At 39.9% G+C, this 288,358-nt stretch overlaps 6 protein-coding genes across 19 annotated transcripts; 3 read left to right on the top strand and 3 right to left on the bottom strand.

The window, feature by feature from the left end:
- The first annotated feature begins 83,645 nt into the window (after window positions 1–83,645).
- Window positions 83,646–87,180, top strand: LOC116960314. The gene is given in 4 exon segments (XM_042786305.1): window positions 83,646–83,951; window positions 84,441–85,816; window positions 85,818–86,597; window positions 86,994–87,180. Coding segments are annotated over 4 exon segments (2,649 nt in total).
- A 6,455-nt stretch (window positions 87,181–93,635) lies between these two features.
- Window positions 93,636–154,162, bottom strand: ATP6V1H (ATPase H+ transporting V1 subunit H). Of its 4 annotated transcripts, none has more exons than XM_032987457.2 (14): window positions 154,142–154,162; window positions 144,869–144,995; window positions 137,226–137,328; window positions 135,650–135,739; window positions 126,299–126,412; window positions 123,120–123,224; window positions 122,027–122,080; window positions 119,092–119,189; window positions 116,880–117,072; window positions 115,016–115,194; window positions 114,094–114,219; window positions 111,603–111,704; window positions 107,040–107,153; window positions 93,636–95,060 (listed from the first exon to the last, which is right to left on the bottom strand). In XM_032987457.2, exons 2-14 carry the CDS (start codon window positions 144,970–144,972, stop codon window positions 95,000–95,002), a joined length of 1,443 nt encoding a protein of 480 aa, XP_032843348.1. In that variant the 5' UTR covers window positions 144,973–144,995; window positions 154,142–154,162; the 3' UTR covers window positions 93,636–94,999. The 4 variants fall into 4 exon arrangements, with proteins under 4 accessions (XP_032843348.1, XP_032843345.1, XP_032843346.1 ...); XM_032987454.2 differs by lacking the exon at window positions 154,142–154,162 and adding an exon at window positions 146,420–146,542; XM_032987455.2 differs by lacking the exon at window positions 154,142–154,162 and adding an exon at window positions 145,664–146,280.
- A 215-nt stretch (window positions 154,163–154,377) lies between these two features.
- Window positions 154,378–196,547, top strand: RGS20 (regulator of G protein signaling 20). 4 transcript variants are annotated; one of them, XM_032987458.2, is made up of 5 exons: window positions 154,378–154,896; window positions 189,070–189,218; window positions 193,201–193,287; window positions 194,126–194,360; window positions 195,626–196,547. In XM_032987458.2, the coding sequence occupies exons 1-5, from the start codon at window positions 154,774–154,776 to the stop codon at window positions 195,812–195,814; spliced, it is 783 nt and encodes a 260-aa protein (XP_032843349.1). In that variant the 5' UTR covers window positions 154,378–154,773; the 3' UTR covers window positions 195,815–196,547. The 4 variants fall into 4 exon arrangements, with proteins under 4 accessions (XP_032843349.1, XP_042642125.1, XP_032843350.1 ...); XM_042786191.1 differs by lacking the exon at window positions 154,378–154,896 and adding an exon at window positions 174,890–174,910; XM_032987459.2 differs by lacking the exon at window positions 154,378–154,896 and adding an exon at window positions 175,437–175,634.
- A 6,266-nt stretch (window positions 196,548–202,813) lies between these two features.
- On the bottom strand, window positions 202,814–230,751 carry TCEA1 (transcription elongation factor A1). Of its 5 annotated transcripts, none has more exons than XM_042785883.1 (11): window positions 230,450–230,746; window positions 228,207–228,302; window positions 224,529–224,591; window positions 219,412–219,517; window positions 211,334–211,421; window positions 210,152–210,300; window positions 208,347–208,403; window positions 207,203–207,357; window positions 205,176–205,322; window positions 204,148–204,219; window positions 202,814–203,111 (listed from the first exon to the last, which is right to left on the bottom strand). In XM_042785883.1, the coding sequence occupies exons 2-11, from the start codon at window positions 228,216–228,218 to the stop codon at window positions 203,103–203,105; spliced, it is 858 nt and encodes a 285-aa protein (XP_042641817.1). In that variant the 5' UTR covers window positions 228,219–228,302; window positions 230,450–230,746; the 3' UTR covers window positions 202,814–203,102. The 5 variants fall into 5 exon arrangements, with proteins under 5 accessions (XP_042641817.1, XP_042641818.1, XP_042641816.1 ...); XM_042785884.1 differs by lacking the exon at window positions 230,450–230,746 and adding an exon at window positions 230,011–230,026; XM_042785882.1 differs by lacking the exon at window positions 228,207–228,302 and having other exon boundaries at window positions 210,152–210,297; window positions 230,450–230,748.
- Window positions 230,752–238,892: 8,141 nt separating this feature from the next.
- On the bottom strand, window positions 238,893–254,148 carry LYPLA1 (lysophospholipase 1). Of its 4 annotated transcripts, none has more exons than XM_042786115.1 (10): window positions 253,772–254,145; window positions 253,225–253,256; window positions 250,103–250,168; window positions 248,594–248,641; window positions 247,693–247,763; window positions 247,013–247,086; window positions 246,160–246,261; window positions 243,836–244,012; window positions 242,295–242,356; window positions 238,893–241,143 (listed from the first exon to the last, which is right to left on the bottom strand). In XM_042786115.1, the coding sequence occupies exons 1-9, from the start codon at window positions 253,838–253,840 to the stop codon at window positions 242,303–242,305; spliced, it is 693 nt and encodes a 230-aa protein (XP_042642049.1). In that variant the 5' UTR covers window positions 253,841–254,145; the 3' UTR covers window positions 238,893–241,143; window positions 242,295–242,302. The 4 variants fall into 4 exon arrangements, with proteins under 4 accessions (XP_042642049.1, XP_042642048.1, XP_032843342.2 ...); XM_042786114.1 differs by having other exon boundaries at window positions 242,255–242,356; window positions 253,772–254,144; XM_032987451.2 differs by having other exon boundaries at window positions 238,893–242,356; window positions 253,772–254,143.
- A 10,956-nt stretch (window positions 254,149–265,104) lies between these two features.
- MRPL15 (mitochondrial ribosomal protein L15) lies at window positions 265,105–277,136 on the top strand. Its single transcript, XM_009971686.3, has 6 exons — window positions 265,105–265,277; window positions 268,693–268,850; window positions 271,510–271,675; window positions 272,173–272,296; window positions 273,498–273,878; window positions 275,281–277,136. The coding sequence occupies exons 1-5, from the start codon at window positions 265,179–265,181 to the stop codon at window positions 273,833–273,835; spliced, it is 885 nt and encodes a 294-aa protein (XP_009969988.2). The 5' UTR covers window positions 265,105–265,178; the 3' UTR covers window positions 273,836–273,878; window positions 275,281–277,136.
- The last annotated feature ends 11,222 nt before the right edge of the window (window positions 277,137–288,358 follow it).

The raw sequence follows: 288,358 nt of genomic DNA, 5'->3' as shown, positions 1-288,358 counted from the left end.
AGCTGCTATAACTCCATTTTAAATCAAGGTCATATTTTAAACTAAAATCAAAATAATATTCTAGGATTCAAACTATTTTATTAAGGTAATTGCAACGCTGAGACTGGGTTGTTTTCACCTTGTTCCTGATTTCACCTCTTTTACTGTTAGTATAACTGCCTATTATTACAAATTATCAGCATATTCATAAAGTAAATGGTACCAAGGCAGTTCCTTTTTATTTGAATAAATTAGAATCCAATACCAGCTAATTTTCCAAAGTACTTTTCAATTGTACTAAAAGATTACTAATTGCTTTAGGTTGCTAATTGCTCTATGTACTAAAGGATTTTTTTTTTTAGTATATGCAAAGATCCTTTGAAACCTCAAGAATAGAAAATATTTTAGTGCCCAATGGTTTTATTTTCCTTGTTTCAATATCATGCTGTAAGTGAAGTCACCAGTGTGTATTTACTGCCTGTGGCTTCTTACTTGCTCTGCCATGCCAAGTGGCAAAAACTGCCACTTTCTACCAGTAAGGAGAGGTGGCCAGCCAGGCGTTTTACACAGCTGGCTGTTAAAGATGGAACTATCTGGGGTTTATCTACACAGGCTATTAAGGACAAGGCTTTAAACATGCATAGAAGTGTTTATTTCATACAACACAAGAAAATCACTGATTAGCTTTAGAAAACACAAGACATGCATACAGCCTGTAATGTTCCTGACAACATGTACCCCTTTGACTCATTTGCATTCTACAGAAACTCTCCTAAAAAATATTCACTTCCGGGGGACTGAGGTCTGCAACCAGTTTCTTATGCAGATACGTGATTTCTAAGAAGTTCTGCATCGTAACTAAAACCAGTGTTACACCTAAAATTTACTTACAGGTAACTGGAGTGTAAACATTTTTGTAGGTGTGCCATCCAATGGGTCTAAGTAATTTTGCACAACAAACAGACAAATTCCCGGAGACTGTCCTATGATCAACTGGCAAAGACACTGTCTTGTATAGCAGGTTTTCCTCATGCCAGAAAAGCTCAAGCTCTGCAAATAACCCATTCTTCGAGACAATTTTTGTAGAAACTATCAATCTCAATGGCTCTTTATTACTGCCAAAGATGGAATATGAGTGCACACATACACATACAGGGAGAGTGAGAGAGAGGGAGCTCCATCAGCTGAGGCTAGCAGGTGGGTTGGTGGTTACGGTTACAGAAACAACCCATCTTTAGGCTTTAGCCTTTCCTCTTGGAGCCCATCCACAGTAGATAAACAGAGATTTGGAGAAAGACAGATTGTGCTCTAGTGTAGTAGCCAAAACTCTTGCTAGACATGTAGAAAACCAGGGCTCACTCTCTCCAAATCAGATATAATGACTGCCTTGACCTCCCACATGCTGGCCAAGTGAACCTGTCCTTACTGGGTTCCACCCGTAATGTGTTTGGTTTCATCCAGAACATTCACATTTAAATTGCCAACAGCAATTTAGCCTGTAAATTCTAATAATAAAACTTCAATATTTCAACATAATAAAATCATCTCACTGTATTTTTAGGTGTCTTTTGTCATTTAAATCTGAAGTTTTGACTGTCGATTTTGAATTATATTTACCTTGAATTTTACCAAGTGTTTATGGGATGTTGTATAGTTTAAAGCCACACAATGCTTGTAGAATGCTTAATCCACCTCTTACATTGATGAAGAGTTAGGAAAGTCTCAAAAACTATTCAGCTTAAATTTATTATGTTAGCAGCCATCAATAAATTCAGACACAGTTATGGGTCCTCTGGCAAGATAGGTTTATTATTTATGATGTTAAAAATTTATATGGAAGAGTCTAAAATTTATAAAGAAAAACTTCTTCAAGATAAATTATTTCCTACTGTTCTGGAATAGTCAGGCAAGCATAACAGGATTAAAATATTTATTGCAGCATTGCAAAATCTGTATCCTTCTCATGCTGTATGTCAGTCACCCACACAGTACAGTTTCAGAAATCACAACATGCACATGTCATCTCAGAAGAGAGTTTCAGAGACTGTCTTAGATGATTGCAGGGATGAATCCTGGTTCCAAGGAAACACGGGTCTGGGTTTTATAGGCAGGTCTACTGAGTGCAAAAGATCATAATGAAGGGGTTTTCTTTATACTTTTCAGAATAATGAAGGATACCTCTTGACATTAACTTTCCCTACATTATTAGAAATACAGTAGATACAGGACCAGCTTCTAGGAACCAAACAGGATAAAAGAATAGAGAAGAACTGTTCTTCTACAGGAGAGGTAACACTCTAAATTTTGTATATAGTCTGGACAATACAAGAATGAACCATTTGAAAGTAGACAGAATCAAACAGAAGCCTCTGCTTCTGTACCTTTGTTGTGTCTGGAAAAAAAAAATAATTAAATGAGCCCAAGTCTGCTGCAGAGTTACATTCCTGAGTTTCTGTAAGTGTCTTCAGGGAAAAAAGCAGATAAGCCATTCCGTTCTTATAAGCAGATTTCTCTTCTTTTGCATGTCTATGATAACAAAATAACCAGGGATCTTCAGAGTTCATGGTCATCCCTGCTGTTCAGCCCAGCCCCATGGGCAATATCAGTCCCACCACCCCTGGAAGTCCTTCATGCAGGCATGCCAGCTTTTAGGTGAAGGTCCTCTTTCTCAGATGTTGCCATGGAAGCTTCTTAGTAACTCACCTCTGATAAGCCTTTACTGTGCAATCACCAGCTGGCAGTTTGGCTCAAAAAGCCTGCAGTCCCTTGGCACTGTCATTAATCTGGAAACCCATGGAATGTTTCAGCTGACACTAATATTATGCACCCGTGGTTTGCCTTGACTTGTTAGCCCTCCATTCAAACTGCTGGTTTTCCTGGTCACCCGTTCTCCATGTAATTTCTGCTCCATACCTGCTAGGTTACCCCTATGGGTTAGTACATTATACCAAACAACTGTATATTAAGGAAAAAATCATAAAGAAATACAATAAATATTTAATGATAAATGGTTGTAACTCAACCATTTCTGCACACCTAAGGTAAGAAGATAATCAGGTGAAATAGTAATCTTATCTATATAATGTGAGCTTTCTACATACACCATTTCTGCATCAACTTATTTCAACAAATTGAAGGCCAGTTTTATTTAGTATTTTGCAAACTATGTTCATGAATATTGTTCTTTTGCAGATTTTGTCAATTGAAAGGATAAGTAGGACTTTACCATTTTCAGATTAATAATTCCAGATTAATAGAGAGGGTGTTTCTGGGAAAGGATCCAGGTTCAACATTTTTGAACCTTTGTACCGTATGTACACACAGCTACTGCTTTCCCTCTGTGATTGCCCCACATTTATTTATAGCAAGGCACTAAATGGATTTTGGGGGTGCACTCCTCTAAAATCATTTTCATAATAATCATGTGCCCAGGTAGGTAGAGGTTTTTTAAATACCCTAGCTCTTATTTCCCTGTGGGCCTTGTTTTGTGCATAACTGGACACAATTAAATAAATACTGCCAGCAAAATTGTCTGAACCAGCCCTGTGTGGAGGAAGAGGGAAATGCCATTGTTGATGGGACTTTTCTGAATTTTGTGCATTATGATTAATTCTAACACAGTGTTTTACAAACTGCTTAAGCACCTCAATACCGCTGTAAGGCAAATACAGTAAAAGGGCTCACCATCTGTAAGACAGAGAAAACACATAGAGGTTGTACTGTACTTCCAGACACAGAAGGAATCAATAAGAGGGCCAGAAGCAGACTCAAAAGTCCCTTATTTTTTTTCCTCTACTTATTCTCTCCTTTATCAGATCATGTGTCTGGCCTTTATGCAAGCTTTCCTGTCCTTCTTCCTCAAGCTTTTTCCCTGTGTTAATATCACTGCCTTGTTATGCTTCAGACCTGTGAACCCTCTGTGAGTCAGTGTGTTTGTATCAAGAGCTATCCTCTAAAGGCTGGCAAGGCTTGGTCCAATTAGCTCTCTTTCTACAATAGAAGATGCACAAATTTTTGCTCCTAAATACTAGAGGTTGACATGTCTTTCTTCCTATGTTCATCTCCCCAGCCTGCACTGGTATTAAACCTTTCCCACTCTTAATTTTAAGGAAGTTTTTTCTTTTGTCTTTCTTCATTTTACACTCAGCAGAAAATAAGTATTTCCTTTTCAATCAATTATGCTGCAACTAAATTCTGAATATATAACTATTAATCTCTTCACCATGAGATCCAAACTAAATTTCTACTACATATCTATTTGCCTTTTGAGATACAGATGTAGACATTTGCAGAAGATGCAGTATGAGATAAGGTAGGATAATAGCTTCCCTGGTTGAAATTTGGATTTTTTTACCTTCTCGAGTACCAAATTTGTCCTAACCTGAAGAGTTTAGCAACACTTCCTCAATTAAAAAAAAAAAAAAATCTACATCCATCAAGTATTTAATTTATGCAGCATTAATACAGTAGTATATATTTTTAAAACATCAGTGATAGAAGGCATTAAACATCTTCTGACAATTCTATACAGTTTTACCAACACTATCTTTATGTTCTGCATGTAAAGTCAAATTGCCAGTAGTTAAAAATCATTGAACACACAAGACAGGTAATGCCTGGGTAACAAAGAGAACTATTTCAGAATTAATAATATTTTAAAAACATATTTAACCTACCCTGGCCTAAATATGCTTCCAGTGAAAACTGGAAAAAAACAATAAACATTGAAAAAATATGCTTCTATTGAAAAATGTTCCCAATGATTTTGATGGCTACAAGTTATTGGCAGGATTAATCCACTTTGCTGAATCACCAAGTTCAGCAAACCAAATTTGCGGCCCCACCCACCTTGCCCCACAGCAGCCAACAAAAAGGCATCAGCAGCAACCCCTTAAGAAAAATGAGTGACCTCCCTCTACAACAAGCAAAGAAAGTCTCTGCCTGTCCCTTCCCATAGCTCCCAGTGGAGGGCTATTCTCAGAGGGTTTAAAATCAGCCTTTAGGAAGTTACTGCTGCAGCAGGTAGAGATGCTCAACCATTGATTGTCCTCTGTGAGACACTATTTTTCAGTTTTTAGATGAACTTTTAATATTGGATCTGTTTGGGTTTTTTCTCTTCATGATAACTTTCGGCTGTTAGCTTGATGATTTTGAGAGAAATTTGCAAAGAAGAAAAGCATTCAGCCACTTTGGGGAACAGGGTTTGGCAGTTTGGCTTTACCTTGTCTTTTTGCTGAGGCTCTCTGGTACTAACACATCTTAGAGTTCATGTTTTTCAGAATGGAATCACCTTGAACTACGAGAACACTGATCGTATGGACATTTCCCCAAATGGTGCTATATTGAAAGCTTTTCAGAAATCTCATGTAGTAAGTGCCTCAAGGAGGCTTGTGAGACCATAGGAAGGGGACATGTCCACAGAGTCTGCTTGCTCTGAGCAGATTGACTCCAACTCAGCACAGCAATCTTGGCTTATCAGGTCCTGCCCCTGTGCCAAGGCAGCAAAGAGGAAAAGAGATGCACAGAGGGAAAGGAGGATTATAAGGATGGGGAAACTGGACAAAGAAAGAGGCAAAGGTGGATAAAAGCATCTAGCTGTTTGTCTGCTGCCTTTACTTAGAATAAAACACAATAACTGTAGAAACTACATGGAAAAATTGATTTTTCACTATAATCTCTGTAGAGAAATTGCAGTCTGGGAAAATACCCTGTGATTATTTTTTAGCTTACTCACAGGTACAGTAAACATTATAGTTTTGACCAGTCGAATACTTTTTTCTGCCTGTTCCACTTCAGCATTTCTTTCATAGCATATCCAGACAGCATACAAATAATTGAATAACATAGACTAAATCCAGCTGAAAATGCACAGGTTGGAATGATAGCTTCCCAAGATTTTCCAAAATCTAGTCACAGGGCAGTACTTTCAGAAACTTTGGTTTGTCTAGCCTGGAGCAAACCCAAGTCTTAAGGCTCTCCAAGTCAGACTACAGAAATTGCTACTACAGGGAATTACTACTACTACCATTTTGCAGTCTATTTTACTGCTCATCCTTTTCTTCCACAAACAATATCTAGCAGGACAATTCCCAAGCAAAAACATTCAATAATTATGTTCACACTTTCCTCCATGTTTCCTTTTTACTTCAGAAGTGTATAGGAAATACCATAAAATTACTTATTTTCCACCTCATTACAACGTGGATGGGAAGATTAACCTCTTTACAGTCATATTTAATAAGTTTATAAAAAAAAAAAAAAAAAAGATGCTTTGAAGTAAATTGCCCAAATAAATTGAAATTAGACTTGAAAAGAAAGGATCCTCTGAAGTTCTATGCCTCTCAGTGATTTCACTGCCCTGATGTCTGCAGGTACTCAGCAGTGCAACTGGTACTATACTTGTTATCTGGTGGGGTCATTTTGTTACCCTATTTGTTACCCCCCCATTTGTTACCTGATTTTCTGTAGACTAATATGGAGAACTTTCTACAGCCATGAGAGTAAACTGTCTCAGGCAGGACCATCAGTTTGATAAACATTTGTTACTCCTGAATGCCTTCAGTGCGACCACTGTGAAATTAACTTATTTTTTGTCATTAACAAAACAAAGGTTTGCTCAAAACAGCAGAAAATCCACCCTGGATTGAAGGCTTATTTCCCCTTCCTCTGTCTTTCCCTTTCAGTTTTTTTCCCCTCAAAACCCTGTAGTCTTTGGTCCAAGAATGTATTCGGAGAAAAAAAACAGACACTACTTCATTTTCAGTGAACCAGCTAGGTACTTCCAGTAGCCAATGCAACTAATAAAACTGAGGTAACAAAAGCTGGAGTAAAAATAGAGGGAAAATCCTGACCATTTTCCAGTCAGCAGAAAACCACACATTGACTGCTTCACCATCATGACTGTACCTGTAATTTCCAGTATTTATGAATTTTAGAAAACACAGAAAATGAAATTTTTAGTACAAGGAAGATGGAAATTTTCTACACTGAATTCTTCCTAACTGCATATCTTGCCTTTTAAAAAAATCTTTAAACAGTTTTTCACCTTGCTCTTACATGTGTGTAAGTTTTTACAAGAAGAATTTGGTAAGTTGCTTCTTTGCTGTTAATAAAAAATTCTGAATTTGGAAGGACAATTACGTTGGCAGTTGAGTGCTTATAATTAAATCTACATACATTTACCACCATGCATAAGTACCTAAGGAAAATAACATTCATTTAGTATGAAAGCTTTTTTTAAAAAACATTTCAAGTCTGTTTTGATTATGAACATTATTAAATAAAATATTTAATATCTGAAAGGGGGGACAAGTGGTATTTTTTAATACTAGAAAAAAATGTACGTATAACAAACATTTATTTTGCAGTGAGGCTAATATAATCTTCATGGCTAATCTAGAATGCAAAGTTATATACCAGCATAATAGTCTATCTAGTTTATATATGTTCTATAGACATGACATGCTTCCATTCTAGAGAAAAATGCAGAACAACATGTTGTTACTGAAGTTATTCAGAGTGTTATTCCCAGAGAACCACTCAATCACAGACTTAGAGGCAGTAATGGATTGACAAAAATGCGTTGTTCCAAGTGGATAAATAATGCTCAAACTGATATTTGAAAAACACAAATTTATTAAACATTTCATCATATAGTGCATTTTTAAGTGTACTTGCTTTGGAATGAATTAGGTGTATATCACTTCTGTTTGTTTCTGCTTTCCTGATATAAATAATGAAAGAGGGCACTGTGCCACAGACAACCAATATAAGCCAAGCCGGGTAAGTGATCATCATGGAGACCTTTAAGAAGTCATAAAAACTTTAAAAATAAGATAGGTTGTCCTAGCACTACTGGAACAATTCCTATCCTGTTTGAAACCACCTTCTTCATCCTGTCCCTCATATGAGGCTCATAATGTGTGCTCTGGTCTCCACCCAACAATTCAGTTTCACAAAACTCACCTCACATGTATTGAATCCTTTTGATTATTGTGTTGACAAGCTGGGTTAAAATTGGCCAATAGCTTTAATGGAATTAAGAGAGACAGACAGAAGGATGCATGTAACATTTAGTTTTGTTCATTTTGTCTAAAATCAAGTAATGCAATTTGATATCTTCTGAATTGCAGGCATTCTGTGTGTAGCACAATAAGACTGTGGTGCTGCTAGTCATGGCATACTTCCAAAATCAACCAATTTCTTATGGTTGGAGATAAAAAGAAGACAGCATTCCAAAAACAGTGTTGTCCTACCTTCCAGTTCCGATGGATTTGAGATTTTATAAGCAGGAACTGGCCTTAGAGAAGTTAAAGATTTGTAGAAATTTCTCATGTTTCAAGGTAAATGTGATGCAGAAAAATGGATCCCTAGAGTGGAATGCACTGAAGATCTGGACTGTAGCAACAGCAGAAGGAAAGAACTATCTTCCAGCAATGACTGTCTAATCTGTTTTCTTGATATTAGCAAAGCAATGACAGAGACTGCAATATGAATTCTGATCCAGTGCTTCCACCTGCCAGAAGAGGAAGATGACATTAGCTGCCACGGAAGATCAAGAATGTCTGAACAAGGAAAATGGAAAAGGAGAGTCACCTAGAAAAACAAAAAAAAACATGGAATGAATAAAAGCTTTGAAGATGAGCCCAGTTACAAGAAAAAAAGTTAACAAAAAAATAATTATACAAAGTTGGTTGTTTGCATACAAGTTGCATATGGAAACCAAGGAGGTGGTTTGCAACTTTTTATTTTGGCTGCAGATTAAAATAAGCCACAGGGACAAAGCCTGGAGAAATTAGTTGTGGGTGGCCTCTTTGCCACTGGACAGACCTCAGGGTATCTTCACCATTTGAGACACGTAACAGCTGACTGAGAGCCCAAAGGTGTGAAATACCCACTGCTCCATTTATTGTTGGAGCAGAGAACACTGTTTTCCATTAATGAGCCAACAAGGTCCAGTTTTGGGGCAGAGAGTCAGGAGGTGTCAGGAGGTATCTCCTGCTCTTCAACTGGACCTACTGCCTTTGGGAGTGCAAATTTTCTGCAATTCTGTCAACAATGTGCTTGACCCAATAAAAGGAGCAAAAGGCTCCTGCACTTTTATTACCTTATTGCTCCCTTTCTGAATCAGCTGGTATGATACTGCCTTGGGGAAGAAAAGCCATGAGTGAGAGATGTGTTGATTCATTTTTTCATCAGCTTTTTACCACCAGTTATGGAGGGCTGTGCTGATGCACTGAAACGCCACAGAGAAGAAAGCTGCCTCATCCTGAGTAAAGGCTGACAAGAGAGTGCCAAAGCTGGTGGCCGTTCTGCTGCCATGGAACAAGCTAAACACCATAAGAAAGTATGCCATGTCCTTGGCACCCACTTTGAATACAGTGACCATTTGCATTTGCACCCATTTTGTTAGTATGTCAGCCACCGGCCATTTAAAATGCAATTATGACAATGTGAAAAACTACACTATTGTCAGACCATTGGCTTTACCTCAATTTGAAACTAAAACTGAAAAAAGGGACTAAGCAACTTGGAAATGTTACCTGTTCTAAGGAAAGGTCATATCTTGGTCATATCTTCACAAAATAGCATGATGTTGATTACTTTCAGTTCAATAATTATTTTATACTTGCCTCCTTGTTTAAACTCTAAGTAATCAATATGTTTGTTTGTTTGTTTTTTTTTAATATAAGTTAACATTGATGGTTTTTTCTTTCCTGCTTAATTAGTTTTTCATCTTTTATATTTCTACAGTTAACAGGATTGGTAGTACTTGGACCAAGCATACAATCTACTTTTTATTTTAGTTTCATTTATCATATATTTGTACTGAATCTCTGAGAAGCTTGCAAAAGGTTCAAAAAATAATACTTATGTTGTCTGCAAAATTAAGTTTCAAGATCAGTAGGGAACCAGAATTAAGGATTTGAAACAGAGAAATAATTTTGGCAGAAGTAGACTACTGGTCCTGAACTGATAAAACTATAATCAGTAACAGAATAGATTAGTCTGGGAATTTTTCTAGTTATGGAAATAAATATAGACTGAAGTTTTTTTACAGAAACACATTTCAAAAGCAGACAGAGATCTTGGGACATACTTAAATCACAGGGGAAAGGGAGTAATCCTCAAGAATGATTGCAGACTTGCACTGAAATTTTTCTTTGTAAAGGGTAATGTATGCAAAAGAAAACAGAGAAAATATATCCTATAAAATATTCTAGAAAGTAAATTATAATGAGATATCCTGGTCCTTAACTTAAGCTGTGAAGTAAAGCAAATTCCTTCAAAAAGGAAACTGCTAAAATTAACTCAGGACACTTCTGATCCTTGAATCAGGCACATCTGATGCTGATCCAACTTTGCTTCTTGAGTAGCTGTATTTAAGAGCCTGGAAAGTTCTCACAAGTCTACCAGATGTGGTCACCTGGGGTCCCAGAGAACCAGAGACCCCAGAGACATCCCTTTGCCATGACCAGCGCTGGTTCGATCCTGCCCACTTGCCACGTGTGGGGCAGGAGCCCAGCTCAGAAGGCCCTGAAGAGGGATTCCCATGGGATGCCCATGAGCTTGGCAGGAGGAAGATTTAGCCAGGCCCAACAGCCTGCAGATAGTTCTGGCACTGGAAATAAAGCTGCCCTAAATTGAGTAGAACAAACCTTATAGTGACCTTATGTTTAGATGTCTTCATGCTACAACATGGCCCTAATTACTGGATCAGAAGCTAACAGGAGAATGAAGAATACCTGTCTCTACCCAGAAACTACTTTTGCCTCTCTTAGTGGTAAGAGACACATTAGATCCAACTGGATAAATAACAGGAGCATTCCTTCTGCCTAACCCACCCATGTGCTATAGTATTTCCACCTCGTATGAATTTATCACACTGGGTTTTTTTGCCTTCTTTTTCACTTTTTTTTTAATCAAGATCTCTCTAATATTTTAGATCTCTCCTCTGACGTTTATGTTCCAGGAACTTCCAAAATTACTTTGTGCTAACCTGTCTTCCATATTGTAAATTTTCAATTAAAAATGCAGTGAGAAGCATTTAATATCCTTAACAATCCACACTACTGCCATTACACGGAGAGCAAGAAAACTCGTTATCTCTTCTTAGGATATTCTACTTCTGTACAGCACAGAGTCACAAAGTCACTGAGTCACCTTCTCCCCAACATAGAGGAATTAAAATCGAAATTCTAGTTCCAAATGAGATATGAACACTGAGGCCTGTCTCCTATAAGACAAGAGTGCCATAGGAGACTCAGATCAGGTAGCGACTTATGGTCATACCTGATTTCAGTACCCGCAGCCAAGACAACCACTGAAATTGGTTGACCAGTCACATTCACAGGAGTATTTTGAACAACACCAGGTTCCTATTCCACATTCATCGTAGTATCAATGCTTGTTAGCAGCATGCTTAGCATAACCCCAAATTAAGATACTTTATAATGTGCTTCCTACATGTAGAGAGTAGTATGCTATGTCTGCTGCAAATTGCTTGTACACCAAAAAGACCAGGCAGCCCACCTGCAGGGCTGAGGCTCCCCTTGAGCACACTGAGCATTTGCTGTCTGCTCAAAGTTAGTCCTCCAAGTTTCCTCTATTGTTGGTGAGAGAGACTCACTATGCCTTGTGTAGGCACCAATAAGGCTGGGCTGATCTCGTGATGATCAGGAGGTCACAGGTTACTTCTCTTAAACCTAAAACAACAGACTGAGTACATCAAATCGTGCAGTTCACTTTGAAGGTGCACTTCGGCAGGGAATTCAATCCAAGTGTTATATCAGTTTGAAGAAAAGCCCAAATCATATTCATGGCTATAAACATAATAACTGACACTAATTCTTCTAAAAGAAAATATTGTTGATAAACCTAAATGTCCAGTAAAGTGTTCTCCAAAGAATGCTTGACTTAACCACACTTATGTAGCTAGGAGGTCAATAAAATGCTTCATAAATTTTGGGACTGCTATTAGGTCTTGAAGAATAAATTAGTCTATAGCCACTGCAAGCAGGCTTTATTCCTTGCTTCCTTTAAAACCTTAATAGTCAGTTTTAACAACCACATAGTTCAAATGATTTGTGCCATCTGATTAGACAAATACTTCATGCCTACAAACTCTTCTAGTGTTATTCTATAACATGATATTAAAGTTATTCTTAAATAAAAAGGGAAAATTCTTGAGAACTCAAATCTTCCTCCCCTGAGAAATCCGCATCAATTCAGTACATGTTAGACTCCGGTGTTACATACAAAAAGTTTGGAACATCTTTGCTGCTCTAAGGAGATGATCATCCTAAAGGGATATGAAAAATTCATTGGAGTTTCACAGACAGCTATTTTTTCCCTTCTCTGGCTGGATTATATTCTGTCTGGAGAGAATGAAGGAAGGTCTCCTGACCTTCTAAAGTTGACTGTAATTACTGTGTTAAATTCCACTCATACTTATTTAACTGCATAGACTTTTTTTTCTTCTTTCTGTTTATTTTCTCTGAAAATTCACCTTTAGATACACAATTTACATTGAAATTGCTGTAGCATTTTACTTCTTCATTGTGTCAGTACGTATCTACACTTGAATGTAACAAATAGTTTTTAATTATTTTTTTTTTTGTCCCTAGGAGATAAAAATTATAAAATATTTCCACAGTTACTTCCTTTCATTGTATCTGGAGTACTCTTCCAATTCACAGAGTACTGGAAGAGTGGCATCATTGATTTTCATGGTTACTGTGTCTCAATATGGTATATATCAATTCAGAAATAAAAATGCACCTTTCTAACCACCTGCGCCTCAGAGACTCAACACAAACTAGAAGACTGGGAGGATTCTATGTTCTCTTTTTCTTTTCATTATCACCAGGAATAAACATTCTGTAGACCAAATCTTACCCTTGCTTATATTTCAGTAATTCCAGTGTCTTTATCACCTGCTTTTGGAGACAGCTGTAACACTATCACACCTTGTACAGAGAGATTTATCAGCTCATCACCTCTTTCAGCAGAGGGTGCATATCATACCAGCTAATATTGATTCAGTGTGACACTAACTGTGGCTTTGCTTGAATAAGAACAGTCATGCTTTCAGACATGATCAAAAGCTTATTTCATCTGATCAAGGTTTACCCTAGGAGTCCCTGGGTTTTCTAACATGGTGAATTTCTGAGGACGATAAAACAGGTAATTATAAACAGCTAATTTGTTTCCATAGAACTGCCATTATCTAGAGCAAGGGCAAGGCAGTTTTTAATATGCTTTAATAAAATCTTTTAATTAACAGTCATTTTCTTCTAAGAAAGTCTGAGATTGAAATCCTGGCATCCCTAAATCCAGTCAGATTGTATCCGAAATTGTCAGCCTGTCACTTCTGCCACTGTCTCATCCTATTGAGAACAAAAGGGTGTGAGGAAGCCAGGCTGCAGTTTTTCAAGCAGCTACAAGAGCTTCAGGAGAATGTTCTTTAGTGAGACTATATAAATGTTTTCCCTTTGATATAGCCCAGCTATACTTTTTAACCTTGTAGACAAGATGTCTGTAGCACCAACAAACCTCACACAGCTCTTTAGCATACAGCTGGTTGTACACTAGGCCTTGAAAATATTTTGCGCCTACATTGAAAAAAAAAAAAAAATGATGCATGGGTTTAGACACACAAGGGCTGGAAAATCTTGACCACTTCACTGTGTCTGTAATGCCAGCAGGAGCATTCATTTCCCTGATGTTAGTGTGCTGAAGCCTTCATGGTCTGAAGCATGTTTTCCCTTACCATGGTGAGCTCACTCCCCATCCTCAGCAGCACAGGGGGAGAAAATGAGATGGAAAAGCTCATGGGTTGAGGTAAGGACAGGGAGATTGCTTACTAAGGACTGCAGTTCCTGTCAGAAAACCTGCTCCTGTGGGGGCTCCTCCCCACAGGCTGGAGCTCCTGCCAGGAGCCTGCTCCTGCACGGGCTCTCCACAGGCTTCAGGGGACACATCCACTGCCTGCAGCGTGGGGTCCTCCATGGGCTGCAGGTGGGTATCTGCTCTGGTATGGTCCTCCACAGGCTGAAGGGGGACAATCTGCCTCACCATGGTCTACACCACGGGCTGCTGGAGAATCTCTGCTACACCTGCCTGGAGTACCTCCTCCCCTCCTTCTTCACTGACCTTGGTGTCTGCAAAGCTGTTTCTTGCACATTTTCTCACTCCTCTCTCACAGGTGCTGCACAACATTTTTTACCCTTTCTTCAATATCTTTTGCAGAGACACCACCTGATGGACACAGCTTCGGGCAGTGGTGGTTCCATGTTGGAGTCACCTGGAACTGGCTCTGTGTGACATGGGGGCAGCTCCTGATCTCATCTCACTGAAGCCATCCCTGTAGCCTCACCCCATACCAAAACCTTGCCACATAAATACAGTCTCTTACATCAGGATTTCTTGCATCTTTTGAACTCCTTGAATACTGGTTCACACTAGGCCATTGGTATGAATGCATCAAAACTTTGGGTACCTCAGACTCCAGTGTGTACATAAGAAACTATGAGAAAAGAAACTCAGGATTCATAAAAGGCTTGGAAAAAGGTGCTGAAGAATTCTCTTTATAGGAAATAGAGAAATATTTAATGAATCTTCTTGCAAAGTATTTGCTCCAATATCTCCAACATTTGCTAAAAGCAGTATTTACCATTTTCCTCTGTACTGCTGCATCATTCACTTTTAGTACCATTTGAATGATGTGACACTTTTCAAACCCTACTGTGAAGGCAGTAAATAAGTCTAGTGCTTAGAACAGATGAAATTCATTATTCAAGCACCAGTTTTATTGACAGTATATCAAAAAGGTCAAATGAGCAGATTAAAAACTTGTGGTATGAATTAAACATATCAGTTGATCTTTATGACAGTGAATACATTTCACACAGGCAAAAGAGATTTGTACATTTTCTGTTAACAGATTTGGGCACATCTTTTGCACTTTCTGCTTGAGGAAGTGCAAAATATGTTTGAAGAGAGGCAGATGACAGGCAATGAGATAGTAAGAATGTAAAAGTTTGCACATTACTATTTTAAAGGGAAATGTTGACTGAGAGAGTTGTAATAGAAAGAAGAGGTGTAATTTTTAATCCTCCTAAATGGACAAAACATTTCTGACTGAAGAGATGGGTTGAAATTTTCTGTACATGAATACAACATACACAAATAAATAATTTTCCATTTTTGATCTTTAAAGCATTCTGTAAAGGGCTTACAGCAGTCAGATTCACTTTGTAGGCTGTATGCAGTCATTGCTAATCTAGGAAGCATAATTTTAAACAGAACACTTAAATCATAGTCCATAGGACTGGAAAACCCAGACATAGGAGTACAAAATCCAGACACAGAGAGTAATGCAGATTTCTAATCATTATGCTAAACAGCCCAGTTTGATCTGCATTAAAAAAAAAAAAAAAATCAGGAAAAAGGTGAACTGGAAAATATACATATTCCATATCAGGTTTTTCTCCTGGTCTCTGTCTGAAAGCAGCAAGCTCCCAAGAAAGCAGCTGTGACTCATTTTTCTTGCTGACATCTTCCAGATAGAAAGTCATCCCTGTACTGGAATACATTGGTGACACCAGTGTTTATAGTCAACATGCCTTCAGACAGGACTGGTTTGGCAGAGTTTTGTCAAGAAAGGCCATGCACAGTCTTTATGGATCACAGTCACCACAATTTTCAACATTTTCACACTTCACATTTAGTCTAAGTTTTCAAAACAGTAAAACCACTTGATGCCAAATACTTTATAGGTTTTTTTGCATCTCTTGTGTTCCCCTGTGGTCATCTTTAGTCTCAATTTAGATTGCAAATTGCTGTATGTCAGACACCATCTCTTCAGAGGACCACAGAAAAATTCAGGTTCGAAGGATCTGCAGGGGTCCAACAACCTGCTTGAACTAGGCTGAGCCATAAGGTCAACTCAGATTACCCAGGGCTTCATCCAGTCAGATCTTGAAAAACCCCAAGGATGGGAACTATACAACTGTGCCTGCACCACTCTTTGTTCTCGTGGAGAAAAATTTTATCTTGTATGCAGTCTGAACCAGTCTTGTTTCGGTTTGTGCTCTCATTCCTGACCGCCTCAAATGCCTCCTGCTGAACTTGCTCTAGTTGATCGGTGTCTTTTTTGTCATTGGGTGACCCAAAACTGAATGCAGAATGACAATGTGGCCTAAAGAGTGTTGAGTGAAAGGGGATTGTCATTTCCCTCAACCTACGGTCTGCGCTGCTGTTGATACCACCCAGGATACCATCAGCCTTCTTTCCAACAGGGCACACTGGGCTTGTGCCACTCACTGTCTGGCACGGTCCCCAGGATCTCTTCAGCAGAGCAGCTGCCCCACCAGTTCATCTCCATGTTGCACTGCTGCCAGTCATTCTTCCTTCCCAGGGGCTGGACTTTGCAGTTGTCCTTATGAATTTCAGAAGTTTACTATTGGCCTGTTCCTCCAGCCTATCCAGATCCATATGGATGGCCACCCTGCCTTTGAGCATATTGCCTGGTCCCCTCAGTTTGTTGTCATCTGCTCATCTGATGAGTATGCAATGTCACTTCCTCCAGGTTATTGATAAAGGTGTAGAACAAGAAGGTCCCAGGGTAGATCCCTGTGGTGCTCTGCTTTTACCAGCCTCCAGGAAGAGTCTGACCCATTAACCACCACCCTCCAAGCCCAACCATCCAACCAGTTTGTAGGGCTTGGCAGTGCCAGGGAAACACCTGTCTCACAAACAACAAATTAGCACACCTCTATTAGCCATGCTGGGCCTCTGTATCTCCCAATCTGATGGAAAGATTTTTCCTAACTGAGGTTTCTTACCTGATTAACTGCACCTTGCAGATGTCACAGAAAGAGAAAAATCAAATTAAACAGATTTGGTTTTTTCACATGAGACTGTTTATATTGTGCTAGGCCAATATTAGTGTTCTTGGCTCTAAAGCAATAAAATACACATTCAGACAAAAAAGAGAAAAGAGTGACCAGTAATCCATGGGAGACCAGTGTAGGGAATCAACAACCATAAAAAAACACTGAGAAACAATGAAAGAAATATTAGTCTGAACCCTATGGAATAGTTGGGCTATTTCTACTGATGCTCTTTTAAATTACCAGTTTTCCACAGCAAATTAAAGGAAAAATAAAATAGTTACGGTTGCATCTGCAGCTGCCTATGAAATGTGAGATCTGAACAAGAGAGCTACAAAAATAACAGTTATGTTTGGCCAAAAGGAATTCATCACTGGGAGCACCACATCACTAGTTAAAGAAGTCAGGGACTGTTTCAGTCAATTACTGTTGACACACATGAATGCCTCCTGATTTCACAGCAAAGCAGTACCTAGCTTTCTGCTCATAATGTTTTGAAAGTACTATATAGTACAGGCTGGGCAATGAGTGGATTGAGAGCAGCCATGTGGAGAAGGACTTGGGGGTATTAGTGGATTCTCCCCCTCTACTCTGCTCTGAGACCCCTTCTGGAGTACTGTGTCCAGCTCTCAGGCCCCCTACATCAGAAGGACATGGACCTGCTCAAGCAGGTCCAGGGAAGGCCACAAAGATGATCAGGGAGCTAGAGCACCTCCTGTATGAGGACAGGCTGAGAGATTTGGGATTATTCAGCCTGAAGAGGAGAAGGCTCTGGGGAGACTTTACAGCAGCCTTCCAGCACTTAAAGGGGGCTACAGGAAAGCTGGTGTTATTTTGGAGGACTGGAATACTTGATGATACCTAATAACCACTGGCATAGAGAAACTTAGATTAAGGAAGTGATGATTATAAAGTTTATACAAATTTGTAGAATGTGTAAAAATGTGTATGCACTATCACAGGAGCATGCATATCATCACTATAGAGTCATAGAACCATAGAACAGTTTGGGTTGGAAGAGACCTTAAAGCCCATCCAGTCCCACCCCCCTGCCCCGGGCAGGGCCCCCTTCCCCCAGCCCAGGGGGCTCCCAGCCCCGTCCAACCTGGCCTTGAACCCTTCCAGGGAGGGGGCACCCACAGCTGCTCTGGGCACCCTGGGCCAGCGCCTCACCGCCTGCACAGGAAAGACTGTCTTCCTTACAGCTAATCTAAATCTGCCCTCTTTCTGTTTAAAACCGTTACCTCTCATTCTATCACTACATTCCCTATCTTTCCTGTAGGCCCCCTTTAAGTACCAGAAGGCCACTATAAGGCTGGATCTTTCTGCCTTCATCTCAGGAACTAGATAAGAGTCAATGCTGCACTTCTCATTTTGCAACTGATTGATACTGTTAGTTGACCACAGAAAACATGTAGTCCCCATGTCCTGCACGAGGGTTTGCAGCAGGGTCCCACATCCTGCACTGGGGGTTGTAGCAGGCACACTGCAGGCAGCCATATTGCCAAGCCCGGCCTCCGAACCCATAGCAAACCCCATCCTCTGGGCTGAGCAGAGCTTCGCACAGGGTCAGCCTGTAGCACCTTCAGGAGCTCCAGCTCTCAACCAATACCACCCGGAACAGCCTGACCACAGGCCATCAGGGTACATTTTTGGGTTGTGACTCTTCAAATAGGCTTCAGGAACATGAGGAAAGATTAAGTTAATTCCCTAATGGACAAGCATCTCCATTACTGTTTGTTATTAGCTCTGTCAATGTAAATTAAATGTTCTCATTCTGTTAGGCATAGTGTGTTACTTAGAATTCATTATGAATATTTTATAAGGTGTTGCTTATTTGTGCCAAGCTGATTGTTTATTCCTCACCCACACATACAGCTTCAAGAAGTTACAAAATCAAAATATACATACATACATATATATATATATAGTTGTGTGTGGGTGTGCATCTAGCTGTTCAGTCCAGGTTTCTCAGACCACAGGGAGAGCCAAATTTACTTAACAACATATATTGGGTTTGCACAGCAAGGTTTTGGTAGTAGGGGTGTTACAGGGGTGGCTTCTGTGAGAAGCTGCTAGAAGCTTCCCCCGTGTCTGACAGAGCCAATGCCAGCCAGCTACAAGGCAGACCCACCACTGGCTGAGGCCAAACCCAGCAGCGATGGTGGTAGCACCTCTGGGATAACATGTTTAAGAAAGAGAAAAAAAAAAACCTGTGCAACAGCAACTGTAACCAGTGAGGAGTAAGAAGATGTGAGAGCAACAACAAGCAGACACCAAGGTCAGTGAAGAAGGAGGGGCAGGAGGTGCTCCAGGTTCTGAAGCAGAGATTCTGCCGCAGCCTGTGGTGAAGACCATGGTGAGGCAGGCTGTGCCTTTGCAGACCAGGGAGGTCCGTGGTGGAGCAGATACCCACTTGCAGCATATGGGGGGACACCACATCAGAGCAAGTGAATGCCTGAAGGAGACTGTGACGCCATCGGAAGCCCACACTGGAGCAGGCTCCTGACAGGACCTGTGGAGAGAGGAGCCCACTCTGGAGCAGGTTTGCTGGCAGGACCTGTGACCCTGTGGGGGACACACACTGGAGCAGTTCTTTCCTGAAGGACCACACCCTGTGGAAATGACCCCCTGATGAGGCAGTCTGTGAAGAGCTGAAGCCTGTGGGAAGGACTCATGCTGGACAAATTAATGGAGAACTGTCTCACATGGGAGGGACCCCACGCTGGAGCAGGAGAAGAGTGTGAGGAGTCCTCCTCCTGAGGAAGGAGCAGCAGGGATAATGGGTGATGAATTGACAACAATTGACTTCCCCTGCCCCTCTGCACTGCTGCAAGGGAGGAGGTAGAGAAATCAGGAGTAAAGTTAAGCCTGGGAAGAAGAGTGGGGTGGGGGAAGGTGTTTTAAGATTTGTTTTATTTCTCGTTACCCTATTCTGATTTGATTGACAATAAATTAAGTAACTTTTCCCAAGTTGAGTCTGTTTTGCCTGTGATGGTAACTGGTGAATGATCTCCCTGTCCTTATCTCCACCCACAAGTCTTTCGTTATATTGTGTCTCCTCTGTCCAGCTGAGGAGGGGAGTGATAGAGAAGCTTTGGTGGGCACCTGACATTCAGCCAAGGTCAACCCACCACACAGCAAAGTCCTTTATGTGATAAGGTCACATAAAAGTGGTTCTTGCCAATGAAATATTTCAAAATCATTCACCCACATGATGTATAAAGCCAGAATTTCAGGGGAAGCTGAAAGATGGATGTGCCTAAAAGGTGATGAGCTTCCTGACCAGAGGTGCAGGAGAAGTTTTAGCAAAAAATGCTTTTGTCTGAAGAGCTAAAAACTATGGGCTGACTTAAATAGCCCTTGAGAGGTCCTGATATCCCAAATCTAGAATAGAACTGCAGAGATAAATCATGAGTTTAAGTTTCCTTTATCTCATAGCAGTTTCACCTGATGCACTTTTATTTTTTAGCCCAACACTTTGGTGAATAAAGCAGAAGTGATACTGTTAGATGAACTACCTTCCAAATGTTAAATATATGGGTCTGTAAATTCCCAAGAAGCAGGTGCCCGCAAAAAATGTTTTTTATCTGTTTCTCAGGGTTTCCTTCTAAAGCTCCACAAACACCCACACAGAGAATTAGTTCACTATTCAATCCATTGCGTTCAACTTTATTACTACTGAATGCAACATTAAATTTTAGCACAAGGTCTATCACTTCTGCAGAGCTATTTTTGCTTGCTTCTGGCCAGAAAAGTGCTGAAAGGGAGGAGATAAGGTAATTAAGGTCATTCTTCTCATTTAGAAGAACATGCACAACGACCAAGTAAATTTACTTTAAAATCACTGAGAATTGCTAGCTTCGTAGGCCAGTATTAGAGCTGCTGTAAATTGAAGTTGTTCATTGGAAGGCAGGTGAAGCTATAGTGTAGGTAGCTCCTTTGAAGTGACAGTGATTTATTCCTCTGAGAATCTAATCTGGAATCTGGAAAAATCAATGTTAGTCTAAAAATGCTATCTTATATAGAACCTGCTCAATAAATAAACTGTATTCACCTTAGGACAAACAAATTTCCAGGTGCTTATTTATAGAAATATCTAGTCTGCATGGAGCAAAGCATCAATTTCTGACCATCAGGTGATCCACAGAAGTTCCTGCAGCCTTCTCTCCATACGATGAACATCCTGCTCAGTATCCACTTAGCACAGGAGTGAGTGTCCTCCCATCCTTTGCCCAGCTCCAAGTCAGCTCTGCGGTGCTTTTCTCCAAGGTGCAGTGGGGCAACACTGAAGAAGCAACACTTCTTCAGCATGGGGATCATGCTCACCAGTTAGCACCCTGTAGGATCCAGCTTTTATACGTGCTGGGACTTAATTGCCTCCATCAACTGCAAAAGCCTGGTGTGCAACTAGCAGGTGTCAGTGAGCTTGTCCCCTTTAACTGTCCATGAAGAGTACCCCATTTTAAACCATAGGAAAGCACAAAATGCCACCCAAATTTCCCTTCCTAAATGCACTGTTCTTCCCATATGTACATTTTTTAGACTCCTGTTTATGCAGAGATAGGCTGAGTGGAGGAGGTTGGAGTAGAACAGGAGGTCATCAAGTAAATTTACACTAATATCACTGATTTACAATCAAGTAAATGTACATTAGTATCACTGAGAATTGTTAACTTCCTAGGCCAGTACTAGATCTGGTGTAAAATGAAATTGCTTTCAGTTGTTTTAAGGTTAATAATAAAAACCAGTAAGACATTTCATTATTAGAAACGACAGGGAAAAAAAAATAGTTAAAAGAGTCTCCCAACAGATCAGTTATTATACCCAACAAAAGGAGAGCATCCTATTATCATATCTCAGTGAGAACTGGAAACTGCTGGGAAAGAAATTAAAAACAATAAAGAAATGAATTGTGTAATAGGACTTCGTGATCAGGGACAGTCATTTTCCCTGATCACACTTTTCTTTCTTTTGATGGGATCAAATATTGTGAATCAATACTTTAGCCCAGAAGTGGTTCATGTTTTTCAGAGGAACCTTTCTGGAGGAAGGGATGCATTTCCCATGAATAAACCCAGTAATTTAGCGGTCAAATATAGCTATAGCTCTGTTTAACGTTATTTTAATACAGTTACCATGTTTTGTGAGAGGGGGAAAAAAAAAAAAGTAAAGTAAAGGAAAAAGCTTTCTGTCCTGACACACTATGACACTGACAGGGTTGAACTGGAAAATTCTGCTGTTTCCCTAAAAATATTGTGTCTCTGAGTGCAATAAACCCAGGAAGTTAGTGAGCAATAAACAAAAGTATTTTTACTATTAGCTTGTGTCCTTGCTTTTATTGAGTCTCAAGTTTCTTTGCCAGAAAGAATATAATTCGTTTTCCACCTTTACTTCCCAAATGTCTTCAGTCTGTACAAATTGAGGGGTTTAGTCCTCAAATACACTTTCATATATTTCTATATAAATACATATGTATACACACACACAACACAGTGGGAGATAATTTTGCTATAATATATATTATAGATATTTACCTAAGATATTAATAATGTTTATTATATATATTTAAAGGGTTTATATATGTATGTATACAGATACATCTAAAAACTCTTTTGGAGAAAAATGCATAAGATCAGCGTTCACAGTTGCTGTATATTTCAAAGAGTTTCACTGTAATCAAGTGTCCTGTGACAGAATTGCCTGTTGTCCTAGTTCAACCCATTCCTTTGCTTTGCTTCAGTATCAATGCTATGAATAAGGAAAACTACAGTGACCTCCCATCTAAAGCTTTTTCTAGAGGTCTCCATTTAGAAACACTACACAGGCTACATCCTTGGTCTTATGAATGGACAAACTCCCTCCAAGTTTTGTAACCTGGAACTGGTGAGGGTTTCTTGGCCAGGGAAAGACTGAGTTTTAGAGACACGTTCCTGAGTCTTGTATTGGGTCCATACTTCGTAGTAACTAGAGAAATGATTTGGCAATGTCAGTCAACCTTGACATTGGAAGAGATGCATAAAAACACCTTTCTACATACAGTCCTTTGGAAAGTGAGAAAAAAATAAGTATTGATACCCGAATGAGTATAAATACTGAAGGAAGGGCAACACCAATATTTTATGGACTCCTCACAACAAACAGTTTAGTGAGATTAGTTCATCAAGCATTTTTCTTTTAAACAGTTATTATCTGTTCTCCTTATCTACCTGCTTTTCTGCTGATACCCTTCATTCATTTTTACAAGTAAGGTTTTATACAGAAACTTTTGAATTTGAGCTTCCAGATAAATATGTACTCAGAATACATTCTCAGCATGTCAATTTTAATTTTATAAAATACATATATTTTTAAAAATAGCATTGAGCTTTTTCATTTGATTTAGCTAATTTTATTAGCTGTGGGAGGCAGCAGAGTAGCCACCTCTGGCAAAAAAAAAAAAAAAAAAAAAAAAGGATGTTGCCCAGAGGAAGGGAGATTTTTTTCTTTTTTGTATTCAGCATATGCTTTAATCTTCTTTGACCTGTTGAATGATTAAGCTCCAACGAGTCTGTTTGCACTTAGATCTTCCTGAAGCCTCCTCTCACTGGGAAGGATTCTGCGTCTATTAGGAAGGATTTGATGATCTACCTATTCAATAATAACATCCTGCAGATAATTCTGCCTCTTCTTTGTTTCAAAAATAGCATGTTCTGTTTCTGTCTGTCACCTGGTCACTGCTGTACATGGGACAAGCAGCCCACTGCACTGAGCATTAGGACATCCTCCCTTTGTAGAAACTTTACTTGTAAACTTAGGCCAGTAATAGAAGCAATCATAAATATACAGCAAAAAGATTAGAGTATGTGCCTGTTACCATTACGCAGTAAAAGTTTTTCATCTTGGAAATGCTAGCTTCTGAATACTAATGGCAAACAAGTGACCTTCAGTGACCCTTTTTAGTTGCATGCATTAGTTTTATCTAGACTATGATTCAAATGCAAATGCTGGAGGTATAATTATTGGTGGATGCAGATTTTCACTGACTGAAATAGAGATGGACAGATCTAGCTAAAGCTTTGGCCCAGAAAGCATATTAACGACATATTGAGTATAATTAAGCAAATAATTTGTTCAGTGCATCTTACTTCTTTCTCCTGTGTATGGAATAGTTATTTCCAATAAATATATATAAAAAAGAATATGAAACAACTATTCCTCAGAGCTACTTATCTGACACTACAAACAGATGTCTTCAACAGTTTCACAGAAGCATTCTCCATGTCATACAATTGATCAGTTAAAAAGCATGGACTCTGGTGTCATTTGAATGACTTTAGGTTATTGGTCTAAGAGGAATTGCTGAAGGGAGACTGTCCTCTCTAATGTTGAGTATCATCTGTTTCCATGGACCTGTGCCACTTTTACTGTAAGGGTGCAAATACACAGAAGTAACAGTATCTGCATAAGCATGAATGTTCATGGAAGACTACTACAAAATCCATATTACAAAGGAAATTTTACATTTTAATTTGAAGTTGAAAGTCTACTCTTCTTTGTGTCCCCAAGAGAATTATCTAAACATAACGCAATTTGTAAAAACAACATAAACAAAGAAAATGAAAACTGAAGAAAGAGACTCCATACTGAAGAACCTTGAATCTTGCTAGAAAACCATATTTCTTTTATGATGGAAAAAAATTATATTATCATGCTCTCACAAACATCATCATTTATTTTTGTGTTAACTCCTGAACTAATAGGGCAGGCAGCAAGGCTGAGCAAAGATGGCCTGGCAGCAGGAAAAGCCAAAACAGCCACCATGGCCGAGCAGCTGCTCCGACCCCGCTGCATGCTGCAGCTCCTGCTGAGACACCTGCCTCGCACACCCGCTGCCCGCGCACGTTGGTCCCGGGGGCTGACTGCGCACGAGGAAAACATCGCTCTGCAGGATCGGGTCGGCACTGCTGCCTTATTTTAGATATCTTTTGCAGATCTTCTCTCTAATCTACTGATGAACATCAGAAAATGTGTGTTTTCAAATACATTTCTGTAATTCCATACCTGCAAGGTTGACGAGCTCCTAGACAGAGGACACAATACGGTGCATTACTGGTGCGGTAATACAGTGCTACCCAGAGGTTGGCTGGCAGCTCGTATTCACAGCTATTCAACACTACCCTGAATAGCTCTGTGCATCAGAACAGGACTCAAGGCAATCACACTTACCTGATGTAGTAATTGTTTGTATGAACCCTCATTTCAATTGCCAGCTTAGTGGCCTTGTGCGATTCGCTTCCCCCACAGTTCACTTCAGATTCCCAGGTTTATAGATGGGGCTGTGATATAGGCCTTTCTGTGAAGTGTTTAGGAACTGAACTGATGAAAAGTGTTGGTTGAAACTGGAACCCTCACACAATTGCTGTAATGATGGTGATGATAATAATTTCATCTGGTCACATTGCAAGGACTGATTTTTCTTCTACTGCTGGAATAGAGAGGCTTTCCCAACAGACAGTGCTCTATTTAAGAGAGTAGCACATGCCACCATAAGGTTTAAATACAGAAAAGACATAATTAGCAGCAAGATGTTAGTGTTATAGGCATCTGAAATTAAATTAAATCTTGCATTCAATTTCAGTCACATGTTTATGCACACACTTGGTTTCTTTTCATATTTACAATTTTTCAGAAGGACAGCTATAACCTTTCCCTTAAAACATCCTAATATTTCCTTAAGCTTTAATAGTTCAGTGATTATGTCCCACTAAAATAACAGATAGAAGTATCTTGAGTATCTTACAACATAAAAATAGTATCTAAGTTTTAAGGATTTGGTAATTATGTCCCCCTAAAATAACAGATAGAAATATCTTGAGTATCTTACAACATAAAATAGTATCTAAGTTTTAAGGATTCAATAATTATGTTCTCCTAAAATAACAAATAGAGAAATCTTTCCATTAGCTACCAAGAAACACTGGGCATCTAATTTTCATTAGACACCCGAGTTTCAAATGACAAAAAGGTGTGTTAAAACAGATTATCTTGAGCACACACCTGAACCCCAGGAGCATCATCATGTGAGGGATTTTGCTTTCCTTTGAAAACAAGGAAAACTGCCTTGTAGCTTGTGCATGGTCAGAGTGATCATCAGGGAAATTAGATCAGAGCATCTATCTTACTATAAATTATTACACCATTGCTAACTGCAAAATAACTTCCTCCAGTAAACATGAGCTGTGAGAAAACATACCTGGTTTTGGAGAGTTTCTCCCTATAATCAGCCTCTGTCATTACACTGTTGGAGGGGTATGATCACAGATTTAAAAAATATATTTCAGTAATCTTTTTAGAGGACTGCAGAGTGGGGATAGGGGGTGGGGAAGGAAGAAGATTACTCTGACACAGTTTTATCCTGATATTTAAGGTCTCACAGAAAGGTTTTTAAATGTATGACAACAAAGACATATTGATGGTAAAAGAATCTTTGGAATAATTCTTGATAGATTTCTGACATGAGCCATGAGCAAGCTGAAGAATCTGAAGATGAATATTTCAGCAGTCAAAATGAATTATTTCTGCTTAAGCATCAACTACAGTTAACCTGGAGAACAGGGACTATCTTCAAAAGTGAGTTTAGTATCTGGTGTTCTCCTGCCAGCAGAGTTGTATGCTCCTGAGAAAAATGTGGTTTTGTAAGTAGGGAAGGAAAACTTTGAAATACATTGTTCTCTCCCCAGATTGATTATTTATACTGTGCTGCCTCACCTGTAAATTTAACAAATGCATATATTACTGTTAAATACTTCTGTTATTCATGGAGTTCAAATAATTTTGAAGTACTTGATATTCCTGCAGTGACACAGACTTTATAAGGACTGTGCTAGTATGTCATACTGAAAACAAGAACGATTACTGCTAGTCTCAGAAACAAATGTCAGAACTATGATTATAACACCCCCCTTGAAATACCACTCAATAAAAATTGTCTGGAGAATTTTGGATTTTAACATTTCTAAAAGGAGTTTTAGAGCCTCTACCAAGTAGTTTGTTCCCACTGTGTGCTACAACCCTTACAAATAACTTGCTTGGGATTTCAGGTCTCACTGAGATCTTCCAAATGTCAGTCTTCTTTAGCACGTACAAGAGAAAAATTTATTTGAACAATATTAATGACAAAATCCTCCAGGCCATGACCACTGTCCATAAAGATAGCAAGCAAGGATGCACAGCCAAAGCCTGCACAACCCATGGTGGTCAGTGGGAATCACCCAACTGCAGTGCAGATTCAGAAACTCAGGTGTTTGGTCATACTCTTTAAAAGGCATGTTCATAGGCAAAACATTCAGGCCCTACCAATGTCTAGGACGAAAGTACCAACCATGTTTTGGTGCTTTCCAGTAATATTCTTAGACACTCCGTCTTTGAAAATTTAGTAATTTCCAGAATAACTTTTGGTGAAAGTCTCTGTTTTCCAGCCTGATGTTCAATTAACATTGAGCAAATAAGAGAGATTTTATACATACACATATGTGTGTGCATACATACATATACATGTATAACAGAGGCAATATGGAAAGTAACATCTGAATAAAAAACTGTAACTCCAAGACAGCTCTCTCAGCCCTCCCTTTGCTCAAGGAGGGAGGGATTAAGAGTAGAGACACCTCCAAATAAAATCAGCACTAGCAATTTGGGAGTTTAGCTCTTTAAATAGCTTCTCATCAGTCCTGCACAGCTGCAGCACAGGTAGCAGAACAGCTGCTGCAGCCAGTGCACAGCTGCAGGTTGTTTCCCTGCCTAGCAAATTCAAGCCTCATCAGCTGAAGCTGGTGTTAATAAGCCAGATGTGAAATGTGGCAGCTGCCTGATTGATACAAGACCTATCTGTCTCCCTTAGTTACACCCACTTGTGAATCTGGTAGGCAGAACCTCCTGCCCAGCAGACAAACCGGGGCAGCAACCTCTCTGTCATATTAACAGTTTGAAATAAATACACAAAATAGGCATTAATTCTAAAAGCCTTAGTGAGATTTCTTTTTCATTTGCTTGCTTCTAGGAGGACAAGGAGGCCATTCCCCAAGGTAGAGTTTGGCTTTACGAAGGAAGCATATAAGCACAAGCAATTTGTTGCCATGAAGGATCATAAACTGAAGGTGAAGTAAATTGTACCGTATACCACAAGCTGGTGAAGTACTCACTTCGGCACAGAAGCCTGCAGCCCTCAACCCCTCTGACCCAGAAGCCATCTGCCAGCCTTTCTTTTTAACAACTTCACAGGATAAAGCCTTATTGATTCACAACGAATGCAAGTTCAAAACTGAATTCAAACATAAGAAAAATGAAAAGCTAGAGTTTTAGCTGCATTATCCTGTGAAGAAATCATGTTTCCAGTGGGTTACAGCTAAGGAGAGAAAGAACTGAGAGGAAGCAAACCTAAGGGACTAGAGAAGTAGGGAGGCAGCAGAGTGTACTGAGAGCAGTGTGAGTTGGCTACCAGCAGGTCCCTCACTGCTGGGCCACTTACTTCCAATGTCACCCTTACTGCACACACTCTGCTATGCTTAGTCAGGTAGGTTTGTTGTAGATGGCTTGCTGGGTCAAGAAAGCTTCCCACAGAAAGCAGGCTTGCCAATAGGGACAGAAAGCAGGGTATGGAGCAAGATCCTGGGTACGGTCAGTGAAACACAGCTGTTCAATCCGTTCAGTGAAAATTAAAACAAGATATTGATGGTTTCAACACAGTCTTGTAGTGCAGAGGCCCTGAGAAGTGGGGACACAGGAAATGGCATAGGTGGAGACTGGCATGGGATGGTAAGAGACAGGGCTGGTGCCTGGCAGTGGAGGCCCTAAGGTGGAGTACAGCTCTATAATGGTCAGTTAAAAAAACAGTGCAGACCTGGATCTGGACAACACTGGTGTTGAGGGTAACAAAGAACAAAGAAACAGTGTCTAACGTGTATAAAAGTTACCGTTTATAATAAATTCAGAAGTAACATGAAGCTGGAGACCAGTGCAATATGGTGTAAGAGTGTTAACAAATATACACAAATGACTCCAAGTGGATCATGGTAAAGGAAACTGTTGGAGAATGGCTCAGAGACAAGGGTCCTGAGCCCACCGAGCAATTGTATGATCAGAGCCTGCTCTTGCTGCTGATGCTGAGCCTCACTAGGGTTTGCCTGCAGCTGCTCGCAGCTGCTGATACAGGAGGAACGTCAAGGACGCTTCAGCCTTGTGTACCGTGGTGTGTCGAAAACAGGCTAAGGGGAATTAGGAATAGTGGTCTGAGAAACCTAGTGTTATGGTAACGGTGGTCTGAGAAACATTGTGTTACGGTACTGTTGTGTATCGAAAACAAGTCAAGAGGAATTAGAAATAGTAGCATGAGAAACTTAGTGTTATGAGAAGCTTGTGCTGTAAGCTAACTGCAAGTAGGTGGACCGTGCGAATACAACCCTTAGAGCTTAAGCCAATCAGCTAGTGACTAGTAGGCATAATTAGTAGAAGGATTATAAAAAGCTGTAACAAAAATCAATAAACTGAAGCACACTTTATCACTCATACTGAGTCGGCTACGTTCTTCCTCCTTGGCCTGGGTCCTCGGCTCGCCCAGCCCTGCAGGAAACCAGCAACATCAACACCATATTGCTCCCGGTGAAGTACTCCAGATGCTGGTAGTGTGCCATAACACACCTCCACACATCAAACCCCAGAGTAAAGCCACTGACCTTTGGACCCAGCAGAGCAGGGGAAGGGTAAGAATAACCCCAGGAAAAGTGGTAGAAACTGAGTGTGTATGTTACAGTTTTAACTGCACTATAATTATGTCTTTGCAACAACTAGATCTGGACTAACAAACTCTCAAGTATAATCTTAAAAATAAATAATTCTTGGCTTGTTTTTATGTAGATGCGTTTCCTTTTTGCCCATGATCAGGATTTTGAACATGGAAGGACCAAAATGTAAAGCATGCCACTCATATACAGCCTTCACAGTCCTATGCCACAGAGCCAAGCCCCCAACATTTCCCAGGCTGTTCCCCCGCTTGCTCCAAGACAAGCTAGTGAGTGCTAGGCAGCAAGCCGGGGCGGGTGGACAGGCTAGCAGTGGTAGCCTTTCCAATTGGAAATATAAGGCAGGATCTCTTCCAGATTTAGGTTATAGACAGAAGCAGGATTTGAAACACCCAGCTCTCACTCATGTTTCTTTTTTTGGCAGGTATAAATGCCCCCCTTTCCGAACACAAAATCTTATTTCAAATTTTTATGTTCTTGGCTATCTTCATGGTCTTCTCCTGGAGTGACTATTGTCAGAAGTCAATATTAATGTTTCAATTTACAGTTTCATTCCAAAATATCCTGTGTAGGAAGGTCACTATTCAATGCCTGATTATAACAGCTCTATAGTTCCCAGCCAGGTACAAATCCCTCTCACAACTGCACCCTGTTAAAATAACATGCAGTTCCAGGAATGTAAGAACTTCCTTTAGTAATGTGGTACTATGTAATTTCCCTTCATCCACTTAACCCTTATGTAATCTTAGCATTAAGGACAGGTTATTTTTTCACCAAGTTAATGGTAAGGTAACTCCTTTATTCATATGCTCATTACTGAATGTTACAAGGGCATGATTTTTACAGGAAAAAAAGGTTTCAATTAAGGAAAACCTAGGTGTACTAACAGAACCCAGGAACTTGGAGAGAAAGATAAGAGAAAACTTGAGCAAGTCTAACTTTTCATTAAGATGCAATATTCCTATAAAGAATTATCTTCATATCTTTGAAATAAAAATTTTTATGACACCATAATCAGACATTACATTCTTGGTAAATCACATCCCTCTAGCCTGAGCCTTTAGAGCCCTACCCTGCCTACTAGCCAAAATTACTGCACATATCATATCCATCTTCTGACGAATGTCAGTCTCACCAATACAAATCATTCCAAATCCCAGTAATTTATAAGCTGGTAAACTTTTCAAAACATGAATGGAAACGAATGCAATGCATGAAATCTCTTGCTATGTAGGGTTATGTGTAACAGAGGATAAATCTTCCTGTTAACATCCTAAGCCATGCTTGAATTTATCATCCAAAAACCAATTCTAGATAAAATTCTATCAGGTAACATCAGGATTTTCAAAGGGAGTTTGGTACTTACATCTCTTTGAAACTTGGATGTCTTCAGCGCAACGAAAAATCTCTGTTTAACAAATATTTAGGGCTAATACTGTGAATTATGTTGGTGCTACAGATATCAAGAGTACTACTAACCCTTTTAAGATTTAAAAATCAATCAATCAACTGTTGGTACTTCACATAGCTATACTTTTTTTTCAGTAATCTGTGCCATGTCACTTTTCTCTGGGGCCAGGGCCTTTTAGGGCAGTGGCCCACAGCCACCGCAACCATCTGCACAGCATCGCAGTCGGGAATGGACCAGAGAGCAGGACTGCAGCTTTCCAGGGCCAGGCAGGGCACATTTCACATGTGGCAATAAATACATCAAAGATACACACTTGTCAGGTGTATGTGCTTGTACTTTGGAGAAGTAGTTATACCAGTGAGATGAATAAAATTAGTAACTGACTTGTTTAACTTCAAATAAAACGCACCAAACTATTTTTCAGAAAACCCACTGTTGCAGAAACTCCCAAACCACTTAACAATAAAAAAAAAGCAACATTTATTTTTATACACAATTAATCAACATTCTGCAAACACAAACAACAGGTCCAAACGTCCATGAGAGGAGAACAAGCTATCACCACACAATCTTCTGGGCTTTAACAACAACCCAAAACACCAACCAGGGGTTTAACGACAATCCAAAACGCTCAATCACTCACCTAATAAAGGCTGAGGGCTCTCAACCTCAAGGAACATCTCAGGGCAGCGTCCCAACCCATAGGAACCCTGAGGAGTTTCCTTGGGCGGCGTACCAACCCCAGGGCAGAGTCCTTACCTGCAGCACGCTGCTCCGGGCAGGACAAGCTCCAAATGGCTCCTGCTGGGACTCCATTTATACCCAAGCCAAATCTGACCTGTGGTCAATACCAGCCCCTATTGGCCAAAGACCCCAACTACCGTAAAGCCCTGAGAACAAGGACACAGGAAAGGTTCAACAGCCAGGGATCCACAATTTCATTGGGCAAGTGTACTTGCCGCACCCACCACCACTTTTGTAATGTTGGTTATTTGGGTGAGTTTCCAGACTGTGCAGAGGAATGTGCACCTCAGAAACCTGGGGAGGACCCGAGAAATGTGGCTGGTTTACTTGGCAGTTCATTACACATTTTTATATTTCATCATTCTCAAAGAATACAGAAGGCTATTATTCATATTGACCCCTATAAAGATGTGTATTTCTGGTCAGGATTTAAAGTGTTTTTTATTTTTTCCACTCAAACTTGCCAGTTCATATGAAAGCTGGACATGTCAACCTTACTGACTCCAGAGTGCTGAGATTTTCCGACTTCGAGATTTTTATAACAGAAGCTATCTGTCTTTTTACATTCAGAATTGTCACAAGAACAGCACTTGTGCAGCTGGAAGGACTGGATTCAGCAAACAGCAACTTTTTCTGACGCACCTGTCCCAAACCACTAGATAGTGACTGCCATAATGCACAGAGAATCAGACATACAAGTTGGGGTAGGCAGACCAAAGAGGGGAGATGAAATTCAGAAGTCTCCTGCTGTGATTTTTCATTGCCTGTTACATGGAGCAGCTGTTCAAACCAGGGTTTGTCAGATCCGATTCCACGCTACGCTCATTTATATTGGTTTATCTCATTAAGATGAGCTATCATTCTGGAAGACTAAGTCCCAGGAAAATTCCCTGAATGGGGCAAAGCTAATTTTATACACCACAGCCAGCATCTTGGGGTGTACTGAGACATTGCCAGGTTTCCCTTATCCCTGCCTACTGCATAGACAACACAATGTTATCCTGCAGTTTTAGGTACTCTGACCCAAATTAAAATCAGCCCTGGGGGAGAATTCTGGTGCATATCAGAAATAATCTGATTGAGAAAACAACAGGGAGTCAATAAACCCTCTTTAATTTCATATTTCTTGCTCTTAAAAATCAATCCAAGTTGTGTTGATAGATCAGATTCACTGAATGCAAGATGCTCTAATGCAGTCTGATGGTTTTACACACATTTTGTTTGAACAGATCACCAACTACCAGTGAATATGGCCCTGCATCACATTATAGCAGTATAAGAGGGAAGGCACATTCAGGAGGCAGCAGGTAAATCTTTTGCTGTTTAAGTTCAAGGAGATTTTCTTGGAATAGGCTCCATATCACACAAAGGGCAGAGACTTCTTCCATTATAAAGCCATATGCCAATGAAGTTTATCTTACCCTTGTACCATATTGATCTGATAGTTCCCCTGATCAGATCTTCCCTGGGGCAAACAGCTCAGCTCTCAAGTGAGCTTTAGCTCAGAGCCTTTAGAGCTACTGAAGTCAACAACATTATCTCACCACAGGTGTCAAGGACATAGTCTGCACTGCTTCACAACCCGCAGGAGCTCTTTCTTTTGGACCCAAAAAACACCCAGCTATGGCTGGATACTTGTCTACAATTGCAGGTAGCTCATTTAAAGTAGCTCTTTAGGTTAAGATAATAAAATAGATCAGCTTGGCAGTGTGCTACCAATAGATTTATTTTCTCCACTACTCAAAATACAGATCCCAAAACACAAAGCATCAGTAAATCAATTAATAAATTAATTGCCATACAAGAACACTCAGAAGTAATACGAGTACTAGACATGCAGACTGATCATTCACATTACTAATAATTCACACAGTTGGTATTTATAGGAAGAGAAAATCTGTCCCTTCTTCCCTGCTTTCAGTATGTTCCTGGAAGAAGGTCAAAGATTGTTCTACCTCTCAAAGTAGAGAAGTTTTGTCAATTATGTTACATTTGTTACACAAAGAAATCAAGTCTGATGACTTATTTCAAAACTTTTTTAAAAACTTTGAATTAAAACAGCCTGGAAGCACCTTAAACACTGATTTTAACCTCAATTAACTCATATTCCTTGTCTTATTCAACTAGGAAGAAAAAGGCCAATTCAATGCAAAAGCATAACTTAGCAACTGAGTTCCTGTCATAGGTTTGAGTGAGTGGTGGGGTTTTTTGGTATCAGTGGAGTGAGCTATAGGGGTAGCCCCCTGTGAGAAGCTTCTCGAAGCTCCCCCAGCTCCAAGTCAGTTCCACCTCTGCTTGAAAACTGAGTCAATCAGCTGCGCCTCTGCAATAACATATTTAAGAAGGGACGTGGTGACGAGCAGTGGGACTTGTGAGGAGGAGTTGCTGCAGCTGCGTGAACACCAAGATCAGTGGAGGAACAGAGGAAGAAAAGAGGGGGGAGGTGTGCCAGAGAAGAGACCCCCCTGTATCCTGTGGGGAGACGGCAGGGTGGCCCCCCCCTGCCACCCATGGAGATCTACGGTGGAGCAGACACTGATTTATGGCCTGTGGCTTCTGCTTGGTTGGTTAAGGTTCTGTGCCCGAAGAAGGCCGGGGTCTCATGGGAAAAGGTATCCCCGCTGCTGTAATTCAGCGCTGGGAGGGTTGCAGCATGTGGGGGTGTGCCACACCGGAGCAGCTCGGGAAGGGCTGCAGCCGTGGGAGGGAATCCAGTAGGAGGAAGTTAGTGACCCATGACAGAGCAGTGTGGGGAATGCTGCGGCCCATGGGAGGAATTAAAGTCGGAGAAAGTTTGTGGAGGACTGTCTGCTGTGAGAGGGGGACCACGATGGAGCAGGGGGAACAAGTTCCAGAAGCTCCCCCCACCAAACATAAAGGAAGTGGCAGCACTGACTGCACCCCCCATTCCCTGCCCCTGCGCCACTGGGGGAGGAGGTAGAGATATCGGGAGCAGAGCTGAGCCTGGGAAGAAGGGAGGGGTGGGGGGAAGGTGTTCTCAAGGTGTGGCAATGTTTCTCACTGTCCTACTCTGTTAAGTGTTGTTAGTGTCTGTAATAAATGTATGTTCTTTTTTTCTTTCCCTACTGAGTCTGCCTCTTGCTCGTGACCATAAAGGGGGATTTTTTTTCCCTATCCCAGTCCTATCTCGACCCCCAAGCCTGGCTGTCTGTCCCTTCTCATTGCCAGAATAGAAGACGGCGAGAGTGGCTGTGTGGTGGTCGGCTGCTGACCAGGCTCAAACCACGACAGTTCTTCAACAGGGAAGCCTGTTATCCATCAGCTGTAGAGAAATCACATTTAAAAATTAAACTAAGATTTGCTTTTGCTTTGGGTTGGTTTGTTTTTAATTAAAGTACCCAAGGCTTCCCAAGAATTTTGAAAGAAAGCTTTTCCCCACAAAATTAATACTGGAAAATGATTGGATTTTTCTCAGAAATAACTTCCATTATCATCTAAGGAACAGTAGGATCAAATGCGTGGTGTTCTTGGGGAACCTGAAAGTCATCAATTTCAGGCATCTTGAACCATGAAGAAGATATTCCAGTATGCCAAGCATCGGCTGTGGCAGGTACACTTGCCCAATGAAATTGTGGATCCCTGGCTGTTGAACCTTTCCTGTGTCCTTGTTCTCAGGGCTTTACGGTAGTTGGGGTCTTTGGCCAATAGGGGCTGGTATTGACCACAGGTCAGATTTGGCTTGGGTATAAATGGAGTCCCAGCAGGAGCCATTTGGAGCTTGTCCTGCCCGGAGCAGCGTGCTGCAGGTAAGGACTCTGCCCTGGGGTTGGTACGCCGCCCAAGGAAACTCCTCAGGGTTCCTATGGGTTGGGACGCTGCCCTGAGATGTTCCTTGAGGTTGAGAGCCCTCAGCCTTTATTAGGTGAGTGATTGAGCATTTTGGATTGTCGTTAAACCCCTGGTTGGTGTTTTGGGTTGTTGTTAAAGCCCAGAAGATTGTGTGGTGATAGATTGTTCTCCTCTCATGGACGTTTGGACCTGTTGTTTGCGTTTGCAGAATGTTGATTAATTGTGGATAAAAATAAATGTTGCTTTTTTTTATTGTTAAGTGGTTTGGGAGTTTCTGCAACACCGGCACAGCTATAGCTATGATATACCTAAAACAGGAGTCCTTTTCTGTGTATATCATGCTCATCCTGATGGAGAAGAGGCATGGAAACCAAATCCTGCACCTGCACCCAGTGTCTTCACCTGGGGATTTGACACAGGGAAGAAACTTTGACAAACTAGTCCTGCTAGAAAGCCCTTAAAAATATAAAGTATGAGTAGTGTGTTTATCATCCTTACCAAGTTGTGGCACTTACCTGAGCGTCAGAGTTGTTTGGTGGAACAGAGGAAGAAGCAAACCTTGGGGAGTTTTTTCCTTAGTGACAAATTAAAGATATTATAAACAATAATAATTTCATACAGAGTAATTCAGACAAAATTCTTTTATTTTCCAGGTCAAATCATTCAACATCAAAAATGCAAAAACTAGGATGATCTACATAGTCTCCAGGCAGGCCTCCTGGAATCATGTGTCTAAGTAATATAATTGAATTCTCCTCAGGATGCCTGCTTTATTTGGTGAACAGGGTGAAGAAATTGTTTTAGGGCAGCAAGTGTGCCACAGAAGTTTGGGTGGAACTACACTGTTGATACATTTTTGCATAGACGGTATTTCTACCACAAGGTCTGCTGTGCAAGGTCTGTGTGGGAAAGGTTTTATCTTTAAAATAAGCAAAAAGTCAGACACAAGTGTTCTATAGACAGTTTAGTTTAACTTTCAGACAGAGAGCTGAATTTCTTCTGAAACAACATATTCAAGACCAGACAAATTAAACACCCAACTCCGCAATTGGTTGTAAGTTCCTGCAAGTGTTTTTAGAAAAAAAAAAAAAAAAAATAGTAGAAAACAACCTGGCAGACAGATCAATATAATTTTTCTTCCCAGAATTTTAGCTCACTTGCTTTAAGCTAAAAATAAATGATTTGGTCCTGTCAATATTTCTATATGCCTATGTACAGTAATAACAATCACAGATCACAACCGTCTCTACATCAGTATTGTTTTTATGAGTAACTGAGAAACTTTTATTAAAATCTGAAGGAGAATAAGATCTAATTAAAAGATCAAAAACAAATTCAGTTTAATAAATACTTCAACACAAATTTGTAATTTACAATCTGTAGCGTTAATATTTTTGTTTCTAAAAGTAGGATATTCAAACATAGTGGTGCACTTAGCACATAGACAGCCAATGCTTTATCTGCAGAAAACAGGAAAGCACATTAGTAAAAACAATATTTCAACCAACTAAAAGCACTATTTGCATAAACTGTCCCTTTCACGTTCTAAAGGCAATGAACAAAAATTAGACATCATTTCTGCAAGCTGCCCCCTACTGCACAGAAATTTAAATAGAATTTACGATTATGCTGTTGAAGCAATTTAACCCCAGATCCTTTTGACTACAAGGAGACAAGTCAAACAGTGAATACATGAAAAGGAAAGGGAAAAGCAAGATGAACAGAAAAAATAGACCCACAAAAATGAAACTAGGGTCATGCATTCATATTGTCTCATCATATATTAATTCTTTACAGGATGTTATTGTTTCATTTCTGGTATTTCAGTATTTTCTATTTCTTAATAAACAAGATATTTCCCTTGCTATTAATTCAAACTCCTGATTATGTAGGGGTTTTTAAATTTTGTATTCCCTTTAATTACAACAGCATAAAAATCAGATTTCTTTTGCACCTTGAACATTCAGTAATGAAGAACTACCCTCTATAATTAAGATAGAATTATCCTGTGCTCTGAGATGCACTGTAAACTTTCATTGCTGTTTGCAGCATGTCTTTAAAAACATGCTTATGTAAACAGCAAAGTTATACAAGGATACAGTTTCAGAGATATTTAGTCTACGAGGTTTTGCCTATGTATCAGAAGAGAGGGAGTAGAGATTCAACAATAAACCTTAGACGTGCTTTCAGCATTTCAGTATAGCAACTCTGTATTTAAAGCTTCCAAAAGTATAACAGCATTCAATTTTGGCTTTATGAAAACCTCATTCTTTACATGTTTTTTCTGTCACCTTTCTTCAAAGAAAAAAACCCAATAAACCAATATAAAAAAATTACACATGGCAGTCTTAACCAACAAGGTCTTTACACCCATGGCATTCAAGACAAACTGAAAAGAAAAATAAAGAAGAAAAAGAAAGCAGAAACAAGAGACGTCTTTTACTCCAATCCAGGAAGATGCATCAACACTTTGAGCCATAAGTTAACATACATTGTTGCTCTCAATTCAGCAGAGAATAATATAATGATAGAATCATAGAAGGGTTTGAGTTGGAAGGAACCTTAAAGACCATCTAGTTCCAACCCCCCTGCCCCGGGCAGGGCCCCCTTCCCCCAGCCCAGGGTGCTCCCAGCCCCATCCAACCTGGCCTTGAACCCTTCCAGGGAGGGGGCAGCCACAGCTTCTCTGGGCAACCTGTGCCAGCGTCTCACCACCCTCACAGTCAAGAATTTCTTCTTTATATCTAATCTAAATCTACCTTCTTTCAGTTTAAAACTGTCACCCCTCATCCTATGCCTACACTCCCTGATAGAGTCCCTCCCCATCTTTCCTGTAGCCCCCTTTAAGTACTGGAAGGCCACTGTAAAGTCTCCCCGGAGCCTTTTCTCCTCTAGGCTGAACAATCCCAACTCTCTTAGCCTATCCTCATATGGGAGTGCCCCAGCCCCTGATCATCTTCGTGGCCTTCTGGACCTGATTGAGCATGTCCATGTCCTTCTTATGTTGGGAGCCCCAGAGCTGAACACAGTACTCTAGGTGGGATCTCACAAGAGCAGAGTAGAGGGGGAGAATCACCTCCCTCGACCTGCTGGCCACACTCTCTTGGTGCAGCCGAGGATACAGTTGGATTTCTGAGCAGTGAGCACACATTGCTGGCTCATATTCAGTTTTCCATCCACTAATACCCCCAAGTCCTTCTCCACAGGACTGCTATCAATCAACTCATCTCCCAGCCTGTATTTGTGCTTGGGATTGCCCCGACCCATGTGCAGGACCTTGCACATGGCCTTGTTGAAATTCACGAGGTTTGCACAGGCCCTTCTCTTAAGCCTGTCAGGGTCCCTCTGGATGGGATCCCTTCCCTCCAGTGCATCACTGCACCACACAGCTTGGTGGTATTGGCAAACTTGCTGAAGGTGCACTCAGTCCCACTCTCCGTGTCACCAACAAAGATGTTAAACAGCACTGGTCCCTGAAGACCAACCCCTGAAGAGCACCTATTGTCACAGCTTTCCACTTAGACATTTAGCCATTGACCACAACTCTTTGTTTGTGACCATCCAGCCAAAGGATAACAGAAAGCAGTGCCACAGCATAGAGAGCACCTGCTCAGCATCAAGGGGACTTTAGTGCCTCATTTCTGAGGATGCAGCAGAAGCAGGGCCACATTCCTGCTGCACTCCCCTCTAGCCCTTCTTCCACAAGAATGCACACCCAGTCAGTGTCCATCCCCGATGAGAAGAGATTCTCCCCTGCAATTGTCCATCAGTGCGAGGAAGTAACCAGCACCATTGCAGCATCAGCCTGTTAATTTTCTACCACTGGGGAGAAAATAAAATATATTAGACAGTGAGACATCTAAGCAGACACTTGAATGTGCAACTGTTTGCTGAGGGTATGAAGAAAATGACCAGATAGAAGTTTGCTAAAACAGAGATGGTTTCATTCACACTGAGGAGCTGCATGCTGAAAGACTTAGGGCAGCTCTGTAGACCCCGGAGACCTTGTTTGCAGGCTTGCAGCTGGCAGACAAACAGCAGGAACGCACCTGCGGGAAGATCTGGCTTCTGCAGCGTGCACAGGCTGCTGGCACGTCTCACTTCGCAGCTGTGGGGATGGACGAGACTGCGTGCTGGGGTGTTTTATTCTGCTGCAATGTCACAGTTGTCTTCTCAGGTTGATGCATTATCAAGATCAGTTCCTCTGAGACTGTAAATGCTTGGTGTTGTCATGGAGCCAGCATTATCCCTCTGAATGTAATAAATCTAAAGCCTAGAGAAACCCTTGACTCTACACTGTAGGGAGAGATGAAAGTTCAGTATACCTTAGGAAAATATTGTTAAAAGGAGATTTTGTTTAGAGCATGACTAAAGGAACAGGTGAGCAAGGGAACCACCACACCGCTGTATGAGAGCAGGCCCACAGCAGACATTCAGGTAGGAAACGAAAAGTGACTAAGGGTCACTTATCTATATTATGAAGTCCTGAAAACATTGCCCCAAATCAATGTAGGATGGGCCCATGTACTCCCTTCCAGATCAAACAGACATCATCAGCCCAAGGGGACACCCCAGTCTAAAAAAAGATCTAAACAGCATTGCCTCCATTGGCATAACAAGTTGAAAACAAAATATCCACACCCAGCCCTCTCTCTTGAGCCCCAGAACTCACGGTGCTGGCTGCAGGTACAGCAGATGCACCAACCCAATGGCCTATTTGCTATTCTGGCATAAGTGAAGCTTCCAAGTTGAACTTTATAAATCTTTAGAGGCAAATTTATTCAAAACTATTCTGTTCTACAGAGACACAAACACAAACCATTTGGAAGACCAAACTGAGAAAAAAAAAATGTTCAAAAGATTTTGGCCAGTTCAGCTTCCTCTAAAAATTAAAATCTTAGTAGCCTTTTGTTAACATTAAACATCCAGTCATATCAGGATCAACAGTGTACTGATGAATTTTTGGATTGACTTCCTCAGTGAATTTGAACACTTATTTGGATGGGGAGAGGAAGGTTTTATGATTTTTTTTTTCAAGACTTTGATATAGGAGAGCTGCCTTTACAGCTTGGTAAGCCAGAGACACAACAGGGACTTTAATTCAAACTTTCAAATCCCCTTTGCAATTTTGAGATAAAAGATCGTTTCCATCTTTTGTTCCAGATTCATTTTAGAGGAACAAGTGGGTTTTTTTGTTGTGAGGACAGAGGGTCTCAGAGGGACAAACCAGAACTTTATGCATCAGTTCCCCCATTCATGTCTCAAAGAATTTCAAAACAAGTTACCTTCTGCTTTCTGGCCCTTGTAAAAGGAGCATGTGACTGTACCAAGAATATGGACTACGCTACTCTGTTGAGATGATCACAGTGCAATTCATGGAAGCTCAGTTTGCTACAAGATTGCAATGACTCTTTTTAAGTCACAAAATTGAAGACAGATACTCATCAGGAGACCTGAATGCATCTTGCTTTTCAGCCACTGTCCTTCATTTTTCAGTAACAATAAAATACTTTAAAAATAAATGGACTATAGTGATGCTGATGACCAAGATAGAGCTTCAGGCAATACACAACATCATGATATCTGTTAAGGTAAGATACAGCAGCCACAAGGTAAGGTAGAAGTACTTCTGACACTGTACAGATAAATGTACATAATCTCACCTACTTGAAGTTAAACACAAGCATTCTTCACCCCCCCAAAAAAATTTAAAAATCCAATAAGTTGAAAGGATGTGAGAGCTCCTGCAGCAGGCTGAGGACAGAGGGTTTGTTGGTTTTTTTGATATTATGCCAGAATCTTGGAGGTGTGAAGGGCAGGGAAGGGATAAAGTTTCCAGGCACAGACTGAGGTGCACAGTACTGAAAAGGCTTTTTAAAGGCAGCTATTTAACTACCACACTGAAGCAGCTCCTTTCTATTTCCATTCCCAGTTCTCAACAGTGAGATGAGACCAGACCTCCTAGAGGTGCTTGGTTCAGCCATATCTGAGGCAGTGAATGGGGGCTTGCCTAGGAATGCCATTGTTCAGGGGAAAAAAAAACCCTCAGGTGTGAAATTAAAGCACATTAAGCAATCAATACCAAGCCCCCTGCCCATGCCATCAATCTGGTTTGACACACTAATGACCCCTTTGTTCAGTTTCATTGAAGAAATTCAATTTACCAAAGGATTATTGAATAATAACTATTGCAGACCATTTCCATGCGGTCACATACTTCCATAGCAAGCAGACAATGTCTTACAGGAGGATAGCCTAGCATATCTGGAAACGTTTCTGCCTTCCAATCCTCATCAAGGAGGACATGTGAAAAGAGTATCCAACAACAATATTCCTCATTTTTCTTCAAACTGAAGAACTATCTGACTGATTTAAAAGATAATCCAGCTGCCATCTAATGCTATGATGCCATAGTGATTACTTTACAAGTGAAAACTACAATAAATTTTGAATGTTCATTGAGATGAACCTTATATTATAAACCTATATTCCCTTCCTGTTTACCCAACTACATGAGAATATCAGGCTGTTTTCCTTTTTAGCAGGGCAGGGGTGGTTGTTAAACAGTTTTGTAGTCTTTTTAGAGGACTTGAAGTCATCTATACCAGAAGTAACCCTCGGGCTATAAGAATATCACTGTTTTAAAATTCTCTCAGGCTAAAAAGGCCTGAGCAGAAAGCCATGATTAAACTACCAACTCCTGATTCAATCTAGAGTGAAAAAGATTGCATGTATTTTGGCAGAAGGTTGTAGACCTTTGATCTTAAGCCTGAAAACCTTAGCAAAGTACATGCCACAGAAGAACACCCTGAACCTCTACAAAAAAGAAGGATTCTCCCAGCATGTCTTCAATGCTCACTTGTAGGCCCATGAAGCTGTTTAATGGTGTTTCTCAGATAAAAGAATGCTTTTAGCAACAAACAGCATGGCAGAAGTAGATAAAAATGGAACTGAACAAATCAAGGATGCAGGGAACAGTTACCCACTGGAATGAAGAAATCTGATTTCCTTGCCTGTCAAAAGATCCTTATAATTTGCTACTTCTATGGAAAGTTACCAGTGCTTTAGGTTTGCAAAGGGTAATCTTGTTCCATGCTCATTTGTTTTCCAGTTTCACATATAAAAGGAACTGAAATGTTTCTTTTGAATACCACAGTGCTTGCTTTAATTATGTAGTCAAATTAATGCTTGAACAACTTTCTGAAGAAAGAATAAACTCAGAAATGCAAGAGGATGGCAATTCATGCTGCTCTAAGAAAACGTTTTTGTCTTCATAGTAATGAAAACTTAGAGGTTTCAAGCAACTGAACTATAAGTGCTAGAAGTGGGGTCAAGCCATTTTAGTACCATTTAGAGTATATGTTCATTTTTCAGAAACAAGACTATCCTGAGAGCTTCTCAGTTAAACAGTCATCCTCTAGTGTTTGACTCCCACTACCTGGATCCTGAACACGTGAGCTTTCCTTGGCCATGAAGTGCTTGTTAGGCACAACCAGTTGAGAAAAGGGGTTAGCAGTGGAGAAAAACAGTTCAGGCACAGTATTAAATGTTTCACCGATTTCTGGACATCCCAGAATGTAATTGTATACTCTGAGAAAAATATTTTGACTTTGTGGAGAATTCAGTACCACAGAAGTGGACCTAAAAAACCAACACCTAGAGCAAGGCCCGCAAAATAAAGCACTTCATATGAAGTTGAATTAAATGTGTTATTCCACCTAAAATGGAAAAATTCTGAGGAAAAGGATGAAGGAGGAAGATAGAGAGCAATCAGGTTTTCCACACTGCCCTTTTCAGTACCATCAAAGTCTGATTGTCAGGCTGGCTACTTCTCAGGCTGGAAAAGCTAGAGGAAGTTTAAAGAACACCCTAATAGCAATATGGTATGGAGTGGAAACTACAAGGGAGTTGCTCTGGGGCAGCATGCTAGTGGTAAACAGGCTTGGAAGTGTGAACAAGGCAAATGTCTGCCTTTTTCACCATTAGGATTTCAGGCAAATGTGCATGTTCTTTGTGAAGAAGCCATGAAAAATACCTCTGCAATTTTTCCTCCCCCCATGGGAATAATCCACCTTGCCACCAGAATTAGGTTACTTCCTAAAAGTTGTGATAATATTAACTTTGTGCCTTCGCTTTTAAGTGTGAGATTAGAGCAGAGAGCATTATAGTATGTGGATATTAGATGATACATTAGAGAGGAGGCTTTAAATCAATGAGGCTGCACCACTCTGACGATTTTGCAAAAGGCTCCAGTTTATTGCAAATTTAATGGAAAAATAACCTGAAAAGTTGCACGTGGATATTCTATTTGAGATGGCTGCTCAGAAGGAAGCACTGGCCAAAGAAAAACACAGCCAAAAGCATTAAGCATTTATAAAACAATCCTAGCAATATTTACTGTGCCTTTAAAAGCACTATAAATTCATGAATCATATAGTACAATATTTTAACACAAATACTTTTGTATTAAATTCATCAAGTATTCAGCTGTGACAAAAATTTATTTTGAATAGCTAAATTCTAGGCATAGCTTTTGTAAAGTTTTATGAATCTATAAAATACTCAAGAAGTTTGCAATTATATTTCTCTATAGCCTCAATGCTTTGGAACAGCAATCATTTTAAAAGTTGCAGACTTTTCCCACATCAAATCTTAAAGTCTGTAAGAGATTTTTGCATTCTTCCACTGGTGCATGCATGATTCAGAGACCAACCAGCTGGCAGCACCTTTAGAAAACTATTTAGGACACAGAAGTCATGACTGAGAGAAATAAAAATGTGGGAAGTATTGCAAGCAGTTTCCGGATTCCTAAACACCCTCTTCTGATTTAATCTTTTCACAGAGGGAGCTAAAAAAGGTTCATCAGCTACAAGAGGAAATCACTGATCACAGCAAGATGCAGTTTTGCTGTGCTGTTTCTCTTGAGCCTGCTAGCATTTGCTCCCTCATGGCACTGAATTCAAGAGCTGTTTACTCATGGATAATAAATGAGTAGAGTTTTTTTTGTCCTTTCCAGCTCTTATGAATTATTGTAGAAACTGTAAATTCAGCAGTAATATAAAACTACAAGAGCTAGAGATTTACCAAAGTATTTTATGGAATATCTTCAAGGCACGAAATACTATCAACAGTTACAGAATTTGCATGAAAAGAATTCAGCAAAAGTACCAGAGAAAATTCCCACTCCTCATGCAGGATAAACACAGGGCATCTGCAATAAACACCCGTAATATATCAACAAAAAGAATTCTGTATAGCAGCTTCCAATGTAATTCGGTTCATACAAGGAAATGAAGACACCAAGGAGAAATCATAAATCTTCTTTTCAGCTAAATTTCAAATAAAACTAGTGTTTCAGGCAAAAAGGAGATTCAGTGTAATGAAACCTGCATATGGCATCACCTTCTTTATGGGATCTGCTGTATGAAACAAGTACAGACTTGGAATACCAAGTATTCCTCATTCTATCTCTTGCATTAAAAGTCCCATTTAAGCCCCAACTAAGATGTCATTCACACTTAAATCCATCACTGTACCAGTTCGTGTGTGGTCAAAGGGAGAATTTGGCTGTCTCAGACCACTCACTGATTCCAACCCCAGTATTTTATTTCCTTATTGTTCAGCATTTGCTAGGGACTCAATTCTTCCCTCCAATTCTTCTGTTGTATTTTAAAAGGGGATAGAAAACATGGTTTTCCTCTTTTTCTCTTGGTTTTGTTTCCAAATAATCTCCATTAAAAAGACTTTCATTCTACATCTTATCAGCACAGCCTTGTCTCACTCAGCCTTAGTCAGATCAAGTGGGCAACTTGGAGATGATCTCCAAGAACACTGGAGATAGAAATTAAACAGCACACAGAGCTATACCAGGATATTTTTAAACAAATGCCAGTATTCATATTGCAATAAGCTTACCAGAAGCTCATAACGCACTTACTGGAAGCAGCAAAGATAGTGAGGCAGTGGAGCCCCTGCATTACTGCTTCATGCATAGAAAACTTTCTCCACCTTTTATTGGTGATACAGTTAATTAATATGATGAGATCCGGACCAGCACCTCTCTGCATGCCTTTATGAAACTGATTCATCCTTAAAATATTCAAGTAGCCTCTTCCACCCTTGAAAGTGAAACCTTGTTCTCCAAAGAAATGGTGTGTCTGTGGAAGGTTTTCCCCATGGACAAAGACCACTTGCCTTTGTGCATGCCTGGCTGCTCTCTGCCACATTTGAAATATCTCAACACCTTTGATATGAATGAATTTACTTTAAGACAAACCATTTGGTGGGCAGGACTGCAGACACATTAGGTCAGGTAAGGGTAAGGTCTCATGATCCCAAATGAGTAGCAAGATTTATTTCAAAGTGTAAAAATGAGATGAATCCCACTAGGCTAATCGAGACTCCATCACTGGGGCTAGAGCTCTGACGCTCAGGGGAAAACGGGTTAAGTGCAGTCAGATACCAGCTGGCAGGAGATGTCAATTTGCAGCTGGAGGAGCAGGGTACCAGGGGTCAAATGCCCTTTCTCCAGCTGTTAGTCACCTCACCCGAACCCAAAGCTCTGTGACCAGCCACATCACCCAGAGAAAGAGGGAAAGACCATTCAGAAGATCGAGCTTTCATATGACAACACCCAAACAAAGGGGATCCAAGAGCTCAGCAATGGGGTTTAACAGTGACAGGGTGGGAAGCATGCTCACACCAAATATGTAGAACAGACATCACCTACAGCAAAGATTTACAGCTACAAGACAAAGGAAATTTTGCCAACTCTTCAGATTTTTTTCAACTCTTTTGTGTTATATGTGGGTGACTTTGCAACAGCCAGGGTGAAACTCTATAACTTCCTTATACATTTCATCCCACTAATACTAATGAAATTGCTGGCATGAGTAAACAACAGACTTGTGAGAGAAGTTTGTGAGCTTTCTAGATGCTGTGGAGACACAGAAAATGTACATAAGGGAGTTTTTCAAGCTTAAGAAACATCAGAAAGTGAATACACAACTTCTGGACTAAAATGCCAGCAGGTGACACCAAGCAAAGTTTTCCTGAAATACAAAATTGGGATTCATATCCAGTCCAATGCAAAAATTCAAAACAGTTTCACCTTATAGTATAAGCTAAAACTGGAACTCCCCTGGGGAAAAGTCACTGCCAGTATAGAAAATCCAACATCCAGTCTTGATGGGGAAAAAAAAAATAATTGTGTGTATATATATATATATATATATATACACACATACATATGTACATTTACACCATCAACTCTATTCTGAACCAGCAGTAAATCTCAGAAGGAAATATATTTACCAGAAAAATCCTTCAAGACCACTGAAGCAATCCCATGGAGTTACCTTGGGGCAATATCTTCACTCCTTCAGAAAATACTCCTTTTTGTTGTGATTTATCACTGCCATAGTTTTCCCATTGTCTTTGATGGAGCAAAGTTTCACGTGCTGTTCCATGTGTATGCTTGATTTAAAACTCGAAACTCCTTTATAGGTGCATGAAGGGAAACTGACATGGGATTTGTCAGAGAGCTATTCTGGGTGTGCTTCAGACTTGATATTAGGAAACATTTCTTTACAGAGAGGGTGGTCAAGCACTGGAACAGGCTTCCTAGAGAGGTGGTCAATGCCCCAACCCCATCAGTGTTTAAGAGGCATTTGGACAATGCATATTATTAATATGCTTTAATTTTTGGTCAGCCCTGACCTGGTTGGACTAGATGATCACTTTGGGTCCCTTCCAACTGAAGTTGTTCTGTTCTATTTTTTGCAGAATTACTAAGGGGTACCTTCCTTCAAATCTCACATAACCACATGTTCAAAGCCTTTTAGTTCTAGTCCATGCCATGCCCTACCCCTGGTCAGTCTAACAAGCGGTGGGTTCCCAGGGGACAGGCGGTTGCCCTGCAGCAGGACCTGCTCAAGACCACTGTGGCATCAACCAGACCTGGCCGGGCAACTCCAGGAGATCCACTCAGGACGTGGCAGATCTGTAATTTGTTCCTGTGTCCTTTGTGGCAGAGCCACATTAAGCTGTCAGAACAATTCCACTTCTATGGTTTTTGGATACTACTGGTGATAACTTAGACAAGCTACACACTTAACAATTTCAGTGTTATTTACCTCATAAATTGCACGATATCAGCTAGTGTGTAACTGATGCGTTTACATTTGCATTTGAGAGGAAGACTTAGAGCATGGTGAGATAAAGGGCATTTTAAAGTTTCCTTTTCTGAAGATATATCTGTGTTTCAATTTGTAGTTAGGATGTTTCTCAATGAAAACACACATAATATGTTTCTTTGGGGAGCAGTTTCTGAAATTATCTCAAAAAAATAAACTAACTTACTTGACTAAAGAGAAGTGCCATCTACATACAAGAATCCCATTTCATTTATGAGTTGATACAACTATTCAGTGTAACTGACAATAGCTATCAAAAATTAACTTTCCAGACCTATATCCAGTCAAGAGTCTGTTAAAAAGCATTTGTTAAAAATTATCCATTTTAATTACAGGGTTTAAAAACTAAAAAATAATAATAATAAAAAAAAGGAGTGGGATTTTTCCATTAATTCTAAATTTCCCTGGAGAGAGGACAAGTCCATTTTTCATGAAATTTTTATTAGTTAAAATAAATAAGTAAAGGCTAATTCTGGCTGCCTTTAAATGGGAAAGATAGCACCATTTTTCAACAGCAACTTGAAATTATTATTTTCTTATGTATTTCCCCTGACTAACACCTAGAAATATCAGAATCCAAGCAGAGATTTTTTTCCTGTGGAGATCCTCACCAAATCCTTGTGCAGGCTATGGCTCCTGGTGAGTATCATTGGCCAGCCTTAGGACCAGGCTATCGTCCAGCTGGAGCCCACAGAGTCCTACCATGAAGAGTCAGAGCCAGGGAGACCCACAAAGACACAATCAAGATCTTGACCTCCCCTAAGCCCTTCCCAGCAGGGCACATTGCTGTTGGGCACGATGGATCCTGTGTCCTGTGGATCAGAACAAGACACAGAGCCTTTGGGTAACAAGATGTTCAGTTAGCCTGCTATAGAAGCCAAAAGCCCATTGACTTCATTATGGAGCCTGACCTTACAATCTTGGAGCAATCACTCACAAGCAAACTTCTGCGAGTTTTTAAGTTAAATGAACCTCATGTTTGGAACAGCAAGGGTAGGATAATTCAGATACTGGTTGTGCTGGATTTGTATGATTTGGATTTTTGGTAGCAAGGGAAAGGGCTACAGCGGTGGCCCTTGTGAGAAGGTTCTCGAAGCATCCCTGGCTCCAAGTTGGACCTGCATCTGGACAGGGTTGATCCAGTCAGCGATGGTGATTGTACCTCTGTGATACTATATTTAAGGAGGGCAACCTGAGAGGGGTTTGGGACTTGTGAAGAGGAGTTGCGAAAAGGATGAACACTGATGTCAGGTGAAGGACATGGCGGGGAGTGTGCTGAAGCAGAGACCCCTGTATCCTGTGGTGAGATGGCAGAGCTGCCCACCTTGCTGTTGCAATTACATTAATAAAATAGTTTGAATCCTATAATATTATTTCGATTTTAGTTTAAAATATGACCTTGATTCAAAATGGAGTTATAGCAGCTATGACAATATAAAGTATGTTGAGGCCCTTAGGAACAGGTAACTAGTATGGTGTTTGCCTTAATCAGTATAGGAGTCATTATGGACTCTGAACAGTGGGTACTGGTTATGAATCTTGAGTCAAAACGAGAGGTACCAGAAGAGACCGGTTTTGGTTTGGAAAATCAGCCAAAGATGAATTGAGCATGCGCAAGGATGGAGTTCAATCAGCAGACACAGTGATGAAGACTATCGACGACCACCAGAGGACCCCCGTCCTACATAACCATGCATGCGTTAGAGACATTTGCATATGATAATGATTTCCAGGAAATAACATGAATATGTTAATCATTACCTTCCCCCCATTCTATTTAAATCAATCAGTAAAGACGACCAATGATTTCTGTAGAATAGGTAAGGTGAGGAAATTGAAAGCAAATCATTATCAAACTAAACTATGAATTTTGTTGATCTTCTGTAACCATGACTATGTAACCATGACTCTGTAACCATGACTCTGCTGAAAAAGTGTATAAATATGTTGTGCTTTGTATCTGTCAGCGAACACATCTTTGACAGAGTTATCCCCCGTGTTCCCCAGCGCTGGAATAAAGAAGTGCCTGATTATCTGCTTTGGGTAGTTAAGTTCTATTTGCGATTGCAACTGCTTACACTGCTACCCATGGAAGTCTGCAGTGGAGTAGAGGCTAACCTCATGCCTGAGGAGGAAGCCACTCCAGGACAGGCATCTGCACTTAAAATAGAGCAGGACCCTGAGGGGAGAAGCGACTGCTGCTGTTGTGGTTCAGCGCTGGGAGGACTGCAACACGAGGGTGTGACCCATGCCAGAGCTGCATGGGAACGGCTGTGGTCTGTGGGGAAGACTCACTGTGGAGAAGGTTTGTGGAGGACTGTCTGCAGTGAGAGACAAGCCACTTTGAAGTGGGTGAGGAATGTACGGCGTTCACCCCACCTCCCAAGAAGGAAGGAGCTATGAGCTGACTGTAACCCCCATCCCCTGCCCCCTGCGCTGCTGGGGGAGGTGGTAGAGAGATCAGAAGTAGCCTTGAACCTGGGTAGAAGGAAGGGGTGTCGACAGGTGGTTTTTGGATGTGGTGGCACTTCCCACTGTCCCACCTTGTCAGTTAAGTGTTGTCTTTGTTAGCATTTGAATTAAACTGATATTCTCTTTTCTTCCCCTAAGGAGTCTGTCTTTTGCCTGGGACCATAATGGGTGAGCTGCCCTTCCCTGTCCTTAGATGGCCACATTCTCCTTCCCTTCTTCAGCTAGAAAAACATCACTAGGGTCTTCCCATAAATGCTGAGGCTGTACAAGATGAAAGTCATGCATTGACTAGGAGATATGAACTGAGCCATCAGCTACCACCCACACTGAATCATTTGCCAGCATGAAGAGTTGCAAAACCTTGCAACAGCACATGGAGTTTCATTCTACAAAATCCCAGCTGAGAAAGGACAATGGAAGAAAAAAAAAATTACCTTTTGTAGGTTTGTCTAGGGGACTCAGCTCCAGCCTTATAACAGTTTGGCAAGAACCTGCTTGGATGTCTCTATTGTAGAAAATTCCTTGAAGTCAAACCAGCATGAAAATTGTTGTCTTTCATCGTTTCATTGCTCTGCAGCTGTCTGTGAATGAAGGAGCAGATTTCTTAAACTTTACACTGTTTTCTTACCCTAAAGTTCGTCTGGAGTTGAGAATAGCTAGGGGTTGGCTAGTAGCTCTCAGGCATCCCACCCTTGGACAAGTCCCCAGAGCACTAAAAGCAGGGTCAGGAGTTGCTGAATATCACCCAGAGCCCTTCACCACGACCCACCAATGTGCCTACAATGGAGGAGACACTCACTAGTAAGTACCAGTCAAAGCTTCTTTGCCAAGCAGCAGGATGCAAGGAAGAGAATCTGGTAATTATGCAATTCCCCTTGGAAATATGATAAAGACATTTTAAACATACATTTTGGAAATGGCATTTGATTTACTTTCCACTCTATTTTTAGGAAAGGTTATGCAATTTGTGTAATGGAGGTTATAGATGATCATAAAGACATCTTCTGTAAAATACATCACGGTGTTTGTCTAACAGCCTAGAACAGAGTGAACTGATATCAAGAAGGGAAGGAATTTATCTTGTGCTCATCAACCAGTAGAGAAAGATTATTATAATTAATTATGATAACACAGCTATTTAACAAGGTACACTGTCATTTATTGATGTCCCAGAGTGCAGCTGAAAATTTCCCATCAGAAATCTTTTTGACTGAAGAAACTGAAAGGCGAAACAGCAACCACTTGACTTAATGTCAAAAATTTACTAGGGCAGGAATGCATATTTGAATGAACCACATTTATTTTAAGAATCCACAATAATTCTTCATTCACTTCAGAATAAACATTACCAAAAGTGATCCAACTCATGCCAAAGATTGTCCTGCTGATAGCAGCTGAAACACAGGTTTATTCATGTGAGAAACAAGCCCACTTATATATATAAAAAAGGTTTTATTGCGGACAGTCAGTGGAGCAAAGAATACAGCGCTGGGCGCAATGGTGTGCCCCCAGGAGCCAAAGGGGCTCCCTTTTATTGTATAAAACGTTACATATTCATTTCATCTACTCTAATACATATGCATCACTACTCCGAGGATAGGGAGGGAATATTACAATTAGTTCTAAGAAATCATTAACATAACCCCTCACCCCAAATTCCTCCTGTTGCGCAGTGCTCCCTGGTGGTCGTGGGCAGGGGTCTTCAGATGAAGGCTCGTAGTCTTCTTCACTGTGTTCACTAGTTGACCCTTACTTCTGCGCCAACTCAGTCCTGTAGTCACAGACACCTTGTCCTTCAGGTCTGGGCTAATTTGCAGCTCCTGTGTCTTTATGGCTTAGTGGTTTTAGTTCCTCTCTTATCTCAAGGACAAGAGACACCAGAGATGGCCCATTCTGTTCTTTCTCATTCCATTGCAAAGGAGTTACCGCCCTTTGATATGGACCATCTGGTGAGCATCCCAAGAAGGGGGGGCTGTCAGTTTAGTGTTTCCTCAGATCAATTCCCCTCTTTTCTTTTCCCAGTAGTAATTTCTTTTACTTTTCTTAAAGTTTGGATCGTTGTACTAATAATAACTTTAGCCTAACTCAATCAAAGTAATTGTTTAATTACTTCTAGTGAAAGCAAAATTCTTCTGTTATTTTTCACAATTCAGCAGCATAGGGCTTAGTTGCCTGCGCTGGGACCTTTGCACTACAGTAGTTGCTACAGAGCGTTGGTTCTACCACTGTATGTAGCCAAACAGTAGTGTTAGCAGTTGCAATTGTGAATAGAACTTATCTACACAAGGCAGATAAGCAGGAACTTCTTTATGCCAGCGCTGGGGAACACAGGGGATAACTCCGCCAAAGACATGTTTGCTGACAGATACAAAGCACAACATATTTATACACTTTTTCAGCAGAGTCATGGTTACATAAGATCAACAAAATTCATAAAGTTTAAGTTGACCTTAATAATGATTGGCTTTCAGTTACCTCACCTTACCTATATTCCTATTCTACAGAAATCATTGGTCATCTTTACTGATTGATTTAAATAGAATGGGGGGAATGTAATTATTAACATATTCATGTTATTTCCTGGAAATCATTATCATATGCAAATGTCTCTTACGCATGCGTGGTTCGTCGACAGTCTTCATCACTGTGTCCACTGATTGAACTCCATCCTTGAGCACGTTCAATTCATCTTTGGCTGATGTTCATTTCTTCTTTGGCCGATCTTCCAAACCAAAACCAGTCTCTTCTGGTACCTATTGTTTTGACTCAAGATCCATAACCAGTACCCATTGTTTTAATTCAGAGTCCATAACGATTCGTACAGTGTTCAAGGCACTCACCATACTAGCTACCTATTCCTAAGGGCCTTAGTGTGCTTTATATTCTCATAGCTGCTATAGCTCCATTTTAAATCAAAGCCATATTTTAAACTAAAATCAAAATAATATTCTAGGATTCAAGCTGTTTTGTTAAGGTAACTGCAACAGTAATGTGGGTTTTAGGGTGCAAGTTTTAGGTTGCAAGTCCAAGACTGATAGTAAAATTTAGTTAGGGACTACACTTTAAAACTGAATCACATCCTCAGAAAACAAAACAAAACAAAACAAACCTGTATATACCAGAAAAAAAAAAAAAAAAAAAAAAAAAAAAGGAAAGGCCTGAACAGACTTACTGCTAATAGATAAAACAATGATTTGTGGAACCCGTCATGGAGCTGCTCACATGTCTGCCCAGCACTACAGTAGATACACTGCAGAAGTATCTTGCTATACGCTCACAGCAATCTCCCCCTCTTTTTTGGGACCACAGTAAATGTAGCAGATCCCTGGAAAAATCCTCCTGATTCCTGTAATCATTGATATATATATACACACATATAATATATGTACATATTATATGATAATTCATATAATGGAAAATGTAAGAGATTTAAACTACTACAGACATTCAGTATATAACTGCTTTATTCTTCAGTGTGTTGGTGATGCTTTTTTTTCTCCAGCAGTTGCAAATGCTTATGGCAACTTATTCTATATGTACAGCTAAATTGCTCCTGTCTCTTGGCTTTCCAAGCTTAAAATGGATCCTGCTGAACTGCATTACCATATAAAAGAAACAGAGCTGCATATTTCTCTGTTAAAAAGTACTTGGATTAGGTTCATGATGTCACAGCCCAGTTCTTTCCTCATCATTACTGATAATTAGGTCTGAATAGGTGTCATCAATCTCTATGGTAAAAAAACTGATGCGAAGAAATCATCTCACATGACTGATGTCACTTACTCCATGGTGGCACCATTTTCCAGCAGGCTTTTTGCAGGCCAGTAACTACAAAATGTACATCTGATTATTTCTGCTCATCTCTGGCCTCATGCTCTTCAACTTTTTTCCCCTTTACTCTCCTTTCTGAATTCCAAGAAGGCACTATTACGATGCCCTGATTTCAGTAGGTTAGTCTCATCATTTTTGGAAAGATACTTGCTGAGATCACATAATCTCTTTCTACTTGAGCAAGATATTTAATCAGAGTTTCAAACATATTTGTTTGCCCTTCCTTTTTCCTCATTTTGTTCAGACTGAAATACTGTGATATAGCAATCTCAAACTCAGGCTTACATTTTCCTCAGGGACTTCTCTAATCACATAGTTCAGAATCTGTATGTTTTATTATGTTCCCTCCCACAAAGTTTCTCTTAATTTTGTAAATTACCATCTAATTGTTATACTGGAGTTTAGAATCTGCAGTAAGCACTTGAAAAGTTTCTGTATCCATAACTAGCAGAGTTTCTAGTTTCTGATTTCTACCACAACAGAAGCACATACACAATTTATGACAAGACCTTTTCTCTTACATTTGCCTTCCCTTATATCATAAATAGCATAAAAATTACTCATTAATACACAAGATAGATCTCAGTTGGTGTACACCAAAGCAGGAATTGATCACTCCAGTGTTCCCAGTTGCTAATCACTTTTAAAAGCCATCCCTCATCCACTCTTCCCACACACTTGAACATCTATTCAGCAGTTTCAACCCCTTTTAAACTCTGTGCTATCAATTTTATGAGAAACCTTCCTAAGACAGGCTGACATGCTGTCAAAAGAAAATGTTTGCAAGCCAACTTTGTATATGGGCAGCCTAAATGACAGCCAGACATCAAATAGAACTGTCAGTTAATAAAGGGGAGAAACAAGCCCTAACTAGAACAGCAGGCAGGCTTCAGAGAGCTGGGTAGCTCTCCGATCATTATGATTAACCCTGCAGCAGAACATCAAAATTAATTGTATTTCTAATTCCTCTCAGAATGCTAACAAAAAACATTATAAAAGCCTACTGATACATTAACTAATGTCAAATTTCCTCACAAGATATTCATACCGCTTTTGGCTCCAAGGCGCATGTGCATTTGGAGGAAATGATTCCCATGTGCGCCCGGCGCTGAATAAACATACCTACTTTATAGCCTTACTGGTTCTAAAGTCATGATTCCGCACCTCAGTTGGACTCTCTGAACCCGGGACGTTTCAGTTGATGTGAAAAAGATTTAGAAACTTCTTCTGCTAGATTTCAAAATAAAGATCTGGAAAGCCATTTAGTTTGGCTTGCTTTAACTTAGAACCCCATAAAGTTGTTTAGAATTGCATTTTAAATTATATTTCTTCATCTGTAAAAGTACTATCTTTGCAATATTTCATGAAAGTTGATAATAACCCAGAATATACAGAGCTATTACTGGAATATTCACATATGATATTGTTGTAATATTCATTATTCTCATTTCAATTTTAAAGTGATTAAAGGCAGACATATTTCATATGAAATAACACCTTGTCTTTTCTAAATTACACCATCTTTTTCCATGTTGCTATGAAACATTTCTAGGATGAAAATTATCCTTTCAAAAGTCTGAAGCACTCACCTTGGAAGTGGCAGATTTATGTTCACATGCTTCTTGCAGCAAGTGGGACCGTTGCAGTTGAGACAGAGAGAACACTCATTGCAGAGTGTTCAGGAGCTTTGTAATTGTCACATTTCCCTAGGATGCAGATCTGAAATCAGCTCCTTGCTCAAAAGCAAGCAGAATGGAAAAAGATTTCCCTCCAGCCCAAGAAGACCCTTACCCACTGGTTTGGGGGATTTAATGGACATGTTCATACAGTCTTGCAGCCCCAGAAAGTATGTTCTAGGATCACTTTTTTTAAGTGGAAAAAAATATTCACATTTACATCAGTTTGGGCTCCACAAACAAGGTAGACCTGGTTTAATAATCATACTAGCTGTCACTTAGCTGTTGTCTGCTTAACAGGTATAACACAAATGGAGCAGCAGTGTCTAAACGTTGGCCATCAGTCCCTGCTATTACAGTTACATCCCTCTTGGACCTTGAAAATATTCAGTAATAAGGTGAAGGTATGGGAGGAATGTGGAACGTGTCAGTGCTGTAGAAGCAAATACAAATCTTCTCAGTCCTGTGCAGAGAAGTTCTGTATGGCTCCCCAAGTCATTTCTGCAGATAACAAAGTAACAACTAGGTTCCAAGACTGGCAAACCAGCAGTCTGAGCTGGTTAGAAGGGAGCTGCCACATAAATTGTGCTCCTGCTGCCTTTTGACTGTGTCTGTGAGAGAATGGATCCTCTGAGGAAAGGAGTCTCCTCTGTGCAGTGAGTTTGAACATGTTAGAAGTGATGTCAGGCTTGAAGGCAATGCTGCAGTAACAACAACTGCTACAAACACTGCCTGAAGATTCTCCGGTGCACTGCTTGAAAATTTATTTTCCAAAACTTTTCCTAAAAATATATCAAGCTAAGAAATGTTTGTCATTGTCCTGGGCTTGAGTGAGTGGTGGAGTTTTTTTGGTGGCAGGGGAGGGGGCTATAGGTGCGGCCCCCTGTGAGAAGTTTCTAGAAGCTCCCCCAGCTCCAAGTCAGTTCCACCTCTGCTTGAAAACTGAGCACATCAGCTGCACCTCTGCAATAACATATTTAAGAAGGGACGTGGTGACGAGCAGTGGGACTTGCGAGGAGGAGTTGCTGCAGCTGCGTGAACACTAAGATCAGTGGAGGAACAGAGGAAGAAAGGAGGGGGGAGGTGTTTCAAAGCAGAGACCCACCTGTATCCTGTGCGGAGACGGCAGGGCGGACCCCCCTGCCACCCATGGAGATCTACGGTGGAGCAGACACTGATTTATGGCCTGTGGCTTCCACCTGATTGGTCAAGGTTTTGTGCCCGAAGAAGGCCGGGGTCTCATGGGAAAAGGTATCCCCGCTGCTGTAATTCAGCGCTGGGAGGATTGCAGCATGCGGGGGAGTCCCACGCTGGAGCAGCTCGGGAAGGGCTGCAGCTGTGGGAGGGACTCCAGTTGGAGAAAGTTAGTGACCCATGACAGAGCAGTGTGGGGAACGGTGCAGCCCATGGGAGGGACTCACATCGGAGAAAGTTTGTGGAGGACTGTCTGCTGTGAGATGGGGGGACCACGATGGAGCAGGGAGAAGAAGTTCCAGAAGCTCTTCCCACTGAAGATAAAGGAAGCAGCAGCACTGACTGCACCCCCCATTCCCTGCCCCTGCACCACTGGGGGAGGAGGTAGAGATATCGGGAGCAGAGCTGAGCCCGGGAAGAAGGGAGGGGTGGGGGGAAGATGTTCTCAAGATGTGTCAATGTTTCTCACTGTCCTACTCTGTTAAGTGTTGTTAGTGTCTGTAATAAATGTATGTTCTTTTTTTTCTTCCCCTAACGAGTCTGCCTCTTGCTCGTGATCATAAAGGGGGATTTTTTTTCCTCATCCCAGTCCTATCTCAACCCCCAAGCCTGGCTCTCTGTCCCTTCTCATTGCCGGAAGAGAAGGGAGAGAGGGTGGCTGTGTGGTGGTTGGCTGCCGACAAGGCTCAAACCATGACAGTCATTAAGAAAGATTTTGCAGTTTCATGCTGGAATATCCAGCTGCAGAACAGGAGCCTCCTCACCTCCACCGTACCAGAATGAACAAGATCCTGACAAGGTCCCCATGATTAGACCATTAACCAAGGCTAGGAGAAAGACTTTTACATGTCTGACCTAAAAGAAGGACTTTAACAAAAATAACCAAATCCCAAGCAACCTCTGGATTACCGGCTTCATCTTTTCCTAGGTAAAGGGTGGGCTCATTCCTATGAAGAATAAGAACATACTTAATTTCTAAAAATTAAAGAAGCTTTTCACATATTAAAAGCAGTGAAGTAAAATAGTTTATATGGGTGTCCATGGTCAGGAGTAGTTCTGACAGTACATAGTTAGAATGTATCAGATATATTTTATTAAGGACACGAGAAGCATAACCTAAACTGGTCATTAAAAATGTGTATTTTTGTAAATATATTCTGATAATCATCGGTGTAATGATAAAGTTAAATATCTAGCTTATTAGATTTAGGGACACTTCAGAATAATCTTAAAATTAGTCTGAAGTCCTGTTTAATTCAGAATTAATAGTTTATCTGTAAATCACTTATATTTCAAATCATTGAATATAATTTTTAAAGCATGTAAGTAGCTTTAGAGCCTAAGTACCACTGATTTCTAAAGAAACTCACATTTCTCATACCTAAGCTGTTACAGAAGTAGATCTAGATCCATAAATCACTTAGGGTTTTTTGAAAACGTAACCTATTTATTATAACTAGCACATATGTGATTAAAAGATTATTCTCTTTTCTTATCCCGAAGTTGTTGTAATACGCAGGGAAAATATAGTCATGTTTCTGTACAATACATAGGCATTACTGCTTGTTCTGTTAACAAAATAATGTTTATTTTGACAGAAGCTGCTGGGAAACTTGTGAATACCCTAATCTTGCTGCCTACCCATTCCTCTGCTAAAGATTTTGATAAGTCTGACAACACATGCAGCTCCATGAACACGGAGATGTTTTTAAAGTTCAGCATAATCCTTTCCCCTCTGTTTATCCCCCTATATATCTATTTATCCTCCTCCACGAGAGTAGGTTTGAGGGGTGTGCTCTCTGCACCTGTGGGGCTCAGGTGCATGTCAGGTGAAGATTTCTCCGTGTCACACCTACGAATTCAGGGAGGGGTTGCTAAGGAAGTGGCAGCAAGCTCTCCCGTGGAGGGCTGACCTTTGCTTCTCTCCACCTCTGCCCCGGCCTCTCTGGGCAGGAGGCAGTGACCAGACTGAGGTCCCCAACCCACACTGACACCTCGACAGCCCGCTGGGGTGCAGAAACATGTGGAGCAGCATGTGTCTGTGGACACAGTGCACCCAGACCCTGCTGCACTAATGCTCAAAGCAGTGATGAGTCACAAGGAACTAGGGTACATCTCCAGCCCCCTCCCACTGTCTCAGCCCACGCAGTTGAGAATGTCCATTCTTCTTTAAGGCACGATGCCAAGGAGGCAAAATATCATCAAGGCTAATCAAGGTTGTGGCACATGTGCACATATCTCCTGAGAAGGAGGGGGGACCGCAGCCTTCATAAAGGTCTCTAAACTGTCTGGTAAGGATTCTGCAATCACATCCCCATTTTCCCACCAGCACCACACCACTTACTCTCCCCTCTTCTTGAAGCTAGCTCTTAATCATGAATAAAACACTACAAGAAGTCCTTGGTTCTCTAAAACATCCTGGGCTTCCTGACTAACCGAGCTGCTGTTGGCTTCAGCCACAGAAGCTGTGGTTTGCACTATTCAGCCTTTTAAGACAGTTCAGCTCAGCAAAGCCCCGTCTGACTAAAAGGGCAAGAGATGTCTTCCTCATTTGACAAATACGTGGACATAGTAAAAGGAGAGCTGCTCCCCTGCCTCAGACAAAAGTCATGTGCTCTCAGCAACTCTGATAACACACACAAATCTTAATCCAGGGCTAACTGGAATTGAAATATCTTGCCTTCTGCATTACAGCTCACCCCATATATTTTCACGCTGAATGGGTTTCAAATGTCTATTCATTACCTTGGGATTGTGCTATATGGCCACTGGGCGTATGAAGAGTCAAGGCCTCATGCTGCACAGCACTGATGGTTTCAGTTCCTTTACAATACCCAGAGGAAAGTTACTAATCCACAGTCACAAACCACAGGGTCTGGTTTTCCAATGACCTCCCCCTTTTACTGCCAGCAGACAGAATCAGCCCAAATTATGGAGAACCCAGGGGAGGGGGGAAAGGTATTTCACATGACTCATTTTGCTGCCTCATCAAAGATAAAAGGTGTCAGCAACAAAAGGCTCTGGATGTCCACTCAAATTTTGGTGTAGAATTGCAGCAGTTTGGACGCTCATTTTGACTTTACGTAACTGTAAATTATTGCGTAATCATAGTTTGGGGGTTCAAGCTACAGTGGACATTCATATGAGCTGGAGGGTCTCATCCAGCAGAAGAAATTAATAAAGATGCAGGGAAATGGGCAAAACACACAGACTCAGTTGTTCTTGGGTACTTATATCACAGAAGTGTTAATTACAATAATTTTATGTTGCCCAAATTGTAGCACTCCATCAAGTTAATGAATTTTAACATGGTGACAAATAATTTTTTTTCTAAGTAGGCTGTACAGTATTCTCTCAATAAAATTATTTTAAATCATTAAAATTTCAATTAAATTTCAGAAAAAAAATTTTGCACATGAGGCATATAAGTATTTTGAGAAAGTTTTCCCAATATTTCAGCTGTCTATTTAAAAAGACATGTAATTAATTTCTGTTAACCAGCCCTGCCATTCATAATCATGCCTAAAACATGCAAATCACATCATTCTTTATACATCTATATATCATCCATAGCACCAGACTGTGTAAAACGCTCGTTTAAGGGTCAAGGAGGTCCTCGGATTTGAATACATCATTTCTGTGTTTTCAGAGAACAAAAACATGCTGATGAATGAACAACCTCACAGCTGCAGAAACAAATGGTGTTTTTCCTCCTGACTGCCTCCACCAGCACCCTCACAGATGATTTACGCACCACTTTTTCTGAATTGCTGAAACACCCTACATGTACAGATATATGCATATTGATGTTCTGCTGTTATCAGAGGCTTAAGCGGCAGAACTTCTAATTACAGAATTGGACACTGACTAGATGATAGTCTGTCAAATTAATAAATTATAACTCAATCATTTACAGCACCACAAAGCCCTGCCTGTTGTGGTTTTGGGGTGATGGTTTTTTTACAATATTAATTCAGAGCATAATGATGTTAATGGCTTCCTCATCACCAAAAAAAAAGTAGCATTACTTCAGAAAAAGATTTATGAGTAGATATTAATAACACATTCAGGGACTAATACAAAGAATGAAGCTTCTTTTAGACACAGGTGAAACATTTGCTCTTTCATATTGCATCTGCTTCAAGTAGAAATAACCAAAATAAAAGAGTAGGAAGCAAATAATTAAATGTTTTGGGGGACACAGACCCAAGTTCCTAATTACAAGAAGTTTGACTAAACTGCATAAGGTGCTGAGCACTTCTTGCAGTGGAAGTGAAGGAGAGCTAGAAAGCATCCAGCACATTGCAGGACTCAGCTCTGCTGGATAGTTTCACACTCACAGCAGCAGCTGGAGTAACCTCTGCTGACAGTGAATGATTGTATAAGATGGCAGGCCCAGTTCATCCTTGTGAGAAATATAATGAATGCTTTCCCAATCCTAATCTACATGAAATTCTGAAATTTTTCTTTTTTTTTTGGGGGGGGGGGGTAGTGGGGGGTTGTGTAATATAAACATATGCAAATTATAAGAATCCTCTCCCTCCTGAGTGCAGGAAAGATTAGATTTTTAATTTCACTGGCTACAGTGGAAAAATCTAATAAGTGCTTTTTATTAAATTCAGATTTAAATTAATTACCTTGAAGGAAATAATTGCATCATCAGCTCTGTTTTATATTAGCAATTAAGGGAAAGGAAGAAAGAAAAAAATCTATATGATATTTTGTGAACAGGATGAATGGATTGGTCTTAAAGTTAACAAGCTAGGAGCTAACAGTCATTAAAAAAAAGAAGAACAAATAATGCCCCCTCCTTTTTCTTATCTGACGATGATGGACCTATGAACCGAAACTCTAAGGACAACAGAACTCCATCAGAGAGAAGCAATGCCAGCCCTGCAGCCATCAGTGCCCCATGCTGAAAGGCTAAACGCCCATCCATGCAGCTAAGACCTGACCCCGGCCAAAAACGTTTTAAAATTCTGTGATCCTCTCCCATGCTTTGTATCTGCCACTTGGAGTAGCGATACTGAGGAAAATTGCATCTCTGATGTTATTACTGAATCAGTTTTCCCATTTGGGTGTGCAATTCTTTATCATCAGTGGTAGAGAAAAATTTCAAGAGACAAAAATTAAAATTCAAGAGACAAGTTAAGATGGGATTTAACATATTAGCTCTAGCCAGATGACCAGATACAACTAAAAACAGAATCATCCCAATATAATAGTGTATGTTTGCAAAGCATTGCTTGTTTATCTGACATTATATGTTTAATATGTTTTATTACTGTAGCAGCCAGTGCATTTCTTTAGAGCCTGGGAGAGCTGCAATCCCGCAGCTACAGAATTTGCTGCATCATTCAGCTCTGGTTGTACAACTGCATTCAGAGACTTCAGCTTTCATTGAAGTCACTGATACACTTGTCCCATACACACTGCTGGAGCCTCACAGCAATGGAGAAAATACTGCAAAAGTGAATTACTAATATCCCTGGGCTTTTTCTAAAGAAAGACCATTAATATTTTTCTGCTATTCTTCTTAATTACCTATGAAAGGTAAATGGACTGTGCAAACATCATCATACTTTTTAATTCCTGTGAGACAAAATTAGATTTCACTCTACACATTTTAGTTGCAGCATCGTCTACATACTGTAGGATTCCATGTTTAAAAAAAAAAAAAAAAACAAAACAAGACAAAACAAACAAACAAACAAAAAAACCCCAACAGTTCAAAAAGGTGTATGCAATGTGTGTTTTGCTTCAGTGAATACGACCTTTAAAAATATTCAAGCTTCTGTTTGATTTAACATTTCAACAGCAAGTACATTTTAATGCACAGTGGACCATTCTCAAAGTTCACAAAATTGTTTGCATAGATGAAAAAAGGACTAAAAGACTAACAGGAAAAAAAAAAAAAAAAAAAAAAAAAAGCTGTAGGATTCTTCTAAGTGTAGAATAACCTGAACCAGCAAGTTTGCTCATGCACAGTCTGACATCACATGCTCCTGGTTGCCCCCAGGCCCAGACCAGCATTTTATAAACATCTTCATTCAAAGTTTACATAAATCACCAGGAAGTCTTCCACTACTTTGATGGACTATTTAATTAAATTAAATCTTTCTTACTTCCTTTAAGCATTTTCCTGCAGCTATGTCACAGAGCAGAATCAGAGATTCTGTAGAAAGGACACAGAAGACAGTATGTGAAGATGCCAGAATACAGGAAAGGTTACACCATCACCTGGCCCCTGCCCTGATTGGGGGTCATGCTCCAGAACACTTGTTTTACTGACATGTTTAGACATAGCATGATCCCAAAGACAATTCACTCTTGCTTCAGCAGAGCATCTCCTGTTCTTCTGCATGTGTCACAGGTATTTTGGCTTTCTTTACTGTTGCTTAGCAAGCATCTCTCATGTGGTCTGATTCAGTCATCTGAACATCACCACCTGGTGACACCTGAGATGCCTCGGGAAATCCTACCCGCCCACACCCACTAGTATGACTGGTAATCTCTAGGGCCTCTCAAGTTGCATCAGACACCCTCACTCAGGTAACTACAATATGTCCATTGTGTTAGAGGCCTTCCCACTCACCTCTCCGATGCATTTCTGACCATATACCATGACCCCACATTGTCCCCACAGCATCCAAGCTTCAGCCTTCACTCTCGTGTCAGGGAACTGGCTCCTAGCAAAGTGGGGCCATGAAGAAAAGACTGTGAACAAAGGCTGCTCTTGGATGATCACTCTTCTGTCTGCTTGGGTTGAGGATGGGAAGCCCAGCCCCCTGCCCAAGAGTTCAGCACAGCCGCTTACCCCAGCAGGAGAGCAGTGACAGTGCTGAGCTCCTGCTGACAGTGCCTGGTCCGTGCACTGAGAAGCAAGAGGGAGATGTGCCAGATGAGGCATTTCTTCCTCCCTGCAGGATACTGTGAATTTACACAGTTGTTCTCATTTTGATGGTTCATTCTTCCTAGCAAGAGCTAGACAGAGGGGTTTTCCTTCCTTTCAGGCAGCAGTATTTTCAAGCCCATTACATTTAAGAGTCATACAGATATTCATTGTACATGGACTCTACTAGGCATTTTTTTCCTGATTGTATTTAATTCCCAGCTCACTATTATTCTTCTGTAGAGCCCATAGACTCATCAGTCTGAGGGGCTTTTGCTAATACAAGCAATCATTTATGTCCACTGGAGGTGTACTGGAGGCAAAGCTCCCAGCTAAAGCCATCAACTTAATCTTTAGAAAAAAGAAAACCAAAAAAAACCAATAGAATTTGCCTTTTTTTTTTTTTTTTTCCTGCCAGGTCTGTGAATGCTCAGTCCTTTTACCCCACATCTTCTGCTCAGTTCAAGCTCAGATAAGGCTGGAACTAAGCAGCATGCATTATGACAGCACCAGACACATGTTGATGGCTGCTTCTGCAACTTCAGTACTGCCAGTGTTCTTACTAACTTAGACAGATCATGGTCTCTGATGGACCCAAAGAGTACAAATTCCTTTTGGGCTTTCCGTCTATCATTAGCAATACCTGAACTGAGGTCTCTTCAGTTAGGAAAAAGCAGCATGGAGTATGTCAACTCTGGACATATCTGTGCCTTGGATGGCTGCTGCTGTATCTTTGGTGCTGCCCATGTTGGGATGAGTTCAGATAGCTCAAGGTCTCAGGCAGACCCAGAGGAACAATTTCCCTTTGAACTTTTTATCTGTCACTAGTAGTACCTGAACTGAGGCTTCTTCAATTAGAAAAGCAGCACTATGAAGAGAACAGTCTCTACAAAATACCATCAGTTTTGGGCCTTGCTTCTCCCTTTGCCTAAAATAATGTACATACATTATTGAAAGGCCATGAAATCCCTCCTGTTTATCTCAGCTTTTGATACTGGACAGAGTTAATTTTCTTCCTAGTAGTTGGTACAGTGCTGTATTTTGGATTTAGTATGTGAATAATGTTGATAACACACTGATGTTTTAGCCGTTGCTAAGTAGTGCTTATCCCAATTTAAGGATATTTCAGTTTCCTGTACTTTGCCAGCGTGCAGGCGGGCAAGAAGCTGTCAGGGAGCCTGGCCAGGAGAGCTGACCCCAACTGCCAGAGGGATATTCCATACCATAGAACGTCATGCTTAGTATATAAACCGGGGGAGTTGGCCAGGAGCAGAAGATCCCTGCTTGGGGATGGGCTGAGCATCAGTCAGCCAATGGTGAGAAATTGCATTGTGCACCATTTGTTTTTTCTTGGGTTTTATTCCTTTCCCTTTTTGTCATCTTCCTTTTCATTACAATTATTATCATTATTAATATTATATTTTGATTATTAAACTGTTCTCAAACCATAAGTTTTAAGTTTTACCTTTTTTTTTTTTTTTTTTCTAATTCTCCTCTCCATCCCACTAGGGCAGGGGAGGAGTGAGTGAGCAGCTCCACTGTGCATAGGTGCCAGCTGGTGTTAAACCACAACAGAGATAAAAAAACAGGTGGGTTCTTTCTTTTTTCCTAGGTCTAGTGGCATAATATTACTTTAAACTCTCCAGCTGGGCAATTGCTGTTTTTATGGATGCTGTTTATCTTTTTCTGATGTTGTATTATTTAAACATTCTGTCACAGACAGTGGCACTCAGGCTAAATATTTTAAAAAACAATAAAACAAAACCCCTTCAAAATATTACTTGTGTGGAGGGAAGTTTTATCATGACTGTACTGAATTTCACTTTTATAGCAGCCAACCTTACTGATAATCTATTTATGCTTGTAGATATTTGCAGCTAAAAGTGAGCTTCAGGAAAAAATACTTATGAAATATTGGCAAGGATACTGGAAATCATTCAGCAAATTATTCATTAAATTCTTAAGCATAATTTGCTTTTGACAATATATTTTGGAAAACTCAAGAGCAACAACGCAGCATATGAGGAAAATGAGACCAAGGATCCAACTCATCCTTGGACTGATGCTCCTTTATCCTGCTCCCTAAGAGGACAGACAATTCAAGACCAGGTTACACTGAAGGGTCTGAGAAAGCTTTCCTTCAATTCAGTATATGAAACTGCCTTTATTGAGGATGGATTTGAATTACTCCTATCTCTCAAGAAATAAAAAGCCATGAACATATTTGTTTTTAAATAATTTGTTTTTAAAATACTTACTCCAGGAAGAAGCTTTCGCAGCTAGAAAGAAAAACAGACAAACAACAACAACAACAAACCCAAACCTTTGAGTTTCTGCTTTTATTCTCACAAAAGGGCAGCAAGAGCAAGTGTGCAACTGCTTTCCAATGGGTCAAAGGTAAAACAGCAAAAATTTCTCTGGAAAACTGCTTTGAATGCCTATAGCATTTCTTACTCCCAGGAATAATTTTGTCACAATGCCATGCTTTATTGGGTTGTGTGGAGGTTACCTGCCAGCATCTCTCCCGGATGCAGTAATAGAGATGACATAGAGATAGCTCCAGGAGATCTGAACATACAGATCACTAACAGTTCAGGGGTCAGAGGTGGGGGAACAAAACAGACAATTTCTTCACCCAAGAGGTGGTTATACTGCAAGACTGTCATTAAATGTTGTAACTACAAAGAGTTGAATTCAAAAGGGCACTGGACAAGTTTGTGAAAAAAAAAAAAAATCTGAAGATTATTAAAGATAAATTTTGGTGCAAATAGAAATAAACCCCCTCCAAAAATCCCTGAACTTTACCGGATGCTGGTAAAGCACTTCAGGGCATTTATTCACTATGAAGATGGTGAGGCGCTGGCCCAGGGTGCCCAGAGCAGCTGTGGCTGCCCCCTCCCTGGAAGGGTTCAAGGCCAGGTTGGACGGGGCTGGGAGCCCCCTGGGCTGGGGGAAGGGGGCCCTGCCCAGGGCAGGGGGGTTGGGACTAGATGGTCTTTAAGGTCCCTTCCAACACAAATGTTTCTATGGTTCTGTGATTATCAAAAACACCCTGCCCTTCCCCTGTTCCCTGGCTTTCTGCCTCAGTGAGCACAATCTTCCCCGTGGTCCCGTGCTCTTCCTTCCTGCTCTGCTCCCCCAGCCAGCTGGTAATGCACTGGGTAGGCTGCTCTGTTACAGCAATGGCACAATAGGAATAAAACAAATCACTGAGGGAGCCATAAAATTACATTTTAATTATTACACCATAACTTCTTCAAGCAGGCCAGTCCTACAACAGATCAAACTTCACTGACGATAAGCTTTGTTTCCCAGAAAAGCCCTAATGACAACTCTCACAACATATTTTTCCAAGTCCTACTGCCAGGAGCCTCTAGATAAATAATGTCCCAAGTAATTTGTAGCACAGTCATCTTCCCACAGCTATTTGTCAAAAAAATGGGCTCAAAATATCCACAGAGCTATTCAGTGCTTTGGCAGTAAATTACAAATATTTATTGATTTAGCTTTCCAACAGACTCAAGTGTTCAGCCTGTTATCTAGCATGAGGGTCCATATCCTCCTCTTAAGTCCTGCCAGGAAAGTGAAGGATTTCTGCCAAACTAGTTTATTGCTATTCTCTTTCCCCATGGCTATCAATACCACAGAGACCTGTACGTCAGTCTTCTGCACAGGGATTGATTTTTACCCTCCGGTCTGCTACAAACATGGTGAGATTGGCTGATGCCTTCCTGATGGACCTGCTTTTCCCCCAGGGTTGCACTGCAAATGGAGCACACTCTTCACCCAAATCCAAGTAAATACTTATAACCAATATTATTCCTGCAATCTGCCTATGTACATATTTTTATGTGACAGAAGCAATCATTACAAGGAGAGGTACATTCCATCAATGACACCAGATGATTTCCCATACAATTCATCTTATCAACTCTCGCTTTGTTTGGTGCCAGAAAACCCAGTAATGGCAGACCATGATAGCTAGTTTCATAAATACCTGCTGTACTTGATAAAAATCAGACTTAAAGAAGAGATCTCAAGGGTGTTAATTCTTTCTCTATTTAAAAACAGGTCCAAGATGAACAGATAGCTGGAAAACTTCCCTTGTAATGATTGCATATTCACGGATGGTTTACATTCCCTGAGGTTTTGTCCATGTACATTTAACATAATGCTTATCAGCTGTAAGTGCATAGGGATAGGATTTTTAAATTATTCCAAACAGCTCATAACTAAATTGGCCAAATAAATTGCTATCATTTTAGGTTCAACCCACCATACACATCATTTTGGTGCTGTTATCTACAAAAAGGCCTTGAAGATGCTTTGCTTGTTGTCCACTTATTAAGCAAGAGTTGTGATTCAGTTTTACTGTATTTATTTCACCTTAAAAAGGATTACCAATCACTGGTGCACTATTGAACAGAGAAAGCCCAAGTCTATTTAAATCTCAATTTCCATGGGTTTTTCTAAATTTCAGTTTTATTAATATGCCTTCTTTTTGTCTTTGAAACAATTGGTGGTTGCTAAATCACAAACGTGCCTTTCATCATTTAAAAAGCCCACAAGTCTCATTATGCTAGCTTCCTCCTCCATGTATGAAGAGCAGCCCAACAGGCATTCATTAAACCTCTCCTTTGAAGTACTATTGTTCTGATGTCATGGACATTTCTTCTAACCTGACCTTATGAAAGAGGTGATATGCTTTTCACTCTCTCATTTCCACATAATTTAGAGTTCATGTAAAGCAAGGAAATGAGAAATTATGCCTCTATAAATTTGGAAAAGCACACGGGCTTGGATTGTCATCCCACCTGTGACACCAGTTCCCTGATGCTTCTGCTTGCTCACAGAGCTCTGGGGTCCCTGGAGCTCAGTGGCCACACAGACAAAAGCCAATGTCTGCACACACTCTAAGGGAACCTTATTTTATTTGCACAGAGACACTGACCTAGAGCAGCAGGCAGGCACAGACAACACACAGCTAACTTGTATGCTGCTGCCTGGCCCTTTGACTCTGCTTTAACTGGGAGAAAACTTCTCTGCTCTGCTCCACCACTCCTTTGCCACAGCCTCCCCTAAACAAACAGGTAACGAGTATATCTTCCAGGACTTACAGGGTCAGGTGCAGAAGCAAAAAATAACGTGAGTAGTTGATGTGGCATGAAATGATACACTACAAACTCACGCACATTATGCATCTAATGCCAGACCTGTGCACACACAGCTGTGTTGGATGCATCTCCTGGAGAGGTACCACATCCTCCTATTCTACTTTGAAGAGCTGTTGCTCAAGACGGGGATTTGCTCTGCAGACATTTTTGGCACCTTCAGTTGTCATTTCAGTCATCACGTCCATACCCACATGTTCCCAAGCAGGCTTGCCCTTGGCCATGGCTCAAGGTCTAAAGCACTGCCATGCTGTCAGCTGCTGCTTTCTATGCTTGCACAGAAAGAGCTCACACACTGTATAAAGAACGTCTCCTAGGCATTTCTGCCACAACAGTATAAAATGGTTACAGCTTCTTAGAGTATCTCATCTCTCCTTTTTAGGAGCTGTTCTGTAGTCCTGGATTTTTACTATGCCTTCATTGTTACAGCCTTTATACTGATGCCTCATTTAATTGGTTTTATACCAACAAAATAATTTTCTTGACTTCAGTCTACTTCAGTCTCCATGTTTTTTTGTGCAGTGCTAAATCACAGCTGACTATATATCAAGAACACATGATCCTTAAGTACACAGGAGTGACAGCTAGAAACTGAAGAATATCTTCTCTAATGTATTTGGGGTGGATAACCTACATTAAGGGAACATTAGAGAACTATGTTTTGGTGAACTGCATTTTGAAGGTGAGTCTGAAGCCAGAAATGAAAAAATAGCAAAGGAGAGATAATCCTTGCTCATGCATTAAATAAGCTTTAAATCACATTGGCAAAGTACTGCACAGAGAGGAAATAAAGGGATTTTTTGCCAAATAATATTTACAGGGATAACATGATCCTTCTGTGAGGTTTGAAGTCCATACATGCTAGCCTACTTCATTCTGAAATTCAGACTGCAAATTATCTTTCAAAATGTACATGCTGGATATATATTTAAATTTTCCATTAAACAGTTCTTTTGGCTTTTTCTCTCCTCTTTTTCTACATTTTAATAGGAAATAAATAAATAAATACAAAAACAAACAAACCAAAACAACTTGTTTGGATAAACCTATTCTTCCAAATTCTCAGATGGTTTATTCATCATAGTTCATGTTCATATTCACCATGTATCTTCAGTAGGATTAAATTAAGAAAAAAAAATTGCTTTTTATTCTTATTCTTTCATTCCACTAAACAGGATACTTGGGAGCTGACTATGTAAAAAGCATATGCCAGTATCCCTTTTCTGTCTGTATTTGAAAATGAGTAACAAAGTGGTAGCGCTCCAGCAAATCTCTGCCACCTAGCATTTCCAGAGTATCCTTGAGATCTAAACACATCAGGCTGACTACCAACTACTACTTTTTACTTTATCTAATTCCATAGGAAAAAAGGCTTAAGAGGAACATGAAGTTTAATGCAAGAAAATTATAGTATCTTATATTAGAATGGATTGCTGTTCTTACAAATAATTTATCTACTTTCTTCTCTTACTTCAGTCAGCCTCCAGAGAGAAAAATTCTCTGAGTACTCTTTAGAGTACTCATTTAGATCACTTGTTATTACAAAAAATCAAAAAAGAGCATAAATGCACTTGTTTCAAAAGCACTGAATACCCAACAAATAATTATAGCTTTAAATAAATATTGCTCTGTAATACTGGACTCCCCATGATATAGAGCATAAGGAAAAACATTTCTGTGAAGAGCTATAGGAAATTTTGGTATTTTTTTATGGTAAGCATCTAGGTTTTAATAATCAAATGAGTAAACTAAAGAACGAGAACTTTCCTTTCCAGAACAGAAAACCAGGGATGGGTATTGGAGACTAAATAAAATTTATATTGCTCAGACACCATAGAGAGTCATTCATTTCATCTTCGTTATTAGTGATTTTCTATATCACTGAAGAGACGTTCAGAGTGAATACGGCTCCAGTCTTAAAAAAAAAAAAAAAAAAGAAGAAGAAGAAAAAAGAAAAAAAAAACACAGCCCCCCAATGACAAGCAGATTATACAGCTCATTGTACAGATGGAAATGAAGCCACCACTAAAAGATAGGTGCAGAGGATTCAATTCTCCTTTTGACCTTAGTTCTTATATGCCAATTGCCTGCATTGTTTCACATAGTTGCTCCTCAGCCAGTGAAAAACACCTTCTGTTTCCATAGATGTTAAACTCTATGCAGCCCAACAGGAGTTCTGCTCCAACAGCTCTTTCAGAGAATATAAGGATTTAGGATGCTACAGACACTCATTTTCTTGGGCATCCAGAGCTTATTCCCTTTCAAAGCCAAGTGCAGATACAGCCCCAGAAGGACAGGATAAACCAGCCAAAGCAAAGCCTGCAGAACACTGGCAGAACCCTTATTACCCTATCTGTACAACTGAGATAATAAAATATAGAAATTCTGGAGGCAAAAATGTAAAAGGCTCCAGGGAGAACTTATTGTCAGTGGACATTTTGTGGACATTCTACAGGGATGTTACATAGACTAAGGAAATTATACCTGTGCATTAGATCAATTGATGGGAAGGAGGCTGTGATTAATGAGGATGCATTGGATAGTGTGGGACCTGAGCATGACATTTCCCAGAGAAGCTGTGGATGCCCCATTCCTGGAAGGGTTCAAGGTCAGGTTGTACAGGGCCTTGAGCAACCTGATGTACCACCCACATCAGGGGGGGTTGGGCTAGATCATCTTTAGAGATCCCTTCCAACCCAAATCATTCTATGATTCCCTCTGTTGGCTTTGTTCAGCTCATGACGATTTACAGCAAAACTCAGGAGCTGAGCATCCAAGTCCATCTGTTTCAGACTCGAATCACATTCAGAGACCACAGAATAAGAGAGAAGCTGCAGTTTCATAACCTAAAAGGTGAAACAGCTTTCAGATTTGCAAGAAAGCACATTATGGATTTTTGCTTACAGTTTACTGTAATCTTGTAACCACAATGGCTTCAGGACTGATGTCTCTTCCCACAAAAAGCCAGGAAGCTACTCACAGGGAAAAGTGTGCAATCACCAAAAATTATCAGAACAGGTATTTTTCCTTCCCGATACTGAGATCTGTCCCCCTGCCAAAATGATTCAACAAATTAACATTTGTCACTGTACATAACTTCTGTCACATCATCCCATAATGTATTATATACATCTAAAAAAGGAGGTTGAGTAGTCAATGACTGTCTTGAATGTAATCACATTTCTTTTATGCCTGATTCCTAGATCAAGAAAACAACTCACTGCACATACTCAAGTTATAATTATAAATAACAGTGTTCAGCATTTAAACCACCAAGGCTCTTCAGCCAATATAGCACATAGGGGATGATGGGCCCTATTTCAGGAAAAAAAGCAAGATGCTGTTAGGGTGCAGAATGCCTAGCAAAAAGGGCAACAGCCCCCATCAGGGCAGGAAGAAACTACTGTAATATTTGCTAAAGAAGATTTCATTTCACATCTGAAATCAGAACAGATATAAAAATAGGCTATTGTGTCTGTGATTGGCATTTTAGACACCGCTCAGGTCAAGAAAACTTTCCTGATTATCTTCATTTACCATTGCTCCCCAAGCCATCACATGGCCTGCATTTTTCCTCCTAATTAGAAAGCTGTTTTCCTCCAGTCAAGACATGTAAGTGGTAGACTGTGACTTATGTAGTTACAGCAGCTCATCTAGCTCAAACTGATGGCACCAGTTAATTGCATAACTGCTGCCAACAATAACAGGGAGAAACAAAGCCCAGTTCTAAAAAGAAAATGAAGTCAAATAAATTAAAGAATAACCCTGATGGAATCACAACCTGCTCATAGGCATTTTATGAGCAAACTTCATCTCAATAAATCCAATAAATTCTGTAGTTATTCATTCAATACCGCTTCTGTTAGCAGTCACAATCGCGAATAGAATTTATCTACACACAGCAGATAAGCAGGAACTTCTTTATTCCAGTGTTGGGGAACACGGGGGATAACTCCACCAAAGACGTGCTCATCAATAGGTACAAAGCACAACATATTTATACACTTTTTCAGCAGAGTCATAGTTACATAAGATCAACAAAATTCATAAAGTTTAAGTTGACCTTAATAATGATTGGCTTTCAGTTACCTCACCTTACCTGTCTACCTATTCTACAGAAATCATTGGTCATCTTTACTGATTGATTTAAATAGAATGGGGGGAGGGAAATGATTAGCATATTCATGTTATTTCCTGGGAAATATTATCATATGCAAATGTCTCTAACGCATGCGTGGTTATGTAGGACGGGGGTCCTCTGGTGGTCATCAATAGTCTTCATCACTGTGTCGGCTGATTGAACTCCATCCTTGCGCATGCTCATTTTATCTTTGGCTAATGCTCATTTCTCCTTTGGCCGATCTTCCCAACCAAATAAGTTTCTTCTGGTACCTATTGTTTCAAGTCAAGATCCATAACCAGTACCTATTGTGTTAATTCAGAGCCCATAACGATTCTTATAGTGTTCAAGGCACACAGTATACTAGTTGCTTAATCCTAAGGGCCTTAGTGTACTTTATATTCTCATAGCTACTGTAGCTTCATGTTAAATCAAAATCATACTTTTAAACTAAAATCAAAATAATATTCTAGGATTCAAACTGTTTTATTAAGTTAACTGCAACACTTCTATCCAAGTAGATGAAATTTTACAGTGAATTTTAGAGAGAAACAATAAACTGCTACCTTAAAAATCAAGACAATATTATATCAGCTCTTCTGTGTGCATGAGACCCATCCAGGTCTTAAGTGGATTAACTTATATTGCCATATAAGATGAAATCAAGTTTGCCTGGCTGCATTTAATTTCCATTCTATTTATGGAGTTACCATTAACTCTGAAAAGCATTTAAGCTATTTAGGAACTTAAGTCTAAATGGAAAAATCTGCAAGCTTCAAAATAACAGTTTGATTACTCATTCTGGTTGTGAATATTCATGTTCAAATACCTCATCTGCCTAATTTGAAACATCTATTTGAAACCAGGTATGTTTCCACATGGGTGTTGTGACCACCAGCCTAGTGTTCTTGGGAAATTTCTCCATCTGCTTTGCTGGAGCAGCTCCATTTTGCATAGCCGATTCACCGTAGCTGTCTAGCTATGTCCTCTGTCTTGTGTGTCTATAACAAGGGCTCAGACTATTTTGTCCCGTTCTCTGACTCAATATTAACTTTCTATGTAAGGTAGTGAATAATGCATCAAGAGGCAATCTGTTTCCAGCATCAGCTCCACTGTCCACTTGCAGCCAGACACAAACTAGAATGATCCAAAGACACTGATCACAGTTTCAGACTGGGAACACTCCAGCCACCAGATCATCCTCTTTGAGACCCTCACATTTGCAATATTAGTTCAACAGCTATTAATTATCTTATTTTAAGGCAAGCATACAGGACAATATCTACCATGCTCAGAGTAGTTCCCAATACCATAATACCTAAGCAATTTATTTAAAGTAAACAAATTTCTAATAGCTCATCACCTAAACAAGTTTTGTAAAAATACCAAAACAAAACAAAAAAATATGCTGCATTAACAATCAGCCCATTAAACTTTGGAAATATTTCAGAGCAATTCAGCTCAGAAAGACAACTGCAAATCCTCTTATTTAGAGCTTGATATGTAGCTACATACATGCAAAAACAGTTCTCCATTTCAGGAAAACATATTAGAAGACTTTTCAGTCTTGCAAGAAGAAGCAGGAGTTAACCTCTTCTTAGCTCCAGAACTAGAGAAAGCAGCAAAACTTCATCTGCTCTGCTAACAAAATAAGGACCACATTAAAAAAAAAAAATTCTACCCTTACATCCAGTAATCTTCCAAAGCCTTACAAGCTTTTATAGGATTATACTAGTTATCCTCAACAGGAACACAGATGGTGCTCATTTGCTGCAGTCAAGAATTAGGTTACATTGGCCCATGTTTTGAGATACCAGCCAGTGAAGGCCAAACAGAACAAATGACTGAAATGGGGGGGACAGGTAGAACCCAAATACTGTTGCATATCTTTCATACTGACGTGGAATGCGTCAGCATAAGAAAGGCAGTGGGACTGCCATCAAGGACCTTCTGATTAATAGGTAAGGTAGCATAGAATTATCTCTGATTGAATGCCTATTTAATGCTCATATCTTCCCCTCATATCTTCATCTTGTTATGCACCAAAAAAATTATGAGGCCATTGTGAAGGCACTGATGAAACAAGAATATCTGTGTAATGTTAACAGAACATCATAGCACTTATATCAGAAATAAACTATTCAAGAAGGAAAACAGCTTTGGTGAAAAAGCTTTTGAGACAACAGAAGCGACTTTCCCTATTATCTCCAGGAGACTATTACCATGGGAATGGAGTAATGCAGTAGTAAATAATACCTGAGTGACTTCAGATGGTTAAGGGAGAAGTGAAGACTGACATATTTGGTCCCATAGTTCTTCAGATGCAAGAGAAAAAACAAATTCAGGAAACAACACACAAGAAGTGCATTGTCTTATCACAGGGTAGATCATTCTGTGTGAAAAGTCAAACCGGCAGACTCAGTCACAAGATAATTATGAAGAACCATGTTTACAAAATCTGTTTTGCTCTCCTACAAAAGCAAACAAAAAGTAGTTGTGTACATAAACAGTTTAATTAAGGCATTTCTTAATTTAGATATAATACTGCAGCCTTCCCCAGAAAGCCACGAGTCTGACCTGGCAAAGACAGCAGAAACACAGCATATCAGTTTGGTAATTAAGGCTCCAGTTATATACCAGCTCATTAGTTCTGGCTGTGGTCCTCACGCTTAAGATTTTTCTTTGTGTGAGGAGGTATCTGCTCCATTACAGATAACATATACAGTCTGTGTCTCATAAACTGGTTCCCTCTAACACAGAGGTGAGGTTCATGTCAACACCTCTAATACATCAAGCCTGTGGTGCTCTTAAGCTTTGCATTCTGACTCAAGTAAGAAAGCAGACTTTGCAATACTATTAGGACCCACTAGAGACTGATAACTATTTCTGAGTGTTTTCCCTCTAAATGAGTTCGGAAGGTGTCTGAGGGAGAGTTACTGACACCAAAGGTTAAGTATCTATAGGAAAATATCATTGCAAGAATAATTTATAATATACTTACCATAGCTTCAGTGAATCTGGAAGCAAGAAGGTTTAAAGCCATCAGAGTAGTGGGTTTCTGGTCCAGTCTCCCAACATGACAAGTTGGAGCAAGAAACATCATTGATGATAAGACAAAGGCATCCTGCAGCCTCTGAGAATGGGGGCCCACAACCAATAAGCCAGGCCTTTGTTGATTTTTCCCAAATCTTTACTATAATCACAAGACAATGCTCTGCTTCCACAAATTCAAAGATTCACAGCCCTTCAGGCATAGTGGTTAAGCCCTCTGAAAAATTCATGGGAAAACGGGTGAGTGGCTTTGCTTCAGAGTCCTCCCCATTCCCAGCACAAACCTTCTCCATTCCCTGCTGCAACATCACCCTGTGCAGAAACACTTACACCAGCCTGAACCCTGTGGTTCAGAAGAAGTCTCTGCAAATATCTGCCCAGGAAAACCAGACCACTGAATCACCTTTTAAAAGGGATGAAATCAATAATCACTTTTATGCTAGGGCAATCCACCAGTGCAGTTAAACACAGCAGGTCCCTCACTGATGCCCTGTTCAAGCTGCTGTAGTAGTCTGGGGAGTATGGAGTTACCAAGCAATACCCCACACTGCTCACAGCATCTGTTAAAAAAGCTGGGCCCTTCTCATGAAAACCCTCGTTTAATACAAAACAGTTATCTCTTGATGCCATACCTCAAGAAGTGAGGTTACACCATAAGTTAGCTGTGGACCCTGCTCTGTCTGCATGGCATATAACCAACTGTTTTCATAACAAATTTCATCAGAACACAGATTGTTTTTGTTTAGCCTTTTTGGCTTATTACAAATCCTGGGCTGCAACAGTGGTGATTAAATAGCATTCTCAAGCACTAGTTTAATTAAGCACTGCCACTAAGTTATTTATGCTAGACAGGAGCTCCTGATAATATTGCAACCTTTTTTTTTTAACTCCTTCCTGCAAAGTTGTGCTGAGAAAAAGCACCATCTGTCCTCTTCTTTGGTCACCCCTTATTATTTACCAGACACACATTTTCAAAAATGCTAGGAGGATGGCACTCATTTTTGCCAGAGTAATGTTTACAGTAAGCAAATTCCCAAACATTTAGAGAAGCTTTATGCAGACCCTGTTGTAAAGACCTTTCATGGCAATTACTGCATTTGAAATACTATAGCCAAAAGATACTTTAAATGGACAGATGAGTTGCTATCTGGTCTGGCAGCAGAGTTTCTAAAAGCTCAGAAAGGTCAATGAAAACATTAAGGGTTTAGCCTTTGGTCATCAGTGAAGTGCACCTCTGAAATTAAAACAGAAATGACTATACATATTGCTTCAGGTATATAAGGCATCAGTTTAACTTGTCAAAGACCAATACCAGGAACTCAACTAGGATGCTGGGGCTTAGGAAAAGTAACCTTAAGAAAACAGGAATGCAGGTAAAAGCTAGAGGCAGCTGCACGTTTCTCCCCAGTACCACCTCTCAGTGCCCAAACCTCAGCATCGCGTGGACCTGGGTTATTCCTGAAGCCCCTTCAGACACGTGTTTCCCTGCCACAGCTCCCCAGCCAGGCTATGGAAACACAGCCGCATCCTTTAGTTGCACAGATTCTTTGCTGCCAGGTGTTTTTTACCTGCACAACCCAACCAGCTCCTCCTGTCCCCACGTAGGTGAGTGATGCTCTATCGGGCATGGTACACACATCAGCCTAAAGGTTCAAAGCCATGAGACTATTATCAGCCCCTCGAGTAAGTCTCAGAAGTGTCATTTGTTCACATCTGGCTCTATTTCACTCACTCCCCCCACACTTTAGGTAGGAAATAGCTTGCCTACAACTTCATAAAATGGCAAGTTTTATCTGCAATTTCTAACAGCTTCACATAACAGAAAAAAATATAATTGAGATTTTTAAAATAAAGTAGCTTTAAAGGAAGTAAAAACAACTCTCACCCTAGAAAAGTTGCATGGAGCTCCTTAGCCACAACCTTACCAGGAGGAAATATTACCTCTCCTGGCTTGCTTGGTGTTTATGCTTCAGGGGGAGCAGGTTTTCCTATGTTCATGGTGGAAGAGGGAAAAATGAAGCTGTAGGTCTGCTTGTAGAAGGAAACAAGTTGGCAGTAATGAAATATATTCAGCACAAGCCACACAACCCTTTCTGCTGCTTTGTTGGTCTCCCAGAAAGCCAAAAGGTCAAGTGGGAACAGCAAGCAAAAGTTCACTGCCCGAGGAGTCAATGGTTGTTTCAAGACATGGGATGGAAGTAGGGTTAGCTGCACTCGGGAGAATGGCAAAACATCTACAACTGCACGATGCTGAAGCCTCAGCACATATTCTCAAAGGGGTTTGGTTTGTTGTTTTTTTTTTTATAAGGTAAGCAAGTGGTAGCTGTCTGTCTAGGGGAAAAAAGCTATCAATATTCATTCTTTTTACAACTCTTGCAAGGCCATACAAGCTGTTGACAGCTGAAGTGTGACTTGAGAAATTGTCCTCCATTTGCTAATCTCTTTTGGAATCCATTTACCCAACAAACATCCCAAACTCAAATACTATTGTGGAATCCAGACTGAGCACAAGGAAGAAGCAAATGGCTAGAGACGTTGTACCACGGACATTTCAAATCCAATATGGCTCGAGACACCAAGCAGAGAGAAGAGTAGATGGCACAGAGCAGTCTATTTTGACAAAGACTAATATTAAACTTGCTTTTGTATAAGTTATAAGCATCACCTACATAAACTGCAATGGAGTTCATTTCAGAGTGTTTCTCCAGGAGTGGTTTATACTTCATTGTTATTGATTTATGATAAAAAGAGAACTGATGAGAAAAAGGTTACCTGTGTATGTTTTTTTTATTATTACTCTATTTCAAAATTTTATTTTAAATTCAGAATACATTACCTAATTCTGTCAGGCTATGGAATCCAAGGTACACAGATTAAATCTCAAGTATCATGCTGCTGATAATGTAGAACCTAAATCTTGTGAGATATGACCAGAGTGAATACAAAATACTTCTATTACAAGCAATGCATGAAAAAGGTCTTCAAGAATATGCTCTTCAGAATCATCATTTTCCAACATCTGTTTCTCAAGTCATCTTGGGACAGGAGGTAGAGAGGCACATTTTAAAAATCTATTGATTTCAAGTATTATTTTTACTGCGTCTGGTGATCTAGGATTACTCCATAATATGAAATGGCTTTTTTAACCCAAATTGTGATTTGTCATATCTGCCTGCAACAAAAATTTGAACAAGCTAACATGAAGCTGTACTCTCTCAGCCAGTGGGATGTGCTGTATAAAAACCACCCTCCTCTCTTCAAAATACAAACTTAGAAACCTAAATTTGCATAAACAACATAAAAATTTGCAAGTGACTTTACAAAACAAGGAATGAATGGTCCTTATTCCTCAAAAATAAATAAAAAATGAGAGAATAGTTAGTGATGGCAACTGTGGCAGCACTGAAAAAAACCCCAATAAAGATGACATTTTAGAGAGAAGTTCTGCTTAATAGTTTGGAACAGGCACTCAAAAGATTTTTTTCCCCGCACAAAGCATTGAGTAGCTGGAGACTAAAATTGGATCTTGAAATGGAGTTCCTATGCAATTTTGAAGAAATGGAGAACAGTTAACTCAGTATCAACAGGTTAAAAAAAAAAAAAAAAAACCACAAAAAACAAAAAACAAAAAAACAAAACAAAAAAAAAAAAAAACACAAACATGGGAGAAAAATGGTCTTTAATTATGTGGCCAAAGAGGCATCAAGTGACGGAGAAAAGAACAGTCTTTCAACACTTCAGAAAAAGGAAGGAAGAAGCAGAAAGAAAAGAAGGGATAGGAGAAAAAAAATAGTGCCAGAGATTACATAAAAGAAAGGAAAGCCAGAGAAGACCAGAGGTTCATCCCAGTGCAAGAGACACAACTAAAAATTACTTGAGGACTTTTTCTCGTGCAGTGAACCCATTAATAGGAAATTGAGGCTGTGTATTGAGAGCAGGGACACAGGACAGATAACAGAGGATGAAAAACATCTCACTGGTTTGATGGAGTATTCCATACTCAGTTGCAACATCGCAAGATTCTAATCAAAATTAGCAATTACTGTACTGGGTTAGGAAACAAAGACACACAAAAAAGGAAGATTCCAGCAATCTTCAACAGAATTCCTTTCATCTCCAGAAAGGGTGCAGATGTATGGCAGGACAAAAAGGCTGTTATAAAGAAGTTATAGTGCCTAGTCCCAGCATGGCAGACAAATTATAGGCTCAGATTTGCCCCAGGTTAAAGGCTATTTAGGTGGGCTAATAAAATTAAGGTAAGGAAATGGAAACTTCCATAGAAACAAAATCTAGGGAGCTTAATGCATTCTCTTTATGGGAAGATTTCATCCTATTCCAGATTTCTTAGAAAAAAAAAAAAAATCAGCACAATGAATGAGAAGTCAGGGCTGATAAAATGTAGGAAATGTAATGTCTATAAGTGCAAAAAAAAAAAAAAAAAAAAAAGAAGTGATCTGGATTTAGACTTTCTGGATTAAGAGCAATAGGATAAAAGTCTTGACTCTTCCTTTAGAAATAGTATGACAGAATTTGAACTGGAATGTATAAAGAAAACAGGTAAAATACAAGACAGAAGAGGCATAAATAGCTCTTTCTTACCAGGGAAGGATAACTTTTTTCCTAAAATATTTCCCTTATTCTATCTATCACCTGCTTGGTATAGTACCACCATGTAGTTATATTGGAAAATACTACCAATTTTAAGAGGAATTAGAATATAATATAGAAAGAACTAGATAACAAAGAATTGAAATACTAAGAGTGGAGTGACATTCAGAAATACAACAGAAGGTACAATTTGTGCTCTTTGCACTAAGAATTTCTCCTGTAAAAGGACTTCACCAATTGAAGACATTCCAGATGGATTTCCATACCTCACCAGTGGTCTCATGGCCATACATTTGGATAGAAAAGGACTAGGTCAGTTCAAGTGAGCTAGCTAGAGAAGTCAGATACAAAGTGATTCTTTGTAAATGGTTTGAGATTACAATATCCTGTGACCTCCCCTAGCAAAAAAAAAAAAAAAAAAAAAAAAAAAAAAAAAAAAGAAAAATTGCAAGAAAAAGCTTGAAAGCAAAAAATCCAACTTTGGTAATTTCTAAAGGTTATTTTTCTACTCAGTGTTTTATGTCAAAATTATTTCATCTTTTTAATTGATGACCAAAGTATGTTTCCCTGTGCTTGCATGCACCCACAACCAATGAGCTGTGACACTGGCAAACTCATAATCCGAACCTGTATATTAGCCACCTGAACCTGATAGAATAGGCTTGTTTTGCACACTTCCTTTTCATCAAGTTATCTAGAGAATGATGACCTTTAAGTCTGTAATTTATCATGTTTTCTTGCTACAAAATAATCTGATACTGTAGCAGTTCTGTGATTTTCAAATCAATTGGTTTTAACTGTCATCACCACATGCAGCTACACAATTTCTCTGCCCACTTTTTGGCAGAGCTGGACGTGCACAGCCTTTTTAAAATAGTTTATGATGGTACTGAAAAAGTTATTTAAATTTTCAGCTCGACAGTTTTGTCTCTACACAGAATCCAGACAGGCAAACTACCTGAAGAGCCTTGAAAAAATTATATCATGAATATGCACATAATGGCACCAAAGATGACTCATGAAAAACTTAATTGTTCCCTTCTGCAGATTTAGTTTTCACATAGAGGGTGAAACAGAAAAGGCCCAAACAGCAGGCCTCAAACCAAGGTTGACTTCTGAGAGAATTCCCCGACCAGCAATCAGCATCTTATCAGCAGAATGAAGCAACCAGCATCTTATCAGCATGAAAATGCAACCCTGGGAACAATCCCTGGGAACTATAAGTAAACAATAGGAAGTAACTATAAATCCCAAATGTAAAGAAAAACAGAAACTCCTCAGACATGCCCGGATCCTGGCCAGATCCGGACACGCCTGACTGAGGCACATCAATCTACCAGATATCTCCTGTGCGTTTTGTATACACTTGTTTGTTAAACTGTACAAAAGCCGGGCCCTCTCCCAGCACAGACGCAGACCTCCCCTACGAGCGGGCGCCCTGCGTGGGACTTCCCAGCTGCCGGGAAAGGCTCTGCGACCCTTCGCTGGGACGGGGCTCCCCAGCTGGTGCACGGGGCGGGGGGATGGTCAAGTAGGAGGGCAACTGGTGATGGATCTTTCTTAATCACTATACCCAGCTTTATGTAGTAATGACTAGGTGCATTACCTTGCTTATTCTTTCTGCTGCTTTAAACTAAAGCAAAATAAGCCTATTTCTTTAGCTTGGTGTCTGCGTCCTTTGTGTTAACCCCGTCAATTGGCAGAACAAATTTGGCATCACGGAAAGGATAAGAACAAAATGTAATTTTTAAAATCTAAACGTAATGAATCAGCTCCATCTGAAACTCCTGGATGAGAAGACCTTCCCTATAGTTCACTGGCTCTTGAGTGGGCTAAGGTTGGAGGACCATGTGAACAGTGGGAAAGTTGGCTAAAAGAAGATGAACCATTGGATGTATTAAAATGTATCCAAAAATTATCTATTGAAAAAGGAAAAGAAATTGTGTGTTCTGGAAGATGGGGATGGGTTTTGTTAACAGCATATCGGAAACAGCCCCAACACAAAGAAAAACTGTTGTTAGAACGCTCCCACATGGAGCGACAGATGTGTGAGTTGCAGAGTCAAATTGTAATGTTACAGTGTCAAAAAAAGTTGCTTGCCGTTAAGTTGGATCCTTATCAGACTGTCGCTGAAAGAGCTGCAGTAAGAGTTGCACAGTATAAGAAAAGAAGGGGACGAGTAAACCATAGGAAAGTGCATGCTGTGATTGCAGAAGCAGGGGTACAGTGGGATCCTAACAGATGGGATGGAGATATTTGGGATTCTACAGGTTCTGATGAGGCTGGTTCCTCAGATGAACCTGTGGATGTAAAACCAGTGTGGAGACGGAAAATAGAATTGGACTCTAATGGGCAACAAGTAAGGAAGGATGTGACTGAAGATTATACTCAGCATGAAATAAATGATATAATTGAAAGATTTAAGCAGAGACCGGGGGAACCCCTGCTCTCTTGGATGGTGCGTTTGCACGATCAGGGAGCAGCAGGGGTACCCCTACATCCAGGGGACTCTAGGAAGTTTTTAGTTTTGAGTTCTGACTCCTTTGTGCAAGATGCATTCCGAAATAATCCTCAGGATACAAATTTGTTAACCTTGGCCACCCGGGGATGTTAGAATAAATACCCCATGGAGAATGACTGGCCAGGTGGGGAACGTCCCTGGTGTACTTTGCGAGATTGTATACAGCGGATGAAGGAAGAAGGGATGAAATTGGCAATCTTTATAGGAGACCCTGACAGAATGATGCAAGCTGCCTTGTCTGTCACTCATAGAAACCAACTGATTAAAACTGCCCCACCAGCATATAAAAATGTAATAATGACTCTCTTAATTAACGAGACAGGAAATCCCACTGATGAGATAATTGAAAAAATACAGCAGCAAGGTGATCTTGGAGAATGGAGACCCCAAGGAAGTGCAGGAAACCGAGATACTCGGGACAGCCCTAAAGGAAGTGAGAACAGAGTTTCTCACAAGGAAATGCTTACAGCTTTATTGAAGGATGGCCTATCTCGTGAAAAGATTGATGGTGTTCCAACTAATGAGCTGTGGCAAATATACAAACAAAGAGGGCTGAATAAGCCTAGCGGGAGAGTGCAGAGTTCTGAAACTAAGAATCCAGGCGTAACTCAGCCTACAGCACCTCCTCCTGAGCCCCAACGGGACTTCCCATCTGCACACGGTGGGCCCTCCATGGGCAGATCAGTTGTTCCGGGGGAAAGGGAGGATTGGGAGCTGTATTCTGATTTATACCCACGGAAGGAGACTAGGGAAATTGTCCAGAGTAGTAAACAGGAATGAAATTATGGCCAAGCTCCAGTGCAATGGACACGGAAGGACCGACAGCCCCATGTGGAGGTCCAAATATTTTGGAAAAGCCGGTCCTCACAAACAGTAAAAGCCTTAATTGACACAGGAGCGGAGGCCTCCTTGATATATGGGAATCCAAAGAAATTTAAAGGACAACCTGTAATTATTACAGGTCTGGGAGGGAAACAAATTGAAGCTGTACAAACTCAAATTGAAATGAAAACAGGAAACCTCCCAAAACAACTGTATTCAGTCATGATTGTCCCCATTCCTGAATACATAACAGGAATAGACATTTTGAAGGGACTAACTTTGAATCTCCCAGACGGTCAGTACCAGTTTGTGGTGAAAGATCATATCAGTATTAGAACAATTTTAGTAGGAAAAGTGAAAATGCCTCCTGTACAGATTCCTGCTGCTACTAAATTAGTGACTATGAAACAATATAGAATTCCAGGAGGGCCTGAGGAGATATCACAGACAATTAAAGATTGATTAGATGCAGGAGTATTGAAACCAGTTACCACAGCTTGGAACAATCCGGTATGGCCTGTCAAGAAAAGTGATGGGTCATGGAGAATGACAGTAGATTTTAGGGAATTAAATAAACACACCCCACCACTTACAGCAGCTGTACCAGACACTGTTACTTTAATAGAAAAGGTTCGAAAGCATCCAGGGACTTGGTCTGCTGTAATAGATTTAGCTAATGCCTTTTTCACTATCCCAATTGCAGAGGAGCATTGGGACCAATTTGCCTTCACCTGGCAGGAACGACAGTGTACCTTTACCAGATTGACTCAGGGATGGCTGCATAGTCCAACCGTTTGCCATCGGACAGTGGCTGAGCATCTGGATAAGATAAAATTGCCTCCTCATAGGCAAATAGTGCATTATATTGATGATATTCTAATTCAGGGAAACAATGAGAAGGAAGTGCAACAAATACTTGAACAGGTGGTAGATCATATGAGACAGAAAGGTTGGGAAATTAATCCTAACAAGATTCAAGAACCATCCCAAATGGTAAAATTTTTAGGAATTCAATGGCATTGTGGGCATCGGGAAATATTACCCAAAGCTCGACAGAAAATTTTGGATTTTGCAGTACCTCAAAATAAAAATGAGGCACAGAGATTTATTGGATTGTTTGGATTTTGGCAGCAGCATATTCCCCATTTAGGACAGATTCTGACTCCTTTGTATAAAGTAACAAGGAAAATATATGAGTTTGAATGGGGGAATGAACAGCAAGCTGCTTTTGAGTCAGCAAAGGAAGCTATTCAAAAGGCCCTAGATTTGTGGCCATTGCAGGAGGGAGAAGTTGAGTTAAATGTGTCAGTAAATGGATTACATGCTAATTGGAGCCTATGGCAAAAACAGGGAAAGAAAAAGTTTCCCTTAGGTTTTTGGGGACGAAAGCTGCCAGAGGCAGGAAACAATTATACACCTTTTGAGAGACAACTATTAGCATGTTATTGGGCGTTGGTAGAAACAGAGCAGCTTACGATAGGACATGAAGTGTCCCTTCGTCCTGAAATTCCTATCATGCAATGGGTTAAAAGCTCTCCTAAAACCCATCGAATTGGGCATGCTCAAGAATCAAGTATCATAAAGTGGAAATGGTATATTCAGGATAGGGCCAAGGTAGGGGTTGGTGGAGTAGCTACCCTCCACGAGAGTAGCTACTGCCCCCACAGGTGATGAAGAAATGAACCCTGATTTCACAGTTGAACGGGAATCCCCAGTACGATGGGGAAAAGCTTTCGACCAATTGACACCCTCTGAAAGGGAACATGCTTGGTTCACTGATGGATCAGCTAAGTATATAGGAGGGAAGAGGTTTTGGAAAGCAGTAGCTTACTATCCCCATCTAGAAAAATTTTTAGAAACTACAGGAGAAGGGAAAAGCAGCCAGTATGCTGAATTATATGCAGCTTATATGGCCTTGAAACAAGAAGACCTAGGAGAATGTCATTTATATACTGACTCCTGGTCAGTAGCTAATGGGTTAGCTACTTGGCTGCCAACATGGGTAGCCAAAGATTGGAAAACATACTCCAAAGAAGTCTGGGGAAAGGAATTGTGGAAGGATATTTGGGAAATAGTACAGAGGACTAAGGTGTCTGTGTTTCATGTTGATGCTCATAGTAATGTGGACACTTTAGAACGACTTTATAACTCTGTTGTAGACAACCGGGCAAAGATTTCCCAAGCTGGATTAGAATTCCCTCAGAAGGAGGATCATGAAGGCTTGGCAAAATGGGCACACCAAAAGTGTGGGCACCTTGGAGAGAAAGCCACTTACAGGTGGGCCCAAGAGCGTGGCATAACAGTGTCACTTGATATCATCAAAACTATAATCGCCCAGTGCCCCGTGTGCCAACATACTCACAAACGTCCAGTGCCTAATATTGTGAAAGGACAACTGGGAAGAGGAAAATTGCCCGGACAAATTTGGCAAATGTATTATATCGGACCTTTTCCCCAGAACCTAGGGTGTAAATATGTCTGCACTGCTGTAGATACATATTCTGTATATTTGATTGCCCATCCTTGTAAGAAAACTACTCATCATAGTACTATCTGTACTATAGGCATCATCATTTTGTAGTATGGAATTCCATTACAGATTCAAACTGACAATGGGTCTCACTTTCGAAACAAATTTGTTCAACAGTATGCTGAGCAGCAAAATATTCAGTGGGTTTTTCATATACCATACTATCCATAAGCTGCAGGATTGATTGAACGAATGAATGGGTTGTTGAAAGAGCAGCTGAAGAAGTTAGGAGATGGGAACCTATCCTGATGGAAAACTCATCTCACAGATGCGCTACATATTCTTAACAATAGGCCCACTGGGGAAATGGAAACCCCTCTAATGCGCATGACTACACCCAATTTACAAATAAAACCTCTGACATTAAGTGAGACCTTGACTTACTGGGAAATTGTTCCGGGTGCGATGGCCCCTTACCGGGCCACTCCAGAGGCTGCAGGGCTAGATCTCTATGCATTGGAATTGATCAGGATAAACTAAAAACAGATGAAAGTTATCAATACCGGGATAGGAATTAAAATTCCTCCGGGACACTTTGGTTTGATAACTGCCCATTTGAGCCTAGCCTTGAAAAGTATTCATGTCATGGGAGGAGTGATTGTTGCGGATTATCAAGGAGAAATTAAAGTAATTCTGTCAAACAATGGTGAACAAGATTTGATTATTCATCCCCATGACAGAATAGCACAACTATTGATATTGCCAGTTTTGAAAGCAATTGTGAAAAAAGGGGAACCACCTGAAGTCATCACTGTGGAGATAAAGGGTTTGGATCAACTAATTTCAATAATGGAGCTAAAGTATGGGTCCAGAGTTCAAGCAGACCTCCTGAACCAGCTGAAGTAATAGCCACAGGAAAAGACAATACTGTTTTAATCATGAAACCTGGACAGGAAAAATGGGAATATGTTCCTGCAACTAAATGTCTTCTGTGAGAATAACTAGATGTCTTAAGATTCTATCTTTTAGATCCTGCTAGGATGGATTTGCCTGTGTATCATCATAGTCCATTTGGGAAAGGCTTTCACACCAGGATGGCCACTGGAAGGTCCATGAGAGACACCGCTTAGGTGGCAATGGAAAAATGCAACCAAGACAAGACAAGAGGATGATTTCCGATGCAAAGCCAATTCTGCCTGTATCATAGCCAATCTTACTTTCAGTACTCAGTATAACGAAACATGTACATACTGGTGACCTTCAGGACCGGCATCACGATGGAGAGATCATGGACGTCTTTTTGTAACCTGTCCTACAGATAATTTAAATGTCACTATATCTAGTAAAGTATCTCTTAAATGTTGTAATGTATCAGGTCTGCCCAGTTCGAAAGATTATTACAAATGTGTTAATCGAACAGATGGTCATGAGGTGAATGCTGCTCATGCAATAACTCTTCCCATGGAAGAAATAGAAACACTAATATGCCATAATAATTCAGTAATGAAAAATCGGTTACACTGGGGAGACTTCTTTACTATGTTAAAATCTAAACCTCATATTTCTGTTGATCATTTGTACCGCATTCCGTCTACTTGTGTTCAGGTAGCTCAACAATATCAGAAACATGTTATTCATTTCAATATTTCTTTCCCCCTGCTACCATCATGTAGATGAAAAAGGGCATGGTATGACACCCTGTTAGGAGGAACTGGGGCAGGAATGGGAGTTTTAAATTCTATTGATATCGAAACCTTAACCAACAAAGTAAAGAATGCTGGTTATGATGTGGCGGAAGGAATTAGGTTGCAGGCTCAGTGGCTTCCAACTACCTTTACCCCACAAATTGGGTCACTGAACTATGATACAGAATTTTTAAAGCTCTTCAATAGGACTCAAATTAATCAGTGGCATGTTGACCACAACATTAGCCAGATTATGAATTGGACAACATGTACACTGCAGACTTTACATGTCCTTATGCAATGAAACAAAGCTCAGAGTGACTTACTGGCTAATAATGAGCTGTTATGGAGAAACATATTTAAGAAATGGATTCCTCAAACCCATTGGGTCAAATTATCTCCACAGACAGTGCAGTGCACAGATTTATTCTGTGCTGGTCAAATAGTCCACTACGATGTTAGCCAACCTGAAGTTATGTGTAAATTTCTAGTACTGCCTGTAATTTTTGGGGAAAAACCACCCTTTGAACCAGAATATTGGCTGCCCCACTTGGAGGGAGATTATATAGACTCTAGGAATCGAACTCATAAATTAGATTTGTGTACGTCCACAGCAAATGGTTTACTGTGTGGACAAAGCTCGCGGTTATATGAACCATGTTTATTGGAACATTCAGTGAATCTGTGTAAATGGACAATTTTGCCCAAAATCTTTGATATGTTTGTAGAAATTAGTGCTAAGCATGTTTGTATAGTAACAAATGATAAAAATATTATAGGAATGTATAATCTAACTACTCCATTTTCAGGATGCCTCAGAAACGTATTCTATCTCATCTGGCACGGACAGATGTATACTTTTTATTCAACGCATGAAGAACAACTAAACATGCACTGGCATCCCCAAAGCTTAGGACTTAATGGAATCAGCTTATCCCTGACTCCACTGAAAACCATCATGGAACAATCAGAACATTTGCGAAGACACCTGGAACAATGAAATAAAACTCTGTCAGACTCTGTGATACAGACTGTAATCACAAAGAATCAACTAATGTCGCTAGCTAGCCAGATGGAGAAGGAGACTGCACACCACTGGTGGGACATCTTTACTGGATATTCACCCTCTGCAACCCAAGTGTTGAATTTCTTAATACATCCTCTTGTAATATTGTTAGTTATCATTATTATTATTACTTTATATAATTGTTATGTATGGTATCGTATCAAATGGATAGAGTGAACATATTGGGCTCTTCCAAAAGGGTCGTGATCTTCACTCATAAGTCAAAGGACCGATTGAAACAGAAAAAAAAAAAAAAGGGGGCCCAAACAGTAGGCCTCGAACCAAGGTTGACTTCTGAGTGAATTCCCCGACCAGCAACCAGCATCTCATCAGCAGCATGAAGCAACCAGCATCTTATCAGTGTGAAAATATAACCCCGGAAACAATCCCTGGGAACTATAAGTAAACAATAGGAAGTAACTATAAATCCCAAATGTAAAGAAAAACAGAAACTCCTCAGACATGCCCGGATCCTGGCCAGATCCGGACACGCCTGACTGAGGCACATCAATCTACCAGATATCTCCTGTGCATTTTGTTTAGACTTGTTTGTTAAACTGTACAAAAGCCGGGCCCTCTCACAGCACAGACGCAGACCTCCCCTACGAGCGGGCGCCCTGCGTGGGGCTTCCCAGCTGCCGGGAAAGGCTCTGCGACCCTTCGCTGGGACGGGGCTCCCCAGCTGGTGCACGGGGCGGGGGGATGGTCAAGTAGGAGGGCAACTGGTGATGGATCTTTCTTAATCACTATACCCAGCTTTATGTAGTAATGACTAGGTGCGTTACCTTGCTTATTCTTTCTGCTGCTTTAAACTAAAGTAAAATAAGCCTATTTCTTTAGCTTGGTGTCTGTGTCCTTTGTGTTAACCCTGTCAATTGGCAGAACAGAGGGACAAATTGTGCAATCTCTGAGATTACCAGGTTAAACTCCTGCTTTTATTTGACCGATTTTTTTCCTTTTTAAGAACCCCCCCCAAGAAAAATTACATTCCTGAGCACAAAAGTGTTCTTGGATACAAACAAGTCACAGAAACAAGACACTCTGCATCAGTCAGCCATTATTCCATTACTGGTTTTTATTAGGCTCCTTATTGTAATTTATGTTACAAGCAGCAGTAAGGCCAAGGTGCAGGTAATGAAAAGTATTCTTGAAGAAGGGATACTGACAGGTTTTAGCACATCATTTGTGTTCAGCAGTGTCTGATGCATCTCAGAATGGGCTGTACCGATGAAATATGCATACCCCAAGGAAAGAAGAGTTCCCAGGTAACTCCCCAAATGCTGTACCCAACATTTGCAAGCAAGGTTGCTGCTTTATGTGATATTTGAATGATGATACTCTTGGCCATTTGAAAATTTCAATAGCAGTTCAAACTTTTTGAGTAATCATTTACGAGCCTAAGAAAAGTAAATATAATTAATAGTGTACCTGATCATCGTGAGAGTGCTAGCTCTGTTCTCAACTCTTGATGCAGCATGTGGTTCTAAAAGGACAACTCACAACTGCTCTACAGCAGCTACCAAAGGGAAAAGCAAAACCTTTAGGATAGACATGAGTCAATAGTATTCATTCTGACCCCTTGTCACTTACAGGGCTAAAACTAGCATGTCATATTCACAAAAAACATATTGATATATTAGAAATTGTTGACAATCTCCATTTTTTCACACATGTGGACAAAGACATTTTTGCAATTCTGATGAGATACTGAAGAGAGGTTTGATACAGCGTGGTACATCCAGGGCCCAGGCCCTGCTCGGCCCTGGCTTGTTTCTAGCAGGGTAGCTCACACTGGTCAAGACCAAGATCTGGCCTCCCCTTCATGCAACTTCAGCCTAAGATCTCAGATGGCTTGTGGGAATAATAAACATGCACCAAGCATATGATTAAAGCATTTTCATGCCATAGTTCCAGATGTCAGTACTGTTCCTGGTCATGCTTCCCCTCCATCCCTCATGCATTGAGTAGCAACAGGTTTAAATGCTTTTCACAGTTGCTGCATCTTGCAAACTTACTCAAATTTATATCCCATTTAGACTGCAGACTGAGGCCAAAGTTTAAGAAAATCACTTAAGCAGATGTATCAAGAAAAGCAAAAGAAACATCAAATGCAAAACTTTAAAGTCAGCTTATAAAGATTTCAAAGGCTCAGTTACTTGTATTATAGGAAAATTAAACTCCCTTTACTCTTGGATGCAACATAAGAGTGAAAACAAAAACTAGGAAAATTTAGAAAAATAAAGAGCAGGTTGATTACCCCGATTTGGAGGAAGGTAACTGCATCTCCTCGCTTTAAAAGCAAGTTAGTCATCTGGTCCGTGACAGCTAATCTCCAGTCATCTCTAAATCTTCATGTCACCAGAGGGAAGGAAGGAAGCTGCTGGCACACACTTCTCTTCCGAACACTGAGCTCTACTCACACTTCTCACAGAGCCCTGAAGCGTTCAATCTGCCACAATGGCATCTGCCTACCTGCCCCATGCCAGATTTTGGGAGAATGAGGCTGAGCAAGTTAAGTGAGCTAAGATAAACAGGTGAATAGTAAAAACAGTGTTCAGTAGCAAAAGCTAAAGCTAATTATAACTTGCCAGACAAAAACCAGATGCAGTAGAAAGTTTTATGAATTAGTTGAAATTCAACAAAAGCTCTTGGTTGTTTTTTGATTTCAAAGTTTGAAAGCTCCAGGACAGCTCTGCCCTGTTTTCTCTCTTGGGACCAGGGATCCAAGGACCTCTAGCACCTACAGATACAGGCCTACCATGGGATGGGAGATGGAGCACCTACAGCTAGCAACTGCTCTGCAGCAACCTGCTATGCCAAGATTCCACACAACCTCTAGCACACACTGAGCACTCCACCTCCTGTGGAAAGCTCAGCTCTGGAAACTTCACAGTCCAAATTACTGGCTGCACAGAAAGGTCATCCATTACATCATCCAACCCCCTTCCCCAAAAAAAGAGGTTTCCAGGCTTCTTACTCTACAGTTGTTGGCATGATCTCCCTGAGATCACAAGCCTTGAGCACCGGAGTATCAGTGTGCAGTACTGACACAAGTGAAACATCACAACCATTTCTTCTATCTCCGACAAACTTATTTCTAACTGATTGCAGAACACTGGGTATCACATATCTTTGAAAGAGACCACATAATAAAGAATTAAACTATGCACAGGAAACATTGGGAGGGACTCTATCAGGGAGTGTAGTAATAAGATGAGGGGAAACAGTTTTGAACTGAAAGAGGGTAGATTTAGACTAGATATAAAGCAGAAATTCTTCCCTGTGCGGGGGGTGAGGCGCTGGCCCCGGGTGCCCAGAGCAGCTGTGGGTGCCCCCTCCCTGGAAGGGTTCAAGGCCAGGTTGGACGGGGCTGGGAGCACCCTGGGCTGGGGGAAGGGGGCCCTGCCCGGGGCAGGGGGGTGGGACTGGATGGGCTTTAAGGTCCCTTCCAACCCAAATCATTCTATGATTAATACTAGCAAAGCAGCAGAGAGAATAATTGATTTGTGTAATATGTGAACACAATAGATGTTTCAGGATAACCCCTGTAAGCAATTTTATTTCATGTTATGAATAGTTGGCTATTTCTGTCTCCAAAAAAATAGGACAGTTGCCATCGTAATTTTTACTCATACAACTCAAACCCACCCAAATCCCTTACCAAGCCATCCTTCAGTGTACCATTCAAAAGAGGAACACTTCTGGTTTTGAAGGTGGAGGTATATTCCTTCCCCATTAATGCTCTGTCATGGTTCTTGTGCCCAACATTACAGCTGTAACCACAGGATCAACCTTTTACAGCATCTTCAAGATAAGTCTTAGGTTATGCTTACATCAGCAAGAAGTGTGACACAAGAATCTGACTTGTAGAGCAAGACGTTTGGCACTAAGAATCCAGTTTTCACTCTGCGTGCATTTCAAAGGGCCATACTTCAAGTAAAATCTTAGCTGGTCCAGTGGACTGAACACTTGCCAAGTAGCCAAGACACACAGAGTGTATGTCCTGCAGTTTAGCTTTATCAGAGAAGAACCCCATTCATGCGCTGACACCATCATGTGATGCAAATTGAAGTGTGAAAAGCAGGGAAGACTCAGATTTATTCCAAGAGCATTCAACTGACCCAAGATAAAACTGGCAGTGTAGGTGCACACTTGTTCTCCCAACAGCTTTTCACACCACCAGTATTCCTCATCACTATGGCAACGTGCAGCACTGAGAGAAGAACCATGCAGATAACCCCCACTCCAGCTAAAGTCAGTTTAATTCTTTTCAGGCTTCAGCATCTATCTCCATGATATGAACTTCAGTGTCAAAGCTTATGCCTCCTATATGCAGAAGTAAGCAACAGTCATTAATCTACACAATCCAATTTTAATTAAGCAAGATAAGAAATCATCACAAACTGTCATCCCATAAAAGTCTTCTCTCTCCCTTGGAACAGTGGTCAAATTTTAGTTATATATAATGAAAATCCAGACAATGTAAGAAAAGTTTTCCAAATTTTCTTTTTTGACTTGATGACAAAGTACCCTAAACTTCCTCAGAGACTTGGACCACACCAGACAACCAACGAGATTATGTCTTGTTCCCTCATCTTTTTTTTCTTCCATTCTAAAAATGAACTAAAGAATATTAACTGCTTAGTGTTGCAAGTTCCTGGAGCCAAGCTCTTCTATATGCAACAAGACTGTTTTCACATGTCAATCCAATATCATCTTTGATTTATTGATGCATACATCTTTTTTACTATCAGGAGCTACAAAATACAGAAAAGATTGTTAGCCAAATTATTTAGCTAATATAAAGGAAATACAATAGATTTTAGAATGACACCAGAACCCTAACATTTACAAGTATTTCAATAACAAAAACATGCCAGGAAATTCCAAGTTCATTCGTTACTGCACATTTGTTATTAAAAAAAAAAAAAAACCACACAACTTGATCTCTGATCTACAGCCTTAACACTGACATTACACAGCTTGACTAATAATCTTAAGTGGATCAATTTTCATTAGAGGAATGTTTTTTTTCTTTTCCTCTTCTCACATCCAGATTTTTTAATGTAGTCTCTAACAAGAGAGGAGCACCCCACCCCAAAAAACTCCATACATTTGCTTTTATATACAATTTTAACACTATTTTGAGACTTGGTATGTATTTTAGGACTGTTAATCAACATTTCTCAGGCTGCTGCATTTCCTACAGAATATCTTTATTACTTTGTCTGGAGACATACAGGCACTACTTGTTTTTCCTGGAAGGTGACAACCCTGATAACCCACTAAAAGATGAGAACAATTCTTCTAGGCTAATTATAACATGGAATGATTATCCTTTAATAATATTCTTTATTATGAGAATAAATACATAAAACAAACACAATATTTTAGCAACACTTCCTCATATACATTCAGAATATAACAGGAAGCCAAGAGGCATAATCATCAGAACTAGTTGAACAAACGAGTTTTTACTAAGCCAACAACACTGGAGGAAAGCTGGAAAGTTTGTGCACTAGTATCAGGCAAAGAACATGGGATGATTTCAGTGTTTCCTTGATATTAAAGACATACTGTAGTTATAAACATGAACTGACGGAATTGTTTAGCTCCGTGCGGTGGCCGTTTGAGGTTGTTCTGACTGCAACTGCTTTCCAAGGTATTCCCTGAAATACAACAAAAAATTGGATTGAGAAACATTCTGGAGAGTGGGGAGTAGGACAGCAGTATGAAGTAGAGAAAGAGGAAAAAGCTTTACGTTTAGAATTATTCCTTCAAATAATGCCCACTGTAGGTAGTCAGCTGGACCTACTATAATTGTACCTAAGCTTAGGTATGCATCATCTATCCCTCTCAAAATGAGGTACAAACCAAGTATCAACAAAACTGTCTGCAAAAAGAAAAAGCCCCTTGGCAGTATCTAGTACTGGCAACTGTTACAGAACACTCACCAAGCCCACGGATTTTGCTTGCTGCATATACACCTTAGAAGCTGTGGCACAGTATTTAAAAGGATCTCTTCCTATGACCCAGCTGCATAAGCACAACTAATACTGATGGACATCCTGGCCATTTAGCCCACAGTCTAGCAAAATAGACATTGACTTAAGAACTATATGTTCAAGTTGAAGTAAAAGATATTCAAGCCAGGCTCACTGTATACCAACACTTTCTTTAAAGCATTTTCTTCACCTCTGTTTTGAAGCACACTGTCACTTATTTTATACCTGTCCTCTCATCACGGGAACACACACCCCCCAAATTCTTAGCATTTGCCTGAGCAACAATATCTAAATTTATGGAAAAATACTGCATAATTCTTCTGAATGTTCCAAATTTTCACTGGCTGCTGTTGAAAGCAGATCAACACCTCACAGAACTACAAAGAAGCTGGAACAGGTCTACCAGTAATATCTGTCTTGTTTCTTGTTACAGAAAATAAACTTCAATAATTGCACCACTGTATCAGTGGAATGAGAGGTTTCAGGACCTGTGAAACGTAGGCGTTTTTTCCATTGCTGACTGTACACTTAACACCACAGTTTCTCTCACTACACAGGTATTTCAACCTACACAGGTTAAACATTACAAGCAGTTCAGAGAAACAATGTTCAGAATAAAGCCTTTTTGAAAAAAAGAAAAAAAAAAAAAAGGCAAAACCTCAACAGTATGCATTTTTGCTTTATTTTTTTTTAAAAAAAGAGAGATCAGTTCTTATTGCAAATCTTATTCTTCTTATTTCAAAAAACGGTTTTCAGTTTACTGTCCTGTTGAACAGCTAGTCCCTATGCATTAGGATTTCTACTGCACAATGAAGATTAGCATCACAACTGTATCATTCAACAGCACTTTTCTCAGTTTTAAAGCTAAGTATCTAGAAAAGCAAAATTCCTATAAAGTATAATGTTAACTTCAAACTTCACTAGAAAATAAAGTAACACATAATTTGTATGCTGAGCCATACGTTATGATTTAGCACCTTCCTTCACAGCTTTATCAGGTGTTGCTGCACATTCACACTATTTTAATGCTCGGGCTGCACTCAGTAGGTATGACTCTTCGTCATAACCAGTAGGTTACTGCCCTCAAAGTAGAGACTCCTGATGGCAAAGAAGGAAATGAGCTGCTCTCTTGTGGTTTTGCAGGACTCAAAGTTGTACCACCAAAATAAATTTTGACAGCCATCCAAAAGCACAGCCAGAAACTATGGAAGGGCTTCCAAACTCAGCAAACCCCCTCCTGTTCCCTAAGTGTTTTTTGTCCTTGTTTCATGCCTATATGCATGTACAGATTCTAGTATTTCTTGTCTGACATGCAGCTTTGAAAGCAACTGACACTTACTGCATACATGGCTCTGCTCACAGCATCACAAGCCTGCAACGTTATTTATTCTTAAAGCACACATGAATCATTTTGAATATGAAATTCCTATGTAATTACTTAGAAGTAGGAATATCAATCTAGCTAACAATCTGTAACAGTACAACTGTTGCATAGCTTACACTGATTCAGGTGCATGCTCAAGGCTTACTAAAATCCAGCCACAGTACAGGATATTTAGCAAAAATCTCTGAGAAGGCAGAGCAGTAGCCTATTTGGTAGGTACCTAGTGCCTTAATAGACATACTCAACTTCTAAGAACATACAGTAGATAGTACAGTACCTTCCCTATAAAAACCTTTTATTTCAGTCATTCATTTGCAGGTGTGAAGTTAAAGTCCAAGGACAAGGAAAAGTTCTTATCCTGTTTCCCCATACAGAATGAGTACCTGCAGTTACTGCTCTACACTTCCATGCTGCAAACCCAGGTGAAAACCCCATACTGTCCCTACCCCATCATTTCTTTAGCCACCACCAAGGGCCACTGAAATGCAAAAATCTTGTCACACCTGCTGCTACAAGTACCAGTTAATTTTCTATTTGGTTACCATTTCCAATGGAGTGCCACTGGTTAACCTAGGACAAGTTCTTGCATGGTCTATGCCGGATGATGACAGGGATTAGTAAGAGATCAACAGGAGGGATTTAGGCAGCCTCTGGATATGAAGCTTTAATGTGCATCCACAGGACAGCAGACTGATAGGTTATTCTGCCATGCCATTGATCACTTCTTCCTCCCATCTTCCACTAAAACTCAAGCTACCGTGAGTGTCTGTTAAAATACATACTAAAAGGATGGGAAGGTTCAAGTGTATTTTTTTATATGCTGGTACTTAATCACCTCAGGAGGTCAAGTAACACTGTAAGCTTCAATCTTCACATCTAAGTTGGACGTATGTGTCCATCACCATGCTGTTACAAGTCAAGTGTCTAAATTTTTTTTTTTTTTATTTATGCTGTACTGTTACTTAGTCAAATCTTAAGAGGAAAAACTGGGATTTTAGAATTACTGTTTAGCCTGTAAAATTAAAATTACCTTTAAAAATGAAAGCATTCAACACATTGCACTATAAGAACATGTACGATGAAAGAAGGATAGATCTTGTCACCAAGATAACAAATCAGTTCACAAAGTATTCAAAGCAGCATTTGACAGATTAGAGACGCATGCTACAATGGAAAGTAATGAAGTATTAGACTTGATTTTTAAAATTACAAGCTATAAACCCATGAATTGGACCACTTCATCCTATTTTAAATTTATTTTGTTAGTCCTTCCTTCATAACTTCAGAAGAAGACACCTTTACCATAACAAAAACACTGTGGTTGGTATTTTGCAAGTACATCAAGTTTCTAAAATGGTTAAACTCAGAAGCAAAAGTATATGACATATAAGTGTGGTCACTACTGGCAGAGATTCATGGATGCCTGATCAGCTCATATTATAGACTAAGACAAAACATAACCTGATAAAATTTGACATAGCTAAGCCTTGGGGCCTACATAACCCATTGTCTTTCAACACACAATCTTACCATTAATACCATCTTTCCCTTCTAACCAGGCCAAGTAGATCTGAAGAGTGTCTCTCAATGTGTTCTACAAGGTATACAAAATTCAAGGCACCAAGATGGGGAAAAAGAGCAAAATACTGTCCTGATGAACAACAAATTCAGTCACCAATTCTTTCCACTAGAAAGCGGCCTTTTACCTTGAGTAGGCATTGTACTGTTGTATATAATACTTCAAAAGACAGTCAGAAATAGTAAACATTGTCTCAACACAAATACACCAGCTGTCCAGCTGTTACATAAGGAGCACTTTTCTTTTAAATTATTTAAAGGGGTGAAGGGAAATGAAATTCTATGTACCAGTAGTGCAGTAATATTGAACATGTTTACATATAGTGCTTCATTCCTTAACTACTTTACAGAAGGGAAGAAAAGTTACCACATGCTTAATTATGCTCCCTCAAGTCAATAAACATCTGGAAAAGTCCGGGCTCTCACACATAGTCAGACTTGCAATTAAGCACATCATTTTGGTATACTCCCCATGCTGGGATTGTACAGGTGAACTCCATGGATAATTTTTAAGGTACCTTGCAACAGTTCCTAGTAGCACTAACATGGAATCAGCATTAGAAAACATGCAACATGGAACAAGAAGGCAGTTCATCCTCCAGCATTAATAATCAAGATGTAAAGTTCATTGAGCAAAGGCCCAAGTATCTTGGAAGTTCAAATTTGCAAGTTTAGCTCTTTGGAACAAACAGTTCCACTTTTACCATTTTCCTCAGACTGGAACAGAAAGACCTTTATAAAGGTCAGTTTTAGCACCCTTCTGACTTCCCTCAACATAAACCCATCCTTATGGCAAAGCAGATGAAGCTGGTCCAGACAAGCTTGCATTTACATCTAAATGCATTCAAATGTGAAACAACTGATTCAGTATAAATTTACAGAGCGTATAATATTACCTCTATGCTGCAGAAAAGTGTCAAAACATGTAAATGTAGTACATCACTTTTGAGAGTAACTACAAAATCCTCCACTTCTCAACTAAAGCTCAGATCAACAAAACTTGGAACACCCCATTTTTTCACTTCCTTGGTCATTCAGAAGTCTGATGCTGAGGCATAAGTAATTTCCATTTGCAAATTAGTCTTTTCATTCATATTAGAAGAGCCAAGTGAGATTCCTTCCACACTAGCAATCTCCCCTTTTTCAGGCCTATCTTTAAACACACGTTTTCTGCTGTATCCAAAGTGCTTTTTCCAAGAAGAAAAGGAAACTTAGAGGTGAATACATTAATTTGTTGTATCTCAAATCCTTATTCAAATTTGTTGCTTCATTCAATTTAATTTAATTGGTTTTGTTGGCATACAAGAGACACTGACACCCTCAAGCTGAGATATGATTAAGTGTCATTGTTATTACAATAAATGCTTAAAGGTCATTTAGGAAAAGGCACAAGGAACTAATCCAACACCTAAGCCACCATATTCAGTATGCATGGAATGAGATAATTGCAAACTGGCACAAGACCCTACCTGAAAATTTTGTATTGATTTCCAGATTGAGTAAAGGACCACTCTTAACAACAAACAACCTATAACAGACGGAAAAGTTTTAAGGTACGTACAACAGATTTCTAGAGACCATGTGCTAAAAGAAACAAGCCTTGCAGTTTAAGTAGTACTGCTTTTTTAGTAGTACTCCAAATTGCAGTGCAGTTAGATTTACCTGTCCCTTAAAGAAAATTGAAAATTCTTCCTTTTAGCAGGCAAAGGAAGAAAAGTAGATGAAGCATAGAAGAAAGGAAGGGTGAAATTTTCATATTCTCTCTTTTCTAACAACGTTTTAAATCTTGCTTCCAATTTATTAAAGAATCAAGTTATTCAAAAAATATTTGATGGTCTTGAACATCTGTAATTTCTAGTTTGTTTTATCAGACGGAGGTTCCTAAGAGGCAGAATACTTTCCTTTGACAAAGAACAATGTGAAAAGATTTATTTTATTTTTCTTTATCTAAACGTAAACCTCAAGCCCCAAGCTTTTGAAAGTAAAATTGAAAAGCTAGTTCCAAAGAAATTCTTCCTATTATGTAAGAGTACAGAAGTGTAATAAAGCTACAATAAAAAGTGTGCCACATGACTTAAGCCACTCAAAAGACATTGACAACACACACTGTTACAGACAAATCATAAAGGTATGACAAATAGTTAAACAAACAAGTTCACAGGACAGGCAGCAGATAGAATAGTTTGAACAGATAGAACAGTTTTGCCACCTTTACATTGCACTTTCACTCTGGGTTTAATAACCTGAATTTGGTGAAAGATACAGACCAGTTTTAGTAATTTATTATGGCTTCACAAATAGATATTCGAATGACACAGCTGATGTATTGCCAACCCTAAGAAGGCTAAACTGTCCCTTGAAAGCATTCATCTTGTGTTACGCTGCTGCAAAAATAACTCCACAGATTCTCTTCTGTCACTTCTTTGCTGAACACAATTTTCTTTTGTCTCAGTGGATTAATGCAATATGAAGTATTTCAAGAAAATGCCAAAGATTATAAAGTATTTGCCTATCATACCAATGCAGACCATAAATAGTGGTGAAGGAAAGCCAGAACAAACAACAAAAAGAAGAAACAAATGTATCCAACAGAATCAAAGCTACTTTGACCAGTTTGGGCCTCCACCATATCATCAAATTGTAGTTTTTATAAATTCTCTTTTTTTTCAGTGAAACCATGGTGATTTTCATCATATATCTCCTTGACCTACACATGTGGCCTTGGATCTCAAGAGAGAGGAGATATTGCAAAAATCTTTGCAATCCTCAATATTTCATGTAACAGACTCCACTTAACGCAAACAGGTACAACAAAAGTAAACTGTTCAGGTGAACAGCACCTAGGACACTTTTCCACATTAATTATTCACAGTAAAGCGGCGTTCAACATTCTGATGTGCACACTAAAACTAAACAGCCTGAATGGTTGAGCAGAGGGATTATAAACATTACGTGAAAATTGTTGGGGTTTTTGTATTTACTTTTTTTTTTTTCTCAAATGGAGCCTGTCTGCAGCTGAATGCAATCATTTAATAGACAATCTACAGATTATCTCCTGATTACTGAAAACATTATTAAATAGCATGGTTTATAGCCCTCCTTATGATGTTTATGATGTGAGATGCAAAATTACTATGTGTCTTCAGACTGAGACACTGCAAGAACCTCCTTTTCACTCAGCAGTTACCCTTCAGAGAGGGTTTTGTCCATTTTTTGGAAGAGTAATTCTAGACTTCCAGTTCCCAACTTTACATGTGAGCTATAAAGAAACAGCAGATCTATGAACTCCTATTACAAGACTATTACTCAAACATTTTAATGGATTTTAAAAGAAAAAAACTATGAAATTCAATTCAATAGACGCCCTTCTATTAGGGAGACAAGGTATAAGTCATTTTTCACTTACAAGATATGCTATGAGCTAACACTTAGACAGAGCCATTGTATGAATTAAAAAGAACCAACTTGACTAAACCATGCAGCTTGGTTTGAAAGTGGCTTTATATTTAATCAGAAGATTCGATTGCCACAATGAACAGTAAGCAAAATGCTTTCAACACTTAAGAGCCTTAAATTTGCACATTTCAGAATGACTGACACAGATCATGTTTAACTGAATTTTCCTATCAGGAAATCAAAGCTTCGAAGTAACACTAATCAGAAGTTAAACTATCAAAAGGTACTTCTTCAGAGACATGTTTTTCAGCACAGGACATGAAAATGAACGATTACTTTGAAAAAATAAAATACAAACTGAGCAGGATGTTCAATATTTGCAAAATATTTGTTCCACATTAACAGAAGCTCTAGAAATATTAAAGCGTGTTTTACAAAGAGTACAGATCTCATGAGAAAAAACATGATCACAGTGTGAAATCCCAAAGAGCATATGCACAATACAAACCGCAGTCCCTACCTGTATAGAATGAAGCTTTACAAGAATACGTATTTATGTTCAAATAAAAAGATGGAGCACTTATACTGGATATCAAGTGTGTCTAAAACTAATCGGATTTTTGCCTAACTTGCTAGGAACCGTCCTCTTAAAAATATTATTTTTTATCAGAAACACAGTCTATTAAGCATTACACATCTGAGTGTTGGGACAGGGGGGAAAAAAAAAAAAAGGCATGGGGGTAGTTGAGGGGGCAGGGCAAACTTTTTGTCTGCCAGTTAACTATCATTACACCTTGTACTTCTCTCTGCCAAAAGCAAGCATGGTACAGAAGCTATCTTAGGAGATATATGGGCTTTGGAGAACAAAGTTTATACCAAAGAATAGTGACAAATTCTGAATATTCAATGATAATTCTATAGAACAATGGCTTCTAAATATATCCTATGCAGTTTCAGATATTTTAATGTTTCTCTGCATAACTAGACATTTTAAAAGAAAGCAAGTGATTTTGTCTGGGATGTGCACTCTGAAAATCATGTATGAATCTGTTGCATATTCAAAACTTATCTAAATTTGTTGCTTCATTCAGTATGCTGTTTATTAATTTTACTTCCAATACCATACTTGATTCTGCATCAATGATGCATTGTAGCTCCCATTGTGTAGCACCTGCCAACATACTCTCCATGTCGGTGTCAATTCACTGAATAGTAGTTTATTCTAAAAGTCTGTCGGTTTAAAGGAAGTTTACAGCTCAGAGCCTGCACAGGCCAAAGGACCCTGGGGAGATAAGGCATCATATCTGAGCCCAGAGGGAAGAGGTGTAATCCCTCCCTAACAGCAGCTCCCTACTCCGGCATAAGCAGAAAGGTGAGGCAACGCAGTCCAGTAGTTTAGTCAATGGGAGCAACTGCCAAAAGATGCTATGAGTTCTGCCATTACCCTGACTCAGCCAGAGGAAAAATAATCAAGTTTGCAATCAGATCCACTATGGTTTCAGTAGCACTTGCACAAATACTGAATATTTGAGCTACAGAGGTTAAGCCACTGCATTTTACTTTACATTTGTATGAACAAAGAGCACACGTGATCCATCTCTGCATATCAGCTAGACTGAATATTGTAACAATTCTCTTTTATTTCTGACCTCTGGTCCCCAACTCCCAACAGCACTGCTGCTAACAAAGCAAGAATAAAAGCAATATGCGGCACTTACTACATGAGTCACAAGCAAACTTTCCTGGGCCTAATCCAGCTAGAAGACAAGCAAGCGGTGGAAACTAATGCACTACATTCTAGATGACCAGTAAGGTCATAAATAAATTACACATTAAATGCAGAACATCTAGAATTCACCTAGCTCTTCACCTGGTTCTTATTTTAGTGAAGTAGTAGAAGGTTGGAATTAGCCCCTTTAGAATGAAACCAGGAGTCTATAGGTTCACAAATCAAAGACAGATGATTACTCCCACTGCTCAGCTTCAGGCACTGAAGCTGCTCTGCACTGCCCTGAAAAACAACCTGCTTCTCTCCATTGTTCATAGAAAGAATCAGGGCTTCTAACTGTGGGTGCTTTTAGTCACAACATCCCACCCCTGAAGTTCAGAAAAATGTTCTGCCATGAAGCACATGAAAGGCATGTGCTTCATCTTTAGAGATTAACATACTGGGTTTCTTTAAAGTGATACATGTAAGCATTGTCAGTTTAGAACTTAGATGCAGACTTTAAAAAAATCAAATCATTAAAAACATTGTGCCAACCAGACTAGGTTCCTAAAACCAGTTCCTAATATTGAAAAGGTCCAGTTGGATATTGCCTTTAAACACCAGCAAAGACGAGGAATAAGGAGATGGTGTTTTTCATACATAGTTAAAGCACAAATTGAGCAGGACGCACAAAAAAAATCTGCACCATCATTGCCATGCCGAACTTCACCATCTGCCACTAACAGGTTGTTACCATCAGCAGGGGGTGCCTCAACTAATACAGCTCAAATAAGATTAAAACACAGGATTAATTACCATTTAAAGACATTAAGTGATGCTAAAAAGATACCTTTGCTCCCTGCTTCATCAAGTGCATGATCATTTAACATGCAAATATAACTAGAATATCTCACCTGAACTTACCTCATTTGGAAAGCTGACAGCAGTTACTGCTTTTGCCAATCTAGATTCACCATTTAACAGAATGCCTGACAGTCTGATTTCCCCCCATTTATCCCTGACTTAAAAATCCCTAAGGAAAAGCCAGTTGAGCCACCTATAATGAACTATTCAAATTACTTAGGAGTTAATTGCCTCCAAGTTGAGTTATTAGCAGTCTAATGATACAGCTGTGTTTTAAGCAGAATGCCACTTCAGGTGCACAGTGACACTCCTTCAGTTCAGGTACCACAAGTTTTCCTTGCTCTGCTTCTCCATGCACAGCACTTACATCAAGCCTCAGCCAGGCTGAGCAAGCCTTTTCTAGTCCTTCTCTCGGTCAGCCTCTAGATCTAAGAAGACCCTGACTACCTGTCACCCGTATGTCACAGACAGTAATGCAGAGTTGTGCCATGCCAGTTAAATTCAAGGTTAAAAACAATTATTTTGAGTGAAATAACTGGAATTCCAAAACACACTGAAGGAACAGAAAATAATGGTTATTGTTTCCCCAGCTCTGAAGAGCAAGGTAAGCAAAACCTTGAAGTTGCCAAGTAATTCATCTTATGACAAAGCAAAGCTAAGTAGGCACTTGAACTGCACTGTGCAGCAGTCAGGGGACTCTGCTCTCTCTTCTCCCCATACAAGCTATGAAACAGAAGAGCTCCCTGACACACATCAAAAGCCAGATCTATACAAAGACAGATCTACCTTTCCACATACAAATGATGTGCCATTTCCTTAGTTCAAGCTATCTGATGTCCATTCCAGAGGGAACACTACCTTGGCAAATACAAACCCAGAACAATGTGTCTCAGAGGCTTAAGTTAAAAAAAAACAAAAAAAAAAAAAAAAAAAACAACAAAAAAAAACTAGGTTAGGCATCCAGGAAAACTTTTACTACCAGTGAAGTTTGTGCTGGAGAGAAAGACTAGAGTTTTATACTTTTATTATCAAATTTTCAAGACATCAGAACATGCACAAAATAAGACCAGTCCCTCCTGCAGAAGGTAAATTCAGTAACTAAGCCTTCTATACTGTAATTTCTATGTAGCTATAGCTGGTTTATAACATTCAGAATGCTTCAAATGTATTAGAACAGCATAGTGAGAAAAGCAGCATATCACCAAACTGAGGAGCAGAGTGAAGCATAATATACATTAATGACCCAAAATTAGGTTGCATATGACCACACATTTAGTCTCCCATCTCCACACACTCAGAAATTCAATGTTATTTACTGTAGTCCTCCTTACAGATGGAGAATATTAACTTTAGGTTTGTCATAGTAGGTTATTTAAATATCTAAGCATTTCTCTGCTATAGAAGGTTCCCATAGTATGAAAGAAGAAAGAAGCAGGATAAACTTAATGTAACAGGCATGAGAGTTAAAATGCATATTCTTCAGAAGGGGGAAAACTAGCTTTGTTTTACAGAAGATACACTGCAGGGAGAGGTGACAGGAGCTTTCTGTCAGCCTTGCTAGCTTGTCTTCTTCAGCAAGTAAGTGACTAAGAACCTGTCAGAATGTGCTTGATAAACGTTGTTCCCCTACCACTTTCACACTGTTAGCATTATCACCACTCAGCCTTTTAAAAAGATAGCATTGCATCAGAAGCAAGAAAACTGACAGAAATTATAGGTACTTCCAAACACCAAGCTTTTCAGAAATAAAAGGTTGTTTAAGTTCAAAATTAAATCAGTTGTTTGTATCTCAACATCTATGTTCCTACGTACTCAGATGTACTGTTGCATTTTATCTTTCTCTAAGGCGGTGCCAAGTTGGAAATATGAGCTTCGGTGAAACCATAATTAATAATCAGATTAAGAATTCCTAATTAGTATTTTTATCTCTCCATGCTTTATGCTTAGCATACCTAATTAGTTTGGCAAGTTACACAAAGTTGTTGGGTGAACACTGAAGTTTTTCAGGACTTGAGACCTTCAACGCTGCACTATAAAGGTCCTGTGCTCTGTTTGAAAGGCAGAGTCACCCACCAGTAAATTCTGTGGCAGAACATGCCAGGACTTCAGGGTTTTTGGAGCTTTATTAGAGAAATAGACAACAAACAATGAAAGAAAAACCTCACTTCAAATGCTATTCTCAGCAATTCACGAAAGAGACACCAGCAAGTGATTTTCAACTAACCAACCAGCCCACAAGCTTCTGTCACTCCAGGAGCTCAAGAAAAATTGTACTTGCACCCGCTAAAATGGCAACAGAACAATCTAGAGTAGGGGAAAGGACTAAAGCAAAGAACAACAATGCAAAAGAATGGTTAGGCACAGACTTTGCAGAGCAACTGCCAATTATGTACTTGAACAAGCACAGACCTAAAATTACAGCTCATATTGAATATTAAGCAGTTCAAATAAGTTAAAATATACTGTTTGAGTGAATTACTCATGTGGCATTCAGTCATGTCAGGTGAAGATACTCAATTCAACTGCAACCAAAATATACAGAAAAACTAGCTAAGATCTTACACATCAGCATCATATTGCTCTATCATTTAACAACTGCAGTCTTATCACATAAAAATGTTATTTCCCCCATAAAGAAATCTACTGCCTTGAATATTCTCTCCATTGCTAGTATTTCTTATTGTTAGTAGTATGTTAAATAATCTTCACATACCAGTTGTGAACCATCAGCTTCTGCACAGCCAATAGTGCATTATAACGAACTTGTTGGTCTTCATGATGCATGTGGTTCATTACCAGCTGTTTACCACCAAGTTGCTCGATCACTCTGAAAGAGAGGAGGGGAGCAGTTTATTTGACATTATTTCAGTTTCTGAGTGGCTATTCTACCCAACCACTTCATGTTCAAGGCATTAAGAGGTTAAGTTATTAAAATAAATATTATGCAACTTTGGAAATAAATACTTTCTAACATACACATCTTATTTGACATGTTGCAAATGCATATCTCTCATAATACATACTGAATTTTATTTTTTTTATTTAAGAATTCACAACATCAGAAAATGTTTGTACTGAACCGTTTGCTACCCACTACCTACTTCCATAAATTTTGAAATAGACAACAATCAAGGAAGGAGCCCTTTTCAGAGAGGGTTATTTGCCTAGCTTGCTAAAGAACTCAATATTGCTTTGAAAGGGTTAGCAGGGTACATTATTATTTAGGAGGAGGTAGTACCCTTCCCTCCATAAATTGAGGATAACCAGGTCACTCCATTTTTTTGCAAGAATAAAACCCCAATTCAGTCCAGCACTGCCTAATCCAGAAAAAAAATGCTTGTAATGACATCAACACCTATTAAAACACGCACCTGGGACTCCTCATAGTGCTTTTTGTACTAGAGTCACAGCTATTCTTGCACAAGATGCAGAACTGGCTGCTAAGTTACAATTTCTGGAAAAACTATATGCTTGAGCTGCATTCTTCACTACAAACTTCACCACAGTAATCAGCCATAGATAGCTTTTTTAATAGCTATATCAAACCCCACGCAAAATACTGATGAAACTTTGTATCACGTCATGAATATATCATTTTGTTTAAAAAATGGAAGGCAACACACTTAAAACCTGAAAAAGTGTCACTAACCAGATGACTCTACATGCAGTGTTTTGTTCTGTCATAACAAAGTAAGTTTAGAGAGAATTTGCAAGGAATATATAAACTGATTACTCACTGACTTGCACATGTTTTTTTACATTGGTTCTCTCACAGATCACTGAGTAGTTAAATACAATATCCTGTGAAGAGGCTATCATTTGCATTACTCTTAACCTGATGCTATCCTGCCACTCTAAACTTGCATTAGCTCTCTGCTTTTATTACTGCTCTTTTCATGGCCAAATGAATGCATTATTGCTGCACAACACAACACATTTTTGTAAAGTGCAGAACAGGTATAAAGATACAGCGTGGAGATGAAAAAGAGAATTTATCATTTTATTTTATGCCTCAGTCAAAAACAACCTGGAGAACACAGGGAATATTATTTCCCAACAACATTAAAGCATTTAAGGATGTTTCATACAACAGGAATGCATTCAGAAAAGTTCAATTGTTTTAATCTGTAAAATCCTTGCCAAGAATTCCAGAAGTTATTAGTAATGTAACAGATTCAAAAAAACCTTTATGCCTACCTTAGGCTGCCTCACATTTTTAATCATGAGTTAAATATAAAACCACTGCACACAGAGACAAGACTACAAAATACAAACAAGAATTCTTTCCTCATTATAGGACTTAAACATTGAATTTTCATGAATTGAAAGGAGGTAAAAAAGGCTTTATACTCAAATCTTCCTTATGCTAGGAACATGCAAGAATCAAAATGAAAAGTTAAAATCCTATAATCACAAAAGGTAATAAAGTATTTCAGATTAAATGCATCACTGAAATTACTGCTGAGAATATGAAGAATCAAAGAACAGCATTATCATTCTTGCATAACACTGCCGACTGGTACAAATTATTTCCCAGCCACATGTTTTAGACCAAAATGCAAGCAACTGTGAGGAAGGTTCACAGTGAATCCCATTCCTTTGAGTTCAAAACCTGCTCAAAACACTACTTGAAGTTCTGTTTTCCTTCTCCTCAACTTCTGCTTACTTTACAGCAGTAATAGAGCCCAGTGGGCCAGTTACAGTATGTGTACCTCTACTGCAGGGACTGTTCCCCACAGTAACACTGCACTAAGCCAACACAGTGGCAATTCAAACAAGTTTCTGGATTCTGAAGAGACAGATTTTAACATGACCCCTTTAAAGGGAGAAAAGAGGAAACAGAAGATGAAGGCTAAATGATCTTTCAGGTCCCTTCCAACCCAATCCATTCTGTGATTGTATGAAAACAAATGAGAGCAGTTTAGACTGTTATAGCAGAAAATATTAATATAAAATCCACGCTACAGATCTAGTATCCATAACCCTTGGGCCACATGGAAGTTGTACTGGAGGCTGATGGTTAGCCTGCATTTATTTTCAGTGACAGAAAAGACCAATGCTGTACTTTATTTCTGCTGTTATGTTGCCAGAAAATACATGTTGCTGAGGCTCATTAGAAGCCCACAGTGCTATTGCCTTGAGAATTTTGTCCAGAATGTGCAATTTTAAAGGCAACTTAAAATGATTTAGGCTGAAAAAATTAAAGAACAGCCAAGCAAAAATGTAGTATTTAGTTTAACAAACATTTTCTTTTGTCAGACAAAGGGAAAGGTTAAGTAGAACTGTAACTCAACATCTACAACCTTCAAAGGCTGAAGGACAATCTGGGTAAGAGTTGAGGATAAACACTTACAGAAAACAAAAATATTTAAGACATTTGAATTCTCTTATTCTTCTAAATCAATGAATAGCATCCATTCTCAAAGTGAGTCATACAATGAGAGTGTGAAATGCCAGCAGGGTGTGGGAGCAGTAAACAGCTATGTATCAAAAAACACCATGGTAAAAAATGGACTATTATGTGGGAACAGACACACAGTCCTTAGGCATTTTAAGATTTTAGTCCTAAAATTGCTGAAGTCATACTTAGTAAGAATACACTAGATTACAAAATAAATTCTTTAAAAGAAAGAATTTGAGGCATTTTAGTTTACTAAAGCTAAATAAGTCAAGTCCGAAAGCAGAAAGCAGCTAAAGTACTAGAATTTGACATAAGAATGTGGGTTAGAATAGTATTTAAGACACTTGTTATTTGTGGATGGCCACTCCTTTTGAAGGCTAACACACTTCTGAATAGGTTTAACAGCCTGAGAACTGAGTGGAGCTGTGGTCCCATCAGCAGTACATTTTCCAACTACAGAGATACAGGTCCTGTTTATCCACTCATCCGACTTCATAGCTTTGGTTCAGCAACTGCATGGCCATACTAGCCCAAGCATTATGCCACACTTGGGTAGATGTGTGCAATCTGTTTAAAGATTATGGCAAATGCCTAATAAAATGGTTTCAGACAAAGGACAACTCAAAGCAGGGGCAACCAGTATTAGTCCTTCAGTTTTGCCACTTTCAGGCAGCAGTATGAGCTTCCACCTTACTGGAGGATATCTTGCCTCCCCTTCAAATACCAGTTGTCATAAATCTCTTTTGGAAGGCACAGGAACTAATTAGTAAATATACAGTACTGCTCAGTACGAGTGGTACACACTGAGCACCTCTGACCTTTCTTAGTGGACCTAGAAAACAGTTAATTTGTTCCAATAATCTAAAAATATCTTCAGTTCAAGCTGCTTACAAGACTACAAAGGCTGTGAGCCTTTCTAGAGTGAATAAATCTTTTTCTAGCATATACATGGCATGAAGTTTCAGTCTGTTGTTTGTGATTCTACTACTGTCGAGATAGCACCCTGCACAGGAAGTGTTCACAAAATTCTCAACAAGCCTAGAAGACCATTCTCACCTTCCCCATTAAACCCTGTGCAGAAACCAGAAATAGACCATTTCTTTGCTGCAAAAATGAAGTCACATGTTCCTTTGGGTGACCGATGAGCATGGCTCCTGCAAAAATCAAAGTCCCCTTTCTGTCTCAGTGGTCCCTCTACCTTAGAGATGCAATTATTCAGCAAACATATCTTTGATCACATGCTTTTAAAACAAAACCAGCAAGAAAATATAGCAATGTCTGTCTGTATATTTTGACAGGAATTCGGGTTTACAATAAACATTAACACTTTCACTGAAATGTGTATTTGTGTAGTTAAATAAAACATGCTAAAATAGAAGACTGCTAATTGAATCTGTGCTAACATCACTGAAATTACAATAGCAATTGTTTGTGAGAAAAATCTTGTCTCGGTAGTCCTAAACCACAAAATAGACCTAATCATTGTTGAAACAGTCCATCCCTACTGTAAATCCAATAATTATAGTCCAGAAGTCATAACAAAGACTAAAAATGATATTCTGATTAAATTACTGGTAGCTTTTCTAATTTCTTCTGTTGCATGTCTTCTGCTTTAGTCTGAACAATTTATTTGAGGCTTCTTTAGACATAGATTCTCTTCACTGTTAAGAGACACTGAAATACATTAAATCAAAGGTCCAGTTTGTATTTTCTCATCTGATCTAGTTTGTGTTTTCTCACCTTCCCAGGGAATTAAACTTAAGTATAACCTGCAATCCCTATGTAGGGTATTTTAATATAAATAAGCAAAAAAGCCACAGGCAAAGTATATACTCTAGTTTATCTCGAGTAACAACAAATTGGTATTTTTCTTACCGTTTCCCACGGGGATAGTGTCGTACATATTCTCCCACATCATGAGCAGCTACAGCCAGCACTTGTGGGTCATCAGAAACCTCCAGAAGTTTTGTCAGGATTCTAGGAAAGGATTTGAAACAATAAAGTCCCAGGTTTCAGTTTGGGGTTTTGTTTTTGTTGGGTTTTATTTGTTGTTTTAAATCACTGGTAACTTAAAATAACAAAGCCTGTAGCCATAAAAATGCTTTACAAGTCACCCAAACAGCAAAGCTAGAATAGAACTTTTCCCAAAAGTGCAGTGGCACGTAAAACAATGGAGATCCTGTCTTATTTAACAAAATTATTAAAAGCATTCACTAGAGTGAGTTTAGTGATCCACATCTACAAATACCTATAACCAAGGTTTACAAAGTATCTCCTTTTTTATACCCTGGCTTCCAGACCAACAGTTTTGAGTTCAAGATAAGCTGTACTAACCAAACATATAAATATTAATAGACTAGGACAAGGGTGGGACACAAACATAAAGCTTACACAAGGCCAACAGATGTTGCTGTTTCTGTTATACAACAGACCCCAGTCTTGCTTGCATGCTGTTCCCAGCTCCCACAGCCAGGATTCTGCTCTATGGATTCAGAAACCAATAAGGCCATGTTGCTTGTGACACAGCAAGGGGGGTATGACAAGCCTGCTGTCTATCAGCCTTTCCCCAACTCTGTTCCTCCCCTCACCTAACAACAGTTGCCTTGCTCAATGCAGGCTAGAAGGACAAAAAGGGCAGAATTTTATGCAGAACACTGTTACACATAGTCATTGAAAAACTAAAAGGCATCCTAGCAGTTGAGAACAAAGCAGCACACCAAGTTCTTTGGTGTGTTCAACTCTGAACTTTGCCTGGGTTCATGACCAACCAACTTTATCTAAAAAACATCACTCATTCAAATCAGCTGTTGTGGTTGAAAAAACAGTTCTGTCCAAACTCAAAGACTAAGATGATGAAAGCTGTATCTTGTAAATGACTCTAATTTCACATATTAGTTACTTTGTTAGCAGGAACAGAAATACAGAGCTGTAAGAGTTAGAAAGCAGTTTCTCAACTCTTAATTCAAAAGCGCAGACAATATTAAGTAGTTTAATCAGTTTTAGTGGAAAACAGCTGCCAGTAACACTGCTCTCTAGTCAGTAATGAGGAAGGGGAAAAAAATTATTAGTGCATAACCTTCATATCTGTGTCATAAGTTTAAAGGGTTAAATATACAGGTCGTGAGAAAATTAAATTCATCTAAACTTAGTGAGACGCCAAACATGTTCTAATCACAGGAAATTAGTAACAAGTTGAAACAGTTAAATGAATTAAAAATTCAATTGGAATTAAAAAAACTAACATTCTGGTAAAATTAAATTACCACAGCCACTGCCTCCCTAAAGGCCAGAAAGCCCACCCCATTAATGGAGGGCTAGTTGGTTTTTTGCTTGGTTATCAGAGGGGGTTTTTTTAAAGGAACTACTGCAGATCACTGTCTTTGTGGCACCACAAGTACAATAAATTTACCTAACAGTCCCAGAATCAGAAGAGATGAATACAGCAAAACATTGCAATTGCTACAGGAAATACTAAGCCTCAACATCAACTTCATGTCACAATTGGCAGCATCTAAAATTTTTAATTCTATAATCCTACGTTTTTAGCAATATTCCTCAGGGACAAATTTGTCAAGCTTGTTTTGGTGATGGTTCAGGGCAGACTACAATGCACGTAAAGCTCAGAACCAGCTTGTTCATGCTCCACCTGAGCTCCTGATTTCTGTTACATCTGACACTTGTGAGCAAATACTGAACAGGAAGAACACTACATATTATCAATTAATGACAATGCAGTTAAACAACTAAGAGCTGCTACAAGCTATTTAAGACATAGACATCTTCTCAGTACATACTTTCAGAAGCTAGCAAATAAGTCCTTGAGTCCAAAAGGAAAGATGAGCTTCAGCTTCACTTCACCTAACCATCTATGTACACCAAAACACAGTCCAAAGACTGCAAAATAATGCAGCAAGTCAGATTTTCCATGGAAAAGTACACAACTTTCAGCCCCCAGGTATTCAAGACAGGAGTTTCATTACTCAGATCAACACCACCACACAAACACAAAACAAAGACTAAGGTATGGGTAAAAACATGCTTAATTATATCAATTAGTATAGCTGTTTTTCAAGTGAAAGCATGAAAAGAGTCAATGGCACAAATTTGCATGCAAGTTAAACAAGAGATATTCCCTCTATAATCATCAATACATTCTGACCAGTAAAAGCAAATAAACAATTTTGCATTTGAACAAAATGAACCGTACATGAGTAAGGACCATACATTCTAAAAGTATCAAGATATTCTGACTTGGTTTTGCTCTAGACATTACTTCGTGTTGAAATGTAAAACCTGTATTAGATACATGTTCAGTTAAACACAGAAAGTATTAAAGAATTATGTGATTCAAGACCTGAAAACTTACTTGAGTAGTTCATAATTCTTCTCATTTAGTCTTACAGCATTCTCCCGCCAAAACTTCTCAGACTTGTGTACAGGACTCCACTCCAGTCTTCCTGACTTGAGCTCAGAACTGTACTCATCAAAGGAGCTGCAACACAAATGACCTAAATGAAATACTGCCTAAGGTTCAATGAACAGAGTTGAAGGGCACGCCCAAGTCTGTCCCTAGCAAGACAAAGCTAGAGCACAACTTGCTGTGACACATTTGGAAGTCAGCTCTCTGAAGAGCTTGAGAGCTGTTCCTCATCTCAGAGTTCAACGCTTTAAAAATAAGGAAAGGCATGAAAGGTAAGATAAAAATTTGTTTTCAGACAGACCCCTCCATCCACCCCAAAACACAATTATTGAAGACAAAAAAAAAAAAGGAGGAAAAACCCAAGCCACACAACCACTGCATCTGGGAATTTTATTGGCTGTTTTTCCTGTTTTCTAGGTTTTAACTTCCCGAACCAAGAATCCCAGTCCCTGCCTTTCATCCAATTAAACCTTTGAGATGGACTACAATATGCAGTTCAATTTATACACAAGAGCAAGAACTAGCTAAATACTAGCAAAATCTTGAGTTAATCTGAACAGCAAAATGTAATCTAACTGGGTAGTCTTCAACTTAAACTGGAACCTATAAGATCCCTCTGAAGCCCTTCAACAATTTATCAGTTACAAAGATCGCATATCCAAAAGTGAAGATTTACTTTCTGTTCAGCATGTAAATACTCACTTAGAATAGGAAACTTTTATATATAACCAGCACCTTTGTATATTCTATCTTATCAACTAACATTTAAGTATCATAATTCTGTATATTATTTAGCCTTCAAAAAGAAAAAAGTTTTACCAATGTTCATATACTTGCATTTATTTAAAGTTCACACTATAAAACATACCTAAGGTCCTGCACGCTTTCACCAAGCTTGTCCAGCAGAAATTTGATATCTTCACTTATGTCTTCATCATCATATTTCTGCTGATCCAAATTCTCTAGTTGTTTTAAAACTTTACACTGAATCATGGCAAGAGCATATTCTTGGCGAGTTTCTCTCTCCGTAGATTTCTCTAAAAAATTCTAGGAAAGTTAAAATGTATTTATTTTGTTTGTTTTAAGAACAGACTACTTTGTTTCAAAGTGGTATGTTTAAGAAATTCTGAAATTCTTAAATTCTTAAGTGATAGAATTGACCAATTCCTGAAATAATCTCTCCACAGAAGTAAAGTACACAGTGGCTGCTTTACATATACCTTTAGTAGCATAAATTGCCTAGGACTGACCTTTCTACAAGAGTAGTATTCATACATACCACTACAGCAGATGAAGGGGAACTTAAAAAAAAAAAGGCTTTGTCTTGCAAGGTCAAAGTAATGCAATCGTATGTACTGAAAAGCACAACCACCACTATATTCAAGTTTAGGTCACTTTTTAGGTTACTTTTTTTAGGTCACAACTACTTTTATCTGGGATTATCATTTTAGCTTTCTGTGCAGTAATAGTATTAAACAGGAAAGCCTTAAAAAAAAAAAAAAAAAAAAAGACCAACACACAAGGAAAAAAAACACCATGAAACAAAAACAACCTAAAGTCATTTTTCCAACTCATGAGTTACCATCTGGATAAAATCAACTTCTTTTGAATTTGGAAATATTCCAACTAGACATTTTTGTTCAAACAAAAGCTTGTTGGTAAGACTGGAATTACAAGCACAGAATGTAATAGTCAAGTTCCAACATCATTTATTCATTACATTTCTACTCAATTTAATCAGCTTCAAATTATGTTGTTCAGAGCTAGCCACCTGCACTTTCTGATAAAGCTGAAAACATGAACTCCATATAAAAGACAAAGTCCTGAAGCAGAACATGTGTTCATATAAATAGCCTTAACATCTACCAGAAATATGCAATGAAACCATATAGAAGGAATTCGACTGCATCACTGTTATTCATGTCACAGAACCATTACACCCAGGGTTTCTAAGATACCAGTCATCATATTAGATAGTAAGGCAGAACACTGTAAATAAATGTTAAAACACGCATAGTGAAAATAAGTCATATTACTGCTTTTAATGGCTACATACAATTAGCTTTAATATGCAAAAAAACTCCATTTCTATTTCAGTATAAGAACTGAACAATTAGCTTTCATGAACATAAATTGACACTCTCACAGTGAAAACATCAAGCCTCAGTTATTCCAGATTACCTTATATAGGACCAGTGATTTTCAGGTAATGTGGACACAGTAAGTCAACTACCGACTCTTACATGGATATTCTTATTCACCTTGACAGAGCCACCAAGAGAAGATTTTTGGACTAGTAGATAAAAATAATTTCTAAATCAGCCAGCTGGACAAACATATGTGTGTTTAAAATAATATTTTTAAATTAAAGCTTCATCAGGCAAAATTTAACAGTAACTACAGCGTTTTACACTGGTACCAGTAGAAAAAATAATCCTGAACTAAAGAAGGAAGATCACTAGTGCCTGTGTTAACACAGCTTTTTTTTTTAGTCAACCTTATTTTAAGACAACATTGAATAACAGACATCTATTACTTGTAATAGTATGTCTATTACCTGTAGCAAAACTCAGTTCACAAAAGATAAAAAAAAAAAAAAAAAAAAAAAGAGAATTAAGTTTTCAATCCAGTTTACTAATACAGTTTTGCAGAAACAGCTATGCATCAGCAACATTTGAGACCTACTCATTTGAGAGAGAAGCACAGTGCGACTACAGTCAACAAACACTTACCCGAAATGCTGCAAGGATGATTCTCGTTACTTTCTCCTTGACAGATTCTTGAAGAATATCCGACAGCACTGGAACAATATTATACCGACGGAGATATTCACACATTTGAGGGCTAAATGCCAGCAGCCACACACAGAAAATCATCTGATACTGGAGCTGGAAGCCACATTTGTTGCTTAAGACCCCCATGATACTGAAAAATCAATACAGTATATATTTAATTTTTAAATAATGACTTCATAGATCGCATTGATCCACCCAAAAACATTAAAAGAAATGGTTAACAGGAACTTATTGGAAAGAGCTGTTGAGAATGAGTATACAACACATGCTTCACAGTATGCTGCACCAGTATTTATCATTGTACAAGCAGCCTGTTCAGAAAGTCATCTTTTAAAGATACTGTTATTTGCTCCTTAGCCTTGTGTCCTGCTTTGGGCTAGAATAGAGTTAATGTTCCTTTTTGGTAACTAGAATAGTGCTGTGTTTTGGATTTAGCATTGCGTTTGGTATGAGAAGAATGCTGATAGCACACTGATGTTTTCAGCTGCTACGGAGATTTCAAGGACTGATTCCCCACATCCTGCCCGTGCACAAGAAGCAGGGAGGGAGCACGGTCAGAGCACCAGACCCAAATTGGCCAATGAAATATTCCATATCATGGAACGTCATGCTCACTATATAGAGGAGGGGTGGTCGGGATGGGGGGCTCTCTCTCTTGCTTCCAGGATCTTGGTGTTTCGGGATCGCTAACCGTGGGTATTGGTCAGCGGGTGGTGAGCAATTGCATTGTGCATTGCCCGTTTATATTTTCTATTACTGTCATTGTTCTTGTTTTATTACCATTATTAAACTGTTTCTATCTCAACCTGCGAGTCTCCCTTTACCCCTCCAATTCCCTCCCCCATTCCCAGGTGTGTGGGGGGGAAGGGTGAGTGAGTGGCTGTGTGGTGGTTGGCTGCCGACCAGGCTCAAACCATGACATTTACAGCCATAAGGAGTTTTTCCCATGTGAACTGATGTGGTACTGTACCAAGACTCTTTCTACTGTCATGTTTAGAGCATCATTTGTCATTCTAGGCAAAAGATAAACATATAGCTAGTCCCTCAGAGTCAAGAAAGAGAAGGAGTAAACCAACAGAACAAAATCTACAAAAATTGAACTTGTTCCCTTAATTGTATCTCTCCATGAGAGTGTCTGAAATGAGCTGAAGTAGTCATTACTTACCAGGTGAGTTCCCAGAAAACAGCCTATAGATATAACACATCACAGAAATACAAAGCATTGCTAGAGAAAAAATAATATCACAAGATTTCCAAGAACAAATCACACAGAAGCTCTGCTCAGCTGAAGTTTTGAAAATTTAATAAGCAATTTACAGATCTAATCCAAAAAAACCTAAACCAATTAAAAAAAAAAATCTACTTTCAAAATCATTGCTATCAAAATTAAGACAAATTCAAACTTGTTGAAATGCAGGCTTATTGTAATGATTTAATAGTTTATTAAAAAGCTTCCTGGGTGAAAAAGTTTGTCAAGATGACACTATTGAAACATATGTGAACATCTTTTGAACTTTCACTTCACTAGCAACTTTGACTCTTCTCCATTTCAGAATACAGGGATATTTTTTCTTGAAGTGCAAATTGTACAGCCACCATCCCCAATAAAGGCATGCATGGCAGAAAAATTATTTACAGACAAACATTTTTTAAATAATGAGTGACAACACCCTAGCCTCATGCAGAGCTATTTATGAAGAGAATCTGAATAAAAGAACAACCTACTTGAAGCCTTATGCGGGGAAAAAAAAAGTTGAGCTTAGGCTCTAGAACATGTTTGTCCTTTCACTAATATTTTCAGACTGAACAACTCCAAACTGAAAGACAAGGAAGATTAGAAGAAACTCATTTCATTAGTCCTTGTTCTACTGAATAAAAAACAGAGCATCTTCAGCTGAAGATAAATGGCTATATTCCCCTTCAGATACTTAAGCGCGTCTTCATGAAGAGTAAAGTGACATTAAAGCTTAACACTGGTACCTATATCTGCAAGTTTCATTTGTCTATCCAACTGTATTAATGTTTGAAAACAAATAGGGTTTGTACTCAGAGCAGTCTTTTGCAAGAGAGTTCTATTCCAAAAGAGGACAATAGGGAACATGCTATTCTAAGTGCAAGAATATCCACATAAATTGAAATAAATGCTCACCAGTTTACTCCATCTGCTTCTACCCATGCAAAGCGATATTCATTGACCCTGAGCATCAGCTGCAGACATCCAGCAACACATTGTACATATTGGGAACTCTGGGTGAAAAGAAGAACACGTCACTTCTTACAAGAAGAGTTAGGTAGTAAGTGCTGAAGTTCAGTTTTCCAAACTAGGCTTTATTGGCATACTTCAACACACATTTCTTCAGTGACAGTTCCAAGTTAAACCGGCTCACTCTTATAATGATTTATATCCCCCTATTTAAAAAAAAAAAAAAAAATCTCTCATGAAAAGGTGGGAAGCAAAGTAAAAATGGAGAAGAGTTTTGAATAGGAAGCGTTATGCAAGTGATACCATTTTACATCACCCTAACAGATTTTTATAAACCCATTTGAACATGCTTTCTTCCAGTATCTATGAATGAAGGCTGTCTTTCATTTGATTATACTGCCAGAGCCCTTTCATCCCCAGAGTCAACTGTTATTTCATTGAGCAAACTTTGGGAAATAAACCAGCAAACTGGTTACCAAGCTTGAAGAAGCTTGCTAGAGGTCATTGTAGAAAAAGGAATCTCGAGCTCTGGTTCTTCCCACTCCCATTCTCCAATTCAAAATAGGTGCCGTTACGATTGTATATTTTCCTACGCATGAGCCAAACAGGAGGTACCCTGCTTATTATAATTAGATGCATATTTATACAAAAAAATACCATTAGAAAAATAAGTATGCAAAATCATCCTCAAAGTTTAGCTTTGCATTTTATTTTTTTCCTTGCATTTTAATTTTTTCTTCTTTTCATTAAAAGCTTAGCACAGAAAAGAGTAAGACGACTAAAACTTTCTCATCAGGAAAACAGAGATGCACCACTGAATTCTATTTTCATTCAGACTCCTATATGAACAGTCACAAAGACGGAATCATTAAAAAGCTTTTCATCTCTAAAATTATATATTTTCTGTGTAGTAACACATAAGATGGGCTGCAGTTCAAAAATTAGTTTTGGTCAACACATCATCCCTCCCACTACAGCAACAGAAAGATCCCAAGGTACAACAGAAGATGCATTTTTTTCTCTCTTGTTCAATTTCTGGCACTATCTTCACTAATACTCAGATACACTGCTGATAAAATGTTGGGCTTTTTTTCCCATAAGCCTTTTGCTTTACTAAATGTCTTGAAAGGTTTATGGTAGATCACTCACGTAATACAAGGGCAAGCCCTTCAAACATTTAACGGAGTAAAGAAGTTAGGCAGTCCCATATGAAGAAAAAAGAATAGCCAATAAACAGAATTTAAAATAAAGATTAATTCATTCTGTGTCTCTCAGAGTTTAAGACCTTTATGTAAAAAATGAGTCTGAACAACTAGGCCTAAATCATCATACAGAACATTCATTTCCCTGGGTAGGTATTCACTCTCACCCACCATGTAAATAAAACAGCTATACACACATACAGCCCTCCCACCCTGAATAATGTATTAATTTATCTGCATCACTAACCTGTGTACTACTGAACTTGGAGGATTTTTTTTTAAAGAGTGTGTCATAAAAGCATTCTCTTCCAACACTATTAGAATTGAAATGTCATAATAGATCCCAACCCTCATTTCCTGTGTAACACGCCACAGCTGTATCTCTAATTTAGTCTGAAATAAATTAGTCAGGACCTCCTTGGAAATTCTGCGCAAGCTAGATCTGAAATCAGAACCCTAACAAAGTCAATACAACACTCACCCAATTTAATTATCCTAAAACATATCTGCACTATCAGTTCTGCTGCTTTGGGACCCTGCAATGGTACAGCAGATCCATGCAGTGCTACAGTACAATGAATACATATTTCTAAGCAAGTTAGAAGAGCTCACAGCTCCATAATGAGTGGCATTGTGTGCTGTAGAACTATTAACTCTTTTAAGGCTGTATGACTGAGAGCTCTGAGCCTAACAAAACCTAACAGTATGGCACACAGAACTGCACATGAAATACTGAAATACTTGAACTTTTATGCTCAGGCCATAATTTTACCCACTATCCATGATCATGCATAACAGTCTTTCATCTTTTCTATTTTGAACCCCAGTCAGGTGGTAATTTAAGAGGCTTATCTCTACAGGAAGCTAACACTTTAAAGTGATGACTACATTTAGAAGAAAAACAGACTGCAGGTTCATATTTAAGTCTTCTGAAAAACTGTAAACACTTTCAGGTTGCAAAAGGAACAAAAGACCAAACTGAATTCTACTCTGCATTCAAAAGCTACAATAAACCCCCTCATTGTGCCACAACAAAGTAGAAAATCCAGTTATGATGATCACTTGCATTTGCTATACTGCTGCAGTTCATCTCCAAGCTCAGCAGCCATTATAGCTACATGAAATTCAGTATAAATAAATACTGATGCAAAAAAGACAATCCATTTTCTCCTGAATTCATGCCATTCAAATAGGAAAAGCTTAGAGTTTTGAAAGCACTCTTGTAATTCCTTGCTACAGAGGCTGAGGGGCAATGTTATCTTCAATATCTGATGTGCCCTTTCTCAGTTCTGCACGTCACAAGAGCCAAAAGCTTCTTAGTCTCAGGTTTCTTCTACAAGTCTGACAGTTCAGTGCTAAACAGACAGTACTGTTCAAATATTAAATTAATTGCATATGATTTTTTTCAAGTTTTAACAAAGAGGATGCATCTACAGTTTTAATAACACAAAGCAACTTGTAAAATATATACTTCTACTGCCAGCATTTTCTCTGAAATCAGTGTTTTAAAATACTTTTGTTTCTTGGCGCCATCACCTGGCACTCTTGTTGTCGTTCAGTTCTGATTCCAAGTATCTTCTGTTACTGACACCAGTAACAGAAAGCTTGGCACCTTAATCTGAGGAGGGGGTATCGCCCACCCAAAATTGCAAATTGAGAGATTTCAAAGAAATACTCACATCACTTGTGGAGACTGATCCTGCTTCCACAGAACCTCCTGTCCCACGTAGTTTCTAGCAAAAAAAAAAAGTTTAAAATCAGAGCTGTCTTTAACGCTTACAGAACAGTTGTTAACAAGTTTCTTTCAATTCTCCAATATCTCTAATCATAAAAAGATTAAGAATCTATGAGATACTTTTCCTGCTCAATATATTATGATAATATGTTGTGTTTATTTCCCACACACACCGTGTCTAGAAGAATATGCCTGGAGCTGATCCTAGTCTATCAAGATTTAGTTTTTACTTTTTTTTTTTTTTTTTAAGTGTGGATTTACTCAAGACTTTTATCCACATCAATCTCTCTGAATGAAATTCCAACTGTAAGATTCTTCTTCAGAGAAAAAAAATAAAACTCCTCTTTAATAAGCCCAGTTTGGAAAATTATGAAAAAATATACCATTACTAAACCTAACTGAATGTTTCTCTGCTCTCCAGAATCCACTTCTGCTACAACACTACCTTAGAGAAAGACAAATCACTGGGTTTTGATAAGGATTGAAGGAAAAATCTCCAAAAACGAATACAAAGAAGAACAATTCATCTTTGAAGGACAAGCCAGCAGTAAGCAGTTCATACTGAGCTAATGCCATAAAAATACTGTCCAAGTAAGTCAGGATTTATTTCATTTCAAGAGACAGGACTAAAAATAAAAGCTCTGTACTACAGTAAACTGGAAAAAAGTTTTGATATTCACTTCCTGCTGCCATGTGATTTTTCTTCCCAGCAAAAAGCTCTTGGAAACAAAACTGTACAGGAAGACAAAAAACCTTCATCACATGTTTTCCCGGTGTCCAGAAGTAAAATCAATGTTAATCAACAGAAAAGGCAAAAAGCCTTATTTTTTATTTTTAATTTACATTTCAAGGACTAAAGTAGAAAATGTTACATTAAAAACTATGTGTTTGAATAAAGAGTATTTAGCTGAAAAATGACAAAGCAACATTCCATTTAAAAAAATAAGAAAACCAAAAATATATCTCTTTTTTGCACATCTGTATTTTTATATTCTTGAAAAAAGTCACTGTAATGTTTAAACAGATTAGCATTTTACCTGTGAACTGAGTTGAGTTTTAATCCAGTTGAAGTAGTAATTCAAGTCACTGCCTTCCATAAGTTCCCTCCCCCATGCAGCCAGTTTGGCAATAATTCTTGCTGCCTGAAAAATAATTCAATAAACAGTTTTCAAATGTAGCAATTTCAGGATTCAGTGAGAAGTCCTGTAAGCTCTGGAAAGCAAGTTTAGGTAAAAGATGGCCCTTTCCAGAAACCTACCTGTTTTCTCTGGGACTCTTCAGGCCCAGTAATTTTGTTTCTTCAGCTTTCTGCTGCTTCTACTTCACAGTAACTGGTATATTTTCACAATGTTACCAGATACCTGTAGCTGATGAAGTTCACAAGGCACCAAGAAAAAAACTGAGAAGGAGGTGGAGGGGAGCTCCCAATGGGCTACTGCTGTAGGACACCATTACAGTCAGAAATCCATTGACAGTGAGACACCTAATGGCCTAACACATACATGAGCAGGCTTACTTTAAGCAACTAGATCATATGGCAACACAAATGACTGCAAAGTGTTAAAAGTTTTTTCTACTTGAACTGAAGCAAGTCATCTTCAAGAAGGAAGAAGTTTCAAGCCCAGAAAAAAACAAAAGGGAAGGTAGAATTTAAGAATTCAGTTGAAGAGTAAAAATGTAGTGAGGTTTTTCCACAATGCCTATGGCACAAGAATACATATAACAAGAGTATATTTTTATGCCAGCCTTTCCAAATTATGTTTGAAGTAACTCTATATTGGAGCCTGCAACTTCTTTGAAGAAACGTTGGAGCCAGCTTATATATAAAGAGGCAGTCTAACCAAGAAACTACTGAAGTAGGGGTTCATTTGCAAGCACGCAGCTCTTTGACACAGTGAGGAGACTGTTCCTGGCACTTCTCCACCAAGCTGCCCTCAGGCGTAAAGCAGCACCACCACTGATTTATAGAGGGATTACAATTGAGAGTCTGGAACAGCGATCTCTACACCGGAGTGCATCACATCCACTTCTGAACGCAGCCAAGTAACTCTATAAAATCCCCTCAGCTTTAAAACATGAGATATTAGATCTCTACCTTACCATGCTCCCGAGTTAAAACTGCTATTTGGCCCCTTAATGGGAGACCATTCATGCCTAGCAGAATTTGAGCCTGGACACAGAGGACAAGTATTTTTTCTGTCTATGCATTTGCACTGAGGTGGCATCACAAGTCTTCAGTGTGCATATTAAGGAGAGGGGAAAAAAAACACTAAAATGAAAAAAAATTACAACACAAACCTAAGACTTTGTTTTGTGCTTAAGAAAAAAAAATATATATATGCACAAAGAGAACTAAAAGGCATAAGGGAGCAAACTTGGTGTTTTAAAGTGGATTCACATAACATGAGGTTCTCTCCATGACTTGTGAAGTTATTTGTATATTTTTGCACTACCTGAAGAAAACAATATCTGAATAACATCTCACAGGAGCAGAGAAATACTGCACATAGAAATTTTTATACTAGGCATTTGAGAGCCACCATTCCAAGGAGAATAATTCATTTGCACTGCAAGGGTCTAAAAATTAAATTGACTTGTATATTTGAGAAGTCAACATTGTCTGAGCTTGCTCAGACTGCAGTTTTGCAAGGTGGATCTTCAGCAGCAATACCACCAAAAAAAAAAAAAAAACCAAAACCCCAAAAATTAAACTTCACCAACCAAAAAAATCCCAACAGTTTCCTTCTTTAGCTGTACCAAGTAAAAAAAAAAATAAAAATAAAATAATCAAGCCTGACATTTTACTTGAAAACAAGCCAGTTCACTGTTCAAGTTGCAGCACAGCCCCCAAAAGAGTAGCACTGGCCACACCTAAGGGCAAACAGCATGACTTGCCTGGAATTCCTTGCGCCAGTACTACCACCACACTGTAAGGCAGGCCTGGTATGTGGTTTTGTAGTTTGAGTCACTGATTTGATTCTACCATACCATGCCAGCATAAACATATGCAGTGAAAAACGATTCACAGCCATGAAGTTTTCTCCTTCTTCAAGCCATAATACAAGTTTTATTGGAGGAAACTATGATCTCCACTAGGTACTTACAGTACTACAACCATATTTTTTCCCCCCACGAGAAAGAAAACTACTGAGATTAAATGGCCACTTCTCACCACAAATGACAGAATATTAAGAATTCCAGAAAAGTTACTCCATATACACTAGCAGCACCCTGTAGCTCAAAGCACAGCAGATACCATACAACACACACGGTTGTACTGGGTTTGGCTGGGATGGACTTAATTTTCTTCACAGCAGCCCACATGATGCTGTGGTTTGCACTGGTGACCAAAACTGTGTTGACAGTATACCAATGTTCTAGCTGTTGCCAAGCAGTGCTTGCACAACATCAATGACTTCTCTGTTTCTCACTCTACACTTCCAGTGAGTAAGCTGGGTGGAGGGGCCAAGAGGCTGAGAGGGGACACAGCCAGAAGAGCTGACCAGAACAATATACTGGCTGAGCATCACTCTGCTGGTGTTGTGTGACTGCTTTTGCATAGCTTATTTTTGTTGGATTTGTTTTGGGTTCCACCCCCTTTCTCTTTTTTCCCCTCTTCACTCATTAAAGTATCTTTATCTTGACCCAAAAGTTTTCTCACTTTTGCCTTCCCGATTTTCTCCACAATCCCACTGTGGGGGACTGTGCAAGCAACTGGGTGGGAGCCTTCCTGTCAGCCAGGGTCAACGTGCCACAACAGCAGACATTATTTCTTCTCTTGTATGCTTACAAACCATTTTAAGCAGATTTCAAGCAGCACTGTAGCAGTTTGATTATATGAGAGAATAAGGTAAAGATATTCACCATTCACAGGATGAGAACCTAAGTTCTAGCATTTATACAGCATGAGGAGCATTAACTGGTAGTTGTGACAAAAGTCAGGTTTCTAGTTATGTCTTACTGTGCTTAATTCTAAAATTCTTGCTTTTCTGAGCCTTTAAAACCTTCTCTAATCTCCTGGAAAAAACAATGTCAATAAACAGTGTAACTTTTCTTTCTGAAGTGTGGTCAAGTGAAGCTTGTATTAAGTATGACTCATCTAGACTGCAAGAGGAAAGCTTTCCAGTTCAATCCTCAAACTCCAAAATCTCCTAAAGAAAAATAAAACCAGCATTTCTCTCTACCATCTTCAGAGACAGGTTCATTTAAAACTTACCATATGCACAGTGAAAAGATCTTGTCGATTCAACATCGGCAGAAAATAGGACCATGCAGTGTTTTTACCACGTTTTGCATAATCAAAGAAGATACAAACGCGCTGATGATTTTCCTGTAAAAATTGGGAGAGGGGAAAAGATGAGAGACTTGTAAAAGCATTCAACATAAAGCCGTTATTTGCTCCTCATTATGCTGGCATATATTATCAGTGTACCCTGGCTTGTAAGAGCCAACGGAAATGAGGGTTGGAACTAGATGATCTTTAAGGTCCCTTCCAAACCAAACCATTCTATGAACCTATGAAATTTTTCAGTTTGAGATGCTTGTGGATACAGTTCATTTCAGCACTCCAACATTAAGGTTAGAGATTTGGGGCAGAGAGAAACAAGCTTTGCAATCCTAGTTGTATCTCAGTCCTCCAACAGCTGCGTGATATATCCTTTTGATCAAGCAAGCAGAATGAAATGAGAGACAAGCTCAATAGTCATTTTCCAGAGGAACACTACTCCTCATTCAATCAATTATGCTTGAATAAAGTCCATACAAGGTTTTCCATGTATTGCTACTTCCACACAAAAGCCTGTTGTTCAACTCGGCTGAGTGTGCTACAATTGAAGCTTTGGAGGCACAAACTAGTCCTGCCTCTCCAAGGGAAGCAAGCTCTTCTCTCCCAGACGAGGCTGCAACTGATTCAGCTGTTCTCTCAGGCAATCTGCATACCTAGGAGAGGACATAGCCACCAAGTCTGTTCAGGGTTTCTGGGCTGAACTACAAGAGACCACAAGCCTGAGCACTGTGCACAGTTTCTTCAAGCATTTCACCTAATAACCACTGTGAAAAGCAGCGACTCTGGTTCTCGTTAAAGCAGACCAGAAAGGAGGCCACGCAAACCTGAAGGAGAAAGAAGAGCTCTCCTATTTTTTAATAGCCTAGAATATAGTCAGTCTTCCAGAAAATCAAATAACTGGATTCTTGCTTTTCCTCAGCATTTCCATATACTTTCTGGCCCAGTGGATAGTAAGCTTCCATTCTAGAGATAACTCCCCACTGAAGTCAAGACTAAGTATAACTAAGTATACAACTAAGTATACAATTCCTATCAAGGAAGGCAAAACTGTTTGAAATGCTGTAATTGGGAAACTTGTATGAGAACAGTATCTCAGACTAAAGTAAAATAAGCCTATTTCTTTAGCTTGGTGTCTGTGTCCTTTGTGTTAACCCCGTCAATTGGCAGAACAAATTTGGCATCACGGAAAGGCAGAACAAATTTGGCATCACGGAAAGGATAAGAAGAAAATGACAGAATGTCATTTTTTAAATCTAAACGTAATGAAACAGCTCCATCTGAAATTCCTGGATGGGAAGACCTTCCCTATAGTTCACTGGCTCTTGAGTGGGCTAAGGTTGGAGGACCATGTGAACAGTGGGAAAGTTGGCTAAAAGAAGATGAACCATTGGATGTATTAAAATGTATCCAAAAATTATCTATCGAAAAAGGAAAAGAAATTGTGTGTTCTGGAAGATGGGGATGGGTTTTGTTAACAGCATATCGGAAACAGCCCCAACACAAAGAAAAACTGTTGTTAGAACGCTCCCACATGGAGCGACAGATGTGTGAGTTGCAGAGTCAAATTGTAATGTTACAGTGTCAAAAAAAGTTGCTTGCCGATAAGTTGGATCCTTATCAGACTGTCGCTGAAAGAGCTGCAGTAAGAGTTGCACAGTATAAGTATAAGAAAAGAAGGGGACGAGTAAACCATAGGAAAGTGCATGCTGTGATTGCAGAAGGAGGGGTACAGTGGGATCCTAACAGATGGGATGGAGATATTTGGGATTCTACAGGTTCTGATGAGGCTGGTTCCTCAGATGAACCTGTGGATGTAAAACCAGTGTGGAGACGGAAAATAGAATTGGACTCTAATGGGCAACAAGTAAGGAAGGATGTGACTGAAGATTATACTCAGCATGAAATAAATGATATAATTGAAAGATTTAAGCAGAGACCGGGGGAACCCCTGCTCTCTTGGATGGTGCGTTTGCACGATCAGGGAGCAGCAGGGGTACCCCTACATCCAGGGGACTCTAGGAAGTTTTTAGTTTTGAGTTCTGACTCCTTTGTGCAAGATGCATTCCGAAATAATCCTCAGGATACAAATTTGTTAACCTTGGCCACCCGGGGATGTTAGAATAAATACCCCATGGAGAATGACTGGCCAGGTGGGGAACGTCCCTGGTGTACTTTGCGAGATTGTATACAGCGGATGAAGGAAGAAGGGATGAAATTGGCAATCTTTATAGGAGACCCTGACAGAATGATGCAAGCTGCCTTGTCTGTCACTCATAGAAACCAACTGATTAAAACTGCCCCACCAGCATATAAAAATGTAATAATGACTCTCTTAATTAACGAGACAGGAAATCCCACTGATGAGATAATTGAAAAAATACAGCAGCAAGGTGATCTTGGAGAATGGAGACCCCAAGGAAGTGCAGGAAACCGAGATACTCGGGACAGCCCTAAAGGAAGTGAGAACAGAGTTTCTCACAAGGAAATGCTTACAGCTTTACTGAAGGATGGCCTATCTCGTGAAAAGATTGATGGTGTTCCAACTAATGAGCTGTGGCAAATATACAAACAAAGAGGGCTGAATAAGCCTAGCGGGAGACTGCAGAGTTCTGAAACTAAGAATCCAGGCGTAACTCAGCCTACAGCACCTCCTCCTGAGCCCCAACGGGACTTCCCATCTGCACACGGTGGGCCCTCCATGGGCAGATCAGTTGTTCCGGGGGAAAGGGAGGATTGGGAGCTGTATTCTGATTTATACCCACGGAAGGAGACTAGGGAAATTGTCCAGAGTAGTAAACAGGAATGAAATTATGGCCAAGCTCCAGTGCAATGGACACGGAAGGACCGACAGCCCCATGTGGAGGTCCAAATATTTTGGAAAAGTCGGTCCTCACAAACAGTAAAAGCCTTAATTGACACAGGAGCGGAGGCCTCCTTGATATATGGGAATCCAAAGAAATTTAAAGGACAACCTGTAATTATTACAGGTCTGGGAGGGAAACAAATTGAAGCTGTACAAACTCAAATTGAAATGAAAACAGGAAACCTCCCAAAACAACTGTATTCAGTCATGATTGTCCCCATTCCTGAATACATAACAGGAATAGACATTTTGAAGGGACTAACTTTGAATCTCCCAGACGGTCAGTACCAGTTTGTGGTGAAAGATCATATCAGTATTAGAACAATTTTAGTAGGAAAAGTGAAAATGCCTCCTGTACAGATTCCTGCTGCTACTAAATTAGTGACTATGAAACAATATAGAATTCCAGGAGGGCCTGAGGAGATATCACAGACAATTAAAGATTGATTAGATGCAGGAGTATTGAAACCAGTTACCACAGCTTGGAACAATCCGGTATGGCCTGTCAAGAAAAGTGATGGGTCATGGAGAATGACAGTAGATTTTAGGGAATTAAATAAACACACCCCACCACTTACAGCAGCTGTACCAGACACTGTTACTTTAATAGAAAAGGTTCAAAAGCATCCAGGGACTTGGTCTGCTGTAATAGATTTAGCTAATGCCTTTTTCACTATCCCAATTGCAGAGGAGCATTGGGACCAATTTGCCTTCACCTGGCAGGAACGACAGTGTACCTTTACCAGATTGACTCAGGGATGGCTGCATAGTCCAACCGTTTGCCATCGGACAGTGGCTGAGCATCTGGATAAGATAAAATTGCCTCCTCATAGGCAAATAGTGCATTATATTGATGATATTCTAATTCAGGGAAACAATGAGAAGGAAGTGCAACAAATACTTGAACAGGTGATGGATCATATGAGACAGAAAGGTTGGGAAATTAATCCTAACAAGATTCAAGAACCATCCCAAACTGTAAATTTTTTAGGAATTCATTGGCATTGTGGGCATCAGGAAATATTACCCAAAACTCGCACAATTACTGATATTGCCAGTTTTGAAAGCAATTGTGAAAAAAGGGGATCCACCTCAAGTCACCACTGTTCGTGGAGATAAAGGGTTTGGATCAACTAATTTCAATAATGGAGCTAAAGTATGGGTCCAGAGTTCAAGCAGACCTCCTGAACCAGCTGAAGTAATAGCCACAGGAAAAGACAATACTGTTTTAATCATGAAACCTGGACAGGAAAAATGGGAATATGTTCCTACAACTAAATGTCTTCTGTGAGAATAACTAGAGGTCTTAAGATTCTAACTTTTAGATCCTGCTAGGATGGATTTGCCTGTGTATCGTCACGGTCCATTTGGGAAAGGCTTTCACACCAGGATAGCCATTGGAAGGTCCATGAGAGACACCGCTTAGGTGGCAATGGAAAAATGCAACCAAGACAAGACAAGAGGATGATTTCCGATGCAAAGCCAATTCTGCCTGTATCATAGCCAATCTTACTTTCAGTACTCAGTTTATTGGAATATTCAGTGAATCTGTGTAAATGGACAATTTTGCCCAAAAGCTTTGATATGTTTGTAGAAATTAGTGCTAAGCATGTTTGTATAGTAACAAATGATAAAAAACTTATAGAAATGTATAATCTAACTACTTCATTTTCGGGATGCCTCAGAAATGTATTCTATCTCATCTGGCACGGACAGATGTATACTTTTTATTCAACGCATGAAGAACAACTAACCATGTATTGGCATCCCCAAAGCTTAGGACTTAATGGAATCAGCTTATCCCTGACTCCACTAAAAACCATCATGGAACAATCAGAACATTTGCGAAGACACCTGGAACGATGAAATAAAACTCTGTCAGATTCTGTGATACAGACTGTAATCACAAAGAATCAACTAATGTCGCTAGCTAGCCAGATGGAGGAGGAGACTGCACACCACTGGTGGGACATCTTTACTGGGTATTCACCCTCTGCAACCCAAGTGTTGAATTTCTTAATACATCCTCTTGTAATATTGTTAGTTATCATTATTATTATTACTTTATATAATTGTTATGTATGGTATCGTATCAAATGGATAGAGTGAACATATTGGGCTCTTCCAAAAGGGTCGTGATCTTCACTCACAAGTCAAAGGACCAATTGAAACAAAAAAAAAAAAAAAGGGGCCCAAACAGCAGGCCTCGAACCAAAGTTGAATTCTGAGTGAATTCCCCGACCATCAACCAGCATCTATCTCATCAGCAGCATGAAGCAACCAGCATCTTATCAGTGTGAAATGCAACCCTGGGAACGATCCCTGGGAACTATAAGTAAACAATAGGAAGTAACTATAAATCCCAAATGTAAAGAAAAACAGAAACTCCTCAGACATGCCCGGATCCTGGCCAGATCCGGACACGCCTGACTGAGGCACATCAATCTACCAGATATCTCCTGTGCGTTTTGTATACACTTGTTAGTTAAACTGTACAAAAGCCGGGCCCTCTCCCAGCACAGACGCAGACCTCCCCTACGAGCGGGCGCCCTGCGTGGGACTTCCCAGCTGCCGGGAAAGGCTCTGCGACCCTTCGCTGGGACGGGGCTCCCCAGCTGGTGCACGGGGCGGGGGGGATGGTCAAGTAGGAGGGCAACTGGTGATGGATCTTTCTTAATCACTATACCCAGCTTTATGTAGTAATGACTAGGTGCATTACCTTGCTTATTCTTTCTGCTGCTTTAAACTAAAGTAAAATAAGCCTATTTCTTTAGCTTGGTGCCTGTGTCCTTTGTGTTAACCCCGTCAATTGGCAAAACAATGAATCTAATTTTCAAACTCCCCTAGCTGAAGGGCTTTCCTCCATCAATTCAGCATGGTATTATTAGCTCAATGAACCAAGAATCAGCTAGGCAAGCTTGCTTGTTGGAATACAATCCATTACGCACAAGATGACCTGAATGTATCCACGATCCAAACACTGGCAACTTACTAAGCACCAGAGTTGCAACCAACTCCTCACTGAAAGAATCAAAGTTACTGCATTACATGGGCTGCAGATTGCTGTCCTGATCACTGACTGGGGAAGTCAGGAGTTACTAGTTACCTGACAGCGATAGCCTTTACAGTAATTAATGCTTTATATGGCATTTGTCAAAAAATACTCAAAAACCCTCTCAAAATTTGTTGTTCAAACTAGGAAATAAGAAAAAAGAAAAAAAAGAATAAGGTCTCAGGAACACAATGCCGTGGTGGAGAGCCTCTACTCTGTGAGGTTTAGTTTGATGAAAAATGGCAGTTTGATCAAATAAATCACTGTCAGCATCTACACTTGTGCTACAGAGTCTAGCTAAAAGGATCAAAAATAACTAGATTCATGAGTTCACTTTACAACATAACTAAGGGGGAGACAAACAGGTCTGGAAGCAGAAAAGTTGAAATAACTTCAACATGCTGTCAATCAGAAGACCAGTCTCATTTGCTGTTAAGGTGCAGGGTAAAGACAGGGGGGAAGGAGTGGAGAACTGCCTACAGCCCTGAAATATGTAGTGCTGCACCTACCTAGGCAGCTACTGACTAAACTGATAAAAAGGATATCTCTCACATCAACAGCTGAATAATTTAGCATCTGTCATTTCTGAAGAAGTATAATGAAGCTCACTCGGGTGGTACTGCTACCTGCACCAACTATAGTGCAGGGTCTTAAAGATTTTTATAAGTAAGAGACTGTGCAGTGTGATGAGGTCACTAATCCAGATAAATTGTTCCAAGTACTTACTATATGAACAGAACAAATGTTTCCTCAGTGACTCCAGTATGCTAACATTCTCCACCTTCAGAAATAATCAGAATGGTGATATTCTAAGGCAATCACCACATTAATTTCACTTCTGCCAGACTCCAAAATAAATCTTTCTTAGAACGACGATCAAATCCATAAGTAGAACTGCTGGAACAATCCTATACACCAGAGTAGGCTTTTGGTGTGCTCAAAACACAGCTGATGTGATTTTTACAACCTCACAAGAAAAGCATAGAAAGGTAATAGAAGAATCACAGATATTCATTACGAACACAGACAAAAGTTGGATACTGTTAGCTATGATACTTTCTAGAAGTTTTAGCTATCAAAAGTAGCTTTCAAATATTATTTGTTTGCCTCATGAAACTGCAGTGAACATCCTTGCCCAAAAAATTTTACTGAAAGTCAGTGGCACCGTAACAGGCCATGTCCTTGAACAATTTCTTGTTTAAAGTCTTTACATGTACTGAATTAAGACTACTTTGGCAAAGACAGAAGACTTCATATCCACTACTGTGGATTCTTCTGTCCATGCAGTCTGCAGAGACCCTGCACTAAACTCATAGTCAGAGAGTCAATATGCTGCTTTCTGGCAAGAATCTTACACTATAAAAATGTGCAACCAAGTGTCCATAAGGTATCACTGACATCATGTTCTAATACATGAACATGACCAAAAGAAAACAGAAGTCCTCTTTCAGCCTTGAGTAGCAGAGAGATGGAGGGTTAGGAAGCCCTGGGATGATGTCAGGCAGATGGCTGCACATGAGCCCTGTACGCCAGCAGGAAGATACCCCTGAACAATGAAAGCACACAGATCGCTGCAAAAGCCAGTGCAGCCTTTCAGACACTGAAGCAGAATTTCTAAAGTGAAAAAGGCATTCCATTTCAAACAAAAGCAAATATATATTGTGCACCAACACCTCTATTTGCCTACATCACTATAAAGCCTGGACAATTTAAAGTCATCATGTTTAAGAACTTCACACATGCCACTTCTGTGGCAGAGTAAGGCCCTTAATACAGGAATGTCAGTGCATGACCATGAAGTCAAGAAAACACGTTCATCTAGACAAATATGACAGAAGCAATATAAGAGATTACTCAAAACTACTTTCTGTGACCACCTAGAACCAATGCAATTGTTCAACAGTGGGCCACTGAAAGCCTTTACCTGTAGGGTATTAATTCCACAGTATAAGAGGTGTTATCAGCTATCACATATTGTAGCTATAAACTATGTGCTAATGTCAAAGTGCATAAGCAAAACAAGAGCTAATAACACTCACAAAAAGTTCCAAAGAAGGGCAAGTGAAATGATTACTTCTGTGGCCATCAATATGTCTCACACAGAAAGACCCATTCCTCACAAAAGTAGCCATAATAAACAGTTCTCACACAGTAAGACAAAGTTTGTCAACAAATGCATAAAACAAAAGAAGGTACTCCCAACTCAGTGTCCTAATCAAGAAATGAGACTGAGGCTCCCTTTTGTCTTCTCTGCTTTTTTGTGTCACACTTAAGGGAAAAAAAGCAAATCTAAAGAAAAGAGGGTTAGAGTGACAAAGCTGCAGGTGGGCATGAATAAACTGCCACCATCACCACTAGCTATTATTCTAGCAGTCAGGGCACTCACTTGGGGCTCTAATGTGCAGACAGGAACCTGAAAGAACGCCATAATCCCCATGTTATAGGTACTGTGGATAGGTTCACGCTTTTCAACTGGCATTGACAATACTGAATATTCAGAGCTGGAATTAGAACTCACATGGTTCACCTCCTAAGGCAATGCCCTAAACCATTAAGTAATCACTAGACATATTTCACTGTAACCTTGTATTAAATATAACATAAAACAGCAGAATAGAAACTGTCAAACAGCCAGATATGCTATGTGAAAACCAGGAGAAAACCTCACACAACTCAACCCATCTTGTTACATCATCACTCCAACCACTTTCTCTTAGTCTACTAGAGAGCAAAGAAATGCAAAAGCAGAATTATCTGATTGAGTAAAGTCTCCTCTTGACTTGTGATGGTCAGCACAGCAGTCCTGACACCAAATTTAATAGCCAACTCTTATAAGTCACTGTATCCCACAGTTACAAAGAGTTATATATTTCATTGAATCAAGTATCCCTGTTTTAGAATTAAACCATGCAGAATTTCAGAACATGCTGTCCTAAACAGTCTAACTTATGTTAGAAACCCGAAGCTGCAGAAACTATACCTTCTTGCTGAAGGTTGACAAATTAACACCTTCCTAGCAAAAGCTTCAACAACCTCAAGTTAGAAGTCATATTCTATCTACACAACAGGTAAGTGCTGACGTCACAAATCATCCCTTAACATCCAAGGTTTGCATCAAACATGGTTGAGGGCTGACAGGCAAGCATACAGGTACATTTTATTTTCAGAATATGGGCATATACACACAAGACTAAGTTACCCATACAACTTTAGGGCTAACATTTAATTTCTGAAGCCAAGATCTGAAAACTTAAAAGGATTTTTTTTTAATACAGTATGACAAACACCTGAAGAGACCTGAATTAGGCTAAGGAAACATTCAAGCATGCATTTAAAGACTTAAAAATAAGGCAGGTTATTGACCTACTTGCAGCATATCATCAACCATAGTCAGAATGTACTGAACCGTCTGTTCCTTGGAGATATGAGTCATCAAGTTTATAAATGTTTTAGCACACTAGAAGAATAAAAGATATATTAAAATTAAAATTAACAATTGTCTTCGTTCCTTTTGATAATATAAAACAGGAGCTCATTAATTCGCAGTTAAGTCTTATATAAGCATTGAGCATCCCAACATCTTACTCAATTGCAGTAAGAGCTTAATATGTTCGACATTACATTACAAAGAAAATTTTCTGTCACATTAATTGTTACTCTTTACAAATTGTTTTAAGGCTTTCCAATGAAATAACAAGTACTCACTAGTGAAAGTCAGCAAGGTGCTTTGTTGACACTAATGAGAAAAATCTCCATCAGTGTCCTTTTTTATGGCAGTGAGGAGGAGAACCAAGTAAATTGACAAAACAGCAACAAACTCAGACATGCTGTAAGAAAGTTTCAGCAACTTGAATGGGAGGGAGGGAAGACAGGTCACTCTGAGCTGTTCACTTCCTATACCTTGTAGAAAAATCTTTGTTCATATTTGAGCTGTTTTCTGCTTCCTGAACAACTTTACAATTTCAGCAACAGGTAATATGCTGAAACAGTCACAACACTACTTTTTACACTTCCTTTTTCCCTTTTACCACATTCAACTAAAACTGAAAGAAAAATGGAACTCTGAACTGCTACACCATAATTATATACTGGCATACAATATTCACCAGATATGCTTTTGTCACTATGCAAAATATAGTCCATTACATAGCAGTCACACAATACAATTTGGGGAAAAAAAACACAACCAAACAAAACAAACAACAAACCACAGAACAACCTAAAATTAAAGTAGAAAAAAGGGCTGTAAAGTCTTGTGTTGAGTGTATCTCCTACTCTTCACATTCTCCCCTGCCTCCCCCAATCCTCTTGATGCCTGACATTGTCTACTAGAGCCTCAGGCTTTGAGGCTGAGATTCTGCTGCTTCAATTATCATTAAAGTGTCTTTGGGTATCCTGCCTGGACTCCATAAGCCAAATGGCATGGGTCACCTATCAATTTTGTATCAGTTCTGTCCAATGCAGATGTCTCATATCTTACCATGCCTAAAATGACACCAGACACCTACGTTTAACCGAATCCACTTTAGCAGTCAGTGGACTCTATTGCTGGAACTACATTATTGTTCAGCTAGATAAACTGAAATCTCACTAGTAGTAGCTCTCATCAATAATCTGTAAGGAAAAAAGCTCAAAAAAAAAAAAAGTGACTGGAGTACAAGTGTACATGATTAAGTAAACTGGGATGAGGAAACACTTAAGTTAGCTTGACCCACAACACAGTCAAAGTCAGGTGACATTTAATAATTATTTAACAGGTTTTTAAAAGAATATCCAGCCTGTATCTAGGAGAAAAAAAAAAAAAAAATAATCATGACAGCAAGTTTTATACTTCTCCCATAACATCTTAACTATATACAGGCCACAATAAAATAGATTTAGTATAAAAATTTCCCTCCATCCTCCTCCCCAAAAGATAGATTATTAAAAGAAAAGAAAGTTACTTGATTGCCTTCTGTTTGCAACAACTCCTGTTTTTCTTCTGGATTTCTTTTCTGTTCAAATCTTTGAATAAATTCACAGTCTTCACCTGAAATCATCTGCCCTCTGAAAAGCAAAATATGAAAGCATAAATAACATCACTAATAGGTTATTTTAAACTATATTGGGTTTATGGAGCAAGGTTTTGGTAGCAGGGGGGCTGCAAGGGAGGCTTCTATGAGAAGACAGCCGAAGTGGCCCCCATGTCAGACACAGCCAGTTCCAGCCAGCTCCAGAACAGACCCACCGCTGGCCAAAGCTGAGCCATACAGCAATGATGGTAGTACCTCTGTGATAACATACTTAAGAAGGAGTAAAAACTGCTGCCCAACAGCAGCCAGGAGAGAGGAATGAGATTGTGAGGGAAACAGATCTGCAGACACCAAGGTCAGTGAAGAAGGAGAAGGAGGAGGTGCTTCTGGCACTGGAGCAGAGATTCCCCTGCAGCCCGTGGTGAAGACCATGGTGAAGCTGGCTGTCCCCCTGCAGCCCACGGAGGTCCATAGTGGAGCAGACACCCACCTGCAGCCCATGGAGGACCCCACGCCAGAGCAGGCAGATATGCCCTAAAGGAAGCTGCAGCCCATGGAAAGCCCACACTAGATTAGGTTCCTGGCAGGAGCCCTGGCCCTTTGAAAAACAGCCCATGCTGGAACAGGTTTTCTTGCAGGAACTGTGAACCCATGGGGGACCTATGTTGAAGCAGTCTGTTCCTAAAGAACTATTCCATGGAAAGGACCCATGCTGGAGCAGAAAGTGAACAACCATATCCCATAGGTGGGACCCCAGGCTGGAACAGGAGAAGAGCATGAGAAGCAAGGAGCAGCAGAGACAAAGTGTTATGAACTGACCACAACCCCCATTCCCCACCCCGATAAACCACTCAGGACAAGGAGGTAGAGAAGTCGGGAATGAAGTAGAGCTTAGGAAGAAGGGAGAGGTTGGGAGTAGGTCTTTTTTAGATTTGTTTCCACTTCTCATTATGCTATTCTGTTTAATCGGCAATAAATTAATTTAATTTCTCCAAGTAGAGTCTGCATTGGCCATGATGGTAATTGGTAAGTCATCTCGCTGTCCTTATGTCAACCCAAGAGTCTTTTGTCATGTTTATTCCCCTGTCCTTTTGATGGAAGAAGGGTAATAGAGCAGCCTGATGGGCACCTTATGGCCAGCCAAGGCCAACCCACCAAACAAACTTTATTTTCTTCAACTTGAGATATCGAAAGTATTGCTTTACCAATCCTGTATCCCACAGTAGAATGTAAAATGCTTCTTTCTACAAAAGGTCTCATGTAGAAATCATTTAAAACTAATGACAGAACTGTCACTCTGAAGCCTTCACTATACATCACCTCTTCTCAACAACATTCTCTAAATAATTCTTAAACTTCCAGCAGCTGAACACAATGGTCAGTGGAAATAGTTGTAAGAACCAAAATACAGGCAACTAGTGTATTATGCTAAAATTATAATACATAACATGAATAATAGTCTAATCCAACCTGAATTAAATGCTGAAAAAAAAATGAATTGTTATTTTAAGTTTGCCATAATCCATTAAGAGAATTTTAATGAGTACAGAGAACTTGGTTCCTAAAGTATTTTTAGCATTCACTAATTACAATTCAGTGTTTCCTGGTAATTTAAAAACTGATATGCATGCAAGCTCATCCAAATACACAGCAAAGGGGCTTGATACAGTAAAGTGCTGTGGACACCAACAAGCTAACAGTTCTCTACTTGATCTTCTGTTTAACTTGATATTCAATGGGCTACTGCCACCATCAGTGCTATTTCAGAAAGCTGTTGATTCAGCTGAAGAGCTAGCAGAATATTGTTGGGTTTTTGTTATAATACAAAACTTACCATCACAACAAACAACAAGCTTGTCAAAATAGTACCGTCAGGTACTGTTTAGGTAAGAAAGCTAATTTTAAATCAAGCAGTCCTGAAAATATCCAAGACTTTAATAGGTGACTAGCCTTACTAGTTAATACCATGGGTGTTTCAGGAAAGAAGGAAATTGTGCACACCGTCATCAATACAAAAGTCACAGGGGATGAAAGTATTAGACATTGCTCTGAGTTATTTTCAAGACTCGTCTCCTCTTACATTTCCACTGAGTCAAATGTCCCTTCCACTTTACAGAGCAAAGCACAAATTCTTTTAATCCATCTTTTCTATGTTCCAAGTCAGTTTCCAGATGTTTCATGAATAAAAGTTCCATTAAAATCCTTGTAAACTTACAGGAAATGTTTCCCTTTTTTTTATTATTCAGTTGACTCACCTGCATTCTTGAAACACAGAGACAAGACCTACAATGTGTTTTTATCTTTCCTCTTACTTAAATGGTTATGTCTTGAGAATGGCCTCATTAGAGTCATCTTTTACCTATTTACTTTCCAATCAAAAAACATACGTAGCCCCGTACCACATGCACTATTCCTGTATTCTAGATGCTTTGTAAGAAATATCTTCATACGCACTGAGGAAAGGCAATTAAGACTTACTAGATGGAAGATTCATAAAGCCGTTGGTAGTCCTTGACTAGTTTCTACTAAAACTTAACTAATCATAGATGAAAAAGTAATTAACCAATAATGACAATGCTGCTACCACATGCCTTCGATTGACTTGTGTTCTTTCTTGCCTGTTAAGGATGGATTTGAATAGCTGTTGAAAGATGAAAACAATTAATCTGCAACAAATACTGGACTTAGTGACCCATAACTAGAAATCTCTCATGTTTCAATCAGTGCTGGCCGAGCCGGGGACTCCTGGATAATACTGATATAAAAGTAACCAGATGAGCTGCTTATGCTTGAAAAAGCCTTAGCCCAGGAAGAGAGATGCTTCTTTATAGCCAGGCTGTTAGAAGAGATCTGCCAACTGCCAAGGAAAAAAGCTTTCAAGCTTTTGCTTTCATCCTACATTAGGCCACAAAAGAAAAAAAAAAAAAAAAAAAAAAATGTGAGGATTGATGTTGCCTAGAAAGGAAACAACACTAGGGTTTACTCTTTATTGTTTTGTACGTGCCATTCAAAAAGACACTTTCCAACCCATACAAAATAGTACAAGGGATTTGACAGCTTTGTAAACAAGTTGTTAATATTTTACCAGGGATCTCATACATTTGATTAATAGTCTAGGTAATTTCAAATGCATCCATTTCCATTCACCTCAGTTTAAAATTGAAGTAACTCATTATGTAGTAAACCTTAGCAAACAGTGAAAAAAAAAATTTAAAAAAAATGGAAAAAAGCAGAGCAGTCTCAGACAGTTGGTACCAGCTACCATAATGCTACAACCACATTTTCATCAACCCCTCTACAAAGAGACAGGAATTTCCCAGCACCTTTAAGCAAACAATGCAGGTAGCCAAAGCTTCCTTCCATCCCTTTCCTTAACATTCATTTAATTCCTTATTTTCTAGACGTGTCTATACAGCTTTTTGTCAACAGAAAAAAGTGACTTTGAGCTTCAGCTGTCTGGGTACCTCAGGTTTAGACCAGGAGTCCTGAAACCACATTTTAAAGCTCTGTGCTTGATACTAGGGCCTGTCTTTGAGAGCGCTAACTATAGGGGAGTGAACTGAAGCTGTGCAAGATTTAGAAAGCATGAATTTGTAAGACCATCATTTTTAAAACCTCTTGGTCTCTCAAGATGATTCAGAAACTTGTGATTCCTTCTTTTTATTATGCACTTCCTCCAGCAGCTCTTGTTAAATCACTGAAACAAAAAAAGGAACAAGACATCTAAGACATGATTGGCTTGTAAAGTCTAAGATATTTAACCCACTTTACAAGGTTGCCCCACCCCCAGGAAAATAAAATAGATGTTTTTACATATGTTTGTGAATTCTGATGTTAAGTACTTGAAGACGCATGGGAAGCTAAGTACAAATTAGCCATCAGGTATCTCACCTGATTAAATATGAAGTATTGTCAAATTCTACATACCTGTAAAACTTACAGTGCAGTAAGATGCAAGTTAAGCTCTGAACCAAGCTCACTTTTCCACAGAACTCATTTACTACCTTTAGAAAGCAAAACAAAACCTGCTTCAAACAAGTTAACACACCTTCCAAAGGCATTCTGACACCCTGAGGCAAATGCAGAAAACAACCACACAGCAGTGATCTACCATATTTTCAACTAGCAGAGAGCATCAACACCTCTGAACTGCTCCAAGTCTCAAGATCCAAAGGCAGGAAAGCCTGTACAGAACTAATGGCCTCAACTACATCTAGTTTCCAGAAGGTAAGTAGACCTACACATCACCTTCTCCTGTTCCGTTTTGCTACTTTCTACTCCCTCAGATGCAGATCCTAGCTGGAATTCAACACCAAGGAAATGTAAATTGTAGCGTTCCAAAAAAAAGAAAAAAATCTTTTTCCACAGCCTACTTTTGAAATGAGCTGTGAACACGGTGGCAAACTAGTCATATGTACAGTTGTCATACCTAAATATTTCACACTTGTGACAACAGTATATGCAGAAAACATCAAAAGTCAGCAGTTGTGTGTTAGCGTAGTTTGACATTTAGTTTACAGTTATAACCTTCAGAGACGGAATAAAAAATATTGCCAGTTAATATTTAGCTTGAACTGACTCTACAAGAGAAGAAGAGAAGTCAGGCTACTGGAGTCTAACCAACTATTAGTAAAACATTTTACTTTTGCACTGTAGAACAGAGAGCAGAAAAGAACATCAGAATGCCTTCCTGGGTTCCTGGGTGACCCAGACTCCAATGCTGTTGCAACTGATACAATCTTCAAAGCATCTTTATGCACATACAACTGTCACAGCCAGATTTACAAAAAAAAAAAAAAGAAAAAAAACACCAAACAGACACCACACAAAAAAACTTCATCATAATTTCTTGTGAAGTTCTTTGATTCCAACTTTCCAACTAAATAAATGCTATCTATAGTTTAAGAAACACAAATTATGCCATTGCTGAGTGGTATGTTAACTTGGGGAAAACAAACATTAAAATCTTTCCTCCAATGTAAAAATGTCTGAAGACTTGAAGCACGCCTCCATATATTTATATGCAAGCTTACCACACTAAATGCACAGACTGCCAGATCAGGAGCTCAAAAGAAAGCAAGAGAAGCATCCTTCAAAATTACCAGCTCCCCATCTTCCTTACACTCTATAGACCAGAACAAACCACTCTGACCTGCCCCTAACAGGTGCATCAGAAGCAAGCAGCTTCCACTCATTTATTAATGTGCTTCATTCCAGAAATTAGTCAATATAACTGCACTGAATTTCCAACAAATCCCTTAAAGCACCAGAGTCAAAGATACCATCATATCCAAATATGCCAGTTGTAAAAAGGACATGTCCAAAAACAGATATAATTTTATTTCCTCTTTAGAAGCACCAAAAGTTCTGCTGATGTTTCCCAATAACTAACAATAAGGAAACTCCTCAGCCAAGGAACTACACTTATCTTCACACTGCTCCACAGTCCCTCTGGCACCACTTAAGTTCATCCTTGAGGCTACCTTAGCCAGCCAGCCAGGCTGTTATCAGTAAATACAAGACACAAAGCCTATATTTATTTCAGAGCAATAAATAGGACACACTGTCATTGACATACAGAGGGCACCAACCACTGAACAATCTCACAACAGGATCACAAACACTACCTAGAAGCACTGAAGTAGTCTCCAAAACCTGTCTAACGCATCAAAGAGAGGCAATAACTACTACATTCTTCTTTCATAGATTCTAGAATAAAAAAAAAAATCAAATTCTACATCTAGAATGTGAAAAAGAACCATCAACACTGCCTCCTGGTCAAAAGAAATTGCATAGAAGTTTGCTGACAGATGAATAAACAAAACTCCCCTATCCTTATTCAGCACCAGAGAGAGAGAACTTCAAGAATAAAGAAAAATTATAAATGGTAGACCAAAAGCACAGTGAAGCAATTAATACTATGTACGTATTCAAAATACAATTCCTTGCCAAACAGATCCATACCCTACACTAACAAGAGCCACAGATGAATCTCACCAGACCTATAGTCTGAACCACTAGAGAAGCAGTCAAAAAGACTATCTCATAATTCACTTACAGTGACAGTGAACAACTGTACTTCTACTTTCATCCTGAGCAACTGCAAACTAGCTGTTCACTTGCCACTAGGACAGCACCGAACAGCTGCTCAGGCTTCCTCGGGACACGCTTCCTATCAGATGGATAACAGGGCAACAGAGTAACAGTAAAAGTCGCTTAGACTGTTTGAAAAGTGCCTGGTAGCTGCCACTGTCAAGTTACCACTTTTAAGTTCCTCTTCTGTCTGCAAAGCCACTGTAATGTCACACCATAAACTGAACCAGGAACTGATCCATCTGAAAAATGGCCTAGAAAAAGGAAGTTGCCTCAGCAGATCAGTTCCTTAATCCGTATTTATCATGCAGATATACAATCACAAAGAGAAAAAATAACAGAACTGAATGAATGGAATAAGCAGGACTGAACTACGTAGCACAGGGCAAAGAAGGTGGTCATTAATAAGCTTTCACTGGGTTAGCACTTCTCAGCTTGCATGTGCACTGTTTTACAACATTATTCTAACATATAGCATATATTTATGTACATATCACATCAATCTGAAAAAAACTATTTTTTGTGAAGTGGTATAATTTTGATAATCACAAAGCACCATCAGTACAGTTTGTACCTCTAGAATCACCAAGATTTCTGCCACTTCGGTTACAAAGCAACAAACACTGAAGTAATTTGCTATTATATGTGGATCCTCAAAAGCTAACAGTAATTTACACGTTGCCTATACTCTTCATAGGTACTTGTCATGAGGAATGCAGGGCTGCAAGAAATCTTGCATTTCACTTCAGATTACAGAGGACCAGTAACAGCCTGTTTCTTTTCCCTGTTCCCTACCTCATGTGCAAATCTATTTTCCTCAGCTTGTCCCTACATCCTCTTCGGACAATATTTCTCTTGCTACCCCCAATGCCATTATACATGTTCCAAAGTAAACCCTAAGCCATCTGAAATGGCAGCACAGCTCTCCCCAGACTGAAGTGTTTGTTTCAGCCTAGTCCCCGATTTACTTGCCTCAGTTGCTCCCCAGTGCTGTTCTTCCTTTTGTTAAGGTACAGTTTATTTTCCTGGACTACCAGTCCAGTTTTGCTAGTACAGTTTGTATTCACACCAAAGGCACCTCAGCAATAAAGATAACAATAACATACCTACATATAAGACAACTCTTAGTGTAAACTTTTTTCTTACTTCAGCACTTATCCAGTAAGGCTTAAATTGAGAATCGTGTTTGAATGATAAGGGGAAAAAAAAAAGACAGTTTTACCACACAATTGTGTAAACTTATATTATTTTCTCTTGCAGCATTCAGTTCACAAAAGTAGAGTTACCTTTCTGGTAATAAGTCATAGGAAAATTTTCCCCACATGCTTCCATTTAGCGTAAGCTTTTTCCAACTACTTCCATGGGACTAAGACAGAATGTTCCTCATTGTAACCTAATGTTCCAATGTAACCCAAAATCTCAAAAAGCCTAACATTTAAGAGGGAAGGGGGGAGGGGAAAATGTGGAAATTTTTTACTTACTGAAGATATGACTGCCAGTTTACTTTGTTTGCTCGAACTTCAGCAGCTTTGGCAGCAATGATGTTTGTTGGGACAGCAGCATCTACAGCACCTCGGATATCCATCTTAACTGATAATTAAAATGTACCTAGAAATGCAAGTCAGATAAATCAGATTTGAGACCTCTTACTAAAGTATGGAAGAGTAGGGTAACTGTCCAATATTTTAAAGAAATAAAAAGGAAATCTGTTTTCAGGTGTCTCATTATCTAAAACTGTACTCGGTACTTTCTGAGAAATCGAAATTTTATAAAGCATTCAAAATGCAACTTCCCTGAAACAAAAATAAACCATACCTACACACTAAAACTGTGAAGAATCACAGGTTTGCTAAAAGATATATACCATCACTAAGTAACTCCCAGTCTTCTAATTTCTTAATCAAATTAAGTTATTTTAATAAAGACTACTCTTCTGCAATGCCCAAGTAGCCCTACTGATAACAGAAGCTGTCTTCCTTCCAAATCAAGAGTTAAAATTCAGTGCATATCCTCCCCACCCCCACACATTAGGACTGATTTAGTTCAGGCATTTGTCTAAGAACATTCAAACATTAGAAACACATGAATTGCAACCTCAGAGAAAAAAAAAAACAAAAAAAAAAAAACACAACAACAAAAAAAAAACCAAACACAAGTTATATAAATTAAAGTCCATGTTACATAGACTAACAAAAAAATTCATATTACCACTGTAAAGGAAACAAACTGAAAAACAAATACAAAAAGAAGCTCTTCATCAGGACATACTACATTACCATAGACTGTGACCTTCACCACTTCTTTCTCCTTCCTTTATGGCTTAACCTCCACCTGACTTTTGTTTTTGATGCCAAAACAAGAAGTGTGTTTGCAGAGGCTCAAGACCCAGATTGGGCAGGAATTCCTTACAAAATAAACAGCATCAGGCCTCTCCATGCAGCCTATTTCTGGACTTCTCTGGCTTGGTAAGCAAGAGCAAACTAGCACATTCTGCCTCATCCCTAACAAGCATACCTCGCTTGTAGGACTGAATGATGACCGATATGATTCTAACAAAAGAAAAAAAAGAACTAAAGAAAAAAAAAAAAAAAAGGAACTACCCTGAACAAATGGAGCAGCAGAACTGTCCTCCCTTGGAAACTGCTTTTATGAGCAGGCACCCACAAAGATGGCACCATTCACTATGTCCTCCAGCGGCCACTGAACGTTCCCTAGCTCTTACATGACCCAGTCAGAGCCATTTAATTACTCCTCGAGCAGCAGAGGAGGGCAGGCTCGCTAACAGCGGTTTCAGGAGCACGCAAGCCCCACGGCTAAGTGGAAGAAGCCGAGGCGCCCAGCACAGAGGGGAGGAAGTCCCCTGGCCCCGTCCTGCCACCCCCTGCACAGCCTCAACCGCCTCCCGAGGGTCCCGAATTCCTCAGGGAACCCAGGCGGAGGCCTTCGCGCCGCCCCCGAGCCCGCCAGAGCCCCCCTGAGAAGCCGCGCGGCGGCACAGCCCCCCCCCACCCTCGTGACGGGCTCCCACTCACCCTACGGGCGCACTGGCGGGTGGGAGCCACAGGAGGGAGAAGGGCTGCGGCAAAAACCCGCACCCCGCGCACCCGACGCCCTCCGCCCACCACCCCCTCCACGCGCGATCACGTGACACCGCTGATCGCGACGGCGGCCTCCGAGGGACAACTACCGCCGAGCGCCGCGCGGGGGGGGCGGGGCTCGCGCCCGGCACGGCCCCGCCCGGCGGCCGTCACCCCCGGTAAAGGGGCCGGGGATGGGGAGGGCGCTGCATTCGGTGTTGAAATGCTTACTTGGGCACTGCAGTTTTTTGTTGCTTGCTTGGTTGGTTGGTTGGTTGTTTTCTCTCTTTCCCTCTCTCCTCCTCTTTCCCTCTCTCCTCCTCTTTCCCTCTCTCCTCCTCTTTCCCTCTCTCCTCCTCTTTCCCTCTCTCCTCCTCTTTCCCTCCCTCTCTTTCCCATCTGTCTGTCTTTCCCCAGTACCAGGTATTTTCCCGCTCTCTGCCCCTCGTGGTGTCACGAGGCGGGTTGTGCCCCCCGCTCCCAGCAGGGAGCTGTGACCGCTGGCGCCGCGTTGTGTCACGCCGGGTCTCGCCCCCCTCAGCTGCTCCGGGTTGTGTGCTGGGGGAACGCCGTTCTGTTCTTCCCAAATTGTAGCTGGGTGGGAGATACGCCCTGCACAACTTCTTCGGGTTGTTTGTGGGGTTTTGGTTTTTTGTTTTTTTTTTTTTTTTTTCTTTTTTTGTTTTTTTTTTTTTTTTTTAAAAGGCCTGTTTATGTTGGGCTTTTGTCTCTTTAAGCAAAAGGAGCACTAAAGTTTTCAAGCTGAAAGCCCAAGCGTTTTGGAATCCACAGGCTTAAATTTCCACATTTCTGAGAAAAAAACTCCTGTCTTTGGCTGCTGAGTGAAATTTTCCAGTCATACTGTGAAGTACATAGACTTCCAAGTCAGAAATATTCCTGAAGAGTAATTCTGCTAACATAAGAGGAAGAAAGGCAGACAAAAGAGAAATAGGTCAGAGAGTTTTGTATGTGAGCAGATCAAAACAGACAATGAAGAGCTGGCCTAGAGATGTCTACAGTTAACTTTTCATTTTGTTACAGTCTCTCTATTTTCCATTTAGAGGATACACTGTTTAATTATACCTGGCCAGTACCTTTATTAGAGTTTTTTAACTTAAAGAGGGTTTCCATTACTGTGTCACTGAAAAATTAAACCCTCCGTAAGAATTTTTCCTTTAAAACAGATCTTTCTTCATACCACAGTAAAACTGTTGGTTTCTTGGTAGCATAGCCACTGATCTTAAATCCCAGGCACGGTCTTACTAACAGCATTTGCATTCCTTTATGCTTTAGCAGAAAAAAGTTCTCTAAGCCACGTGCAACTTCGGTCCCGTGCATTCTGCATTTCCTGCTTCTGCTTTGCCTTTTTATGGCACATCTTGTTTTTAGTCCAGCATCAGGTACCTGGAATAAATATTAGTCACCTTTTCCACCATCATTTCAAACCACATTACCAAGGATGGTACGTATGACTCTACCATTTTATAAAGAAACTAAACTACAAAGGGCTTACAAAATAATCTGAACACGGGTTGAAGTTTTTTAAATGGGATTTGCAGAATGAAGGCATCAAAGGCCTGTGCGGGGATCCTACAAGCTACCATTCAGCCCTGATCTTAGCTAGAGGCATGTGAGGCTTTCCTTCTGTGAAACTTCCTCAGTTGTCAACAATGATATTTCTGCCCAAACCATAAACTGTCCCAGCACTGAAAACTCTGACCACTGATTACCTTCTCTTACCTAAGCCAGGTGTGGTATTTTTCCACCTTCACTCTTCCAAACTCAGTCCTATCATTCTTAGAGTTTAAGTAAACCCATGGAAACTAATCAGAACCTCTGAATGTGTGGTCCCAGCTGCCAGTTTTAAGACACAAATAGTGTTACTCCCCATCACATGCCTCTATGTCTAGCAGGGTAATGTCCCAAATACTTGCTTAGGCATGCAAAACGATTTCTTCTGCTGGAGATCACCTATTTAAATGAATCCAAAAACTCGATCATAGTCTGCTTCACGCAGCATATTTCTCCAACCCCTTTAGCACACTTCTGGCCTAGCCTGAGTACCAGCACGCCAGTACTCTGGCTGAACCTGAGTAAAAGTGTACACAGGATTCCGGTTCTCTCACTTCTAGTTCTTGCTTCCAGTATTGTTTCTGTGCTTTATTGTAAGCAGAGAAAACTAAATTAATGGTTTCAATTTGGTGCCCAATGTGATCTCTTATTTGGAGCATGCATTAGGTCATCAATTGTCCTTTTTTTTTTCATAGCAGATTATTTTTTTGCCTAACTCCACCACCTGCAAGAGTCTAGCACCATCCATTCAGTCTGGCTAAAAGAAGACAGACTGCAGTCAAAATTTTGATACCACAGCAACATGGCCATTTCTCTGTAGAAAAGAACATTGAAAGCTGTGATTTGACATGTTGACTTCATCATAAATGCCAGACTCTGGTTTTATTATCCATTTCACTGGTGGTTGAGAGGCTACAGTAAAAAATACTTTCCTGTAACATTTCTGTAACCTTGGAGTGAGGTGTAATGGCTGAAAGTATGCATCTACTGAATTAGCAGAAAGGCTAAGAGAAGAGAAATAATTGTTATAGTAACTACATTATTTTTTCAACAGGAGTTCCAGGGGGCATTTAAAGAACTACCAGACAGTAAACATGACATCTATGCCAGGCAAGTTAATGGAGTCACTAGCAGAGGAATCAAATTAGTGAACACAATGTACCATATTAGAGAAGGCAAACAACATATTGTTCCTGAATATACCTATATAATAGAATACTTAATTTACATATTTGTCTACACCATGTAGGGGAATAAATGCCAAACATTAACAAAAAGTAACTACAGTTCTGCAGGGGACAATCGAGTCTCACACCTCTGCAGGAGTTCTCTGTGTGTGGACAAGGTTGGTACAGGTAGACACTTGGTTTTCCAAGAGGCATTTGGCATCTGCAGGTGCCCTTAAAAACAAAACAAAAGAAAAGAAAAGAAAAAAAAAAAAACACAGAACAACTCTCCTGAGTTAAAAGGAAAGGTCTACACATTGATTCATAACTCCTGAATGATGTGTACACAACAGAGGGTAAGAAGAAATGATCAGCTTTCAAAGTGCAGAAGGGTCTTCAACAGAGTTCAAAAAAGCATCTGGCTGGAGTCTGTGCTGTGCAGCACATTCAGAAATGTTTGAGAAAGGAGGTAAATTGTGTAGTGAAAACTGTGCCGATGGTGGCACTGCTCCTTTGATAATCACACACTTAAACTGGGAACCACCTCGCCAGAGGATGGTGGGTATGCTACAGATTGACATGTGCTCTTATCTCCTGTCTGTCAAACTCTTGGGCACATCTGAAAATTTTCACTCAGTGTGAGTCCCATGAGGCACTCTCTGTGTTAAGGAACTTAATTGCATTGCAAAGGTAGGCTTTCAGAAAGAAAAACATTACACAGTGATTACAGGAACCTGTTTCATGTGTACCTATCATCACTATGACAGCAAGGGGTGATCCTCAGCAACCAGTACATGATCAGCTGCATGATCAGCTTCAGAGAGCACTTCATGGTGCCTCATTCACGGTGGTTGATTCTCTGAACTGGATCTTGCTAGAGGTTATGATTGGAAAAGTGATGTGCTCCTATTTTTCAGTAAGCATCTATACTTTGTGATTCAGGTGCTGCAAAACAATTCTCATTTAGCTAAGTTTGCTCACATCAGTGCTTGCCCATTAACTCCTGGCAGCACAGCTTCATTTGAATTTTCTATATTTAGATTACTTTATTGATGTGTGAAACACAGAGAGAAAAATGAAAAGTATATCAGCATGCAGGAATAAAAATCATCAATTGCCTAGATCACAAAGAATAAAAATGTTCAGTAGTTTAATACTAGAAAAATTAATGCAGATGAGTCATCCTTATAGCAAGACTACAGACAGCTGGATTGTGAAAGTATTTTTTCTGTTCTCCTTTCCTTGTAATAAGAGCAAGGTGTCATTGTCTTTCATACATTCTGCAAATTACAGAAGTGTTTTGCACACCTGCCGTTTAACCTTTCAGTATTCCGTACATGACCCGGCTGTCTCCTGCATGTCTGTACAAGTTTTTAACATGTATAGAAGAAATGGCTTGGAAAGTTTATCCAAGCAAAACAGGAGATCAGGAAAAATGAACACACTTCTCTAATTTACAAGATATTATTGACTAATAAAAAATCAAAAATGGCAAAATTTGCAAAGGAGGACATTTTCAATGTGTATACACTAGAAGAGCACAGAGGCTAAGCTCAACTTTAAGAGCTATCATTCCTAAAACAAATACTTCATTTTACCCTAAGGTAAGGATTCAGATCAGGTCCTCTGAGTGCTCAGGCTTCTGCTTTTCCAAGGCTTAAAACCCATCCTCCCAGGGCAGTATGGAAAGGAGCAGCATGTGCATTGCATGGCAAGGGATGGATGCGAGCCATAGACAGGGGCTTCTTAGCATGGATTCTTTCAGCATGGAGCCCCTGTGGGTGCACTGCAGGAGACAGACATGTTTCTTCTATCACAGAACTAAGTGCCATGTGCACTTGGTCAGCAGATCCTAAATTAAACCTGTTATTTTTTGTCAAAGGGGTTTACATAGCAGAAGAGAGGCAACAGCAAAGGAGAAATAAATATAGATCTGCTTGTGGGTTGCAAGAGGGAAACATTAGAGGGATTCTAGCTGGTATGAAACTTGAAGCCTTTTTGAGCATCAGCTGTTAAGTCCATCCAACACTAATGTAAAGTAGGAGGATCTCTGCTTTCTAGATAAGCTAAGGCAGAGAAATATGAAGAAACTAGCTCAAGGTCACATGAATGGGGAAAACCAAAGAACATGTTGTTGTAATTCTAAAATACTCCTTTCCCCAAATCACTGCTCCACAGTATAGAAGAAGACAATAGTGCAAAAAAAGAAACAAACCTACAATAATCTGTCAATGCAAAGTGAGAAGAAATATATCAGAATGTGTCCGTCTTTGGTTGTTGCAGCACCTTATCTCATACGCTGTGTCGTAAGGCCTGAAGAGGAAGACTGCTAGTTGTCTCCCAGAGGATATGATTTATTCTTCTTTTCCACTGGTGGAAATTGTGTATGTTATCTTTAAATTTCAAAATAAAGTAAATAGAGCTAATTATTTAAATACTTTAATATTCTCTATCTTATATATTTATTTATCATTTTAAATATGTATTTCAACTACAGATAAGAAAAAGTCAGTCACTGACTTTCTTAGTCGTTTTTATGCATTTTGCTCCTTTGGGCTTTTTAGTGTTATGGAACAAAAGAGTACAATGGCTTTTGAAAAATCTCATTGGACATCTAGATATGTCTTTCGGTGCCAAAATTATCTGAAAAAAAAACTAGCATGATTTGATATTACAAGAAAGTATAAAAACTACTCACATACTGGAGCAAATCCCAGTGATTTCTGATGACCCACTCACTGTTACACAACTAACTTCTTATTCTGGAGAGAAAATGCTGTAATATTTGTAACTTTTGAATGAACTTGATTTATTTTACAGTTCTGGTTTCTCTTTATTTTCATCTCATGAGTTTCCCATTTAATCCATCTCTCCCAGGAGATTTCATGTTTGCCTCACAGGCATCAAGGAGTACCTGTGGGACAGGGGAATGGGGGACTTGAGGTTCTTTTCTCTCCTGTCTAAGGGTGGAGGGTTGTCACGGAAGAGGCTTCCTTTCACAAAAACAGAAGTGACTTTTCAATATGAGGAGATAGAGTGCTTCACTGTACATTTTTCCTGAGTAATTATATCAAGATTGGCCCATTGTGAACAGGACTTTTACTGCTTTGGCTGTCTGTTTTCTCCTCTTATTTTATCTTCATTTTAGTGTCTGTGTCATAGTAGGAGAACATTATTCTGTGAGTATTTTTTTAAACAAGTAAATCCTGCTTCCTGCAACCAATATAGACTTATCTGACTTCTAGGTCATAGAACTTAGACCATTTTTCTTTAAAATTTATCAGATCCAGGCCTAACAGATCTGGTAAATCTAATACACTACAATATTGCAAATGTTGTACCAGGCAATCTTCTTATTGCTCCACCACCTCCTTCAAATAAAGTTTTGCATGCTCAGTTAAGGAATTACACATATCTTATCCTTAATAGGAGCAGTATTTTTGAAAGAAAAATGAACTAACATTTTATTGTGATAAACACATCTTCAATTTTTTTCCCTGGTAGAATGGAACAATGCTATATTGTCAGAAATTTGGAAGTGAACTAATGTGCAGAAACGGGAACGGAAAAGCAAGTGCAAAACTTAACTATTTATAGCTTTGAAAAATAAATGCAGCTGGGGTTAAAACAGTAGAGTGCATTATTTTAGGGAGTAGGGACAAGTGCCTCTGTCTCATGAACATGCACTTCTATATTGAAAGCTGGAGGGTCTCAGAGTGGCCAGCTGTTCTTTACAGCCTACAGAATCTCTCCTCCTCCCACTGTCAGTCTCTGCTGCTTTGTGCCAACAGCTCTTGTCTGGACAAGGTGGTCTGCACCTGAATGTGTAGAAGGGGTGCTCTTCTAATGTGTATGAAGGGCGCTCTTCTCTGGGAAATTGCTTCAGTACCAAGTGAAATAAAGTCTATCTCTAAATTAAAATTAAAAAAAAAAATAATAAATAAAAAAAAAAAAAAAAAAAAAAAAAACAATAGATCCTCTAACTTCATCCTCTCTTAAAAGAAAAAACTAGGTCAGAGCAGTAGCTTCTTGGGGGAAAAATGAAATGCTGAGCTACTCCGTGCTGCTGGCAGTAAGCCTGGCTAGAGGGCAGAAAAGAAGGCCATTACCTAAACCTCAGCAGTAACTGCCAAAGTCAGACTTATTATGCAATGACTTCTAGTGCAATTTAGCTTGTCAAACCAAATGCTGGAAAAAGTGTTCTCTCATTGTTCTTCTTTTTTCTCCTCAGCACTTACTGTATTTCTCTGAAAAAAGACAGAGACGTGACCAAGGCACCTCTTCTCACGAGAGGTGCTATGGGGACCGATGACATTGTGTCTACCTTATATCTAAAGTGCTGAATTGTCAAAACTTTGACACTTTCCAGAAAAATATGTTGGTTTAGACATACTTTTCGTCTTGGAAAAGGATGTTGCAAACTTTCAAAATAGATAGAATATCCCATCACATCACATACTTTTAAAATGGAAGCTGTTTTGGCTCCCCATTTATAGTAAATTCTCATTTGGAAGCTTCAGCTAACTCTAATAAAAATACTAACCTAAAAAATAAAATTACTAAAAGTGGAAGTATTTTGAAATTATGAATAAATTAACAGATTAATTCTTTTCAGTGCATACTAACACATGTATGAGTTTGACTTTCTGCTGTCTCCAGGATAAGCATCCCAGATGCTTTCCCACAGAAGGAACACTATTATTTGCTTAGCTCTCATTACAACAGCATTGCTAATCACCAGAACTATAAACAATGTTTACATAATAATTATTTGAATTAAAATTTCACAATAATTTAACATTCCTCCTATTTTTTCTGTTTCTCCCATCTGTATTTTGAAAAGCACTAAAAATAAATAGCGAGTGAATGTTGACAAACAGAAGGCAAAAGCCTGGCAGCCCTCTATAAAGCTAAGAGAAACATTCTATTAATAACCTACCTGGAGTCTTAGTCTTTATGTTTAGTCCCTATCCGCTGACATGGCTGCTGCTCATGTGGTGTTTTCATTAGGGCCAGAAGGATTAGCAGTAGACCATCTGTTCAGTCAGTGAGAAAAAACGTGATTGACAGGTGCCACTGACCTAAGACAGACATCTATATTTGATGATGCCTGCAGAGTATAACTACATTCTGAGTCGCTTCTTCCTTCAAGTTATAAATCAAATACATTCACTCTGAGGTGATAAAATGTGTTTCATGACTGTTACAGCCTGTTTCTCTGACATGTATTCAACCACTATGTGCCTGTGTTCCTCCTTTTCAACTTACTAAAACCTACGAAGTCATAGATCTAATCTCTAAACTGGCACGATGCTGAGGGGATGAGGCACTGCAGATATCTGGGGGCAGATAATCCTGTTTGTCTCCAGAACTGCGGAGGCACAGGAAGAGCTGGCAAGCTGCAGGAGGCCCTGACATTTGCCCATCAGTGTAAGGATGAGCCATCTCTGGGTTGTTGTCATTCAGCCCAATGCCTGGGACTTGGTTTTGTTTCATCGTTAAATAAAAGCGGTGCTTTTCCAAGAAAGGTCATTGTAAAATTGGATTCAGGAACAGAATTTTTATTTCTCGATGTGGAGGCAAGTTTTGCTCTACTTCAGGACTCACAGATACCATGCAGACAACTTTCAAGCAAAGGAGACCATCCAAAATGAATATGAAGAGGACATTACAACAGCACAGTGGATTTTCAAGGTAAGACAACATCCAGGGTTATCCAAATATCCTGAAGGAAGGGGAAAATGGTGTGTCTGGAAAGAAGCAGAAATAAAGTGTTAATGTAATGTATAACAGCCGTAGACTGTTTGTCACCAAGACATTGGTATTCATGTAGTTCTCCTTTATTCCTGAGCCTCATCCTCTGCCCTCTGTTCCTCATCATGTTGCAACCACAGTGACAAAGGAGGTGGTGATCCGCCTTCCTGTTAAATGTCTGCTTCCAAACAATTTATTAAATACATCCATCTAACTCATAAAAATGATTCATACTTTGTGGAGCTGATCTGTGGTTAAAAGGGTGAGGGAAAAGATGTTGCTTCATCATGGTTAGACACTGAAGAGATCTGCATTTTTTTACTGATTGGTAGTTAACAAAAGAAGATATCCCAAAGAAATCAAACACAGCATAATACTAAAATCTATTTGGATGTTACAGTAAATCCCCTTGGTGAACCTATAGAGCTGAACCATTTACCTTAATTAAAAACAACAGTCATGTATCCTTCAGATTTTGTTAAAAGCCTGAAAGCTGCCTGTGGGATGAACCCATGTTATGGCGAGCAGCGTGCTCCTGTGCAGCTCAACAGAGCAAGAGAGACGGGTGCAAGGAACTGTATCTTATTAAAACTTTGGTGCAGAATTGGTGCACCCCAGTGTGTGGTAGGGAAGAGAGCAGGATAGCAAAGTCACCCACTCTTGGAACCACAAAGTTTGGGATTTTTTCAGACTAACTTAGCACCAGAGTAGAGAGGGACTAAGGCAGCCAGTCAAGGTTGGCAGGATTGGTGAAAGGCAAGATGAGGGGAGAAGCCGTTCCCCATTCCACATCTGTCCTACAGACATTCAAGTTAAAGCAAGAATTGGCTTCTCCATCCCATCTCCTTAGCCAATGCACGTCTGTTTCCAGGAGACCATTTCATTTGAATTACAGGAATACACTCATCAGAAATCCTAAATGACTTTCACTGCTTTTGCTGAGAGGAAATACTCAGCCTGCTTTGCCACTATCAGGAAATGCTTTCTGATAATGAACCAAATATACACTCCTTTCAGAATTTCATGTCATTCTGTCTCATTATCTGTCCATTTAGCGCAAGAGCCTGGGGACTTCTTGGCCCTCTTGAAGGCAGAGGGGGTTTTGTGACAGGCACAATGGCTCCTGAATTTAACCCTTGATAGTCATAGCTTCTGAAACCCACATACTGAGATCTTCTCAGCTCATGTACCCAGTCATTTCTCATTTAGCCATCCTTTTATTCACTCTAGGTGAGTAGTTTTCAGCTCAGTGATCACTTTTGTGGCTCTTACATGAAAACGTAGTTTGTTGTCGAGTCTCTGAGAACATGCTGCACGGGACTGAGTCAGGGACCTCACAGTGGACAACTTATTATTTCTCTGCTCTGCAAAGGGATTTACCTACAGAGGCATCTAAATGACACTGCAGGGTTCAGGACCACTTACTCTCCACAATTCCTTAAAAACCAGTGCTGCCAACTTCCTTTCTCCCATTGGCTATCTGTCCCATTTGCTTTGTTCTGTGCCTGTATTTCTAAATGCTGCAGCTCTGCTGGTGTGGCTCTGGTAACAGGGACAGCCCAGGAGATGCTCTGCAACCCTTCATGAGCTCAGCTGAGGTGAAATTGCTGTCATACGGAAATTATTGTATGAGGCTACATGCTCTGGGGGAACATGTCTCCAGAACTTCATAATAAACCATTTCAGCAAATGATCCTTTCACATATGTAACATAAGCAATGTTACTAGTAGTTAATGAGTCTACAAGGACTGTGTTAATGATAGGGAGTTAGAAAACTTACCCGTCTAGAAATGTTTACAGTCCTTAGGCTGGGGAATTAAAATAAATTCCAAGTTTTACTTCACATAGGAAAGAAATACCTTTCTTTTTTACTGATAGGGAACCAAGGGACAGAGAGTTTACATGATTTCCTAGTACTTAGGAAATCAACTTGAAGTTTGTAATGTTCAAGACCAGATTGTTAGTTACGCTCCCAGAATAGACAAGGTCACATTAAAACTTTTTTTTTTTTTTTTCCTGGTAACATTGAAGCCTACAGAAAGTTCAGATTCTTTCTGGTAAAATGTTTATAGATGTGACACTGGTTGCTGTAGACATACTATGTTCTTAGACCCATAATTTGTGCAACTGACAGGGTCTTTGATCAGACTGATTGCCCCATCCTCATAAATTCCCATGTTCCCTTCCACCTTAGGTGAGGTTATGACGCTTTTTGACGCTTCTGAATGTGAACAGTAACTGCTTCTCAGAGCAAGTTGCCATCTAAATCAACATGACAAATAGTAAAAAAAGTTGAAATATTAAGTAAATTAGGATTAAAAAAAAATGCCAAACTCAAATCTTTTATCAGAACATTTGAATTAGGTTTATTTATCTTGAACAAGCTTTCAAAGAGACACTGAATTAGAAGAGAAATGTTTTTGAAAAGTGGTAGGCAGAGTTTAAAGGCCTTTTAAATTCTCTTCATGACATTTAAATTAACCGAGTTGTTTATTTCTAATCTCCATTTGCACTGCTTAAAAAGCCTTTCCCTCTGACATGTTTGCATCTTGATTTATAAAAGTATAATAAACTGCTTTTTACCAGTCTCAACACAAAGATGCAAGGACTTACTTAACCCAGAGCTAACACAGACACTCTCAATGAGCTTTTTGCAAGTTAACAAAATAAACACCCCAGAAACATTATACTGCACAGGGAGAGAGTGAGAGCTTGCAAATATATCACAGTTTTTTTTCCTAATGACAAAATTTGGCCAAAGTCCTGTTACACAGAGCTCGTTGCCATCACTTCTTCAGAAGAGAATGAGAATGTTCTCCACAGAGATATTACATTTTAGTTCATGTCCAGGTTACATTTGGACAGGACCTGTTTCACTTCTATAACATAATTACGATTTCTGTGTATACAGGCTCCAAACTTGGTTGGGTTTACCTGCAGACAACAGGTAACTGGGCAAGTGCAGATAGGACAGTAGTATCAGGGCTCTGAGGGCACTAATAAGTGTTAATGGCCCTGACCAGCCTCATCTGGGGCCTCCACCCTCACCCATGGACCCAGCAGCTATATTTAGGTTCAGCCCTGAGAGCCTGTTCCCTGCCTGCTCAAGCTATGCTGAAGAACTGCTGGTCTCCAGCTGAGTGACAGCCATGCCCCATTTGGTGATGATGGAGCCACCTAGTTGAGACCTTAACCCCCACCCCGAGCTGACTTTCTGTCTTGACCTTGGCTGTCCCTTGTCAGTGAGGGCTTGATTGTGGGGCCTGAGCCGAGGGGCTGGCTTCCACCTTGCTGGGATACTGCCTTATGATCTGGACCTTGCTTGGTTCATCTTCACCATGCTTTCTCAAGGCACGGAGCACAGAGATGAAGGAAAGCATGGTGTTAAGTGAGAAGATGTGTGCCAAGGAAAGGCAGAGAGCAAGTATTAAGCCTCCTTAAACATCAGGCTGAGGCCTAATGATAACCTGGTTATACCATCATTGCCTTTCTGCTTGCTAAGTCCCATCCATTGGAGTGCTGTGTGTGAGACCAGGCAGAAATAGAAATAGCCACAAGCATGCAGCCTGGAGGGGCAGCCCAGGGAAGTATGGAATCCTTTATCCTTCATCTAACTAATCTCAGCTCTGCAGAAATACTTTGGGTTTGGAGATGTCAAATGTTATTCCATGACCTGTGTGTAATGGAAAAGTTGCTTGTGACCATGCACAGCTCATCTAAATTATTCAGTAACTGCTATGAATAATGATTTGTTTGATAAAATAGGATCCATTCACAAACAACTCCAGAAAGGTCAAAAGTCATAAAAGATATTATCTGATAAAGGATGATATGCTAACTGAATAGTTGCACTGCTTTGCCAAGCGGTCTAGTGTCTTGAGGTGATGAGTGCTGTCAGTCATTAATTACTGTTAACAGTCCTTCTGAAGTCAGGCATTGTCTTTATCTTTTATAAGAGTAGGAAAGTCCTGATAATAGTAAATATACTCACCCTCTTCAATCAATATAATCTCTCCCAAATACATTTTCATGTCATTTTTTATTTGGTGAAGTCTATTTTTCATACTTAGTCACAGTAGCATTTGTGTGTCTTAAAGCTTGTGATTGTGTCATAGGGTGTTAGGAACAAACCAAGCAGTTACTTATACCAAGAGCACATTCTTTCTGTTCTTTTGAACAGGTGTTGTGCTTAGCTAAATAGGCTGAAACCTAGTTTAAAAGTCACATTTCATCTATTTCTTATGTTTGAGATGGGCATGTGATCCAAACTGTGGATTGAATCACTTGGCAGCTAACATTCTTCGTCTTTGCCAAAATAGTTATTCTTACACAGCAGATGTAAAATTTGAGAGATGTTTGATGCTCTGTTTTATTCAGGAGCAATGTTTTAAAGGGAAATGGGATTCTAGGAGAGAAATAGGAGTATTACAGTGTATTTAAGATCACCAAATTATGAGCACCTAGTCTTACTGACAACTTCTTTAATAATACAATATACTTTTAGGTAAAGAAAAGAGTGGGTGTTTTGCTGTATAGGTATAAATTAAGATAATGAGGTAAAGTCATATGCAGTTGGTTTTAAAGGTAAGCAAAATTATTTCTAGGACAAGCTGGAGAACATTATCTTCCTGTGGTCTTCTGTGCTGGTTATTTTTTTTATTTTGACATGTATCCTTTATAACTAGGGTTTATCTTGTCCCTGAGGTGTTTTTACTAAGAAAGGGCTACTCCTGCGTATTTTTACAGAGTGTATCAATTTTAAAGCATCAATTCTTTTGAGACGTACATTGTCCAGCAAAATACTGGTGCGCGTCTTGTCAGCAGACCTATTAGAAGGATTAAGGTCTGTCAGCCCCCAACCCTGAAAGAGGGGTCAGGTAAAAGTGGTTTCTCTTGTTTGTAAGAGAATTCCTCCAAGAAAATTCTTGCTTTGTTAATTGCTGCTTTCAGAAGCCAGGAAGTACTCCTGGGACACAGGACGCAGTATTTCAGGGTTACTCCATACCCAGGTCTTTAGCACTTATTAGGGTCAGGTCATCCATTCTGTGAAAAAGATTGTACTGATCATTTGGGGGAATTAGAGTCCTACCTTTCTTCTGGTCATCTGAACTGGGGGATCTGTTAGCTTAACTATAGTACTTGTAGCTATGGTAAAGACACTTAGTCTCTGAACAATTTATGTTCATCAGGGTGCAAATGTGCTGGCCAGGTGAAGCTTATACAGTTTTCTGTGTTGGGTGAAGGAAGTAAAACAAGATGAAAGTAAAAAGTACAGAGCTGGAAACCGGGTGAACATTAATAGTTATTAAATAATTACTCTCATAGCTAAAACCAGCACAATCCACAACAGGCTGTGGTGAACCCAGTGACCAGCATCACTGCGTGCTGCATTTAGGTGTGTTGGTGTCCCCTAGAGCCCACATGTCTGAGAGGGGGACTAGGTGTCTGCATATGTATGAGCATTACTGAGTACGTAGGGATAGGCTTCAACAAGCCACCATTCTGGAGAGGTGGCCATCAGCAGAAACACCCAGTGACATTCAAAATAGGCCTCTCCCTCCATTTGTGAATCACTCACCCAAACACATCCAAAATTAGGCCTCCCTGGCCCGACACAGGACAGAGGAGTGCTTTCTCATTTAATGGCCCAGTGCTTATTGTTGTTGCCCAAAGTCCACGTTCAAAGCTTTCCACTGAGATGACTTGAAACCACACACACCAGAAGAATAATCTAACTGCTTACTGCAGTGTGTCTGTGAGAAGGATAGCAGGTGTCCCTTCCTTTCCTTGTATTGAAATCAGTCTTTGTTGTATTATAATTTAATATTCCTTATGTAGACGGGGTAGTGATGCTTTACTGTGTTTGAGGCACTTGCCACACAAGGGTCTGAGATTCAATAAGAAATACTTACATTTGCCATTTTCACAAGTGTTCAGTGAGGCCCTGACAAAAATACACAGGGAGGTCCCTTGCAGCTAGATTGGAAAGTCATCCTCCTTCCCCTCCATCTGGTTAGCTGGGTCCAAGCCAGAGAAGACACTTCTGAAAGCTGAGGCTGACAGACCGCCTCCAGCGGCTAGTCCACCCGCCTGGGAGATCAACCCATGCAAATCCAGAGTGGAAGAACGATCTGAGACTGTGTCCTGTATCTCCAACAAATACGCTAACAGAAACATTCAAACATGTAGGTCAGAGGGTAGGAGCTGGGTGAGAGCTGGAGCTGTGGCTCCCACGTGAAGGGTAATGCACGTACGGTACCAAATCACTCCCATAACTTCCTTTGAAAGATGCAGCAGAAATGCTTTCCTGTGACTGGAGTTTCCTCTGTCCACATGAGGCAGCTCCCCATGCAGTGTGTTGGTGTTTTTGGGGTGGCATGTTTAAACACCAGCTCTGTTCACGTAGGGTGAGGTAAGAATGCTGGTGCCTAAATCAGCTCAGTGTGTCCTGCTGGGAGCCATGGAGCAGCACAGTGTGCTGAGAATGGGGCACCCTTTAGCAGGCCTAGCCCCAAAAGACACGCAGCAAGCCACTGGCTTAGCTAGTATCAGTGAATAGGCTTCATTTTCACCACTTACTTGCTACCCCTGGGCAGTCTTGCAGAGACATTTTGTGTTTGCTTTGGGGTTTTCTTCTCCCTATGTCTTCTCTGAATGTCCATCGCATACTAGTCTGCTCCAGGCAGCTCAAACCATTAAATAAAATTCCTTTTAAAAATAATGTTTTTTAATTTTCAGCATCATACATGAATGTAAGAACAGATGAATGTGGCTTATGCAGGCATTCTATCAGGCAGAAAAAGTTGTTTGGTTTTGTACTGTGGGGTCGTTGAACAGTGGGACAGGTTGCCCAGAGATGTTGTGAAGTCTCCATCCTTGGAAGTATTCAAGCCCTGCTCGGCATAATCCTAGGAAGCCTGACAGCAGGAGGTTGGACTAGACGTTTTGCAGAAGCCCCTTCCAACCTCACCTATTCTGTGAAACAAAGAGCTCTTCACAGTGCCTTTCTTTTTAAACTGTTCTGTAATTACATGGCATAATAATATTTTTTTAATTCATTAAAGATTTTTCTTCTGCATCAAGAAATGCTGTTCTGAGAATAGCTTGCTGTATTGCTCAGTGTCATCTATGAGCCAATAACAGCTGCACAGACAGCAATCAGAGGGCATTATTTTGTAAAAGTTGTCAAAATAATAATGTACTACATATTAATGGATGGATTATTTGCACATTAATAGTGTGCAAATTTTCTAGTCCTCAGAGATAATTTGTACTAATTTGCAATCATGTGTTTTTCCAATTTAGTGATTTACATATTTTACCTTTGAAATAGCCCTAAAATTTCCTTTTTAGCATGGACCTTTGAAATGGAAAAATGCAGAATCCTGGGCTGATTAGGATATTACTGTCAGAAAGTCAAAAATACAAAACCCAAAAGATAAATTGTTTTCACTCTACTTCTGGAAATTTTTCAGCAAAACAATCCTAGACTGATCTGAATTACAGAGACTGTTTTCATTAATATAAAATGACTTTATTTAAGTGGAACAAAATATCATGCTGGTTAATAAATAACCCACTCAGCCTAATTCTAAATCAACTGATTTGAGATATGGGTATCTTCAGATTTATAAATATACTAATTTAGATTATCCTTCCACCAAGAATCAACAGTTTAGATAAAGGATACTGGGGAAAAGCAGCATTTCTCTGGAAGACCATGAAGTCTTTCTTAAAAAGGCATCTAGTTTGGGTGTCTGTGAGTCAGGAGGAATTGCCCTTTACTCCATGATATGTCTCTCACACCCAGACTGGTGAAATTTCGTAAATGATTTCTAGCAAAATACAAAACTAAAATGAAGTACCGTTGTGCATCACCAGCCCCAGAGTGATAAGACATAACACAGTTGGTGTTGCTCTGGTTTATGGTTTCTCCTAGAGGCCATCATGTGGTAGAGATCACCTGAGTACAGTGTTCCCATCACACCTTGCTTTATTTCCAATAGACTTCATGTCCAATTGAAAGAGGAATTGTGATGTGTTTTTTTACAGCTCAGATTTCTCAGGGATTTCTGAGTGCCAGAGGAATCTGTAAGTGCCAGAATAAGTCATGCCCAGGTTGCAAGTATCAGCCAGTCCACGCTAATTAGCAAATCCTTTCAATGACCAGGAGAATGACATGAGGTATGGTATCATTGAAGGTGGTCCTGGGTGGGAGCTTGAAAGTGTCATCTGACCTTCGCTGCTAGGATCAACCATCCCCAAGCCCTTTTTGGCACAGGATTACCTCGCCTGCTCTTTAAAAACTCACTGACACAGATTCCACAGTCTACGCAGCCTGCTCCTGTGCTTCACCATCCTACCATTAAAAACCCATATTTCACCTAAATATCCCTGCTTGCTTTTTGTCGTGGTTTAGGCCTGATTGGCAGCCAACCACAATGCAGCACCTTTCTCTCCTTCCCCTCCGGCAATGAGAAGGGACAGAGAGCCAGGCTTGGGGTTCAAGATAGGACTGGGATGGGGAAAAATCCCCCTTTTATGATCACGAGCAAAAGGCAGACTCGTTAGGGGAAGAAAAAAAGAACATACATTTATTACAGACACTAACAACACGTAACAGAGTAGGACAGTGAGAAGCATTGCCACATCTTAAGAACACCTTCCCCCCACCCCTCCCTTCTTCCCGGGCTCAGCTCTGCTCCCGATATCTCTACCTCCTCCCCCAGTGGCGTAGGGGCAGGGAATGGGGGGTGCAGTCAGTGCTGTCACTTCCTTCATGTTCGGTGAGGGGAGTGTCTGGAACTTGTTCCCCCTGCTCCATCGTGGTCCCCCTCTCACAGGAGACAGTCCTCCACAAACTCTCTCCAACGTGAATTCCTCCCATGGGCTGCAGCGTTCCCACACTGCTCCGTCATGGGTCACTAACTTCCTCCGACTGGATTCCCTCCCACGGCTGCAGCCCTTCCCGAGCTGCTCCAGCGTGGGACTCCCCCGCATGCTGCAATCCTCCCAGCACTGAATTACAGCAGCGGGGATGCCTTTTCCCATGAGACCCCGGCCTTCTTCGGGCACAGCACCTTGATTATGCCGAGCAGGAGCCCCAGGCCATAAATCAATGTCTGCTCCACCGTAGATCTTCATGGGTGGCAGGGGGGGCCGCCCTGCCGTCTCCCCACAGGATACAGGGGGGTCTCTGCTCCGGCACACCTCCCCCCTCCTTTCTTCCTCCGTTCCTCCACTGACCTTGGTGTTCATGCAGCTGCAGCAACTCCTCCTCACAAGTCCGACTGCCCGTCACCGCGTCCCTTCTTAAATACGTTATCGCAGAGACGCAGCTGATTGGCTCAATTTCCCAAACAGAAGTGGAGCTGACGTGGAGCTGGGGGAGCTTCGAGAAGCTTCTCACAGGGGGCCGCCCCAATAGCCACCTCCCCTGCCACCAAAAAACTCCACCACTCACTCAACCCAGGACACTTTTTAAATCCATTACTCATTGCTGTATATGTAGTGGACATGAAGAGTAGTTTACTCCTTCCCCTTGCCTGTTTGTATACAATGCACGCTACCTGATATGCATTTCCCATGAGTGGTACAAAGACACAAAAGTCATGAATCACATACATGCTTTTTCACAGCAATGTCTTGCTGCAATAATTTCAAAGATCCTAGGGGAGAATAAATGTTTCTTTCAAGGTGTTTAGAGTTTACTCAGTCCTATATTTTGCTGGCCCCTTCTGTGCAGTAACAAGGCAGCTTTTTACCCCCATTTATTTGTACCTCTTTATAAATCAATGCCATCCAGTCAAAAGAAAGATGCAAAAAGAGATCAGAATATCCTACCACAAATATCTTCATTTCAAAGCCCAGCTCCAGGTTGCTAGGTGACAGCTAGGTGCATCCTCCCGAGAGCAGGTCAAAGCCAAAGCCCCACCAAGACAGGAGATGCAAGGGAGAGACCGTCAGTTTTCTCTCAGGGGCCACACAGGGGATGAAAGCACCTTGTTTATGTACAACATAAGTAACTCTATCTTTCATCAAAAGCATTAAAACTTAACACTGAGGCAGGCAGAATGTGCTGAAGGGTAACACTTGGGAAACAGCAAGGATCTGTGAGCAAGGGAACCGGTGGAGCCTGGCTGGCAGTGAGTCTGTGCCTGCTTACTGGCTGATTTTGATGTCTGACGAGGCCCAGCCTTTCCCACAGCCTGTCCCTGTGCTGGGCACAGATTCCAATGAAACTTTCAGAAACTTAGATACTGAGATCTTTAATTGAACAGATCTCCAGTTTACCACCAGATGTGGCTGGAAACAACTCAGGAAGCTAATTGTCCTCAATATTATACTTCTGGTGTTATTCTCAAAATAAAGCTGATCTAAAATAGCGTATTAACTGTTAAAGGTAAGAACAGACTGCAACAAACCAGGAGCTGCCCAGTGACGCCATACAAGTAGCAGCTGATGATCTTACGAAATGTCACATTAGTTTTCTTGGTTCACTACTGCAGGTGCTTACTTATGCTCACAAGAAGGATGAAAATTATTCTCAGGAGTATAGACATGTCAGGTGTAGGCTGAGGAATTTAAAGGGGAAGGGCTCAAATTTGTTTTGTTAATCATTTGCTTTCATTTGTGAACACAGCCTAATTTCAGGAAGTAGCTGTGATTTTTTCCTGTGATATCTTGTGTAATTTACTTTAGGACTAAATAAAGAAAAAAACAGTTTTTGTTGGTCTGTTGACTTCACTGTTTCCTTTGAGGGCAATCAAGTTAAGAACAAAAACAGCGGATCAGACTTAGACCAAGATAGGATAAAATATCTGAACTTGAACTGCATAATAATTGGCATTTATTATGAGAGGTAGGAGGATTATAATATTTTAAAGTACTACTTTTCTCACATTATAGTGCTTGATTTTGCAAAATCCATGATCTTCTCTTTTTATTACCAAACTGATTTGTTTAAATTTAAACATTCTTCTGGGGGTATGTCTATGGGGAAGGGAATCTCCTTTTAGGAATTCCTTGTCAATACTAGAGTTTAGTATCGCAAATAAGTTTTGACACTTGTGCTTTTTGGTACTTGGAATTTCTGCTCAGATTTGCACAGGTGCTCAGACTGTACCAGAGAAGTGACTGAGTTGCTCCTCTCCGTCCCTTTGTCCTGTTTTTTTCATTTGCAAATTCTTGCTCCATTTACTGATCCGCATTGCCCAGAATTCTGCATGTCAATAAGTGGAACATCTATATTTAATATGGGCTCTAAATAAGAGAGTTAAAGGATGTTTCTCAGTTTACATCCAGATCTTCTGGACGGCTTGGCATGGAATAGTTGGATAGTTCTCCAATCAGAAGACAGATAAAGTGAGTCACAGCCTTAAATGCCAGGGACATTTCTTCAAACTAGCATTTTTTCATGTTCACTGAAATTTTTGATTCTGAAAGATGATTGCTATTTTTATGATATACCAGCCTTCCTCACTGCACTGTTTATTCTGTTCAGACAGCCCCTGTGCAGATAAATGCATGCACTTTATTTAAGTACAAGAATAGTATCTGCTTGAATGATTTACCTGACCAACAATGGCATGCTCAGACTATAAAATTATTTCAGACTCATAAAAAGGCTGTGCTCTCTCACGTATCATACTGGATTTTAAGCAGGCCCACTTTAAACAGAAGGAAAAGCCAAACTGTACTTCTGACTAGCCTTTCCAAATTATCAAGAACAATAAATTAAAGGTGTTAACCAGATCAAAGAAAGTATAGGCTGTTGCAGACAGGACACTTTCAGTCCCACTTTGTCTATTCTGTGTTTGGTCAGGAGCTAGGTTTGAAATGAACTGCAGAAAGGATATTGAGAGGGGGACATTTCTTCCACCCAGGAGAAGGACATGGTCTTTCAAAACGGTAGCATAACGGAGGGAAACTTCCACAAGTGTCGTCTGGCAATGACTTGTTTTGAACAATGATGCATAAAGATGGGATATAAAAATAGGTTTGTCCAAATTTGTACCCATCTGCGCTGCTGTTCTCCCTCTCTCACGACATTTCTCAAGACACCACAGCAAAGTGCGGTGTATTGCCAGTTGCAGGGAAACATGACAAACAGCCCCCGGGCTGGCTGGAAGAGAAGGTCCAACCTGAAGCAGGGACTATCAGTCTCTCAGAGCATCAGACATGAGAAATGTGGTTTCACAGGAACACATGAAGTGCCTTTCCCAGAAAGCTCAGTACTCTGATCTTTTTTTTTTTTCTTCTTCTTCTATTTTTCTTGAGGTTCTCTGCATCTATAACCTGTAACTTGGTATCTGTGGTGTCAAGGGAGACCTGGGAACTCATACCATTTGTAAGTCTGCTCCTAAGCCTAAAACAAGCATGACATTTAGCCAGTAATTTGTGCTGTCTGCAGCCCCAGTCTCACTAATCAAGGCATGCACTCCTATATAGGTAAGATCACATAAGGCACCTCTGAAAGAAAGATTAGCAATACATTCTGCAAAGAAGCCCCAGCCCTTTCTGCTTACTTCCACAGGGGTAGCTACATAACAGCAATAACCTGACCTCTCTAAATCAGTACTTGTTCAGTTCTGTTGATAACTCAGAAAACTGGGGTAGATACCACCCAAAGTTTTCCCATTTCCCAAATATGTTCACACCTTCTCCTCACTGTCATTCTTACCATATGTCCTGAGTTGAGTGAGTGGTGGATTTTTTTTTTGGTGGCAGGGGAAGGGGTTCCCCCAGCTCCAAGTCAGCTCTACTTCTGTTTGGAAACTGAGCCAGTCAGCTGCGCCTCTGCAATAATGTATTTAAGAAGGGACGTGGTGACGTGCAGGGGGACTTGTGAGGAGGAGTTGCTGCAGCTGCGTGAACACCAAGGTCAGTGGAGGAACGGAGGAAGAAAGGAGGGGGGAGGTGTGCCAGAGCAGAGACCCCCCTGTATCCTGTGGGGAGACGGCAGGGCGGCCCCCCCTGCCACCCATGGAGATCTACGGTGGAGCAGACATTGATTTATGGCCTGTGGCTTCTGCTTAGTTAATCAAGGTGCTGTGTCCAAAGAAGGCCGGGGTCTTGTGAGAAAAGGCAGCCCTGCTGCTGTAATTCAGTGCTGGGAGGATTGCAGCATGCGGGGGAGTCCCACGCCGGAGCAGCTCGGGAAGGGCTGCAGCCGTGGGAGAGAATCCAGTTGGAGAAAGTTGGTGACCCATGACGGAGCAGTGTGGGGAACGCTGCGGCCCGTGGGAGGGACTCATGTCGGAGAAAGTTTGTGGAGGACTGTCTGCTGTGAGAGGGGGACCATGATGGAGCAGGGGGAAGAAGTTCCAGAATCTCCCCCCACTGAAGATGGAGAAAGTGACAGCGCTGACTGCACCCCCCATTCCCTGCCCCTGCACTGCTGGGGGAGGAGGTAGAGATATCGGGAGCAGAGCTGAGCCCGGGAAGAAGGGAGGGGTGGGGGGAAGGTGTTCTCAAGATGTGGCAATGCTTCTCACTGTCCTACTCTATTACGTGTTGTTAGTGCCTGTAATAAATGTATGCTCTTTTTTTCTTCCCCTAACGAGTCTGCCTTTTGCTTGTGATCATAAAGGGGGATTTTTTCCCCATCCCAGTCCTATCGCGAGCCCCAAGCCTGGCTCTCTGTCCCTTCTTATGGCCGGAAAAGAAGGGAGAGAGAGTGGCTGCATTGTGGTTGGCTGCCGACCAGGCTCAAACCGCGACACCAGATTAGCTTCTCTTCCTCCCATTGTCACTCAAAGGTCTTTTTGAGATGCTGGAGAACTACTCCTGATTATCACCTCAAACTAGTCCACAGTGACGCAAATAGAATTTGGTCTTCATGCCAGCATCTAACAGCCTAGAATATTCTTGTTTCTGACATTATTCTTCTTAACCTCATACTCTTTAACAGTCTCTCATTGCCTGCTCTCTATTCTTTTGTTCTTTTTTCAAAAGAATTATAGTGTAGTTTAGCTCTGATCACTTTTTATGTTCTCCACCACATCCTATAAGTGAGTTATATTTTCTCCCATCAGCATTTAACATGGCTGCATAATTCCCCAAATTCCTCCAGAATTTCTAAGGTTCAAAATGTGATGAAAATTCAATGACAGAAATCACAAGGGCTTCCTTAGGAATCTTGTCAAGCTGGAATATTACTGCACAGCCATGTTTGCAACTGGGCTTTTGGATTCACTTTGAACTATGCTGAAAACTCCAGCTGTTCAGGAACACTGGTTCCAAATTTCCCTATTAATCTTCCTTTCTGAATCTGCTCTGAAACTACAACGTACTTTCTAGACCTAAAAATCGCATTCATCTCACTTTTGGATTCTTCTTTAATTTAACTATATTTATTACTTACCAAGCACCTGTATGCTAAGGATCCTGTGTAATAATTAGGTTATGTGTGACCCAAAATATCAGGGATATTCCTGCAGGTCATGGTTGGATAGGTACCTCCTGAGTGACATTGACATTATGAAGATATTTTTCCTTTGATAATCATGAAAAGAGGAAAATATTTGTGTCTTCAGTTTTAGATCCTTTAATTTCCATTATGGGCAGAGAAAAGGACCCCTAACAGCACAAGGAAAAATCGTGCTTTGGCACTAATCCTCAACTGTTGAGGGTCCTCATTCAGATTGTAGGTGCACAGTGACACCTACTGGAACCTGGTAATGAGAATTACGGAGCAGCTTCCTTCCATCATCGGAAAACCTCACAATTTTTATAAGTAGAAGCTCATCTTTTCTGGTGGGCATTTTGCCCAGACCTTTTGTACAGGTTCTATGATGTCATTGGGACATACACTAACAGAACGTTGTTGTGATGGGAGAATTTTTTTTTTTTTTTATTCAACTCAAACCTGTAGGTTTTTTTAATGCTGCCAAATAATTCAAAGGTTTATGCAACAACAACAAAAACAAAAAGTTAGAGAGTAGAAATAGAGATTTATGTTAACCTCGTGATTTAAAAAAGTGGTTGGCATTACAGTTTTGGGGTCAGACAGAATATAGTGAGGCTTCAACTTGCCAAACTTAGCAAATGAAATGAATTACATTGTTTCTTAATGCTGTCGTACATCAGCAAAGAGTTAATTTTTTGTTTGTGTCATATTACCACTTCTAACTAGACCTTCTTTGCCCAAGCTGCCAGCTTCCCTGGATAGTCTGTCAATCCGCCAGAAACTCTGAGTCACCAAGGATTTTAAGCACACACGTTGTGCCACTGCACTCGGTCCAAGGGCTCGTGAACTCCGCAGTGCCTGCATACCTCAGCTGGGCTGGGGCCGGAGTGGGGAGCAGAGCCATTACTGACCTGACTCTGATGTTCTAAAACCCAGCATTTGGTCCTATTACTGGAAGACATCTCCTTATTTCTAATATTTAGTTCCATCTCAAAGATTATTTTTCTTTAAGCTTTCTCTTCCTTAGAAGTAACAAAGATGTGATATGTAGGAGTGGAAAAGAAATAGCGTCGTGAGTAGAGACAGTGGAGGCTAATTTCCAGACTTCCCAAGACTTTGGAGTAGAGGCTGACTAATATAAATACTACAGCTGAGAGTTTGGGCACAACATACATCTGGGATTGGCCAACCCTGAGAAAGTACATCACCCTAGGAAATAATCTTATGGTCCTGAAATAATTAGCAAAGTACTAAGCAGAGCCATCGATAGCAAACAATTCTGGCTGCACTGAGATCTAAGCCAAGTGTAACCATTGCGACAACTTTTCAAGCATTAGTCCTAACATCATGCAATCACAGGCTTTAGCATAAGACCCAGAGGAAATTTAATCCTCTGGCGAAAGACTAAGATAAACCCTATGCTCTACACATGTGCTACTGAGCAGTTACATTTTGACAGTATGAGTGACGTGGCATTAGGAGGAACTTCCCAGTGGGACTTTCAAACTTGGTCTTACATGAAATAAATTCTACTGGCAAATTAACACATTGCTGTTAATGTTGATGAAAAATCAAGTACTAACAGGCATCTCTGCATGTGGGACAAGTTAGTTAATGCTCTGTAGACCCATGCAGCTCTATGGTTAGCTTTACATCTTTGAAGGCTACAGTTTATTCTGCCACCCTTCAACATTGAACCTACATCTTCTATTAGAAATCAATTACTAATAGATCCATTAAGAAAAGTTACTTACACCTTAAGAACCTGATGTTGAAAGAATACAAATATTTAAAAGTTCAGCAAAGCTGTTTCCCATAATCTCACAGGCATTATGTTCACTTCAAAATATGGTTACTTAAAATGCATCTTTTTAAATATATATTTTTTATTTTTTTTTTTTTACATTTTAAGTTTTTATTAAGGAATAAGATAAAGCAAATACTAGAATACTGCTGATACACAGAGAAAATTGAAGTTCATCTAAAGTCCCTGGAAACTCATTTTACTTCTGAAAATACCTCCTCTCCCAGAAAAGACTATCAGTTTTCAAAGTAAGCGATTTGTAACAAGTGCACTTTCATGTCAGTGAAAATAGTCAAAAACGTTTTCTTACTTTCTGTTTGAATAGCTCCTTAATTCACTATGAATCAGCTCCATTCAGTGGTCTAGAAACTCTCTATTTAACAATTGAAGTTAGCAGGAAACACTAAAATAGACTAGTACCCATAAGCCACCATACTAATGTGTATGACCTCTCCTTGGGCAAGGAGCAGAAGTTCAGGTATGAGGCCCAGCAATCTGTCCTAACACCTTAAAGCGAAACAGGCCCCAAAAGAGCTAATATGTACATTATGTCACCCACTGAAGTGTGACTGTAAGAATGTTGAAATACAGTGTTATTAAAATACAGATACATGTTCTACATTACCTTTCTTATAAACTATTCTTAACATTTCCAATGAGAAAAAAAAAATACGAGTTTTCAGTAATAATAAAATAAAATAAAAATAATAATGCTAATAATAACAAGAACAATAACGGGTTTATTCATTTCCACAAATGCAAAATTAGGAAAATATATTAACTGGACAAGTCTGCAGAAAGAGAGAAGCTGGAGTCTAAGAAACATGCAAATGGACAGTATTAAATATCAAGGGCACCCTCAGATAAAGTCATTCCTTTGTCATGTAGAATAAAATTACTGCTTGCTGGGCAGACTTCCCTCCTAAAAATTTATCAATAATTTATGTCAACTTAGCGCAAAATGTTCAGGAAAGTCTAGTAAAGAGATTTTTTTTTTTCTAATGTCTTATATACTAGTAGCTAATATCAATATTGAAATTGAGTCCTGATCTAATATTTAGTTTTTATGTTGCAAATAAGGGTGCCACTATATGGGATAATTGTATTAAATAAACTGTTCATGTGTAAACACTCCATTTTCCATAACATCTCCTTTTGGAACAGAAACAAGACACAGGCCCAATTTTCCCATGCCTAACTAGATTTTCAAGATGTTCACACTTTGCTTTCTCTCTGTCCTAGTGAAGTTGAATTAACCTGTACAAAGTAGGGCAGCGGTGGGGACTAAGAGTAAGGTCACAGACATGCACATGCAGGGCAAGCTACTCTGATGACTGAGGGAATTTTCTTTCACACATGAGAAATCCATGCTCAAATTCCTTTTAGACAGAGGAAGGGATTCAGTCTGTTTCTCTCAGCTCTTAAAATCCCCCAACTTTAAACCCCATTTCAATAAAATCCAAGCACTTGTTCACACAGGACTGTCTTATCCAGCTGGACATCAGCCTGCACCCATTATGCAGGGAGAAAGGATCAGATGCCTATTTTACCAATTTTAGGACTTTAGGCCTCCAAGCTGCTCAGCTGTTTCAGGATTTAGGTGGTTGTGTACATATGCAATGATGTAGATGTACCTGCCTACAGAGCTAGGTAGAGAGCCATCTACAAACACTAAGCACTGGAAGATGCTCAGCTTAAGTGGCTTTGTTAATCTAACACCGTTCATGCTAGGGAGCATAAGTACCATCTTTTTTTACAATATTATGCACTAACACTGTGTATCATTAATATTGAAAAAAAAAAAAAAATTAGCCATATTTAGTAAGGAGTTAGTTGATCATGACCCTCCAGAGAGAGATGTAAAGGATGGAGAAAGACCATACCTTCCAAAGGGGTTGCACTATACCAGAATTTTAAACCTGCACTTGTTCAAGCATTTCTGCTAAGATTTAGGAAACCACCTGGGACCATAGTCCAGAGAGGGCTTAGGGGAGTCACATCCACTCACTGGTCTGAGAAATGACTGCCTTTCCTGGCAGAGTGACCAGGACCTGGATTCAAAGGCCAGTGGTGGGAACAGGTGTTTTGATCTTGGTCTCAGGACACATGAAGAACCACCTTGGTACACTTACTGAGGCTTTCTTCCCTTTTCTCTGCCAAGGAGTGAGGCAGTATTATTTAATCCTAATTGTCAAGTCTATAATACCTCCATAGGTCCTGTCTGGACCTTGACAATTGTAATTCATCACTGAAGTGTATTTAACATCCCAGTTGTGTGTTTTGTGCCATGACCAAAAGGGCAGAGATTTGCAGAAGGGCCCTTGCTACAGGGGGTGGAGCAGGGATCAACCTTTCTGGTTTTTCTGCTCTCCTGGGAACACTGTCCAGCTTCCACCTAGGTCACCTCTCCAAACAGAGCTAGGGGAACTCCCTGCTACTCCCTGCAACAGAAAGCTCTCCTTATGTGCAGGCATGGCAGCTTTCCCCGCAGGTCTTGGCTCTAAGGAGCACCTTCCCCTGGCACCAACAGCTGTGTTCCACTGTTGCAGTAGCAGCGTGGCTTTGGCCTTCGAGGGTGGCGCCATCACTGTGGGAACGGCTTTCTTCACACTGTGCAGGCTTCAGTTCCTCTCTGTCTCTTTGATGTCAAGAGAATGATTGTAGACCAGAAGAGAGAAAGATGTTTTGGGAAGGACTGAGTTTGCTGAAAAACTAGAGCCCTGAACATGAACGGGGAGAAATCATTGCTAGAGAAACGGGAAGCAGAGCCCGAATGGCAGTAATTTCTCTTTATTCCTATTCCCGGGTCATGCTCCAGTAGGTTGGCTTCCCCTCTCCAGGACAAGGACACTCCGCAGGGAAGGGGCAGATCGGGCCGCTCCCGGCCGCGGGCGGTTCAGCACCCTGGACAGCGCCCCCCGCCCCGCCCGCCGGCCGCGGTTGGCTTCTGGGGTGGAATTTTTTTATTTACTGGGGGGGAAGGAGGGGGGGGGGAAGGGTGTGAGGGGGGTAGGGGTGCTCCTGGTGTGTAGGTTGCAAGCGGCCAACCTCGTCCCCGTGCGCCTCTGGCACTGTGGCCAGCCCTGGAACCCAAGGCGCACTGGCTCGGTACCAGAAGCCTCCTCCAGTCCTCACCTAACGGCCGGCTTAGAAAATTTAAAAACACAGAGCGTGCCTGCGGGGGGAGAGGTCGAGGGGGCAGCCCCGAGCCGACCGGTGGGGGTTCAAGTCTGCCACTCCTCGGATTAGCACCGAGGTGGAGGGGCTGTGCTCGGGGCCGGGCTGTGCAGGGCGCCCGCCTGCCCCCCGGTAATGCTTATTTTGTGTTTGTTTTCTGTTGGTTTGTTGTTTTTGGTTTTCTCTCTCTCTCTCTCTCCCCGCCCCGTCACCCTGCTCCCACACCTCCCCCGCACGCCGCAGCCTCCGAGGCCTGCCGGGCCCCTCGCCCCGCTGCCAGCTCTGCTCTCCAGCCCCTTCCTCCGGCCGCAGCTCCCCGCCCGCCGGCCCTGCCCGCGCTTCGTCTCGGCGCCCCGTCGAGACGCCCCGGGGCCCCGCTTCGGCCCCGCGGGCTTGGCGGAGCTGCTGGCCGGGAGCAGGGCGGCCACCCGCTGCCCGCTCGCCGCCGGGCTGCCGAGCCGCTGGGCTGAGCCGCCGCCGGCCCCCGCCCCGGCCCCGCCGCCGCGCAGCCGCCTCCCCCCGGAGATGCCCGGCGTGCCACGGAGCCGAGCTGCCCGGCGCTGTGAGTACCGCTCGTGGGGCCGCGTCCGCCCCTTCCTCCTCCTCCTCCTCGCAGCGGGGAAACCGCTGCCCGCCCACATGCCCACAGCCGGGCACCGGCGTGGGATCCTCGGGGACGCAGGGGGAGCTCCCCCGGCCGACAGCCCCGAGCTCCACTGGCAAAGCTCGCCGCTCTCTGCCTGCCATCCCCACCGCCCCCCCGGGTCCGGCGGCCCCAGCAAGGCGGCTCCTGCGGCCGCCCTGCTCCGCACCCGCTGCGCAGGCGGGAAGGGAGCGGCCCCGACGGCAGGGCTGCCCGCCGGGTCTCCCGGGAACAGGGAGCAAAGCTCCGGGAACCGGGAACGCGCCGGGCTTTCGTGCACCGCATCAGTCTAGGTTTCCCGGGAAGAACCGTGTCGCTCTGCCTGGGGACGGCGGTGACACGAGCCAGCCGCAGCCTTCCCGTTAACCCTTGTCCCGCCGACGGGCGCGCTGCGCCCTCCCGGCAGCCGGCGTTGGGGACCGCTCGGGGGGCCGCGGTGGCGGGACGTCGACGAGGCAGTCCCCGAAACGTGGCGGTATCAGTAAGGACGTCGCTGAGAGGGCGGCCCCGGAGGAGCGGGGTGCCCGTCCTGCGTGGGGCCGGGCACACGCCTTCCCCGGGGCCGCCCTGCGCGGCTGCCGCAGCCGGGTGACATCGTGCCCCGCCAAAACGGGAGACCCGGACCGAGAGAGCCCGGCGGCGGGTGAGCTGTGCGCCTCTGGAAGACAGGTGGCGGCGGGGGAGGAGGGGGGGAAGATGTATCCCTGCGGTTATTTAAAATGCAGACGTGCTCCAATCGCGGGTTTATAAGCACGGCTCTCATTTACGGCATCTATGAACATTGAAGCGCCAGCACCGAGCCCCGCGGCGGCACCGCCGCCTCTTCAAGCCCCTCACACCCCCTCCCCTGAGCGCACACACACTCACTCGCACTCACACAGTCTCACGCAGGTTTCTCCAGCGTTTCTCCCCGCCGGCTCCAGCCCCATGCCCCCCCCCGCGCCACCCCCAGCCCGCCGCCACGGTGCGGGCGCTGCGGCGGCTACTCCCGTTACAAACCGCCCCTGAGCCGCCGCGGCCCCCGGTGCTCGCCTTGCCGGGGGTGGCCGGACGCTAGCCCGCCCCGTCGTGCCGGGGTGCCGGCCTCGCTCCCCCTCCCCACCCCGCTCCGGCCACGGCGAGCGAAGCCCACCCGCGTCCGCGGCCGGCACTGTGAGACGAGCCCGCGAGGGCCGGGCGCATGCGCGGGGCTGGCGAGCCGCCGTCCTCGGGCGCCCAGCCCGCCGCGAACGGAGGGGAAGCGGGCGAGGACGCCCAGCGGGGCCCCGCCGCCGACACCGTAAGTACCTATCGGCCCCGCCCGGCGGCCGCCGGGCACTGCGGCCCCGCGACCCGGGGCCGGCGCGGGATTGGTGCCGACAGCCGCGACCCCCCCGCACCGCAGCCGCCCCCGGCGCAGCGGGACGGGGCGGGACGGGACGGGACGGGGCGGGACGGGCGGTGTTGCTGGCGGCGGCCCCCGCGGCCAGGGCGGGCGAGCGGCTGCCCCCCGCGGGAGGAGCCGGAGGGACCCGGCGCAAAAGGCGCTTCCCCCGGTCTCCCAGAGGGTCCGGGAGCGCCCCGCGCTGGGGCCCGCACCGCCCCGTCCTTCCCTCCCCCCCCTTCCCCGCGGGCTCCCGGTGCCGCTTCCACCGGGTGCCCGGGGCAAGACCCCTCCCCGCTGGCTCGGCCCCGCCGCCGCCGCCGCTCCCCGGGGCGGTATCGCGCCCCAGCGCAGGTAAACGCCCCGGCTCAGCCCCCGCCGTGCGCCCGGAGGCCCTCCGTCCTCTTTTGCACGAGTGAGGATGGAGATAAGGCAGCATCCATCACTCCCCGCCCCTTCGCGAAGGGATTCCCGCGGCACATCCACTCTCGGGGCCCTCGGCTCCCCTGCAGAGTTAGAGCAGTAGCAACAAGAGTGTGTTTCTATCTATACTCTTCCCAGTATGAGCCTGCCACATCACCCATCCTCAGGTGAGAGAGCTCTTCCTGGGCTCAGGCATTAGTTACTGGCAGGAGGTAAGTGAGATAAGGTTATCTTTGTACATGTCAGTAAAAATTACAATAATTTAATACCGATGTAATTTACTTGATGCAACCGTTGCATTATTTCATTTCTGCTGTTGAAAATGTAAGATCAAAACTTTTCATACAGTGCCATTGGTGTGACGTAAAGGTAAGGAGTCTTCTTGTACCTCTACGCCCACTGCACAGGCAAAACATCGGCACCAGGACCAGCACTCTGCAGCGCCACGTACTGCAGGGCCGGTTACACCATTGCTGTGCCTCGGGACCGAAAACCAGTAACCACTAGTTCAACTAAATGAAGCACCAAAATCGGTATCAGCTAGGAGAGTCCAAGTTGTGGTCAGGTTAATCTTAGGAGCATCTTTCTAAACAAAGAACATGTTCAAGCAAACTGAATGTAAAACTAGCACTGTTTTATAAAATGCTCTAAGATGAGAGAACAATTACTTTACTTCCCCTTTAATTTCTCAGCTAACACCCAGGGGGATCAGTACTTAGTTTTGATATCTTTACTCTGGGTTCCAAATAGTTAATCATGGAAGCATCTCCTTGGCTGTTACACACCTCTTTATCCCTTGGACATTTTTCAGAGTGAGTAGCAAAGTTTGGGGGCTGAGCTTGAAGTACCAGGAAGGAGGTTTCAGACGACAAAGTTTCTGTGTCTCTTGGAGCCCAGATCACAAGTTGTGGAACCTGAAGCATAGGCTTACCAAGGATACCAAGTTGTCCCAAGGAGGCAACAGGTCTTGGAAATGCTGCGGGGGATCTCCCAGCATTCAGAAGCAAAAGCATTCTTTGCTAGAGGTTCACAACTCTTAACTTTCTGGTTATAGGCATGTTTCAATATTTGCCATAGCCAGGTGAAGCAAAGAAATCCAGAAGATACCATGACCAAAGTGACAGTGTGCTAAGTCCAATTCTGACCTTACTTCAGCTTTAAATTGACTTTGGCAATACTCCTTCTGGCTGTCCCTGCTCCCCTGGGTGCTACAGCCGAGCTGTCGGGGCGGAGGGTAGCTACCACTGTGCCTACCCTGCCAGAGCAGCCAGATGCCAGCATAGTACAATCTGAAGTGAATCGCAACAATTGGAATCAATAGGAAATGGTATGTGAATCACTGTTTAATGCGCTCCAGGGTGAGTCATCCTGATTCAAACCAGCTTTCAGCCCAGCACAATGTCAGTCAGCTCCTCGCACAGTTCGATATGAGTCAGATCTCAGCACCGAGTACAATATGAAATGAGTCACCGACTAACACGACACCATGTGACTCCAGTACCCAGTGCGAGTTGTCAGAGCTTCTGTATGATATGAGTCACTTCATAGTACAGTAAAACGGGCTTTTTGGAGACCATTCATAATTAAGCACAATGCAACCAAGCGCTCGGCAGGAGATGAGGGGAGTGAACAGAGCAATCTGCTACATGCACCAGTTTCACTGTTTGCATAGTAAAGAGGTTTGTAAAATATTAGGCTGAATGACTTTTTTTTTTTTTTTTTTTGAAGCGAGCTGCATAAAAATAACTAGAAGCGAATACTTCCTCTGACATTAAAGCCAGCCAAAGCAGGGCTGAAGCACCAGTAAAACTCCCAACACTGAAGCAGCCTGGGGTTTTGGTTTGTTTTGCTTGGTTTTGCTTCTGATCAGCCAGTGTGAACTGATATCCCTGCACTGAGGCTGAGTCCGGCTGCCACAGACAACTCGGCAAAGGATGGCAACAGCCTGTACTGGGCAGAGGAGGAGGACTTGACACTGATTTAACTTAATTGCACTCTGCAATGACCTGGTTTGTGAAGGGAGTCAGCATGGGACAAATTTATATCCACACTCACATTCCTACTGCTCCACTGTTATAGCACCCACATAAACAGCTTGACCAGAGCAACAGGTTGCTTTTCTTTCTTTTCCTATGCTACTGGCAAAAAATTCTCTCATGTCTTTCCAATATCACAAGAGAAATAATGACAGAGAGTGATGCTGCTCATTGGAGTAACATTTTCGGTGAAGGCTTGTGATAAAATCCAAAGTAAATAAATACTTAAAAATACTACCAGAGGAAATACAGGGCATCCCTCTAAAAAAAAAAAAAACAACCCAAAACAAAAAACAACAACAACAAAAAAACACAAAACAAACAAAAAACAAAAAACAAAAAAAAACCCACACACAAACACCCACAAAAGTCCCACTGCAAGCCCAAGTAACTACGTTTCTTAATGAGAAAGTCATATACTACTCAGAAAAATACTTTAGTGCAGAAAGTTTTTTGCAGACAGTGGGCTGACCTGGCAGCCAAATGTGCAGCACTGAATACCAAAGAAGAAGGGGCAGAAGACATCTAAGGTCCTGGTAGAAAAGGACCTCAGTAACAGGTGACATGATCAAGGCACCACCACGATTACTATTACATTACTATGTGGGGGTGATACACTTTCAGCTATTCTTTTTGAAACGTAAAGCAATGCTTTAATCTGGATAGATAAATCCAGCTCCTCTGAGCTGTTGCTCCTCTGGAAAAATAAATTGAACAAAACACGTAAAAGGCATTCAATTTCTAGACATTTTACATAAAAGCCTCCCAAAAATGTTATTTAAACTCATAGAAGGATACTACTTTCTCTTGGAATTTTATCCATTTAAGCCTTTGACAGACTCAGGTGTAGCAGTGACATAAGAAGCTGCTTTATTCTGTGTGGCTGCCAGTCTCTTCTGTTAACCTCTGCCTTGCATTTGTAAACACTCAACCAATTTCAGTCACCCCACTACAAGTTGCTAAATCTTCAATAATACAAAAAAAAAAAAACAACTCACAAAACTTTCAGAGCTCTTGCTCTTAACTCACTAGAGGTGGGCAATCCAATAACTATGCCTAAAGCATGTGCATATGTGTGGGTGAGTTCATTAACATATAATTCTTCTCTAAAATAGTATCCTGCTTGACACAGAAAGCCTGTGTGTCAGATTTGTCAATGAAGCACGAGCATCAGGCTTCCTGTTCATAGTTCAGTTGACAATAAGTCTGCCACAGGCTGCAGTGGGAGTATGCTGCAGCCCCAAATATTTCTAAATTAATACAAAGTAGATTCAGAGATTTACTTGGAGCTTGACCCCAGTTGCAAGCCTCTTATGACATTAGTAGATAAGGGCAGAATCTCTTTCTTCCAACTCCTTGGTTATCATTATCAGGGAGATCCAAAGAGAGAGCAGCAAATGCAGGAGTTATGTAACCTCACCTAAAGCTTGCTGAAACCAACAGGTGTTTTTCATTGCTTTAATGAGGGTTGGATCAGGCCCAAAGTACTTACTGAAAAATAACTGGACTAGGATGATCCACATCTGTGCACTCACTCCAATGGGCTGTCAGCTAGCCTTGCAGCCCAGGGCTTCACAGGCTGCACAGTTACTGGGAAAGCTTCATGCTGTGGCCATGCAAATCAGCCCTGAGGACAAGTTAAGGCTTGCACACCTGCCTGATCATAATGTGTATAAGAAGGAAACATTAAGTAATTAAGTAATAGAATCTTTGCACTTTGAGCTGAGAAAATATCATTGTGCTTTAGCATAAAATGAGGATAGAAGTATAAAATAGTCTACAATCTTCCGTGTATCCTTGGGGTGTTTTTTAATTTTATTTTATTTCGTTGGTGTTTTTGCTGTTTTTAAATTTGACATTTGTGGCTTGTATTTTAAATACTCCGGCTTTGGGAAGGCTATGGTCTTGCTAGCCCACTTTTCTAGTGAGAGATTAGCAAATACTATAAATGTTACAAGTAAGCCAAGTATCATCCAAAGTGCTTTTAACCAGGGAAATAATTTTAATTCCTGACCTTTGCATTTATAAGGTTACATACAGAGATGGCTCATAATCTGAGTGTCAGATAGGCATGCCTTGGAGCAGAAAAGTTGACAGACATACTTATTCCAGTACCTCAACATTATTCTTAAAGCATACAGTAGTCTTTTCACTATTGTCTAAAGTAGCTTTTCAAGAACATGTGCCATTATTTTTCCTCTATTTTTGGTTCATTGCTTGTTAGGGACATTTTTATAATGGACTAAGTTTGTTGTTATTACATAGAGAAGGACCTCTCTCTCCTTGGGAGATCCAGAAACTCTGCACCTAGGCATCAGCATAGATGCTACACTAGATTGACTTGCAAGAGTGAACCAACCAGAGACAAGCTGATCAACTCAACTCTTACTCCCCTTTCTCAATTAAGTATTTGACTAATTGGTGCTCTCCATGCAGAATTTGAACAGTTCTGTGGATTCCTCCAGGCAGGAGCCTCTGTGCCTGGACAAGTTTCTTTATGTTACAATGTACTGATTACATCTGGAGTGGAGAATACTCCAGTCCCAAGACTGCAAAATTGATCCAACTCTACGAAGCTGCAGGCAGTCAGAAGAGACTTGTAAGTAGTCAGAAGAGAAGCTTCCTGCAGATGAAGAAGTCAGCATGTAGGACAGTCTTTTGTACACAGTTTAGACAGTCTGGAGATGTTATTTATGTAGCTCGAGATAATCACTAGAGATAGATCATGCGTGTGCCGGAGTCGTCCCAAGGATCATGGCCCAGCTGGATGTTAAGAACTGCACTGTAAAGCACGATTTAGAGAGGCTCATCAGGTCCAGCCAACACCACCACTACAAGAACCTTTGCAACAGAAACTCCTGTTGCCATCTAGACACAGACTGTCCTGTTCAAGGATTTGATTCCCCTCAGTGACTCGATACTAGCAAGATCAGATGCTATTAACTATCCAAGAACCAACAGAATAGCACCTTTTAATCCTTCCCTATCCCTATGAACCAGAAAGTCATTTTTTCCATTAAATTATGACTACCCAAGCCCTCAGCAAGCAGACAGAAGTGTCTTCGCTAGTGCTGTCATTACTTTGGACAGTCAAACTGATACAATTGGACAGAGATCCGTTTCATGTTATATCCAGCAACTGGCTAAAACTGTACCCAGGCTGGGGTTAAACAATGCTGGAGATGGTAGAGGTTAAAGTCCTTTGGTTAAAGGGATCTCGCCTTATTCCACCAGTAGCCTAAAAGTATTTCTGGATTCCTTAAACAACATGTACAAGATCACAGTCCATCTCCAGTTTTTAAATCCCCCGTGTTTTCTTCTCCAACCCATTTTCACGCAAGGCACGTAGCTGCTCCAAATGGCAGGGACAGAGAAGGCAGACCCCCATTCCCAAAGTGCAGAGCACAAACACAGAGGGTTCTTGCACAATTTGCTCATTCTCATAGCACCTTCTGTGAGGTCTGGAAATCTGAGAAGATAAAGGAGGCATAGCATGCTTAGAGCAGTGAAATTTCCATTTTGGTGTGAGGGAGATAACCTAGAGAAAGAAAAGCAATTTTTGATTGGCAGCGGCTTCTTCAGTGAGGCAAATTTGAGGGTATGGATCTCTCCTGTAGTACAGCAACCTAGTAAGGGAGTTTAAGGTAACAGGGAATCAAACACGAAACCACCAGGGAGCATCTGAGGTTTTTGAAATCCAGGTGTATTAGGGGATAAACCTGTCACAAACTAGGTTTATGAATCCTTCCATTGTGGCTCAGAGGCAAAGTTCTCCTCATGAACCTTCTCCTCTTACCTTGAAGCAACAGTAAAACCTTGCCTCATTCTTAAAGAGGGAAAGCACTAGAGCTCAGTGTGACTACCTAAGTGATTTAAGAAAAAAACCCAAAGCAACAAAAAAAAAACAAACAAACAAACACCCTAAAACAAACAGAACAGTAATTTGAGTTTGAACCTGAGAGATGTTGGTCTTCCTGAACTTGCAAGGACCTCAGTGAGAATAGGAGAACTGCATCTCATAGGTCTGAATCTTTAGCTATTGAGAAATATATCTAAAAATTTAAACATAAACTACCTTGCAAAGAATAAAAACATCCATCTCTAAATCTACTTTATATTGAAAACAGTAAGAGCTCTCTCAAAGAATAAATACCAAACTATTCAGAGCGGAAATAGAGAACAATAGTTTATGTGCACTGGTACACGTTCACCCTCTGCATTCTCTTAGTAAGAGGGGAAAAAGTCACTTTCAGCAGTAACAGAAAACTCTTTAACCATCTGTGTAAAAGCATTCAGGAAGCAGAAAGATTTTGAAACAAAACTTTTATACGAATTTTGAAAAGAGGCATTTCAGACAATTCATAACACTTCTGCTTAGCACCACCTGCTATTAAGACCAACCCAAGATATGAAATCACTTTTCTCTGCAGTGTAAATACAAGTACCAGATAAGATCCTCACCTGGTATAAATCCCCTTGTTTTCACTGGCCATAGGGAAGTGATGTAGTTTTTCAGCAGTTGAAAATTTGTCACACACTACATGTAATCAGCATTAATACTTCAAAATTGAATGTATAAGAACTAGGATGGAATTTTCTCTCATCACAACAAGATCTTGATGTTCCAAAGAAAACATCGTCTTTGTTGATGGACATACTTATATTTGATTGTCCAGGGAAATGAAACAGAAAATACTTGCCATCGACCAGTAAAAAAACCTATTTTAAACCAGATACTAATTGTATGCCATGCGAACTGAAAACCTTAGAACACCTACATCTTGTTTTTATTTCAGTGTCAGCTGACTGCAGGAGTGACTGCCCTGGGGTGCTGGTGTGACAACAAGCTATATTTACTGATTGCCAAAGTGCACACCTTGTAATAAGGAACAGATTATTTTGGCTGATGGAAGAACATCTGCACTGACGTTTACAGAAAATGCACCTACTTTATCCATTTTTTTTTTCTAACTGCATTATAAAATTTGTCTGTAAGGAGAAATCAGTCCCATTCAATCACAGTGTCTTTCCCACTTCAATGCCATATTGACTGAAAAACAGTCTCCTGTCAGATTTGAGGATGGCCATACACCTTGTTTTCCTCAGGAATGCATTCTTTTGTCCTACAGTCACATAATAGATCTGAACTATTCCTCACCCTTGAATGCACTTACTTTTATACTCACTTCAGCTCTCAGGGCTCCTCAAGCTCCAAAGTCTTTCAACCGATTGCTAGAACTAATGGTTTTCCTGCCCAGCTCTGTACATGCATTTCTCTGCAACATCATACTACTGGTTTAAGAAAACAGAGACCATTGTTTAAGCATCACAGTCAGGTTGTGGGGACAAGTTTAGTCCACCTCTTCTGCTACTTATGAAATCCAGCAGCTGGCAGGGGAGCAATACCAACGGTGCCTCTTACCCTACTTCCCCACTCCATCACTTGTGGGTCTGCTGAATATATTCTTAACTAGGATACAGAAATAAAAACATTTAGCTAGAAGTAAGTATCAACATATGTCATTCCCTTTAACAACTTTAAGGTAAGCTATTAGATCAAACGCTGTTGATGATTCAGACTTTCCATTATTAAAACAGCATATCAGCCACAGTATCAGTCTAGAAAATAAGGAAAGTCCTCTTGCAAAATTAGCAGTCACATTTCCACTAGTTTTGATTACAGTTGGTTGAAGCTCTTTGGCCTAATACTTTGGGATAATAAACTTGAAGATGTCACCAATCACTGGTACCACATACTGTAGCAGTTGGAGCCACAGGTGAATAATCTTTCAACTAACAGATGCTGTTAGTCCCATCATTGGTGCAAAGAACACAGGCGCTAGATTTTCTAATTGGTTTTACACTTACTGCATGACCCAGACCGACCATCTGATGTCCCAAAATTAACAATCATAACATTATACGAACATAAAACCTTTTTATCAGGAGGTCTAAAAAAATCCTTTCCTCCTTGCTCTGAGCACCTAAAGTCTACTAAAGGCAAAAAAAGAGATAGCCACCTCCATTGCCAGAGACCCACGAATCAGTCAAACGATTGTTTAAATTAATGCTAATGTGGGTTGTACTGTAAAGCAGCAAGGTATTTTGTATATTCCTATGAATAATGTTAACAAGAGTTGCTGATAAATCTGCTGTCCGTTCCTGCACACAGCACAACTCAAAACAGCAATTTGAGCAGTTGTCTGGAAAGGCTCATTACACAGCTATAGTGACCCACAGTGGAATTCTGGATATACTAGAACAACTGTGGGCATAAAATAAGGCTTTTCTGTTTGCATCCTATTAGTGACATTGTCATTAGCTCACTTGCTTCATCTCCATGGCTTTTTTCTTTCCATACCCCTTTCAAGATCATTATACTTCCCCATGTACAGTCATACTCAGATAGCCTTAATACTTTAAGGCACTATTCTTTGAAAATGAATCCTCAGATGACTTGCACAAAACCATGTCCGTGCCTTTGTCTTTATTCCAGCCAAGGAGCAGTTTATGGCAGAGCAAAAGCAGCAGATAGGGAGCTCATGGTAAACTTCTTGTATCACCATGCACAGCTGCAGAATTACAGTGTGTGCATTTCCCCAGTTTACCTTTTTTTAATTACATCATTTTTTAAAAAAGAAAATAAACCTAGAAAGCTGGTGTAGATCCATGAATATATTTATGAAATTATGTCATATCCTTTAGGCAGAGCCTATGTCTTACTGTGTGTTCAGGCCTCATATCTGGCATTGCAGTGTCTCAGTACAATCTATTGGGATATACACTTGCAACAAATCACGCTGCTGACATGAACAATAACTTTATTTTGCAATTCTGGTTAGAAAATGAACCCCCAAAACCTCAGAATTTTAATTTAAGACATCCATTTATGTGGCCAAAGGGAGTCGATCCAGGTAAAAGGGTATATAGAACAACAGTTTGGTTTAGAACCAGGGCTGCTTTAAAAAAAAAAAAAAAAAAGAAAAAAAAAGAAAAAAAAAAGAAAAAAAACAAAACCAGGGAAGAATGAAGTTAGAAAAACAATGATGGGATGGATCACTCACACTCATTGCTTGTTCTGGACCAGCCTGGTATGTTTGTCTTATGGGTCTTAATAATGTCTGTGCCAAAGGAGTTTCTAAAACTTTGTAATAACCTGCACCACTGCTCAGCTCTCTACCTTGTCATGGTATAAAATCAAGCCTAGATTTTATTTAGCCCAAACTAACTCACTATTTATATCTGAAAGACAGATGGAACAATAGCATATCATAACCTTTTACTGATCAGAAGATTGATATGCTTCTCAGTTCCCCCTTCTAGATTAACAACCTAAACTCCTACAGTTTTAATGCATAAATCAGGCTTTCTTAACATCTTGTTAGATGTTTAGATTGATGCTTTATCTTTCTTGGGTTGTGATACCCATAGTACTTGCACAAAGTAGTAAATTACTTCCTGTATCTTACCAGAGTATTCCTGCTAATAAACTAATCAGAATGTGACTTTTTGCAGTGTGTGATCCACTCCAAACCTCTACCCAATGTAGAATATGACTGACAACTGCCACAGGAAATACATGCACAATTATCACTAAACAGCTCTAATTCAAAAGCTTGGGCTGTCTTCAAGCCAATAAACATATTCCAGCCCTTTCTCTCTTATTTCCCATTACTCTAATGCAGCTCTGCTATCATGAAAGCATGCTTTATCTGCTAAAAATATATTTAAAAAAAAATTTTTCATCATGTAAATGACCAAAACCTACTTGCTCATCCAATGAGAAAGTTGGTATACATCTGCCAAATAAACATGAAAATGCATCATTTAATCTGAAAAAAAATGTGTTTGGCATTCTTGTGTTGCTCAATCCTTCATTTTCTTTAAACTGTGTAAGAAGTCATGTGATGATGAACATTCATAAAAACATATAGGACCAGAAAACTTATAAGCAAGGTGCATGATTCAGAAGTGAAACAGACAATGCTGCTGGGTAGTTTTTGCCATACAGCTACTTATACACTATTCCCTTTTACTAAAGATGTCAAAGAACAATTGTGAAGAACCTGAAATGGTAAGAGCAGATTCAGAAAGATCTTCTGAATTAAGCTACAGTGGGATAAGGTGGGGAGGGAGAGTTTATTTTTCCTACTTCCACCATCCTTTACCTTTCTCCTTGGAAAAAGGCAAACAGGAACCAGCTTTTCTACTCAGACCAGACCACCTTCTGTTCAACTATAATAGGGATTAGAGATATGAATGTGTGAACTACCCACATAAAACATCTCAAAAGTAAGAGTGGATGGATTAGGCTATATAAACCACACATATCTGAACCCAAGTTACACTTTTCTAATCAATGGTTTACTGTCCAAAGTAGCCTGAAATACTGCTATATTATCATTCCAATAATGCTTTATATGCTATCACTTTCTAACCGAAATATTAAGATGTTTTATTTCAAAAAGTATCTGTATCTAGAAGGAAATTAATACTTAGGGCTTTGTTCTATTCCTGTGAATCAAACTCTGAAGGAAAGAAACATGAATCTACAAATGTATGCTACATTTCACATTTATTCTTCCACATTTTGAAACAAGAAAGGTTGTGGGGTTTTTGGAAGTTATGTTCTTTCTCTGATTTACTATTTCTGAGCATTTAAGTATTGCTTGTCAGATTAGGTTTACAGAGTCACAAAATGGGTTATTTTTTCCGTATTGTTGTTCTTATATTTTATTCCCCTTGCAAAACAGGTGCATCTTCTGCTCAGCATGTCATGAATTTTTCTCTTGGGAGAGTGGGTGGTTCTCACAAAAACAAAAGCTATTAAGCTTTATAAGAGAAACAAATTCAGCATAACTCCCCCCCCAGCAAAATGTAATGCTGCACTCTGCTAAAACAGTCTCCTTTCTTCTCCTGACACTTCTGTCAAGTCCATGACATTGTCTATACATTCTCCCGCAAGTTACAACAATAGTATTTCCTAACACGGCTGAACATTTTAGAAAGGAAGGCAACTTTTAATCCTCTAGTATTCAGCTCATCTGATTATGTTTCAAGTCTGGTATTCAATTAATAAAAAAAGAACTCAAAATTGGTAGCAGCTATTTTTAATTCCCCTGTAATTTTCACAGCCTCGAGAGAAGGTTTAGCAACCTGAAAAAACCTACGCAGAGGGATCTCATGACACAGGAGGATTAGAGATGCATCCGAAGATCAAATACAAACAAAATGAAGACACACATACTCACCTTGTACAAACTGGCATTTCATCTATAAAAGACATCTGCCACTTAGATATGGCACAATCATCAGCATAATAGGGAAAGCATTATTAATTGCTGTAGAGCAAGTCTGAAGCTCAGAGGGGTCAAAAAGGGACAGGGACTGCAAGGGGACTTGTCATTTCATTAACACCACTTCTCTGCACAGCCTAGAGAATTCAGGCTCCAAAAAGGTTTCCTACAACATTTCAAAACCCATCAGTGTGCCTCCACCAAAAATTGTTTCATGCTGTCTTTAGTTGGGGGAGGCGACCAAAAACCTGCATGTTAAATATTAACGTCCAGTTATGTGTTTTCACCATTAGTGATTCCTCATCTTTACAGAAGCATTTGATTCCTTTTTGAGAGAAGCACATTTTAAAAAGCTGTGGCAGCCAGACCTATAATGGACAGATAAACACTGGCACTTACCCTTTGCTACAGGGCAGGCAGCGGGTTTGAGACATCCTCAACACTCATCGAAGGCCAGCTTTTCAGCAGAGCTCTGATATCTCACTCAAGCATGACTAAGCCTGTGCATTGGCTAATAAGCAGGGAGGGAAAAAAAAAAAAAAAAAAAAAAAAAAGGTTCTACCTACCTCTATTCTGTACCATTTTCTTTAGGACTGGCCTTGAAGTCAAAATCTCAGGAAACCCTTTTCAACTCTACTGTGCTAAGGGCTGCAGCTCTGACACCGCTCACTTCCACCTTTTGCTCTCTGCATCACCATGCTCTTCTTTTTGCACTCCCACCCATGTGCAGAATTCATTAGCCCTTTGCCTTCCATCGCAGCACTTAAATAAAACAAGTGAACCTTCCAAAGGATTCAACATCTAAGAGCTTCTCTGTGTGTGTGGGGGGGAAATCAAACATTTAGCTTTACAGTTCCTTTGGAGCTGTGACCTTCGGCACTTCTTGGTAAGACTTTTAAAGCAAACAAAAGGAAAAAATGAAAAAGTTTCTTACTTCCCCCTTCTCTTGCTGTCTTGCAGCCCATGGGATCAGAGCGGATGGAGATGCGCAAACGGCAGATGTCTACAACCCAGGAGACCCCAGGTGCCGCACAGACTCAGCACAGCACAGGAAATCGGGGGTCCAACGCCTGTTGCTTTTGTTGGTGCTGTTGCTGCAGCTGCTCATGGTAACCCCTCTCAAGCCTTTGGGGAACAGAGTAGCAGGGGAAGGAGGCAGCAGCCAGTGTATAGGACAAAAGCCAAACAAACCACCTGGGTAATTCTGCAAATCTGGGACAGAGCGAGATGACTGTGCTCTAGTACTGGACACAACCTTCTACTCCAGTTTACTCTTCTTCCTGCAACTGAAATAACAGATTTCTAAAAAACACCTCTGCATAGCATCTCTGTTGTACTTTTGTTGGCAACACTGTGTAATGGAGGGTATGTTTCATGCAGGACTGGTTTTCCTCAGCCTTGAGCTTCACCAGTGCTTTCACTAAAAACTGAAAGCAGCACCAGAGCATGTCACAGCTTTAGATTCAGGGCCAGGACTTAATAAGCAGCAGAGACTGTTAAAATGGAGTTAGAAGAAGGTAGAAGAATTTGTAGGTCATAAAATTAATAACCAGGTGCCCAGCACTGTTCCTTTGTTTGGAAGGTAACAGGATCTGTTATCATTAGTGTTGTCAACTCATGGCACCTGCAACTCATGAAATTAATTCTTAGAATCAGAGACTTTTAAACATTATGGGTATTTGCTGAAGATAAGGAGCTAATCAGAACATAATTCAGAAGAACTCCCATTACAAGGCGTTAAAGGGGAAAATTTATCAGGAAAGCAAAGCAAAAGAGAAAAAGGAATCAATCCATTCCTTAAATTAATGGGTTCACCTTCTCTTTCTTACCAACTCTACCAGATCCAAGTGACTTCATTCAAAACTGAAGCTTCCCATACTCAGAAGTCTCATATCTGTTTGGGGCCAACTGTTAATTAATGGGCAAAACCAGAACTTGCATTGAAATAAAGTCAAACAGCCATAGGAGTTAAACCAAAACAAGGACAGCAAGCTGCGTGCTTCTTATAAATGCACTATCCACTACAAACACTTCAGAGCATGGACACCTGGCACTGAGGTGAAGGGAAGAAGTCATAAATAACCTTACAGCCCAGGCTAGGAATCTATTCCACCCTTATTTTTCTTCCAACAACAGCTGGTAGCAAATGGTTTGGAGAACACCACTGGAAGGCAAGGGAAGAACAGGCTGATCATTCCTCTGCTATTGGTACTCAGCTCATCAGAAGCCAACCCTGCCCTCCCTAATGCAAACAGTGGATATTTTTTTTTTTAAGGACAAGAGGCCACTCAGAGTTTTTCTGCAAGATGGCAAGTACTGTGGCTCTGATCCTACCCAGCTTTTCAGCAGATGCTTAGAGGTAAACTAAGGTAGAGTTTAAAGAGACATTAAGTACTGTGCTTGAACAGGATCAGTTTGCTACCTTGCAGAATGGCATATATGTTAAAGCATCCCATAAAAATTACAGTGTCATCTGAACAGTTGTCCAGTGCAATCGCAAGTGGCTCAGTCCAGAGCTGCATTACACAAAGACACATCTTTCCATAAAAAGAAAAAATAAGGCACATTTATCTACTAAGTCAGAGTACATAAAATTTGCATTTTCTTTTCAATTGTTGGTAAGAGTGCTTTTTTGCCATTTTACCTGGTATTTTCCAGGATGCTCATTTTCTGTGCATCTCACTATTCAAACATTTCAAAGAAAGCCATTTACTCAATAGGGTGTATGAAAGGACCCAAATTTCATGATGTTTAAAATTCCTATTTGCATTTCAGAGTCATCTGAGAAAGCACTACAAGCTCCAAAACAGAGCTGCTCGTTTTAGCTTTAAAATAATTTGATTTTTTTTGAGAACAATTGTTTTCTAGTAGCAAGAAATGCAAAACAAACTGTAATTAAGTTATTTATATTTTCTGTTCATAGAGCCTTTTCTGAAAATAGCCCAAGTACTTTGAACAGAAAAATTATGAATAGGAATAAAAATAACAGTCTACATGAGTCATGCCGCTGAGTTGCTGAACATCCAATATTCAACATACTCTTAATAGTAGATTTGGAATGAAGAAATGGTGAAATGAGTCTCAGCTGGATGCTCAGAGCCTGTGTTCATTCCTACAGCCAAAACTCAAGCCTCCAGACTGTTATTCTTCCAGATCCTGTGAAGATGCAGTATTGCACTAGAGGGTTTTTTAATTTATTTACCTGTGCATTTAGGCTTTTTCCCTAGAAATGCAAGTCATTTTCTGAGGCATGGTATGTTCTCTTAAAAAAGCTTTTGTTATTTCTTTTGTCTTTTTCCCCTTTTGTGCATTATCCTATGACAACTGTAATCCTTTCTGTTGGATCCGTTGGTTCCCCTCAATCCAGAAATCACTCTGACCAGCATATCACTTCTTGTCCATGTGAGGAATACATAATATATCAGTTTTCATACTAAAAAAAAAAGCTCAGAATCACTGGTAAAAAGTGTAGTAAAGGACTGGGACCTATATACCCCAAAAGAATTGAGAACTAAAATTAATTACTTTCTTTTTTTCCTGAGAAGGCGAATTGAAATAGTTCATTGGTTTGAATGTATGGTTCAGATGTTGCAGGAAAAAAAAAGCGTTTGCAATACCTGCTCTCCATCTTAGCAACAAGAAAGCTTCCCTACCTCTTCTCAATTCATGGACTACCTTGACAAAGAGAAAAGCAGGTCTCTGCAGATTATGGACTAACACTAGAGAAAGCAAGGAGATAACCAGTAAATACTAAGGTTGCAAATAAGACAAAGCCATGAGTTTAGAAGGTAGAAAGGAAAGATAAAACAACTGGTTTAATAAAAAGCCTTACTAGAGATACATGAGATTCTTAATCCTCAAGTCAAAACTGCTACAACATTAACATTAAAGGAAGTTAAAATACAAATGAGGAGATTAAGTTTGATATTTTCCTAGAAGTTAACTGCATTATTTCAGCTGGAGAATCCATGTCATATAAATTACAGGTTACAATTCACCAGGACTACTTCTTGACAACTTCTAAGCAACTGTACAGATTATATGAATGTGTATGTATGCTCATGCATTCCTCACCAAAATATGATAGCCTATGAACTGGAACATAGTCCCCATTCCCTAAAAAGAAATATGCATATTCTCAAATCCAGTCTCAAATGAAAAAGAATCATCTACAACTACAAAAGGCATTCTTAAAAACTAAGAGTTATTTAAACTAACATTTGATGAACACAGCAGGAATTTATAGCTACCCTTCTGTAGCACATGAAAAACTCTTCTCCGATCACTAGTGCTTGTAACAAGCATTTAATTTTTTTGTAATGCTGCAAACAAGCTAATACTCATTTCCAGTCAGATATACTCAAAACGATATTCAGCAATGATGTATCTGCTCTTTGTGCTCCAGTCCTCACATTTTGAAGTATAGACTAGCATTTGAAGTTGCAATCAGTAACCACACAATCTGGCTTATATCTGCATCTGAATTCTGTAAAATAGTTACACTTTCAGCATTACCTACAGAAGCATCTAAGCTTGCTTAAAACTTGTGCTCCAGCTTCTGAACTCTGGCTTTCTTGTAACATGGTATCACCAGTCAAAACCAGAGTCCTGGCTCCCATCATGCCCTATGGATATAAAAAATGGCCAAGGGAAAAAAAAACACCCACAACAAAAAACCCCAACCAATCTTGAAATCTAACTCACATAAAATCAGTGCATCTAGTGAACTTCAGTTAAAACACTGCATTAAGCATACATAGTATAAAAATCAACAGAGAATAATATATATAGGGAATTGGACTCAATTATCTTTATGGGTCCCTTCCAACTAGAGATATTCTATGAATCTATGATCCCTATATAGAAAGTTTATGTGATACAATATTGAAGAGTGTTCAGCTACATCAAAGTTTTCCAGGTTTATACAACTGTAAAATTCATGTCAGAGTATAACTATGGGTAGTGTGGCTACTGTTCACTTCTGTCCTTTTAGCCCCCTTTTTTTTTTAAATATCAGAGGAAAAACATCCAGTGTATGTTCAGCCTTTTTGTCCTTAAAGTTCACTAAAACTTTTGTTTGCTACTTTGCAGTCTTACTGTTAGAAATCAAGACGAAGAGAGAGCAAGGAGAACATCTCATGAACTCCAAGCAGAGGATATAGCAAACTGTGAGGAAAGGTATGGTCTTTACTCATTGTTCTGTCAAGCTAAAAATGAAACAAACCCAAACCATACTAAATAATTAAAAGTGAGTTACCTGAAGCATGCAAATAACTATTATTAACTATTTGCTGTTTATGCTGGATTTCCAGACATCTGTCTCTTACTTTGTAAGGAAGCCAAGGTCTGATCTATGACATTTTACCTTATTTATACGCAGTATGTAACGACATCCCTACTTCTGTAACATAGCAGATCAAAATGAGCATTGTAAACCGCCTCCCTTTTTTCTGAAATAAGTTTTAAATACATCCTGTTCCCTCCCAGCAACTCTGTAATGAAGCTAACTGGCAGTGCTCAGCCTTACAAAAATAATAAAGAATGCGTATCCTCCCAAGAGTCAGGCAACTGTCTCTTCAGAATTGCTCAAACAGATAGGAGCACCTGTAAAACTGTAACAGACAGGAGGGTACCTTTTATGGTGCTTGAATCACTGCTTCCTTCTACATAATTTCATTCAATTTTTAACAGTGATTCAACAAGGACTATTAGGTATAGAAAAACTGCTTAGCTGTTGCAGAGGGACTTCATTGCAACTACTTGGAGCAGTAAACTACAATTTCTGCATCAAAGTGCTGGCAATCATCTGCATGTGAGCTTTTGATAAACACACTTTCAAGAAGAATCTCATAAATATGTTTACTAGAGTTTACACTTGGGTAGTTCCAGTGAGGAATTAGAGCCCCACGAACCTTGTGATTTCATTCCATCATGATGGCAGATGCCTCTTGCCAGCTGCGAACAGCTTGAGTAACAATCATTCCTTTTTCTCCTTGTCCTCTCCTTCCTCCTCAAGCCCTGCTCCTACTCTTGAAGAAGTAAATGCCTGGGCTCAATCATTTGACAAGTTGATGCTTACTCCAGCTGGCAGAAATGCTTTTCGTGAATTTCTACGAACAGAATTCAGTGAGGAAAACATGCTTTTCTGGATGGCCTGTGAGGAACTAAAACAAGAATCCAACATGAGTGTCATTGAAGAAAAAGCAAGACTGATTTATGAAGATTATATTTCTATCCTTTCTCCAAAAGAGGTATTACTTTCCCCAGTACATTCTTTGATGCTGCTTTGCACAGTTAGTTCTAGTGTGTTTAAAGCTACAACAGTACTCAGGGAGAACTTCCCCCCAGTATTCCACTGCCAACAAGTAGAGATTTAGGGAAAAAAGGCAGACCCATTGTTGAGGTGAGATGGTCAAAACTACTCCCACTGGCTGTAAGGTAGTTCTTCCTATGTTACACTGGCATGCTGATGTGAAATCTTTAATTTGAAGCACAAATATACAGATGATCCCTCTATCCTTGCTCAACTTAAATTTTGTTTGTTGAACAAATCAGTTTCTTTTTCCTTTGCACTAGGAAGGGGGTGCATTCATCTCAAAGCACAGTAACCACAAATAAGTGTTATTTGCAAAGCACAAATTGCTCAAAGAGCAACTGACAAAATATGGCACAGAACAAACACACTGACTTCCTGAAAATTTTCAAAACTACTTGTCACTTTGCTGTTAGCCAGTATGTCAAGTTTTAAAGATACCTCAGTTCAGTTTGAATATAATCCTGCCAAGTAGGGTAGAATTTTAAACCTTCTAATTTCCTTGCAAAACTCAAACTTAATTATTTGCAGCGCAAGCTATACTTAGGTACTTATTAAAATGTTGTTTAAATCTAGGCAGTCTATTCCAGTAATACTAATATCTTCCTACAGAGACTAGAGCCTTGCAGGAAAAAAAAAAAAAAAAACCAAAGCAAAACAAAAAATAAACAACAATTACATTACTTGTATGCTGTATGGAATCATTATATAGCCATACCTGTGGTTCACATCAATTCACCCTGCTTTTTAACACAAGAATTTGAATAAGCAACAGCTTCCAGGTTACAGTTTCCATGTGTCATAATGCTTACTCCATATTCAGTCTATTTCTAACAGCACTAACTCCCAGGGAAACAAACTGTCACAAAAAATTACAAATCCTCTACTACAGAGCATGAAGTTGGTCTGGAAATAGTCTGCCAGTCTCTCAGTAACGGGATTGCAGGCAGCCTTGTTCAAACTAAGATCGCCTCAGTGAGAACATTTCTCTATCCATACTCTAGAGATTACCACTTCCAAATTTCACTACAGTATTTTTTTTTTTTTGACTAAATAAATGTATTTAGCAGTTTTTACACTCCTGAAGGACACCAGCTGAAATGGTTAAAAAAAGACCACTTTTTCAGGCAATACAACCAACCTGAAAAACCATGTGTACTACTAACCACTATTATTTACGTGACTTTTTATTTTAATATGCAGGTCAGTCTGGACTCCAGAGTAAGAGAAGTTATTAACCGAAATATGCTGGAACCCTCACAACATACCTTTGATGACGCACAGCTTCAAATTTATACCTTAATGCACAGAGACTCCTACCCACGGTTTATGAACTCTGCTATTTATAAGGACTTGCTTCGGTCCTTATCTGAAAAACCCACTGAAGCATAGAATTTTTTCTTAAATGTATTTATTAAGAAAAAAAAAAAAAAAAAAAAAAAAAAAAGAACTCTAGGCTACACCAATCCACAGGGAATATAGAATTAATCAGATATTTACCTGAAAATAACTCAGGCAAGTTTTGCTACAGACTGAATGATTTAAACCTGCACAAGGCTCTGACACAATCACCTAACTACAGTTTCTGATCAAATTCAGTGTTACTTTGCAAAAGAGAATGAAGATGCAATGTTGCTGTTCAAAAAAAAATGCAGTACTTTTTTTCAAATGATGCAAGTCTCTTATATTTCTGAGGTACAAACACCAACTGAGCATGAAAACTAAATTTTATTTAAGTGGAGTGTTAGAATTTTCTTGAAAACCAAACTATTTCCCCCATCAACACCATGACGAAAGTAAAAACAATACTGTCAATATCTGGGTTACACTAGACAAAGTTTCACATATTGTACCTGGCACAGGTACACTCCACTTGTCTTGGTATATTTAATGCGTATATGGTATGCTAATGGAAATCAATATGGCAATCTCAAGCTTATGAAAGCTAACCGTTGAAATAATGCTGCCTATAAAAATCTTTTGCTGAAGAATTGTTATTTTATTACTAGAGTCTGCTGAAAGCATTTTTAAGTTATATTGTTGATATTTATAAAGTTAAATTATTTACTTAAGAGGAAGAAGAGTCTGGGCATTTAAATTCCAAAATAAAGCACAAGAATTCTCACATATTATTCTCTTCCCTCAGTAGGTAGATGTAAAAACCTTTCACTATTTGCTCCCAAGAGGATGGCAATATCAACCATCTTGGTTTTGTACATACTAAACTCTCCCATTACCCGATAGATCATGGGAGATTTCTATTACAGATATGCACACATTTAAGTGACAAAATGATGAAGCTGGAACTACTTTGTTCTGACACAGAACTATTTCAGACTGTCCAAAAGAAAAGCAACAGCTCCATCCACTAATAAACCATTTTCATTTACAATATCCCCAAAGCATTACATATGATTTCTGGTCCTATCTCCAAATCAATAACTACAGGAAGTACTAGGAAAGAAGTAAGTTGAATCTGCATAATCTATGTGTACACCTGTTATTAGAATAACTTATTTTAAATTACAAGATTCACTACAATTCCACTATATTAAACTTTAGAGTTTATAGTGGACTCCACTGATTTGCATTTTTTTCCTGCATGTTTACTTAAATGAACCAAGTCACACACGTAGGTATGAAAAGGACATAAGGGGAACAGAAAAAAAAAATACCCTAGAAAGGAAGAACCAGACAGGCATAGTTCAGTGACATTTACTGTAGCCTTTCTAAAACCTACTCTTTGCCTAATTCCAGCACTATGAAAAGCACTTCTCTAAAAAAAGGAAGTGGGAGTAACAAGGCAGAATTTAGGAGATCAGCTTGTTTCTTCAATGCACTCGGCAAGACATATATCCTCCCCTCACTGCATTTGCATTATTAAACAAATAATGGTAAGATTTTCCATTACATAGCACCACAGGAGATGACCTGATACACAGTAAGTTAACAATAGCTATGGGTTGGGTTGGAAGGGACCTTAAAGATCACCTAGTCCCACCCCCCTGCCCCGGGCAGGGCCCCCTTCCCCCAGCCCAGGGGGCTCCCAGCCCCGTCCAACCTGGCCTTGAACCCTTCCAGGGAGGGGGCAGCCACAGCTGCTCTGGGCACCCTGGGCCAGCTCCTCACCCCCTGCACAGGAAATAATTTTTTCCCTTATACCTAATCTAAACCTACCCTCAATCAGCTTAAAACCATTAAACCTTCCAGATAGAGCCCCTCTGCATCTTTCCTGTAGCCCCCTTTAAGCCCTGGGAGGCCACTATAAGGTCTCCTCAGAGCCTTCTCTTCTCCAGGCTGAACAACCCCAACTCTCTCAGCCTGCCCTCAAAAGGAAGCTGCTCCAGCCCCCCAAGCATCTTCACAGTCCTCCTCCTCCACACCCACTCATGTCCTTCTTATGTTGGGGCCCCAGAGCTGGACCGAGCACTGCAGGTGGGGTCTCATGAGGGTGGAGTGGAGGGGGAGAACCCCCTCCCTCGACCTGCTGGTCACACTTCCCTTGATGCAGCCCCGGACACGGTTGATTTTCTGGGCTGTGAGCACACATGGCTGGCTCATGGTCAGTTTTCCATCCACCAACACCCCCAAGTCCTTCTCTGCAGGGCTGCTCTCAATCCACTCATCACCCAGTCTGTATTTCCATCATCTCCTTCCAAAAACAAACCAGTACTCTACATGTCAACATAAAAAAGTAAACAAAAACTCAGACAGCAAATCAAAGTGCTTTTGCCCTCTTTAGCACGGCACTGTATGACTAAGTTAAGAGGAAGCCCTTCTATACACCACTACTTAAGATGGTCCAATTAGCAGTCAACACTGCTTAACTTACCAACACTGGGTATCTCAGCTGAATTTCCCGTAAATGTACCAAAAGCACTGTATCAATACAGTTTCAGTTCAAAATATTACACGATAGGTAGTAACTTCAACAAAACAAACCAGATATATCAGTAAGGCAGCATTCATGGGGAGCTTGCAGTAAGACTGACAATGCTGTACTTGTTTTAATCAGGGTGGCTAAGAGTGCTCTAAAACTCTAAGTTGACAAAATAAGTTTAAGTAGGTCACATTCAGCTTGCTGGAAAGATCAGACACACACATCAAAAACAGTTCAAATTGTGTCATTTTATGAAACTGAGGATTTAATTTCTTTTAAGTTAATTCTCTTCCCTGCAAAGATACCTCATTAAGAGCTGGAAGGCAGACCAAAACACTCATACCATATATCAAACAATGTATTCTATTTTTCTGCAAGAAAAAGTTGCAATGAAATTAGAGGGAGAGAAAGCTATCATGGTTTGGGCAGGTCTATGGTTAACATTAGATTATTAAAAGAAGAAAATAATAATTTATAATCTTATTTTCCATGTGCCCCAACTTCTAAGCAATTACAATTCTCCAGGAAATTTTCATTTTACTTCTGCATTACAACATGCTGACATTTGTAATGCACATCTTTCCCAAAAAGTGCTAACAAATTTTAATGCAGTGTTGTAGGTTTAAGCTTACGCCCAACACCAATAGCAGAATGCTGGTCCTTTATGCCCTAAGAGTATCTCTCAATACTCAAACAACCCACTCCTCTAAATATTTTGTTATTTTGAGGCTGTTCAATGCAGGATTTAATTGGGGGGGGAGGGGGGGTGGGGGGGTGGTGGTGCAGAAAGAGGAAAACAAAAACCCACCTGCACAGAAGGCAGGTTCTTAACTACATTTCATTACTATATACTTGCTCATTATGCACAAACTTTTTCCATGGCAAATACAAGCTGCACTGAAAAGTTGCTATAGACAAGCTGTTACATGAATAGCAGGAGAAAATCATATTGACACAAGATATTATTTATAATTCATCAGGTAAGAAATTATCACAAAACCAATTTATCCTAGCTTGAAAATAAGCATGGTTGACTTGTCTTGGTATTTATCTAACTGCAGGGTATCATTAAGCTTTAACAGCTTTCCAGTCCACTGGTATTCTTTCTTCAATGTCTGCACTTCGCAAACCAGGAACTCCTACAGAACATGCAGACTGTTAGACTGCTCTTTTCACCAGCCTGCTAAGCAGTATTAAAATTGCATGGGCTCCTTAAGCCAACATACTGTGCTTTACACTGACCTTTAAATTCCAAAGTCATTAGCACAATACAAATGAAGATTGCATATTTTTTCAAATATATCCTGAAGGGCTCTACTGTATAAGGATAGATTAAACTTTATCACACAATCATGTACTTATGCACTTTCTGATGACAAAGGATATCGGAAAAAGAGAAAGTGATGAGAAAAACTATCACAATGGGAAGTAATCTTTAAAGTTTCTTCTAAACAGTGCTTAAGAACATGTCTTCTACCATGGTATCAGTATCATTTCAATATTAACAGAAGATTTTCTATACTAATGAGGCAACTAAATTAATCCCAAGCCTTTTAAAACACTAAAACAATTCAAGATTAGTGATGATGCAGTTAAACTGAAACCGGTATACAGCTGTATGAACTTGTACTTGAAGCAGTAAACTCCTCAGGTTTATTTATGTGAATGACTACTAATGACCCATTTCAAACTGCATGCATTTGACAGGTAATACAACCCCTTAATGCAGAATGAAGACTTCATGTTGATGAATTTAAGTTCTACCTCAACTGGTATGGATTATAGGTTTCAATTTAAAGTTCACATACATGACCACAAGTGGAATCCTTAACTGGATAAAAAACAGGCACTTCCTTCACCGTGTTTGGGCAGTGCAATAGGGCTTCAAAGTGGGGCTCATGAAAGCCAGGATCACTGAGCAGACATTTACCTCCTGCTTAGTGCTAGTCAAAAAGAATCATTCAGTACAAGCAATTTTAAAACCCACGCTTCCTCCTGAGCAAATTAACAGAATTACATATAACGAAATGCCTTCTAATGAAGGATCCAGAAATTGTGTTTTCTGAGCAGCAGAAATCTCTAGTCTTCCTTACAGAAGAGAGGCGGCATCCTTAAAGATCTACACAGACACACTTTAAAAGGAATACGGACCCCTGTTTCTCTACCACATTGGTGTAGAAACTAGCTTAAGTTGTAGGGCAACTATTTTCCAGTCTATCTTTTATCTGAGAGGATACAAATAGCAATCAAGGTAATAAACAAACCTGCTATTCTTGGATGGGAGAGGTTCATCCCCAGTTCTGTCAGCAAGTTTCACTGCGTAAGAAATACAAATGTACTGGGTCAGTTGTAGCACAACTGCAGCCCAGTAAATAAGCCAGTCAGGGAAACAAAATACTGTCCTGGTCCCACCTCTACATCCTTCAGACTACGCATCCTCTCTGATAGTGGAGGGCAATTTCAGACAACTGGGAAAACTGAAGTACCTGTTGAAAAGAGGTGCAAAGCTCACTGCTGGGCAGTTTTATTTTTGGATTTGGGTAGACAAAATGGAGCATGAATAGAATTTAGGCACCTATGATATTTTTTGGCTCTAGTTCTTGGACTTCACCTTTCACTGCAAGAAAGAAACTGTCCTTTTTACCTCAGGGACAAAAAAAGAGAAAGTCTAAAGGCCGTTGCCCAGCCATATGGTAACATTAGATGAAACAACATTTTATTTGAAATCCTACATCACAGAAAGCGCTATCACAATTCTAGTTCTTTTAATAAAGTCCAGATATAATTTGGTACGTACAGAAAGTCAATTACTATCTCTTCCTCAAAAGGTAATTCTCTTAAGTGTCACAATCAGGCATAAAGATTAAAGGGCACTTAGTATAAGAAAGGTCATGCAAACCAACCTGTGCCTACCCTGTATATATGCTGTGAAGAGCAGTAGAAACTTAGGTCTACTTGCATACAGTTTGCAATAATTTTTAACACAATTTTTTTGACTTGCTCCTTTAGAAGGGTCCCCAAGAAAAGCACTGTAATTGATATTAAACATCTGTCATTGGTTTGTTGCTTTCTTGCTGTCTTAAACAACTAGAAAAAAACCCCAACAATTACGCATCATCAAGTAACTCTTAAGATGCAATCTGCCACAGGACATACACAGGGTAAAAATAAACCTATTCTATTAGTAGAAAAAAAATAACGTTGTCTGAATTAGGGAATTAATATCAAATCAATTCAGTTAAAATCATTTTATATAAAGTTATGCAAGAAACTTTAAATGCTGAACAATTTTCTGCCTAAAGAATGTTTATATCTAAACTACTTCTACTTGACTATTTTTCCTTTCAGAGGAGCCACTTTCCCTTCCTTCTACAAGCTGACTGGAAAAGCTTGTTCTGTAAAGAATTTACCAAACACTTCTCGTCTTGCTAAGCAAAAGTGCCATCATACTATTTCCAACTCATTTGTTATAATTGCTACTATCACGCAAAAAATATTCAGCATAGAACAATGTGGGTTTCCTTTATAATCAAGGCATTTATTCTCCAAAAATCACTGATACTCTTCCCATCCTGCCATGAATCCTTTACACATTGCCGGGATAGACCTCTTCAATCCCAGGCTTCGATAAACTACTACGATAAAAATGCTATAAATTTAGGTATAATGAAAGAATTTAATCTCTTCTAAAGATGTTGACATTTTTCCTTGAAAGCGCATTCAAAAATACTTCTAAACATGTGCACTGTTAATCTAACAAAGCAGTATTTATATCATTCCATATATGGAAAAGACCATAACTTTAGTAATTTATTCTCACCTGCATGTCTATGATTGAAATCCAATATTCTTGTATCTCAAAACTCAGTTCATGAACAAAATTGATGTCATTTATATGAAGCAAATTTAATATTACTTCCCCAGTCAGTTTATGTTGTGATGAATTGGTTGGCTGGTGTTAATAAGACAGCCTACAACACAATGTCTTTTCTTATTTAAAGTCTAAACCAAACTTGGCTGTCAAGCACATTAAGCAAAACTGAACACTCAAAATAAGATTTAACCAGCTATTTGAAGACATTCCTAGAAATAATACCTACTGATAGAATGTAAAATACATTCTTTGGGTCATAAAATATAATGAATTAATCAAAGCTGTTTACATAAATAAGCTTAACTAACCATTGTAAAAAAGAGGTCATTATATCCACTAAGTTTCCGAACTCCATGACCACAAATTTAGTCCTAATTCAGAAACAGTACATACAAACTAGAGAGTTAACTAAATTGTGATTTAGTTAACAACTGAGTTTAATGTAATTAGATGAAGTTACATACCTTTTCTCTTTGCAAAATTAGTGAACACAGCAGCAAGAAACTAATTCCATTCTTACAACTGAACAAATGTGGAGAGATAAAATACATATGGGAAGAGCGTGTATGGTTCAGACTGCAAAAAATACAGTACATTATTCACATAGTTAGAAAAAAACAAGCCAATTACCCAGATGTTTAATTGGTAAAAGTTTAATGTCAACTTACTTATAAAAATGAAAAAATATTTTAACATTCACCATACAATTGAGCAACCTGGCCCTACTATCAGCTATAGGAAGCCATTTAAAGAAATGATGGCTGTGTCAAAACAAAAGCTAACTTCAAGCATGTATGCTGTTTAAAAAAAAAAAACAAACCAAAAAACCTCTCGTTTGCAGAAAGCTAGATGCTTAGCCTAGTTTTTTAAAGCTAATTACAAAATCCTCTTTCATACTGGTCCAGATGTCTTGACAATTTCTTCTTCTAACAGAACTGTCAAAAGAAAAGAATTTTTATGAGATCTTCACACAGCTTATTTCTAAATCTTTACAAGAAGAAACAGAAATATGACACCATACTTAGGATATGGAAATTACTAGTTAAAGCATTTGCTTATAACACATCTATTCCTTCACTCAAGCATCTTTATATGGACACTTTTGTAACCACCGCCTTACAGAAGGTTTTAAGGACAAATTGATTTTTCTGGGTACTGCATCAAACAATTTCTAAGCTTTATAAATTATTTAGATATCTTGGAGTATAGATTTGAACAATATTCAGTAATAAGGTATGTAAAACAAGATTAAAAATATTTTTTTCTATGTAGTAATCTTAACTTATGCTGTGTAATATGGTTCTGCAGAGCTGCAGGATTAACACAGAAAAATAACAGAATGAGCATGCAATATGAAGCATGATACACTATCACATCTTAAATTGTAAATTTTACAGGCCTTCACTTCAGTGTTTCTCCACTCTGACTGCCAGTGTACATTAGAAGCTTTTACAATTCCCATTTCCTGACCTTAAAAAATTTAAATCAAGTGATCACTGCCCTACACTTATCCTGACAAAGGAACATAGAGGCAGTCATCTCTTCTTTACCCCCTCTTCAGAGTAACAGAAAAACAGTCAAAACAACAACAAGAGGTCTAAAAAGGCCTATTCCACTCCTCCAATCAGAGATTAAAACTAGAACATCTTTGGGTGAAGAAATAGAAAACAGTGACTAACTTGCTACTACTTTGTACGGCAGAGCAACACTGTAACTAAAGGTCATAAGGACTAAGTCAATGTCCTGACATCTCTCTGCCTTTGCCACTGCCCTACTTGTGTGATCTCAACTTCAGTCCAAAATACTTTTCTAACCTAAAACTATTTTACAATATCAACATGTATTATCGTTAACGGGCTAAGAAATAACCAGAAGCCAACAGAAATTCATTTGTCATTTACTGTAAACCAAAATTAAGCACAGAGCCTGGCTGTCTGCTATCAAATATGCAGAGCAGTCTAACAGTCTTACCTTCCATCTGTTTCCACATTCATTACAGACAACAAATGTTGTCATGGGTTCATCAGCACTGCGGGTTTGAACCTTTGAAAAAGGCAAGAGCCAGAGCAGAAAAGGAAAATTAGTATATTCAACTTTCGTTAGTATGTGTTCAACGTAAAGGTTTAAAAAAAAAAAAAAATATCAAAGTTTAACATTAAGGAAACACACTTGTATAAAAATACCAGTTAACTTTCCATGTCAATCGAAACTTTTTTTTGTCTAGCCTATAAAATGATTATAAACCTATGTTTTGACAGATTTAGTAGCACTAAAATACCAATTTCAGCATAGAAACCGCGCACGTACTTCTAGGAAAAGATTCTGCAGTAAAATTACATGTTCAGTACAGCTTTACATATATTTACTGATGCAGAGGCCTAAAAGTCTCATGACTGAAAAACAGTTTTCTACTTAGAGCATCTGATATACAATATTAATTTATAAATGCAGCTGATCCTATGACCAAAATTACATGCCCTGAAGCACTGCTAAACAAGTTAATGCCTTTCTTGCACATATTTCCTAATTATAATAGAAAAAGGTTATAGGAATGATTGTAAATCAGGGTCTAGTGTTAATCAAATGGTAGCTTTCTAAAATATATAAAAATATACATGTATATCTGATTTTTATTTATGTATTGCTATTTATTCCCTCTGTAAAGGAAAGCTTACACACAATAAAACCAGTAAACTAGATCTCCTCCATATAAAACCATGTAAGACATAAAAAAAAATAGCAAAAACTCAGCATTGCGAAGAAACTGAGATTTCAGGCTATATAGCTACTCAGCTTGGATTTACCTCAAATTTTTGATAAATTAGTACAACAAACACTATTTACCTAAGCACACCTAAGGAGATCCAACTATCTTCACATACTTTGTAATTTGTTAGCATTATGTTAAAACTTCATTTTGTAATTCAAACTTTTTTTCTCTGACAATCTTTACATAGGACTTCGAAAAAGGAAAACAAAGAATCTGAATAACCATGTACCTGGGTGTATGTACAGTTCTTCTTTTTGCACTTGCCACATGTAAACAGATCAGTTTGGGTACCTCCTGTTTTAGCCATCTGGTGCTCTCTGATAGCTTCTTTGGTCAGATTTTTGCGCATTTCTTTCAGCTCATCACTTGCCATTTCCTGTTACGGATAACAAGCAGAGTTTACTAGAGAGTTTTAGTTTAAGAAAGTCATTACCACTGTGCAAGTCCATACCATTTTTTATTTAGAGATCACAAACAACTCTACTGAAGGGCAAAGTAATTCTACACATTTTTAATCTTACAGGAATTAATTTGGGATATTTCACAGCAGAGAAGCTACAAAAAGTTAAGTGTTGGGGGTTTTATGCAGCTAGGGAAAAAACAAAACAAAAAAAAACAGTATGCATTACAATATCAAACACCTAGAAGCATTTCTATAGAAACGCATTTCTGAACTTCAGAAGGTAGAGGACTTAAAAGTCCTCCAGAGAGAAGGAAAAAGATCCCCTCCCAAGGTTACATCCTTGCATAATTATCTCATTAACCTACATAAGTTTATTATTGGAAAAATTTACACTATTTTGACTATTTCCATATTTGTACTAAGAAATACAGTATAATTTACCATATGTTACCAGAAGTCATATACACTTAGTTTCAAAACACTAACTGATGAGCTCAAATTCACCAAATTTCTTTTCCTTTAAAACATTTCTAGTGACCAGGATCTCCACAACGTATACTGATCAAGCATGCACATCAAAACCAAGTTGTTCAGTTCTTCTCCAATAAAGTTTCACTCCACATCCCATGTAGATGTGGTATGCAAACCTTTTATTAGTGCTGCTTCACTTTAGAAGTAACCTTAACAGTAAGTTTTTTTTTAGCCATTAAAATTTTAATCCAAGACATTCAAACAAAGAATGTGCACTGGATAACACAACGCATATGTTCATGGATATGTATATACATGTAGAACAAAAAAACCTCAAAACATGTACTGAAGATACAATCTACTGTTCTTCAGACATTCCTTTATCAGTTTGTTTGTCTTAACCTTTACATAAAGCTATAGAAAGAAAAAAAAAAAAAAACCACCACCACACTTTCCTTTAAAATGAAGCTAATCATGATTTTCATTACTTGATTATAAATTTAATTCCTTTCAGTCTCCAAGAGACTCCTTTAGACCTGACTGGGGATGGGGGGCGGGGGGGGCTAGAATCCAATGCATACAATCAGAAATACAAAACTGAAACAAGATGTTAACTGTGGTTTTGTTTTTCTCTCCCATAACATCTAATTTATCATTTGACTTCCTAGATTTATTTTTATTTGTAAAGACAGCAGGCATCTTAATGGGAATTTCTATTCAAGTGTCCAAAGTGTTCTTCCAATAAAATAAATTTAATTTGATTTAAAGGGCAATTCTTCTAGCTTCTACCCCCTATCATTTATGGCTTTTTCTATTTATTGTTAAGAGTTTCCTTCAAAATCACTGGAAATATTCAAGAGAGATTCAAGAGATAAGCTTTAAATAAACGCTGAAAATGTCAACAGGATAGGGACTGATCTTTAAAACCACAGTGATATACCTTGTATAGGAGTAAGCAGAAGAGGTTAGCATTTGAAAAACAAATGGCAAGACAGGCTAACACATGTTCAGAAAGGTGAATGGGTAAGCAGTTTGGAATCACTAGTCAGTCATATTTACATCTTCCTAAACTTAAAGAACTATCACCGATATACCACGTGGCCTTTTAAAAACAGCACAACATACCATGTTTCAGGAGATGTACAAGTAACAGCTTACCTGTCTTCTGACTTAATCAAAATCAGATATTTATGAACCATTAACAGATACCACTTTCATTCCCTCTGCCCCAACATAGCCCTGTAATTCAGACTCTGCAAGCCACAAACAAGCCAGTCTTTCAAAAGTTCAGGCAGCTTACGTGAATTATCTTTATGGCTAGTAAATACAGGCCAGGATGTAAGTCGAATAGGGAAATAGTTCAAAACCTATGCTTTACTTACCTCCGCTGTCATTTTGGCAAACTTGTCAGGAGGAATGTTCCCACATAACACATTTTTCCTTAGGTTAGGGTTCTTTGCATCCTTGAGATTCGCTATTCTACTTCGTACCCTATTTTTGTATTTCATATCAGTGTTTTTTAATTCTTGAAAAATAGGTGCTTTGGATTTAAGGAACAAAACACTGACAAGTAAAGCAGAGCATTACAAAGGATTCATTTTCGGGGAGCAACTTTTTGAAAGCAGTGTACTTCTCCACTGTTGATCAAGTCCTCCCCCTCATCTCAACCAACAGTTACTTTCCTGTTCAACACAGAGTTCACATCCTTCTGAAGCCTAATCACAGTTTAGCACATGGTCAGTGAAATGTGAATTTTTGGTTAGTAGGATCTCAATTGAAATTGTGAGAAGTGAAATTGTGAGAAGCCACCCATAAGTTCATGTCCATTTCCTTGACCACAACGTGAAGATTAATTGATTTGTAAACCAAATACTCAAAAACTGGCAGCTCACTAACATGATTTTAAAACAGGTTCGCAACAGAAACAGGAAATACCTTAACAGGAATGGTGGATGACTATAATTACTGAAGGACATTAGCAAGTTAGAATCATGAAGCTTAGACTGTTTCTACATTTAAGAATATCCCCGCCCGCCCCCCCCCTCCAAAAAAAAGTCTAAACCAAAAAGAAGCCTAGACCTCTGCTCTGTAACTGTTCAAATGCTGCTACCACAACAACCCTTTCCAAAATTCCAAATTCATTTAGAATTAAACTTGTAAAAAATTAAATAAAGACATCAGAAACAGATTAGAAGTGTTAACAAGAGATTTAAAAATAACATAGAAGAGGCCAGCATTTTATGTTGGAATGCCTCAGTAAGATATAAGATTGCTGCTGCAAGGAAAACATACTGAATTGAAAAAAACCCACACATTCACCTACACACATTCCTACATGTTTTAAGGCAAATCATTTAGGTTGTGCTGGTTTTATAAACACTAGATTTCTACACTGCTGTGTTGAACAGTTTGCTATTTTTGTTTTAAATTAAAAAATATTCAATATGTTGATCAAGTTAATCAAACATTAGCAATGCTTTTAAAAAATACTCTTGTTCTAGAGCATAGATGTACAGCAAAGGATATCCTCTTCAATCTGAGAACCCAGCTCTTCCTCATCAGCACCAATAGCAATGTAATCATCTGAGGAAAACAAGTATTAAAATATTAGCAACCTGACAATCTCAGTGCTCTACATCGCTGAGAGTCTATTCATAACTCTGCAACTCAGCAAATTATGAAACAATGGCAGTGAATTTTTCTTTTGTATAGGAAAGTTTAATTTACTGTATACTTATCCTTTCATAACTTCGTTAACTTATTACTTGGAATAACAAAAATAAGTGAAACTAAGAGCAACAGAAGTTTAAAAAAGTAGGACCACCCTAAATCTTTCACAGAAATAAAAATTCTGACATTGAGTTGTAAACACAAGTAGTAACAAAAAACTTCAAATACTCTAATAGGCTTGGCAAATACCCATCTCCAGAGCATAACTGTGCACAGAATAGACTATTAGCAAAAGAAAATGTTTTGTATTGTGTTTCATCAATTCTCTCAGTCCACACAATACAAGCACAGCAATTAATGTTTTGCATGCATGCAAGAGAGATTTCCTTAGAAACATAGTAATTAAATAACAGAAGCAATATTAATAGATATTTCAAAAAATGCAGAGCAGAGATGTCACAAAACATGTATATTAGAAGAAATAAACCATAGCAATCCTGAAGACAATGCAACACTTGACCTAAAATGTCTCAAGACAACTGTTTACTGTTTCTGACCAAAACCTTTACATATAAAGACAGCTGCCTTTCCAAGATAGCTTAGGACAAATTAGATACAGCAGGTGTTTTCCTCCTTCTCATTTTAATATGGGTATACTTCAGTGAGTAATCCAAACTCCTTCAATCTCATGCAGAAGGCCATAAAACCAGATGATTACCTTATTTTTTTGAGATTGGCATTCAACCCTTGGATGATCAGTTTATATGTGCTGTAGAAAGTAACACAGCAAAAAGAGCCCTTGGAAAATGAGCTAAAATTAAGACTACATAGAATTATGAATACTAAGATGCTCTATACAACTTTCTGGTCACAAATTATTTTATAAGTCTATGAACTATATATCCAGAGGACCACAAATTCATGGTCTTTAGTCAGCTTTGATTATTGTCTGTATCTCAATGTATGTGAATTTAAAGAAAGAATAAAAGAGTAAAGAGGGTAAAAATAGATGATTCAGAAGTCTGCTTACAGTGGGTCAGGCTGGTTATACTAAGCTAAGAACAGAGGAACAGGAGCTGGGTCATAAGTTCTGACAGAAGAGAAAGACCCACAATAAAAAATTCAGGTAATTCTGAGGAGTCCACAAGGAACTTACAGATACCCAAAAGGTATGAAGATAGAGCAGAGCAAGACTCTTACTGTGAGTACGTCAATGAAACTTCAAGATTAAATCAAAACAGAAAGCAGCCCTCAAAAACCAAAATCTGAAGGCCCACAGGATCTCTGGTGTAAGACAGGCATGTATACAGTGGCACCCTCAATCAGAGAGAAGACAAAAAAACAGCTTCCACAAAAATACTGAAATGAGGCATGAAGGAGGCAATAACTCTCCTGAAAAGAAGTCTCACTGTAGGCAAGGTATCAGATGAACAGAAGCCACAAAATGTCCCATAGCACCAGCAACAAAAATGTATTTCAATACATCCCCATGCTGTAAAGGTTACCCATTACTATATAAACACAAATGGACACAAACAGGGTTTATTCTACCTTATGGGACAGGGGAAAAAAAAAAAAAAAAAAAAAAAAAAAAAAGAGTGGAAAGGACTGAAATAAAGGAGGAAATAGTTAAACTTGAAAATATAAACTATAGAGCTCACCTCCTGTTCTGAGAGCTGCAGAGAGCATTTCTCTACATTTCACTCGTACAGAATCCGAAGTGCTTGGAGCCCGGGGAAAAGAAGGGATGAAAGAATTTGAGGGAGCACTACCCTCCTCCTTCCTGCTGCTGGAATTGCTGCTCGAACTGCTAAAAAAAAGGCAAAAAGAAAACTAATAATAGTTTATCCCCCCTCTTCAAATAACTTTGCTCCAGGGCAAAACACAGCCATTTTGCTATATCCCTTTGAAGGTATTCCAAAAAAAGAACACAGGCTACCTTTTTAAGGCTGAATTCACATAAATTTAAAAGTGTCTTTAGAATATTCACCCGGGTATTCCACACAATAGAGACACAGCATGTATTTCATTCCATTATACGGCACAGAGGTTTTAGCTCTCAGTTCTCTGCATTATCACAAGATCTCTTTTTTTCTCTCATGGAACTTTACTTTAAAAAACAGTGAAGATACATCACACTAACATTCACTCTGCAGTGAATGTATTGCCTTCAGTCTGCTTACTGTACTGAAGTGGTACCGTGGCCACAAACTGTAGCTGTAGACCAAGAAGTTTCCAGCTTGCATCAGGATAAATGGTTATAGGTTAAATTTCAATTTGAAAATCACTGCTGGAAACAGCTTCACTAAAACCAGAAATGTATAGAAGAAGTGGGCTTGCAGTTACTGTTTTGAAAATGTTCTTCAGCTCCTACAGTGTCATTAACGTGGGCCCATTTTTCTGGTAACACGTATTTTTGTGTTTTCCAAAAAAAGTGTAGAATGAGATTATTAAACATAAAACCTAACAGAAAAGAAGCATTCTAAACCTCTAATGTATGCAAATACCACAAAGCTGTGACTGAAAGTTGTTTTACAGTTCTCAAAGCTCAGTGCTAGTATTGAGAAAGGAGTATTTGGCAGATGAGACAGATGGAACAAACAATAACTAGTCTGGTCATATCTTGACCTGTGGCTTTTTTTTTTTTTTTTTTTTTTTTTTTTTTTTTTAATGGCAGCAGCAGCACAATTTATTTCCCTAACACCACACCATTTCTTGTACAACACTATGTATTTCAGAAAAGAATTTGGAAGCCATCTCTCACATGACAAATTTGGACCAAGTAGTTTAATGTTAATTTATACTGAGGGAGATTATTTGTATAGTCATGAAGAATTAAGCACCTTTCTTCTTTTGCTTCAGGGCTGTTTTGTGAGGAAGACGCAGCCTCCCTTTTCTTTTCTTCGGATTCTTTATCAGTTGAAGGTCCATCTGGAAATACAAACCATGAAGAACTCTTTTACCCAGAAATAGTAACTGATTTAAAGCAGTGATAAAATATCTTTGATTTCTCCTGAACCAGTTGGAAATGCTATCAGCTCCCACTCTCTGCTTTGACCTTCTCTTGCAGTACAGCCTTCTATTCCCCAACACCCTCCACAACCCAAACAGAAAATATGACAACACCTCACATCCTTCAAGTCAAGTCCAGCATCTGCTTAAACCGGTCATGAAGACATGATGAAAATGTGGACGTTTACAACTTATTTTTGCCAACACTGCTACATGAGGTAGACAACTTCTTAAACTATTGCATCAAGTCTCTGGAGTTTGCCATCCATGTTTTAAATGTAAGTTCCTACTAAATACATGCCGTTCTTTTTAACTGTATTCACAGGCTTTCCTTCTACCAAAGGACTGAACCAAACAAAACTGTGATGTGAAAGCTATCGTGGTTGCCAAAAAAAAATATAATTTTCATATGCTTTTGAAGGAGTTTTCCAGACATGCACACAGTATTTTCTGTGCTAGCTCTTGAATAATTTGCCTTGGTGTTTAAAAATATTTGAATTTGCTTTTCCCAACCAGGCTATGTTTAACGATGATTTTATAAATAATAGAGATGAAAGCCTTTATTAGAAAGGGCAATCACAACATTTAACTTTAGCCTAGCAAGAAAACATACATCCTTCTATTACAGAGTAATTTAGAGTGGCTAAATCAAGCTCCTGATTTGATTTGCTCTCCAGAAAGGCTGACTCTCCACTGCCTACACAGAAAGCCTAGCGAGATTGGTATCACTCACTGACAGATTTTGTGAATTCCTCTCTCCAAGCCCATATAAAGCTTCCATTATACTTCTAAATCCATACACTATATTATTGGGATAAGCATATATTACAAACTAAAAAGGACTAAAAACAGATCAAGAAAAGGAAAAGGCTGAGTCTTTCCCACAAAGATGTCCTGAACTAGGTATGTAAATCCTTGTTTAAGGATCTACAAGTATCCTTATTTCCCAAAAAGCCCCATCCCCACATTTCTCAGCGGAGCTTGGTGGTATGGAACACACCAATTTATATCTCTTATTCCAGCTCTGAGCTCTTCTCCCTTTCCTAGAGAGTAGAAAATTACTGTTCTGGCTTATTTTTAATAGGAACAATTTACATTTAAATCTACACAGGTAAGATTAAACTGAACAGGATTTTGATATTTTCCTTAAGGAATTTATCAAATCAAATATCACTTTGTTAAAAAAAAAAAAAGTCATCATCATCAAAGGAGACCAGAGAGTCATACTAGATCAGATCAAGCACCCATCTACTACTCTGTCTCCAGCTATACATAAAAATAGATGCCTACAAAACACAGTACAGGAATCAGGCAGGCACATAAATATACTTCTCCAGAATCCTTCCCCAGCCTTCAAGAGCTTAAAGGCTTAGTGATTTCCTCACCCACTGTAACTTCAAATACAACCCTTGATAAATTTTCCCATTAAAGAAAAAAAGGAAAATTAAATACAGTAGATGATGCACTTGGATTGTCTTCAAGATAAAGCTGTTACTCAAAAAACTCATAATAGAAATATCAATTTAACAACTATTATTTATAAAAATAACACTAGAAAAGCAAACAAGGCTATAAACTGAATGGACCACATAAGTTCTTTGCTATGACACCTAAAGTGCACAATACAAGAGAAGGAAAACAAATCCCATTTTTAACATTCATATTCACATGACTACTCTCTCTATGGAAACAAATGCTTACACGATAAATAATTTTTTAAAATATTCTAAATAGGCATGTAATCTCATTTACCCTTATTTTTTAAGTATGTGATCATTTTTGTCAGAAGCTTTAAGACAAACTGATAGATCAAACAGGTATCTTGGGGTACAGCTCAGGTTTTGCAGAGCAGCATAGCTGCCTTAAAGCTGAGCTGTGCTTCCATCCATTTACCTCCGTATTTTTTTCTGGCACTCAAGTTGTCAAATTCAGGCCTGACCTAGGTATCTCCTGCTTATTTTGCAACAAATACACCACAGTGGTATAGCCAGCACTACGTTTAATCAAACACTTTCATTTAGTGCAGCATCATTTCTTCAAAGAAGGCAGGCACCTGAGAACATCTGGCAATACCCTGATTGATGCTTTCACTTACAGAGGACAGGGTATACATGAGACACAGGGATAAAGCAAGAGGTAAAAGCACAGCTCTTCCTACACCTGCAGACGAGTCTATGCAAGCACATTTCAAACCAAGGTCAAATTCCAGCAGCCAAGACAACTGGACCTTCTTCAGCAAATGTGTCTTCAAAATTACGATTTCTGTAGTCACTTAGAGAAGAATTTACATATACTTTAGTTTAACCCAGTTTCAGAAATCTGAAAAAAAGTTAATGTTCTCCATTTGCTGGAATTGCTTAAGTGTTTAAGTCATTCACTCTTATGGATCATAAACTGGAAAACACCGAGGGGAGGTGATGCAGTGTCAAGCAGTATTTATTACTGAACTCACACATTAATAAGGATTTCTGATTTTATTAAAATACTGTATTGACAAAAGAGCAGAAAGCAATTAACAGTCTGACAGACAGTATTTCAACTATCCTCTGGGGAAAGGAAAAAAATTATCCTTGAGAAACTAAAAGTCCCTACTAATTAACTTATTTTATATTCAACTGCCAGACTCTTAACACAGGGAAGAATGACAGCTAATGGGAACTACAACCAACCACAGAAATTCTAACAAAGACGGAAAAAAATGGCCCTCTGAAAGATATTCAAAAATTCCAATGATCAAGTGATTTACATCAGGAAGCCTACATAACATCGTAATATTTACATAATATGAATTACAAGTTGCTTTAAAGAGGCACAATTACTTTTTCAACTTAGTACAGATATTAAACTTACCAAAACCTTTTTTCAGAAGCAAACTGAAATTAGCTTTCAATCCTAAAATTGATGACAATTTCATAGTTTAGCCACTGCAGCTTTAGAAGGCCATTAAAAAAAAAAATCCTCAAGCTTTTCTTTTTTTTTAACAACATAAGCTAATTTATATTAATGCTTCTTTAAAATACAAAGAACAAGCTAGCAACATGAACTGAATATTAGCCATTGGAATAAGACTACCAAATTCTCACTACTATATTGCAGTTTCTATCTGGAGCCTGCAATTAATGTGAAAGATACTGCTACCATTTCCAGTGAAATAATCTCTCCAGGATAAAACATGACATGATAGTGTTTGTTATCAGAACAAACTTTTTAGTGTAATAATATATGGCCAGAGATAACAATTAATTTGAATGTCAGAAGGCATTAATAGCTTTTTTGTAGATTCTTCTAATGATACTGTAAATGAACTGAAGAAATTTACTACTAAGAAGAAAAAATATAAAATAAAAATATTTAATATTATTAATTTATTATTTTTAAGTTTCCAAATTTTTAAATAACTTTTCAGAAATGTTAATGAAAGGTAGCTAGTTATTCCCTGAAAGCACATAAGAATTTAATTTAGTGGGTTATCATATGTTACCGATTCAGACATCACCACCAAAACTTGGAAAGCTTCCTGAGTATTCAATTTAAATAAGCTAAAGGAAAGAGATATGAGAACAGGTATCAGATGGCATAGTCATTAATTTAGCAATGACCCTCATATTTAGTAATCCTACAGGCCCCATTTTCCAGGCTCTGACCAAAATAAACTTGAGATGCACAAGCAGCTACACTTGTCAGTAATTCCTCTGCAAGACGTAGTAAAACATGAAGAAAAGTTTGTTCCTAGTAGTAGCATCGGGAGGAATAATATCTAAGATCTATTACTAAACAATAAAATCATGAACTGTTTGCCATTTTTAAAGATTTTTTTTATGGTGACAGAAGAGCACACCACACAAACTTGTTATACATGTTTTTCTCATATACAGTATGATGTAATTTGCATCATGTGTTATCTCTCTATTGATAATCCTAACAAATTACAGATCTACTAATTTTACATGGAACAGTTCCAAATATACATGACAGGAGGTTACTTCCACAGATTATACTTGATATGGAAATGAAACTACTGAAATAAGATATCAAATAGAATCAAGTGCAAAAATAAAGACACATACTCTTCTTACCAATAGTGAACAATACTCTTAAACACTATGAGACTGTAATTTAAGAACTTCTTTTGCCAATACATTTTTTTGAGCAAAGCCAGTACGTTACTAAGTGTCCTTGAACAACTTTACATAGTGACAGCATTAACATACCTGTAAGATAGTCCTAGACTGTACCACCTTGCTCCAGTAGAATCAAACCCAGGTTCAAAGTAACAAAGGATTGTATGAACAAAATAATCAGAGTAAAGCACCTTTGTGAAGGTTGACTGGTGTTCTCTTGACAACATTAAGCGCTTAAACACTGGTTTAAAATAAAATTACTGAGGCATGCACTTTTCTGAAACAGGCATTTCAAAACATTCATGTCCCTACTTTTAGTTTTTAATACTGGCAACAGATTATCACACTTGCACTTAGCATTAAGATTATTGTCCAATCATTCTGCATTTCCAGTTGAGTACATAAACTTACTGAAGCAAAGGTTACTTAGAGGCCTGGACATTCTTTCACTGTATACTCTGAGTAGAGCAAGTAATTATTTGTGATGGAGAAAGTTAAATTCCCTAAAGAACTTGTTATTTTTTTAATATAAAGGAACACGTCTCATAATCTAAACGGGTATGCATAGATTTATTATCGGCATAGCATACTCTATATACTCAGCTACTCGGCAAAACAATTGTTATTTGCAAATCCTGTGTTATAACTGAAGAGTATTTTATTGAGAGCCAAATTTGCTTATGTAAATCGTGACCAAATTGGCTGTGTGGTTTAACGTTCTTACAGTAACATCTGAAAGCGATCTGCCACTGTAGCTCATCCAGTGAATCACTTCGGACAAGGCTCACAACCCCTCTGCTGAGCAGCTTCTGACCCCCCAAAAAGCCACTGGTAACCTGACATGGCTCTAGTCAAGCCATAAACATCTGGGGATTCACAGCCTTATTTGGGTTTCTTCTCATGTTTCCCATGCATTCTTAAAACTTAAGTTCCGATAGCGTTAAACTTAAACAATACATGCAGCCTGAACAGTCAGCAATGCTTGCCTAAATCCAAAATGTCATTTATAAAAATAACTCACAAAGACTTCAGATCTGAATACAATGCTTGGTACGATTAACAGCTGTCCGCTTCTGTTGCCATCTTTGATCCATACCATTTTACACGCACTATAAACAGCATAATCGAAACTGATTTCTCAAGCAGCTCAACATATGGTATTTCGTATTCTTCTGAGAAATGCAAAACTAATGATAAAACAGAATAAGAGTATTTTGTAAGATTCCCACCCATACTTCACGCAGTCCAGATAAAAATCTCATAACTGTGGAAGATAGGGTAAAGTTCTAATGAATTACTAAGCAGTGAAATAAGAAGCAAAACATTTGCCCTACTACACCTTATTACAAGGTCTACATTACAATCAAGAAGACTTAAACTATGTAAGTTTTGAATACAAGCAGTCATGTATTTTCAGAAATAATTTGATTTTTATATAAGTGCACAACCACAACTACACTAGACCTGGGACAATAACGTACATGCAATATCTGCCCTGTAACAAAAATAAAGAGCATGAACAATGGTCACGTATCACTGTCTCAAGAAGGAAGTATTCAGTTCTGTTGATGTCAAATATTTACTATCTACTTCCCAGCTCCTCACATGTGTGACTTCACCTGCTGCAAGCAGCCTTAGGTAGATTCTCCCAACTGTCTGAAAGCAATCTGAATGCAGTAAGCCATCAAAAGGGGAAGAAGCTCCACCTTGCCCCAGCTGTATGTTACTGCTGCAGCTCCTGTGCAGGAAACAGTAGCTACAAACAGGCTAGACAAAACCTGAGAGTTGAAATCTAAGCCAGAAATTAACAACACAATTAGTTCCCAGCTCTGGTCTCCTGGATAGCCTCTTGAGCACCGGTTGTAGCACATGAAGGAATGAGGCACCTGTGCAGAAGGGAAGCCAGGACCATCCCTTTCAGCAGCAGCCTACATGCAGATTGACCTGCCATGACTGTCAGGCACCATAGGTATATTCCAGACTTCTACAGCATGAGCACCCTCTGGTCCTCAGGCAGGAATAATACTCCTCATGCTTCACAACACTTTAACACTTAAAGATCAGTCAGCTATAAGTAACAATGTATTAAGACAAGTTTGACTGACTCAAGATACTGTGTTAAAAGAGAGACACAAAACTACTTTCACTGTCTCAACAAATAAATAACAATTCCTTTGCTCAAAGGACAGCAATATGCAGAAGTGTTAGCCCCATCCCCACCCCTTATAAGCAGCACCTGAGTGCACTCCCCAATGTTGAGAATTCTGTGGGAGAAAGTATTTCTTCTACTTTATTGCCTAAACTAAGTTGCTTTATCAAAAATTTGTTCTTTAAAGGAAAAATAAAACACCTCAGTAGGGCCTTTTTTTTTCTTTAACGTCGATCAATAACTTGAAAGCTATGTCACTTAATCCAGCTGCTGCTTTTAGAAGTCTTTGGTGTAATTCAAGTTAATATGCAAGCCCATTTCTCCACTTATGTGCCTCACCAGTTCTAGAACTCAGTTAGATAAAACACAGTTGGACTTTAAGTTCTAAGTGGAAATTTAAACATAAAAGTACATGATTTTCACAATTTACCAGTGAACTCTGATGAGATCCTTTACAAGTTAAGCATTTAATTTATAATAGAAGTAATGATCATGATTTTAGAAGGGTTTTATCAGCATATCTAGTATTACCTAGACTTAATTACTAAAACTAACCTAAATTAGTATTATCTAACTTTCTAAAGGTAGGTTAAAGAAATACGTCTGCTGCAGAGGTTGTTGCTTCTTACTAGAATACAGAAGTTGAAAGCAGTGACAAATAGTCAGTTTCTACATACATACCCTGTCGGATGGGTACAAAGTAATTTCTACACTATTTACAAGAAAGTAATAAACTGATAAAATACTTCATAATTGATAAAAACGAGGCTGACTTCAAATGGCTGGGGATTCTAACACTCCCTGGTATGTAGCATATTTTTCTAGACAGAATGGTGAATAGTTAAATCAGCAGAAAATAATGTAAACTGGTTTCCATTTCAAAAATTTAAGCTTCCCAAATCCTAGTTTACCTAAAATTAGGTACAAAGAAACAAAATAGAGTACAGCACTGTATGAACAAAAATACCTGGATACATTTTGAGATTTCAGTGTTTTCAAAAACATAATTAAGTACTACAAAATACCCTTGAATAAAACACTGCTAACAGAAAGGTTTCATTAATTGTATTTATTGCTTTAAGGGAAATTAAAGTATTAACTCACTAACTAGGAAGCTGCTTAAAACTATGAAGGTTTTAGAAAGCACAGATCTATTTCTCATTACCTGTAAGTTCTAACAGATTTTTAACAGCAAATTTTTACTTTTTCTCTTCACAAATCACTCTATAACCAAACTTCAAAGCCTCCATACTCTCATGTGAGATTTTGCACAAGTTCTGCAGAGTACCTGTTATATCTGACAAAGGAAATAGTCAAGAAGAGATTCGTTAGTGCTTAGTACTGCAGTACAGTCACTGTAGCTCAACAGCAGGCAATGAGACTTCAGAAATGAGTCATGTCGTGGAAGCTGGCTTCCTACTGCTTGCCAGCCCCAATAAAACTTTTTCTCTGAATACACTTCCACAGTAATGCACTGGTGATAGTCAAAGAGTAAAAAACAACTACATCAGTGCAGAAAGTTTCAATACTTAAAAGAACACAAATACATCTAAAGCAAGGTAGCGTCAAAGACTTCCATCAAGACTGTGTACAGTTAAAACATGCAAAAGCAGGAAAAATAAAATTCATGTCTCCATACCTAACAGTTTCTTCCAAGACTTGATAAGAGATTTTGCTAAAGATGTAACTTCTTCATCTGTGCTTTGCTTGCGTATCGCATTCACTGACATTCCAATTCTGGTAGACTGCAACAGAAAAAAATATACACTACAAAAGGTGACATGAAGACAATTTAACAAGGAAACATAATACAAAGTTGTACTTTGACAATTTTTTAAAAGGTTTTTTTTTTTTTTGGTGGGGGGGAGGAGGAGAAGTTAAGAATATCAAGATGAAATGCTGCAAGCCTTTACAAGACTTATTTTAACATGGACATTTGAAAAATAACTACTACAGCATTACCATTTTTCTCCATCACAGAAGGTGGGGGGAAGAGGGAAGAGAGCAAGAGTGTTAAGGAGTCAATCAGAAGGTGTTTGCTTCCAAACCATTTCAAAAAGCTCTGCACAACTGCTTACCTAAATTAAGTACAACATTCAAAAACATCTAACAATGTGAAAAACACATATGTATTACTGTTACATAAAATTTTTATCAAAGGTTCTAGCCTCAAAACCTTATTTTTCTGTGAAGTAATGACTGTATTCATATTTTGGCATGATCAGAAGGTTGCCAACTGCTTCAGTGACTTCATACTCTTAGAATTCCCATTTAGTTGCTGTGGAAGATGATGTAATATCAGTTGGGAGCAACCATGTTTTAGGTTCCTACTAATTTTGGCAACACTGAGATTCTTTAAAATCTTAAGCACAAAGGGTTCTGCTTTTAGATAAAACTGTAACACTAGGCTACCTCTCTAAAGGCCAAGATAGCAACAGAATTGAAACCTTTGGCACTACTGCCACCTACAGAGTGAAAACCAGATTAATTTACAATTCACTCCTTTTAAGACTCAGAAGATGAGGACAGATTTAGCTCAACAGCAACAGAAGTTTCATTTTAGAAGACTTCTGACTAAAGTGTTAATCTAACAAGTAGAACATTTTCGCAATTTTAGTTTCACAAGACAAAAAAAATTCTCTAACACCACAAATAAGTATATTATCATTTCATATTTTGATTGATGACTAAATTCTTAATTGTTCTTAAGATGCTAGGTTTTGTTGCATTTACCATTTACAGGACTCACAAAATATAATTTATTCTACTTTTGAAGTGGTTCATCACAAATTTCCCTTCTCCTTTAAAGGAAAATTTAAATCTTTGTGGCTCACTAAAAATGGAAATGCTTTGTTCCTGTAAATTACTCCTTACAACCCACACAACACTTTTTGGGGCACCATGGATGTGCTAAATGACTGGAAATGTACTGAAATATTCAGTATCTATTTCAGCAAAAGAAACACGCCAAATAACTTCAGGTCTGAGCATCAGTTCTAAAGACATATTTTGGTTTAAAGAAAACAGATGGTTACTCACCTGTAACTAAAGTATTTCAAGAAGGACTCTGCTCACTCAGACTAACAGTACTGGCCAACTCTCTTGATATTTTTAACACATACTCTCAACATTATGTTCAGACAATAAATAATATGTGCTTGGAATGCCACAAGATACTCACCATACCTGAATGAGAAAAAGGTATCTACAGAAACCCAAGCCTCCATTGAAAAACTGGGCACAACCATGGCCTACGCTCATCAGCAAAAATAAAAGAGCAACTGACAGACTTACTTAGGTAAGTAAGACTCAAAACTAACTGAATAAATCAGTTTCTTCTTCTGAACACACATGAGAAACAGACTATGCTAACTGTCTAAACTACTAGCTTTCTTAAGGTAGTTAAAGCACTTGATCTGGCCTCACCTAAAGAGAGGGAAAGGAATGATCTACCAATTTGCCTGCAAAATGGCCCAGCTAATTGCAAAAGATCAGTGTTATATTCTCAAAATGACTGTGCTTTAATGACAAAATGTCAGTATTTGAAATTCCCTCAGACTTCCAGCCTACAGTTGTTCTTGTGAAAATCATTAAGAGGAAAACACCAGTTTCCATTTTAAGTGGCAAACATCAGTTTTTGCCTAGCCCAGTAACCTGTGGAACTGCTTTATCTTTGCCAGTTAAGTGCGCAGGTTTATGGAAACCTTCTTCACCATGTCCAAAATGCATTTTTAATGGATCATTCTTCCCAACTTCAAATTGTAGAGCATTTTTCATCTGCTTTCTGAGGATAAAGAAGCTCAGAGACAGCGCAAGACAGCTGTTTTCACCCCTGAGGCATTCAAGCTATAGGCCAAGCAGCCTTCACTTGGTATGAGCAACAGTTCACGTAAGTAACCTATGACTGAACCCAAAACAAAGCATATGGCAGCAGCTACTCTTCTCTAAACCACACCAAATGAGAAAATGTAAGGAAGGCAGTTAGGTAAGAAAAGCATCCACTGAAGCAAGCAGAGGTGTTACCAACTTTAAATTATAAGAGAATGAAGACAGAATTGGTGAACACCTGGACCAAAGCAGAGCCAAATCAACCCCTGTAGAATAACTACCTCTAGGTTACCAGATCTGCCCAGCTCACCAAGGAACTGGCAAAAAGCCATTAACAAGGATGTACAACACAGCCTAGCTCTGTATAAGTGTGCATAACTTCCAGTAAAGCCTGTTTGTTAAAATAAAGACCGTCCATCTCTCACTGTTTAGCTGCACACTACCCACAGTTAGCACCAGCGACACAATGCCTTTAATACTATGCTGCTGCTAAACAGATTTGCAATTCTGACTACTGGATAAATCACGTGTGAGGAAGGCCACTGGCTCCCTGACTAGCTGAGCAAGGATCAGCTTGCTTACATAAAACTCATTAGGTGTGACAGTCATATTACTGTCTGTAACCACTTCTGCTTTCTGTGATAAAAATCAGGCAAGAAACATGCAAGCCAAAAGCCAGACTACTGATGTGCACCTTCCTATTCCACACACCTGTAATTTTTTCAAAGGACCTCACCAGCTCAGACTGGAGCAAGTCATGTTATAGGAAAAATCATCACCTCTCTTATTGCACAGGAATAATTAAGCTACCCTATCAGCTAGGAGTGCTTTTCTCAATGTAGCCAGATTTCAAAAATGCTTAAAAATGGGAGTGGACATATGCTTTTCACTTGTCCTCTGTTTCATCAGTTGAAACACATCAATAGATATCTCAACCTACATAGAGGAAGTTAGTGCTCCCACTTTCTCCTGATCATCACCCTTCTTGACATTAGCACCCTAATGACCCACTACCAGAGCAATGCCTATGATTACTTTGCATTTCAACTGCTGCTCTGAGTCCTCCACGGCTTAAGCAAATTTGGGAGACTAATGTAGAAAGTTTACAGCAGACTTTATATATTTATAAAACTCTCAACAAAAATAATGTAAATTCGAGTCTAAACTTGTTGCTAAATGCAATCTTAGGCAACGGAACTGCTTTGAATACAGCAGTGGATACTTAATATTTAACTAAGCTACAGTCAATCTACTACCCAAGAGTACACCAGAACACTCAATCCCTTTAGACCTACTGTAACACAGAGAAATCTTCTTTACACTCAGATGGTGCCCACCCCAACACAGACCAAAATCAGTCTTTTACTGCAAATACTGTTTCACTATAAAAACAGGTATTCATCATATGGATGGGAATAAATAAGCTTCTTTCAAGTAGGATAGAAAGCTAGACAGAATTAATATGCAACCCTACATAAATTAAGTCAGGGTCATACAAGTGGCCCTAAAAGGCAGACAGTTGCGTTTGTACTTAATCTTACTAAGAGTCCTCCTCTGTTGATAACATTATTAATGTTTTCATTGCAACTGGAATAAGATTGTTATCTACTTGTACATTCTTCAGATCCTCACAGCTCAAGAGTAAAATTGTTTTGCTGTTCTGTGTAAAGCTTCTTCCAGTCTCATTCTTCACACTAAACAGAACATGTTTGCATAGCAGCATTTACAGAGAGATATTTTTCATTGCACAGGCAAAAAACATTATTGCACAAATACTTTGTATTAAGACCTGCACATGGAAACTCAAAAGAATCAGGTTAATAAAGGGGTTTTCTGGATTTTGTTGTTTTGTGTGGGGCTTGAGGAGGTTTTTTTGTGGGGTTTTGGTTTGGGTTTTCTTTCAGGAAGGAGGTTGAACATAGGGGACAAGGGTGCAGCATTATATAGTCATGATCATTCATGCATGAAGGTGACACTTTCAAATTCTTGATTTGTGTCACAAACAATATTACTAATAATGTACTAAGTACATTCTAAAAATATATAGGATATCCACATCAAAAATGACATTGCTACTGACACTTAAGATTTTAATTTTATAGCTAATTCTGTATCTGTGACCATTAACTGTCACTCAGAAAAAAGTTACTTTTCAGTCTCTTCCAATTTAAGTGGCTACTACAGCAAATCAGGTCTCACATTTACCTACGCCACTTGAAAATTTTCTCAAAGAGGAAATATCTAGTTACTTTGGAACAAAAGTTGTTCACGGATGAATTACATGACAAACTCTGAAACCTGAAGTGCAAATAAAGTTCACCGAGTTACTTTTTGGAAGATGCAAGCAAAATTAGAGAGAGTATGCATGCAAGTGAGAGAGACTGTACCACACCAACAGTCCTGGCCAGTGGAATAAAAAGGGAGGAAGAGGAGTAATATAATTACCTTAAGAAATCCACTACTCAAAATTACATGGAGGGGGGGAAGGAAATGGTCACATACAACTTGCCTGAAGGTACGAACTATGCTTCTCCTCACTTACAATCCAAAATCAGAATTGACTACATGAGAAGGTACCAGCTGTAACTGGGTGCATTCTCATTGAGAAGGAAGAAAACATCACATTTGTGTTAGCAAGAACCTAAGATTGTAAGTAAGGTAAGTTTATAGGCAGCTATTCCCCTTTGTCCATTACAAAATTCACTATTTTCAACTTAGAAAGATAAGCTTTAAGAGTTTGCTACTGGAAGAAAACACTTAAAATAAGTGCCCTAAATAAGGATGAAATAAGATTAGTTACCCTGTAACAACACTGATTCTTCTAAGGAGTTTCTACATAGGAACCTACTTTAATAGTGCAATCCTTTCCCAATTTTGCATCATTTTGAAATTAATATTTGCAACATCACAACAATAAGAAAATCATACCTGTAACAACTCAAGGGTCATGGGAATATTTTTAAGCTCCTTCAATAAATCAAGAGCTCCAGCCTGCAAAAAAAGAAAGAAAAAAAAAGTAGTTAGTAGCAATTGGGTACTTTAAATATAACATCAACAACATACTCTCATCTGCCTTCAAGGTCCCAGACTGGATTCAAATCATCAGTTCCCAACTTAACGACAGAACAACTCTAGGACAAGGAATGTTTTGCTTCACAAACTCTAAGCATTAGCAGGCCTTAACTCAGAAATCAAAGTATTCACTCAGACCACAGAAGTTTTATCCCATATAATCCAAATGCCAGTTGAAGCATTCTGTCAATTACTACTTCATCAACACACATCCTCAAGAAAACAGCCTCAAGGGTACTTCACTCAACAGAATCAGAAACAAGCCAAACAACAACAGTAATTTTCAGTTCAGAACAACTTCACCTGTTTTAGCACAATAACCTGGAGTTGAGAAGCTCTGCATAGTCTGTCAATAATGCAACACACATAACTATATATATATATAAAAAGCATATATAGCCAACAACCTTAACTGTATTTGCAGTGATGTGCTAACAAAAGTTTATTGGTTTAAAAACTGTGATCAGATTGAACTATTTTACTAGACATAGCTATAGTTTCCCTAATAGAAAAGACAACTTCATGAATGTGTCTACCAACAAATGCCCAAATAAAAAAAGCTGAGCAAGACTTGGTTCCAAGTCTTATTTTCAACTATTAAGTTTAAATATTAATTCAATTAAATACATAGATCAGGCTGCACAGATTAGTGCAGACAACACTCTTCAGCCTATACCAAACTAGAAGCCAGAGCCTACCCTAATGCACTATAACATCTGAGCTAATGCACCTGTTTTATTCAGCTGTCATGGGTTTTTCTTTTTTCCTTTTCCCCTGCTAAGACCATAAGGAAAGGTACAAACTAATACTGTGTAAGCGGCAACTTTCTAGATAGAGGAGTTAATTTCAGAGACTGTACTGTTAATAAACTCTCTATATATATGTAGCTACTGTAGCTAACAACTCATTCCTTGGCAATATTGACCTTACTTGAATTGTTCATAAATGTGAGCTCCATAATTTACTTTAACCTCTATATCCTTGATGATTTACCACCTCTATTTAAGCAAAGCTCTGCACCATCCAATTCCTACTGCGCACATGGGTTTGTCAGACTATAGCAACCTCCTAAAGGTTGAGATGATTTTGCTGTTACCCAAATGCATATGGTTCTGAACCTGTGGGCTGTGAACAGTGAGGAAGCAACCACCTTCACATACAAGAGGCCACTCTACACAGGCTAAGCCCATTACCTTCACACTTTTTTTTCTTTAATTCATAAGGTTCAGAAATAAGCCCCACAAAATTTCCACCTTTCAGGCCTTTGGAATTTGATTCCTTTATCTTTCCTTCTCTGTCAACTCATCCTATTTTGTCTACTCTAATATGCATTTTGTTTGCCTTTATTTTTAAATTCTTCCTAATGAACTTCTAATATGCCACCTGTTGCAAGGAAACTCTTGTAATCTCCTGCTGCATCTGCAGGTCTCACAATTGAACCACTAAATATAGCACATAAAATAACTACCAAGAGGCTGAGAAAGATGAAAGTGGAACTTCTGTGTGACACCCAAACAGGCACAGCTTTGGCCACTTCCAAATCTCTGCTCCAACCTGTTTTTTAAACAGAGCAGGCAGCAAAGAAGTGAAATGTTTGTTTTTCGAGGCTATGACCCACCATACACAAACTCAATTCACCTATAAAACTCAAGTTTTATTATTTTGCCATCATAGCAAAAAGTCGTATTAACTTCTATTCACAATATACAAATCTTCTCCAGTTTTAACCACAGAATTTTACCAGCAATGATGCAAGACTGGGAAATGTCATGCTGTTTTCAGGTGCTAAATTGAGTTCACATACTAAACCATTTATTTCTCTAAACAGCCATAAGCATGTTTTTTTCTGTGCAAACACATATCCAAGTAAAGAAAGTTAACTATCTCCACTGCTACAATACAAAAAATTTTCTTTGCGGAAACAAAACGAATGACAAAAGTCAATGTGCCATTTTCAAAATTACAATCCCATAACACCTCCAAACCAATTAACAAACTGTACACAGTATGTGATTTCAAATAAACAGATTATTGTAGTCTGCAGTTTCAGCATAACAGTGCCACTGTAATGCAAAGTACCACTCGCTTCACCTCAGTCTATTCAATCTAGTCAAAAGTTCTTCGCCTCTACAATCCCTTTCCAATTGTACATTTCAAAACAACTTTATTATTCCCAGCCTAAACACTTTCCAAAACTAGTAACTTGATATATAGGTTAACAAACCATGCAACAAGTAAGAACAACCCCATGTACTCGCTACACAGATGTTACCTGTATATCATGCCGTTTTCTGTACCAAATTACCAAAATTTCTGATGCATTAATGCTTCCTAAACCTTCATTCTTCTCTAATCAATTATATTCAGTGTACCAAGAAGTAGATTATTTAAATTTAAATTGAGTTTGAACTCACAGCAACTAAACAGTTTTTCATAACCACTCTTCCTAACAAAGTCAAATGCCCTCTTTTCCTCAAAAACAGAGTGGAAGTTTCACAGTAAAACTTGTAATTCCTATTTTTGTAAGATAAGGACTTCTCTGTTTAAAAAAAAACCAACAATTACAAACGCTATTTTAAATCTTCTTTTAAAGGTACAGCTATAATTTTATAGAAAATGAAAGGCAATGACCCATTCCACTAGGCTTGCTGGCTTCCAGTTTACCTTGTTACTTGAATTCAGCTTAATACACATTTAGTAGACTACTCTCAGCTTCTCTCAGTTGATCAGATCATAACACCAGAATGACAATCTATATTCTTATTTTAAAGCTATGTTTCAGGCGACAGAAAATGGAGTATGTTTCTGAAAACAGCAGTGCTAACTACTTAAGGGAACAAGTGCTTAATAACATGGTGCTTTACATTTTCTTCTATAAATTTACTCAACTGTTCCTGATTTTTTAAATCCATGAGTGCAACCTTACTTTTCACGCCTATTCATTACAGGAGCTTATGAAAGAAAAGTGTATTTACATACAACAAAAGCTATAAGGAAGGCACCAAATGTATTGTAATCCAATCAATTATTCCAAAGGAGGAATAGTATCTATTTCAAACATGAAAACAGTATTTGAAGTAACAGCAGAAATAGATATCTCACAGTATATTAAATACAGCACTGCTTTATTAGTTGTCCTTCAGTTCTTTTGTTTTGCATATATGACTCCACTAAAATAGTTATGAAATCTGCACAGCTACAATTAAATCCTTAGTCAAGGTAAATCACCAAGACTCTGACTCAGGAAGGGTGTCTGCACAGCCTGTCTTTTCAACTCCTCAAAAGAAGTGTGAAACAGCACCTCGCCACAAGCCACAGAGTCACCTTTTATATGAGAGATGAAGCATCTCTTGTCATCTGAGTCTTGAGAACTTCAGAGTGAAAAGGTATCAAAGCTTTTTTCTTTTTTATCTATGGATTTCATCAAGTCATTCTCATTCAAAGACATACACCAAACACCTGTTCTTGTTGAGTCAAAATGGAGAAATGAATACAAGAGGTTTTCAGGAACATCCTTATCCAGCAGGTACTTACGTAAGAATGCATTTCTCAATTCAGCTTCATCTTTCAGAGACAATGATGTACTTCTTCAGAGAAGTAATCTTAATTTTGCTGAAGTTAGCATTTTAACTGCAGGGTAGGATTAAACAGGAAATCACGTTGTACAATTAAAGAAGAAATACCTTATAAATGACAAAAGCTAGTAAGAAAACGAGAGACATCTCCTGGATTAAATAGCGATGCACTTCCTATCCTAAAACTACACACATGCGCTTGGGATAAACCGCCAGATCTCCACTATCGGCCACAGAGGCAGCTCATGCCCTCAGCCTGAGAAGGTTTTTGAGACAGCATCAAACTAACAACAGAGCCTCTTGTGTGCTGTAATGTGCTGGAACAAATGAGCTGTGCTCCAACGAAGTACAAAAGCATGACTGCTGCTGCCTGCGCTCTCGTTCCTGGGACAGGGGTGAGGATGAAGACGCAGCCGCCAGCTGCAGCCTGGCCCAGCCCTGCACGCTGCCCTCGGCCACATCAGGCCCACACTGACCCCAGCAAAGACACCGCCGCGCTGATCCCGAGCGCTGAGAAAGTTAATGGAGTTACACATGCCAGAGCGTGTATACGTGTCCCCAGCTGCTGCTAGGAATTGCACCCAAATTCTTAAGCCTCCCAGATCACAGAGAAATATACTGTGGTCACTGGGAACATCTCTGGCATCGCCGCAGCACTGTTCCCCAGCACCCACAGTCATACCTGGGAGCTGCCAGGTATTTTCCTTCTACTGTCAGAAGTCTTCCAAATAAAACTTCAGTGACTGCACTTTATCATTCTCATTATCATGATATTTAAACGTTTCACACCCATTACATTTTTACCCTTTCAATGCTTTGTAAGGGCACTGCTTCAATGTTAGAGTTACGAAAGCGAGACAGTGAAATTTTTTTGTGCCGAAAGGCATGAGGAATTAAAATAAAAAGAAAAAATAAGGGCACAAAAAGGAAAATTATAAACTAATATATGTTGGTTGTAAAAAATTCTTTCCGCTAGACAAGGCTCCTGTCTCCACACTGTGTTATTAGAGGGTTCAAATGTATCTGAGCCAAACCTTACAATATTATGGCTTGATCAAGGATTTTAAAACACAATAAAGCACAGCCAGTGTTTACTTGCAATTAATTTGTTTGGATTCCAAACAAAACAAACTTCCCTGGTTTAATGCAATCAGCATTTCTATAAATACACAAGTGTTATTAAAAAATGGTATTTATAACTTCCATTATCTTAAACAGCAAAACCAGACTGCCATAAACTGAAATTCCACACTGCTCGGTTCTGAACTAAGATTAAGCATTTAGTGTACTATCATCACATATGGAAAAAACCTTAACTTTATGTATTAAAATAGCAGCTTCTGGGAAGAGCAGGAGATGCAAATACACAAATTACAAGAGAATAACCATGTGCCCACCTGCTAAAGAAGCAGTGAACACCATTTACAATTTGCTTGTATGCTATTTTATGTGTAACCATAGCCAGGTACTCAGCTGTTGCTGCACTCCGATTTTACTTATTTTGATGCTTTTGTAGGGATAGTATAGGCGTGATATGTTACCTTAGTAAATTCTATGTCAAGAGCATACACGAGACTAACACTTGAGCTAAGCTAACTGATTTCTGCCTAACAATGTTCTACCTTCATTCTGAAGCAGAAGCTATCAGGTTTGGAAAAAATAAATAAATAAATAAATAAATAAATAGATAAATAAATAAAAATACCGGCTCACACCCCCCCGCCTGCTTCTGAAGTGTGCCCACACGACCCCGGCCACCCTACCAGAGGAATACGAGGGCTCTCCATTAATCTCTTAACTCGCCCATCCCACGGAAAACTCCACCTTCCGCGCCTGGAAGGGAAAACAGCCCGCCTGAAGGGGACAGCCCCCGCTGGCGTTCCCCTCCAACCGCCTGGGCCTCCCGCGGCGCCTCATCTCCCGCTCCCGAGCGCGGCCAACGTCGCGGTTTTAATAAACGCGGAGGAGAGGGAAGCGCCGTTCGGGAGCCTCCCCGCGGCCCAGGGGCGGGGAGCGGGGCCGCCTGACGGGGCGAGCGAGCGCCGGAGACCCCGCACCTTCCCGCGGCGGGCCGGGCAGGGGCCAGGCAGCTGCGGTGCTCGGGGGACAAGGGCCCTCGGCAAAGCCGCGACTCCCGGCGTCGAGGCCCGCGGGGGCTCCGCGCCACCCTGCCGAGCCGCCTCCCGTCCCGCCCCCACTCACCGCGTTCTTCTTCTGCACCATCTTGTCCATCTTCTTGGCGATGCGGATGATCTCGTCCTCCGTGGTCATGGCTGCGGCAGTGCGTGAGAGCCGAAGGCAGCGGAGCAGAGAGCCGCCCCCCCCCCACCCCTCCTTCCTTCCTCCACGGGCGCGGGAATCGGCCGGGGTCGGTCACCGGGACGGGGGCCGCCGCCTTGCTCAGCGGAGCAGGAGCGGAGGCAGGCCGCGGCGCAGCGGCCCGCCCCAACAGCCACAGCGGCGGCGCCAGGCAGCGCGCATCGATCACCGGCGGCAGGAGCTAGGCAGCGCTGCAGCAGGCCGAGGTGGGGGGGGGGGGGATGGTGCGGGCGGGAAGGCTGCGGGCGGCAGTCGCGCACCTCCCACCTCTCCCCCCAAGAAAAGCCCGTCACTCGCTTCCGAGGTTCAGGCTTTTCTTCAGCTGTCGGAAGGCTCAGAGTCACAGCAGACGCGTTATTTTGTTAGCTTCAAACGGGTGGAAAATCCTCTCTTCCCAGTAACGGTAGAGGTTCTTCTTAAAGTACATCCCTAAAGAATTACTTTGTATAAAATGGGGTGACGATTTCAAATTGCGGTTTTAGAGTAAATTCGCGATTTACCAGTTCGGTACAACGGGGTTGGAGATAAACTTTTGCTTTGGCCAAGTATCACGTTGTAACGTGCCACAGTACTTCTAAGTCTTAAACCTAATCTGAATCTTGTGCACATTCCAGTGGGACATGACACATTTATAAAGCCTGACAAATTTGGATTATGTACCATCTATAAAATTTTGTTCATTACTTGAGTTATATGCCTTGCTACTGTGATTCGTTGTTGAAAAGAGCAGCATCATTAAACCATTTTCACTGTAGAATGGAAGTGTTTACTTCAAGAAAATGGTGAGCAAATCTGAAGGTCACAGAAAGATTATCCCCTTCTAAGATCCAGGAGGGTGCTTATACGTGCTGCTCAAACCTATTATTAGTAAGCAGTTGAATGATGTGAATGCCCAAGTTGTAAACTGAGGACTGTAAAATAGTTACATTCTGGAGGAGAAGTGAAACAGACCTTGGAATGACACTCGGGGAAGCGCTGACAGCAAGAACTGCTGCTGCACTGGTGTGTCGCATACTTCGCAGCAAGTCTGCGCGGTGTTTTGAAGCCGCCCAGAGACAGGTGGTTTTCAGGCACTTCTACATCATGCTCAAGGCACACAATGGTCACAGCACCTGCCAGTTGAAAGGCCTGCACATACAGAGATGTATTAGATGGAATTAAAATTATTTGGGACCTAGAGAGGATCTTCCCACAGGTTAGATCTAGGCCATGAACTGGACAAGCATAACAGAAACTTTGCAGCTTTTTTGTTTGTTCTGCCCAAGGAGCAGTGGGAAGCAACACAAAAAACAAACAGCAAAGGAATGATTCCTTAAGGAAAGTAATACCTATTCTTTCAGGAACAGATTTTGGGGAGAAAAAAAATAAAATAGCAGTACTCACCACAACAGTTAAGGGATCATGCCAATTCAGGTTTAATTCCATTTTGTCTAGATGAAGTAACCTGGTATCTGTAATAATCAACTCAGGTTAAATAGGATGCTAACCTCAAATGAAGTTTATTGTTATTTTTCCCACAACCACAACAATGATAAAAGCAGTACGTGGTGTGTTAGCAGCTGAGAGCTATTGCTACACTATGTGGTAAACAAACTTCTATGTGTTCTACAGTAGGTGCAAGTCAGATCAGGGATAACGCTATCAGAAACCTAGAAATCTCAAATCAGTCAGCATGGTTAGTTTGAACACATTTAAGTTCTGGAATTAAGTCTTACAGTATTAATTTCTTTTAAAAATACAATTCAACAACTTTTTCGTTGGAGATGCATGGAAAGAGTTAAAAAACGCAGATGAAATCTATTAACATCCAAAATGTATCAGGTAAGGAAATTATAATTGTAAATTAAATGCTACATAGAATTTATAAAAGGCCTGCTGCAGGACTGTGAGGGGAAAGCACGTCACACTTGTTTAACAGCTAAACTAATAAAAGTAGCATCAGAGAAATATTTCAGTAGGGAAATCAAAGACTAACTGGATGGTAATGCAGATCCTTTTTTGCAAATGGATGCATTAAAAGAAAACAAAATACAGCTCATATTATTTGTAATGTTTACTACAGTACCAGAATGATACTCAATTAACTGAACCAGTACTAACCTGATTCTTTATATTAGCTGTTCTATCATCCTCAGGACAGCAATTCTTTACTGCAAAGAAATAACACGGCACGCTCCATGGTTGTTCTTTTTTACCTGGTCCTAACCCAAGCAGCTTTGTACAGCATCAATCTCTTCTATACCATGCCACTGTAAGTCCCAAGAACAGTAGGAGAGGGAAAAGAGACCAAACAAAAGCTAAACCTTGCAATTTTTTCCTTTCTGTTTAGCTTCTTTCTCCTAAATAAACCCATTACAAAGAAGAAATAACACACTATTTGTTGCACTGCATTTACCTGTTACATTATATTCTCACCGTTCTTTTGCAACATCTTCTAAAAGGTACTGTACACCTGCTGCTGCAAAGAGCATGCGTCTAACTCACTAGACCCTGTCATTTGCTGGACCATAGGACCTTCTGCAATACTAAGGGTTAATAGGCAGAGACATCTCTCCTAAGAGGGTGCACATACAATATGTTGTTGACTTTTACTAACTAGTCTCATGTGATATGAGACAGCACCTTGAGAAATTCGGGGGGAGGGGCCAAACACTAGCACCCACAAAATTTGTACTGAAGGATTTCTGAACTCCTACCATGGCACTTAAAATCCTCCATTTTCAGGACTAACATTCTGTATGGAAAAAGCTCCTCTAATCAAGTGTTAACACAACTATGCAAAATATAACATTCACAGCATTCCAAAAGGGTTTATGTAACCATGTGTTATAGCCATTATGCCCCTCCTTTTTATTTGAGCCATGTAACAATGGCTTAGGTCTACCAAAACAGAATTTCAATTGGTCTGAATCAGCCAACTGATCCCCAGCCTTCACAGGGTAAGAAGAGATGAGTCCAACCACAGATACATGAGGGCAACTGTAGCAAATGGGTTTTGATTCCTCATAACAGAAAGATTTTCCTCAAAAATTTCTGAAATAGTAACACGCATCTTGATTAGCAGTCTCTATTGTTATTCAGCAGATGGATTGGGTGGATTTTCTTTATTTCCTCACACTAGCTCTAGATTATAATGGTAAGGCCTAAAGTTAGATCAAGTATAATTTTCAAATTCTGGTTTTTACTATATGCTATTAAGTTCATTTTTCAAGATGTCTTCACCTTTTTCAACTTAGAAGCAGTCACTGGAGGCATTTAAATATAAAAAATATTTAAGAAAATGTTTTGGGTGTTTGTTTTGGTTTTTGGGTTTTGGGTTTTGTTTTGTTTTTTTGTTTGTTTGTTTGTTTTTTTTAAGGTCACATTACTAGATGTTTCTATTCTGGGGAAACCTCTAATTATATTTTGTACATAGACTGAAAATGCTGAAGCCTCTTAAAGATCTCCCCAAATAATTTTAAATACTACACAGCTACCAAATTATTTCAAGCAAAAGCCGCTTGAAGAGTTTGCTCATATTTACAACAGGAACATTCAGACTCCAACTTTTAGACTACATCTGCTCCATCCATTAATGCAGACAAGTATCATTTTAAAAAAAGAACTTTGAATGATCCCTGAGGAAAGCCTATCTTCTCCACACGGAGAAGCTAAACCTCCCACTTCGATGCCTGAAGCAAGGTTTACTACACCTTGGCAAACTGGCTAGAAGTTTAAAGTTTTACAAGTTTTGCAGAGAGAAAGGAGGCAATGGGTTGGTTTTTTTCAGTAATTAGAATTAAGACAAAACCATTATATACTGATTCACTTTGTAGATGCCCATTAAATTACACGAGTACTTCATTTAAATCAGCTTTAATCAGGTATATCAAAGGCACTTGTTTTACTCAAAGAGAATTAATAAAACCTGTTATCCCAAAGGCAAAGGGTGGTAATAGGAGAGTGACAAGCAATGAAAAGAAAAAAAAAAATAAGGAAAAAAATAGTATGTTCTACAGCTATTATTCTTCAAAGAATCCCATTTTCAAGTTAACCAGCAGACACTCTGAAAACTTCTTGAGAGTCACCTTCTTCACTTACACCAGCAGTCTCATACTATGTTTGACAAAGTTTAATATGATAGTATATTGTCATTTTTTTACTATGCTACTTCTAGGAAATGTTTCTTCTCACAATTATCCCTTCAGGGATGTCAGGTATGTTGGGTCTGTGTGTGTGGCAGGGTTTTGGTAGCAGGGGAGGGGGCTACAGCAGTGGGCCCTGTGAGAAGCTTCTCGAAGCTCCCCTGGCTCCAAGTCAGCCTCAGCTCTAGCCAGGGCTGAGCCCATCATCAACGGTGGCCGTGCCTCTGCAATACTGTATTTAAGAAGGGGAACCAGAGAGGAGTGAGAGTTGTGAGGGAGATACCTGTGGAAACACTGTAGTCAGTGGAAGAAAGGAGAAGGAAGAGGAGGTTTGCTGGAGCAGAGACTCCCCTGCAGTCCATGGTGGAGCAGATGCCCACCCACAGCCCATGCAGGACCCCAAACTGGAGCAGGTGGCTGTGCCTGAAGAAGGCTGGGACTCTGTGGGAAGCCCATGCTGTAGCAATTAATTGCTGGGGGAGTGGCAACCCATGGGAGGGACCCACACTGGAGCAGACCAGGAAGAGCGGCAGCCCATGAGAAGGACTCATGTCAGAGAAAGTTCGTGGCGGACTGTCTCCCATGAGAAGGACCCCACACTGGAGCAGGGAAAGAGCATGAGGAATCCTTGCCCTGAGGAGGAAGGAGCAGCAGAGACAACAGGTGATGAACTGACTGCAACCCCCATTCCTGTCCCCCTGTGCTGCTGGTGGGGAGGAGGTAGAGAAATCAGGAGCAAAGCTGAGCCTGGGAAAAAGGGAGGGGTGGGCAGAGGTGTTTTTAAGATGTGATAATGTTTCTCACTGTCCTACTCTTTTTGAGTGTGTTTGAATTAAACGAATGTTCTTTTTCTTCTCATAAGGAATCTGTCTTTTTCCTGTGATCAGAATGGATGAGTCACCCCTCCCTGTCCTTATCTCCATTCCCAAGTCTTTTGTTTAATTTTCTCTTTCCCAGCACTGGGGGGCAAGGAGTGAGTGAGTGGCTGTGTGGTGCTCAGTTGTCCACTGGACTCAAACTACAAAACCAGGGCAGAAAGTAAATAGAAACTAAACATTACTCAAAACATTTTTCAAATATATAAACTGACAAATTACTCTGTATAGTATTGCATCTTTATTGTTACTAGCTATTCTTATACCCTTAAGTTGTCACAATATATTCACATACAGCACTGCATCTGATGTGCATTTCCACACATTCATGAACTTCATGAACTGTACTCCACACTGACTTCTAGACATCAGTCTATGGAGAGAAGCAGCCTTTTAGTTGCTTTAAACTGCTTGAGAGGGGAAGTCTCCCTTTACTACATGTACACCCCGTTCCCTTTCAAGTTGCTTCAGCATCTCTTCACAGACAATCTGAAATTTACTCGAGTGATCCACACTATGTATACCACTGATCATCCTCAAATGTTACACTTATCCTAAAGAGCACGTGCGACTCCTGATGTGAACACTGCTTCTGTAGCAACTATGTTATGTGGTATGTATGCCAAACCTAATATAACTTCAAAGGCTCCCCAGCACCACAGAACACCCAGAGAAAGGTATAGCAACACACAATGAGAAGACTTTGGTTCTTTAGTGTCCTAGAATAAGGCTACTAGAAAATACTTTAATTTCTTCTACCTTTCAAAATTACTGTAAATTCCAAGAACACAAGTTAAAATAAAATTAACCCAGAATATGAAAAAAAAAAAAAAAAAAAAAAAAAAAAAAACAAACCACCCAAATCACACTTAGCACAGCCAAGTGCAAGATCCAAGTGCAAAATATTACAGAGAAACTGTTCAGGTAGACAGAGATCAGGCCAGGAAGGCCAAAGCCCAGATAGAATTAAATCTGGCCAGGGATGTCGAGGGCAATAAGGAAAACTTCTATAGGTACGTTGGTGAAAAAAGGAAGACTGGGGAAAATGTGGGCTCTCTCCAGAAGGAAAAGAGAGACTTGGTCACCTGGAATATGGAGAAGGCTGAGGTACTCCACAACTTCTTTGCCCCACTCTTCACCGGCAAGGGTTCCATCTACACCATCCAAGACACAGAAGGTAAAGATGGGGACTGGGAGAATGAAGAACTGCCCACTATAGGAGAAGATCAGGTCTGAGACCATCTAAGGAACCTGAAGGTACACAAACACATGGGACCTGATGAGATGTATCTGCGGGTCCTGAGGGAAATGGCGGATGAAGTGGCTCCATCATATTTGAGAAGTCATAAGTGGTCCAGTAAAGTTCCCACTGACTGGAAAAGGGGAAACATAACCCCCATTTATAAAAAGGGGAAAAAGGAAGACCCAGGGAACTACAGGCAGGTCAGTCTCACCTCTGTGCCCAGCAAGATGATGGAACAGATCCTCTTGGGAACTATGCTAGGGCACATGGAAACTAAGGAGGTGATTGGTGACAACCAACATGGCTTCACTAAGGGCAAATCATGCCTGACAGATCTGGTGGCCTTCTATGATGGAGTTACACCGCTGCTCAATAAAGGAAGAGCAACTGACATTATCTACCTGGACTTGTGCAATGCTTTTGACACTGTTCCATATGACACCCTTGTCTCTAAATTGGAGAGACATGGATTTGATGGATGGACCACTCAGTGGATAAGGAATTCGCTGGATGGTTGCATTCAAATAGTTGCCGTTGATGGCTTGACTTCAAAGAGGAGACCACTGACGAGTGGCGTTCCTCAGGGGTTGATATTGGGGCCAGCACTGTTTAACATCTTTGTTGGCAATGCGGACAGTGGGGTTGAGTGCATCCTCAGTAAATTTGCCAACACCACCAAGCTGTGTGGTGTGGTCAATACACTGGAGGGCAGGGATGGCATCCAGAGGGACCCTGACAGGCTTGAGAGGTGGGCCCGTGCAAACCTCATGAAGTTCAACAAGGCCAAGCACAGGGTCCTGCACATGGGTCGGGGCAATCCCAAGCACAAATCCGGGCTGGGCAATGAGTGGATTGAGAGCAGCCCTGCAGAGAAGGACTTGGGGGTAGTCGCGGATGGAAAACTGACTGTGAGACGTCCATGTGATCTGGCAGCCCAGAAAGCCAACAGTATCCTGGGCTGCATCAAGAGAAGTGTGGTCAGCAGGTCAAAGGAGGTGATTCTCCCCCTCCACTCTGGTGAGATCCCACCTGCAATACTGTGTTCAGCTCTGGGGCCCCCAACATAAGGCTATGGACCTGCTCAAGTGGGTCTAGAGGAGGCCACGAAGATGATCGGGGGCTGGAACACCTCCCTTATGAGGCCAGGCTGAGAGAGTTGGGGTTGTTCAGCCTGCAGAAGAGAAGGCTCTGAGGAGACCTTATAGTGGCCTTCTACTACTTAAAGGGGGGTACAGGAAAGATAGGGAGGGTCTCTGCATGAGGGAGTGTAGTGATAGGACAAGGGGTAACAGTTTTAAGCTGAAAGAGGGTAGATTCAGATTAGATGTAAGGAGGAAGCTCTTCCCTGTTTGGGGGGTGAGGCGCTGGCCCAGGGTGCCCAGAGCAGCTGTGGCTGCCCCCTCCCTGGAAGGGTTCAAGGCCAGGTTGGACGGGGCTGGGAGCCCCCTGGGCTGGGGGAAGGGGGCCCTGCCCGGGGCAGAGGGGTGGGACTAAATCATCTTTAAGGTCCCTTCCAACCCCAAACCAGTCTATGATTCTCTCAGTAAGGTAGCAAAACAACTTCACAAGTGTTTTGGTTTTTTTCTTTTCAGTAACTACAAATAGTTGTTCTTTTGTATCGTAGCATCATGCATACGCTACCGTGCAATATATTTGCAAGAAGCCTCTAAAGCGCCTGTTTCACAGCATGTGAAAGCTCAACTTCTTTCAGATAAGTAGAAAAAGTCTTTAGTGCTTGCCCAAATACTGATTGAAATTTATTTGACAGTGATAAAAATGGAAAGATTTTACATTTTCCCTACTATGGAAATCATTTCCAAAGTTAAGATTTCTTATCATAAATAAAATGAGTAAACTAAGTAAATTACATCTTAGATGTTTATATTAAATATAAATGGCTTATACTTCATAACAGAGTAAGCGTTCAGTATTTCTTTATAAAATAGAAGATAGACAGGCCTTGTACATATGGCTTCATTAATAGTTTATAAAGTTTGTTCTTAGTCATATCAATCGACACAAAATAGCACCTCTACAGAGAAGATGTATCCTGATGATTTCAATGAATTGCAGTATACTCTATATTAGAGAGAACATGTTTTAATTAAAAATTCTAATACCAGTTACAGTGTACAGTACTTTTACCAGTCTACTGTGTTGTAATTATACAAGACAGGAGGAAGAGACCAAATCATACAGCCCTTACCACCGTACAGACACTAGTACAGTTTACCTCAGAAATGGCTGGAATATTTGGATTGTGATTCATAATTCAACGTGTTTATTAAAAAGTGGGCAACGTATTCCAACAAGAAGTCAGACTTCTGACTGCACAAAACTGCAGTCAAATTTAAGTGCCATTATGAAATTAAAAACACATTAGGGAGGTAGATACTCCTTGAAACAAACAGATCTGCAAGCAAGGTATTTTCATAGCAATGCTTTCACAGGTTTGACAGACATCATCCCCTTTTGGGGAAAGTCTAACATGACGAAAGATAAACTTCATTATTGGACAGTTTCAAATTGCAGCTTATGAGGATAGGACATTCACATTTAGAACACTGACAGTCCAACCTCTCCGTTATAGTAGAATATTATGAAAATCCCCACACCAGACTGAGCTGTCATTCAGCCTAAAAATACATGCAATTATGACAACAATCCCAGCATCATATCACTTTAGATAGTGAGGAAGTTCAGCTACAAGATGATACACACAGCTATCCAACCAGTTGGGAAGTTACAAAAGACAGGAGCTCAAGGTACATACTGTAATATGGGAGGAGACAGGGTACATCCTTGAAGTTTCCTCTAGCTTCTGGGCTCTTTAACAACCCTGACCTACAACATACATGTACACTCCTGCAAAAAAAATACTTGAGGGGTATTATTCCTAGAATACAGAAATTCAGAGGGAGTCACAACATTTTACACAGCTCTTTGTAGATAAAGCAAGCAGCAAAACACCGGCATGAAAAAAATCTTGTTATGATAGCTGAATACTGAAACAAAGTTAGCACATAAAGAGTTTCTAGAAAAACATCTGAGAGCATCATTGAGACAACAGTTGAAGCTGACTTGTATTAAAAAGTGTAAGTACTAGAAACTGACCACGAGCTGTTAGCACAGTTCACCAAGCTGAATAAAGTGTTATGAAGCTATCAGAATAACGCTAGGACTGATGTCATTTTAACATCTTAAAAATACTTTTTTAGACTCATTCTAACAGAAGAAAGAAAATGCAAAATGAGCACACAGTCAATTAGAAATTGAACAAGACAGCTGAAAAGCATTCTCAAACAATGTACAAACAGAACAAAATAATAAAGGAAGAATTACAAGCTTGTGCAAGAACTTTGGAAACATTACAATATTCAGGGAATTATTTAGACAATGGGGGAATGAGGATAAATCTAAAAACTAGGAGAAATAACCTATAGTTTCCTTACCAAGTTTGAAATTCAGCAGGAATGCAAAATTAGCTAATGTAATTTGTGAACGACTCCGAGCTAGGACACACTGTTTTCTCAGTAGAACTTTGGCACAACTACAGTAAGAATATTATGGTTTCTTCTGTGAACTAAATTAACTGAAAGACAAACTGGCAGATCTATAGAACAGAGTGACTGAGGGAAAAGACTAATTAAACTTCAAACTTAATAGACGTACCCTCTCAACCATACAGATGGAATATCTAAAAGTGTTTCAATACCATTTAGGAAAAAATTCCCTTTTCGATTTTACATATTAAGAAATGTTTAATAATCCTGAGGAACTGGATTAGAAAAGAAAAACACTTTCCTAAAAGTAAAACTCACACTATGTTAACAAGTCAGATTTCTGGCAGCAGCTGTGTTAAAGAAGGGATATAAAGGTGTAATCCCCCATTTATGCATTTGTACTGGCAGATGTCTCAGACATAAATCCATACACACTGTAAGAGAAACACTTGATCAAGCTGGGAGAGGAGAAAGTACCTTAAATGAATGTATGAAGCACAGTACTGACATGACAGATGCATCCAAAATAGGAATATTAATTGCTTGCAAACATATTACAGTATAGAACAATGCTATACAGCACATTACATAATAAAAACTGTAGTGTGTTTTTTAAAGTATTCCTAGTGTGGTGACAGCCTCTGAACTCCACAGAACAGCTGTTTCCAGAAGTAAATTATGGCTCTTAACTGCAAAAAGCTCTTGAATGTGCATCAATTTCTGTAACCCAGTGCATTCTATAATTATAAGCTTCTGAAAGAGGAGACATTCTGTATCTTGTAGATTTGTTTTTTTCCCATAGTAGGTCTTCATATTCCTAGGCTATACTGATCTAGGGAAATGTAGAATGATACATTTGAAAATTAGATCCTTTGTTCTTTCCAGAAAAAACTCAAGTCTCAACATGCAATAAAATAAAGTATTAGATGGTATCAATTTAAGTTTCAGTTAGATTCCAATTGTACTTATATTGCTCTTAAAAAAGAATTCAAATTAGTGAATGTCTGTGTTACAGATAAGACATCAACAATACACAGAACTACACAGTTGCCCTGTTTTCGGTTAGCTACTCCAAAGCAGACAGAAAAATCAAAACTATATGCTGGAATTGCTCATGTGAAATTTATCAACATTGCTACACAATTGAAAGCTACAAAGACTAAAGCACAAGGTGGACATTCAGTACAAAAGCAGGAATTTTTAAATGAAGCTCAAATTAATCCTATGCACCTCTTCAGAATTCTGTTCCAAGTCAGCATTTGATGTGAGTTTTTAGTAATTAGGAAAAAAAAAAAAAAAAAAAAAAGATAATAAGCAACAAATGACTGTTTAACGGGAAGCGTGTCCCTTTATAATTTTCACAATATCTACACATATGAGAAGATTAAAAACTGAGGTGGTTTAAATATGAGAAATACCTTTGCTGACTTCTAGCCATTATAGGAGAACAACGCTCCTCATTTGGAGTAACAATTAACATTTAATATTTAAAGCTTTGTCCTTAGTAGCATTTATTCTATCGTCATATGCCTACTATGTTATATGTTGTGTACTTTACGTATCCATTACATAAAAATGTTTTAATATCTTTTCAATGAGTATTAAGAACAAATCATGTCTTAACTAAACTAGTCACATTTATGTTGCTCACCTAAATTTATTTTTAATTACTTGTACAAATAGTTTGAAATTCTGTAATCAAAAAAAAAAAAAAAATCAGATGTCTTAAAACAGTGTGCTTAGGTTACAGTCTGTCATTGTTACCTAGCTTGTCTCATTCACATATTCCCACCACTAGATGATTAACACTAAAAAGATTACCATTTCTTATGCATGTGTATTATTTAATCCTCATCCTAAGTATAAATTTGCAACACAGTAGTAACACTGCAGGTATAGAAGTAATGCTTCCTATCAGGCATATGAAAAGATTAACACTCTACCACAGTTGATGCTGGTGTATTTATATAGAAGGCTTCTCACATATCATTTCAGTCTACGGGAGGTAGATGCTTGTCTATGAACTGTTTTACATCCATCATCTCCTGTTTAAAGATAAAAGCATGTATTAGCTGAAGTTCTCTACTAATATATATTCAGCTACAGTAAATCATGTTTCAACATTGCACATAATGAGTAGCTGGGCTGCAAATATTGAATAATTAGTTACTTGATAAATTCATACCACTTTGCACACAACAAATCAAGGCTTATAGCTCAAGGCACTATGCACTCAAAAGAAGCTAAAATACAAGAAAAAGAGCAAAGACTAGTTTTTTTCCTCTCTCTCTCTCTCTCTCTCTGAAGATGAGCAGGCAAGCTACAAACTAATTAATCATCAAGAGATCTGAATCAGATTCAGAATATCCAGGCTGACCGTGGACAGGATTTGAATGTAGCTGAGGCCATAGCTTCGTGTATACTTTAAAATTCTGCAAGTTAGCAGCAGTGTGTAAAGTCAGCAGCTCCTTCTCCTTAACTATTCTGTTTGATTTTCATGATGCTTCCTTCCTCGAGGAAAAGTGATACAGCAAACTAGACTGGGAAACCACTCCTTGTTAAAAATAATTTAATTTTTTTAATTAAGTCAATATTCTAAGAAACTGCACATTATTAATCTATATTTTTTTAATTAAATCAATGTTCTAAGAAACTGCACATTATTAATCTATTTGTGTGACAACTCGATGCTATTACTGCCTAAACGCAATACAACTGTGTAAATGTCCCAAAGAGGTTGTCCAAAGGTACAGTTCCCACAAGAGGCAGCAGTGCAAATTAACAGTTACTGCTGCTGACAAGTGACAGATCTGTTCCTTGCCTCCTCTTCTGTTTCTTGCTCCTATCACTTACTTTGTGTGAGTTCTGATGCTTCAACTCACTACAGCTGCAAAAACTGCAGCTAGAAGCTTTTGCCATTTTAGCAAGTTCAAAGGGTTCCAAGAAGTTTCTGATCAGCTCCAGAGCTGGTGCAAGAAGGAAAAGAGGGCCACAAGGTCAGGAGCAGAGGGAACTACTCCACCACTTTCTGGCAGAAGCAAGCCACTACATCAGCTCAGCTGCCTGCCATCGTAAATACAGGTTCTGAGGCTGCCTCTTCCATAGCATCAATCCTCCCTCCCTATTCCTTTGATGTCTACATCCATAGAACTAACAGGATCCTTCTCTCCAAAATACCAAGTTGGATTTGTGCTCTGAGAATCTGCACTGTGAAAATTCAGTGATTTTTTTTTTTTTCACTAAGCAAATAATAAAAATTAGGGAAAAAGAGTATTTTCTAGACCAACTAGCCTAGTCCCAAAAATTCAATCTTAAGAGGAAGTTCCCACTAGTCATATAAACTTTTGCCTTGGATGCTTTTTCAACCAGGTGTTCAGTTCCTCACTAAAATAAAGTCAGTGTCATCAAGCACTTGTTATTAAAAAAAATAATAAAAAACAAACAAACCCTCTTAATATATATTTGTTTTGAAGGAAAAAAAAATAACCATACCCAGTTAAAACATTGCTTATTAAGAAAATTACCTCAATACATGAGCTATGCATCATGCCCGAGTAAGTCCTGAAGGTTATGTTGGCTGGATTTATCATACACTTTAGCTTCTCAACAGTCAGAGAACCAAACATTAAAGGAACCAACGGATCACAGTCCCCATGGCACTGAAGAACAGCAATCTCCTTGTTAACACCACTGATAGGGCCCTGTTAGAGGTGGAATTAGATGGGAGAAGAGAAGAAAGAGACAGTAAGTGGAGGTAAGGTTAACATCTTCGAGATAAAATAACCCCATGGCACTGTGCCCTGTGGCATGACAAATAAGTTGAATTCTGAAAGAAAAAAACACAATGTATAGTCTGCAAGTTCCTGATGAAGTAAGCTGTGCCTGACAACACATTAAGTTCAAAACCCTGCAAATAAAATTTTGGCACTGATTTCAGAACAGAAGAACATGATTTCTGGTCAAGTAAAAAACCTGATACTTTGTTTAAAGACTGTTGTGGTTTGAGCCTGGTCGGCAGCCAACCACCACACAGCCACTCACTCACCCTTCCCCCCAACACACCTGGGAATGGGGGAGGGAATTGGAGGGGTAAAGGGAGACTCGCAGGTTGAGATAGAAACAGTTTAATAATGGTAATAAAACAAGAACAATGACAGTAATAGAAAATATAAACGGGCAATGCACAATGCAATTGCTCACCACCCACTGACCAATACCCACGGTTAACGATCCCAAAATACCAAGATCCTGGAAGCAAGAGAGAGAGCCCCCCATCCCGACCACCCCTCCTCTATATAGTGAGCATAATGTTCCATAATATGGAATATTTCACTGGCCAATTTGGGTCTGGTGCTGTGGCCATGCTCCCTCCCTGCTTCTTGTGCACGGGCAGGATGTGGGGAATCAGTCCTTGAAATCTCCGTAGCAGCTGAAAACATCAGTGTGCTATCAGCATTCTTCTCATACCAAACGCAATGCTAAATCCAAAACACAGCACTATTCTAGTTACCAAAAAGGAACATTAACTCTATTTCAGCCCAAAGCAGGACAAATACCTAGTCTCTAATAAGATAGTGCCTTGCAGATGGAAAAAATGGCAAATAGAAAATTCATCTTCAGTGAAAATTTGGTGTATCCTTTCAGTTTCCTAGGAATGTCATTTTAACCAGAGATAGCTACAGAGGGCCAAGCTCTCAAACTCCAGGGCCTTATTTTAAAAACTTCTGAGTTATCAAACAACTGTCAATATTTGGTAGTAGTGATGGCCACTAACACCTGCATAAGATACAATCATAGAATGGTTTGGGTTGGAAGGGACCTTAAAAATCATAGGGACCTGGGGGTCCTGGTGGACAACAAGCTCAATATGACTAAAAAGTGTGCTGCAGCGGCAAAGAAAGCTGACAGGATGATGGGTCGCATCAACAAGGGCATCACCAGCAGAGATAAAGAAGTCATTATCCCACTTCACTCAGCACTTGTCAGGTCACACCTGGAATACTGTGTTCAGTTTTGGTCCCTGCTATACAAAAAAAAAGATGTGGACAGGCTGGAGAGGGTCCAGAGAAGGGCCACAAAGATGATTAAGGGATGGGAAGCCTGCCATGTGAGAAAAGGATGAGAGAATTGGGCTTGTTCAGCCTTGAGAAAAGAAGGCTTAGGGGAGACCATATCACCATGCTCTAATATTTAATGGGTGACTACAAAGAAGATGGTAGACTCCCTTTTTGAAAGGGGTCACATGGAAAAGATGAGGGGTAATGAGTACAAGTTACTCCTGGGGAGATTTCGCATGGACACAAAAGGAAAATTTTTCACAATGACAACAATCAATCATTGGAATAATCTCCCTACAGAAAGTGGTGAATTCCCCAACATTGGACACTTTAAGATTCAGCTGGACAGTGTGCTGAGCCATTTTGTCTAGACTGTGCTTTTGCCAAGATTGGGTCAGATAATCCTGGAGGTCCCTTCCAACCTGGTATTCTATGATCATCCAGTTCCAGCCCCCCTGCCACAGGCAGGGACACCTTCCATTAGACTAGGTTGCTCCAAGCCCCATCCAACCTGGCCTTGAACCCTTCCAGGGAGGGGGCAGCCACAGCTTCTCTGGGCATCCTGGGCCAGTGTCTCACCACCCGCACAGGAAATAATTTCTTCCTTGTATCTAGTCTAAACCTAGCCTCTTCCAGTTTAAATACATTACCCCTTGTCCTATCAGTACATGCCCTTGTAAAAAGTCCCTCTCCAGCTTTCTTGTAGGCCCTCTTTAGGTACTGGAAGGCTGCAAACTTCAGAAATGTTCATTCCCCGAATACAAATTAGATTAGGAAAGAAACGTAGATACCTGAGGAAAAGAAGCCCGTAGAGGAAGCCAACAGCTGAGTGCTACAACACCTGCTAATTTTTGTTGTGTTGTAAGAGCTGTATACAATGATAAAGCACCTCCCTAAGATAAAGAGATTTAAAAGGTATTAGAATGGTGATGGCAATGTTCCTTTTAACACTTGTTTCAAGATCTCCGGCTTCTACTTTAAAGATCTTTTTTCTGTTCCAAACTATTCTTCCTTAGAACCAACACTAAAACCAGTATTCCTGTACAACACTTATTTTGCTTCCCCGTCCCTGCCCCCGTCCCCTCACAAGTCCATGTGATCAATTCAGAAGTAAACCAGCAAATTTACCATAACTAACAGCTGGTGGAAAAAAAAAAGAGAAATAAAGCACTATCACTTATGATAGTATTATCACTTATAAAGTATTATCATTACTTTAATATTTTAATTTACTTGCATGCAGACTGGGGAGTTGGCATATGGACCAATTAATTTATTAACCTACCTACCACGGATGTCTTACAAGTATGAACGGTCAAATTTCCTAAATAAATCCAGACCATCAAATATCCACCAAATTAAATTAAAAATACTAGCAGGATTTTCGAGCAAAGCTATGTATGTTACATGCATAAAGACTTTAAATAGACTATTAATTTTAGTATCTTTTTTCCACATGCATGTTCAGTGAATAGTAATTATTTGCTTAAAACTAAAAAACTTTGTTAAGGCAAAGGGAAATTGACACCTTAAAATTTTAGAAGAACCTAACATCAGCTCTTTTCAAGCGTCTAGATTTTCCATATTAGGAAAGCTAGGTTACTTCCCTAGAAAAAGACACAGTTCTTTCCAACCACACCTTACCTGAGAAAAGCCTCCCAGAATAATTCGATTAGAAGGAATTCCATTTTTTACTTCTTGATCTATCAGTGCTTTAACTGCAATGTAAATAAAGGCCAGTAGTTAAAACCCACTTCATTCTGTAGGCAGTCTAGAAGAGGAAAGAAACCTTCTCCCTGATGTCAACAGAAAGCTAGTGGAAGGAAAATATAGACTGTTACACATTAAAAGGTATCAAACTGTCTAGAGCACCATCAGAAATTCCAGTGCCACTGTACCATTTCCAGAGAGAAAAACATGAAAGTAAGTCTCGCAAAAGCCCCACTGCCAGAAAGATGGTATCCTCTTCTAGCTATCCAGCATACCAAGTGGATGCTCATACAGCTCTAACATGCTGCACTACCCAGAAGCTCTTAAAAAAAAGTACACTGGTTCCCATGTACATTTCATATTTGAAAGGATAAAGTGTTTATACTGGTGAATTACTCTATTTACTCATGAAGGTTTTTTTCTTAAAAAAAAAAAAACACAAAACAACACAACACACTTAGCTAATCTTTGATCAGCAATAATACTATATATATAAAAATATATAAAACTTTCCCTAATAATTTTGTCTTTGAAAAATCTGTTTCAGACTGATAATTCATCTTTAAGAACACACCAAAGTACTTTTAAGACATAAAAAGTATTCCTAAGCATACCATTCTCTGCCGCCTGCTTGATCCCAACTTCATCTTCCTGTGAATCTGGAGAAAGTCCAATGATATCAAACCTTACAAAAACATCAACAAGAGCATTACTCATTAGAGCATCAATTCTACTTCCTTAAAACACAAATAATAAAATGTGATATTTTCCAGATAAAAATATTAGCTGATGTCTTATTTATTACCAACAACCCATAGATTACAAGAAATAGTGGACAATGTGTGACCACAACTGAAAAGCCAAATCTAGTCAAAAAAGCTTTTCTGAGTTTTGATATCTTCTGTAATTTACTGCAGATTAAGCAGCTCAGTTTTGATACTTGCTCCAAAAATATCAGCAGGAATTTCAATTTATCAGTTGCATGTACTAAATTAAAATACCATTTGAAGAAATAGGAGAAAACCAAATATGAGTTACTTGAGGGAAAAAAACAAACCCTGAAGAGAGCTGGTTTAAGACCACTGAAATCTACCATTTTCTTGTTGTGTATTCAGAATGGATGTTCTAAATATCAGTTTCTAGGTATCCTATTGAATCACCAAATATTAGTCACTAGTAGCAATAATATTTCCACTCAAGTCTCTACTACTACTATGAATTCATCCACAGTATGGACTATAGACTATACTTCTAAAATAAAGTGGGGTTTGCATTTTAAGGCATACAGATTAGTCCTGAGGAATACCCATTATCACAGATACACAAGGAGAATTAGAATGTACTCACGAGAGCCCTTTTATAAGAACAGAACTAAAGCAAAAAACTTTTTATACTTACATGTGATTAAAAAAACCACAGCCATTCAGGCTGTTCATGATTTTCAATTAAGAGCAATGATTTCAAACCCCCAGGCACCTTTTGACTGGAATCATCTGCAATTGAACAAATACTTACCATGATGGCATAGCCATGTTCATATTCAAAGAAACTGGCATAACTGGCCTGGAAATGAGAACGAACACCGACATATGAAATTACACATACCTAATCCTGCCTTACTTTTAAACCTCAATTAACATTATCTACATTGTAGTGTCTCTTCAAGAAACCTCTCCTGAAATCTGCCAGCTCAAACACATTTAATATGCAGGGGTAAATTACCACTCTCTATGGAGAGCAGGCAAAATATTATTGGACTGTTTTACATACAATATGAGAGTGTGTATACTATCATATACATTTTATATATATATATAAAATTTAGTTATTTCCAAGTAACAGTTATTTATCACAGTTCCATACACATGCTCAGTGGATGAAGGCACCTTGCACGGCAGCATCAGCAAACCTAAGGAAGCAGTCAAATGCAGCGGAGTGGTGGTTACAAGCCTGGCCACACACACTTCTATCAACAGTTGAATCTGCTTAAGCAGTGCCTGCCTTCACCACAGGACTCACTCCCATCCTTATGCCGCTGTACAGCGTCTTTTCAGACATACCAAGACAACTTCAATGGACCACACCGTGGATCAAACCCAGCTATAGTTCTAATCTACCAAAACTGAGGAATGTCAGTTCTGTGGAGAAAGACTGAAAGACTACAAAAAGGGCAAGCAAAGAGAACAGCAGACACTGCTAAGCTCTTTCTGAGAGGCTCAGCAAAGCCTGGCCATGTTGTAAAATAAATAAAACACAGCCTAGTAATCAGAAATACACCAAAACTTTGCTTTCTTATCTCCCTATCATCCCTGCTCCACATCTCTCAAGACTGCTAGAGCAAAATCTGAATTTTGTGTTAAAATAAATTAAGGTTATACTTATAGTTTTTCTGTCATTAAATAAATACTAGACAGATCTTAACGCTTTTACTGACTCCTGACCCTGCTCCGAAGTATTTCACTTCTCAAACTGCACAAGGACAGCTCAAATTGCATTATTTGCTGAAAATATGAATATCCTGTGCATCTTTGAAACTTGCTGTAAGTAAGAGAAATTTCACCTACTATACATGCACCTGAGTTTAAGAAGCACATGTACCTAATACAAAGTATATTTAATGGTCAGTAAAATACAAACAAACAACAACAAAAAAAAAAATCACTCCTTGTTATGACCAGCTTTTGACAAATGACCGTTGAAGGAAAAAAAGCAACCAACTCAATCCAGAGAAAACACAAAGTCAAAAAAGTTTAACTTTGCACATAAAACTTTCCAAATGTGTTTTCAGTCTGAATTAGTAACAAAAGTAAAATATGAATAAAAAGGCAGTTTTGCCATAAAGTAAATCACAGAGCAGTTCCTAAAAATAAAATATGTAATAGCATCAACATTATTTTAGAGGGTTTTTTTATATAAAAACAAAATGCAGAGACATCCAAATTCCATCTGACTTCATTGTCTGTGCAAGTGTCTTAATAAGTAACTCTACAGAAAAATGTGAAACAAGAAAAGTTACAAACTTACGCATGTGGGCAAATGTATTTTACGTGGGAGCTTTTGATACCAGCAAGCGCTTCTGACCACCCATGCCTGTTAACAGAAATATATTAAACAGCATTCATGTTTTGGCTTAGCTCTTATTTCTATGCTGGTGCAACAGCACAGAGCAAGTACGAAATACGCTGAATTTGATCAATATAAACACATTCCTAGAAAATTTTTACATCAACTGCAGTATGCTATGAACATAGTACTAAACTTAAAAGGTTTGTTCTGCCTCTGAATATTTGTTGCGTATATGCAGCCAAGGACACTTTATCTGATTTGACTATCATAGTCGTGGCACAGCTGCAGAAATACCACTGTGGCCCTAGGCAAAGCCTGCTCTGTATCTGAATGGGTTTATTAACCTGAGTGCTACAACATACAAACACAGGCATCCTGCTTCCAGGCAGCTCTAGCCCAGAGGCTGCTTTGCTGCTCCTGCAGAGTTAAGGCAGCTTCTTTCACAGCCAAGTTCACTTTTCCTGAACCAAATTTCTTGATGTGGGAGAGTAGTGACCTGACGCCTAAGCTAACTCCACAGGCAGCCAACCTAATCAGTCAGATCTATTAACTTGGGCTCAGCTTGCATGCTCTCATTGAGGCAGTCCTGAGCAACACTCCGGATTGCAGGTAGCTTTTTAAATCTCAAGCAGATGCTGTATGAATGCACAGACCAATGTGAGATCTGCACAGCACATTAGTTACCAAACTTCCTACAAATGAGAAAACTGGAAAGCATAATTTAAATAAACAGCTCCAAAAGAGTCATTCCAGGGCTCATCTAGACATGAACCGAGCTGGAGCCAAATCTGAACCTGTGCAGAACTCACTCACTGCCTGTGCCTGCACCTGCCTTTCCAGAACACTCAATAGTACCCATATTTCCTGATTTTTATCATTATTCAGTATTTCTAACTCACACACTAAACAAGACACTAGAAAGTTGATTCTAAGCAGAAAACACCTGCAACAAATTCATGTTTGTGACACATGCTTTTATGTCTTGTCTGCTGTTGGTCTGGTTAGCTCAGCATGTTTGGTTTAGTTTTAATTTGAATATAATCCTGAAAAGTTAACGTATACTACCTGAAGTTAAAGATGTTTCAAATACACAGACAGCACATACCTTTGAAACACTAGCCATATATCTCAGCCTACTTCATACCAATACTTTTATATACAACATTAACAAACTGTGGGTGAACTGAGAAAGACTAGCTAGGTAAGACTTTGGGGACTTTTTTTTAGCCAACTATAAAGCTTGATTTGACTAATTTGGAAAACAACATTGTATACACATTTACACAGACTCTTTAGAACAATCCTCTATGTTGTACCTTTTGTTCAGATTTTGACAAGTATGTATCAATTGTTAAGTGCCATTTATATAGGAGCTAAGAGAGAAAAAGAACACAACCTCCATTAGAAACTTCTCAGAGTAAGAAACATACAGTTGGTAAACTGAAGTGAGCAATTTAAAAATTCATGTGAAGTAGAACAGGTCAGCTTAAACTGTGTGAAATTACAAAATTGTTAATTAGTTCTCTTCAGACAATTCTTTTTTGGGTCACTACTACAGCTTTTTGGGGAAAAAATGGTCGTAGGTCAAAGGCAGTTTCAGCTAACCTGTTCTGCAGAGGACTAGAGGAACAAATACAGCTAAATCATCATATTTCAACAGAGGTGTTAGGACTTGTTAGTGCATACATTCCAGTATGCTCAGTCCATTTGCAAGCTGGAGACTGCACATTAGTTTTGTCACCAAAATGGAAATACAACATTTGTATAAGGAGTGCAATTTATGTTAAAGTGCAAGTCTCTGTGTTTTTCTTTCCTCCTTGCCAAAGCCAACATCAACCTGATTTGCAAGGACACAAATTCTGAAGACTCAAAAGAATCTGCAATCACTTGCTGAGCATTTGGTGCCAAGATGCAGGTAGTACTGCTGCCTCAGCTACATTCTACCGGCAGAAAGGAAGAGGAATAATGCAAACAAGGTGTTGTGTCAGCACAACAAATGAGAGCAAACATCCCCACTTGTAGAATACTGCCAAGTGCACAAACTTGACTCTTTTTAACTTAATAAGTGTATAAATTACACAAGTTTCAATTTTGACAGCTGCCTTTTTTTTTTTTATTTAGTTCTTCAGAAAAAGTTTGTCTTAAATGTTGCAAGTTTCAACCTAGGCGCAACGTTCAAGTTCCAGGTAACAAAACCAGAGTTCTTAAAAAATATTATGTCATTTTGCCCATAAGGGATCACAACAGACAAAGCATTCATGCTATCATGCTACTTATTTTCAGTATCTAAGTGCCAATTCCTTAAAAGTCTTCCACCAAAAAAGGTTTCAACACACGCCTCACTTGTTAATTCAATAGCTTTACTGAATGTACACTTATATCTCAGCATATACAAGCTTCAAATAGAAACATTACACCACACCTAGAATGCCTCCCAGAAATTCCTTACTCTTTCCACTTCTACTCAAATGGGGAAATAACAGGAACAAGGCAATCAGAGCATTTCACAGTTTGTTTGAGGGTTTTTTGGAATCCAAAGACAATATTTCAGATAGAGAAATCTGTAGACATTAGGTGACTACTTAGTAGTTTGCTTAGATAAATCATGTACATCTGGATTTCAATATAAGTACGACATACTGAAGAAGGAACCATGGACTAACTGCACCTACTAGCAAACCAGAAATTCACAATTAAGGAAAAAAGAATTCTAATTTTAGACAAACATTGGAATAACCAGGAAACCACTCTCAGGGAAGCAAAAGATCAGAAACCCACTGATTCCTTTTTCCTCCAAGTCTGACTCAAGAACAAAAGAAGGATCACATTCAGACCAAATTAGGTGATTTTTGAAAAAGAGAGAAGTAAAAGCTTTTGAGGATTTACACGGGGAAATTTTAAATACACAGTTGTCACCATCTTTTCAGCATATATGAAGTTTCATCTGTTGTCAGACAGCGAGTACAACTGAGGGTGAAATAAGAAGCTTAAGTAACTTCTAACTGTCCACCTCTTTAAATCACACAGCCTTGTATCTGAAACCAACAGTTATTAAGTATGGAATAGATCAGAATACACACCCGGTATCTCCCAATCCATGAAGAAAAATGACCTAGAAGGAGTAAAAAACACAAACACAACGTAGTGGTAGGAGATCACCAAACAACGAACGCACCTAACCCACGTACTACAGACGCCCAGGCAGCCGGGAACACCACCATACGGTATCTCAGCAGAAAACTCCGCTCCCTTCACTTCCCCACCCCCACCCCCGGCCCCAGCCCTCCCCGCCGCCATCAGCGGGCGCTCCCCGCCGCCGGCCGGCACACGCCGCCGCGGAGCCCCCGCCGGCACTGACGACCTTCCCCCGCCCGGCGCTGCCTCCAGCTGCGAAGGGAGCAGGACCCCGGTCCTGGCTGGAAAGTAACGACAGAGACCTGTCAGCCCGCCCGGCCCGGGCCGGGCCGCCCCGCCGCACCCCACCTCCCACCGGCGCCCGCCCTCAGCCGGGCCTGACCGCGGCCTGGCCGCCCCCCGCCCGGGGCTCGGGCCGCGGAGGCGGCGGAGAACAAAGCGGGGCGGGGGTCGCCGACCCCTGACAGCCGTCGCCTCCCGCCCAGCACTCACGGCAGCCGTCGCCTTCCTGGCGGCCGGGACAATGGCGGGGAGCGGCGCCGACATGTTGTTGCCGCACATACACCGGGCTGCGAGGCGGCCAGCGGGACACCGGCCAGGAGCGGGGAGGCGGGGCGGGCGGCGGGCCAAGGAGGGCGGGGGAAGGCGAGGGGGCCTGTCGCCCACAGCCCGCCGCGTGCCCGCCCCGAGGCCGGTCCCGATTGGTGGAGCCCTTGGGGCGCGAGCGGGCACGGGGGCGGCCGCGCGGCTGCGGGCGGCGAGCCGGCCCCGGGCGAGTGCCCCTGAGGAGGAGGGAGGAGGAGGTGGTCGCTGTGGGGTCTGCGGAGCCGGCGTAGCCACCCTCGGTTCCCCCTTCGGCCCCTCGACGTGCCTTCCCGGGCCGGCCTGCTGGTGGCGAGAGCTGCGGCCTAAAGGGCGCGCGTCGCCGCCTCCGCAGACCTCTAGGGTGTGTGCGGGCGGCTGCTAACGGCCGCTCGGGAAACCCCTCAGGGGAAGTTCCGCCGAGGCCTGTGTTATAAATTGAGACCACAACGGATCATAATCCAATTATAATTTTATTAATTATAGCAAGTAGAATATGAGCAAAGACAGCGCTGGACGGCAGGGGAGTCTGCGCTCCGCCAACTGCCGTACTGATCAGTTCAAACAGTTCCTTTTTATACATTTTTACATTCGTGGTTGTCTTTGATCAGTACCCCTTCTGCTTGCACAAGTATCTGGTTTGTGTAAGCAATTGCGGTTATCTTGTCTCACGCGGTCATCTTGTCTCACAGGTTATCTTGTCTCACAAGCGGTGTCTGGCAGCTATTTGCATAAGCAGTTTTTCTGTCTTTTGCCGCCTAACCTTTACATTGAGCTTAACATAAATTTCAATAAACAGTACCCTTAGTTCATAGTTTCTTACAATCCCCCCTTTTTCTTTTATCCTATTATTGTTTATTAGATGCTACTTTCATTTTCGTCACTGCAAACAAACCTTTTTCCACAATTCCAACATTTATCATAACACTCTCAAGATAATACCTTACAATTACAATCATAGTTTTCACGTGGCATAACGCATTCACAACAATCTTTTCCACCAGGAAGCTCCTAATAGATCATCCCACCATTCTGAGTCTAACATTGAGGGTGTTTTCAGAGCACCATAGGTAAAACAGCTCTTATTCTATCTGCTATGTGCAGTTGTCGCCTTAATGTTTTTGCCGTGTGTTATTTATTCCTTGCTTTGTTCAGTTAATCCAACAAGTTGTGACCAACATGCAATTTGCTACTACTGTTTCACCTGTTGGTGTTAAGCACATTCGAGCTGTGTGCCAAACTGCACAGTCAACCGTACTATCAGACACTCTGTAAACAATAATCAACAATTTATTAGCAAACAAGAACCTGAAATAATTAACTGTATGACAATCCAGCAAAGTCCCACGCGACACAATCAGAAAGAGAAAAAGTAAGAACCAAAGATATCAGCACTGTCCTTTGGATGTTGTCCTTCGATGTCTTGTTACCCTTACTCACGGGGCGATAGCGATAGAAAGATAGAAAGAGTCCAAGAACAACAGTCACACGCCACGCGGTAACTCCTCTGATCAACAACATTTTCTTCTTTGAACTATAAGTCTGTTTCCATCACCTCATCAAGGTTTCGAGGGCGTCTTAGTTGTCTTCGTGATCTTGGAGGATTGGGGGGAGGAGGTGATCTCCGACACCAGCCACGAGACATTCCCTCGCATACCGCGATGGCAACGACGGTCACCACCAATATAATGAAAAATCCTAACAGCAGGGCGGCGCACGCAGGATCGTCCCCTACTCCCATCTTCCCAAGATTGCAATCCAGCGGGATCAGTAAGATTAGTGGGATAGTCCAGCCCCAGGCTACCGGCTTGACCGAGGAAGGTCCAAGTGCGCAATGAGCGGAAGTTTCTCTTCCACCCAGAATGCCTGTGCTGCCTAGATCTGGGCGGGCCTGGCAGGTGTTTTTGCCATCCGGGTATAGCCGAACTTTCGAGACCCTCCAACAACACATGCGCTTTGGACTGGGGGCGTGGAAATCCATTTTCCTGCTGCGTATGTGGACCCTGACTCCTGATCCCTACAGACCAGGCAGGTTCGCCACTCGCGCTCTCACTCTTGTACCTCCGATACCGCGAAAACAATGGAGCGTGCTTATGCATGGGCAGCAATTTATTGTGCAGCCTTGATGTTGGTAGCCCTCACTTTGTTTGCCTTTTTACTACATATCTTTTGCCCTTGTAAATGTTCCTCTTTCAAGTACCCATGTAGTTGTATCTGCTTATGTAAACCACCATCTCCTTTGGTTAACCATATTGAAAATTCTGTTATAGGTCTTTTCGGCGTTTTTGGTACTGGCTGTTTTACTTCTGTCACATCTTTTACTTGGATTCTCTTCTTCCCACTAAAATATCTCCATCCACCCTTCTGTCTTTGGGAAAGCAAAGCCACTCTGATGTTGGACATAACAGTAAAGCACTTGCTGCACAAATTTGCCACTATTAAAGCAAACCATACCAGGATGATTAGCAGAGGTCCGGTATAACATATACTCCCACCTCTCATGCCTATGGGGTTGCAGCCCACAGCTGAGAAAAAGGTCTTCTTGGTGGCGAGCACAGAGGTTAACCCGGTCTTGCCCTCTACTGTTTAACAAATCCGTGTGTTAAGAGTTAGTCAATTCAAGTGCAGCTCCTTTGTAGCCACTTCCTTTGTTTCTAAGCAAAGCAAAATTTTGGCACTTTCCGATAGTGTCCTCCCATCAACTCTCAGGGACATCACAAATTCTGGGGACTAACCTCTTTTTCCCCGTAAATCAAGGTGACAGTTCATGCCCCTTCCCTATACAGTTATAAGACAATTTTCTCCATCTGCAAGAAATACCACATCCGGTAACACATTTCACATTCACACAAAACCCACGCTTCATGACATCCATACATACACTCGAGACAAGGTATTACCCAATTAGGTTGATTTTCTAGCAATGCCTAATTGACTCCAAAATGCTCATAATCTCACATGTCTGTCAGTTAATGCTCGGTAAACGCCAGCTTTTCCCTGACAGTTTTTTTTGTTTGGTTTTGTCTGTTTTTTTGTTTTTGTTTCCTTATACAGCAAGTAAATGAATAAGTAAATTTTCACAGTGTTACCTCTGAACCCAGTCAAAAACCCAGTCAAACCACTGGTTAAGAGTCATTCAATCCCCTCCTGATGAATTTACTTAGTCCTTTGAGGGTGACTTGTAGTTGGTCAGTTGATGGTACCACAGTCCACTCCTGAGGCTTTTCCACCGGTCCTTTTCCTCAGGAGGCAAGAGTCCACCCCTTTTCTTTTGTTCGGATCGCTGTCTCGGTGGTCAGCAGCACCTGAAATGGACCTTCCCACTCGGGAGTTAATGATTAATCTTTCCACACTTTTATCAATACCCAATCACCTGGTTTTACATTGTGGATATTAAAAGCCAATGGTGATATTTGAGGCAGAAGTCCTTTCTTTCTCAGTTTCATTAAAGTGTTACCAATTCTTATTACATACTTTCTTACATACTGATCTCCTACTTCAGGGATGACAATATCCCTGTCATTACTCATACATAGTAATCCAAACATCATTTCATAGGGAGAAATTCCCAGGTCTGTTCGTGGCTGAGTATTGATCCTTAATAAGGCCAACGGCAGGCATTTAATCCAAGACATCTGAGTCTCAATCATTAACTTAGTCAAGGTTTGTTTTGAAGTTTGATTCATTCTTTCTCCTCTTCCAGAACTCCGAGGATGCCATGGGGTGTGCCATGCCCATTCGATCCCTAAGGCTTCAGATAGCTGTTGTATAATTTTTAAAATGAAATGTGTTCCTCCGCCCAAGTCTATTCTTTCTATTAATCCATATCTGGGGATAATGTTTTCCAGTAACACCTTGGATACCATGCTTGCCATTGCCCTTGGTGTGGGGGATTGCTTCCACCCAATGAGTTAAGTGAGCCACTAATACCAACAAATACTTTCACCCTTGTATTTAAGGTAGCTCTGTTAAGTCTACCTGGAGGCTTTGTATGGCTAGCTCCTGTTCCGCAGCCACCTTTTTTTTTTTTTTTTTTTTTTTTTACCTTTTTGTTCACTTTTTAACAAATTAAACATCGATCAACTAGTTGTTTAGCTACCGTATATATTCCTATACACCCATATTGTCTAAGAAAATGATCACAAAGTGATTGCGTTCCCCAATGTATTTTCTAATGTATTAATGACAGAATTTCTCATGATCTGAATTTCTCATGATCTTGTTTTGTTTAACATCTGCCTTCCATCTGCTAAAGTCCATTTTCCTTCTGAATCTTTTCCCCCCTTATTTTTAAGTATATCCTTTTCTTGTTCTGTGAAATTTGGGGCTAAATTCTCATAATCCCCTGGTATTATTACCGATAAAACTACCAATGATGATTCTGTAGCTGCTTCTCTGGCTACTTAATCTGCTAAATTATTCCCCCTTATTTCCATTGATGCTCCCCTCTGATGTCCTTTCACATGCACAATTGCAATTTCTGTGGGGAGCTTCAGGGCTTCTAAAACTTCTCTGATCAGCCGCTCGTGTACTAGCTCCTTCCCTTTTGTATTTATAAGCCCTCTTTCTTCCCATATTTTTCCAAATGTGTGGACCACTCCAAATGCATACTTTGAGTCTGTGTACACTGTCCCTTCCTTATCTCTCAAATATACCAATGTCTGTTTTAGGGCATAGAGTTCACAGACTTGTGCTGACCACCCAGCAGGTAATTTCCCCTTTTCAAACACTTCCATCTTCTGCCTCTCGATAATTACATAACCCAATATTTTTCCTTCTAGGCATCGAGAGGACCCATCAATAAATAGTTTTTCTCTATAGGGCAAAGGTTTATTTAACAGATCTTCTCTTATTTTCGTTTGATAATTTATAAAATCCAAACAGTTATGCTCTGGTTCCTAAATATCCTCCCCGATTCTCCTCCCATAATTCTAGTAATTTAACCACTAGTTTTCCTTCACCCAGCACCACACCTATTCCTAATTGCACTTGTAAATCTCTACCTAGCAAATTACATCCTACCCCTGGCATTAACAACAAATCATTAACAGCATATTGATCTTCCCCTTGTATTAACACATTCTTTATAACTGGGACCAAAAACCCCTTCACCTTTAGCCCCTACAGCCCAAGTTGTATCTTTTACATAATCTTCCTCCTGGGGTCTTAATTTCAAATTTATCAAGGGCTCTTCTGTTGGTATATCCCCCAGGAGGTAGAGTCCCTGACACCCCTAGTGATTACCACCCTCATCCTGTTGGGTTACTTCAAACACCAACAGGTCCCGTATTCTCTGGGGGCATTCTTGTTTATAATGCCCCCCCTTCCCACAATGAAAACATTCCCTTGTGATTTCCCTAGCCAGTGGTGCCTCTTGGTTCCGCCTTCCCTTTCATTCCCTTGCCTGTTTCAAATTTGTGATTTCCCGTCTGAGATTCCTTGTGTTTGTTTCTAACAGCTTCTTGTGCAGTTATCATAGTTTTAGCTTTAGTTTTAGCCTCTTCTTCATCCTTCCTAATATCTACTTTCTGTGCTTCTCTCAGGAGTTCCTCCAGACTCTTATTATAATGACCTAGAGTCACTCATATCTCTCCTCCACTCTTGTTCATTCTGATTCCACTGCAGAGGGGTTACAGGGAGTTTCCTTTCCCCGGGTATCCCCTGCTGATTTTCTCTCTCCCATATCCACATTCCAACCGTTCTGATCATCTGTCTTTCTTCAGGAGAGAAAAAAAATTCCCGTAATCGACTGCATCTCCTCCCATGTATATATATACTGGGTCCCAAAAATTGATCAGTCTTCTCTGACAGCCCCACAGGGTCCTCTAATAACCTCCTAAATTCATTCTTATACGCCCTCACTTCTACATTAGTGAGCGGCACATCCACAAATCCCATCCCCCCTTGAATTCCTGCCGCTGGGACTTCCCCGCAAGGGATTAACCCTAGCCGCCCCGTGCTCCCTTAAACGATTTCCCTTAAATCATGTACGAGCCGATATTTCCCATTTGGTTTCTTTACAGGCAGAATGGGGGTGTTAAAGGGTGACATACAAGGCTCTAAGATTCCTTGTGCTAATAATCGATCAATTTCTGGTTTTAAACCTCTCCGTCCGTCTAGGGAAATGGGATATTGCTTTACCCTCACAGGTATGTGGGGTTCAGAAACTTGGATTTTAATCGGTGGGATTTCCAGTCTACTAATTGTGTCCGGAGAGTACCAGACATCGGGGTTAATTTGTTTTTGCTCATCCACGGTCAAAGGATAAGTAGACACTGTTAGCTCTTGATTTTTCACTTTAATTTCCAATTGTAATTCAACAATTAAATCTCGTCCTAGCAGATTAAATTCTGCTTCAGGGACGAGCAGGAGTTCACCCATTCCAAATTTATTTTCAGTTTCGAATACCACATTTTTGATTTTGTTTACTTTAAATGGTTCTCCTTTTGCCCCAATTACTTGTACTTTTTCCGGGGAAATTTTACATCCCTCAGGTATTTGTTTAATAGTCGATTTTTCAGCCCCAGTGTCTACTAAAAAGGTGAACTCTTGTTTATGGGGACCTATTTTTAATTTTATCAAGGGCTCATGATGACTCCGGTCCCCTAAGATATAGAGCCCCTGGCTCTCCTATTCCGTTTTCAATATTTCCTCATCCCTGATCCTTTCTCTGCAATTCTTCTTTATATGTCCCTTCTTTCCACAGTAAAAACAACATCTCTGTTCCTTCTTTACTACTACGTTCCCTTGTTTTGTTCCAGCAGATCTGGGTTCACCAGTTCATCCTTTACGGTCCTCTCTGACCGCTGCTACCATCATTTTTACTTGTCACTTGCTGCTCTCTTTCTCTCGCCTTACATAGACTTTCTGAGCTTCTCTCAATAATTCATCCAACCCTCTATTCTGCCAGTCTTCTAACTTTTCAATCTTCTTTCTGATATCTTCCCATGATTTTGCCACAAACTGAGTTTTGAGGAGTGCTTGCCCTAAAGGGTCGTCTGGATTTATCCCAGAATACAGCTGGAGGGCTTTCCTCAGTCGTTCCAGCCACTCAGTAGGGCTCTCATCTTTCTTTTGCATTTCATTAAATGCTTTATTAATATTCTGGCCACAGGGTACTGCTTCTCTAATTCCCTGAATTACTATAGTTCTCAGGTCCTGCATATGAGTTCTATGCACCGGATCCTGATTATCCCTATTAGGTCTTTGGAGTGGCCATTTAATATCCGCTTGAGGTCCCTGGGCATGTTGAGCATCCCACAGTCTCATTCCTGCTCGTCTAATCATGTCTCTTTCCTCGGTAGTAAATAATTGACCAAGGATAGATTGCATCTCATCCCAAGTATAAAGGTTTGGTCCAAAAAATTGATTTAATCTTTCTGCCACTCCGAGTGGGTCCTCAATTAAGTTTCCCATCTCGGTTCTTTTAAAATCTCATAGGTCAGCCGAGTTTAGGGGTACGGAAATATATCCGATCACGGGTTGAGGTCCCCCCATGGGTATTTCCCTTAGGGGGTACATCTGAGCTGCCCCTTTTTGGCTTCTAGTTACACGTCTAGGAGGAGGGGGAGACTCTTGTTCCGACTCCGGTGGGGGAGTGGGCGCTCTGGGGACCTCTGGAGGGGCTGTGGGAGCAGGAGGGGAAATGTAAGGAGGGGGGGTTGGAAGGGTTTCGTCTAACCCTTCCTTCTTTTTCTTTTGTTTAGTTTTTATTTCATTCAGCGGGTAAAGTCTAGCTCCCGGTCTTTTTAGCCACACTCCCGCATACTGACTTTCTTCCGGGTTAAGGTTTTTTTTTTGTTTTTTTTTTTTTTTTTTTTTTTATTAACCCAGAGATTTAATTGTTGCCTTTATCCAATCTTCTTCTGACCCGCAGACTGGCCAAAAGACATTTTTAGAAATCTTCTTCCCTCCCCATATCTTAGTACAATATTCTATCATTTTCTGCTTATCTTTCCCTAGTGTTCCAGGGAAATATCTCCAATTGTCTAAGATATATGCCAGAGGGGTATTCTTAGGTACAGTGGGTACCCTTCCCATGGGAGTCGAAGGCTTGCTGCCCTTCGCCCCCATCTTCTGGATTATCCACAAACACACACTCACTTGTTCCCCTTGTTCCTGGCCCAGTCCCTCGCGGGAGATGGAAAACGCAGTACTTAAGGGTCCGCACTCGCTTGGTTCAGTATATCGAACCTCTCATTCGTTATAATCCAGGAAACCCAATCCCGCCCGAACGGTAAACCCGCGAACAAATTCGCAATATACTTACGCGTCCTGCGTCTTCGTCCGGACTCCCGTGCACAGAATTTTTATGGGATTTTACCGGTTTCTCCTTTGCTCATTATTCTAGAATTTAGGTTCGTCGGTAAGGATGGGGTGGGCTATCAGTCGCGGGGCCGCGGATTGCCGCGGGGCGCCTCCCCGGAGGACAGAAGCCCACCGTTCCTTATCCGAGTCACGGCACCAAAATTGTTATAAATTGAGACCACAATGGATCATAATCCAATTATAATTTTATTAATTATAGCAAGTAGAATACGAGCAAAGACAGCGCTGGACGGCAGGGGAGTCTGCGCTCCGCCAACTGCCGTACTGATCAGTTCAAACAGTTCCTTTTTATACATTTTTACATTCGTGGTTGTCTTTGATCAGTACCCCTTCTGCTTGCACAAGTATCTGGTTTGTGTAAGCAATTGCGGTTATCTTGTCTCACGTGGTCATCTTGTCTCACAGGTTATCTTGTCTCACACAAGCGGTGTCTGGCAGCTATTTGCATAAGCAGTTTTTTTGTCTTTTGCCGCCTAACCTTTACATTGAGCTTAACATAAATTTCAATAAACAATACCCTTAGTTCATAGTTTCTTACACCTGTGAGAAGGGACAAGCCTGCATACGCTGCTTAAAAGGCAGGCTCTGCAAAGCTGCCTCTCTCTTCGGGTGTCCAGTGGTTTCAGAGTTTGAACTGCTGGCTTTCACCTTTAGAACTACTTTTCAAATAGCCACATGTATTTGCCAGGTTATATTGCGCTTTCATAGCATGGTGTATGTCTGTGGTTTGTTTCCTGTAAACATCATTTTTGTGCTGTATTACAAGGCTTAGGGGAAGAGGGGAAATGACAGTATTATTAAATAGGTAAATTCATGGGAAACAGGAAAACCAGCACAAATACAGCAAACAGCATTGTTAGGTGAAACTCTGTCCTCATCAGATCAGATGCCTTCATCACTAAATTAAATCTCTCGGCTTACAGCCAAAGAGTCAATGATTCTTACTCATCTTGCAATGTATTGGGCTATTCAGGCACTCTGTATTGAAATTACCGGATTATTCCAGTCCATTCCAAATACTTAGACCGACTCCGAATAAGTACGACAAACACATTTCTATCAAAATGAAATACTTTGTTCTTTGTCTTGTCTTCCATACATCTTTGTCAGATATTTCCTCCCAGAAAGTCAATCTACTCATTGTATTTGCCTGGTGGTATCTGGCTAACATGGATGCTTTTTTGGCAGCTCATACAGCAGCTGAATGCACACTATACTTCTTTCACATCCTTCCCACTGACGTTTCCATACCAGGCAGGGATGTTTTTTTCACAAAGATTTTGCTCAACAGCATTAATAATTTTATCAGCATAGCTGCAAAGAATACATCAGAGAAGCCTTTGTGCCAACTGTGTAGCATTCAACATGCAGCCTCTTTTGTCATGATTGTTAGGCTGCTTTGATGCATAGTATTTATGCCAAGGGATCACTGTTATTGATAAAATTGGGTTATTTTCACAGGTAGCTTTTTGTGTTTTGATTTATCTCTACTTCAGTGCATGTTCTTGCCTCATGCACTGTACCCAATTCGAACATGTTAAGAAAATACAGTTCATGCATAAAAGATTTCTAAAAGATTAGGAGCATCACATTACGTCAGCTGCTCATCAAGTATGCTGAACCTGACTCTTTCTGTAGAGCATCCTTTTGGGAGATGAACAAGGTATTGTGTTCCCTCTCTACCATGCTATTTACCACATAGATGTCACTTCTATGAGGTGGCCTGCTGATGAACCTGCAGCCTAGGAGATCCGTAGTCTGCTCATAATCAGACCAAGCTTTTAATCTTATAGTTGGTATAGCTGGAATGATCTTCCCTGAATTCCCGGTTGCTGCTAGCCTGGCTCAGGGTCAGTGGAGAAACGTGAGCTCTGTGTGGACCGGGCACAGGCGAGTCACACCATGACCGCAAGGCCTGTGCAGGCATGGGGCCGTCTGCTGGTTACAGGCAAATGTTCAAGGAACTGAGCTTCTGAAGTCCTGAAGGAATCGCTGAAAACATCTGAATTACGAACCTTGCAAAGACTCGTAAGCTGGCTGTCTCTTTACAGTGAAGTATATAGCATATGCGTGATACTTTTCTACCTAATTTCAAGGTTCTGTTTAAAGTAGTGAGAGCTTTACAGGGCAAAGAAGGCTCTAAACTATGTATTTTTCCTTCTCCTACTGGCTAAAATGGATTTAGACGAGATGGCTGTCCATACCAGCATTTCTTGTGTATCATTGCATTGTAATTTTTTTTTTTTTTTTGAAGGGGGTAAGAAGCCATACAGATTTCATACTGAAACTCGCAGATTTCTGCAATGTGGTTTCCATTTCACCCCTATTTACTCAGAACTGGCAGAGCTGTTGCGTGACCTTTCCTCCAAGATGTTAGCTGAAGCAGACATTCAACATGGAAGAAGCTTTTGGTCAAACAGAAGTTTCAGGGCTGAAAGTGGGGTGTTACGCTAAGGAGAAGTGGGTGACTTTCACAACATGAACCAGCCTTCCTGTGCTGTAACTTCTCAGCGACAGCTTCTGTAATTCAGTTCCTTACACCAGCAAGCCTACACCCTGCATTGGAGGGGACTTCCTGCCAGACCAAGATACTGACTCAGTGATTTTCCAGTAGGTCCACTTTTTAGATTAAAATAATAAAAGTGATCAAGCACTGCAGCAGTAGAAGGAAAATCTCTTGTGATGATGCACGTTTCCAGCAAGTGTCTGCCTTCGGACTTTCTGGACTGACGCGGGGCACTGCACTTTTAGCAGATCGATGTTCTGGGGGCGGCCAGCGGGTTTTAGGTGCAGCCGGGTGGCTCTGCGGGTTTGGCTTCACAGGACCTGGCTGGCACCAGTGCCAGTCCTGGAAAAGGAGACAGTGGGAAGCGAAGCGGAGGCTGCGCGACACTGTTGGGAAGGAGCGGGAGGTGGCGTTTTACGGTTCTGCCGTAAAGCAGCTCTGCCGGGGGGAGCGTCGCTGCCCGCCCTTGGGAGGTGAGCGGGCATGAGCGGGAACGGTGGGGCCAAGGCACTGGAGCTGCTGCGGGCGCTGCCCCGAGTCAGTCTGGCCAACCTGAGGCCCAGCCCAGGCTCCAAAAAGCGGGTAAGTGTCCCGAGGGCTGTCAGAAGGCCTCTGGGGGGGCCTGCGGCAGGCCCAGGAGAGCGGCCTGGCCAAAAGAGGCGTGGGAGGGCAGGGGAGCGGGTGGTAGTGTTGCGCATGTTGGCCCTGTGCTTGTCTTTTGTAACCGGCGTGTGTGTCCGTCCTCACAGAGAACCGGCTGACGGGTGGCTCTACCTAAACCTCAGGGCCATCGTTGCGGGGCGGGGGAAAACAGTAAAAAAGTATGGAATAACAGCTGCTTATGGGATGGGGTCATACGTTTGAAAAGGGAAGGTTAAAAGGCTTAAAAATAAAAGGAATGTGATGCTAGCCCGCACCTCTTCTTACTCAAGAACTTGAGTAACTTGTTTTCACAAAAAGAAAACCAAATATTATATTCCCTGTCTCCTTGTAAAGTGATACAGGAGTAAAGAAAAGAAACCAGGAAGAAACTCACCTGGCTTGGGGGAGCTATCAGTGACCAGGGGGTGAGGTTCAAGAGCTGAAGTTGTAGCACTAGGGAACTGACCGGGAGCACCACACAGCGCTTCCCTGCTAGTGCTCAAGGCTCCCTAGAGGTGCTTCCAGGGCTGGTGAGTGCTGCACAGTTGTAATCCCATAAACCTGTGGCAAGAGGATGAAAATTCTTCCCCCTTGCACCTCTTGGGTTTCCCCTGCCAAGTTTTTTCACATGGAGCTGTGAACGCCCAGCTTGGCCAGGGTCAAGCGGAACTGGAAGAAGCAGCCCTGTACAGAACTGGAGGGGTGATTCTTAAAGTTTTTCAAACTAATCCAGGCTCCAAAATGGTATTTTCAGGCTTAGCATCCAGAAGTTGTGAGATAATCTGAACCTGAGGTTTAATAGAAGTGATGCTTTTCTGCCAGTGTTTGCTCTCAGGACTTTTTGTTTTACAAGGTAGCTGTTGGGTTTAGGAAAACACTTGTTTTGGTTCGTTTTTGGTTTTGTTTTGTTTTTTTTTTTTTTTAATCTTGAAAGTAGAGATTTTTGTTCATTCACTGGGTCTTTAGCAAGTAGCTTGCAACTCCATCTAGGAAATAAGCATTTTCCCCCAATGTTACCACTAACCGTTTGCCTTCAGTTAGAGTTTTTACAAGTGACCTCAGCTCTGTTTCTCTGGTGTCTTTCTTTTGGTGTCTGACAGCCTTATTCTGTGGTTAATGAACTCTCAAATAAGCAGATTTAATAGCATTTGACTTCACAAACAGAAGTTGCAGCAAAAAAAAAAAAAAAAAGTAAGTTTTGATTAGTTTGTCTGACAATCTAAAACCTGGTCAGTGTACTACTAAATACATTCCATCTGCGATGAGATACTGTCAATGTCCTTGTGTTAACTGGAGTCACCTTGTGATCTGGTGTTTGTATGGGCAAGTGCCAGGAAGGGTGGGTTAGCAGCACCCTCCCCTTGCCTGCAGGTGCTCACACCCGCTGTGGGTTTTGTACTGCTGCTAGAGGTTGTGTGGGAACAAAACCGGCTGAAAACTAGTCAGACAAAAATTAGTTTTCATCTAGTTTAATTGGCTGGCCTGTGCAGCGCAGAGCCACACAACTGCTTGTGTCGGCACAAGAGGCACTGTGAGTAAGGAAGCATAGCATGTGGGCTGGGAGCAAGTCAGCTGCCTTTGGTGGCAGGGATGGTCTAGTCTAGCATAAAAACACATGTGAACTGTATACTATTTAGTAGTAATACAGGTAAGCTATGCATTTTAGGTCAGATGATGTTTCAAATATATTAATGCATTTTTTTCTGAATTATGTCTGTACTGACTTTTCTGCTAATATTTCAGTGCACATTAAGTGCTCCATGACTTTGGAAAACTTACAGACACAATAAAGAGCATAAAATAACAGATTTTATGTCTTTGTGGTGTTAGGCTAATAATCAAGTACCGTGATGTAATGAGCAGTTTTCATACCTGAGTTTTACTTGATATTCTGAGCTGAAGTCCAACTGCATAGTAATTTGTAGGATTAGGGGTGCTTGAAGTTTGACTACCTGAGTGTTGAATACAAAAAATGAAAAAGTGAAGAGGCATGCTGTAGTCTCTTTAATAATTAATTATTTACCTGAGTATTGATCCAACAGTGACTGCTGTGCCTTAACCAAAGTTAGCTTATGAGCAGTACAAATACCATTTAGAGTGTTGCTCTACATGCCTCACAGCCTGACTGATTCATATTGAGGAACACAATGGAAAAGAGCAAATGTGTGAATAGTGTTGTGTGGATGTGAGACTAGTTAGCAACATGACAATGCTCCTTCCACATGCATTCCCACTCCAGTGAATGTTAGCTTAAATGGGAAAAACTTTGTAAGATCAAATGGATCCATCAAAGTGATGCACAGATGCAGTCATGCCTCTTAGAGCTGAACAGGGAGCTCTTCCACGTGCAGCATGGCAGCAAGGATCCTGAAGCTTGTGGCTCTGTCTTATCCCTGATAAAGTGTGAAGAAATCAAAGTGAGCCTTAGTGTTCCAAATTCTTCAGTATATGAATGAAATGAATTCACCTTACATAGAAAACTTTATTAGTTGGGTCAGAGCGAGCTGACACCGCTTCATTTAATAGCAATCACCTCCAGCTGCTCATTTCCACCAGTGTATACTGCCTGTTTTGTAAACCCTATGAATATTTGCATACTCATGAATTGTATTGAATGGTGCAACTGACCTGGATTTTTAAATAAATAAATAAATAAAAAGGTTTTGCCTTTGCTTATCTCTGATCCCATTTATCATTTAGATGTGCAAGTGCTTCTGCTGTCAGAAATAGGAGGTGAGTGCAAGAAAGTTGCTGAACTGCTACGTATGACTGCAATGCTACTTTAAAGTGCTCAGAAAACTAATAGCTTAGTATCACAGCCTTAATTTAAAAAATAATAGAGGTTTAAAATGCAGTCTTCTCTTTTGATTGGTAGTAAGTAGAAACTGCAACAGTTGCAGACTCTTTAAAAAGTCTGAATCGTTGAAAAGATTTACATGTGTGCATAGCATCTGTATAGTCTGTTCCCCTGCCCCTTGAAGTAGAATTGATTTTTTTTTTTTTTTTCTTTTTTCATTGTCAGTGTTCAGAAACTTCTGAGCACTGAGCAACTTTCTCATGAAATAGGAGGAAATACCAATAAGTAATTCAGGAAAATTCTCTAACTTGGAGAGTACAGGGTGTAAGAGGTAGGATTAAATACTACTATTCCTTTTATTGCAATACATGAATAAATGTTCACGTAAACTTTCAGACTATTTGTGGTGCCTGCCTAGAGCTGTGCTCTTCAGAAATCTTATTAACTGCTTTTATGATTATTTTTCATCAAGAATCATCATTTTGCTCTCAAACCTTATGTTTTAAAAATACTTATCTCCAGAGTAGTTGACTAAATGTATCATTGATTATTTTCAAGGAAAGAAGACGTGGCCGTGGAAGATATGGAGGTAGGAAGTGTGGTCGAGGTCACAAAGGAGAAAGACAAAGAGGAAATCGCCCCCGATTAGGCTTTGAGGGTGGTCAAACTCCATTTTACTTGGCCATACCAAAATATGGGTTTAATGACGGACATAGGTAAGTTTCTTCACGTTTACTCAGAAACTAATCATTGTCAGCTGTTCTTGATCTTTCTCCTGAAGCCAGAATCTAATACGGCAAAATAGGTCTAACTGAAAATGAGATACTACTCTTGAATTGTTAGCATCCTTACCAGCAGAATTTCTCATTTCTTGTGAGATTTTTTTTTTTAATTAATTCACTTATTTCTGTTATTTTACAGCTCTGCTGGTTTACCTTTTTCTTTGCATAATCCCTCATATGTAGCAGGCTATCCTTCTTCCTACAGCTGAAGTGCATTTCTCCCCTGAGACCACTCCTCCACTCCTGCCTGTTTCTCTCTTTGCCTGTCTGTGCAGCTGATAACATATTAAACTGACTGGGAACAGTCCCATTGACTCTTAGGCATTGAAGTGTAAGCCAGAGCCTTGCTTTGTAACTTCTTTTCGCTTTATTCACCTGAAGCTCTGACTGCTGCTAGCCAAACTATTCTGCTTCTCTTCATGACTCTATTTTTTTAGCCCTGAAACACTGTAGACTTTGTCTGTGTTCCATCTGTTCCACCTAGGATCTTAACAAGCTCTTTAATATCAAATCTGCTGGGTGAGGTAAGTCATCTTTCGCCATTGTTCTCCTCAGGCATTCTGTCTTGTTCGACACTTCTGTTCTCTTCGTATTGTATTTGTTTGTGCCATGTCCATCTTCCAGCTTTTTAATGTTTAAAATTATTCTTCTAATATGTCTTTTGTTCACTCACTGTTCTTAGCTGGAGAGCTGTATGTCAGTGTTTTATTAATTTCCTTCATTTATATTGACAATTACAAAATACCGATTTTTTAAAAAAATATTGTTGTTGTTTTAAGCTGTTTTTGCTTCCTAAGATAGCATGTATGTTACCTGGCTCACTAACCATTTTGTTGCTTTTAGGCATGGACATGAAAACGTCTGTACCCATACAATGCTATTATAGACAGTAGTAACAAAAACATGCCACACCCAGCAGACAGTTCAAGAATGAAAAGACTAATGTGTATTTGTTTGTGAACTGTTAGACTTGCAGTTTGATTTCATGCTTCATTTGCTGATACAACATCATCAAAGAGCTGTGCATTTTTATATTTCCATTCTCCATGCATGCAATATAACTTACAGACCTGTTTTGGTTGTTAAAGGTTTACTCTGTGAGTCTTACTAGTTTTGAAGTGTGATTCAAACTCTCTTTTCAAGTACTGTAATTTTTTCCTGTTTGCTTAAGTTATTATAAGAGTAAATGAGAAGCACTTTCGATAGCTGAAAACAGAGCATAGACCCACAGTCCTGCAAAGGAAACACTGAAGAGTGCAGACACTGAGCTGCTTATGTTAATAGTGGTCACAAGTTCATAAATAACAAACAGCAAAAAAACCCCAAGCTTCTGCAATGACAAGAAATTAATACAGTCTTGCTGTTTGTAACCACATCTGGCAGCATATGGAAACAAAAAAAAAATACTTTGTAATTTCTTTTCAATGTTGTTTGCAGAATTTCAATATTTGTTGTAAATGTTTTTCTAGTGAATGTTGTAAGTGCCCTTGAGAGATGCTATTGTGGCAGGATGGGAGCATGCTGAACAATGTCTCTGCCTGTTTATCTTCACCTCACTCTTCTTTCTGTCTGCAGCAGTGTTCCTCCACTTCTTGAACTTCTACCCTGTTAGGAACTGTCTGACAGTGCGGGTTCTGTTGCATGTCTTTCTTAGCTTGCCAATAACAGAGATAAGCTTCTTTTCATTTTTTCTGCTACAGCTTGCAAATTTCCAAAAGCATTAGTCAAACTGATTGTATGAGAAATTTATGCCGATGCTCAAAACTGGTATGCAGTAGACATAGACGTGGGATGGGGAAAACTGTTCTGGGGATCGGTTTGCATAGTAAAGTTAGAACTTCATAAAATGCAAAAGCAGATTCTGCTGAAGCTGATGGCTACTGACAAAATATTCCAACTTCTTTTGGGGATAGGGGTTAATGCATATTTTCTCAATATTTCTCTTCCTTGGTGATACTTTGAGGAAGATTCTATTCAGTACCTGTGAGATGTCAGGTACAGTGCTAATGGACTAAAAAATCTTGTTGGATATAGGCAAGCTATGCAGGGGCACGTACAGGGTTTGGCTGATAGCCTTTGACTAAATTTGTATGGGAGGAGAGGCTAGATTTGTTTTTGACTGTGTATTTTTGGGGTCAGATTTTTCTGAAGGTATCAGTGAAGCTACCAAGCTAGGTTCACTTTGAAGATGGTAGTTTTATAGAATCTTGATAGCTTACCAAGAAATCCTGACACTTTAATTTCTTCATCTTTTTTGCTTCCTTAAACCAGTCAGCAGGTGGAGAGGTATTCTGGAGTAAACTGAGCTCAGCAACAGCAAAAAGATTAATATCACATTGGAAGTGAGGGTGTGTGAGCAAACCTGAAGGCATAATGGGGCCCTGCGCTGTAACTAGGGCTTGCATTTGCATTAAATTAAAGTTAATTTTAGCTTGTGGATGAGTGTGTGTTAAACATTTACTTAGTAGTTTCAGGAGTAGGTAAAAAATGGAATACAGTGTGCTGTATTGCAGTTAACCATTTCCAATTAAAGCTTCAATTTTGTAAGCTTCTCACTGGTGTTTTTGTTTTGCTTTGGTTTCCCTCTCCACAGCCTCAGACGTCAGTATCAACCCCTCAGTCTTCAGAGGCTGCAGTACCTGATTGATTTGGGTAGAGTTGACCCCACGCAGCCAATTGACTTAACACAGCTTATTAATGCCAGAGGTGTAACAGTGCAACCTCTCAAACGGGATTATGGTGTGCAGCTGGTGGAAGAGGTATGCATACAAGAGACTTATTACTTCAGGCAGTATAAAGCCTTGTAGTTTCAGTTTTTCCATACCAGGCTATTGGATCGTCTTTTCCATGTTTTGGAAGCATCTTGGCTTTTCTAAATGAGTTTGCTGTGGAATTTTTGTGGTAATAAATCCACTAGAGGGCACTGTGTGTTTAGCAAAAAAACCCAGGATGATGTTTTAAAACCTGAGAGGCTACAAAAATGATAGTTAAGGATCACATAACAAGAGGTCAAACAGGTATTTTTACAACAGAACACTATAATATTCTAAAATAAATGTATTAATATTTTGGAAAGGGAAAGTTCTTTCATTCAACCCAGGTGACTGAGTGAGAACAATTTGGTTACCTGTGTTGTTCCAGGGAGCAGAAAAATCATAATAATTTGCAGGAATTAATGTTTCTTACAACTTTGCAGAGAAGAATAAATGTATGTCCTAAAATACTAATTTTAATGTTTCTGTGTTGAAATTTATAGGGTGCTGATATTTTTTCAGCAAAAGTAAATATTGAAGTGCAGAGGGCATCTGAATTAGCAATTGCAACCATAGAAAAAAATGGAGGTGTTGTAACAACATCATTCTATGATCCAAGGAGTTTGGGTAAGAATTTATTTTCATTTCTGCTCTTTCTTTTTTTTTTTTTTTTTTTTTTTTTAATGTGTGAAGATTAAGTTCTTGCTGGGAAATCATCTGTTTTTTCCATTCTGAAAGTTCCAACAACAAAATGTTATACCAAATGTTGATCTGTAATGCATCCTCAGTTTAGCTTTTTTTAACCATTCACCTGTTTAGCCCTGCTGGTGTTAGTAGTCATTTACCAATCAGCCAGTTACAAAGCTACTTGGATTTCTTTAAATAGAGGAACTAGTAAAAGATTGTTTATTTAAATTGTTGTCTTCTTTCTCATGTGTTTAATAACACTAAGAAAATTCAGGGAAAAAAAAGAAATCCTGTGGATGTTTGTATTTTTAATTTAAAATACCTTTACAGTTAAAGTGAGGAAATAACTAAGTTACAGAAGCTCAGAATCGTTCCAGTCAAAATGGCTATTGTTTTCAGAACACTTTCACTGAAGAATGAGGCTTTGCTTTACTTGAGGCTGCATCCTGCCTAATATTCATTCATGCAGTTTTTATTGACAATAATGGAGCTTTCATGTGTGAATGAGGCTGAGAACAAGAAGAATAGACATTTTTAATGTGCAAAATATGTTACCCTGGAGTGATACAAGCTCTTTTTTTCCAATCCAGAAAATAGTCAAAACACTAAGGCTAATAGGATCTAGAATGTAATTTGCCAAATTCAGTAAAACTTGATGAGGAGAGGATAGTATGACAAATCAATAAATAGGTACATGTGCCATTGATTCTTTATTTAAAATACTTGCAGCAACACTAAAGTTTACATTTGTTGATACACTGTGGAAATAGCCATGCAGATGCATTGCTTCTAACCTGGAAGTCAGTCCTTTAAATAAATGGCGGCATCTAGCTTAGTTATTGTATCTTTCCAAAGCAGGTATTCTAAATGAGTGAGAAGTAATGATTCATCTGGATTGTCACTGAATATCAGACTAAACCAGAGTTACTTGCAAACTTGCAAGCGACTTGCAATGACTTGCAAACAACTTTGTCATTGTGAACAAGAATATTCTTAAGATTTGGGTTTTTGCTTGATAGTTTTTAGTAAGAGTTTGATAATTTATTTAACACAAAATACTAAATAAGAAGGTATCATTTTATGTCTTTAAATACACATTATAAAGCATAGTATCTAATTTTTTTCTCCTGTTTGCCCACAGAAATTTTATGTAAGCCGGTAGTATTTTTCCTGCGTGGCCAGCCTATTCCAAAGCGAATGCTTCCACCCGAAGATCTTGTCCGTTACTATACAGACGCCAGGAATCGTGGGTACCTGGCAGATCCATCTAAAGTTGAGGAAGCCAGGCTTGAACTTGCCAAGAAGTACAGCTATGTCTTACCAGACATAACTAAGGATGAGCTCTTCAAGATGTTAAGCACACGCAAGGATCCTAGACAAATATTTTTTGGTCTTGCTCCAGGATGGATTGTAAACATGGCAGACAAGAAAGTTCTAAAACCAACTGATGAGGGGCTGTTAAAATACTACAGCTCGTGAATTCAAGACTGGAGACAGCTGCAGGTGTACAGGAAACATCTGGGTATGAAATAATGGATACTAAGTGGTGTTTGTTTTTTTTAAGACTCCTGTTATACTAGACAAAACATAGATTTTTGTTTATGTAATCTTCTGGTGTATGAAGCATCTTAACAGTTGAAAAGGGCTTAGAGTCCTACATAAAGGGTGTGCTTGGGCACTTTCTCTTGTGATGATTTGCCACATTTTTTCAGACAAAATGTTTCAATGTTGCATTTATTTCAGAGGATGATTCCAAGGATTAACTTGATCTAATAATTAATTTTTATTTTTTTCCCCCTCAATTTAAAATCAGAAGCATGTCTGTACAAAACTAATATTAACTTTACAATCATATTACATAACACTATAATTTATGGCTCAGAAAATGATATCTTTAATACCTCTAAAAGGTAGATCCACCTGTATTTGGATGGGGAAAATTAAAAACAACCAGAAATAACAAAGTACAGAAGAATTCATTAACTGATTCCGTAGCAATGTTTTGGATTTCACCACTGCCATCAATAACACTAGAGCTTGAGAGATCTTGATTTTTTGTCTTATTCCTTCAGATAGAATCGAGAGACAGGGTGTGCAGTTTAAAAGAACTTTCAATCTAAATTTAGGGGGAAAAAAATAAAAGGTAGCTATTTTAAAACAATGGCTTTTATTATTTAAACAGAATTTAAAACTTGTCCAGACGCAAATGTAATGTCATTAATGAAAATGCATAGCAGAGTCTAGAGTCAATGACCATTAGACAGTGACAGTAGATTGTGAAGGATGGGGATGTGATGGACAAAGTACGTAGTTAGGATTCGTTTTTCAGCTTGATCACAGATTTAATTTGTCCATTGTCACATATGCATTTAGATGTTGTGAAAAATCATGAAGAAATTACTTTTATGGGAAGCAGTATTTTAATCACACCAACTTGATAAAATCTTTTACAACAAATGTGTGTTTTCTCAATTTCTCCAGAATATTATATTATTAGTATGTAAGAGTGTTCCAGGTTTCATACAGAAGCTTAGGGTTGGGCATTTGGGATGATGAACTGAGTAGTAAATTGAAAGATGAGAGAGGAGACTAAGTTAATCTATTGGAACTTGCACTGACTCCTCAGAAGTTAATGGAAGCTCAGTTTGGCTTTAAAATAGGGATAATTTGGTTATTAGGATGCAGGAAACAATCCGGAAAACCAGAACACAAGAAGTCTTGCTTTCCAATTTTCATGTGCCTTTGGAAATGCTACTTACAGTTTCCTGTAGCTGCCAAATCATCCCCTCTCCTAGGGAAGTCCCTCTTGAGTGTCAGAATGTCCTGTATAACACCTATGTATCTCTGGTGTGCCTCAAGGCAGGGGGGAAGAGAAAATTAAAAAAAATGTAAAAAAAAATTTTTTTTTTTTTTTTTTCTTTCAGAGAATAACAAGAAGCAGTTGAATTTTTTTCTCGGTGTTTGTCAAGCAGCCCAGATTTTTGCTTCGCCCAACAAACTACCTTGTCAATTAATACAAGCATCTGTAATCACAGAACAAAATAAAGCAAGTCTTCTATTCTCATGCCAATTAAATAATCTGAAATGCAGAGATTAACAATGGAAAGTCACTAATTTTTGACAATTTACTCCTCAGTTTCTATTGTTCATTGTTAATGTGTGTTAGATGCTATTGGTAATGGTTGTTCTCCTAACTTGTGGTTTAAGTATAGGTGAAACATAGCAAAACAACACCAATATAAAATTAGATTGTGAATAGCAGGAATTTGGTCTTAATGACATTAACATTCATATTTTATAAGGTGCACAACACTTTTTTGGCACATTAAGAATAATACTGTGTGCCAAAAAAGGTATAGCTAGTGTTAACTCGAATGTGAAGTAAATAACTTTCTCACTTTACATGTATCCTGTTCTGTATCCTGATCATTGTTGGTTTGGAACCTTAAATGACAAGTAATACTTTTTTTTTTTCTTACTTTTTTCTTTTTGTTATTACAATACTACTGCCTCCATTTGGGAAGGCGTTGAAGGGGGGGGGGAAGAGTATTTATTGCCTTCCCTTATTTGTGCCATAATGTTTCTGTTTTTATGAATCAATTCACAATTGTATTTTGTGGAGGTGGTGGTACTCAACAGGAAAGCTACTTAACTGGAAGCGAAGAAGGAAGTTAGTCATATTAGTGAAGACCAGAAGACAAAAGTGTTTATGTATTATTGTGTATTTCTGGGAGGAGAAGGGGACGGGGGGGTACGGGGAGGGGGGGGGGAAGGCAACTTTGTTTCCACTCCTGCTCTTTGTATTAAAATGAACAAACTGCTCCCAGGAATTTTTTTCTAAATCAACTTCTTTGATATACACACGCGTGCACGCGCTGGTTTCTATATGATTTTCAGGTGAAAGGGTAACTTGGATAAAATGATAACAGTGAAAGAAAGAATGAAAACAGGAAACAGATGTCTGGTGACGTTGAGGGATTGGATAGCACTTATTCAGTCAACGACATCTTAGTCACAGTGCAGCTGTATCCTGGCTCTGATACTATAACGCTACAAATACCTTGGAGCCAAAACAGCCACGTTCCACAAAATCCGGTCATTCTACTTTATAAAGGTGAACTTTTATCATCTTAGAATTGGAGAGGGCAAAAAGGGCTGTATGTTACTTTATTTAAAATATGCAATGCTTGCCTTTTTTTCTCTTCTGTTTACAGTAGCTGGTATTTTATAATGGTGGTTCTGATTTTTATTTACTAGTGAAAAAAAGTGACAAGGCTATAGAGGATTTCCGGTTCATTTTATCTCATCAGGAACACAAGTCTCCTGGCAACCGAATACAGAATTATCAAAAGCACAAGTAAGTTATTGACAAGGTTTCTAATAAATCCATAATAAACAGCCTCCCAATGGACTGTTGTTTATATGAGGGGTCAGGCTCACTGATGCAAGACTCTAAGCCAGCACTGGCATCTAAGGCCATTCTCTTTACTTAGGAATATGTGCCATGTGTTCATGTTCATAAGATGGATGATTGCCTTGGATATCCTGTTTTGATAGGGGTTTTTCATATGCAACAATGTATTACACAGTGAGAAGCACCCAACCTGCTGTAACTGGAAAAGCATTATCAAGTAGCGAAGGAAAAGAAATGTTATTTGTGCCGTAAAATACTGAAAGCCATGTCAATTTGTATCAACAACGTCATGCTTTTGAATGGTTCCTTGATAAAACTGATTACATATATGAGACTGAAATCAAAATAAAGGCTTTTGAACAAGTACATACCTTGTTATATCATACCTTGATTATTAGAAATCACCTATTTTTTGGGAGACTCTACCAGCCAGTTAATACTAACTATACTTACAGGTGGCTGCCTGCAGACTTGAAATGAAGCAAGTTAATATATATGCATTTTCCTTTTTACTTATGTGTACACCACCACCACTTGCCTTTTAATTTATTATGCTTCATATTACAGTATTTGAGTTTAACAACCAAAAGTTGACTGTACCATTCACTGATTTCCAAAAAGGAATAAATGAATAAATTGCTGGCCCTGATCTGAATCTTCACTGCCAGTGTGCCATCATTGTTTTGACACACATGCATAATTGATGTTAGTGCTCCAGGAAGTCGTATGAAAGTGATCAATTATGAAGATAGCTTCCCATTGCTATTTTATATTTCATTGCTAACATTTAAAATGCTAATGCAAAGCTAATTTTGCACTGTTTAGCACTCATTCTGTAAAAATTTGTCTCTAACTTGGAATGGCTACACAAGTGTATTTTAAATATTTTAGTGCTATATTTATTATTTACATATATCTAAAATAAGAAAGAAACTGGCCATTTTGGACAGACACACTATAATATTCCATATCCAGATTTAATTCTTAAAATTTCCTGATTGGTGATCGGATGGGAATGGTTTTATGTAACTCACAGTCTGTACTTCAGTTTATTGTTATGGTTTAGTCTATGAAAAGATGTAGTTACGAGGTCCCAGTGCATCAGAATTCTTACCCATTAGAGGAAAATTATGAACTTTTAAAGTTCCTTTACCTCCTAGCCCAGGTGTCCCATCATGGTGTTTTGTAGCAGAAACATACGTCATTATCTAAAGAATTATTAGTTTCTCAGTGGAAGCAAACTATCCTCAGATCTATTCTGTCTCCTTTGGTTAATATTCCCTCTTGCATCTGCATCTTCCCGAGGTCTCTTCTTGCTTCTCCTGTTGTAGCGGTGGGAACTGCAGGGCTCAATCATTCTCACAGTGTCATCCTGTCTGGCCCACTCCGCATTTGAAAATCTGGTTGTTTTATGTGCCTCTGGAGCAGGAAAAGTGTTGATCATTCCTGCATCTGTTTATACGAGGGGTTTTTTCGTGGCTTGCGTTTCCTGGACTGGTGTTGCTTTTGTTGTTAAAAATGTCAACAGCAATGTTGTTTACTTGTTAACCTTGTAGATTCCAAGACACATGCCGACATGGTTGGAGGGGCCCTTTTTGAGCAGTGGATTCAGAGTTTATTCAGTCAAGAAACACTCCTAGAAGGGTTTCTGTGCACTTAACTCAGAATTACACACACTAGATACAAGTCTGAATGGATAGGCAATTTTGCATTCAATGCATCAATGCCCAAATCGGTCCCTCCTCGCACTTTGGGAAACCCATTCTTTGTAAGGTTCATTCTGACTCCTGATAGGACTGTCCTGTCTGGTCTCTAATTATAAATATGGGCAGCTTAGCCTGAAAGTCTGCCATTTCTTGATGTTAATATTTTTATTGTTATTCCTTGGGCAGGTAATGACAGCTAGAGGTTTGTGTACATAGAGCAGTCTATGAAAAATAAGTTGATGTGTAAATTTACAGTAAACTAGTTATCTGTGGATTTTTTTTTAATTATTATTTTGTGATGATGGTGTAGTTTGCCTTGCTCCCAATGTGGAATACCTTAACTTAAGAAAATAAATTAACTCTCAGTATCTGACAAGGGAGATGCTTTCTTTACTTTGTTGAATGTAGCTGTGGTTCAGATTTTCAAGAGTTGGAATCCAAGTTCCCAATAAATTTAGTATAGTGAGGTATGATCTTCATTTTAAAATTAATGCAAGTCTAAATTTACAGTGCTCACAGATAGACAATTGTTTAAGCTCCTTTCATAGTCAGTAGTAGTCTGATTGATGCAGTCAGTGGAGCCTGGAGAATTGCTACATTTAACCTGAAGCAAACATCTGAGCATCTAAATCTGACAGTAGTTTTGACATACAGCACACTTGTATACACCCAAAACTTCAGTATTTGGAGCTGAATCCCATTCTGTGTTTTCAGTGATCTGAGATGCTTGAAGTTAATGGTTGGAGGTTCTTAGGGATCTGCATATCACCAGTGTGGATTCATTGGGAACTTCTGAAGCTTGATGTACTAGGTTGTATTCATCTTTGAAAATAAGCATGCCGATTTAATAAAAAACAAGTCAGAGGACATCTTGGCGCCACAAGAGGTGAAATGCTGGCAATCAGACATTTGATGTTATTTTAGAACTATTGGAGACAGCAGTTTTTCGAGGGTACAGAAATCAGTGGCATCCCCACCTGGAAGCCTCCTGAGTGAAGGTGGCTGACTCCTGCTTCCCAGCCCCGCACTGGTATTGCCATTCAAAATTTGCCTGCCCACCTATTTAGCCCTCATGTAATACACTGCCCATGTTTGTGCTACCTCTAATGTATGTATTTCCTCTGTAAGCAAAGCATGGAAATTAGTCACCTGAATTTGCAAAAGAAGAAATGGGAGGGGAGAATAGTGCCCCTCAGAGGTGTCTGCAAATGGTGCTTGTAATGGTCAGAGAAGGTGAGATATTTAAACACGGATGTTGTCTCACTGCTCTCTGAGAACCTGCAGTCCAGTGTGTTTGTGTTTCTTAGGGTCCTCCCTGCAACTGTTGTCATGAATTGTGTTGGTTGTATAAAAGACAGATTTGGGACTAATCCCTACAGATTGGGACTTGCTATTCCTCTCGTTTTCAATGATATCTGGGTCCCTGAAGCCTCATAGATGTGTTTGGTTTTTAGTGTGCAATCAATTAGCCCTTTTTTTTTTTTTTTTTTTTTAATTTGGCAAGGCAATTGCACTAATCACCACAGCAGGCAGTCTGGGTATGGGCCATGTACTTGATTTGAGACTGTTCCAGTCAAAATATTATTCTACTGATTTTCTGTTGGACTTGGCTGGTGTGACATTGCTGCTGCCCTGACTTCTAGGACTTGTGAAATGTCTGGGCTAATTGTGACTTTGTTGTTGGATTTTGTTATTATTGTTATTGGATGGCTCCAACCCTTCCAGGTTCATCATTAAAGAGAGGTGTTTACTGTGGAATGATCATGAAATTAATTACCCTAGGGAGGATGTGAACATGCTGCATAAGTCTACCTGGGTTGCTTTTTCTGCACTCCTTTGTACGTATCTGAGGGAATCAAAGCTTTGGGATGCTATGATTTTCTCTTTGGTTATTGTGGAAAAGCTTATCTGTCCATTAAGAAAATGGAGTGTGAAAAGCTGTCAAGTCATTTTTGCTGCATCTTGTGAAAAGTGTGTGCTTTTTCCCAGTTCAAACTGTTGCTCTCAGCTGAACTGGGTGACTTTGCTTGCAGCGTATCAGGAAACTGCAGTGGCAGCAGACAGGCACTGACGTGCAGCTCTGGTACTGTAGTTGGCCCTAGCGAAATAAAAGATAATCTGCCCAGACTTGGGAGCATGAGAATCAAGGTATGAAAGTCTCCATCTGAAGAGATTCCAAAATCAGAAACGTACCACTATTCTGCAAACACCACTGAAACTCTGCTGCATGTTTAATTACTCTTTGTTTTTGCTTGCTGTACCGTTCTGAACTGTAAGTATTCAAGAAATTATTTAAAGAATACATTTTAGGTTTTCTTTGTTGTCCTTAAGGACAACAGTCAGTTTTCAGCCCTGCAGGGATCTTGTTTCCAAGCATTGTTCCGGTATCTAGCAAGGCTAGAAGCAGATTTAAGAAGTGAGAGCCAGCATTTTCATGTGATGGCATTATTCCAGGAACTGGTGCTTTAGGATAAACAGTAAATATTGTGAGGCTTGCAAAACAGTTAGTGATTCATTGCTTATACCCTGCTGATTTATTCACTGCTTCAGCATATAACTCCTCTGCTGTCTCTGCAGTTGACCTCCAGTCATGTCTTCTCGGCCTGGAAGAAACATGCTGTTGTTTCCAGCATCCAAACCTGAGAGTAACAAATATTTTATTACCAGGTACATAAGCATCCCACACAAACATCCTCCTCTGCTGCTTTCCCCACATTACAAGACTGCTGTGGTTGTTGGTAGTGCTGGGAGTTGCAACTGCTCACTGGGGTGGGGAGAAGGACCAGTGTCCTGGTACAGGCAAGGCTGACACCTAGTGACCAGATGTATTTATTCCTATGGGAATTCATTGAATTCTAGTTCAGTCACTAGTCACTCTTTTCTCAGTCTGGAAGGTTTAAACTTCAAAGTGAATAATTAATTTATTTCATCATCACTTTTGGCCTTTGTTTTCAGTGTTTCTAGTGTACTCTTCTAGAGATGAAGTTAAGGTAGCTCAAAAGCTTCTTCAAGCTTAATATTGGAGCCGTGAAGGTTTTGCTCATAGTCTCCTGGGAGCTGTGCATTGCAGCTGCTTTGAGCAAGCCATGAGGTGGCTGATAGCAATCAGGGGTGAGTTCAGAATATGGTCCTTTTGTGGGTTCTCCTTCATGAAATCGTGACTGACCCTGGCACTTGGATTCCCTTTGCTCATCCTGTTTTAAAGAATCCAAGACAAAACATAATGGGATATTTTCAGAGTTGCAGAATTTTCTGTCTCCTGATGTCTGCTGACCAGGGGTGGCATCTTACCAGGTGGCAGCATCATTGTAAGCGCTACCTGTTCCATCACCATTGCAGATCCTGCTGGAAATGCTTTGAGTTCTGTGCCTTCATGAGCTGCATATTAAAGAAGAAAAGTAAAACCTAGCTAAAACACTCTTCCAGAATGCTTCTGATTTTTCTTTGGTTATCTAGATTAATATTTCAAGAGTATAACATATTTCTGAGAATTGTGTGTGAACTTTACCAAAAGGAATAGCCATATAAATTTGGGGAAACAGCCCCCGCAATATCAACCAAAGCACTCTTCCTTGTAAGAATAATCGTTGACTCCAAAAGTAGACTGCAGAGGTTCTCAGTGGTTTCCCACATTAATAAGTTTCACATGAAACCATATACTGAAGCCCTAACGAAGACTTCTTGGAGCAGTCCTTGAGACTGGAGGGATTTTTTTGTCTTTTGAATATCTGTCATCATTTTAATGCTTCTTGAAATATTAGAAATAAACATTTTGGTTGATTCAGCATGACTGTTTGCTATTAGCACTGTGTGTTTGGCTACACAAAGAGTCAGAGCTCGATGTTTTTCTGTGACTGAAAGGAAACTTTGATTCTTCCTGAATGAAATAACTAGGAACTTGCACAAGCCCTGTGTTGTTGAACGGAAAAGGCAGGCTTTTTTTTCTTCAGATAATCTTTTATATCTGACTCGGAACTTTACGTATGGCTCTGGTTCTGTATCTGTGGCATGTTTCTAATTAGCCCATGCAAAAATAAATGTTCTGTATTTTTAAATCCACTGATTTTTCTTCTGCTAACCATCTCTGATAGGATGTGCTTCTGGAGAGAGTGCTAACAAATTCCTGAGGCAAAAATCTCTGTCAAAGGCAACAGATTCCAGTCTCTGAGCCATACGAGCCTCCATCATAGCCATTGTCTTTCTGAAAGTCTGGGATTCAGGTGCTCTGACACTGCGTACACATGTTTTAATTCTGCAGAGTAGCCTACATCATCAGGGCCTATTTTTTTTTTTTTTTTTTTTTTTTTTTTTTTTCCTATCATCACAGCTTTCACAGTTTTGTTCCCGGGCTGCGAGGACACCACCAAACCTGACCATCCCCACCTGACCCTCCAGCCTGTGCCCCGTGCCCAGGGCTGGGGCAGCCCTGCATGACACTAGGAATGAGGACAGCAAAACTGTCCAAACATACACATACAATCCAGTTCTTTTTCCCTGACTGAAAAACTGATGGTGCAATTTGGTGAGTGTCTCAAAACTCTCACTCAGTAACATTTGCCTGAAGGGAAAGCTGCATTTTCTCACTCGTGTTTGCAGCTGACCTTGGTCTCTCTCCAGAAGTTCACAAACAAGGTTAAAGGGTAGTTCACTTGCATTGTCAATTTGAAGAATTATTTTATTCCTAAAACCTGACTTCTAAACTTAATTTAATTTACACTGAAAAAGTAGTGATCAGTTATGAACAGGAGTCACAGAACAGGTAAAGGTGACTTTGACCAGGTATAAGTAATAAAAAGACTTCAAATTCTTAATTTTGAAAGCTAAATATTGGGATCCTGAAGGCCTTGAATGTGATATTTGAGTTTATAAGGAATGCAGTATATAATGATTCCCCTTCTTTTTTTTTTTTTTTTTTTTTTGTTATTGAGGTAATGGGAGTTTTGTTAATTGGTCAGACTAAGCCAATTGTTTTTGTTATTTCAGACCACAAGTGCAGGATTCCTGCCTTTGTTCAAAGCACTGTTGTGGGGAAAAATAAAGCGCTCTAGTATTCTCGAGGGAAAAATAAAGCTTCTTGTGCCTACAGGGAATAAAGCTGGGCATCTGATATGGCTCCATCTCTGTGGGCAGGTAGACGTCACTTCTGGAAAACCTACTCAGAGCCTCAGGCAACTTGTATAGTCTTTGTCAGTCCTGTGCTGCTCTACTTACACTGGTAGCAGTAATACCCGAGTAGCAGGTGCCGTTGGGTAGAGCTAGGTCCATATGTCTGCTCCGAAATAACACACAGTATGGAGCCCCAGCAGCACAGATGTGGGAATCTGTGCAGGCACAGCTGGGTAAATCACTCGGAGTAACCCCCTGTGCTCGAAGCTCCCCCTGAAACCTCCCTTGAACGCTGGCTACAGTCCCCCAGCGCGGTGCCGGCACATGGGGAGCCGCCTGAGCCAGGCAGGTGCTGCCACATCCTCCTCGCCAGGGCTGTGACCTGGAAGGGGAGCAGCTTGTGTGCCACCCTCACCCTGGATCACTGGGTTGAGCTGGTTTGCAGCTGGGTTGGGAGCCGAAGGGGTGACCCACCTCCTGCTCTAGCAAGGGGGTTCTGGAGGAGGTTCTCCTCTGACAGAGCTCAGCTGCAGGGCCCTCACTGTCAGCTGCCACCTGGTAATGCAGGAAGAATTATATTTCCTTTCTTTAAATAATGACAAATTCAGACAGGACAGTCATGAGCCTAGGTCTGCCTGCTCATATGACCAACTACCATCATATTAAAGAGGAGACTGATCTCTCAGACTCACGTCCCTTTGTCAGAACTGCACTGTAGGAACCAGCAAGTAAGGCATGCAGCTCTGCAGCTTTTCTTCTGATTGTATTGGATCCAGAATCACAAGAGTTTCAGTGATACTTCCGACTACCCAAGGAGTTGGGCCACATATAATTCCTTTTTATATTACAAGCTTTTCTACCAATTGACTTGGATTCAACCTGTATTTTACTCGTAATGCAACTGGATTCATCATATACTCACAAATATGAGGTACAAAGGCCTGTGTGTTTATCCATTTGGCTCACTTGACATTTCTTTTGAAACCTTTTGGACTGTTTCAGCTCTGCTTGACAGAGTAGTGGGAATGTCCCACAGGCTCCATGAAGACAAGCAGCTGGACTGGGAGAGGAGGCTCATGTGTCCCCACCGACAGATGAGCTTAAATGTGAATTCTTCTCATTAGGCACCAGCAAATGTAGCTCCCAGACTTCAGCTAGGGAAGCCAGGCTTCAGCAAGGGTGCTGCTCGTAAGCTGTGGGTGAGGGCATGTGTCTCCTGCCATGGGTGCTGTTGGAAAGATGCACACAAAGATGCACTGACTGGATAGGGAAACGATGAAATCAAATCCACAAAATATCCTGTCAAAAGGAAAAGAGGCATGTTTCCCCCAAATATTTTTCAGTTGCAGCAGTCTTAATACTGCTTGTAACAGCAGTAAGAGCAACCCTTTCAGTTGTTGTGTGATTTATACAAAGTTGCCAGCCCTTTAAGGTTAGAAAAATTAGAAATATAGCTCTGTTTTCACATCAACAGGTGTAAAACTTTCAAAATTATTCCAATTGTATTTAATACAAATTCTGCTTAGTAAGTTGAATTTTTACATGCTGCTTTGTTCTGGTTTTGTTTCTACTTACTCTGCTTTCTTTTTTTCACTTGCCACTCTTAAACAAGGGAGACAGATTTTCTTGATCAGTGTCAGAAACAGATAGATGTAAAAGCACAAACAATACAGAGAATAAAAAATATTGGAAGCTGCTATCAGCCTAGGAAAATATTTTCATTAACAAGATAATTTCCTAACTTTTTGTGAGATGAACATTCACTCTTTTTCCTAATTTATGCCATGCATGACTTGGAGGTGACTTTTATTGATTACTCAGACAAACAGAAAGAATAATGTTTAGCATAAACCTATTTTGCAGGTGTGGGCCATTTGCAAATTACCTAAAAAAGCATCTCTTTCTTCATTTGCTCCTAGTTTTCTCTGGGAGAAGAACCAGCTCCTTTTCTGCCCTGGCTGGAGCTGGGAGAGAGCACTGGGCTGTGTGACTCAGCGGGACACGGGGAGGTAACTGTGCTGCGCGTGGGGCCAGCAGAGCTGAAATGTGTTTCACTGCTCAAGAAAGAGGCTGGCTGGTACTTCCCGGCATCTCCCAAGCGGATTTAGCCACCAAAATATGCTTATTGCTAAAACACCAGCACAGGCAAGGCAGAGGAGCTGGCTGCCCAGCCAGGACCGGGGGCTGAGCTGGCTGCCTCCCCAAGACGCAAAGGCTGGGGGTAAGGAGGGGAGCAGCAGCAGCCTCCAGCTTGCGGCCGTGTTTTTCAGTCCCGTGGGGTTTGTGTCATCAGCAAATAGGCTTGTCCATGTGTGTTTCTTTCTGACGCTGATCAACAAAATCCGTCTTTCTTGTTCAGGGGTGGCAAGTTAAAAAAAAAAAAAAAAAAGCAGAGTAGGAGTGGAGACAGGTACAAAACTGGGACAAAGAAACATGCAAAAATTGAATTTGCAGGACTGAATGTGCATGTAATCCACTTGGAATATTCTTGCGTCACAGCAGTGATCTGCAGAGCTTTGCAAGTGCAGCAGCATCTGTCACTATCAGCAGGAGGATGCACACAGAGCTATACAGCGAGAGGTACACCCATCACCTCCACCGCCTTACAAGAAATTAGAATTAAGGCTGAAATGTGTGGGGGGGTGGGTTTTTTTCCCCAAAAATTAACCTATAAAAACTTGGAAGAACGACAGCAGCGTAGTGGCCGCTGGGGGGAGATCTTAGCCCGGCCAGCCTGGCCCACAGCCGGTTGGCTCCGTTCCTGGGTCAGGTATTGAGATTAAAAATCTGTAATTTGGGAGAAGTCTCAGGGGGTTTCCAAAGCAGCAATACTTCAAAATGTGCTTTGCATCACAACAGAGAGTGCTGTTTAAAATGATGGGAAATGTCCCCAGATGTCTTCTTGTAATTAATTGCTCATGAAAGCTTTTAACACTTTCAATCATGCATGGAGACTAATGAGGCAACAATTTGGGGGCGGGAAGATAATGGTCAGTAAATGGGAAACCTGCTACTCTATTGCCTTTATATTTCCTGGTGTTAAAAACCGCAGTCTTTGAGGATATCTATAAATCAGAAATGGCAAGATGAATACTCTCATTACACTGAGATAATGAAGTTGTGGTGAACCCTTTAAGACTGTCAGGAAAAGAAGCACTAACAATACAGTAAACAAAGGTCTCTTGAAAAGACACTTCTTCTTTCTCATAATAAATTTAAACGGTGTTGGAAGTTATTCATTAAGCATGATATGTTTGGAGCAGTTTTCAAGGGGTTTGGAATTACATTATGCTATATCACTACAAATGGCCCCACTGAGCTGCTTATGAAGTTACTGTTTAGTGGGAGTAAGCTTATTCCTCTAGCACTCTGCTTACAAATTAAAGAACTGAAAGTATGCTGAGATTTAATCGTCCAGGTGGGAAAGCAGCACCAAGCAGTCAAATACTGGAACGAGTAGCCTTGGTAAATCAGATACAATACATAGCATTTCCATGTTCATTTCTATAACCAAAATGTTATGGGAGACCAGTTTTGTGATGTGCAGTCCATGTTTGTAACATGGCACAGTAAGTGTCCTACTGAAAGGGAAAAAGGCATCTATTCTTCTTTTCACCCTAAAATCAAGTACCATTCTGTGGATCCAAGCCCAAAGTAGCCAGTTTGAGGATCACAAAAAATGAGAGCAGTGTGTTTCTGTCATATAGCTGTGTCACTTCCTGGTTGTAAATTGGTAGTGTTAAACTAGGACAGAAAGCAAACTATCTTGCTTTTACCATCAGTAAGTCATCAAATTCTTCTTTACTTCTCATTCAGGAAAGACATGAATATATAGTGAAGTAGCATCTTCAGATTTTTTCAAGCTTGGGAAATTTTTACCACAGTATTGCAAAGTAAGTGTATTAGAGAAGGACTGTCTTCTTTTTAGCTCTGCTGAGGACAAGATTTTGTGATTTGGATTTTGGCAACCTAGCTGTTCCATAAACTGATGCTTTCCTGAAGTCCACTACTGTCAGATACCTCGTTAGAAGGGAAATACATTGCTGACTCTAGGAAGTTTTCCATTTTCTTCCAGAAAGTACAGGAAGGGCTTCAGAACTGGTTGTCCTCAACTCCTCTGGTTACAGCCCTGAAGAAATAAGACAAATGTGAAGGAGAATAGCAACCTATGTAAGATCAGATAACAATTACTGTTGTCTCCCTCCTGTCCCCCAACACAATGTAATATCTCCTGTGAAATGTTAGAGACCTCTCAGAAGAGATCTTCTACCCACAAACAAAACCAGATTGAGTTTATTAATTTCAAAAATGTTCAAAACCAAGAGCCATCTAGTTTGGCTTCAGTCTTTCTCACTACACATACTAAGTGTAGTAGGTGCAGGGATCAAAAGGATCCTTTTTGATAGAAATAATAATTCGCCAGAGCCAGTGGATTTATTTCCTCCCATGATGTACCCATGGAGTGATGAACCCAGCTCAAAGCCAAGACCTCTCTCCTACACACTCACTTGGTGAAAGCTTTTTCCCTAAGTTCAGCTTAGATTTTCAATGGAAGTTTTGTGTTTGAATTTAGCTAGTACAAGCAGGGAATTGGTATCTATATGTTTCTTCTCCTGCATGACACAAAGAACAGACTCCTTGAAGTTTCGGTCACATGTAAAGGCAAAAATCACTGCAAAGTTTGTTGACAGCTTATGCCCTATGAAGCAACTAGCTTCAGGAGACAAGAGGCTATCTCGAAGCATTCTGGAATAAGGTGAACTAAATTGTTCAAGA

Source organism: Tyto alba, unplaced genomic scaffold (assembly GCF_018691265.1).
Source record: "Tyto alba isolate M040663 unplaced genomic scaffold, T.alba_DEE_v4.0 Super-Scaffold_9, whole genome shotgun sequence".
In the NCBI taxonomy this organism is placed as follows: domain Eukaryota; kingdom Metazoa; phylum Chordata; class Aves; order Strigiformes; family Tytonidae; genus Tyto; species Tyto alba.
The sequence above is the reverse complement of the archived record's forward strand: the minus strand, read 5'-3'. Positions and strand labels throughout refer to the sequence as shown.

Coding starts and splice junctions, on each gene's coding strand:
- MRPL15 (XM_009971686.3), top strand. CDS start 265,179: ATGAGCGGGAACGGTGGGGCCAAGGCACTGGAGCTGCTGCGGGCGCTG. Junction 265,278..268,692: donor GCCCAGGCTCCAAAAAGCGG/GTAAGTGTCCCG, acceptor ATTATTTTCAAG/GAAAGAAGACGTGGCCGTGG. Junction 268,851..271,509: donor GGGTTTAATGACGGACATAG/GTAAGTTTCTTC, acceptor CCCTCTCCACAG/CCTCAGACGTCAGTATCAAC.
- LYPLA1 (XM_042786115.1), bottom strand. CDS start 253,840: ATGTGCGGCAACAACATGTCGGCGCCGCTCCCCGCCATTGTCCCGGCC. Junction 250,169..253,224: donor CATGGATTGGGAGATACCGG/GTGTGTATTCTG, acceptor TTCTGTTAACAG/GCATGGGTGGTCAGAAGCGC. Junction 248,642..250,102: donor AAATACATTTGCCCACATGC/GTAAGTTTGTAA, acceptor TCTCATTTCCAG/GCCAGTTATGCCAGTTTCTT.
- ATP6V1H (XM_032987457.2), bottom strand. CDS start 144,972: ATGGATATCCGAGGTGCTGTAGATGCTGCTGTCCCAACAAACATCATT. Junction 119,190..122,026: donor GATCAGTCTCCACAAGTGAT/GTGAGTATTTCT, acceptor CTTTTCACCCAG/AGTTCCCAATATGTACAATG. Junction 111,705..114,093: donor AAGAATTATGAACTACTCAA/GTAAGTTTTCAG, acceptor ATCCTTTCCTAG/AATCCTGACAAAACTTCTGG.
- RGS20 (XM_032987458.2), top strand. CDS start 154,774: ATGTGGAGGCAAGTTTTGCTCTACTTCAGGACTCACAGATACCATGCA. Junction 193,288..194,125: donor ATAGCAAACTGTGAGGAAAG/GTATGGTCTTTA, acceptor TTCCTCCTCAAG/CCCTGCTCCTACTCTTGAAG. Junction 194,361..195,625: donor CTATCCTTTCTCCAAAAGAG/GTATTACTTTCC, acceptor TTTAATATGCAG/GTCAGTCTGGACTCCAGAGT.
- TCEA1 (XM_042785880.1), bottom strand. CDS start 230,518: ATGACCACGGAGGACGAGATCATCCGCATCGCCAAGAAGATGGACAAG. Junction 205,323..207,202: donor TTGCCAAAATGACAGCGGAG/GTAAGTAAAGCA, acceptor TATCCGTAACAG/GAAATGGCAAGTGATGAGCT. Junction 204,220..205,175: donor AGAACTGTACATACACCCAG/GTACATGGTTAT, acceptor CCTTTTTCAAAG/GTTCAAACCCGCAGTGCTGA.